General features: G+C 40.7%; 6 protein-coding genes and 1 pseudogene across 10 annotated transcripts; 4 read left to right on the top strand and 3 right to left on the bottom strand.

Annotated features, from left to right (window-relative positions):
• The first annotated feature begins 3,753 nt into the window (after positions 1-3,753).
• On the top strand, positions 3,754-20,796 carry PRR15 (proline rich 15). Its single transcript, XM_060783434.2, has 2 exons — positions 3,754-4,170; positions 20,065-20,796. The coding sequence occupies exon 2, from the start codon at positions 20,113-20,115 to the stop codon at positions 20,515-20,517; it is 405 nt and encodes a 134-aa protein (XP_060639417.2). The 5' UTR covers positions 3,754-4,170; positions 20,065-20,112; the 3' UTR covers positions 20,518-20,796.
• Positions 20,797-75,019: 54,223 nt separating this feature from the next.
• Positions 75,020-124,115, top strand: WIPF3 (WAS/WASL interacting protein family member 3). 3 transcript variants are annotated; one of them, XM_060781997.2, is made up of 8 exons: positions 75,020-75,179; positions 90,993-91,323; positions 110,951-111,083; positions 113,524-113,655; positions 114,485-115,222; positions 117,580-117,726; positions 119,869-119,970; positions 120,706-124,115. In XM_060781997.2, the coding sequence occupies exons 2-8, from the start codon at positions 91,045-91,047 to the stop codon at positions 120,744-120,746; spliced, it is 1,572 nt and encodes a 523-aa protein (XP_060637980.2). In that variant the 5' UTR covers positions 75,020-75,179; positions 90,993-91,044; the 3' UTR covers positions 120,747-124,115. The 3 variants fall into 3 exon arrangements, with proteins under 3 accessions (XP_060637980.2, XP_060637981.2, XP_060637982.2); XM_060781998.2 differs by having other exon boundaries at positions 75,023-75,078; XM_060781999.2 differs by lacking the exons at positions 75,020-75,179; positions 90,993-91,323 and adding an exon at positions 108,061-108,250.
• Positions 124,116-127,342: 3,227 nt separating this feature from the next.
• Positions 127,343-173,047, bottom strand: SCRN1 (secernin 1). The gene is made up of 9 exons (XM_060781996.2): positions 172,711-173,047; positions 155,099-155,258; positions 143,586-143,767; positions 137,139-137,341; positions 135,156-135,350; positions 134,208-134,373; positions 133,154-133,334; positions 129,062-129,221; positions 127,343-128,223 (listed from the first exon to the last, which is right to left on the bottom strand). The coding sequence occupies exons 2-8, from the start codon at positions 155,255-155,257 to the stop codon at positions 129,063-129,065; spliced, it is 1,245 nt and encodes a 414-aa protein (XP_060637979.2). The 5' UTR covers position 155,258; positions 172,711-173,047; the 3' UTR covers positions 127,343-128,223; position 129,062.
• On the top strand, positions 139,428-139,547 carry LOC132779840 (5S ribosomal RNA; annotated as a pseudogene).
• A 3,226-nt stretch (positions 173,048-176,273) lies between the features above and the next one.
• On the bottom strand, positions 176,274-186,445 carry FKBP14 (FKBP prolyl isomerase 14). Its single transcript, XM_060782003.2, has 4 exons — positions 185,823-186,445; positions 183,006-183,157; positions 181,155-181,282; positions 176,274-178,387 (listed from the first exon to the last, which is right to left on the bottom strand). The coding sequence occupies exons 1-4, from the start codon at positions 186,020-186,022 to the stop codon at positions 178,229-178,231; spliced, it is 639 nt and encodes a 212-aa protein (XP_060637986.2). The 5' UTR covers positions 186,023-186,445; the 3' UTR covers positions 176,274-178,228.
• A 298-nt stretch (positions 186,446-186,743) lies between these two features.
• On the top strand, positions 186,744-227,720 carry PLEKHA8 (pleckstrin homology domain containing A8). Of its 2 annotated transcripts, none has more exons than XM_067470238.1 (14): positions 186,744-187,007; positions 198,534-198,650; positions 199,436-199,591; positions 201,501-201,592; positions 204,933-205,091; positions 207,742-207,782; positions 208,894-208,979; positions 210,806-210,965; positions 213,537-213,622; positions 214,913-214,971; positions 216,350-216,480; positions 217,789-217,859; positions 218,435-218,496; positions 220,762-227,720. In XM_067470238.1, the coding sequence occupies exons 1-14, from the start codon at positions 186,968-186,970 to the stop codon at positions 220,957-220,959; spliced, it is 1,458 nt and encodes a 485-aa protein (XP_067326339.1). In that variant the 5' UTR covers positions 186,744-186,967; the 3' UTR covers positions 220,960-227,720. The 2 variants fall into 2 exon arrangements, with proteins under 2 accessions (XP_067326339.1, XP_060637983.1); XM_060782000.2 differs by having other exon boundaries at positions 186,748-187,007; positions 208,894-209,009.
• A 13,604-nt stretch (positions 227,721-241,324) lies between these two features.
• On the bottom strand, positions 241,325-284,336 carry COLQ (collagen like tail subunit of asymmetric acetylcholinesterase). Of its 2 annotated transcripts, none has more exons than XM_060781995.2 (17): positions 283,977-284,336; positions 275,101-275,237; positions 271,655-271,756; positions 267,643-267,687; positions 266,025-266,051; positions 265,652-265,723; positions 263,721-263,783; positions 261,849-261,875; positions 261,612-261,656; positions 260,145-260,180; positions 259,788-259,868; positions 254,649-254,745; positions 253,239-253,378; positions 250,939-251,058; positions 248,879-249,002; positions 247,780-247,882; positions 241,325-243,014 (listed from the first exon to the last, which is right to left on the bottom strand). In XM_060781995.2, the coding sequence occupies exons 1-17, from the start codon at positions 284,080-284,082 to the stop codon at positions 242,945-242,947; spliced, it is 1,395 nt and encodes a 464-aa protein (XP_060637978.2). In that variant the 5' UTR covers positions 284,083-284,336; the 3' UTR covers positions 241,325-242,944. The 2 variants fall into 2 exon arrangements, with proteins under 2 accessions (XP_060637978.2, XP_067326337.1); XM_067470236.1 differs by having other exon boundaries at positions 248,879-249,005; positions 283,977-284,159.
• Between the last annotated feature and the right edge of the window lie 599 nt (positions 284,337-284,935).

Genomic DNA, 284,935 nt, shown 5'->3' with positions numbered 1-284,935 from the left:
TCGTACATATTTAAAATTAAAAGCCAGTTCAGTACTAATTTACATCGGGCAAGATCAGATTCTAATGGCCAGAATTCCAGAGTGGGCCTCAACGACTACAAGAGGGCTGGGCTAGTATAACGAATTAGACTAAGACCCAGGGAGTGGGTAAAGTACAAGTATGGCCCTGCATGATGGCCAGAGTGGGACCTGGAGTTATTTATTTCCAAGGCCTGCTGCACAGGGCTGGGCCAATAGGGAAAAATAGGGACGAGGAAGTGGATAAAGTGCACAACAGGGCCCTAACTCATCGCCAGGGTAATGCCTGGGGCTATTCATTTCCAGGGCCTACTGAATAGCTATAATAGGGCTGGACCAGGGCTGCATTAACAGTCCACTCCTGAAATGCACCATTATGTAAAAAATCTATGACAGTGGTCCTTGTTTTGAAAACATAATTTGCATGGAATTTTACTTGTACAAATTATGACATATTTATCGTCTTTGGCATTAAGAGGTGACTTGGTTAAAAAAGAAGTCTAGATTCAACTTCTCTTAAGTTCATTGCTTGGATCAGCTTAATACACTCCAAACGCTTATGTAAAAATAACACGCTAAACTAATAAAAATGATGATGATGATGATTATTATTATTATTATTATTGTAAAAATTATTCTTATACCATCACCGTCATCTCCCCGAAGGGACTTGGGGTGGCTTGCATATGGACAGAGTGTCCACAATATATAAAAGCAAAAAAAGCAACACATAAAAGTAAAAGCAATCCACAGAACAAAATACCTTAAAATAAAAGCATCATAAATTACAAACCCAGATAAAACACACTAAAGAAAAAGCATAAAACCAATTATATTGAATCTCCAGCAGGTGAGGTTCAGCAAAACCAATGGCCAAAATTATTAAAGTGGGCATGGCCAAGCTAAAAGGACTGGGCAAGGGATAGTGCAAACACCATGCCATAGGACTGGAGAAGTGGATGATGTGCAAAACAGAGGACAATCTGGTGACCCAGGGACTGCACATATATGACTAGGGACTAGACAGCAGTACATGTCAAAAGGTCTTACTCTTATTTATAAACTATCATAACATCTGTGTGTGATCAATGACTGGACAGTACCTGAATATGCAGATGTGAATCTGACACTGTATAGCAGCAATTACTTATTACTTTTGATCTTTGCCCAGATACATATGGATAGAAAGCTAGCTCAAGAGGGCCTTCCATTGATAGCCCAATTGAGATCTAACTCGGAGATCCAATTCACTCAACAAATGTATTCCTTCCAGCAAATGTGGACAACAAGTTAAACATGAGCCAACAATGTGATGTGGTGGCAAAAAAAGCCAACGGGATTTTGGCCTGCATCAATGGGAGTATAGTGTCTAGATCCAGGGGAGTCATACCACTCCTGTATTCTGCCTTGGTTAGACCACATCTGGAATACTGTGTCCAATTCTGGCCACCACAATTGAAGGGAGATATTGACAAGCTGGAATGTGTCCAGAGGATGGCGATTAAAATAATTAAGGTTCTGGACAACAAGCCCTATGAGGAGCAACTTAAAGAGCTGAGCATGTTTAGTCTGAAGAAGAGAAGGCTGAGAGGGGACATGATAGCCATGTATAAATACATGGGAGGAAGTCATAGGGAGGAGGGAGGGAACTTGTTTTCTGCTGCCCTGGAGACTAGGATGCGGAACAATGACTTCAAACTACAAGAAATGAGATTCCATCTGAACATTCAGAAGAACTTCCTGACTATGAGAGCCATTCAGCAGTGGAACTCTGCTCCGGAGTGTGGTGGAGACTTCTTTTTTGGAGGTTTCTAAACAGAGGCTGGATGCCATCTGTTGGGGGTGCTTTGAATGCGATTTTCCTGCTCCTTGGCAGGGGGTTGGACTGGATAGCCCATGAGGTCTCTTCCAATTCAATGATTCTATGATTTGCTGGGATATCCAAGTTTTCAGATCCTTACAAAAGGAGGACAGAGTGGGGACTTGCCTAATCTCCCTGGGAAGGGTGTTCCAAAGTCAAGGGGTCACCACTGAGAAGACTCTCTCCTTCATCCCCAACAGCCGTGCTTGTGATGATGGTGGAAGCAAATGGAGGGCACCAGTTCATAAGGGAAGATGTGGTCACGAAAATTGGTGGGGCCCAAACCATTTAGGGCTTTGCAGGTCATACATAACCTGCACCTTGAATTGGGATTGGAAACTTATCGGCAGCCAGTGGAGCTGCTTTAATAGTGGTGGTTTTAATATAAATATTTTAATTTAAATATATTGTTTGATTTTGTATAAGCTTATTTATTTACCCTATTTATATCCCGCCATTCTCTACCCCACGGGAGACTCAAGGCAGCTTACATATGGCAATTATTCACTTCTATATGAACTTCGTAATCATTTGGTTATATCACGTTCTCCATCGCAGGGACCTAACTTCCTTGTCTTGGAGCAAAGGGCAAGTTTCAACCCAGTCAAAATCCACATGGCACTTTTGCACAAGAGCATTTACACTCCAAACCTCTGTTATTGAAACACCAGCCAGATCTGGCACATACTTACTTGAGGTTTTATTTGACTTACTGACTTGGACTTACTCCCAAATAAGTATGCACCTAGTGACCCTAGTTAGCCAAGAAGTTGTCGGTTTGAGAAATGCAAACAGAACCGGAAGTCTGCTATTATTTTACTCAAAGTCTTAAATTACTTCCCTCTTAGTCCACATAAGCTGCAGCTTAATCAGGCATGGGCAAACTTGGGCCCTCTAGGTGTGTTGGACTTCAACTCCCACCATTCCTAACAGCCTCAGGCCTTTTCCTTTTCCCCCTCAGGCACTTAAGCAGCTGAGGAGGAAAAGGAGGAGCCTGAAGCTGTTAGGAATTGTGGAAGTTGGAGTCCAAAACACCTGGAGGGCCCAAGTTTGCCCATGCCTGATTTACACTCCATATCCCACTTTCCCATGAAATTAAAGCATTTAGAGGGCTTTAACGACTGAGGAGGTATAGGAAAGGGCCTAAGGCTGTTAAGAATGGTGGGAGTTGGAGTCCAAAACACCTGGACGCCCCAAATTTGCCCATGCTTGATCTAGAGTCTCCACATCCTACTTTCCAGTGAAATTAGAGTTCAGGGGGCTTAAGTGACTGAGGGGGAAAAGGAAGGGGCCTGAGTCTGTTAGGAATGGTAGGAGTTGGAGTCCAAAACACCTGGGGGGGGGCAATTTGCCCATGCGTGGCCTAGAGTCTCCGCATCCCAGTTTTCCATGAAATTAAAGGGTTCAAAGGGCTTAAGCAGCTGGGGGGGGGGGGGGAGGAAAGGGCCTGAGGCTGTTGGGAATGGTGGGAGTTGGAATCCAAAACACCTGGAGGGCCCAAGTTGCCCATGCGTGATCTAGAGTCTCCACATCCCAGTTTCCCATGAAATTAAAGGGTTCAAAGGGCTTAAGCGGCTGAGGGGGGGAAGGAAAGGGCCTGAGGCTGTTGGGAATGGTGGGAGTTGGAGTCCAAAACACCTGGAGGGCCCAAGTTTGCCCATGCCTGCCTTAAACCAAACTGCAGCTGCTCCCAAAGGTAAACCCCATCAAGCCTACTTCTGCCTCCTGCTGACATTCACCTGTCCCTACCTGTGCTCTTAGTTCCTTTCACTTGCAGGCTGACCCCTTCCAGAGGGCTCCAATCACCTTCCCGAAGGAGCAGAAGGGGCGGGGCCTCTCTCTCGGTAGGGCTCACCTGCACCTGCTTCCTTGTCGTCCCAGCGTCCTAACCCTGCACGCTTCCCATCCCTGAAGAAAGTGGCTCGGGCGGGTCATACCGAGAGGCGAGGAAAAGAAAGCGAAGGAAGGGGGAAAGTCTGTTTCTTTCCCTCCAGTCCCACGCCGTGGAGTGTGGAAAGGGCTCCCAGGAAAAGCAGCGAGCCTTCCGAAAGTGTCCAGGGAGGGAAAAAGTTGGCGTGTTTCTTTCGGAGCGGGCGGGCGCCTTAAGGAAAGTCCAGTCGGGAGGCAGCTTGTTGTGAAGGAGGCAGCGCACAGTTGCTCCCCGGGAGCCCAGGTAACCGAGGCGCTCTCGACATGGACTGAAGACTTCCCTCGCTTTCGGGGGCATAAACCCCCACTCCCACCCCCAAATTTGGAGCCTGCACAAAGAAGAAAGAACCAGAGGAGGACAGGTGAGAAAAGGAAAGGGCGGCTTGGCTGCCTTTCTTTGCTCAACAGGTGCTTTTCTCACTTCCTTCCTTCTGTCAAGGGAGGGATACATTGGCCAGCTTCATTGAGCTCCTGGTTAAGGCTATGGAGATTGGTTTAGAATCATAGAATTATAGAATCAAAAAGTTGGAAGAGACCTCATCCATTTAGGAGAGTAGAGGCTATTGTGATGGAAGACTATAATCATGAGTGCATCCACACTTTATAATTAATGCAGTTTGATACCACTTTCACTGGCATAGCCCAATGCTATAGGTTTCTGGGATTTATAGTTTGGGGGGGGGGGATGCCACACACTAAGGGGAGAGTCCAGGTATGTAGCTGGGGGGGGGGGGCTTGAAGGATTTCAGGGTGGTCTGCGAGAAGGCCTTACTGGTACATTATTTAAACTGTTACGTTTATTCATCTCATGATCTTATCATCATGCTCAATATATCCCATATGCATGGGGGTATTGGGACGATACAAAAGGTTTGCTAGGGTAGATCCTCAGCCCCCCCCCCCCCCCCCATCAAAATCCTGGCTACGGGTCCTTTGGGTGGGTGCATCCATATTCTAGAATTAATGCAGTTTGATGCTGCTTTTACTGCCCCAGATCAATGCTATGGAATCCTGGGAGGTATCCTTCAGGGCCCTTCCACACAGCCCTATATCCCAGAATATCATAGAGTTGGAAGAGACCTTGTGGGCCATCCAGTCCATCCCCCCGTCAAGAAGCAGGAAAATCACATTCGAAGCACTTCAGACAGGTGGTTATCCAGCCTCTGTTTTAAAGCCTCCAAAGAAGGAGCCTTCTTCACACGCCAGGGCAGAGAGTTCCATCGCTGAACACCTCTCACAGTCAGGAAGTTCTTCTTAATATTCAGGTGGAATCTCCTTTCTTGTAGTGTGAAGCCATTTTTCCATGTCTTAGTCTCCCGGGCAGCAGAAAACAAGCTTGCTCCCTCCTCCCAATGACTTTCCCTCATGTATTTATACATAGCTATCATGTCTCCTCTCAGCCTTCTCTTCTTCATGCTAAACATGCCCAACTCTTTAAGCCACTCCTCATAGAACTTGTTCTCCAGACCCTTGATCATTTTAGTTACCCTCCTCTGGACACATTCCAGCTTGTCAATATCTCTCTTCAATTGTGGTGTCCAGAATTGGACACAGTATTCCAGGTGTGATCTAGCCAAGGCATAGTAGAGGGGTAGCACGACTTCCCTGGATCTAGACACTATACTCCCATTGATGCAGGCCAGAATCCCACAATATCTGCTTTAAATTGGGTTATCTCAGTCCACATTCAGATAATGCGGGATTTTCTGCCTTGAATACTGGGATATAGAGCTGTGTGGAAGGGCCCATAGTGAGACACCAGCTGTCTTTGACAGAGAAGACAAAAGACCTTCTAAAACTTGGGCCCTCCAGGTGTTTTGGATTTCAACTCCCACCACTCCTAACAGCCTCAGGCCATTTCCTTTCCTCCCTCAGCATCTTAAGCGGCTGAGGGGGGAAAGGAAGGGGCCTGAGACTGTTAGAAATGTTGGGAGTTGAAGTCCAAAACACCTGGAGGGCCCAAAGTTGCTCATCGCTGTTTTAAGACTGCAATTCCCATGAGCCATGGCAGTTGAAACTGCATTCATTCTACAGTTAGATACACTAGTTGGCTTACTCTTAGGCTTAGCCTTCATTTATGGTAATGGAAAAGACTAGTTGCCCTGCACTCCCAGGTGCATCTACACTGTAGAATTAATGAAGTTTGACACCTCTTGAATTGCCATGGCTCAATACTATGGAATCATGGGAGCTGTTGTTTGGTGAAGCACCAGCATTCTATGGCAGAGAAGGTGAAAGAGCTTTGGAAGCTCCAACTCTCCATGAACCATAGCAGTGAAAATGGTGTCAAACTGCATTGATTATCTAGTATAGAAGCACCCTAGGCCCCTTCCTCACAGCTGAATAAAATCCCACATTATCTTTTTTGAACTGGGATATATGGCAGTGTGGACTCAGATAACCCAGTTCAAAGCCGATATTGTGGGATTTTCTGCCTTGATATTATGGGTTATATGACTACGCAGAAGGGCCCTAAACTGCCAGGCTTTTCACTGACCCAAACATTTTATTTAGCACAAATTTTCTCAGTCTGCATTGGCCCTGCAGTGACCCCATGGATGCTACATATAATCACGTTGGGATTGCCATAACGTGTTACAAAAAAAATAAGAATATGTTCTTGGTGTGAAGGTGTTCTTTCCTGTTTAATCGTGTGGCATTTACTTTGTTGTTATATTCTAAAATTTTCACTTTTGTGGCTGTCACAAACTATGTTGACTTGATTGAGATGCAGTGAGATATTCATTGAAAAACAATAGCAAAATGTGCTCTGGGATGTCCCATGCAAACAAAGTTTTTGCCGTTTAATAAACTTTTTTCTATGTTTTTAAGATGGAATCAATTAGCAAATGACATTGATAACCCAGGAACAAAAATTGTGTTAGATAATGTAGTCAGCCATACAGTTCCCCACAACACACACCACTCACTGTTAAGGGGAGGTCCACATTTCCAATCCTTCACACTATTTTTGGCAAGACAGCTCCTTTTTTCCTACCATCTTGCACAGTGGCAGTAGGCTCTCAGTTAACCAGGACTAGTAGATCCCAGATAAATGTAGTTTGTGGTTGCTTGAAAATAGACCAAACTAATACTGCTCCATATTGTACCATACCATAAACTCTGTATTGACTTGATATTAAAATTTAAAACGTAGTAATTAAATGCAAATACAACCATAACTTAATGTAACACAGTTTTTCTGCTTTGCTATATTATAAAAACAGCCTTTAAAAACAAAGGGGGGAAAGGTAAATACTTCCCCTTGACATTAAGTCTAGTCGTGTCCGATTCTACGGGGTGGTGCTCATCTCCATTTCTAAGCTGAAGAACCGGCATTGTCCGTAGACACCTCCAAGGTTATGTGGCCAGCATGACTGCATGGAGTACTGTTATCTTCCTGCAGAAGCGGTACCTATTGATCAACTCACATTTGCATGTTTTTAAACTGCTAGTTTAGTAGAGGCTGGGGCTAACAGCAGGAGCTCCCCGGATTCAAACCGCCAAATTCATCAGCTCAGTGGTGTAATCCGCTGCACCACCAGGGGGCCCAAAAATATAAAATATTTTAAAATATAAAATATTATTTCCTCATTTGTTTTTGCTGGTTGCTTGAGAGACTACTGTATTTTCTATGAAATGGAGATGTGCTTATACTGATGTACTGGTATCCACATACATGGGCCTTCCTCTTTAAAAAAAAAATTAAATTCAAACTGGAAAATAACACTTACTGGTGGGTATGGTCATTTCCCTGTTTAACGTACCATTAATGCCTCCCTACAATAATACAGCAAAGCTATGCTGCCTAGAGGGCTAGCCATATGCCTAAAAGTCGGGATTTTTTGGTAAAATCTCATGGTAAAAAGAAAGGCTTTTTCAAATGGATTGGCATCCAAAGAAACGCATTGTAAATGACTTGTCGCAGATCTGATGCATCAGGATCATAGTTCCTTTGAGGTCAGTATGGGTTTGTTTTTTTAGTCTGTGTAGACAAGTCCCTCGAGTAGCCCTGCAGAAGGCCCTTCCTTGAGGATGCGTGTGTCTCACTAAATTGCTATAAGGTGTTTTGTTCAGGAGTCACATTCCCAAAGGGATGGCAGGACTTCGTCTCCCAAGTACACCTGCGGAGGTTTGTCTACATGCTGGTGCCATCCTCTAGAAATGCTTCCAGGCTGTAATCCTGTGTGCACATATGAGAGAGGAAACCCTATTGGCTTGAAGAGGCTTTCTTTCTAAAATTGCTCTGAGAAGAAATGGAAGCTGTAGTCCTATGTTCTCCTTGATCCCTCTATGCATCTGAGGAAGTAGATTACAAAAGCTTTGTTGTTTATTTGTTCAGTCACTTCCGACTCTTCGTGACCTCATGGATCAGCCCATGCCAGAGCTCCCTGTCGGCGGTCACCACCCGGCGGTCACCACCCCAGTTCCTTCAAGGTCAAGCCAGTCTCTTCAAGGATACCATTCATCCATCTTGCCCTTGGCCGGCCCCTCTTCTTTTTTTCCTTCCATTTTCCCCAGCATAATTATCTTCTCCAAGCTTTCCAGTCTTCTCATTATGTAGCCAAAGTACTTCATCTTTGCTTCTAATATCCTTCCCTCCAATGAGCAGTCGGACTTTATTTCCTGAAGTATGGACTGGTTGGATCTTCTTGTAGTCCAAGGCACTCTCAGAACTTTCCTCCAACACAGTTCAAAGGCATCTATCTTCCTTCGCTCAGCCTTCCCTATGGTCCAGCTCTCACATCCGTAGGTTACTACGGGGAATACCATTGCTTTAACTATGCGGATCTTCGTTGCCAGTGTTGTCTCCACTCTTCACTATTTTATCGAGACTAGTCACTGCTTTCCTCCCAAGAAGTAAACGTCTTCTGATTTCCTGGCTGAAGTCTATTTATTTTATTTATTTATTTGGTACACTTGTATACCGCTAATATCTCAGCCTGTGCGGCGACTCATTGCGGTTTACAACATATTTAAAATACAATATTCACTTTAAAAATATAAAATAGAATATCAAAATACATACATATACATACATAGTATTGGGCCACCAATACAGACCGGAACATCTCATAGTTAAAGTCGTAATCCAATTCGTATCCTTGATTGCTAGTCCATGGTCAAAACAACATCACATCGGAAATTAGTTGAAAACTTGCTCGAACATCCAAGTTTTCAGTTTTTTCCGAAATGCCATTAGCGAGGTGGCTGATCTTATTTCAGTAGGGAGGGCATTCCAAAGCCGGGGGGCCACCACAGAAAAGGCCCTATCTCTCGTTCCCGCAAGCCGCACTTGTGAAGCAGGCGGGATGGAGAGAAGGGCTTCTCCTGAAGATCTTAGGGTCCTGGTGGGCTGATAGGCTGAGATACGTTCGGATAGGTATGTAGGGCCAGAACCGTTTAGGGCTTTAAAGGTCAGAACCAGCACTTTGAATTGGGCTCGGTAGCTAATCGGTAGCCAGTGGAGCTGGTACAGCAGAGGAGTTGTATGCTCCCTGCGCCCTGCTCCTGTTAATACCATGGCTGCCGCCCGTTGGACTAATTGGAGCTTCCGGGCCGTCTTCAAAGGCAACCCCACGTAGAGAGCGTTGCAGTAGTCAAGGCGGGATGTAACCAGAGCGTGGACTACCGTGGCCAAGTCAGACTTCCCAAGGTACGGTCGCAGTTGGCGCACGAGTCTTAACTGTGCGAATGCTCCCCTGGTCACCGCCGAAACCTGGGGATCCAGGCTCAGCGATGAGTCCAGGATCACACCCAAACTGCGAACCTGTGTCTTCAGGGGGAGTGCGACCCCGTCTAACACAGGCTGTAACCCTATACCCTGTTCGGCCCTGCGACTGACCAGGAGTACCTCTGTCTTGTCTGGATTCAATTTCAATTTGTTCGCCCCCATCCAGACCGTCACAGCGGCCAAGCACCGGTTCAGGACCTCGACAGCCTCCTTAGTAGCAGGTGGGAAGGAGTGACAGAGCTGGACATCATCTGCGTACAGATGACACCGCACCCCGAAACTCCGGATGATCTCGCCCAGCGGCTTCATGTAGATGTTAAACAACATGGGGGACAGTATTGAACCCTGAGGAACCCCACAAAACAAAGGTTGTGGGGTAGAACAGGAGTCCCCCAGTGACACCTTCTGAGACCGACCCTCGAGGAATGACCGGAGCCACTGCAGAACAGTACCTCCGAGACCCATTCCCGCGAGGCGTCCCAGAAGGATACCGTGGTCGACGGTATCGAAGGCCGCTGAGAGGTCGAGTAGCACCAACAGGGACACACTCCCCCTGTCGAGCTCCCGACGGAGATCATCCACTAAGGCGACCAATGCTGTCTCGGTACCATGTCCCGGCCTAAAGCCAGACTGTGCCGGGTCTAGATAATCCGTGTCTACCAAGAATGCCTGGAGTTGTGAGGCCACCACACGTTCCATGACTTTGCCCAAAAAGGGAAGATTGGAAACAGGCCGATAGTTTACCAATTGAGTGGGGTCCAGTGATGGTTTCTTCAACAGCGGTTTTATCACAGCTTGCTTTAAGCTGGCTGGAAAAATACCTTCCCGAAGGGAGGCATTAACCACCACCTTAACCCACTTGGCCAATCCCCCTCTGGCCTCCTTTAGAAGCCAGGATGGGCAGGGGTCTAGGATGCATGTGGTAGCTCTCATTCCTCCAAGCACCTTGTCTACAAAAGCTCATGATACAATTTTCTTTCTTTCACACAACACCTATAGCAGTGTTATCCCATTTTACCAACTGCTGTTTCTTCCTATGGAATCGTGGGATTTGCAGTTTAGGGAACAGCATAGAGAGTTGTTCAAGCAGAATTAAGTCTAAAAATGCCAAATTCCACAGACAACAGACATTGCAGTTATAGTGGAATAATAGTGCAATAACAGCAAAGTGTGCTACAAGATGCCTTTGTGTACTGATATTTCAGAGTAACACAGCTCTTTGAGTTCTAGTCCTATGTAATAGTACCCAGGAGGACTAAACCTCACTGTGGGACTTACCTCTGAGTAAACATGCACTGTCTCCAATGGGAACCATTTCTAAGGAAACCTGTACAATGTGGCTGTCTGCAACTAATGCAGTCTCTTTAGAATTGGTCTGAAATTGGTCTGTCCTCATCTAACCTTTGCCGCCTGCTCGCCAGTGGATTTAAGTGCACAACAGCTAGAAATCCAACAGTCTTTGCTCTCTTTAGGAATTGTATAGGAAGTGGTATGTGAAGAGAAGGAATTGTAGTTCTGCTATAATTTTTTTTAAAAAAATTAAGGACAACATAGGGCAATTTAGTTAACAAGGAGGGAATGGCTTCAATGCTAAGGCAAAGTCCTTTGCTGTGTCCTCTGTTGCACCTGCCAAAACTGCTTCCTTCCATAACACAGGTTCACTGAAGGCCCTCTAGCTATGACTTGAAACAAGCATAATTTACAAGGGGATGAGGAGAAAGAAAGAAAAAGAAAGAAAGAAAGCCAGCAAGCAAACAGGTGTCCCAGTACCAATATCCATGTGGTACTGGAAGGAAGATAAATGCATTATTATTATTATTATTATTGTTGTTGTTGTTGTTATTTTACTGACAAAAAAACACAGTATGACACAGCAAATGAGATATATATGTCCGATTTCATATTATTATTGGATTACTGAATTTATTACTGGATATAATATTATTATTATTATTTGAAACACAACAAGATGAGTCCACAACAAACAAGATCACTATGCTGGCTGTTGTATTGGATCACACGTCAGACACTTCTCAAGTGTCTAGGACTGTGTGATGTATTGGCAAATAATGTGTACAGATCCCAGTAAGGTGGCCTTTTACAGCTGGCAGATAGTAATTTTGTCAGCGCCGATTGTGTTTAAGTGCAGGCCAAGGTCTTTAGACACTGCACCCACTGGGAGCACCTTTACTGGCTTGTGCCAGAGTCTTTGCAACAACAACAAAAATAATATAGTCTTTAAAAATTATTTGGCCATCTTACTGGCTGGTTCCAAAATGCCTCATTATGCTCCTCATTTGAACATTTAACTGTAATAAATGCTAGATGCTGTGAGTAAAACTCTAACTTGCTACACTAAAGTTTGTAATTCAACAAACCAACAGGAAAGTCTTTTTCAAAAATGCAACTGTATTCAAGTCTTCAGTGCTGACTTGAATGAAGAGGCATTACATGGTTTCTCTACAATATCCAATGCTGCTTGTTGTTTTGATTGTTGTTATTGTTGTTGTCACCATCGTTAAAACGTTGAAGTTAAAAGGGTTCTGCCACATCTGCAGATCTTGTAAGCAATCTCCTATAAAAATGAACAAGGTTTATTTTCAATTTTTTGTGAAGTCAAAGAAACACTATGAGTTCATATTTACCCAAACGTTTTCCAAAATATACAGACACAAGGCAAACATTCAACGGATTCCAGAATATACAGATACAAGGCAAACATTCAATGCCTCAAAACAATGAAACACAGATACATAGATAAAGGTAAAGGCTTCCCCTTCATCTTCGGCGATGGTGCTTATCTCCATTTCTAAGCTGAAGAGCCTGCATTATCTGTAGACATCTCCTACATCATGTGGCCAGCATGACTGCATGGAGTGCCGTTTATCTTCTCGCCAAGGTGGTACCTATTGATTTACTCACATTTGCATGTTTTCGAACTGCTAAGTTGGCAGGTGCTGGAACTTACAGCAGGAGCTCACCCCATCCCGCAGATTCAAACCTCAAACCTTTTGGTCAGCAACTTTAGCAGCTCAACAGTTTAACCTGTTGTGCCACCGTGGCCCCTATAACCAATACCATATCACAGTGGAGAACCTGCAGTTCTCCAGATGAACCTGAACTCTATTCCCCATCATCCTTGACCATTGGCCATATGGATGAGAGGGGGTAACTGAAGTTGGAGTTGAGTATCAAGAATAATACAAGTTGCCTATCCTTGTCATGTAGACTAGCCATGATAACTAAATTGATCATTTATGTTGAGAGATAGTATGTATTTCTGATTTCCCATGCTTGGGAAAAAATGTGAATAGGTATTGCAATTATGCCGTATTTGTAATTTTTCTGGAGTGGAGCCTTGAGGGCATATATACACAAGCACATCTGCCTATCATAAATGTTAATCTGCCCTAACAAGACAATTACACTTATTCAGATTAGACAGGTGGTTAGAAGTAGAAAGCAAGAGGAACCTGTATGTGTTTGTAAATTCTCAGAAAACTATTTTGAAATTCATCGAAAAAGTTCAAAGAAAATGTACATTCAAAAAGATCAAGAACAAGGACTTCATACTATGGAGATTTACATATAAATATATTATTAAAATTTCCTACTCATATATGAATGTTTACTTGGAAGTAGATCCCACTGATTTCAATGGAACTTGCTCTGAACTACAACACTCTGCTTACCCAACTTGAGAGTATTTGGCCTAAAACCAAATCTATTGTTTGCAATGAGCAACGTAGCAATGCAAAATTCACAAACCTGGAAAACTAACAACTGCTTTGCAAATCTGTTCAAATGAATGTCGCTACACTTTGGAGCAAATGTGCAACTCCAGTTGAGTTTATCAGGCACTGCTGGATCAGAAACCCAGTGTCCTGGAAATACCACAGCCTTGTACTTAAATCTCCCAACCAAAGAAGCTTTTGATGAATTGTGCTAAGCAACTGAATTCTTGGTTGCTTAGCCAGTCTTGGAAAGGTTTAACTATTGCTAATGACTTCATTAGGACAAAGGGAAACTATGTAATGTGGAAAGGTTTTAACTCTCAAAAGCACCCTTGCTAAATTCAAGTTTACATAGTTTCTCCACTGTTGTGTTTAGGAATTGATGCAGTCCCTTTCTTGCAAAATCTATTGTTGGTGGCAAGTTTTTTTTTAATATATTGTATTTTGGGAAAATAAAGTCTTTCTAGGTTGAGAAAAGCCAAGTTAACATCTGCAAATCTATATCGACATTGCTGGGAACAAATTCAGTGAAATCTAATTCTGAATAGACCTGTGTAATATTGTATTATTAATGAGGAACAACTGTAAGATGCCGACATGATGTCTTATACGTACAGCATGTGATCCAGCCCTGTAGACAAGTCCTCATGATTCCAGAGACACTTAGCAAGTATCCCAGCTTGCTTTCGCCATGAGAAATTGCAGCCCTCCCAGCAGACAGCCTTATTGGCCCAAGGGGCAGAATATCAAAACATCACATGCAATGGAAAAGAAAGACTGTAATTATTAATGCTACTCTTTCTGTTGAGCAGCAAAACAGGGCACTGAAAACAGCTTGGGGATCAAGATAGCTGCCTTGTTTCTTTCTTTGGGTGCTTTGCGTCAGGCTCAACATGCTCAAATGACCAATGTCAGAGGTGCTCATTTACTTGGCTCTTTAACAATAATTACAATTCAGCCATTAGATTCTTAGCTCTTGTGTATGTATGGTAAGGAAAGCAGTATTTAGCAAATAAAAGTTATATGGTCACTGTTCATATTAAGGCTTACATTAGGACTCAGATGGGGGCGGGGAGTAGAGGAATGGACTCTACACAAGGATTTCAGAGGGGTCGCCAAAGATCATCAGAAAAGTTTGGCCCACATCCATCATTGTTTGAGTCCACAATACTCTCTGGATGTAGGGGAACTACAACTCCAAAATTCAAGGTCAGGTCTCACCAAACCCTTCCAGTATTTTCTATTGGTAATGGGAATCCTGTGTGCCGAGTTTGGTTCAGTTCTATTGTTGGTGGAGTTCAGAATGCTCTGATTGTAGGTTAACTATAAATCCCAGAAACTACAACTCCCAAATGACAAAATCAATTCCCCCACTCCAACCCCACCAGTATTTAAATTTGGGCATATCGGATATTTGGGCTAAATTTGGTCCAGTGAATGAAAATACATCCTGCATTTCAGATATTTACATTACAATTTATAACAGTAGCAAAATTGCAGTTACGAAGTAGCAATGAAAATAATTTTATGTTTGGGGGTCACCACGACATGAGGAATTGTACTAAAGGGTCGCAGCATTAAAAGGTTGAGAAACATTGGTTTAGGCAGAGAGAAGTGATGACCTCAGGTGGCCTTGCATGCGGGAATTGGCAAGACTGTGTTAAAAGGTTGTGCAGACTGTCTCTAAAGTAGTACTTACATTTGAGGCCATCGCCATACCTCAAAGGGCTGAACTAGCCAGGTTTGTGCATAGAATATGATGGACACCACCTTGCTCTTCCTCTAAGGCAGCAAAGTGCCATGGGCTAGCACTGTTACCTCATGTGTCGTTGTTATGTGACTTGAAGTCTTTTCCTACTTTTGGTGACTAGATCAGAGGATTTTCTTGGCCAGATTTGTTCAGAGGGTGTTTGCCATTGTCTCTCTTTGTGTTGCAGAGGCTGTGACTTGCTGAAGCTCAATTGTTGAGGTTCCATGGATGGATAGGGATTCAGACTGTAGCCTCCTGAAGTCCTAACCCAACTTTTCAGCCACTCCACGCTGGCTGAAGATGTTACCAGCCCTATCCTCAAACCTAACATCTACCCACCACACCAGTTTCTAGGACCAACCCACCCACCAGTTTCTAGGATCTGCCCACCCCACTGATCTGTAGGATCTATCCAGCACACCAGTTTCTAGGATCTACCCACCCACCCACCAGTTTCTAGGATCAGCCCAGCCACCAGTTTCTAGGATCTGCCCACCCCACTGATCTCTAGGATCTATCCACCACAATAGTTTCTAAGATCTACCCACCCACCAGTTTCTAGGATCTGCCCACCCCACCAGTTTCTAGAATCTACCCATCTCGCTGGCTTCTAGGGCTTATTCACCCCACCAGTTTCTAGGATATATCGATCCAACAGGTTTTTTTTTTTATCTATGTGACTTTCCAGACTATCTTGTGACACATTAGTGTGCCGGCAGCAACGTGTAACTGTGTTGTGTGATTGTAATGACAAAAATTCAGCTTATGTAAAATAAGCAATAAATCATATAGTTTAATATATATATACATAAAGGTTTTCATGGGATGTTATGTCCCTATAGATTTCATTATACAGTTTAAATGTGTGTCCATATCTTTTATTAGGGTGATAGTTTAACCTATACTTAGTAAAACTGAATTACTGTGTTGGAAAATGATGCATGTCTAAAAGGTATGTCAGCAACATGAAATGTGTATTCGGCAGAGTAGCAAAGGACAAGGACAGATGTCTTCACTGTGTCTGAATAATGAAACAGTACCAGTTAAGGTGACAGGATATTCTCACTTCTTCTCACCAAAGACACGCAATGAAGTTGGACACTTCAGTTACCCTGATAGCTTCATCACACCAGAGCATGGATCCACTTTAAATCTGCTTTCTGCCTCATGCAGAATTATGGGGTTTGTAGTCTAGGGAGTCCCAGGGCCTGATTGGATGAGCAATTTAAAGATCCCTTCCTAAACTACAAGCCCCAAAATTCTGCACGAGGCAGAAACCGGATTTAAAGTGGATCTATGCTGTATTGTGATGAGGTCCCTGAATTCACTGCAGATGACTCAAATCAATTTGTCCTTTTATTTTTCTCCTTCACATAATCATAGAATAATGGAGTTGGAAGAGATTACATGGGCCATCTAGCCCAACCCCCTGCCAAGCAGGAAAAGCACAAAGTAGGCCTGAAAGATGGCCATTCAACCTCTGTTTAAAAGTTTCCAAGGAAGGAGCTTCCAACACACTCCAAGGCAGAGAGTTCCACTGTTGAACAATTCTTACGGTCAGGACGTTCTTCCTAATGTTCAGGTAGAATCTCCTTTCCTGTAATTTGAACCCATTGCTCCTAGTCCTAGCTTCAAGGGCAGCAGAAAACAAGTCTGCTCCCTCTTCCTTATGACACCCTTTCACTTATTTGTACATGGCTATCATGTCTCCGCTCAACCTTCTCTTATGCAGGCTAAACATAGCCAGTTCTTTAAGACGCTTCTCAGAGGGCCTGATCTCCAGAGCTGTGATCATTTTAGTTGCCCTCCTCTGGACACATTCCAGCTTGTCAATGTCTCTTTGGAACTGTGGTGCCCAGATTTAGGCACAGTATTCCAGGTGAGGTCTAACCAAAGCGAAATACAAAGGTACCATAACTTCCCTCAATCTAGACCAGTGGTTCTCAACTGGTGGATCCTCAGATGTTTTGGCCTTCAACTCCCAGAAATCCTAACAGCTGGTAAACCGACTGGGATGTTTGGGAGTTGTAGGTCAAAACCCCTGGGGACCCACAGTTTGAAGATGGCTGATCTAGACACTATACCCCTTTTGATGCAGCCCAATATCCCATTGGCTTTTTAAAGCTGCTGCATCACACTGTTGGCCCATGTTCAACTTGTTCTCCACAAGGACATCAAGATCTTTCTCACAGGAACTGTTATCAAGCCAGGCCTCACCCATCCTGTATCTCTGCATTTTATTCTTTCTGCCTAAATATTCTATCTTAGTTGTTGTAGGTTTTTTCGGGCTATATGGCCATGGTTTAGAGGCATTCTCTCCTGACGTTTTGCCTGCATCTATAGCAAGCATCCTCAGAGGTAGTGACCTCACTACCTCTGAGGATGCTTGCTATAGATGCAGGCGAAATGTCAGGAGAGAATGCCTCTAAACCATGGCCATATAGCCCGAAAAAACCTACAACAACCCAGTGATTCCGGCCATGAAAGCCTTCGACAATACATTGTAGTATTTTACGTTTGTCCTTTTTGAAATTGTTCCTTGGAAACTTGTTTAGACCTTTTAGGCTTCGTCCAGGTGAAGAGGGATTCACTTCTGGAAATAGGCAGTCCCTGAGTCACAAACATCTGACTTACAAACAACTCATCATTAAGAATGAGGGTTATTTATTTACCTTGTTAGAAGCAAGTTGAAAGTACAGTTAAAATGTATTTAAAAACACAAACAAAGTTTTTTTTTAAAGAACTTGGCATTATGCTAAATGTCCTTTGACCGGAAGCTGGACACTTGGAGTGCCCCTGGTGTCGCTGTGAGAAGGTCCTCCATTGTGCATTTGGCAGGCTCAGATTGCATTGTAATTGCTTTTCTCTGCACTCGCATGTCGTGGACTCTACTTTATAGCCCTATTTTTTAAGGTTGGCTCTGCATCTTATGGTGCCAGAGCGCAGTCTGTTCAGCACCTTCCAGGTCATCCACTCTTCTGTGTGCCCAGGAGGGAGTTTCTCATCCGGTCTCAGCCACTGATTAAGGCGCTGGGTTTTCACCTGCCACTTTTGGATTCTTGCTTGCTGAAATGTACCTGCAAGTATTTCTGTAGATCTTAGGAAGCTGTTTCTTGATTTAAGGCATTGGAGTGCTGGTTGATATCTGAACAGAGCATGGGCCGGAGATGTCACTGCTGTGGTCCTTTCATTGCTGGTTTCTACTTCTAGACAGATGTCAGTTGGTGCAGTACCAGCTAAACAGTATAATTTCTCCAGTGTTGTGGGGCATAGACAGTCTGTGATAATGCGGCATGTCTCATTAAGAGCCACATCCATTTTAATTTCATAAAAGATAATTATCATTTTGAAACAGACATTATTATTATTATTATTATTATTATTATTATTATGAGTGTGAAGATTTTGTTATATAGTAGATTTGGTCAGATTTGACTGAACATTTACAAGCATAGGTGTCTACTTGATAGGTGTATGCCTGTTCTGGGTACCACAATTGAAAGGAAATGTTGACAAGCTGGAATGTGTCCAGAGGAGAGTGACTAAAATGATCAAGAGTCTGGAGAACAAGCCCCATGAGGAGCAGCTTAAAGAGCTGGGCATGCTTAGCCTGCAGAAGAGAAGGCTGAGAGGAGACGTGATGGTCATGTGAGGAGAAGTCATAGGGAGGAGGGAGCAAGCTTGTTTTCTGCTGCCCTGGAGACTAGGATGCGAAACAATGGTTTCAATTCTACCTCAACATTAGGAAGAACTTCCTGACTGTGAGAACTGTTCAGCAGTGGAACTCTCTGTCAAACTGCCAAAAGCAGATCTGTGCTGAGTTCAGCATATGTCATCAGCAGTTGCACAGATCACTTAGCTATTTGTGGTTTAGCTGTAAGGCAGCGTAGATGGGCTGTCAGAAACTGGTAGCTGCTAGGGGCTCAAATGGTAGTCTGAGTGTTAACCAGATGAGGAAGAAAGGCAGTATTAACATGCCTAAAATTGTAGACAGACCATTTTTGTTTGTTTGATGTGTTAACCTAACACATTTTAGCAATGAACAAGCCCTATGAAAAGCGGCTTTAAGAGCTGGGCATGCTTAGCCTGAAGAAAAGAAGGCTGAGAGGAGACACGATCACCATGTGAGAAGAAGTCATAGGGAGGATGAGGCAGGCTTTGTTTCTGCTGCCCTGAAGACTAAGACGCGGAACAATGGCTTCAAACTGCAGGAAGGGAAATTCTACTTGGACATTAGAAAGAACTTCCTAACTGTGAGAGCTGTTCAGCAGTGGAACTCTCTGTGCTGAATTCAGCATATGTCATCAGGAGTTGCACAGATCACTTAGCCATTTGCGGCTCAGCTGAAAGGCAGCATAGATGAGCTGTCAAAAACTGGTAGCTGCTAGGGGCTCAAATGGTCACCTGAACATTAGGAAGAACTTCCTCACTGTGAGAGCTGTTCAGCAGTGGAACTCTCTGCCCTGGAGTGTGGTGGATACTTTTAAACAGAGGCTGGATAGCCATCTGTTGGGGGTGCTTTGAATGGGATTTTCCTGCTCCTTGGCAGGGGGTTGGACTGGATGGCCCACAAGGTCTCTTCCAACTCAGTGATTCTATGATTTGCTGGAACATCCAAGCTCTCAGATCCTTACAAACGGAGGACAGAGTGGGGACTTGCCTAATCTCCCTGGGGAGGGTGTTCCAAAGTTGAGGGGCCACCACCGAGAAGGCACTTTTCTTCATCTCCAACAGCCGTGCTTGTGATGGTGGTGGAAGCAAGAGGAGGGCCTCCCCAGTAGATCTTAGAGCCCGCACCAGTTCATAAGGGAAGATGTGGTCATGAAGATTGGTGAGGCCCGAACCATTTAGGGCTTTGCAGGTCATACATAACCTGCACCTTGAGGTCTCTCCCAACTCTATGATTCTATATAAGCCTTCTTAAAGAACCATATCAAATGTAAACAAAGCATTATCGAATGGTCCCAATTGAGAATCAAACTGTCCTTACATTGGGAACCTTCTCTAAGTGCACGACCTATTTCTCCTTTTGCTGCAGGACTCCAGCCTTGGCTGCCGGGGCCTACACCAGAGTAGCCCACAGAAGATGGCCGAAGGAGCCCGCACTGCTGCTTCACCACCTGGGCCCGGAGCCAGAGGAGGAGGTGGCAGCAGTGGTTCCTCGGGCACCTGGTGGAAATCGCTGACCAGCCGGAAAAAGACCAAAGAGGCACTCTCGACGGCTGCATCCGGCTCTTCTTGGCCGCCTTCCTCTGAGGCCTCGGAGGCACCACCGCCTTGCCCGCCCAGCCCCTCAGAAACCCGGGAGGGCCAGCAGCCCGGCGTGGGGAGTGGGAGCCGGAGGAACCTTAAGATCTCCCGTTCGGGGCGCTTCAAGGAGAAGCGGAAAGTGCGCGCCGCCCTGCTGGCTGAGAGTCCTCAGAAGCTCTTCGAGGGTGAAGGGAACAGTGCCGCTGCCAACAACAACAGCGGAGAAGCGCCCTGTCAGTGAGGGACTTGCATTGAAGGAGACTGCCTGAGCAGCAGAGCCAAGGAAGGAAGAGGAGCTTAGGCTGGGGACAGAGAGAAGCATCTTGTTGGTCTCTCTTGCTTCCCTTTCAAGCCAGGAGGACACAAACAGCCTTAGTCCAAGGCCTGTAGACGCTCTCTCTCATGAAGCATACAGAGCAGAAACATGTACTGAGAGGCACAAGGAGGCCAATGACTGTCGATTGTAGATCAGGCCTGGGCAAACTTGGACCCTCCAAGTGTTTTGGACTCCAATTCTCACCATTCCTAACAGCCTCAGCCCCCTTCCTTTTCTCCTCAGCTGCTGCTGAGGGGGGAAAGGAAAGAGCCTGAGGCTGTTGGGAATGGTGAGAATTGGAGTCCAAAACACCTGGAGGGCCCAAGTTTGCCCACTCCTGTTATAGATTTTCCACATCACACTTTCGAATGAAATTAGAATTCAGAGGGCTCAGGTTCAAATGTGTCACAGTGAATTATTTCCCAACACTTTTTGTTCCAGGCCGTTTCACCTTTCACCGTATCCAAAATGCTCTGACCTTCATCAGAGGCATGTGGCACATCTCTCTCTCGAACATGTACTGAAGAAGATGATGACTGTTGGTTCTAGATCTTCCCAAACTTCCCCATCCTACTTTCTGTGAAATTAAAGGGTTCCACAGGAACACATTTGAATCTGTCAAAGTGAATTATTTCCCTATGCTTTCTTTCCCAGGATGATTCTCCTTCCATTAGTGTCCAAGGAAATGGAACCACCATAGCCAGGCTTCTCTCTTGAACCATAGCAGAAATCTACTGAAAGGCACAAGGAAGCTGACGACTATTGGTGCTAGTTCCTCACCGTCATGCTTTCCAGTGAGATTAAAGGGTTCAGCGGCTCAAGTCCTCAACACGTTTGTCCTGGTGAATTATTTCTGTTCCAGGCTGCTTTTCCTTCCACTTGTATCCAAGGAGATGATCCCACCTTAGTCACAGACATGTAGCTTATCTCCTTCTTGAAAAAGAGCAGGAAGATGTACTGAGAGGCACAAGGAAATTGACCAGTGGATTCCAGACCAGAAACAGGCAAACCCAAGCCAGATATGGCCCCTCGGGTTCTTTTTCTCAGGCCCTCCTCTCTCACACCATCCTATCCTTCCTTCTTCTTTCTCTCTTTCCCTTCTCCTTCCCTCCCTCCCTTTCCCTTTCTCCCCCCCTCCTTACTTCTCTCCTTCCTTCCCTCCCTCCTCCCCCCCTCTCTCCCTCCTTCCTTCCTTCCCATTTGTCTTTCGTTCCTTCTCTCTTTCCTCCTTCCCTCACTTTCTTACCTCGCTCTTTCTCCTTCTGTCCTTCCTCCTTTTCCTCCCTCCCTCTCTCTTTCCTCCCTCCTTCCCTCTCTGTGTCCCTCCTTCCCCCCTTCCCTTTTGTCTTTCTTTTCTTCTCTTTCCTTCCTCCTTCCTTCCTTCCCTCCCTCCCTCCCTCCCTCCATTTTATCCTTTCTTCCCTCTTTCCTCCCTCCTTCCCTCCCTCCCTTACCGCCCTCTTTCCCCTTCCTTCCTTCCTTCCTTCCTTCCTTCCTTCCTTCCTTCCTTCACTCTTTCCTCCCTCCTTCACACTCTCTTTCTCCTTCCTTCCTTCCTTCCTTCCTTCCCTCCTTCCATCTTTCCTTCCTTCTCCCTTCACTCCCTCCCTTCCCTCCCTCCCTCCCTTCTGTTTTTCCTTTCTCCTTTCCTGTTGGGGGATGTTTAGAGGGAACGTGAGAACCATGTTTCAAGATTTAAAGGGTGTCTCATTGAGGAGGAGGAAAGGGAAAACTGACTTTCTGCTGCTCTAGAGACCAGGGCATAAGGGAGCAAGGGTTTCTAACGGCAGGGAAAGAGAATTGACTGAAAAGATTAGGAAGAACTTTCAGAGCGTAAGAGCTGTTGGAGAATGGCGTAGACTGCTTCAGAGTATGGTGGAGTCTCCTTTTCTGGAGGCTTTTCCACAGAGGTTGTCTATTGGGAGCGCTTTGATTGTGCCTTCTTGCATGGCAGGGGGGTTGAACTGGGTGGCCCTTGGGGGGTCTCGTCTAGCTCTAGGATTCTTAGATTCTATATCATGAGTAAGCAATATGGGTCTAATGGATACACTTGTTCTCTCCCATCCACTATCTCATCTTGACAAATGCTAACCGTTTGGGATCCAAATGTTTCCCGTCTTTCCTTTACTTTCTACCCCCGAAAAAGATGAGGAAGGAGAGGAAATGGCAGGGAAGTGGCTTGGGAAGGTCATACCTGTTCCAGACCCTCCATATTCCACTTTCCCATGAAATTAAAGGGCATGCATGGGCAATCTTTGCCCTCCAGGCGTTTTGGACTTCAACTCCCACAATTCCTAACAGCCAGTAAGCTTCTGGAACATTATAATATTATGTCAATATTATTAATGTTTAATTATATATTAATACTATTTTATATTATGAGTGAGCGTCCTGAAAAGTCATTCTAGGGCATAATTTCAAGTTAGATCTTATTTTTGGGGAAACTTTTTTGGGTATCCAAGGAGATGGTTCCCTATAGTCCAAGACACGTAACCCATCTCTCCCTTGAACCATAGCAAAAACATGTACTGAGAGTTACAAGGAAGCAGAAAGGTGTTGGTTCTAATGCTTCCTCATCCTGCTTTTCTGTGAAATTAAAGGATTCAGAGGGCTCAAATTCAAATGTGTTATGGTAAATTATTTCCCTATGTTTTCCATTCCAGGCTGTTTTGGCCTTCAACTCCCAGAAATCCTAACAACTGGTAAACTGGCTGGGATTTCTAGGAGTTGTAGGTGAAAGCACATGGGGACAGGTTAAGAACCATTGCTCTAGCCCTTGACCTGGGAGAGTGTTTCCCAAACTCTGGTCTTCCAAGTATTTTGGATGTCAGCCCCCAGAAGACCTGATCATTGACCAAAGCAACTGAGCCTTCTGGATGCTGAAGTCCATAATGCTTGAGGACTAGCATTTGGGAATCACTGATCTGGAACCACAGAGCCCAAATCAGGAACAGACAAATATTTTTTAAAAATCTTCAAAATGCCTAGAGATCAATGCAATGCCTCTTGGATCTTTGCATAAATATTTCTTGGTGGCTTCCATTAAATGTCAGCAAAGAACAAAGGAATATGATGTATTGTTAAAGCTATCTTATTCATTATAGCACCAGCTATTACGGGCCACAATCGACTGACTCTGGATGAATATAGAATTAAGTCAGATTGACACCACCTTAACTGCCATTGCTCAAAACTATGGAATTCTGGAATTTGTAATTTGGTGAGGCACCATCACTCTTTGGCAGAGAAGACTACGATTCTTGTAAAACTCCAACTGCCATGACAATTAAAGTGATGTCAAACGGTATTAATTCTATAGCATAGATACACCCGTTGATACCAGGAACAAAGCCTTAAAACAAAGAATATGTTGGGTGATGACCATGAACTCAAAGCAAATTCTGATGTGCAAAGTAATAGACTGTGACAATTACATTCTAGAAAATGGTTCTATGATGGTATTTTGCTATTGCTCAAATACCACTCAAGGTGAAAAAGTGAGCTTGGCATCAAAACATCTATTTCCTGCAGCACATTGCTATTATCATGTGTCTTCAAGTTGATTCCGGTTGATGGAACCCTATCCTAATTCTATATCATAGTTTTCTTGGGAATATTTATTCTAGCCAATAATTGTTTGCCATTGCATTCTTCTGAGGCTGAAGGAGTGTGACTTGGCCAAAGTCACCCAGCAGGTTTCCTTGGCTGGGAATTCAACCATTGGTCCAACACTGAAACCACTACAACATGCTAGTTCTGTGATCATACTGAAGATGGGGATGGCAGGGTTAAACACAACACCTCTAAAATGATATGGCAGTGGCATGACTCATTGTTGAAAATGTTGGAATTCAACCCCACACTGCCCAAGTCTTAAGTCCCCAATGAGGAACAGTTTAGTTAGTTTAGTGTAGACTAAAGGTTTCCCTTCCTCCATGTCTCATGTATGACAGTTGGGAATGTATCTAATTTCATCTCTCCTTTTTGTTTTTACTCTCATTCTGATTGGTTGTGTAGAATGGATACTTTTCTATTCCAAGCCTTTTAAAAATCTGACTTCTGTTTCTTACATCTGAGTATGTGCTTGTGTGTCAGGAAAGATGTAGTGATTGGTGTTTTTCCCCCTCACTTTGAAACCTTAGAAAGAGATGGGTGTTAAGAGTAGCTCAGACCTAGTTATTTAACTATTAAGAAATGCAGTTATTCTTTATTATTGTAAATAAACCTTTTGTGATTTTTAAGATTAGACTTTGCATCTTTGTCCGCCTAAGCTCTAAATTCTTTATAGCCACAACCAACAGCACTTCATGCTTTGCTCGCTAATGAGCGGAATGCTCAACTTTTGTATCATGTTTGATTTTTGGATGCTCTGTTATATTTAGGGTAGTTTTCCCTAACAGAAAATAGGCTTCCCAGCTGCCTCCATGACAGTTTTAGATTTAAAGTTAGCAAGCTTCCAGGTGGGACCTCCATTGTGCAATTACCCAAACTCATTCATGGAATTTAACCAGGGAGCTAGATGACATCTTTCATTTGTGACCCATATTATTCAATGCTGGATTTCCCTCCTTTTTTCTTACCACTGAAAATTTGTTATGAAGGGAAAGATGCAATAGCTGCATGGTGTCTTCTAAGTGACAGCACTACGAGCTTGCAACCATCAGCCACTTGTCCATTTTGACAATGCCTAGGCATGATTCAGATTCGGTGACCATAGATTCAGAATTCCAGTCCACATTTTACTTTAGCAAGTAATTTAAAACTCGAAACTGAGGTTTTCATGATTTTATCAGGCACTCCAGGAGGAGGGAGAAAAGAGGCCATGTTGTGAATGTTCACAATGAACTAATTACCACCGTCCTGTAGGAATCTTATTTTATTTTATTTAAAGAAAACTTTGTTCTCTTCTTTGGTGCCATGGAGACTTTTTGTTAGTCTACCTAATAGACTAACAGCAGGCTTTTAATAGCCTCCTTTTAGCGAGAAGGGGATTGGAAATGCATGGCCTTATCTTATTTCAAGGCCAAAAACCTTCTAGTGGCACCTGCAGTTTCTTAACAATTATGTTCCTGTTAGTAGAAACATCCGTAAATGAATCTCTCTGCCATTCAGTGGATTGTAAAGGGAAAGGGCAAGAATTATACCTGAAAAATACGGCATTTCTTGCTTCCAAATTTATTCACCCCTAAGAAGCAGAAAAAGGAAATGAAACATTGATTTTGTTTCTGATCATTAGAAGCATTTGCGTCAACAGAAATGCAATAAGAAGGTAAAATTTGTAGTTCCCATTGTTTAAAAGCTGAACATGATACATTTTAGCAGTATAGTTCTCAAGTAACTGATAGGTGCTCCAGAGAAATTGAACAAAGGGGACCCAGACTAAATACATTTGGGAAGAAAGGTATCTGAAGCCACTGAAGGAGACAGGTAGTCTACTCAATGCAATGAAAATAGCATGCAGTTCTGAGTTCTCAAATGTGCCCTGTTGCTTTGATGCCCACTGCTTGCAAACTCTCAAATCGTATAAGAGAAGAGAAGTGCATCATCTCAATAGCATAGTGACAAACTTGCAGAATAAATGAAATGCCCCAAGTTTTAAAAAATGAACTTAAAGAATGGTCAGCTTCAGGGGACTGTGCTTGCTCCATCAATGTTTTACATTTACACAAATCATCAGCCACTACCAGAAGGGGCAGAGAGTTTCATCTATGCCGATGATCGTGCCATCACCACCAAAGCAGGGAGCTTTGAAATGGTTGAACAAAAGCTCTCCAAAGCTTTAAGTGCTCTTACTGCCTATTAAAGAAAACCATCTGGTTCTTAATCCATCTAAAATGCAGAGACGTGTGTTCACCTTAAGAACAGACAAGCATCTCAAGCTTTGAGGATTATCTGGAAAGGAATTTCACTGGAGCATTGCAGCACACCAAAATACCTGGGAGTTACCTTGGATCACACTCTGACCCTACAAGAAGTACTGCTTGACTATCAAGCAAGAAGTGGGTGCTAGAAATAATAGCCCCCCCCCCCCGAAATTCTCATGGTGGTTCGCGAAAAGGCGTTACTGGTGCATTATGTAAACTGTTATGTTTATTCATATCATGATCTGATCACCATACTCAATATATCCCATATGCATGGGGGTATTGGGGTAATGATACAAAAGGTTTGCTAGGCTAGACCCTCTTTCACTCAGACTCAGCCCCCCCCCGAAACTCAGCCCCCCCGAAACCCCCCCCCCGAAAAAAATTAACCCCCCCCCCCCCCCCCCCCGGAAACGAAATCTTGGCTACGGGCCTGCCCCATACACAACAGTGAGGAGGGAAGATAGTACTTCAAAACAAGTCCTGATGACACTGTACAGAGGACATCTGCTTCTAAGCTAACATTAACTCTGCAAACCAGGATTTAGAAGTTAAAACATGAATTCACATCCTACTAACTGGATGTGTCAGTACTGCTTTTGCAGTACTGACACACTTGGTCCAACAATTTTCAGGAGTAAGACCTATATTATAGTATATCTTGTGTGTCTATGTTGCCGTAGGAGCTTGGGCCATGCTACAAATCCTTTCTACATGGTACAGAGCTTTACATAGCTGTCATACTATTATTTGGAAAGTCTCTGTGTCAGACAAAATACAAATGGACTAATTAGTAGATATGTTTAGCAGTACTCTTGGACAGCAACCATGCCAGATTATAATGCAGGTAGATATATGTCTCATTAGTATCAAGGAAACATTTGTGGTTAATTGCCATCAAGTTGCTTTAGATGCTTGGCTATTCTAGGAATGAAAGTTCTCAAATTGCAGTTCTTAGCTCTGGTAGCTGGGTCTGGAATTCCCTTGCATTGCCCCATCCAAGCAATAATCCAAGGCTCAGTCACACTACAGACTTGTGCTCTAATGCACTTTATGGGTCCTTCCAGAAACGCCATATATTCCAGGATCCAATCCCAGGTTTTCTGCTTTAACCTGGATAATATAAGTCTCCATGCTTAGATAATCTGGGAAAACAGAAAACCGGGGATAAGATCCTGGAATATAGGGCCTGTTTGAAAGGACCTTATATGGGAATGGCTTTGAAAATTGTTTGGAAACACCAGTGGCTCCAAAATGCTGCAGCCAAAATGATCAGGGGCAGTTATAGGGAGCACATAACTCCCTTATTAAAACATCTGCATTGGCTGCTAGTCTGTTTCAGAGCAGAATTCAAAGTGCTGGTCGTGATCAATAAAGCTCTATACAGCTCAGATCCAGACTATCTGAAAGATCGTATTTCCTCATATGAATCTGACAGAGTCCTATGGTTTACAAAGAAAGGATTTCTTTCTCTCCCACATTGACCCCAGGCTTGCTTGGTGAGGACATGGGAGGGAACCTTCTCAGTAGCTGGTCCCATCTCTTTCCGCCTTTCAGGAGATGCTAGGCTGGTCTCCTCCCTGCTTTCCTTTCACTGGCAGGCAAACAGCTTTTTGTTTAAGCAGGCTTTTAATGTGTAATTGCTCTTACTGGAATATTTGCTTTGTATATTTAATTTTTTGTAACTTTTGTTTGTTTTTAAAATTATTTTACACTGTTTTCATTTTGATAATTTTAATTATTTTAAAACTGCACGGTGAGTCCTTAACTGATTTCCTCTGTGAGGTGCCTTAAGTTCCATGCCAGGAGAAACGTGGCATAATTAAGTAAATAAGTGGTGCTTGTATTACATTTTTGGAATCCTAGGATTGTAGTTTGGAGAAACACTGGTGCGCTTTGGCTGAGAATTCAAAATGCCCATTTTCCTATGTACTTGAATGAGAAGTTGCCAAAGAATACCAAGTATTGTAGGCTGCGTTTCAGAGGATGGAACTTGCAAAACCACCTCTGAGGATTCCTTGCCTGGAGAAAATTTGAAATTCATATGGTCACCATAAATCAATAGGCACATACACACACTTTGGCAGCCCCAGGTTCTCACAGAATGGAACCATGATAGTTAAGAGTGTAATAATAGTACTGTAATGCTGTAGTGTGAATGGGCCCCAGGCCTGACCTTGTGTAGCTTCTGAGTATTTGGGCTGTACAACAGGAGAAAATGAGTGGAACAAAATCAACTACAAGAATTAGCTATTTATTTATTTATTTATTTATTTATTTATCGTATCAGAAGCAAACCAAGGGTACAGTTGTAATGAATTTAGAAAAATTCAAAGTTTAAAAACTTGACATTATATTAAATGTCCTTTGGGCAGTAGCTGGCCACTTGGAGTGCCTCTGGTGTTGCTATAATGAGATCCTCTGTTGTGCATGTGGCAGGGCTCAGACTGCATTGTAATAGATGGTCTGTGGTTTGCTCTTCTCCATACTCTCATGTTGTGGACTCCACTTTGTGGCCCCATTTCTTAAGGTTGGCTCTGCATTTCATGGTGCCAGAGTGCCTTCCAAGTCTTCTGTGTGCCCAGGAGGGAGTCTCTCATTCGGTATCAGCCATGGCTTGAGGTTCCGGGTTTTTGCCTGCCACTTTCGGACTCCCACATACTGAGGTGTACCTGTAAGTATCTCTGTAGATCTTAGAAAACTATTTCTTGATTTAAGGCATTGGCATGCTGGCTGATACCTGAACAGAGGATGGGCTGGAGATGTCAATGCCTTGGTCCTTTTATTGTAGGCTGCTACTTCCTGAAGCATGTCAGGTGGTGCAATACGGGCTAAACAGTATAATTTCTCCAGTGGTGTAGGGCCTAGACATCCTGTGATAATGCGACATGTCTCATTAAGAGCCACATCCACTCTTAATGTTTCATTAAGGGCCGCATCCACCAGAAGCAACCAGAAGTAGGTGGAATCTAGCCTTAGACCTTAATCCTATATTTGCAGCTTGCTTTTGTTCCAGGAGTGATATTTTCTCTCTGCCACAGCCCGTGAACAACTAAGGATCTTTTCTGTTTGACTGCCTGACTGAGTACACACTGTGGGAGATACTAGACGTATGCCTTTTCTCTTTCCTTCTCAATGCTTTACTTTTCTTCCTATGACTCATTTTTCTTGGCCATCTGCAAACACACCAATCTCACTTTGTTCCCTTACCAGAGAGAACACCTCCCTTGTTGCCTAAATAAACCACTGCAGCTTAAGTTCCTTCTGCTTTCATTGAGTACTTAACAATGCATGAAAAGACCAACTTGATTCTTTCCAGGGGACTTTTAAAGACACAGTAATTAGGTAGTTCATAAGCCTAGTAATTCTGGTACTGGTGAATGGTTTCCAGCTGCTGCTGTGAAATACAAAACAAAGTGGATTGTAGCTGTTCTGTGCTGCGCAGCTGCAAAGAGAAACTAGCATCGGGGCAATGTCTCAGTCTCCTCAATAGAAATTATGCTGTAGCTCAAAAAGAAACAAATATTTCTACACTTATATGATGATGATGATGATGATTGTAATATTTATTTGTACTCTGCTTTTCTTTTCTTAAAAATAGTCTTTATTTGGTTTTTTGAATAAAAACACACACAAAACACTTTTCTAATAAATAAAAGAAATGCAGTAGATAGAAAGAAACAGAAAAAGGAGTATAAGAGTATAGAAAAATCAAAAGTTTTAGACATAAAGTAAAGAAATACAGTTAGTATAATAATCTGTCCGAACGGATCTCCCTCTACGTCCCGCCTCGGAGTTTAAGATCTTCTGGGGAGGCCCTGCTCTCGGCCCCGCCTCTATCACAAGCGAGATTGGCGGGGACGAGGAGCAGGGCCTTCTTGGTGGTGGCCCCTCACCTATGGAATTCACTCCCCGGGGAAATTAGATCAGTGACTTCCCCCCCTTTCCTTTAGAAGGAAATTAAAAACATGGATTTGGACCAGGCGTTTGGGCAATCTGGCAGATGAATAAAGGACTATGACGACTGATAGGAATAGATAATGTACAACGAAATATGGACTCTGAGTGGCGAACGCTGAGCTTGAGATTGGTTTATTGACTGTGATATATATTGATTGTTTTAACTGTCTTAATTGTTTTAATTCTGTTTTACATGTTTATTTGTATTATTGTGTAGGCATCGAATTGTGCCTTTTTGTAAGCCACCCTGAGTCCCCTCTTGGGGGTTGAGAAGGGCGGGTAGAAGTACACAAAATAAATAAATAAATAAATAAATAAATAAATAAATAAATAAAAAGGAATAGCAGTTGCTTAATGTATAGTGTGTGAGGAAGTGTTAAGATAAAGAGGGAACAGTGAGGAATGTGAAGCAGATGAGAGTGTAGAGTTTTTGACTTCCCGGTATCTTCAGTGAGGTCCTTTCCTTTTCCTTTTCCTTTTAATCTTCCTTCTTTTTTCGTATCTTGCTCTCCCTTTGTTTGTACTATCCACCTTTTTTGTTTTAAATAATTATTTTCATGTTCTTTTCTTTTATTAAATATGTTGTAAAAATATTGGAAGAGCAAGAAAAAATGAGGATTGGGAAGAGATATGGAATAAGAAACTAAAATATACAAACTAGCATATTTCTGTTAATGCATCTGTGTGTACAGAAAGCCAATCATCTGTATCATTGGCTAGAACTAAAGTGTTTGAAGTGCTCAGCGGAAAAGTTGCCATTTGCATGAGCATAGTCTTAAGACCTTGATCCCTTTGGAGGGTTCTAAGACCTTCACACAAGATTCCCAAATAATATAGCCATTTAAAAGAACTATATGATTTGATTTTATTCCATCTTTTGCTAGCTGGTTTGCCAGTGAGGATGAAGCACACTTTGAGTTAACACAACAAGCAATACACTCATTTGGATTTTGTTAGTCTAAGACCCGTCGCAAACTAGCCTCCTGCGGGAGCAAACTGTGCCAGCACGTCCTTTGCTAGGGCAGCATTGCCAGCGTACAGAATTCAACAATGAGAGTATGCTGGCAATGCTGCCCTAGCAAAGGAAAAACCACTCTGGCACGGAGAAAGAGGCAGAGAAAGGGGCGAGGAGAGAGGCGGAGTCTCATGACGTCAGGGACGTGCTGGCACAGTTTGCTCCCGCAGGAGGCTAGTTTGCGACAGGTCTAACATCAGTTCTTTGTCTTAGCTAGAAGAAACCCATTGGATTAACTGTTCCATAGGAAGTCAACACTTACGTAAATTCCATTGATTCAGTAAATCAATTATAGTTGGACTAGCCATTGGATTAAGGCTATATATAAAATCAAGCCATTTAAATAATAATAATAATAATAATAATAATAACAACAACAACAACAACAACAACAACAACAACACACTTTATTTATATTCTGTTCTATCTTCCCAAAGGGACTCAGAGCGGATTACAACACACAGAGATATGCAATATTTCAATGCCTTTAATACAGTGTAATAACAATGACACAGAAATACACAGAGCAAAAAAAGTAAAGGCTTCCCCTTTTATCTCTGGCTTCTGGAGATGGTGCTCAACTCCGGCCATAGGGAGGTGCTCTTTTTCCATTTCCAAGCCAAGGAGCCTGTTGTTCATAGACACCTCCTGGTCGTGTTGCCAGCATGGCTTCACAGGCACCTTTTATTACCTTCCCGCCGAAGCAGTACCTATTTATCTGCTCACATTCGCAGGTTTTAAAACTGCTAGATTGGCAGGAGCTAGGGCTAACTACGGGAACTCACCCCAACCCGCAGCTTCAAACTGCCAACCTTTAGGTCAGCAGATTCAGCAGTTCAATAGTTTAATCCGTTGTGCCACCGTAGCCCCTAAAATATGTCTACAATGTGATCTAATTTATCAATTCACAGTTCTGTACGTGTAACTGTTACATATATTTAACTGGAATTCTTGGATTGTGTAGAATTACTCAGTGTATCAGGGAATTCACTGGGATTTGGGAAACAACAAACAACAAATCACTAGGATTTGGAAAACAGCAAACACAGGTGCAGGTTTGCAATTGCGGTATAGTGCCGGTTCTAGCCTAGCCACCACTTAAATACATGAATATACAGGGTGCTCAAAAATGATTGCCCTAACTTCAAATCCATATATTTTATGATGGCAACATGTTATAATTACACTATTGTACACTTCACAAGCACAGTGTAGGATTTCACCCAATATCTTTAAAGGACATTCTGTTTCCTGCTCCCCCAAAGAAAAAAAAGCACTGTTGGTTTGTTGTATATTTAATAATTTGCAATAGCCAGGTTTTGTAAATTTCGTCACATAGGCTCAGTTAGTTCTATAATACACAGCTGTTGACATTTGGAACTTACTGAAGCAAAGACTCCCCTAGAAACTGTTTTTGAGTGCAATGTTTATGGATATTAACAGTTGAGAAGTTTTAGATGCTTGAGACTAACACTGTATCTAGTTGACACAAGCTTTGTAAGCAGTTAGTTTACATTGAATTGCCCTAAGTCAAAGTTCATCATTGAGTGGGGATAATTCAGATTCAGCACTCTCTATTTAATCACCGTTAAAGACATACACTAACACAACATCTTAATAAGCCAAGATATACACAAGCCTTTTCTTTTGCACAGGTGGGTAAATACCACCCATGCACACAATACAGGATCCTTTCTGACACAGTTCAATACATCTCTAACTAACCATAGTTTCCCATTTCAGTGAAGCTAAGAAACTCTGCTTGCCAGTTATGCAACAAACTAAGATTGTAAGTCAATGTCAGCACAATATTGTAGTCAGTATAGCAGTGCCACTGGTGATAATAGCTGGAATACTCTGATATTCTAGTTTAGAAAGCAACTTTTCTAAGATCTGCTTGAAATAATATAGAGACTATAATTGATATTGTAATAAGTAGGAAGCTGCCCATCTGAGCTAGCCCTTGAACAATGTCTTGGGAATGATAGTCCATAGTAGACTTGAGTGTGGATCTGTTTGGAGCTGGTTCCTTCAGCTCCTTCAGCTCCTTTGGGACCCCCACCCCAACAGAACCAAGTGGGAGCCAATCCTCGCTCATTCCTTCACTTTTTGGGAGAATTAGGCACGCTGCATGCACCGCATGGAGAACTGCCACCACGTGCTCCTTGCCTGGCATTTCCTGGAGCCCTGACTGTTGGGTCAATAGGACGAGAGGAATGCCATGAAGTGTCCTCACAAGCTGAGTCTATGGTGACCACCTTCATTTTCTGACATGCTTCAGTCCGATCGCCTGCCTGCCTCGGCTTCGCCGTTGCCGCCACTTGCTCTCAAGCTAGCTCTGAAGTGCGCAGCTTGATTTTTTGGCTTGACTTGGTATCTTAACTCTTTTTTTATTTCTTTTATATTTTATGCTTTTTATTTATTGGGAGTAAGACTACTGGCTGTTTGAAATGGGTGTTTGTGGGGTTGGGAGAAGATTATCTCTTTGCTCTTGGAGTGCTTTTTCTTTGTTTTTCTTTCAAAATATTTGGGTAGCTCTTTTGAGAGTCGCCCTTTAGCTTCTTCTTCTTCTCTCCCCCTCTCCTTCTCAAAATTATTTCAGAAGATTATTATTATTATTAATAATAATAATAATCCCTGCAAACAAAAAGAAAAACTCTCATTATCTGAAAACTACTACCTTTACCTAGCTACCGACCTATAATTTCCTTCCTTTCCAAATTACTTTTACTTCTCTCTCTTTGTATTTCTCTCTGTGGGTGCTCAGGCTGCTGCATTTCATGTAAATAATCTATATAAATAAAAATGTAATGTTCGTTTGTGGGATTAACAGAAATCAAAAACCATTGGACGAATTGCCGCCAAATTTGGACACAAGACACCTAACAACCCAATGTATGTCCTTCACCAAAAATCTTTTTGATTTTGTTGTTTTGGAGTTGTAGTTGCTGGGATTTATAGTTCACCTACAATCAAAGAGCATTCTGAACCACACCAACGATGGAATTGAACGATGGAGTTCTCCCATGACCAACAGAAAATACTGGAAGGGTTTGGTGGGCAGTGTCCTTTGGTTTTGGAGTTGTAGTTCACCTACATCCAGAGATCACTGTGGGCACAAACAATGATGGATCTGGACCACACGAATACTCAATATGCTCAAATGTGAATAGTGGTGGAGTTTGGGGAAAATAGATTCTTGACGTTTGGTAGTTGTAGTTGCTGGGATTTATAGTTCACCTACAATCACAGAGCATTCTGAACACAACCAACGATAGAATTGGGCCAAACCTCCCACACAGGACCCCCATGTGGGCCACAGCAATGCATGGCAGGGGATGGCTAGTTATTAATAAAATAGAAAGTATTGGCTGACTTGCCACAAAGAACAACTAGTTGGGCTTCATTCTGTGGAGAAATTTGGCCAGTGGTCTATCAGAACCTTAGCAAACTAGTTCTCCCTCTATATATTATATGCCCTCTCTCTGCCTGCTGCGTTTCCAGTAGTAGTAATAATAATAATAATAATAATAATAATAATGCCTGACTTGCAACCAGTGGTACAAAGAAGATGACAACACTATTTAGTTAGGCTTCTGTGGAGAAACTTTGCAAACTAATTCTCTCTCTATTATCTGCCCTCTCTCTGCCTGTTGCATTTCCATTGTTGTCAATGGGCTGAAAAAAGGTTTTTCATCTGCGGAACAAAAATGCCCATTCAGAAGTGATCCCATTTTTGGAATGCACATGAAAACAGACATGGCAGACTTTCGGTATCCAGCAAGCAGAAACGGATCGGGATTCACTCGAAATGCACAAGCTTAGTCCATAGTCCCTCCAGTCCAATTCACTGCCTTGCAGGAACACACAACCAAAGCACTCCTATAGAGGGCCATTCAGCCTCTGTTTAAAAACTTTCAAGGCAGTATATGCCACAGAAGGTGTGGTGATTTATTGCAGAATTATAATAGAAAGAGATATCCATGCATCATCTGATAAATTCATCACTGATTGATAAGAAAAGCCTGAAATAGGCAGAAACTGACAGTTTAGGAGGCTTGTGTGTTATATATCCATTAAGAACATCCAATCACAAATATTTACAAGCAATTATAAAGTAGTAAAATAAGTTCCACGCCCTTGAGGCAGACTGATAATTTCTAAAGCTAACGCCCTTCATAAAATACTCCGCTCCAACCCACAAAACATTTTCTCAATGGAGATTCTAAAGGCTGTTAGCTTTCAGGGGATTTCTTGTTCTTGCAGATAATATCTTTCAAGTTTCTAGGAACTTTCCAAACACAAAACATTTAGTGCCATATTTAATTTCCTAATGGTCTTTTTAAACATGATATAATGATTTATAGAACAGCCTTATACACCATGTGTATGATATTTTGGTATATAATATTTTATAGAACATAGTGTATGATGTATAAAATATAAAATATTTTTGTATATACAATATTTGACAGAATAACAATATATTCTATAATGTATTGCCAAATATATTAATTCATATGTATAAAACACTGGGTGTCATTCAGACATGTTCAAACACTTGTGATCATACCATAATCCAGGCTAGGTAACGTATGTTGTCCTACAGATATTGCTGGGTTGCAAACTCCAACAGGTCCCTAACACCATAACCAATGGTGAAGGATGATGGTTTTTGCATTCTAACATCTGGTCATAAGGAATATTTCTGAATTATCTACATCTGCATTCAAAAGGAACTGGTATAGGGATTTGTGTAGGTTTGCCTGCTTTCCTCAGTTCTTTCTTTTGCAAGGCATCAGAGAACCACAAAACATCAATACAAGGGGAAGGCTTTTCGTGTTTGTCAGAAAGCAGCAAGATGCATGTACAAGAATTTATGTACATGGCCACTATGTTCCAATTCAGTGCCACGGGTCACAATGACATGCATCACAAACTTGATCCACCTGACAGATTAGCAAACCATGAGTGCACAAGGCCATTCAAACTGCTTCGCAACATTTATGAGACTTCTATAAAAAAAAATCTGTCCAAGGATATCAGTGCAGTGAAAATATATTGCAGATCAGCTATCATAAAACGGCATACTGACATTACATAATGATATTAAATGAAAATCAACTCAAAGTCTAAGGGTGAATCTACACTGTTGAATTAATGCAGTTTGATACTACTTTAAATATCATGTTTAAATTGATTGGAGAAAGAAAATGTTTTGGTAGAGAAGAGAAAGGTTTTGTAAAACTATAAACCATTCTCCTATAGCACTGAGCCATGGCAGTTAAAGTAGCATCAAACTGAATTAATTATGCAGTGCAAATGCAGGCCAAGTCTCTCATTTAGAACTGGTATACTATTGTTCAAAATGTATTTGAAGGATCAACCTGAAGACAGATATTCCAAAATGGACACATGGGTTGAGCAAATTCAGTAAATGGGTTGCAAAGCTTGAAAAAGTTGCTTCTTTGGGTGATGCCTCTCAGAATCCCACAGCTATTATGGCCATGCCTCCAATGTTTATATAACTACCTCAACTGTATGCAGCAGCTTTCCACACATGTGCAGTTCTATCATACAATTGTTAGGGAGAAAAAAAAGTGGGTACATACCAGCAGACCGCCATATTTGCCAATATATTATGGTGGCAAGCAAGAGAGACTTGCCATCATAACTCTTCTCTATAAGATTCCCTATGAGGTTGGCATAGGTGGCACCTGTGACATGGATATATTAATGATAGCCATATGTTCTTCATAGCAGGTTGGTCCTCTCTTTGAAGTGGGGTCCAATTGAAGTTTGATTTAAAGAAACATAAGGAGGGGAAATGGAGGCCTGTCCACAAGTAACACCAGGATAGCAAAGTCAGTAGGCATAGAGATCGGCTTGTCACAGTTTTTCAATACTGTTTGAATTACAAAAATAATTTCAATAAATTGAGATTAGGGCATGCATCTTGAAACAAACTAATATGTTTTTTGGGGGGTGGCGGTCTGAAGTGAAAAGAGTTTTGATTCTTCACATTGTTCTAACATTGGGTCCTTTTCAGACAGGCCCTATATCCCAGGATCTCATCCCAGATTTTCTGTTTATTCCAGAAGATATGTCAGTAGAGACTCATATAATCCAGTTCAAAGCAGATAACCTATGATCAGCTCCTGGGATATGAGGACAGTACAGAAGGAACAGGGGTGGAACTGGTTTTTGCTCACTTTTTGCTTGTATATACTAATTACTTTGCCTGTGAAATGTGTACTATAATTCACATTCCTCAGTACTTCCCATTATCACCAGACTGTTGAATTATTCCATACCTAGATCCATTTACATGCAGCAGGTAGGATCTCAGAGTTTTCTTCACGTTGCTGCAAACAGAAATAATTTACTCAGGAAAGAAAACCTATAGGATGATAGGCAATTTGCACACTAGGCTGCTGCACAAAAAGGGTCCACCACAGGAAATATCTGCTATGCAAATATAATTTAGAGGTGTTTTTCTAAATCAGAGGTTAGGAAAGTTATTTTATGGATGACAATTCCTTGAAACCCACTCCACCAGCTAGAAAAGTTGTTTGTTTGTTTTTTTAAGTAGATTCCTGAATGTGCAGACTTAGAAATTCTAGAAGTGTAAGTCTCTCCAGATTTTTCCAAATTCTTTTAAACTGGACTTAGATTGGATTGATAGCCCTTCTGAGAGAGACCATCGTCAAAAACAAATCTGTCCTACGGAAGACCTTCAAAGAAAAACCTCTCTTCAATAAAGTTGGGCATGTAATGAGCCTATCTGTTAAACAAAGGGTCAAATTAACCTTAGGAGCCCTCAGTGGTGCAGTGTGTTAAACCCTTGTGCCAGCAGGACTGCTGACCAACAGTGGAGACACGAGAGAAGCCTCCCACAAGGATGATAAAACATCAAAGACCTGGGCGACCCCTGGGCAACGTCCTTGCAGACAGCCAATTCTCTCACACCAGAAGCAACTTGCAGTTTCTCAAGTCACTCCTGACATGAAAAATAAAAAACAAGAAATCCAAACTGAGTTTATTATCCCCCTGTGAAATGATGTTGTTTGTTGGGATCATTTTCAGTTCAGAGACAGAAACTATCTGCCTATCCTCAGTCTGGATGAATTTGTCAATTCCGTTGTGATCATAAAACAATTTGCCACTTGCTTCCTATTCCATTTGTTATAATTACATGCATCTTACAACAGTTCTCCTGAACTTGAGTTAGGGTAGCTATTCTTGGCTTTATGTATCAGATTGCTTATTATACCTATGTATTCATTTCTATGACATATGCAACAGAAAATTTCATTTTGCGGGGTGGGGAGGATGTGCATTAAATTAGAATAGCAATTTAAAAGGACAAGTCTATCTGTCATTCTATCTCAAAGTCACATACAGGTCTCCACATACTGATGCACTATGTGAAAATCACTTCAACCCACACATACCTCACAGCTTGACAACTGCAGAAGAAACATAGCAGGCACCTCACTTTTCGGCAGTGAAAAGACACAAAATACTAGACTTGGTTCAACCATAGAAATGTTTAGAGTAGATTTCCTGAAAGTAATGGAACACATTAGTCATGACAACTTGAAGTTTGACTGTGCCATTAAAATATCTCGTATGTCCAGTCAAATGATTTCTAGATTTAGGCTGTTGTTATTGGCCAAAAAGTCAGCTTCTACATATCAAGACGCTCCTTATGTGAGTCCCTCAAAAGTCTAGTCATCAACAACTCTGCTCCAAGACTTGTAAATTCAGGATTGTAGCTTCTTTGATTGACTCAATTCACCTCTGATGTGGTCTTTCTCTTTCCCTACTAACTTCCTTTTCATGGTGTGTCCTAAGCATGATACTCTCCGTTTACTCATTTTGACTTCTAGTGAGAGTTCAGGCTTGATTTATTCTCAGACCCATATATTTGTCTTTTGGGCAGTCCGGAATATTCACAGACTCTCCTTCAGCAGTGCATTTCAAATTCAGATATTCTTCCTCTCAGTTTTCACATAGTTGTGGCACTCTCATTTCTTCCAGTGTGACCCAAATTTTTTCTTAATCTAAGTCAAAAGCTTTGTTATAAAGTACATGCTGATTTTCTTCTGAAATTATTTGGTGTGCTCTATTAGTCAAAGTGTGTTTGCAATAATGTCTAGTGCCTCTTTCTTTTCTAAATCCCTGATAGACACCTGACATTTCTTGCTCTGTGTATTGCAAAACTCTTTGTTGTAAAATCTTGATCATCAGTTTGATTGCATAGGACATTAATGCGTTTATCCAGTGATACTACACTAAGCATGGTCACATTTGGATCCAAAACCACATAATTTTACAGTTTGCTTTCATTTTCTTTCCTGACACATTCTGTCCTATCCCTGAGCAAAATATGACTTACCCATAGAGTAGGAGGTATTGGTCTACTGCATAGCAAGGACACAAATGATAAAAGGATCAATAATGTGGGTATAATAGACAATCAGATTTATTCATTTTTGCTTGCATTTTGTTGTTTATTCATTCAGTCATTTCTGACTCTTCGTTACCTCATGGACCAGCCCACGCCAGAGCTCCTTGTCCTCCGTCGCTACCCCCATCTCCTTCAACATCAAGCAAGTCACTTCAAGGATAACATCCATCCATCTTGCCCTTGGTCTGCCCCTCTTCCTTTTTCCTTCCTTTTCCCCAGCATCATTATCTTCTTCAAGCTTTCCTGTCTTTTCATTATATGATCAAAGTACTTCATCTTTGCCTCTAATATCCTCCCCTCCAGTGAGCAGCCGGGCTTTATTTCCTGAAGTATGGACTGGTTTGATCTTCTTGCGGTCCAACACAGTCTCAGAATTTTCTTCTAGCACCACAGTTCAAAAGCCTTTATCTTCCTTTGCTCACCATTCCTCATTGTCTGGCTCTCACATCTATAGGTTACTATGGGGAATACCATTGCTTTAACTATGCAGATCTTCGTTTGCATGCCTGTTCTATCATAATAGTTAGAAACCATATGATCCATTCAAATTGGGGGTTTTAACAATATATAAGACCTAGCATTAAACCATCCAGCTTAAGGTACAAAAGTAGAACAGAATGAGCCAATTATCAAAACGGTAATGTTACACAATGAAGAATTTCAAATCTAAGAGTTGTGGGTTGAAGAGCAAAAGTTCTATAATATTTTGCATGATAAATATATTTTCTATCCCAATAGATAAAAATGGAAAACAGAAAGTACAGACTGCCAAATTAAGCCAGGATAGAACAGCTGCATTTATTTCATAAAACTAGGGATCTATGGATGAGAACAACTGACAGGAGGTTAAAAGATGTTAAGTCCCCCCACCCAAATTATAATCCAACTATATAGAATTCACTCCCATATGAGTCGAAGGACACTGGTTTACAGTTTTGAAAAAGAGATTAAACAAATTAATTTAGGATTGCTCTTACAATGATTTTAAAATGTCACCTTCATCCATCCGTGTTCAACTCATAGCCTTTAAAGCTTTTAAAATAATCACATTGCAGGTATGAGAGAAAGGACATTTTTACACATTCAGATTTCTGGTGTTGACGAAATTGAAAGCTTCATGTTACTGAAGCATTCAATGTTTATAAGTCCTGGGAAACTGAGAGGGAGAAGAATGAGTGGCTATCTCAGGTCACTGTGTGGAACAACTGTGATTTTCAACGTGATGCCTTCAGAAAGCAAATGGGGATGGGATTTCAAAGCAGGAGTGATTGGATGGGTTAGCGTGCAAGGATGGAAAAGGTCGCATTTGGGGCAAAGTTGTTGTGTCACAGAAATGACACTAACCAGCACTCCAGAAAATTAAGGATTATAGGAATATTTTTTCAGCAATGCTATCTCCTTAATGAATGCAGGATTACTATTTTCCCTAATTTTAACAGCATATTTGAAATGTCATGCTTTTTCATTATGTCAGATGAAAGTTTGGAAATAAATAGAATTACCATGATAAGCAAACACACCTAGAAAAGCTACTTCTAGGGACCCCAACACTCAGAATGCACCAGTCAACATTGCCACTGGATGTGTGGGGTGGGGTGGGGGAATACAGTCAAAAATGTAATATTCCTAAGCTTTGAAGCTAACAAGTCTTGGATATATCTCCCTTATAATATTCCTGTTTTGAAGCCAGGACGATTCATAGGACTTTTTCACATTTGCACTATGGTTTAACTGCTATACTGCCAAATCTTACTTAGTCCTGGGGGGTGCATTTTAGGGAGGGTAATAGATAATTCTGATCTAGAGAGCTCTAGTAACATATTAAACTATAAAAACCAAGAATCTAGAGAATGTAGCTGAATGCTGGCCCTGGAATGGTTTAGATACACACATGGCCACTGTAGAGGCAGAAGGGAGCCACTCTAACTGTCCTAACCCTTACTATCACTTTCCTTTCTCCATGTTGCCACAACCTCCAAGTGTGACATGGGTCCTGACAGTCAGCTACCATCTATAGTAACATTGGCTAAGCCACAAGGAAGGAGGGAGAGAAGGAATTGCCCCTTCTCTCCCCCATTTCTTCCCTGATCACTCTGTCACCTGGTCAAACATTACTGTGGGCAGCTGCCAACTGTCAGGACCCATGTCATACCTGGAGACCACCAGAAAATGGAAGAATACAGTAAGTGCCATTCCACGTACCATGCCACTTGAGCCTGGGAAACATGGGATAGCATTGTAAATAGTCATGTCCAATTCCACCTTGGAACTGGCACAACCGTTTACATGGGTCCAAAGTTGTCAGTTGCTCCAAATTCTGTAACTTTGATTAATGCCCATCAAGGTGTCCTTGCCCCATGTTAGCATGTATCCATTCAATGTAGTGTTTGACTGCCATTAAACTGATCTGGGAACTCTCAAATTAGAGAGTTATATTGCTATAATTGCTCTCATACATATACATACAATTTCCATAAGGTTCCATTTTATCACATTAGTTTAACATATACACTGAACATATCCTAAGCAAAGCCGGATTAGACTTTGAAGAAGGAGTTGTGAAAATTGAAGGAACAGCAACAGATTAAAATATGCAGATGACACCTACTACAAAAATTTTTAGCAAAGATTCAGAGTTACTACTGAAGAAAGTGAAGGAAGAAAGTGCAAAGACAGGTTTACAGTAGAATATTAAGAAAACAAAAATAAGAACCACAGACCATTTACATAATTTTAAAATAGGCAATGGAGACACTCAGATAGTGAAACAACAAAGTGCTGGTTCTTACTTTTAAAGCCCTAAATGGCTCGGGTCCAGACTGCATCTCCCACTATAGACCAATTCAGACAATGCGCTCATTGGAAGAGGCCCTCCTCTCGGTCCCACCCCTGTCCTAAGCACAGGTGGCCGCCCCCCACCTCTGGAATCCTCTTCCTGAGGAGTTAAATATGCCCCCCTCCCTCCCTGCTTTCAAGAAACAACTGTAGATGTACCTTTGCTTACAAGAAGGAGGAAGAATAGTTGGAAATACTACCATTATACCTCTGATTAATAGTTACCATCAGTATCCGTGCCCTGTTTGCCCCACCAGCTATACAGATATCTTGAGCAATTATCAATCTATTTGCCCCCAATGAACTGGGAAATGGGTGCTTCTGTTTTTTACTTAATTTTAGTTGTTAAGTCATAATTTGTTTTTATATATTGAGTTGCCAAATTTTGTTACTATGGGTGTATTGTTGTTGTGTTCTGGCATTGAGTGTTTGCCTTTTATGTTTGGAATCCGCCCTAACTCCCCTCGGGGAGATAGGGGAGAATATAAATAAAGTTTTATTACTTTTTTATTATTAACTCAGCAGGTGAAAACAACAAGGAAGGATTGAAATGTTGTCCTTCCCAGTAAATTCTGGGGAAAGCAAACTAATGAAGTTTCTCCTTGCCTATCTCTTCTCCTTTATAACAACTTTTGTGATCTTGACTATGCTTCAATATTACTTGCCATGTTTTCTTCCCTGAAATGTTAGAAAATATGAGACTAATGGCTTGACCTCTTACAGGAGAGACTCCTAATTTTAATAATATATGATTAGTTAGCTGCTTATACAAAGACTTGTTCAAATTCTTTCAGTGATAATATGGGGGAAAGAGCAGTACATCCCACTGACCTATTATGTCCTGCAGGGGGTCACCTCTTCCTAAACTTCCAGCTATCGTTAGACATTATGTGGAGCCCTGCTATCTGTAATTTCTGATAGAAAATAAATGCAGAATTTTCTCTGTAGGCACAAGGAACCCACCTCTGCTCCATTTTAGTTCCTCAATCCTAGTGTTTGTGTGCCTTCAAGCTACCTGTTGATTTATAGGGACATGACTTTCATAGGATATTCTTAGGCAAGGAATATTCAAGATCTGATTTCCTGTTGTCATCTGAAACACAACATGTAGCCCCTGGTATTTTTTGGTGACTCCTCTATCCAAGTATCAACCTGGCCTGACTCTCCTTGAATTGTACACATGCACACACTTGATTATAATCTATAATTGCTCTAAAAGTGGAAAAAAACATTAATGAAACCCACTGTTTTTACTTGAGAAAACACTTCTCTAGAAATCTCTAATTTCTCCAGCACAACTCTATGTACAACATCTGCAAGAAGCTGATCATAGAATCATAGAGTTGGAAGGCACCATCTAGTCCAAACCCCTGCCATACAGTTAAAGCACAATCAAAGCACCCCCCCCCCCCCCCCACAGATAGCCATCGTACCAGAGGAACTGATCATACTTATTAGGTGATCCCTCGTAGCCCGAGGATGATGGTCCTCCAAGTGTAGTGTATTGGTGATGGGTCCGTAGGTGGCTGTGAAGCCCTATTCTTGATCCGCATATTCTTCCGCAGTGAGGACATAGGTTTCCAGGATGAAGGCGGTCCCGGTCTGGATTGGCTTGACACGCCTTCCTCTTGGCACGTTTCTCCCTTTTGCCCTCCATTCGTGCCTCTTCAAATTCTGCAGCACTGCTTGACACAGCCAGGGGCAGCTCAACCCATAACGCAAAGTAAGAATTTGCAGTATAGTTTATTTTCCCAGGGGCGCTCTTGAGGCACTCTTGGGGGAAAATAAACCTTGACATATGCGAGTTGTAGTTACTGGGATGTATAGTTCACCATCAAAGAGCATTCTGAACTCCACCAATGATGGAATTGAATCAAATATGGCACACAGAACTCCCACGATGAACAGAAAATATATATCAGTGATTGGTTGGGGGGGGGGGGGGGGAATACTGTTTGCTTACTGTTGAAAATTACCTAGGGCCGCCTCTGGACACAGCTGACCTCCAGTTAGAGCGCTCAAGGGCCAGGGCTTCCCAGTTCTCGGTGTCTATGCCACAGTTTTTAAGGTTGGTTTTTAGCCTATTTTTAAATCTCTTTTCTTGTCCACCAACATTACATTTCCCATTCATGAGTTGGGAGTATAGTAACTGCTTTGGGAGACTGTGATCAGACATTCGGACAACATGCTCTGTCCAGCGGAGTTGATGGCATAGGAGCATCACGTCAATGCTGATGGTCTTTGCTTCTTCCAGAACACCGATATTTGTCCTCCTGTCTTCTTTGTTTTTATTTTTCTTGGAAGATGCCTGTGTGAGAGTTTTTTTTTAATGTGTGGAAGGCAGTGCACAGCTGATCAACACACAGTCTTCATAGAGTGAGGTCCCACCCAGTGCCATAGTTAACACAACGACGGTGGCTTCTCAATCTGTTGCAGCCTTCTTCCACCTTCACAGCCATTGTAACATGTACCATGTTATCCCCTGTCTGATCTGCCATTGAGGTCTTCAGATTGTGCTTAGTCTGGGACCTCCCCTGCAGCCCCTCCTGGGAGTGCATAACTCTGGTGGTTACACCCGCAGGTTCACTCGAATACGCAAGCCCCCTTATCACAAGGTGACAATCAATCGAGGGGGTCATAGAATATCACGGGGGGATGTAGATATTTCAAGAGGGAACATATTAATCAAATTTCTGAATAATCAAGTCCACAAATGTGGGGGGCTGGCTGTATTTCTGTTGCGCAAAGGAATGATAACTTCACTATTTCACAGTTTAAACAGACCTTGCTATGCAGAGATGTGCTTGTGTTACATAACACTATTCCGGCATTTATCATCTCAGTGCTTCATAACCCTGTGCAGCACTGCACTCTGTTCAGGAGCATGGGGTTTCTTGCTGGGTCATCATCTCAGATGTGATAAGCCATGAGAGACAGTCACAATGGCACCATCTTTTCAAAGGAACCAGCCTAAAGCTGTGCTTATCAGTCATTCCAACATGTACTATGATCAGAGGATTATCATTTTCTCTGGAAGAAAATAAATAACAACCTGCTCAGGCATAAATTGATTTATTAAAAAAAAACCCTGTGTGGTTAGCACAGAGGTAACTGGGTGTGGCAATAAAATGCGTGCCAACCTTTGCTCGGAGATTTAGTGTTTGTTTGCAGTAGTCAAGGACCAGACCTGCTTTGTAAAAACCAGGTCCTAACACTGCATGGCGACCACAAGCAAATGGGTACATAGTTTGTTTATGAAAAAGCAGGAATCACCTGATGACAAATCAGTTTTTATTGACTGTATTTTTTGAGGCACAGCTTGTTAATTTTGGCTGATGCTGTAATCTTACACATGCTTACCTAGAAGTGAATCTCATTTAAATGACTGGCACTTGCGTTCTGTGAAAAATGTGATAAGCATCAACTTGTACATTCTTAAAAGATCCAGTGATGCATGATTTAAGAAAATAGTGTCCAGGTTAATCTTTATCAGGTTTACATAGAACTAAATATAAGATCGAAAATGCCTTAATTAAAAAAAAAATCACATCCTTCCATCAGCATCCTAAGTTTGAATACAGTCAGCCCTCTGCATGACCAAATCTATGGAGTCAGCCATACTTGTCTTTAAAATATTCCCTTCTCCTTAAAAAAAAATCCAAAAAGCGAAGCTTGATTTTGTCATTATTCGTAAATTAGTTAATTAATGTTAGATAATGCAAGCAATCTGTGTGTGTGTGTGTGTGTGTGTGTCTGAACTGCAAAATAAGATGCATGAAGCTGATTGGTCGGGCAATGCATGGGGTGATGGTTGAGCCTAGAACTTTTGAATACTGTTGCAATTTTGTTCAGGCTCAAGCTATGCAGGTGTTCAGTGAGTTGGAAGAAAAAAGGAGAGAGAGAGACTAATTTACTTCTTGGCTGCTGAAAAGGTCTCTCATATGGACAAAGAAATACCATTTTAAATATCCCTGAAAGGACATTTAGTGAGTTGATGCAACTAATCATATTGTACATATGTTGTTCTGAATTAAGAAGAGTAAACTACTTGTTATTTATTGTCCATCTATGTGGCATATTTTCTTTACTTGGCAGGGCAGTGTGTGGTCTGATGCAACATGAACTACATGTAGTTTATTTTACATTTATGCACAGTAAAGCCATTGTAAATGATGAGACTAGAACATCCACATATTTGGTATCCACAAAAGATCCTGGAACCAAACTCCAGCATGCCAAGGGCCCACTGTATCGGTTCTATACAATTACCATACCCCCATTTATTTTTAGACCTGGGTTGTTGTAGGTTTTTTCGGGCTATATGGCCATGTTTTAGAGGCATTTTTTCCTGATGTTTCGCCTGCATCTATGGCAAGCATCCTCAGAGGTAGTGAGGTGGCAAGCATCCTCACTACCTCTGGGGATAGATACAGGCGAAATGTCAGGAAAAAATGCCTCTAGAACATGGCCATATAGCCCGAAAAAACCTACAACAACCCAGTCATTCCGGCCATGAAAGCCTTCGACAATATATTTTTAGACCTTTCAAAAATGTCAACTCATATTATTTGTTTGCTATGGTACTCTGCTCACTGGAAAACCTCCAAATTGGAAATCAATTTAATCTTATCAATATAAAGATAATTATTAGTTCCATGTTTAGAGGGGTTAGTCATATTTTCATTCCTTACCTTCTTCTATACATCTCTGTACAGGTAAGTTCATTCATGAGACAGTTAAATATGAAACACAGAACTGGCTTATATTAATCAAGGCCAACCTTGTACAATAGTTCCATTGTTGTTGTTTTCAGGAAGATATTTGCATAGCCTGTATTGAATTACTCCATGTACTGTATGTAAGAACACTGAGAAGGGAAACCAAAAAATGAGCTCACTCTAAATGAAAGGTTATGAGACAAAGGTCATTACATTTAATGAAAAGAGCTTGGAGGGCAGGAGGTTAATTTTTCTTTCACTACTAAGATTTCTGTAACTGGAATATTCAATCCTTTGCAGGCAGGTTGCTTTTTTCAGGGCACAATGTATGTAAGGAAACATGAGTACAACTGGGGAGAAATTTGCAGCTGCCTGGCTCTCTCAATAGGAATAGCACACAATTAGCTGAACTTTGTGATGAGCTGAGATTTAAAAGAAATGTGTACAAGAAAAAAGAAGAAGGGAGAAACAAGTAAAGAGGAACACAAACAAATAGTCAGTGCTTGCTGTAGGCTGTGGCTCGCTAGTTAGGGTTGACAAAGTCCTCCATGATATTCTTGTAAGCCAGCTGGTAAACTATGGGTGCCAGACAACCTACTATTAGGTGGATTTGCAATTGTTTGACAGACCAAACCCAGAGAAGGCTTTTTACCTTGGAGAGATATGATGATGATGATGATGATGATGATGATGATGATATTGATATTTATTTATACCCCGCTTTATCTCCCCAAATGGGACTCAAAGCAGCTTGACATAAAAGTATTAGTATACAATTTAAAAAATACAAATATGCAAACATTAAAATAGAATTAAACAGAAACAGCACTAAAAATTCTCAGTTAAAATCCACCAAAACATATTCAAAGTAGTATGTCTTAGGGTTCTGCCCTTGACCTTTGGTTGTTCGACATCTTTATAAGTGATCTCAATAATGGAATAGAAGGCATGCTTAACAAATTGAAGGAGGGGTAGCTAATACTCCAGAAGGCAAAATGACCTCAACAGATTCGAGATCTGGGCCAAAACTAACAAAATGAATTTTAGAAGGGATAAATGTGAAGTACTACTTCTAGGCAGGAAAAATTAAATGCACAAATATAGGACTTGAAAGTAGCACATCTGAAAATGATAGCAGACAGCAAGCCAAAAATGCATTAACAATGTGATGTGGTGGTAAAAAAATATTTTTTTACTGAAAAAAAAACTACTGAAAGGGAGAGTGAACAGGATAACATCTGTTTGTTAGCTGTACAGCTGTTGGAATGTAACATTTGCATTCAGATACGTCAAGCTATATTTCAGAGGAAGCAAATGGCAAAGCACCTCTCAGTATTCCTTGCCTTTAAAAAAACTTATGAAATTTGTGATGTCATATGACATGAAGGTCATACTTGGAGCCAGGATAGATTAGTAACTTGTGTGTTGAACTAGGACTTCAGGAGATTGGGGTTCAAAGTCCTAGTTGACAACAGCAACTCAGCTGGCTGACCTTGTGCAAGTCATACCCTTCCAGCTTCACTGTGTCACCCAGTATGATAACTTATGGTGTCACCTCATGGACCTCTTTCCAGATCAGACCATAGAGGATCCTTAGTAATGCAGTGAACTTCTGTTACTTTGCCCGGCAAGCCACATGCTGGAAGGACCTGCAAAGTAAAGGGACAGAACATAGCACAACTTGCTTCTGCTGAAGACCCAACCAAAAATGGCAACCCAGCAGACCTGCAGCCTATATATACAGGCCAGCCAGATCTCTCATGAAAATCTCACAGGATTTGTAATCCTCAAGACTTCCAACAAGTTCCAGTGCAAGAATCTTGCCAGATGTCACAAGGCCAGGACCAGGCCTGCTTCAAGCAGCAGCTCAGAGTGAAATGAAGACATGCTGCTAGTGCAAGAACACCCCTCCACAATGGCTTTAGGGGAAAGCTTACTAATATTACTCATAAATTTTATAGGCAATCATTTTGGTGTCACCTCCTCTGATGGTGTCACCCAGTGTAGTTGTCGCCCCTAAGTTCAATACTGGAAATAGCACATTGGCTCTGAAAAAATCTTGCCAACCCTTTGATAGTGTTTCCTTTGTGTCATCATAAGTCAGAAATTATTTGAAGGCACACAGCAACAATGTGGTAATATTTAATGGGAGAAATCAAACAATGCATACAGTTAGAAAAATGTATGCTTTTGATCATTTGCAGTTTGTTAATAAGGTCAAGATGAACAAAAGGTTTTCTCCACATTACCCTTGTTTTCAAAACACCTTTTCTGGAAGAGAACTAGCAGCTGATCTCCTTTTGCTGTTATAAAGATAAAGATCACTCCTATTTTCTGTATAGGATGATCAGAATATGAATTGTTTTTATCTGCACTGCCATCTAGAGGACCTCTCATACTAAGACTGAACTTTAACTGCTATGGTTCCATATTATGAAATTCTGGGGTTTTCAGTTTGGTGAGATCCCAGAACTATTTGACTGAGTGTTCTTAAATCTTCTCTCTGAATTGCAAATCCCAAGAAACTATAGGATGGAACCCATGGCAATAAAAGTGGAATCATAATGCTGTAATTGGGTAGTGTGAAAGTTGTTGGTGAACTGCTCCTGTTTTCAGCTCCTATCAGTGGTCAGTCTGGTTAGGGATGATAGGCAATGAAGTCCAACCACTTCTGGAAAACTACAGGCTCCCCAGACGTACCCAAGTCCATTAGTTCAAAATATCACTTTCCATACCTTTCTGCATTTTGGAACTAAAGCACACTGTCAGAGAAACACAAAGACTTAACAATGACATTTTCAAAATAGGAAGCAACACTAGTGTCATATGAGCTATTGTCAATAAATGATATGCTTTAATGAGCATGAGTTTGAAAGAGCTGTGGTCATCACTCATGGCTGTGACTGTAAGGAGAAGCTTTGGTACCCACACCTTGGAAAAGTCAGCTGTGTATATCATGGATTAACTGTAGAACTTAGAAAAAAACATGTTCATCAGGCAGCAAAGTTGTCTACATCTAGAGGAGGAACATGTGATTAACAGTTCTATTCTGTCTCCTGTCTGCCAGCATTGATTATATTTAATTTTTGAGGTGTTTTATTTATCCAAACTTAGCATGATACATCCTTTAAAGCAGTTCCAATAAGTGTTGAGGGGAAAGGTCTCTTGCTTGTTTTTCAGTGAAAAATAGTGAAAGAACACTTTGGCAAATAAATACATTTACAGCATGAGAAGACATAAACATGTCCATATCTTTGTTGGTAGAAGGCTTCCAGCATCCATCCGCAACCTCTCTGCACTCGTGCACCATGAAAGAATTTATGGAGGTCTGTTGTCTTTTTTTGGAACCACAGATAATTCTACAAGTGAGTGGAAGAAACTCCCAATTCCAGATCAAGATACACTTTTGGGTCATGAAATTATCACCCATGTACGTCAGTGTTACCAGAATTCCAGATAAAATATTTCTACCATTTGCTTTCGCAGGAGAGATCTAAAATGAAAAATATCAGAAGTGTTCTTGTAACGGTGTTTAGTATCAAATATTTTAACCTTGGAGATAAAGACTCTATGGCAGTAGCCCAAGGCTCAAAACTCCACAATCAACCAATGTTTTAGCCTTGGGACCTTAGTCTCTGTTCAGTGACGAAATGCAGTGACAGGACCTCATTCTGGAGATGCTTCTGGCCCTGCCAACTGTCTTTTTGTTATTTTGCGTCATGTCAATTTACAAACAACCAGATTTTCATAAGGACATTGCAAGATATTCATCCTCTTTTATACACCTATTCCTTCCATTTCAGTCTGGAAAGGCTATCCTGAACGTCTTGCAGAAATGAGAAAGTATGCTGAAATTTCAAATTAAGTCAGCCACTTTTGTTTTTAAAAACATAAGGTTAAGTAAGTTGCCCCATTGGAATTAAATTTCCAACTTCATTCATCGTGTAATTAGTTTCCATTTGTTTGTTCCTATAATTGGAGAGCTGGCATTGCTCCTACAATAAAAAAAAATGAGAGAGCCATGGAGCAGCACCAAAGAAGTTTGTTCTTAAGTATATTGAAGTCCCTTGAGAACAAACTTCCTTGGTGCTGCTGCTCCATGGCTCCTTATTCTTCTTGTATTGTTGTTCCCTTCTCAGTAAATCTTCTTGTTCCTTATTATGGCCTTAGAACTATTTATTAATTTGTTCCCTCTCTGTTTCTCCCCATCTTTCACACACATGCACACTGTACCAATATATTATCTGTTCTTCATGTGTAACTATGAATCTTAAACTCTTGTACTTTGTTTGATGTCTTTGTGTATTTTGATATGTAGTTTTAATGTGGATCTTTTATAGAAATATGTGTATTTGTTGAAGTTTTGCAATGTTCATGTTTTTTAATTGTATTGTAACCTGCCTCTAGTCACAGGGAGAGGTGGGTAAGAAATAAAACAACAACAACAACAACAACAACAACAACAGCAATATGGATGTGGCTCACAAACAGAACTTTGGAAAAGGAGATAGAGGGCCTGATTCTGGCAGCCATTAGAACAAATGCTATCAACTCCAAACTTGAAAAGTCGATGATGGATCCCAAGTGGAGACTCTGCAAGAAAGCAGATGAAACAATAGATCACATCCTCAACTGCTGCAAGAAGATGCCACAGACAGACTACAAGCAAAGGCATAACACCGTTGCTCAGATGATTCATTGGAACTTGTGCCACAAATACCATCTACCTGCGACAAAGAACTGGTGGGATCACAAGCCTGAAAAAGTTACAGAAAATGAACACATCAAACTATTCGGGGACTTCCGAATTCAGATTGACAGAGTTTTGGAGCACAATACTCCTGACCTTACAATTGTGTTAAAAAACCAAGTATGGATTGTCAATGTTGCAATCCCAGACGACAGCAGGATTGAAGAGAAAAAACTGGAAAAGCTGTCACGATATGAGGATTTAAAGATCAAACTGCAAAACAGGTCAAGGTGCTCCCAGTGGTGATCGGCACACTGGGTGTAGTGCCTAAAGACCTTGGCCTGCACTTAAACACAATCGGCACTGAAAAAATTACCATCTGTCAGCTGCAAAAAGGCCACCCTACTGGGATCTGCATGCATTATTTGCCGATACATCACATAGTCCTAGACACTTGGGAAGTGTCCGACATGTGATCCAATACAACAACCAGCAGAGTGATCTTGTTTACTGTGTACTGATCTTGTTGTGTTTCAAATAATAATTACTCTATATGACCAAATATTCATTTCTACTAAATTCTGGCTTTATGAAAAGCGAAAAATATTTTAAATGTGTAAGAAGCTGCATTATATTTTCCCCTTTAAGGTAGCACAGGTCTCAAAAAATTTCCTGGAACCCCCACTATGCATCACTCACTTTTTAATGTATCACCATACCATTTCCTGCCCTCAACTAACATCCCACTTTTCATCAGGGATGTCAAACTCAAATTTCATATAAAGAAAAGCAAGCCCAGAAACTCAAGCTGCTGTGAACTAAATGTGTGGCACCATACCAAACCACTGGAACAAAGAGAGCTTTCTCACATCTTCACTGACCCATAACACACATTACCATAATGCCATAATATCCCTGGTGCTAATTCAGTGAAGACAATCTACCTGGGTAAACAGATTAGATTTGGCTACTGATTTCTGAAATTATGACTAATGAATGCAAAGAAAGAGAAAGAAAATTACAAAGATGTGTGATGCTTTCCTCCCATAATGACTAAGGCTGGCTCTACACTTAAAGAAGTCTGATACCACTTTAAATGCCATGGGTCCATGCTATGGAATAATGGGATTTTTAGTTTGCTGAGGCACCGGCACTCTTTGGCAAAGAAGCCTAAAGACCTCGTAACACTACAACTCCCGTGATTCCATAGCATTGAGTCATGGCACCTAAAGTGGCATCAAACTTCATTAATTGCACTGTGTAGTTGAATGATGAATGGGGTGCAAGACCTAAATGATTGTAAAGCATAGACTTTATGTTATCTGTTGAACTATGTAGCTCTTATGATTTGTATTGTCAAAGGCTTTCATGACCAGAATCACTGGGTTGTTGTAGGTTTTTCGGGCTATATGGCCATGGTCTAGAGGTCTGAGGATGCTTGCCATAGATGCAGGTGAAACGTCAGGAGAGAATGCCTCTAGACCATGGCCTTATAGCACGAAAAACCTACAACAACCCACTCTTATTATTTGTTCTATCTCTGAGAATGATGTCCATGTCTCTTGGAGTTTTATTTCTTTCCTTTGATTATTTTCAAAGAGGTAGTCATAAATTAACTGATTTCATAGATGAATGCAAATTTTGCAAATTATTCATGGAAAACAAGAAGAATTGACATGTTTTGACAGTTGTTTCCCCTGGATAAGTGTTCATTCACTAAAATTGGATTTAACAGATTGTTATAGTAGCATCACACTGGTTTTCTTCTTCTTCTACATTTTTAAATTTAGTGCCTGCAGAAATTGGCAGAGCACCAACTGAGAGGCAGGGCTGCCTAGAGGGCAAAGAAAGAGGTCTGGCATCCCCTGATAAACCTTCTTCTGATCTTTTAAGATACAAATTAGGGTCTCCACTTCTAATCCTAATCCCTAAATAGATAGCTGCGTCTCCTAACCGTTCTTCTATATGTATTTATTTCCAAACATCTTAGGTCCTGCCCTTCCAATGCATTGTTAAAAGTGAACAATTCAAACAAAATTGTAAAATCCCACTGGAAATGAAACCTGTCTCAATAACTGGGGCAACCTCCTATAATTTACACCTTTTGGGGCAGCTGACAAAGACGACCCCATTAACATTTAAAATAATATCAGTAACAGACAAATTCTAATGCATTTGTACCATTCATGTGGTTAACAATTAACAGCAGTGACAATCTCATACAAAACTGAAATAAGATAAATATCAATGACAAGTGGCTCTACATTGCAGAATTAATGCAGTTTGACACTGCTATGGGATAATGGAAGTTGTAGTAAGGTACCACTCCCCTTGGCAGAGAAGACCAAAGGTATTGTAAAATTAGAATTCCTTTGATTTCTTAGCATTGAGCCATGACAGATTGTTGTTGCTGTTTATTCATTCAGTCGCTTCCGACTCTTCGTGACCTCATGGACTAGCCCATGCCAAAACTCCCTGTCGACCGTCACCACCCCAGCTCCTTCAGAGTCAAGCCAGTTACTTCAAGGATACCATCCATCCATCTTGCTCTTGGTCAGCCCCTCTTCCTTTTTCCTTCCTTTTCCCCCAGCATTATCTTCTCTAAGCTTTCCTGTCTTTTCATTATGTGGCCAAAGTACTTCATCTTTGCTCTAATATTCTTCCTTCCAGTGAGCAGCTGGACATTATTTCTCGGAGTATGGACTGGTTTGATCTTCTTGTGATCCAGGGCACTCTCAGAATTTTCCTCCAACACCACAGTTCAAAAGCATCTATCTTCCTTCGCTCAGCCTTCCTTATGGTCCAGCTCTCACATCCGTAGGTTACTACAGGGAATAACATTGTTTTAACTATGTGGCTCTTCGTTGCTAGCGTGATGTCTCTACTCTTCAATATTTTATCAAGATTGGTAATTGCTCTCCTCCCAAGAAGTAAATGTCTTCTGATTTTCTGGCTAGAGTCTGCATCTGCAGTAATCTTTGTGCCTAGAAATACAAAGTCTGTCACTGCCTCCATGTTTTCTTCCTCTATTTGCCAGTTATCAATCAGTCTTGTTGCCATAATCTTGGGTTTTTTTATGTTTAACTGCAACCCAGCTTTTGCACTTTCTTCTTTCATCTTGGTGAGAAGGCTCCTCAGCTCCTCCTCGCTTTCAGCCATCAAAGTGTTATCATCTGCATATCTAAAGTTGTTAGATGCCATGGCAGGTAACAGCCTTTGATTCTGTAGTGTAGACACGCTCTCAGAAAAATATTATAAAATGAGAACTTGATACAATGAAGTACTAGAAACACTTGAGGACCGAATATAACAAAGTACTAGGGCACAAGTGCTCATTAGCCACAGTATGTGGTTAATGGCCATTTGTATCCCTAGTACTTCATTGACAACTCTCCTATTTCCATCATATTCCTCTATTGCTGAATGGCCAGGACAGTTGAATTAGCTCAACACATTTGGCTACTGGAACATGGATCACAGTGTTTCCAACACTGGTAACCACCCTGAGTCCCCTTCGGGGTTCGGAAGAGTGGTATACAAATACCGCAAATAAATTAAAAATCACCCCCTTTCCATATCTGAAGCCAGATAGATTAGCAGTTGATTTCCTTGGTGTCATCAAACAAACATCTTTCAACATACTTGAAGGAAAGAAATCAGCTGTGGGATCCAGTCAGACTGTAGGGCATCTATAGTCCTGTCCTCCAACAGTGACGCATGGCTGATGAATTCAGATTAAATGGATCTTGCTCCCCACACCGCTAAAAGAAATGAAGACTTGCTTCAGCTCTGGCACTTGGGAAAGTTTTCTCTCTCTCCTTAACAGTAGCATTGTGCCTGAAATAGCATAACTATGGCTAACATATTTGAAATGCCTTATGTAAGGAAACCTAGCAGTCACACAATAAACATCGCATGGCAGCCAGAATGGCACCGTGCAGGAATTTATGGTAATGACCACAAAAAGGTTCCTTTTTTGAACCAGAGTTCCCCAGGGACCACATTGGCTGGTGGATGCAAGGAGCTTTGGTTTGGAAAAAAAGGATCTTTTGCGTGCTCTCAGAGAATACGAGAATCATAAAGTTGGAAGTGACCACAAGAGCCATCGAGCTCAACCCCTACAATGCAAGAACACACAATCAAGCATTTTGAGCAGATGGCCATCCAGACTGTACTTTAAAACTTCAGGTGAAGGAGACTCCACCACACTCCCTGGCAGCAGCATATTCCACTACCAAACAGCTCTTACCACCAGGAAGCTCTTCCTAATGTTTAGATGGAATCTTTTTCCCCCTGCAATTTGAATCCATTCTTCCAAGTCCTACCATCTCATCACAGGGAGAATAGGAAGTGTCCTAGTATGCTGCTAGGACACTTCGCATACGATGGGACATGGAGCTCGCTGGACACTATCAGACAACTTTATTTATTTATTTATTTCATACATTTGTACCCTGTCCTTCTCACCCCCGGTGGGCGGGGGGACTCAGGACAGCTTTACAACAAGCACTCATTTGAGTGCTAAGCACAGTCATAGACAGATCATTAAAATACATTACATTAAAAACATTTGATTACAATCATACCAGTTTAAACATCATTGTCTGGGACAGTTCATTGTCATACGTATCACATTGAGTCTTATCCCAATTGCTGCTGCTACTGTTCAAATGCTCAGTCCCACAACCAGATCTTTAGTTTCTTTCAAAAGGACAGGAGGGAGGAGGCCAGTCTGATGTCACTGAGAAGGGAGTTCCACAACCGAGGGGCCACCACAGAGAAGGCACTGTCTCTTGTCCCCATCAGTCATGTTTGCAGTGGTGGTGGGATCGAGAGTAGGGCCTCTCCAGCTGATCTTAAACTTCCTGATGGTTTGTAATGAGAGATACATTCGGACAGGTAATCTGGGCTGAGCCGTACTTTGAATTGTGCTCAGAAACTGACTGGCAGCCAGTGGAGCTGGCATAGCAGAGGGCTTGTATGTTCTCTATATGCCACTCCAGTTGGCAACCTGGCTGCCGTACGCTGGACTAAATGAAGTTTCCAAACAGTTTTCAAAGGCAGCCCTGCATAGAGTGTGTTGCAGTAATCTAGTCAGGATTTAACAAGGGCAAATTTCAGTAGATGAAGTATCCTGACAGCAAGCAAGATGTTTCCTTGGGAACATGGGAGGCTTCACATGTTCTATAGAGAAGGGTGGGGGGTAACAGGGTGGTGACGCATCCCCCCATGGGATGAGTGCAGTGAGTAATGTGGGGCATGGGGCAAAGGTTCTCCCCCGCTCTATGGATTTGCCATGCTGCCATGGGTTCGGACTTCAGTGTAATGAGGTCACTCATCTCCAAAGCAACAGAAAACAAAGTTGCCCCCTCCTCAATGTGTCATCCTTTCGAATATTTAAACATGGTTATCATGTTCCCTCTCAGTCTTCTTTTCTCTAAACGAAACATACCCAGTTCCCAACGCTATTCCTTCTGTCATGGACGCAGGTCAGACTGCATGACAGAGCTTGGCTTCTACATCTTTGACCATTTTGGTCTCCCTTCTCTGGACATGTTTCAGCTTGTCAGTATCCTTCTTGAACTGTAGTGCCCAAAAATGGACACCACATTCCAGGTGAGGTCTGACCAAAGCAGAATAGAGTGGGACTATGATTTCCCTCGATCTTGACACAATGTTTCCATTAATGCATCTTAGACTCACATTGGCTTTTTTAGCTGCTATATCACACTGTCGACTAATGTTCAGCTTCTGGTCTACTAAGACTCTTAGACACCTTTCACACATACTGTTTTCAAGCCTGATAAAAACAGCATAATAAGAATAGCATATGGGTCTCAGATGTACCCAACAGCAGAATGGGATAATGCTTTATGGGCTGTCAGCTGGAATGAGGATGGCGGTTGTATTTTCTAATGTGTTTGGTTATGATACTATATTTGTACACATTGGCTGCAGCTGTTGCTGTCTTTCTTGTGGACTGACAACCAATGGCTTGTAAACTGACACCAATGCAGGGACCACCATTTTGAGTGGCACAGGGTAGAGGAAAGTTAAGGACAAGAGCTGTGACTCCTAGGAGATGGGAAGTTCGCACAGTGCTACTAACCTGAGTAATCTCTTGCAACCCAGTCAAATTTCTCATTCTAGAACAGTGGGGTTCAACCTTTAGTCTTTTCTACTTCAGCTCCCAGAATTCCTGACCAATGTACTAGCTGGCCAGTTCTTCTGGAAATTGGAGTCCCAGACACCTGGAGGACCAAAGATTGAACACCGCTATTCTAGATGTTTGCCCATGTTTCAAAGGACAAGACAACACAAATATGTCCTTCCGCTACAGCAGAAGAAAAGACTGGCAGTTGGTGGGATGTATCTTCTATAACAGCTTAGGCATCAGCTTTTGATTACACTTGGGCTGGATGTATATTACAGAATAGCACTGGAGAACCTAAATAGGCCCACAATATTTTTTGGGATGCAGGTATGGGAAGCCATGGATATCAAGTCCACAGATAAGGGGGTCATACGGTAACATCTAAATTTTGGGTTGTTGTAGGATTTCAGGCTATATGGCCATGTTCAAGAAGCATTCTCTCATGACGTTTCACCTGCATCTATGGCAAGCATCCTCAGAGGTTGTGAGGTCACAACCTCTGAGGACCTCACAACCTCTGAGGATGCTTGCCATAGATACAGACGAAACATCAGGAAAGAATGCTTCTAGAACATGGCCATGTAGCCCGAAAAAACCTACAACTCAGTGATTCCAGCTATGAAAGCCTTCAACAATACATCTAAATTTTGTTTTATCCACTTTTAAAATCACATTTTTTAATGTGTGTATTAGGAATAATACAGAATGTATGGTATTTAACAGAAAGCAAAGAAACATTGGAGTTGGCTTTTTTTTCTTGACATATTAACATATTGGATTCGGGCTTAATTGTTAAGTAAATCTATTGACATAAATGAAACTTAAGTGTTTACTGTTTTTGTTCTCTCAATTCTAGTGGGTTTACTCTAAAAATGACTGAGTTTGCATCCAATCTGAAGTCATGTGAATGTTCTGTGAGAACATATTTGGAAACTAAACGTAAAAATGCATTCTGAAATTTGTTTTTAATTAGGACAGCACAGATTGACATGGGGCAATTTAAAATATCTCTCCAGATCAAGGCTGTTTCCACAGCAACAGCCAACTCTCAAGGTTTGCTCTTTTGATTTGTCATGAATAGAAGAAGAGGCTGTTGAGAATGTTGAATTTCTTTGGGCCTTTTGTAGGCTTCCAGGATCATAATGGGATCTGCTCAAATGCCAAATTGGTTAGTCAATCTCAGCTTAGGGTAGTGGAATCATACTAGCTTGGCCATGGAAACCCATCAGGTCGAGCCATGGATTTCTAATTCACCAAGGGCTCAGAAATAAGTGTATGATTTTTCCATTTTTAAAACATCGTTTCCAGACTTGCACAAATTTAAAGCCTTAGAAAGTCAAGACTAAACCAGCATTAGCTGTAAACCTCTAAATTCTATTGTATATAACCCTTTAATACATTATGATTTTATGTAACTGGATCTGTCAACTGTGTATTGCATCTGTTTCTTATATATGAAATGCATATAACCTGCTTCTTAGAAATGTATCAAAATGTAACAACATGTTCAGTTAATCTTCTGAGAATTGAAAAGGTTAGGCAAATCCCACTATTTCCCAAGTCAGATAATCATCAGATTAATTGTGCATATACAAAAAAGGTGACTTCCTTTGCCAGTCAGATAAGCCCAAAATGTTGGTACAAGTCATATGAAGCTGAGAGTCTGCCGCTCCTTCACAAAAATAGAAGTTTAGAGTATGTGCATTCATTAACTCTTTTATTGACAACCAAGCCCTTGATCACCTAAGATTAGCACCTTTGTCCATTGAGTCTCGCACCTTTGTTTTCTAAGATCCATATATTTGTTTGACACAGAACGGACATTTGAGCTAATCAAAAGCTCAACAATGTATTTTTACCATTTGTTTTTCCCGTACTGTGCCCTCCCAGGGGGCTCCCTCCCAGCCAATCCCAGCACAGATCCTAGCATGTCTTTTTTTCAGCCAATCAGGGGAGGGAACGGGACGTCTGAATAATTGTCAAAACTGTATAAGATGTCTTGTATTTCTCCATATGTTTATGCTTGTAAATTTTGAAGCAGATTGCTGTACTTGCATCCATAAACATCTGTGGCTTGTCTTCAACCTGATGAGTTGGTTTCTCTGTCCTGGTCAAGCTGGTTTAGCATATGCTCCCATGGCATAAACCCTCTAACTGCAGTCTTAGCTAAATCACTACAAGGGGACAATGGGTGAGTCACACACTCTCAGTCCCAGGTAACCCTGCGATAGGGTTACCTTGGGGAAACAACTTGAATACAAACAACAGCTCAACCTTAGTACTTCTAGATGTCTTGGACTTTCAACTCCAAGAAACCTTGGCCAACACGGCCAAAGGTTGGGGATTCTTGGAGTTGAAACCAAAGACAAAGGTTAGAGAACCACTGCATTATAGCACTATCAATAAGAGAGTTGAGTTGAGGAGGTCCTGGTGTGACTCATCCATTAAGCAGTTCCTCCACCTTCAGGAATGTCCACAAGGCACTTTAATGTATTGCAGATTAAAATGTGAATGGGAGACGGGCAAATATCCAACTAAGGGCTTTTGCCAAGTATTAACCCAAACTTTAAAGCAGCAATCCTGGTTTCCTTTTACTGCAAATGAAAATATGCCTGTGAAGGAGATATGTATAAGATGCTTCACATGCTGAAGGTCACAAACCCAGTCTCTGACAATTTCACAAAGTAGGCAAGGCAAAAAGCCCTAGATCCTGAAAAGTTCCTGTCAGTCAAAGAAGATAGTACTGGCCATGAGAACTAAATAGCTCGATCTATCATAAGTCAACTTTCGAATACTGACATTAACACCCCCCTCCCCCCCCCCAAAAAACCACTACTATTTTAAAGTTATCAATACTGAATTGTTTATTGTACCCCCCCCCCATAGGCCATGACATGACATAATATACAACCTTTAAAAATACAATAAGCACTTTCCAATATAATCATTAAAACTTATTCCATATACTTGCTCTTTAAAATTATAGTAGCAGTGACATGAGAACAATCACAAATGTCTGATTTGTATTATCTAAACTATCTCCATTTCCATTTCTAGCCTCTGCTGTGGACTTTACTTATTTAGCTCAATTTGCGGCTTCCTTTAATGTTATATGAGGGTTGAATGAAAAGTAATGCCTCCACCTTTGTTACTTGGGTTTAGATGCGAATATTTTAATAAATCAAATGCAGAAATAATCCTTAGAATGTGCTTTTTAACTACCACTATTCACTTTTCCACACAATCATCAGATAATTGGATACATTTCTGTCAACAATGAACAAGTTTTTTGAAGCCGTCACAGAAGAAGTTGACACTTTGTTTCCGCAACCAGCGTTTCACAGTTCTCTCAACATCTTCATCAGAAGCATAATGATGTCCCCGCATATCTTCTTTCATTATCGGGAACAGATGGAAGTCAGACGGTGCTAAATCTGGACTGTATGGAGGATGTCGTACAGTGGTGAGATCCAGACTTTGAAGTTTCAAGTCTGTGTGCTTTCATTTCAGGCTTCAGCATCCTGGGTACACATCGTGCACAGATTTTCCGATAGTCAAGCAAAGCAATAATGTGACCCACATGTTCTTGTGAAATGCTGATTACGTTTGAAATTTCTCTCTGAGTGATACAACAATCGTCCTGAATCAATCTGACAACCTTTTGCTTGTGAGACTCGGTGGCTGCTGTCACAGGACATCCAACACTTTGTTTGTCACGCAAGTCAGATGCTCCCACCTCAACATCTTTAAACTTTCTAGCCTAAGGATGCACAGTATTCGCATCAACACAATCACCATAAACAGCTTGCATTCTCTGATTAATCTCCTTTGGGGTGACACCTTCTGCTGTCAAGAATTCAATGACTGCACGTTGATTAAGTCGCACTGACTGACTGTCTGTGCAGGGTTCCATACTTCACACTTTAACAACACAACCATTCAATGCTAAGGCTTCCTGCCAAAATGAAACTGTAGAAAAGAGTCTACTGAACAAGCCAGTACCTGCCACATACCAGTACTTCCATCTGTTGAGGAGTTACGAAGGTGGAGGCATTACTTTTTATTCAACCCTCGCTGCTATCAAGTCACAGCTGACTGGTGCCATGCTGCCCTTTCTTCCAAAAGGGCTCACAGAAGATTGTTTTGAGGATCATTATACAAAGGGCAATGTAACAGATAGTGTATTCAATCCTCTCTTTTCCCGGACCCACAAATACAAAGATGTTGAGCATGAGGGATCCCTCTATGTCTTCCCTCTAACCAGCCTGATGGCATTGTTTGGAAGTGCAGCTGTACATGCTTTTCTAAAGGCTACAGATGTTAAGTCTTGAAGATATTGTTGACAATATTGGTCACTCTTTATTAGAGGATACCAAGTGGTGAAACCTTGCTGTTTACTAGACTTTAAAGTTATCCATACTAGTGTAGTGTAAAGGCTTTGAGTGTTCAACTAGGCTCTGGAAGACTAGGGCTGAAATCCCAGTGCAGCCATGGAAACAAAGTGGATGACACAGTCTGCACTCTGCTCCATATGTGTGTGTGTGTTTTAATTAACCTTGAGTGTATTTTTAGTTGTTCTAAAGGAAGCTGGAAGCACAGGATGAAAAATAGTTTAAAATGTATTCACTGTATTCTATGGAGTCCTGAGACAGGAAGAAATAGAAAATCTAAACACAAGCACTGGAAAGCATTTTCAGTGAAGCGTTGCAGTTGCCTGTGGAGCTCAGGTGCAAAGAAGCACAGGAGTGTTGCTTGAAGATTTGCAAAAATATTATTGAATATAGAATCAGGCAGCACCTACTGATATGCCCACATTTACCTAGTTCTTAAAGATATCATTTTATTCTGTTCTTATGTATTCAGACACTGAAAAAGAAGAACTCGAATTTGAAACTCAGTAAAATATTGTATATGCTGGAAAACTGTATTTTTGTCACAATTCTATCCCATTAAAGAAAAAGAGACAGACCTTAATCATTCACCCCATCCCCCCCCCCCAAATTTCCAGTTTACATGTGTTATTTTGTAGGCTTTGCCTGTGTTATTTTATCCTCTTTCTAAATTAAAACTCTGCATGAAAATTCATTTTTAAGAAATAGTTTTGGAACATATTTTCCTCACAGTTCCTAAATACTTACATATTCACAAGGATAACAGTAAATATTCTGACTGGATAACAGTAAATATTCTGACACAGCAAATTTTGGAAATGCGCAGAATCCAAAGATTAATCATGCTCTAATTTGTTTACTACTTCAGGAAATTGTTTGTTTGTTTGTTTGTTTGTTTATTAGGAGCACTTCTATCCCATCCTTCTCGCCTCTGAAGAGGGACCCAGGACGGCTACCAACAGGCACCATTCAGTGCCAAACAATAAAACAAGCATAATATACAATTAACCTACATTAAAAACAATTATAGATACATTAAAACAGTTTGCTGTTTCATGTCGTCTTCCAAATCAATCAATTGCCATCAGCTAAAAAGTCAATTAAAACCATCTATTCTGTGAACACTTGATCCCATAACCAGGGTTTGAGCTTCTTCCGGAATGTGTTGCAGATACATAGACAAAATTAAATTCATTAGTGTCTTACATGTTTGATTATTTATGATAATCTTTCCTTCATAGAAGGGATATGGGGCATCTGACACTCCAGATATTGGGACTACGACTCATGTCTCCCATCACTACTAGCTATACTGTTTCGATTATTGGGGACATCAATATGTCTCCCATCCTTGCTTTAAAGAGTTCCCTGTTCTGCAGCTCCATTTATTTGTATTTCAAGTGACAGTAAGTTACATATACAGTACAGTACAATCCCTGTATCCACAGGGAATACATTCCCAGACTTTGCACGGATATGTGAAACCATGGATAAGCAAACCCTCTTGAAAAGAAGGATTTTTGCCCTTGAATAACATAGAGGCTGGTGGACCTAGAAAATGTTGGATATGGATAAATGAAATTGCAGATACCTATCTGCAGATATGAGGATTGTACTTTTTCCCCCCCACTTTGAAAAATAACTAGAGAAGACCAATATGTCAATCCACTCCAGAAACCACATTGTACTGTATTGCAAGTGCTCCCCCTAGTGGAAATAATTTTTAAAACATTCCAAATTTTAGTTTTGTTATGTTTCAATTGCAAAAAAACAGCACTTACTAAGGTTATCCCAGGAAGCTATATAGCCACCCATTATTTAAAGCAGCTCTCCCCAAACCTCCATCTATTTGGAGTGACGTTTCACATCAATCAAAGTATGCAAACAACTGGGAGGACCAGAATGAAGAAGGATGATCTGAAACACCATTCCTAGGCCCCTTTGACACTGCCATATAAAATCCAGATTTTTCTCATTTGAACTGGATTATATGGCAGTGTAGACTCAGATAATCCAGTTCAAAACAGATAATGTGGGTTATCTGTTTTGATCATCTGGATTATATGGCAGTGTAGAAGGGGCCTTAGCAGAGACATACTCATAATTATAGGATGATACCTTTTTCTTCAAACAAGATTAAATATCTATTAGTAGCCATCACCTGTGTATATGTGTTTTGTGTGTATATATGCGTATGTGTGTATATATGTTTGCATGTATGTGCTTTTGTGCATGCGTTGTAAAGTTTTTGGGTTTTTCTTTTTGCTTTTTAAGTCTCTTCTGCTGTATTTTTCAGTGTTTTTTTGAGTGATGGTCACTTGTTGGCCTGGTAGGTGTATTGTGTCCAAATTTGGTGTCAATTCGTCCAGTGTTTTTTTTATGTTAATTCCACAAACTAACATCACATTTTTATTTATATAGATTGTGACTCAATTTTCCAATGGAAAGATCTGCTCTTATTAGGTGCCTTCAAGTCATTTCTGATTTATAAAATGCTTAGGTGAAAAATTCTTGGCAAGATTTCTTGCGATTATCTCCTTCTCCTGAGCGATTATCTCCTTCTCCTGAGACTTGGAAATGTAAACACACCTCTTGGCAGATGGGCAATCTATAACTATTGGGTACAATTTTTCAGCTTTTGAGATCTTCAGGTGAAACCCTTCTCTTCATTCTGCCGCAAGTAAAGACAGATGTGGGAGCGATGTAAGAGGGCCTTTGAGGTAAAATATTACAAAACAGACTAAGGCTGGATCTACATTGCTCTATACCCCAAGATTTGATCCCAGATTGTCTGGCACTGTAGACTCATATAATCCAGTTCAAAACAGATAATCTGGTGTCGGCTCCATTCTAACTTGGCTCTCTCTCTCTGATATCCATCTTTCAGCAGGCAAAGAGATTTTGATTGGGAAGACTGTTATGGAGAGACCTTGGCTGGTATACAAAACATGGTGAAGAAGATGGATGGGTGCTTTGTGTGTTTTAACTTGAATCCAGGGAGTGAGGTGAGCTTCTGCTGTTAGTCGCAGTTTCTGCCAACCTAGCAGTTTGAAAACATGCAAATGTGAGTAGATAAATAGGAACCACTTTGGTGGGAAGGTAATGGCGCTCCATGCAGTCATGTCAGCCACATGACCTTGGAGACTTCTATGGAAAACGCCAGCTCTTCGGCTTAGAAATTGAGATGAGTGCCACCCCCCAGAATTGGACATGAGTATACTTAATGTCAAGGGGAAACCTTTACCTTTACTTTACTTTTATTCTTTTGTTTACATTTTTGTTTTAGACTCGCTTTAGATCTGCTGTCATCAGTTGATTTGTGAGAGAAAGACAGGATACAAATTGAAATTTATTTTTAGAAGTATTCCTAGAGAGAGAGAGAGTTGGCCATCGACATATGCAGATTTGCCTCATTGCAAATTTGATCATGGGTTAAATTTAAGTGTTCTATTTATGTCCTGCAGTGCAACTGTATGGTCAATTTCCAGCAGAAGTCATGCTGGAGGATTTACAGGTTCCTAAAGAGGCATTCTTTTAAGTAAAAAATTATAGTTTTTATTTGCATTTTTCACTTGTGGAACCTTGTGCCCCTAAGTTTAGCAACTATGGAGGGTTGCTGTTCTGGTACAGCCGCACCAGGAGCTCCAGCTTATCTTGCTATTTGTTGATTACTGCATGTATTCTAAAGTTCTATGCCTTTGCAGTTAGATGGCTTTCCTTGCTTTGCTTGTTATTGGGTCAATTGCTTGTCAATTGTCATTAGGTTCCCTAGTCCCGCTCCCTTTTTGGCTTTGGAAGGGAAGTGAGCCATTTTGTTAGTTAGTCTCTGCCAGGTTAGCTTACGTATAGGATGTGTGTAACTTCCCCTGTACAAAAGCTTCAACCTTTAAGCAATCCGGGGGAGAACAGCTTTAAGAGTCTCCTAAGGAACTCCAGGGAAGCACTCCCTCGGCTTTGGGAATTTCCAGGAAACAGCCCTAAAGACTAAAGAACTCCAGCTGGAGAACATCCACTGTCTTGCTGGTAGGTCCACTCGGCGTCCGAGAAGCAGTTTGGCCCAGTAGCGGAGCCCAGACTAGTGAGGGTTGGATTTCAGTCAGCCTGGGAGAAGTTAAAAAGGGGTTTTTCCTTTAAAGAAGAAGTTATTGAAGATAGTTGCCTGTCCTTCGTGGGCAAGTTTAGGAGTTCACCAGTTCCCTAAAAGCTTGGAATTATTTGCTTAACTTTGCTGAAGATAAGAGAAGTTCCTGTTTGATTGTTCATTAATAAAAGACTTTGTTGTACTTCTCAAGCCATCTGAAGATTCTTTGTAGTGGAAACCTCTGAGAACTTTTCCTTAGGCCACTGGCTTCCCGCTGGGCAAAGGTTACACATCCTATTTTTAAAGCCAACCAATTACAGGCCCAGCGGCGACAGAACAGTTGCCTGTATTTGTACTTCTTTTCCAGATCAAACCCAGATGAAAAGTAGGTGTGTTTTACCATGGGAGAGGTAAACACCTCTCACAAATAGGAGCCGCAGTGGCACAAGGATTGAACCCTTGTACTGCTGAACTGCTTACTTGAAGATTGGCTGAACCTTCAGTTTGGCAGTTCAAATCTGCGAGACGGGGTAAGCTCACATCTGTCAGCCTCAGTTCCTGCCAACCTAGCAGTTCTAAAACATGCAAATGAGAGTAGATAAATAGGTACTGCTTCGGGGGGGGGGGAGAGACAAAGAGACACTCCAAGCAATCTTGCTGGCCACAGAACCAGGAGGTGACAACCCAGGCTCCTTGGCTTGAAAATGGAGAAAGCCCCTCCCCACAACCAAAGGTGAGAACTGCCTCAAGATGCCGGAAATGAAAGGAGAAGCCTCTGCCTTTGTGTTTATGTGTCTCATTGTATATGATTGTAAAGGCATTGAATGTTTGCCTATGTAATCTGTAATCTGCTCTGAGTCCCTTAGGGGAGAAGGGCGGAATATAAATAAAAGTGTATTAAAGTGTATTTTCTCATTGTGAGCAGGAAGAAACTTCTTTTGACACATTGAAATACTCTATGGAGGAGAAAAGGGTCAGCTGCCCATCTTAAAACTCTGACCTACCACACATACAATTCTCATTTTAAAAACTAAACCTCGTGAATGAGAATCAGACTGTCCTGAAGGGCTCCCCCATAGCTAGAGAATGAAATATTACCAACACCACTCCGGATATAATTACTGTCCAGAGCCCAGAAACTCCAATTTTAATTTCCCTGTTTTTCTCTGCTTGCATCATAAACTACTTTTTGACAGCATCAGCAATTCTTAACACACATAGTGTAATCGTCTTGAGTGTTTCTATCAAGCACATCCAGAAGAAAAGAGGAATTTATTAAAAGTGAGTGTAATAAAGGGAAGGGTATTCCATCCTCTGCTCTGAATACAATTCTGATATCTTTGTCTATCTTTCTCCTTTAAATTTTGCATAGTTCAATATAACCGAGGTTTACCTTTATTGTCCTACTCTCACTTTTCAAAATCAAATGCATCAGAGTAATTGCTAGTGCAAACATCCTTGGAAAGAAGCCAATTGCTTCAGAAATCTATTTATTCTAAGAGTGGCAAGGGAATTCAAAAGGAAGTTTCTGAATAGCGTAACTGTTTCTCTCTGCATTCTTTGTCACAAAAAGTATTTGTGACCCACAAAGCGTCAGTAATAAAGAGCACTTGCATAAATATACTCTTGTGCATTGTTAAAGAACTGCATATCAGCATGCAGAGATGGTGTTTATGCCTACTACTAAATAACATGGTGCAGGCACAGGGTATTTCCGAATTGTGTGAGGCGTGGTAGCGTAGTTACAATTATAGCGACTTTGGTGGGTAATTGCCGGCCTAAGAAAGGGACTGAGGGGGTGAGAGAGAGAAATACCTCTAGTACACTGTGGCAAGACTCTAGAAAAGGCAATTGTGACTAGTCTTTACATGGTATTCAGGTTACAACATAGACTAGTCATAAGCAGTCAAATTATGACAAGAGACAAAAGAGCGCCGTTTGCACCGGGATTCCTAATAATGGAAAACTGGAGGAGGGTCTTGTGATTTTGCTCTTAATTAAAAAGTCAGCAACACTTTGTACAAGAGAGTCAACAGTCATGTGTGCATACACATGAAAGCATATCTTTGTTGTTATTATGTGCCTCCACATCAACTCTAACTGACGGTGACCTTACTATAGAGCTCTATTGGCAAGATTTATTCAGAGGAGGCTGGGCACTGCCTTTCTCTTGGGCTGAAAGACTAACAGCCTTCTTGCATGGCTCTCTTCTCTCACTGCAATTGCAATACAGTAGAGTCTCGCTTATCCAACATAAATGAGCTGGCTGAACGTTGGATAAGTGAAAATGTTGGATAATAAGGAGGGATTAAGGAAAAACTTATTAAACGACAAATTACGTTATGATTTTACAAATAAAGCACAAAACATCATGTTTTACAACAAATTGACAGAAAAAGCAGTTCAATACACAGTAAGTTATGTAGTAATTATTGTATTTACGAATTTAGTACCAAAACATCGCAATGTATTGAAACAGCTGTGGATCCGGGCGAGAGGCAGACTGCATTAGATAATACAGAACATTGGATGAGCGAAGATTGGATAAGCGAGACTCTACTGTTTCTGCAAAAACAATATTAGAGCAGGATAGCTTTCTTTCCTACTGCATCTTCAGAACCATTACAGGATTGCAGCAACAGTGTGTGCTAAAACTGTGAGACACACAGTGTTTTTGGACTGACTGTCCACTACTTCCTCATAAACATTATCCCTGCCCCTTTTCATTGTTTGGAAAACATGCGCACACAGAGATATATAACACACCATGGCATTATAGCATTGCTCTTTTTTCAATTGGCTTCCAGCACCAGCAACCTTTTTGCACTCATGCACCGTGAAAAATGTTCTGTGGAAGATGGTGGCTTTTTGGTGTCACAGTTCCAGGAGGAGTGAGTGGTGAAGAAACATCCCAATTCGATATCAAAAGTAAACTTTTGGGTCTTGACATTTTTGTCAGTGTTTGCAGCATTACAGATGCAGTATTTCTGTTTGCTTCAGTTGGTGAGATCAAAAGTGAAAAATATCAGATGTGTTCTAGATGTGTTCTAGCAATGCTGTTTAGAATCACCTGAACATGTGAGGAGGGCACTCCCCAAGAAGGTCCAGGGCTTCTTAGAAAGAGGGCCCTCCTCCTTCTTTAGCTTAGCATCACTTTTCCACAGGAAAAGAAACCAATAAAATGATAAAATAAAAATAAATAATACTAATAATTAAACTCAGGAAAAATAAACCAATAAAAATATTAAAATAGTAGTAATATACTCAGGAATGAATCTATATCTATATCTAAAGAAATACGATAATACTAATAAATAAAGTTAGGAAAAGAAAATTTGATTTCCCAGGAGTTTTTTTTAATGTTTAATCAAGATGTTCTTAGGAAAAGAAAAATTGATTTGCCCAGGAGTTTTCTAAATGTTTAATCAAGATGTTCTTCCTAAAGTTAAAGCCTTTTAACTTTTATACTTGAGGAAGAAACCTATGGGTTTTGGATGCTTGTGTAATGTATCCCTTTCCATAGCTTGATCTGTCCTTCTAAGCCTAAAGGCCCCGAGGGCACCAGATCCCATCTCATCTTGGTTAGTACTTTGATGAGAGACCAGGGGATTGCATGAGATATTTCAGAGGAAGATAAAGGTAAATTATCTCTTCAGAGTATTCCTTGCCTGAGAAAACTCCCAAAATTCATGGAATCAGCGTGACAGGTGACTTGAAGGTGTTTGCATGTCTACTGTATTTAATTGCATAATAGTTGCCAGTGCAGAACAGTTGCACCCCCTTTCCTGGATCCTGCTTTTGGTATTTTATGATTCCTCACAAATTAGTTGCACCCATGATTTAGACTGCCTCCTCACTAAATACAGCATAACATTCTCTTCCACTTGCTCACTCATCTGCTCACCTACCTCATCTGCATTTGCCCACTGCTTCACTCACTCACTCACTCACATCCGCTTGAAGCAGTGTCCCGGAATTGGGTGGTTGAGCGGATGGTTGGGTGTGCAAATGAGTGAGCGAGCAAGTGGGTAGGTGGATGGATGGGCAAGTGAGTGATGCGCCCTTGCTAAAATGGGCTGGCACTAAATCTCTTTAGAGTAGGGGAGCAAGAACAGTGGACTGTTTACATTGCAAAAGTTGCCTTCCTCCCCACTGTTTGATCGTCAGAGCTGCTGACCGTGAATAGAGGTACATATAGAAGTTATCCAGCAGAGTTCAAGCTGAGGAGTAGTTTTCTGTGAATGAGAACTTGGTGCGCAATTGGTGAAAAGTTAAAGACAAGTTAGAAAAACAATCTTACAGGTCCCAAAACGGGCAAGTTTCTACACATTGATACGGAAGTGTTGGTGCATACGAGGGAAATGTGTGACAATGGCTGCAGTGTATCCTATGAGATGAGGTCCAGGAACTCTCTGAGTGAGACTTTTAATCTGACTGAGAACTGTTGTGGCCCCTCCCTAAACTACAAAACCCAGAGTTCTGTAGGAGATAGCATTGGGTTTTAAAGTGAGGTTCAAAGCAGAGGCATGCAAACAACGCAGTGGGGAGTCAAGCGATCAGCTTACCAGGCATGGGAGGTTCCCTCAACCATCTCCAAGGAGTGGCAGGGCATCTGCAAGGACAATGGGGTTGAACTGGATGGCTTTTGGGGTTTCTTCTAATTATAGGATTCTATGAGACCCTGAAGGAAGCAAGAGGGAGGTGGAGGTGGGTGCATTTCAGGCGCATGGCCCACTCTGCAACCTTTTAACTTGCAAGTATGAACTGGCAATTCCTGCCACTCAGGCAGAAAACAAGCATTCCATAATGGCTTGAAAAAAATTGCTCTACATCCTTCACTATCAAATATTCAGCCAAGATACAATTCTTTATGTAAAAACAAACAAGCACACCCACCTCAATAGTATTAAAACTGTTTTCCATCTTTAATAATGATAACATTTTACGTCTACAAAAAATGATTTAAAAATCATTTTCTTTATCATTTATAATTAGTACATTCTCTTATTTCTTTGCCTATGTTATATGTTTATATACCCGGGGTCTTGCAAAAAATTCATTTAGAGGTGCAGAGGTTCTCTACTGCTGTACAACAGCCTTCTTCAAACATGGCCCCCACATCATGCCAGCCAAGGATGCTGTGAACTGGAGTCAAACACAATAAAGAGTGGAGAGATTGTGCCAATCAGAGAAGACAATAGTAAGCCAGATGCGGGACATAATGCAACTCCATAGATAATACATGAAAGTCGCAATTAATATTAACAAAAAGCTCGCATGAAGACCTAGCTTTGTTGACTTTGCCTGTTATGTGTACATTTATGCTTTCGGTAAACACTCAATTTGTTCTTACGCAACGCACCACTATTGTGTGTTAGAGCCACTCCTCCATATCAAATTTGCCCTGACTATTTGTGGAACTTTCATTGGGAGAAATAAACTTTATTGAGATTTAACAAGAGTAGCTGACAATCCACCTGCTCTGTTGCTGCTTTTGACTGCAGATTTTATGTTTTCACTGCTGAAGTTCTGTATACGTTTGGTTACCTATATTGGAGGCCAACAGATTCTGGTGCTAACCTTCCTGCTCAAATTTCTGTGGGAGACCTCTTTAAACTTGGGTTAAAGGACAGTTTTATTTTGGTGGCTATACTATATCTCAGTGCTAGTTTTCCCAGAGTGAAAACTTTTAATAGTTATGCAGCAGATGTAATTTCAGGAGGTGTTACTTGGGTTGCTATCATCCCAATGGACTTCTTCTGTACCAAACCATGCCACATTATTGTAGCTAAAATACTAGAAATAATAATAATCATCGTCATAAAACTTTATTTATATCCTGCCACCATCTCCCAGAAGGCACTAGAAGCGGCTTATAAAAGCATGTAGCAGCGCAGTAAAATATACAAGATACAGTAAAAATACATAAATATTTATAAAACAATTATGACGGCAATTTACACAAAACCAATATAGACAAAATAACACATAAAACCCCCATTAATTTAAATAAGATATTCAATAAAACGTAGCAATGGGTGCGGATTTTAAATAGGCCGTATCAATATCAGTCACATAAAGTGCCAGAGTGAAACAATTCACTAGGTCCTCAAGTTTTAATTTATGGAGTTCTAATCATGTTTGAAGAGCTATGCATCCAAGGTCCAACCAGACCAACCCTCACATGTATGTTTATATCTATCTAACAAAACACACAATAGCATATCATCCACACTAGCTTCCGGACTACAGCTCCCAGCATCCCCTTGACCAGGCCATTTAGGAGAGGGGGATGATCCAAATGGACTGCTTCCAAGATGCAAGCTTTCTTCTCCTTGGATTTGAGAGCATCGCAATCCCTTCATATGTCCAATTTCCTATTCCTGGATTGCAACTCCCATCAATCCTCCAAATAGCTAGATTAGATAGAGATAAATAGGTAAGTAGATCGATCGAGGATTGCTGGGAGTTGCAGTCCAAGAATAGGTAGAGAAGGAAGAACGAGGAGAAAGAGGAATGGAAAGAAAAGGGGGGAAGGAAGGGGAGAGGAAGAGAAGGAAGGGGAGAAGGAAAGGGGAAAAAAGGGAAGAAGAGAAAGAAAGAAGGAAGGAGGGAGGGAAGGTTGGCCACAGAAACACGTGACGGGTACAGCTAGTCTATATAAATAAAAATGTTCGTTTGTGGGATTAACAGAACTCAAAAACCACTGGCCGAATTGACACCAAATTTAGACACAATATACTTATCAGGCCAACAAGTGACTATCACTCATAAAAACACTGAAAAACACAGCAGAATAGACTTTAAAAGCAAAACAACAACAACATTACAATGATGCACAAAACCACATATATACACATATAAACAAATATATATATATATACACACACAACACATATACACAGACTGGGCAGGGGATGGCTAGTAAATAAATAAATACACTGTAAAATCTATGCAATTTGACACCACTTAGAATAATAGAATGTATTGTCGAAGGCTTTCATGGCCGGAATCACTGGGTTCTTGTAGGTTTTTTCGGGCTATATGGCCATGTTCTAGAGCAGTGTTTCTCAACCTGGGGGTTGGGACCCCTGTGGGGGTCGCAAAGGGATGTCAGAGGGGTCGCCAAAGACCACCAGAAAACACAGTATTTTTGTTGGTCATGGGGTTTCTGTGTAGGAAGTTTGGCCCAATTCTATCATTGGTAGGGTTCAGAATGCTCTTCGATTGCAGGTGAACTATAAATCCCAGCAACTACAACTCCCAAATGTCAAGGTCTGTTTTCCCAAAACTCCACCAGTGTTCACATTTGGGCATATTGAGTATCCCTGCCAAGTTTGGTCCAGATCCATCATTGTTTGAGTCCACAGTGCTCTCAGGATACAGGTGAACTACAACTCCCAAACTCCAGGTCAATGCCCACCAAACCCTTCCCGTATTTTCCGTTGGCCATGGAAGTTCTGTGTGCCAAGTTTGGTTCAATCCCATCGTTGATGGAGTTCAGAATGCTCTTTGATTGTATGTTAACTATAAATCCCAGCAACTACAACTTCCAAATCACTAAATCATCCCAACCCTGCCAGTATACAAATTTGGGCATATTGGGTATTTGTGCCAAATTTGGTCCATTGAATGAAAATACATCCTGCATATTGCATTTACATGACAATTCATAACACTAGCAAAATAACAGTTGTGAAGTAGCAACAAAAACAGTATTATGGTTGGGGGTCACCACAACATGCGGAACTGTATTAAGGGGTCACGGCATTAGGAAGGTTGAGAAATACTGTTCTAGAGGCATTTTCTCCGGACGTTTTGCCTGCATCTCTGTTTAAAAGCTTCCAAAGAAGGAGCCTCCACCACACTCCAGGGCAGAGAGTTCCACTGCTGAACAGCTCTCACAGTCAGGAAGTTCTTCCTCATGGAATCTCCTTTCTTGAACAGTTATAGCTCAATGCTATGGACTCCTGGGAGCTGTGATTTGGGGAGCCATCAGCCCTCTTTGGCAGAGGAAGCTAAAAAACTCCAGGATTCCATAGCAGGGAGCCATGCCAGTGCAAATGCTATTAAGCTACATTAAAACTAAGCTGTATATGCCTTCCAGACTTCTACCTGTCCCTCTCCGCCAATGGAAACGCTCCATTTCCAGCAGGCGGGACCAGAGGGGGATTGTGGGCGGGGACCGGGTGGGATTGTGGGCGGAGCTACCTCGACGCCCCGCCCCTCTCTTCCCACGCTGCCGCCGGAGCGCTGGAACCCACTCGCGCCAAGGCAGCCGAGGAGGAGGAGGCTCCTTTTCCAGGTGAGTCTGGAGCAAGGACGCGGGCGGAAGGCGTTAAAATAGCATTTCTTAGCGGGAGGACCTTGGAAAGCCTCGGCTGCGATTGCCTCTTGCCAATCCAGGTAAGCATTGGGCATATTTTGCCTTCTGTTGATTGGCAGTCCGGTTTGTTGCTGTTGTGGTTGTGTTATGACCCCTTGGTGACCCCAAGGAGTCCTTTTGCCTGATTCTTCCTCTGAAATAGAGCCTCACTAAGGCACCTAGTTAGTGTTGGGTGGGTGATCTCCCATCCAGGCACTAACCAGGGCTCACCCTGCTTAGCATCCAAGAGAAACAATACCAGAAGTGCATCTACATCAGGCGTTGGCAAATTTGGGCCCTCCAGGTGTCTTGGACTGCAACTCCCACCATTCCTAACAGCCTCAGGCCCTTTCCTTTTCCCCCTCAGCCGCTTAAGCGGCTGAGGGGGAAAAGGAAGGGGCCTGAGGCTGTTAGGAATGGTGGGAGTTGCAGTCCAAGACACCTGGAGGGCCCAAATTTGCCAATGCGTGATCTACACTGATCTGACACCTCTTAAACTGCTGTGGTTCAATGCTCAATCTTGGCAGTTGTAGTTTTACAAGGTCTTCAGCCTTCTCCAGCAAGGACTGCTGGTGCCTCACCAAACTACAACTACCCCGGTTCAGTGCTATGGAATCAAGTGGTCTGGCTCACAAGCCCGAAAGCCCTTGCGAGCCAAGTCGGCGCTCACTGCGTTCTCAAAAACAGGCTACGTTACAAGGGCTGGAAACAAGAGCCTTGGGATTGTATAATTCATGAAAGTCGGTGCCTCAGAAAAGTATTGCTTTATTCTTATTATTTTTACTTTTTGAAATCTTTTTAAATAGAATCAGGTTGGATTTTTTAAAAAGAAAGAAATGTGTTGCACAACTTCCTAATTAGGGGTGCGTCTACACTGTTGAATTAATGCACTTTTGACATTGCCTTGACTACCGTGGCTCCTTGCAATGAACAATGGGAGTTGTGGTTTTACCCCACTGTGCAGGCTCCAATCCGTGAGTGCATCAACACTGTGGAATTAGTGCAGTTTGATACCACTTATTGCGATTTTTTATTGTATTGTGTGTTTACTGTATTGCATTATTAATGTCACTATATTTTATTGCTGTATTTTATGTTGTATATTTGCTTGGTTGTAATTGTTGGGCTTGCCTCTTGTAAGCCGCCCTGAGTCCTTTTGGGGAGATGGTTGCAGGGTATAAATAAAGTATTATTATTATTATTATTATTATTACTATTATCATTTATTACTTGAACTCAATGCTATGGAATCATGGGAGCTTCAGTTTTACAGTGTCATTAGTGTGTTATTAAAGACTTTCATGGCCGTAATCACTGTGAGTTTACTGGGCTGTATGGCCATGTTCCAGAAGCATTCTCTCCTGACGTTTTGCCCATATCTATAGCAGGCATCCTCAGAGGTTGTAAGGTCTGCTGGAAACTAGGAAAGTGGGGTTTATATATTTCTGAAATGCATGGCCATAATCACTGTGAGTTTTCTGAGCTGTATGGCCATGTTCCAGAAGCATTCTCTCCTGACGTTTTGCCCATATCTATGGCCGGCATCCTCAGAGGTTGTAAGGTCTGTTGGAAACTAGGGAAGTGGGGTTTATATATTTGTGGAATTTTCAGGGTGGGGAAAAGAACTCTTGTCTACTTGAGGCAAGTGTGAATTTTGCAATTGGCCACCTTGATTAGCATTGAATAGACTTGCGGCTTCAAAGCCTGTCTGCTTCCTTCCTTGAGGAATCCTTTGTTGGGAGGTATTAACTGGCTCTAATTGTTTCCTAATTGTCCAGACAAGAAATTGCCTTCCTTTTTTTCTAATTCTCCAGACAAGAAACAGTTAGGGCCAGATAATGCCTCCCAACAAAGGATTTCCCAAAGCAGGGTGCAGCCAGGCTTTGCAGTTGCAAGGCCATTCAAGTAATCGAGCTGGCTGATTGCGACATTCACACTTGCCTCCAATAGACAGTTCTTTCTCCCACCCTGGACATTGCACATATAAAGGTCACTGGCCTAGTTTCCAACAGACCTCAAAACCTTGGAGGATGTCTACTATAGATGTGGGCAAAACGTCAGGAGAGAATGCTTCTGGAACATGGCCAGTGACAGCCTGGAAACCTCACAGCAATCCAATGTCATTAGCCTTCCCTAGGAAAAATTCCTGGTGCATTACTAAATTGCAGCTCTCAGGATTCTATACCATTAAGCCATAGCAATTAAAGTGGTGCCAAACTGCATTAATTCAACAGTGTAGATGCACCCCAGGCAGCTGTTGGGTTTTTCTTTGCCTGCTGAGGTATTCTGCTGCCTCCAGAGGGTGGTTTGTTCTTTCTCTAAAGATATTTGCCACACTCTTCTTTGGCCAAGGAGTTTAATTATTACCTGCTTACCGCAGTTATAATTATGTAACCCATTTTCTTCTCAGTGGCGCTTGTTCGAAAATAAGTTCCCTGGGAATCAGTTGGAGCGGTTTCTAAGAAAAGAGGTATTGCATTGTGACTTTTCCCCACAAAGGTGGAACTAAAAAAAATACATCCGGCATAGGAGGGATGCTGGGTTTTCAGAGCCAAAATGTGGGTGGAAGAAGAAAAGTTGAATGCAAATCTGGGCATAATAAAAATAAATATCCTGGCCTCATAAGAACAATTGTGTGATTGTGGCAATTGTTTGGCATGCTGCAATCCAGTAACACTGGAGGTCCTCGTGATCCCTGTCTTGGTCTTAGATTGTTGACAGATAAAAGGTACATTGGGATCTATTGGTTATTTGCTATACCTGGTCCAAGTTTTTCCTATTTCTCTTGCCTCAATTATAATAAAAGCTCAAACGAATTCCCCAGAGACAAGTCTTGTGTGAGTCACTTATCTGTCAAGCTGAATGTTCTTCGCCGCTAGCATAAATCACATTTAATCATATTTCCGAGGGGTGCTGTTTGGCTAGCTAGCATTCCAGTAGTTGTCTTAAGGATCCTTTCAAACAACCTAGGCCTTATCAACACTGGCCATTTAATGCAGTTTCAAACCAGTGTACATGATTACATAGGAAACCCTTGAACCAGTTTGAGGCCTGGATAGTGATTACACAAACCACTGAGCGCTGATACACATTAAGGGCTTTCTTTTGCATGTTTTTGTGGGAGTTTGATCTCTGACCACCACAGTTTGAGGCTAGCTTCAAACTGCATTAAATGGTTAATGTAGATGGGACTCTAGTTTTAGCATTCTGCTTTGGCAGCCATGGGAGCATCTGGTGGTGCAGCAGGTTAAACCGCTGAGCTGCTGAACTTGCTGACCGAAAGGTCGGCGGTTCGAATCCGGGGAGCAGAGTGAGCTGCTTGAGGCAAGTGTGAATTTTGTAATTAGCATTGAATGTACTTGCAGCTCCAAAGCCTGGCTGCTTCCTGCCTGAGGGAATCCTTTCTTGGGAAGTGTTAGCTGGCTTTAATTGTTTCCTAATTGTCCAGACAAGAAATTGCTTTATTTGTTTCTAATTGTCCAGGCAAGAAACAATTAGGCTCAGCTTCAGCCAACCTATCAGTCTGAAAACATGCAAATGTGAGTAGATCAATAGGTACCGCTCCGGTGGGAAGGTAACGACACTCCATTCAGTCATGCTGGCCACATGACTTTGGAGGCATTTATGGACAGCGTTATCTCTTTGGCTTAGAAATGGAGATGAGCAGCACCCCCCAGAGTTGGACACGACCAGACTTAATGTCAGGGGGAAACCTTTACCTTTGGCAGCCATGGGTGCAGTTTTGAGAACCTTGGGATTTGCAGTTTGGTAAGACACTAATATCCTCTAGAATTACCCTTTTTATACTACTTTTTATACTACACCTCCCAAGATTCCTTAGGATGAAAGGATGGCCATAAATGTGTCATCATGTAGATTTAACTATTAATCTCATCCCATGTCTGAGGCTTATCAGTATACAAGTGGTCTCCCTTGTTTTTCCCCAAACATTTCTTTGCAGATAGCTCTGGTTGGTTGTACTTGAGGTTCTAATAAAAGCAAGCAGATCCCAAAACTTGTAGCAAGGTACCAGATCCCATCTGATCTTGGAGCTAAGGAGGATCAGCCATACTCGGATGGGAGATTGCAAGCCATTTAGGGTTTTATACTTCGAAGGCACGGGACCTAAATACCCTCAAGGCACCAGATCCTGTCTAATCTTGCAAGCTAAGCAGGATCAGCCCTGGTTAGTACCTCGAAGGGAAACCACCAATGGATACTAAGTAGTAGTAATTTTATTGATTAGCCCTTAGGCCATATCACAATAAGAAACAGAACAACAAGGCCTGACCTGACCTGATCACACTCCACGTAGAAAGTTAAAATAAGACACTTATAATAATACAGTAAATACATATGATAAGACATGATAAAACTGATAAACTGATCAAGCTGAGTATATACATCATATTTCATTATCACCCCTACAATTTACCCCAATCAACCCTACATATGTGGTTCTCAGACGTATTGTTTTGCTTAAGTACAGAGCTGTTTTATATGTTATTTTTGGGTCTTGGCCACACATAAAATATGTTGTTCTGATGTGAGAATCCCAATCAATGGATACTAAGGGCTTTAGGTGGTATTTTAGAGGAAGGAACTGGCAAAACCACCTCTGAGTATTCATTGCCTTCAGAAACCCTATAAAATTCATGGGATCTCCATAAGTCGACGGATGACTTGAAGGCACAGACACATGTGGGGTTTTATAAACCAACTGATAGATAGTCTTCACGATGCAAAAGGGATGCTTGTTTGGACACTGAAATTGTGACACTCTTGTGGGTTTTCTGTCTCTTTATATGATAACATCTGCTTCTACTCCGCATCTATGTAGGTTGAAGAAACGTATGTTTCTCCAGCTGCATAAAAGTTCCTCAAATGTCACCTGGATAGGAAAGTCTGACTTCTGCCAGTGCATTTTGTGCCTCTGCCCATTTACTTTGCTCACAGCTAAAGATTGAATCATTCCATATATTAACTTTCCATTTTCAATTTGTGTATATTGAGGTAAAGGGCTGTGTCAGTTTAGATAATGTATTTTTTATTAGCTGTTACTTCTATGGTGGAGTACAAGTCTATGAATTCTGCTCAGAAGCCCAATTGGGTTCAGTTGGGCTTCTGAACAGGGAAGTGCTTATGTGGTTGCACTTAAATAGGAGTAAGGCCCATTTAACTCAAAGGGGTTTCCTTCTGAGCTTGCACTGTTGTATCCACTGCTTTGAGCCATTGTATTGGAAAAGCAGGCTGTACATACATGTTTTTTAAAAAGCTATGCATTATGTACTATCTGCATTTATGAGTCAGACCCTGAACTTGCATTTCTTAGCAATTTATATATTTTTATTCTATGTGTTATTCTTAGTCTTTCAAATAAAAAATGAAATAAAATAAAGCAATCCCATCTCTGCTGTGATAGGTCTCAGTTCTATTTACATCTGAAATACTTAATAGCAATCAGCTACCTATTTGTTAACCTGTGTAATGTCCTTGCATGGGAAGCTGGAGCTGACAGACAGGAGCTCACCCCGCTCCCCAGATTCGAACCACCGACCATTTGGTCAGCAATTCTGCCGGCACAAGGGTTTAACCCATTGTGCCATGCAAGGACATGAGAGAAGCCTCCCACAGGATGGTACAACACCAGGGCATCTCCTAGGCAACGTCCTTGTAGACAGCCAACTTTCTCACACCAGAAGCGACTTGCAGTTTCTCAAGTCATTCCTGACATTTAAAAAAGCTTGTGTAATACATTCGCATATATATACATTTGTTATCCAGTTTATACGACATTCACATATGCATCTTTTATTGAGTGCTACAACTGCCTTTTATTAGGAATAGTAATTTCATTACTTTGGTATCCTGATGATGTGTAATTATTAGGCCACCCATTAGGTTAAAATACATCTTTGTCAATTAACCAAGTAGATTTAATTTATTAACATCTCCTCCATAAATTGGCAGTGATGAAAATAATAGTTCTGGAAAAAATGTACATAGACTTGGCCATCTAGGTATTATCATAGATTTTGTATCCCTGGATGCAGTGATCCACTACTAGAAAAATTCTCCCCACCAAAATTCCAAAAAGCAATGTTGATTTTCCCATTTTATAGAAGAGATGCCATTTTGCTATGTCGTTGTATACAATGGGACTTCAGCAGCTGTGGATTCTGGTATCTGCAAGGGATTCTGAACCCAAACTCCAGCGGATACCAAGGGACCAGTGCATTTTGGTTTTAAGTGGTGTAAACAACATGAAATCCAACCTTCTTGCTGGATTTTCTCTGAAGATGGTGCCTATTTGAAGATAGTAGATTAGGCCTACAAACAAAACTGCATTGGCTCATAGCATCCAGTGGCATAGCAGTCCCCAACTATGTTGGACTACAACTTTCAACATCCACAGGGCAGCATGTCCCATTAAAAGTGGTGGTTGTTGCTTGATGGGTATTGCAATGATTGCGTCGGGAGTGAGATATGCTAACTGATGGATGAAGAGAGTTGTAGTCAAATGTATCTGCAGAGAGGGGGGAAAGCTTTGAATGTTTGATCCTACATATATAGTATGACTTATATGTGCATATGTTCCCAAGTTAATTTCGGCCACTTACTGATTTCTGGTTGATTTTTGTTTTTTGGTTATTTGCTCCTATGACAATAAAAAATGAAGATAACATTAAAAAATATTACAAGTGTATTCCAAGGAGGATCTATTTCTGTGTCCACGCATGACATAAATGCTGTCCAATTAGTGGTATGCATGGCCTTACTGTCAGGAGTGAGGAAAACAACTTTATATCTCACTGTATTAGTTTATTAGGCTTGCACAAATTAAGGTTGTTTTCAAATTAGGGGTAAAAGAATTTGATTTGGTCTAGATTCAAGAAGAAGATAGTATGTATGTTTCTTGATGGAGGTGTTTCCCAAAAAGGCTTATTACAAAAACTGTATGTAGCTGGCGATTCTTACGATTGTATTTTTTCTTTTGAAATGATCTTATTTTTCTTTTTGGCAACTGCACTTTTCTGGCAAAGCTAATGGAATAGACTGCTGTGGCCAGAGATTTCAGTATATGCATGTACTTTTCTATCTGTATTAACTCAAAATGTCACTTTGCTGGTTTGTAATTTTTAAAAAGGGTAAGTTAAAAAGCAAAATAACATTATTGCCACACGAGGTTTTAGCTCTATGGAGCCAATATGTGTGGAGGTGTACGTTTCTTTTTTATTTTGCATTTTTGGAGCATCCAAAACACAAAACTCCCACGAATGCTGCCTTAGCTCAATTTACTGAAAGATAAATGCATACACCATTTACTGAAAACTAAATGCATACACCATTTATTTTATTGTTTCTTTTTCCTGGAATAGCCATGCTTTTTTTCTGTGTCAGGAACAACTTGAGAAACTGCAAGTCACTTCTGGTGTGAGAGAATTGGACATTGCCCAAGGGACGGCCAGATGTTTTGATGTTTTACCATCCTTGTGGGAAGCTTCTGTCATGTCCCTGCATGGGGAGCTGGAGCTGACAGAGGGAGCTCATCCACACTTTCCCCGAATTCGAACCTCTGACCTGTCGATCTTCAGTCTGGCCGGCACAAGGGTTTAATCCATTGTGCCACCAGGGCCATGTTACATTACAGCCAATGCCAGATCAAGACAACTGAGGTCCTAAGCCAGATGTTGGCAAAATGCAGACTATAAACTAAATATCCCACTTAAACCTGGGTCTTTTCACTGTACTCAATTATAGTACTATGATTTCACTTCAACTGCCATGACTACATCCTATTGCAGTTCAGTGGCACATTATAGCTTTCTGAATAAGGATCTATATATCCCTCCTCTGCCCTAAACTATGCTTTGTTTCTCTATAAATCCAGTTCTGAGTATATATCTCTTCAGTTTTAATGCTGATGATGCAGAAGTATTGGGAAGACTGTATGTTTTCCAGGCTGTATGGCCATGTTCCAGAATCATTCTTTCCTGACGTTTCGCCCATATCTATGGCAGGCATCTTCATAAGTTGTGGCAGGCATCTGAGGATACCTGCCAGAGATGTGGGTGAAACATCAGCAGATAATGTTTCTGGAACATGGCCATACACCCCAGAAAACTCACAGCAACCCAGTGATTCCAGCCATGAAAGCATTTGACAACAGTATTGGGAAGAGTTCTAAACACAGGACAAGTACCATTAGCATGACCTTTAATATTCTTTGTAAATGTGCAGTTTAATATTTGGATGTGGCTCATTAAATGTTAGTGTCTATTCTGGAAAATCCAATTTTTCTCTCAGTTTTCACTGACAGTATCATTTTTTCTGTACAGTCCAGGAGTTGTGTGGGCACTTCTGTTCCTGTATGGCTGGCGTTGATGTAATAAGAAGCCTTGCCCTGAACTATTTCAGTTTCCCCCGTGGTTCAAGTTCTCCTTATAGCCTTCAAAATCTCCCCATATCCTGCTGCCTAAAAAAATATCTATTCTTGCTCTCGCCATGTATATAGTGACTTACTATTCAAAGCCAGAAGAATGCTAGAGTCATTCCTAACACAATTCTTGCCCTCCCTGAGGAAGTTCACTTGGTAACTAATGGACCACGTTGGATTTTGAACAACCTGATATCTCTATGGCGCCTAAGAGAGACACATAGACACAGAAAGGCATACAGATATCAGGTGTTTTGATTAGTTAGTTATCAGATGACTTTCCCCATGGAATGAGGAAATGGTATGTGAAATGCATTTGAACAGACTTACATTCTTCAAGAGATGTGAAGGAATAAAATCCCTTTTCTCAATGCAAACTAAGGTATGGAATTCACTCATTCCTTGATTTAAACAAACTCCACTTTCTAGAGAAGTACAGCTTTGTGGATATAACAGATTCTCGGCAAAAAGTTGTTTTTTTCTCTTTTAAATAATCATAATAAGTCTGAAATGAAATGTCAATTTTATCTCAATATGCATCTTAGTGGGTGTATTATGTTGTTTTTATTGTGTGCCTTCAAGCGAAGCTATCACAATTTTTTCTTGGCACGATTTGTTCTGATGGGGTTTGGCTGTGCATGACTCTGAGGCTGAGAGAGTATGACTTTCTCAAGATAATCAAGTGGGTTTCCATAGCTGAGCACCGACCGGGGATTGGTCTCCAGAGTCATAAAACTGTCAAGCCACTACACCATGCTAGTTCTGCTACATTCCATTACTTGACTTGAATGGAAAAGCTCTTTATTTGGACCACAACTTCCAGAATTCCTTGCTTATGATCCCTGGGAACAGAGAAAATTATTGTTGGAGGCTTTCATGGCTGGAATCACTGGACTGCTGTGAGTTTTTCAGGCTGTATGGCCATGTTCCAGCACCATTTTCTCCTAATGTTTCGCCTGCATCTGTGGCTGGCATCTTCAGAAGAGAATATTATTTTCAGACTCGATCCAGACTTATTCCTCAGTAGTCCTTGTTGTTCTTCCCCAGGCTGCAAAATGTCTGGGGCCATTCCTTAAACCCAATGTTAGCCGTTTTGTCATGATGTGCTAGGACTTTTGGAAGTGTAATGCCAGTAGCTAACATGGGATACTTGAATATTGTATGGGGAAAGAGTATGATTACCATTTGACAGTTTAAAGAGTTTAAAGCTGGAGCGTTTGCATGTGGATTTTGACCCTCATTTCCTATTTTTATCTCCTCTATATTGCCTTTTAAAAATAACTTTGTATTGCCTTATTTAAGTCATTGGAGTGAGCTTTGTCTTCATAAAATAGCTCTGACTCCTCTTAATAATAGTTGATTCATTGTTGCTCAGAAAGATCATCACACTTGCAGTACATAACAGCGCCCAGCTTTCTGTCGTCTTTTTATTTTCTTGTTCACTTGGAAGGTCAGGATCTATGAGATCAAACAAGGATAAAAAGAAGTTTAATGTGCCTTTCTGCATTATTATTCATAATTTGATCTTTCATGATGTGTTTACTTCTATGGTCACATGGCAGTGATGGTAGTTGTGGTCCAACATATCTGGAAAACACAAAGGTAGGAAAGCCTGGTACAATGCCAAACTGCAGGAGAATTGGGATAACAGATTTTACTATGAGTTTTCCTGAGTCAGTTCCATCCAGAGCTCTAGGGATTTCCAAATTGAAGCTAAAATCCGTGCGTAAGGACAGGAGTAATAATAATATTTATTTATTTATTTATTTATATTCCGCTCTATCTCCCCGAAGGGACTCAGGGCAGATTCCAAACATAAAAGGCAAACATTAAATGCCCAAATACAACAACAATACATTCATAATAACAAAATTTAAACAACCCAACATATAAACATGAATTATAACTTAACAAACTAAAATGAAATAAAAATACAGCCTGTTATAACAGACATAAGACAATGAAATGAAAGTCCTCCAACTAGATCTAGAGTGAATTATCTTAGACAGGCATAGATGATCAAACTAGTCTAGGATGATTGAGCTGTGTTATTATAGGCCCAGGGTAGCTTGTCATCTGTATCCTTTTGCCAAGTAAAGCAGTCTATATATGCACGTTAAGCATGACTTATCCATAATTTTGAAATACAAAATACTCCCGAATTAGTGACTCCTTTGTTTTCTGATGGATCATTGTACACAAACTTTGTTTAATGCTCAAAATTATTAAATTATGGTATAAATTTACCTTCAGGGTAGGTACATAAAATATATATGAAACATAAAGAAATGTTTAGACTTGGCTCCCTTTCCCTAAGTATGCCATTATGTATGCATATGCAAATACAGGTTTCCCCCCAAAATGCCAATGCTGGCCCCATGCATTCTGAATAAGGGATACTCAACCTGTACCAACCATACATACTTGGTCAAGAGACTCCCACTAAAATTGTAATTGCTCAGTGAACCTATGAAATTTGGAACTGACTATTCTCGGTGATCTACTTAATGCTGAGTGTAGAAAAGGTCCCACTGCTGGGATGTAGAAAGGATTAAGTAGCAAGTGATGTTTCTGAAACTTTAGAGAAGAATGTCAGTCAAGACATTAAAAACCTGTTGAGTGGATAAACACATGAGTTTGGCTACAGACTTGGTCACTCTTAGAATTGCTGTTGTCCCTTCAAGTCATTTCTGACTTGTTGTGACCTAAGTTAAACCTATCATGGAGTTTTCTTGATAAGATTTGTTTAGATGAGGGTTGCCTTTACTCATACTTTCTGCTCAGGCTGAGAGAATGTGATTTGTCTAAAATCACCCAGTGGTTTCCATGTCTACATAGGGATTTCAACTGTGGTGTTCAGAATCCTAGTACAAGTAATCCTCAAGTTACAAATATCAGACTTACATATGACTCATAGTTAAGAATGGGGATGAGACAACAGGAAGTGGGGAAAATCTATCCCTAGAAAGAGAAATTCACTCCTGGAAGAATTATCATGGGGAAAAGGTGTCTCCAATGAATCTTTATCACTGATCCTATCCCCACAAATCTTCTGAACAGGTGCACAGACAGCAAAACAAACACCACAGGGATGTTCCCCTTCCCTATGCTATCCAAAGATATATATGTATATTGAAATCGCTAGAGGTGGTTAATTTATGTCCCATTGACTTCAGTGGGTCTACTATAAATCTGAAATAAAATGAATCTTGTAAATTCCATGCAGTCAATTAGGAATTGGCTGTTTGTCATTTTTTTAGCTTTTAAAAAAACTTACTTTTTATTTTTATTTTTTTACTAACCTGAAAAATAGATTGATTTATAGATTTATGCACAAACTAAGTGAGTGACAGTTTAGGGCTTCAGATTATGACAGGCTTTGAAATAAGTGAATAAAACTAAATTTCAAGATTTTACATAAGTGTACATTTGCATGTATGTGAATGTTTAGCTATGGCACGTCTAAAACCTGACATAGCATGAGGCTTCAGCATCTTAATATTGCACTGGATGTAGTGTACCCGTGCGGGTTTGTTGTAGTGCCAGTATGACACAAGAAAAAGCATCATGTAGCGGAAAAAACATTTTTAGTAAGTTCTTAAGGGTGTGCATAATGGGATCAGATTGTACAAAATTAAATATCATGCAAACCTACAGCTGCCACTGCCTTTTCCCTGTGACTCACAGAGACAGGATGGAGGGTGAACATGTGCTCGGTATGTTATTGAGGCAGGACTGCAAGCTGTGTGACTCTGGGTGGAATTATTTGTGTGATATTTGCATGCTTGGTAGGGAAGGAAGAGGCAGAGGAGCTGGCAATATTGGTGTCACACACATTGAGATACCATTAATCATATACAAATCATGATTGAACTATGACAATTTTGTATCACTAGTACTGTTCAAGTAGAACTTTGGATTTCCTTCTGCATTCCATAATATCCTGGAATTCTTCGAGAAGATTTGCAAGCAAGATCCAAACTACCTGTGATTAGAAACTATGTCGGTTTTCTTCTACCACAAGAACAGCAACAATGGAACATTAATAGCGTATGACTTCTGTAGGAAGTGTAAGGGCAGATTTTATTTCCCTTGGGGCTAGTAAGAAGTACATGGGAGGGATATGATGGGATGGAAAGTGTTCCAGCTCCCCTTCCGCCATCCTGTGTTCCTAATAAATGTTAGTCTTTCTTGAGTTTACTGTTGACAGTTTTAAACACTTAACAGCTTCTCACTTTTAACGTCAACTGCAACTTGATTGTAACAAGACTTTTTGGTTGTTGGTGGTTTAATTGCTATAATTGCTCCAGGTCCAGAAATGGCCTCATGGATCCAGAACTGGTTCATATTCTTCATTCACTTCTGAAATCTGCCATCAGTCCTATTTTCATTAATATTTTCAATGTTATACAGGTTGAGCAACCTTTATCCAGAACTCCAAAAGCTGAAATTCTTCATGTGGGAGGGAGGCTGAAGCAGTGATACCACTGCTTTCTGATTGTTCGGTGTACACAAATATTAAAAATATTGTATAAAATTACCTTCTGACTTTGTGCATAGGGTGTATATGAAACATAAATGAATTTTGCATTTAGACTTGAGTCCCATCTCCAAGAGATACCAGTATGTACACATATATAAATATAGATATTCCAAAATCTGGAAGAATGCAAAACATTTCAGATCCCAAACATTTCAAAAAAAAGTTACTCAACCTGTATGAGTAACTGAAAAAAAATGCATGGGATCAGACATTATAGATACGAACAGTTGTGCGCTGCTTAATTTTAATCATTGTGCTTTTCAAATTTGTGCACAGAGGGAACTGTATTTCGGAAGTTCTCTGCAACACCTTCATCTGGTTATAGCTACTAACATTTCCCTACAGTGTACGGCAGTCATGGGCTCTTGAATGAATTTGGTGATAGAAAGCTTGGTCCTTGTTGGACCCCTGGCCATTTTGAGATATGCTGAGGTTTTTAGCTATGTCGCATTGAAGAAGCCCTGTAACTTTCTAGGAAATATTCATGTTTTGAAAAATGGTGTTCAGTTTAATCATTTAGAGACCTCTCATAATCTGCAGTTTCCTCATCATGTACACAAATCCAGCATTTTGTGCAGTGTTGTCTGGTTCAGCAGACCTGACAGATACCTCATGTGAATTGAAAGTGTGTACATTAGTGTATATATGTGCTTTCAAGTTTCCACCTGACATGGCAAACCAGTACTTAGACGTGGTTTTGCCAGTTTCTTCCTCTGAAATATAGCCTACATCACCTTGTATTCATTGGAAGACTCTCATCCCATCGTAAACCAGATCTGACCCTACTTAATATTATATTTGCCTGAAATTCAATATCATGTTTTCCTATTCTGTGATTGTCTTTCTGCCAGATCACTGTGGAGCTGAACATAGAACCCTCTAAAACCACAGAGATAGAGAACTAGGACTTTAGATGTGCATATGAGAATTTCTTGTGTCACCATGGTACCAGCTTTCGGCAGAAGCTTTTGTTTTTCATTATAAAAAGCTGTGTTTGTGTCTGTGCTTCTAAATTATTCAGTTGAAAGTAATAATTATAAACTGAGCTATAAGAGAATACAGGAAGCCTGGAGGGGGGCAAAATAATGAGTAGAGAGAATGCATCACATATTTATTCACATTGTGTCTTGAGCTTCTCTTTAGGACCACAGCATTAGGAGTGTTACTATATTTAGTGTTGCTCTGGATGACAAAGGAAACCTAGGTGATGGTTTCTGGTCAAAACTCTAGGTGATGCTCATTCCTACTTTGAGCTGATATTTGGAGGAAAAGATCCCTGAAATCAAGGAAGTGTCGGTTATATGTGGTCCTCCAAATAAAAACAGGGATGGATAAGATGAGGTTGAACTCCCAACATTTCTTGGCAGCATCGCCCATAGTGAGGACTGATAGTCCTAACAAATATATGAAAGGTCTTGTATTCCTCATGGGCACCAGTGTGTGTAGTGAACTGAAGGTTTGGATACCAGGGCTGGAATATCCATTTAGTCATGAAAACCCACTTGGTGATCCTGAGCAGAGGAAAGTAAAGGCAAACCCCCTCTTGACCAATCTTGCCAAGAAAATCCTGTGACAAGTTTGCTGTAAGGTCAAAGTAAGTCAAAAATGCCTTGAAGGCACAGAACAACATATTCCCTTATTGCTGATGTAAAAGAAAACCCAGCCCTGGGCATGAATTTATTCATAGTGCCTTTCGGCATATTGTTTCTTTTATGGCTATTTTAAGAAATAGTAAGAACACAGATTGATAAACATGCACTGATTGACCATTCTTGTAACAGTTCTCACTAGCAAAGTAAACCTTTAGATGTAAGATGATTGCATTTTTAATTGCACAGATGGAATTGTATGTTCAGAAGCCTTAGTTTTGATCTTAAAGGTTATTGAAGGTGGAGGGAAAAACAGAAGAATTAACCTTGGAGAAGACGTGGGAGGTGATGTAAATCTTGTTAGCCAATATCCTTAAGAAGCTGAAACATGTCAAGAGAAAAAATGGTTCTGCGATAGAATCAATTACCTAGGGAAATGGTGGGAGTCTTCTCTGGCAGTCTTCAAGAAGTGGTTGGACACCTATCTCCTGAGGATTCTGTTGCTGGAGATCCTGCATTGAACAGGAAGTTGGATTTGATGACCCATAAGGTCCCTTCTAACACTCATTCTATCATCAGCTTGGCATGATCAACAATGAATGATAGATATCACATATGTGCAGATTTCAGCTTCTATAATTTAACTAAGGTTTCGAGAAGCAAATGCAGAACTGAAGAACAAGGAGCCCCCAAGTATATGCTTTACTCACAACTTTGCAACAAGAATTAGAGTTTCCAAACAAATCCTTGCATATACAAATCTCTTCTATTTTCCCAAAAGCTTTCTTGAGTTCAGTTGGTTAATCTAGATTTTTTTGTTGCTATTATGAAACCATTGGAATTCAACCAGACCTATACCAGTTGGTTTTATTATAAGCCTTGTTTGAAGGAGATTTACCATAGTTTTCCACTAAGGCTGAGAGGGTGTGATTTACCCAAGCTTTCCAAGTAGGTTTCCATGGCTGAGTGGGGATTCAAATCATGATTTCCAGGATCATAGTTCAGCAGCTCAAACCATTACACCATACAATGTTTTAGTCGATACATTTTTAAAAGAACTCATACAAAAGCTATTCATCATCATGTGTAAGTGGTAACAATTATTATATGGAATGCATAAGATATGAATACTTATGTGTGTTTGTGTGTGTTATAAGGGGTAGGAATGAGAAAGTGATGGCCTACGGACTCATTCAGATCCATGATTTATGAAAAGACTTCAGCCTTACAGAGTATCACCATTTACGTATTCAATGTAAATTGAATTTTGTTTCTCCTCCCACAGCATTCTGTCGGTAGACTTTGAAAACAAACTGAAATAGAAACTTGAAAGAAAGATGCCTGTGCCACCTCCGCCGCCTCCACCTCCCCTTCCACCATCTCTTTCTGGAGGTCCACCACCACCCCCTCCTCTTCCACCATCGGTTTCTGGAGGACCACCACCTCCTCCACCACCACCACCACCTCCTCTTCCATCACCTTCTTCTGGAGGTCCACCGCCTCCTCCTCCTCTTCCATCGCCTTCTTCTGGAGGTACACCACCTCCTCCACCTCCTCTTCCATCAACACCCTCTGGGGGGCCACCGCCACCACCCCTGCCTTCTCCAAGCTCTCTGGTAAGTCTTTACTTTTAATTTAGATACATTCCGAAAACTAATAGACATATTTATTTTTTGTCTTAAATCCCACCCTTTATCCTAAGATGGGAACTATGGTGACTTACAAGATTAAATAAACTAGAGCTTTAAAAAGGAACACAATTAAACAAACTAATATTTGAAAACACCATATAATATAATTTTATTTTGAACAGCTACCTATAGAATGCAATTTTTTGCAAACATACTGTTCATTTTTGAGTTTGCCTGCATTATTTAGAGCAATGTTTATGTTGTCAAGTTGTTTTTCTCCATTCACTTACAATGCTTTTTCATATTATTCTTTATTTTGTTCCACTTGTGTCCTCAGTGCTAGCAGCATTTGATTGATTTGTTGTTCAGAGGAATATTCACATTGTAGTTTATGTGTTTCTTTAAAGTAGGTTGCATATTCAGTTGTTTATGTTTTTTGACAAGGAATGGACAAATGAGTTGGGTGGGGAGGAGATTCTTATGTGGTCCCAAGGCTGTTCTTGTGGCCCTTGACCTTCTCATCTTGTGCTATCCTTTTTTGGCCACATTAACTCCTGAAAACTGCAATAAGAGGCAATACACCAATGCATGCCTCCCTGCACTTTTTAATATCTAACAATGCACATTTTTAAAGGACGGGAGTGAATTTCAGACCACCTCCAAGTTGTTTGCAGCCTGGAATGATCTTGTAAGCAAAAAAAAAAGTGGCCCCTGAATCTATTACAGTTGGAGCTGCAGTCTAAAACATCTAGAAAGACACCAAGTTGTAGAAGCCTGCTTTGAATGTACAGCTTTGTAAAAGATGACATGTTTGCAAAGATTGTGGCTTACAGTATATGCTGGTAACTTGGATCTGAACATCAGAAATGGGGATTTTGCAAAGGCGACATTATTTCCTTTCGTCTCCTGGTGTAAAGCATCATCTAGTGCCTTACAATAACAGTAACTGACATAATAACTGCTATTATGTGAATTGTCATGAAATGAACAATAGTCTAGTTTTTCCCCTAACAACGTGGCTATCATCACAAGGTAACGCAGGAAGCTGCCTTATACTGAACCAGAACATGAATTGCCAGAGCTTAAAAAACCTCTGTTATTGAAGTAATATTTCCAGAATCCCCTTTGCAGTCCCCAAACTAGATTTTCAAAGATGCTGGGTATCTCCAGGTCTCAGAGGGAGTATCATGTGGCCCTCCAGCTTCAGCTGGACTACACATCCCAGCAGCCACCAAAGCATGGTGAAGAACATTGGGACCTCCAATTTTTGGAATCCTACATAATTCCCACTCCGGTATAGATGTGTGTTAAATTCCAGATTTCTTGGTCCAACCTTTCTCAAACTGAATTGGGACTGAATCTGGAAGCTTTTATGCAGTACATGTGTGCTGCCGCTGAGTTTCCCCATAACATAATGTTGTATGATAAACTTGTTTTGACCAGAAGAGAATTCCTAGGCTTTGGTATCTGTGTCTTGCACCTGCTGGAATGGCCCAGCTGTTGCTGCAGCTGCTACGTATTTTGTGAAGCCAAGGTCAAAACTATAAACAGAGTTAATCTTCACATACTCTGCATTTTCTTTCCCATTCATAGTTCACGAAGTTGGTAGTTTTTCTTTTCTTCCCTACCTCCCCCCACTGCTTTCGCTAGACAAAATCTGTCACCAAAACTTTCTTGTGTTCTGTGTGTGTGTGTGTGTGTGTCAGGAACAACTTGAGAAACTGCGAGTTGCTTCTGGTGTTAGAGAATTGGCACTCTCCAAGGACATGCCCAGGGAACACCCGGATGTTTTGATGTTTTACCATCCTCGTGGGAGGTTTCTCTCATATCCCTATATTGGGAGCTGGAGCTGTCAGAGGGAGTTCTTCCGTGTTCTCCCCGGATTCGAACCTCAGTCCTGCCAGCACAAGGGTTTAACCTATTGCAGCACCATTGTGTTACTGATGGATGCACCATAAGATTGGGTCAGTTTTGGGAACAAAGAGTCAGATCCAGGTTCTGCTTTTATGTTGATAGAAAGATCCATTCTGTCTGATTGTTCTGGGACATTGGCTTTCTAATATTTTACCACACTTCCCTGAAGATGTCCCTCCAGTTACCTAAAATGATATAGAAGGAGTTGGAGGACTTTGCTGCATTAAGTGACCTATGATGCAGAACCCACCAAAATCAAACAAAAGCACTTTCTGCCCACAAAAAAGAGATCTGAGACAGACCCCATGCTTCCCTCCCCCTTTCAAATTACAGTTGTTCCTCCACATTTAGCAAAGCTTCCGGTTCCGGTATGGTGGCAAGCAGCTGGAAACGCAGAGCTGCTCTACCTTATTTTGAAATCAGAAGGAATCTGGTGCCATCCCCTCACTAAATCATCTACAAACTGAGGGATGAGAGACCCCCGAGCTTTAGGCTCCCCATAGAGGGTCACAGAGCTGGGGAAAGAGCCAGGAAGGCGGAGGAAAGGCGGAGGAAAGGCTGAAGCAGGGGAAGAAGGAGAAGCGGTCGCCATTACACCACAGCCGACCAACCTGCCGACCAACCTGCAGCCTCTGCGGTCTCCACGAGCTCTTCAGGGGCTGTCTCTCCTTCCATCGCTGGGCCGCCGCTGTCGCCGTTGCCGCCGTCTCCGTCGGGCCCCCGTTGGCTCTCTGCTGGGCGCTGCCGGGCCTCCGCTCCCGCTGAGCCGCGGCCGCCATCATCGCTGGGTCGCCATCCGGAGGGGGGTCGCCGCCGCCCACTGTGGAGGCCGGACGCCACCGGGCCGCCACTGTTGCAGCCGCCGGACCACCATCAGGCCGGCCAGACCGGCCAGACCAACGCCACTAGGCCGCGGCCGACGCTGGGCCGCCGCCGCCGTCGCGGGTGCCGCGGCCGCCACTGCGACCGGGCCGCGGCCGACACCATCGCTGGGCCGCTGCCACCGCCGCCTGGAGGAGATCGTCGCCGCCCCGCGGCGGGCCTGCAGCTGGCTGGGAGCACCACCGGGCCCCACCGGTCCTTCGCTGAGCCGGCCAGCCCATCGCCAAGCCGCCGCGGGTCCGCAGCCACCAGGCGGGTCCGCAGCCACCAGCTGCCGCGGCCCCCACTACTAACAGGCCGCGACCGTTGCCGCGGCCGACATCAACGTTAGGCCGCGGCCGCCGCCACCCAGTCGAAAACCATCGCCCTCTACAGGGGCTAGGCCGCAATTGCAGTGGCCGCCCTCTACAGGGGCTAGGCCGCAACTGCAATTAGGCCGCCGCCGCGGCCTCTTCACTCTTCACCATCAGGCCGCTGCTGAGTGGTCAACCACCTTTGCCGCCAGGCCGTCGCCGCTGCCGCTCGGGGCGAGACCATCATCACCCTGGGGTCAGAGACCGAACAACCGCCGGAAAGACCCCAAGCCTCAAGCCCTCGTTAGAGGGGGCTCGGCCAGCCGGATTACCGCCGTCGCTGCTTGGCCCCCGCTGACCATCGAGGCGGCTTGGTCGGAAGGAGAGGCCGAGTGCTGCCTGGCCTCACCCATCAGTCTATTGGACCGCCAAACCACCGCCACCATCAGCTGTAAATTGGAGAGGCCGGAGGCTGGGCCACCGCCGCCGATCCGCCGCCGCCGCCGTCCGCCGCCGGTCGCTGGGTGTAGAGACCGGATGTTCCTGGCCTCCGCAACCGCCGCCGGTGGGAAAGTCATCGTCGCTGGGCCGGCTGGGTTGTTGGGCCGCTGTCGGTCCGCTGAGCCGTTCCACCCCGGGCGAGCCCGATTTCACTGAGCGCCATTTCGAACTGGCCACGGCTGCGTAGCCTTTCCATTAGATCTTTAAGTAGGCTTCTTCGCTGTTATTTACTGAGCAAAGTGTGACCAACCATCTGTGCTGCCCCACCCCCGAGTTATCAACTCCGGAAGCCTATCCGCTGGTTCACCAACCGTCTGGAGTCTCATTAGAGTCTCACTGGGGTCATAGCAGTATTTAGTTAATATCGTATAATATCAACTAGCACTTTTCGATAGTCATTGTTTGTCATCTGTTAACATTGCAACAAGAACGATTTAGAACACCTAGGCGCCTGCCATCTGCTGCTAGATTGCACCAGCACTTTCACCCCTGCCCTGTCCCTCTGTGCCGCACTTTATATCGCTAAGTAGAGCACTTTAGACCTAGCACCTTATTAATGTGCCTTTGAATGTGTTTTGCTGCTAAGAAATTTACGATCATCCTCGCTCACTGACGGACTGCTCCTGAAACCCTTGCACTTTAAGAACTAGCTATACCCATATTACCACCTGCATCGCTGCTACCCATGTGGTCCCCTGCCCCCCTTTGGATACTGTTTATGTTGCTCTGGTGTGGGGGAGGGGGCGGGAGAGGAGGTAGTCCGGAGCCTGGGTTTGAGAGTGTGGTAGGGAGGGGGGAGGAGGGGGAGGGGGGATGCTGGCAAGAACCAATAAACTTAACAACAAGCATAGGAGAAAGCACTCTTATGGCTCAGAACTGCGGCATGGAGGGGGGGAGGTGTTCCACTAGCCGAGGGGCCCCCATAGAGGTCGTGGTGGGAAGGAGGAGATGCGGGAGAAGGAGACCTCGAATTCGGCCTGATTCGGACCGCTTTTCCAAATTAACTATTCCCAATAGGTCTCCTAAGGTAATTTGGTGTAACCAGGTGAGCGGGCCCTCTGGCTTGAAGGTGGTGTTGTTGAACGCCAGGTCTGTCAACGGGAAAACAACTTGGATTCAGGACCTAATCCTGGAGGAGCGGGCAGATCTGGCGTGCATCACGGAGACCTGGCTGGATGAAGCGGGGGGCGTAAATCTCTCCCAGCTTTGTCCTCCAGGTTTCTCTGTGCAACACCAACCGAGAGCCGGAGGACGGGGAGGCGGGGTCGCAGTGGTCTATAGAGATACCATCCATCTAACCAGGAGCCCCATCCCGCAGACCACAAATTTTGAATGCGTCCACCTGAGGGTGGGTGACCGGGACAGAATAGGGATTCTGCTAGTGTACCGTCCACCTCGCTGCACTACAGTCTCCCTACCTGAGCTAGCGGGGGTGGTCTCGAGCCTGGCGGTGGAGTCCCAACGGCTTCTTGTGCTGGGGGACTTCAACATCCACGCCGAGGCAACCCTCACAGGTGCGGCTCAGGACTTCATGTCCGCCATGGCAACCATGGGGCTGTCCCAACAAATAACTGGCCCCACCCACTGTGCTGGACACACATTGGACTTGGTTTTCTGCCAGGGATGGGAGCAGGGTGGCGGTGTGGAGGACTTGTCCATCTCTCCGTTGCCGTGGACCGACCACTTCCTGATTAGATTTAGGCTCACTGCGCCCCCCAACCTCCGCAAGGGTGGGGGACCCATTAAGATGGTCCGCCCCAGGAGGCTAATGGATCCGAACGGATTCCTGACGGCTCTTGGGGAGTTTCCCGCCACCGCGGTAGGCGACAATGTCGAGGCCTTAGTCGCTCTCTGGAATGGGGAGATGACCAGGGCTATTGACATGATCGCTCCGGAACGTCCCCTCTCAAGTAACCGAGCTAAACCAGCCCCTTGGTTCACCGAGGAGCTGGCAGCGATGAAGCGAAGGAAGAGGGTTCTAGAGAGCGTGTGGCGATCGGACCCAAGCGAGTCAAACCGAGCACGGTTTGTGTCCTTTTTGAGGGCATATGCCGCGGCAATAAAAGCCGCAAAGAAAACCTTCTTTGCGGCCACTATTGCGTCTGCAAAGAACCGTCCGGCGGAGTTGTTCCGGGTTGTCAGAGGCCTTTTAACTCCCCCGACTGGTGGGAGCCCTGACAACTCGGCAACGCGCTGTGAAGCATTTGCTCGGTTCTTTGCAGACAAAGTCGCTTTGATCCGTTCTGGGCTGGACGCCACATTAGATGCAGTCTCCGTGGATGTGACACAAGCACCTGCTTGTCAGATTTTGTTGGATTCTTTTCAGTTTGTGAAACCCGAGGATGTGGACAAGGTACTTGGAGGAATGAGACCCACCACGTCCATCCTAGACCCCTGCCCATCCTGGCTTCTTAAGGAGGCCAGAGGGGGATTGGCCGAGTGGGTAACAGTGGTGGTTAACGCCTCCCTTCGGGAAGGCAAGATTCCAGCGAGCCTAAAACAGGCTGTTATAAAGCCGCTGTTGAAGAAACCATCACTTGACCCCACTAAATTGGACAACTTTCGGCCTGTTTCCAATCTTCCCTTCTTGGGCAAAGTCATGGAAAGCGTGGTGGCCTCACAACTCCAGGTATTCTTGAGAGACACGGATTATCTGGATCCGGCACAGTCTGGTTTCAGACCGGGACATGGTACCGAGACGGTCTTGGTCGCCTTAGTGGATGATCTGCGCCGGGAGCTAGACAGGGGGAGTGTGTCCCTGTTGGTGCTCCTGGACCTCTCAGCGGCCTTCGATACCGTCGACCACGGTATTCTTCTGGGGCGCCTTGCAGAGATGGGCCTCGGGGGCACTGCCTTGCAGTGGCTCCGGTCATTTCTGGAGGGTCGTACTCAGAAGGTGTTACTGGGGGACTCCTGTTCAACGCCGCAGCCGTTGACCTGTGGCGTTCCTCAGGGCTCCATCTTGTCCCCCTTGCTGTTTAACATCTACATGAAGCCGCTGGGTGAGATCATCCGGAGTTTCGGGGTGCGGTGTCACCTGTACGCAGATGACGTCCAACTCTGTCACTCCTTCCCACCTGCTACTAAGGAGGCCGTCGAAGTCCTGAACCGGTGCCTGGCCGCTGTAATGGTCTGGATGAGGGCGAACAAACTGAAATTAAATCCAGACAAGACAGAGGTACTCCTGGTCAGTCGCAAGGCCGAACAGGGTATAGGGTTACAGCCTGTGCTGGACGGGGTCGCACTCCCCTTGAAGGCGCAGGTTCGCAGCTTGGGTGTGACCCTGGACTCATCGCTGAGCCTGGAGCCCCAGGTTTCAGCGGTGACCAGGGGAGCATTTGCACAGCTTAGGCTCGTGCGCCAGCTGCGCCCGTATCTTGGGAAGTCTGACTTGGCCACGGTGGTACACGCTTTGGTCACATCCCGCCTCGACTACTGCAACGCTCTCTACGTGGGGCTGCCCTTGAAGACGGTCCGGAAGCTCCAGCTAGTCCAGCGCGCGGCAGCCATGTTGTTAACGGGAGCTGGACGCAGAGAGCATACAACGCCCCTGCTGTCCCAGCTCCACTGGCTGCCGATTTGCTACCGGGCCCAATTTAAGGTGCTGGTGTTATCCTACAAAGCCCTAAACGGTTCCGGCCCAAAATACCTTGCAGACCGCATCTCGGCCTACGAGCCCACGAGGGCCTTGAGATCATCCGGGGAGGCCCTTCTCTCGGTCCCGCCTGCCTCACAGGCACGTTTGGCGGGGACGAGGGAGCGGGCCTTCTCGGTGGTGGCCCCCCGGCTGTGGAACACCCTCCCTGCTGAAGTTAGACAGGCGCCCTCCTTGATGGCCTTTCGTAGGGGCCTGAAAACATGGCTCTTCGAGCAGGCCTTCAACTGAGTGTATTTGAATGACAATGGAATGAACTAGGACTACGAATTTTGGCTATGACCCCAGGACTTGACGAAGCGGATTTTTAGTATAAGTATATGTTATGTTGTAGTTGTCTGGTTTGTTATCGTCACGGCTCACTGTATATTGTCTTTTTGTTGTTGTTCACCGCCCCGAGTCGCCCTCGGGCTGAGAGGGGCGGTCAATAAATGCAAGAAATAAATAACAAGAAATAAATAAATTTATGGCTTTAACTTTTGCATATTTTAATAGTTGTAGATTTGATTAATAAGTAATCTCTAGGTAATATCTAGGTCCTCCACTGGACTGTATGAGCCTAGAAAGAATATGTCTCTAGGCATTTACGATTCCTAAAGAACTGCTGATTCAAGTAAAAACATAGTGGTGTTTTTAATTGTGGTTTTTCAACTTTTGTGAGAGCCCTATCTTCCTAACCCTAGTGAGGGTGGAGGGCGTGAAGGATTTTATGAATTTGAGCTACGATGTATTTAGCTTTTCTGCCCAAATGTAAGCTGTTCATTGTGGCTTACAAAAAGAAAATAATTTGCTTTTGGTCCCTTCTACACTGCCTCATATCCCAGGATCTGATTCCAAATTATCTGCTTTGAACTGATTTATATGAGTCTACACTGCCAGATAATCTGGAATAAACAGAATCTGGGATAAACAGATAATCTGGGATCACTTCATGGGATATAGGGCAGTGTGGATCCAGCCTTTGATGTTCTCACCTTAAGCTGGATTCTTCTTTGCCCTCATATCCTAGCATGGTTTTTTTGTAAATTAACTGTGATGAGCTTTTAATGGTATACTGTTTTGTTGATTTTTAAAATCTCAGACTTTTAAAACATTGCAGGTAATTTTAACTACCATTACATTCCCTCCAAAGTGGTACCTATTGATCTACTGACATTTGCATGTTTTTGAACTGCTACCTTGGCAGATGCTGGAGCTCACCCCGTTCCCAGGATTTGAACCACTGACCTTTTGGTCAGCAAATTCAGCAGCTCAGTGGTTTAACCCGCTGTGCCACTGGAGCCCTCCAGGCTGAATCTGCACTGCCCTATATCCCATAATCTGATCTCAGATTATCTTCTGATCCCAGATTGTCAAGCAGTGTAGACTCATATAATCCAGTTCAAAGCAAATAATCTGGGATCAGATCCTGGGGTATAGGGCAGTGTAGATCTAGCCTCAGAAGACATTCCACAGCGTAGGAGCCATAACGGAGGAGGAATTTGCCAACAGATACAAGTGGAATATGCAACTAGGTCCCTCCAAATGTCCCTAGATGCCATTTTCCAGGTGTGCTTTTAAAATTACTATTATGTCAGCCCCCTACATTTGCAGGTTTAACTTTTGCAGATTAGATTATTTGCAGATTTGATTGATATGGGCTCTTTAGGAATCTTAAGGTCCTTCAGTGTGATTCTTGAGAGCCTAGAGATTCCTAGACAAGTTTTCTCCCAAGTAAAAATAACTGTGTTTTTTAAAACTCACACATTTGCATGGATCCTGCACCCCTAACCCCATCAAAGTGGAGAACCTATTGTATATTGATTTACTGGAGTGTAGTTGATAAGACTTTTATAGAACGACTTCTGTCACTTTTAAATAAAAACACCTTCTTGGATTTAACACAAAGTCTGGCGTCTCTAGTGTAGGTGTGAGAAATAAGAAAGGAAGCGTTATTAGCATTTTCAACTTTGGTACATCATGAAGAAAATTACATAAAGTGCTCAGTGCAAGCTGTGTTGGGCTTTTTATAAACCTTTTAACTTTTATTTTTCACTTGGCTGTAAAATTGCATATTCCGATCCCACATTAACTTGTCTGGAAAATTACTGTGAGTTCCTGTATTTTTAGAGTGGGTGTTCTATTATTCTGTCTGATCAGTGCTGCAAGAGGCGATGATCTTCCTGAAGACATCCTGCAGGCAGATGGTGGTAACAACTCAAATAATTGGGGAGATATTTATGATCATACTCCTGTGTACTCTTTCAAAGATTGGAGGATGTTGCCTTGCTTTGACAAGATGAAAATAATTAATGCTTTGCTAGAATAGCATCACTTCGCATGGCAATAGCATTGAACAGCACCTTCCTTCTAAGAAAAAAAATGTAAACAAGGACAAGAAGCTGAGTGGTAAAGGCAAACAAGTGTCGGGGAGCTAAATTTACTTCCTTTGCAGACAAAGTCAGAAAATATCTAAATGTTAGACCTTGGGAAGTGTTGGCCTCTAGGAAATTGGATTTTTAATTCCTAGAAATAGAGCTGAATATTTTTTCCACGTTTCAGAAATCCCCAACCTTGGATGGACACTGTGGAATTCTGAAAGCTGTAGACTAATCTATCATCTATCTATCTATCTATCTATCTATCTACACACACACACACACACACAGACACACACAGCCTCCCCTATCTCCAAGTTCTGCATGTAATGGAGGTGAGACACAGGGCAAGAGTCTGTGGCTAGGCTGGGAGCTATCCAAAAATAAACTTTTCCAAGCTGTGCCTGGAAGGTAAAGGGAAGAAGTGGTTGATGCATTGCCTCTTTCTTTAAATGATAGAGTACAGATTTGTGTACATAGTTAGAACCCCATATTCAGTGAGGTTAGGAATAATCGACCCCCACAAAGTTGAACAACTGCAAATTAAAAACTGCAAACTAGGAATATCCTAGTTCTCTAGCATGACTCCATGATCAACTTCTGCCAGATATTGACTAGGACACAGAGATTCCTAGTTAAAATATTTTAATTAATCCTTAAATGTCAAACCCGGAAATATGGAGGGCAAATTCTAGATTCTTTTGGAAAACCACTGGTCACATGACCTTTTGGAAAATCGAAATCTCCAGAACCTTTTTGTAGATTTTATGATCTTCGGAAAAGGATGAACTTGTCACAAGTCATAACCTTTTTTGAAAAATGATGCTATAACCTCTTGGTAAAAACATGAGCAGTTAGAGTCATAACCTTTTGGGAAAATGGCATTCATGCAAGGCAATTAGGTTTCTTAGCTGTTAAACTGGTATCCTAAATATTTCTTTGAACTGTTAGGGACAAAGATATTCCAATGCACAAAAACATATACATATTCACCAGGGTTTCAGAAGTGGACTTTTTAGTTGCCCAAAAATATCTACTCTCCCTTAAAATATATTTGCTTTTAAATCATGCTTTCAAGAGACAAAATAAGTAGACTTCTTGAAAAGTAGTATAGTTGGCTTACTCACAAACTTTATGTATTCAGCATACAGGTACTTTGCATATGAATTCAGTTACAGGATTTTATGTAGTTTCTCTGTGTAGGTAACACAAGGCATCTTCCTTAGAATCAATATTCCATAGTCCAAAGCTTCTCTCTGTTCTGATAGTCTAATAGAGTCTCTGTCTGGTCTCTAAGGATACTGTTCCTACTGGTATCTGAAAGCAAATTACTCTACAGGCTTCTCAAAGCAATACTGAGATCTAAAATGGAGTCTGAGCCCTGAACATGTCCAGACCTGATCATATGGTCTGCAGCCCCTCCCACAATAAAGAGGTTAAAGAAAACTGCAAACCGATACACACACACATATACATATACAATACAGTAAGCAATTATATACATAACAAATAACTAGTGGAGGCTTGAGAAGGTTGCTATTTCCAACAGATTCATTAGCAGATCTGTGTATTTTGTCCTCTTTCCTGCTTTGCTTGGTAGCTGTTGTTCTGGGTTCTATAGCTTATCTGTTTCTCAACCCTGTGGTTCAACACAGTTTACAGAAAGTCAAAGAACTACAGACTAGCAATTCAGTATAGATAGTGGGGAATATGTTTACTGTAGAACCAGAAATTGTGGATAATAGCAAATCCTATTTAAACGAATGAATTCTGCCATAAGTTAACATCAAGTTGTCCTGGTGTACCTAGAATATTCTTACAGAGGCATTCTACCTTGGAATGTCCTAGGTAGTCCAACACAACCCTATGATAACTTCTGGAGGAAGCGTACCATAGAATCACCTGGAGGACCTAGAAAATTCCTAGAGAGGGCATATTTTATAAGGTGGCCAGTCTATGCTGGCAGGAAGATTCTGAGATTTGTGTTCCAGAAAAGTAATTTTACACCATCTGCAGATAATCATGAAAAGGCACAGAGAGCACAAACTCTAGGAGATGCCCTCGTTTCTTTACAGCAGTATTATTCAGTAAACGTCCATGAATTGTTGACTGTATGTCCCAGGTGAGGTTACACCAAAGGAAAAAAAATAGCCAAATATGATTCTGGTATCTGGAACATTTGAGATACACATTTCCGATTCCACACATCAGATAGCTTGAGATACAGTGAGCTGAAAGTTTTATTTGATTAAACCATTAGATTTATAAATGAAATATTTTCAGATATGATGCCTTGAAATGTGGTGGAGTCTCCTCCTCTGGAATTTTTTTAGTAGAGGCTGGATGGCTGTTGGGGCCACTTTGTGTCTTATTACATGGCAGGGGGTTGGACTGGGTGGACCTTGTGGTCTGTTTCTATCAGATATCTGTCATCACTTCATCTCTGAGAATGAAGGATATACTGCTGCCTGTTACTCATACATATGCTGGCATCTACGCTGTTCCATATGGAAATGTGAAGGTGCCCTTTTCTTTTCTTTTCTTTTTTGTCAACTTCCTTCTGAGCAATACCACTCCCTGCTTTTGAAAGGAAAAGAGAGTGAAGAAAGACTTGTAATTCTGAGTTTAAGGTCATTGAAGTAGTCAGAAAGCAGCATGGATTTCCAGGGTTGGAAAGGAACTAGAGCAGTTTACAAAGCAAAGGGTTCTGTGCTTGAGATTATCTGTGTATTTCTGGAACCCATCTTTCCGTTATTATTATTATTATTATTATTATTATTACTCCATTTTAACTCTCCAAAAGGAAAGTCAAAGCAGCTTGATGTAAAAGCGGTAGCATAGAATTTAAAATATGCAAATATGCAAACATTAAAACAGAATTAAGCACAAGCAGCACTAAAAAAATCACAGTTAAAATCCACCAAAAACATATTTAACATAAAAAACTACAGCATCCCCTGACTTTAAAACCTTCATCTTTAAAAGGCTGCCTTATGCTCATTGTAAACACGCACGCAAGGTCCTTGAAGTGCACTGTGGATCTGCCCTAAGCCCATGATAAAACTTCAGAGTAGCTTTCATGAGGTGGAAAGACGTTCCCCCTTCACTGTGGAACATGCAGCATTGGTTTTTATATAGTTTGCTATTATATATAGCTCTGTGGTTTGCAATGTGGAACAGTGATGCCTAAAATTAGCAATAGTAATTGTATTTTCTCATGTTGGGCAAGACAAGGGCTGAAATACACCAGGAAGGGTAGGAACAACATGAGTAGCAAACAGAAGAAAACTCAACTATTGACTTGTTAAGTCTGCCTGTATGCCCTGTGTGCCCTTTAAAAAATAATGTAATAATTGACTTCTTGGTTACTGGGTTGTTGTAGGTTTTTTCGGGCTGTATGGCCATGGTCTAGAGGCATTCTCTCCTGACATTTCGCCTGCACTTTGGCAAGCATCCTCAGAGGTAGTGAGGTCTCGGTTACTTTTATTCTGACTGCATTCAGGCATTTCTAAGCTAAGGGATGAGCAATTATAAAACTGCTTCCTTGTCATTCGAAAAGAGAAATAAATTAATTCTGTTCTTTTATAGATAGGTTCTATAGCATGCACTATTTTGGCATATGTTCATAAAATGTCCTATGAAACAATTTCTTTATAGCCACATACAGTTCCATTCCCTCATTAAATTCCCTGCAATGCATCTATAATGTTGTGGTGAATAAATTTAGTTTAAAGTCATTTTGCTGCCTGAGGGAACTCCACCAAAGTCCAGGTGAATAATACACAGTGTCAGTCCAGTTATTTCAGCACCTGAGGCAGAGAGAAGCTCATTTCTCCATCTTCCTAGCTGTAAAAATACAATTGTCGTCAATTCTGATGGTAGGACTGGCCCTATCAGGCAGTTGCTGCTCTGTGACATTGCAGTAAGTTGAAATTTGTTGTGCAATATTACTTTATGGAATTCTATGTAGAGGTAAGATCAGCCATATATATGAGGATGTGCCATCACTTATGCTTCCTATAAAATGGCTTTGCAAGGCAACAGGAGACCGTAGCTTTTTCAGGGGACTCTTGCACATCACAGGAAGTCAAGGGTTTAGAGCTGTTGTTCCCTTGATATCACACTATGGCCAATGCTGAATGGGTCTGATGGGAGTTGTAAACCAAATTACCTAGAAAGCGAAGCTCTGTAGTATTATAACATGGAGCTGGTGGTCCAGATAACCCCTAATCTATAAGTAGGCAAAACATTCAGAGGGTGGGCTTCTTTTAAAAAATGTGAGGAGGGGATTGACAACTACTGTTTCTAATTAGAACTAATTAACAATTATATAAGCAGAAAAACAATTCTGAATTCATAAATTGTGTAAATTGTGTAAAGGACCCCATAGGCAGCTAATCCATCTTTTGGCTTAACTGGAGATTGATCAGAAAGGAGGATGGGACAGATGTGCAAAATGAGATAGGTGGCATCAGAAGCAAAATGGGATGGGTGGCCTCTCAAGTAACTTACTAGTGCTCAGCATGGTGCAGTGATTTGAGCATTGGATGGTGATTCAAATGACCAGAGCTTGGTTTCCCACTCAGCCATGTAGACTATTGGGTAACTTTAGGCATGCCAGACAGGTCTTGAAGGACTTGAAAGCACATAACAAGAACAAAATCCTAATAGCATTACAGTAGTGGTTCCCAACTTTTTTTGACCAGGGTCCACTTGACCAGGAAACACTCTCTAACATTAGTACCAAAAGGGTTACATATTAAGTGTGCCAACTGGCCAGGTACAAGCAATTCCAAACCTGAGCTGTCTTTTAAGAAAAGGAGGTGGGATCCAGGGTCTAATCAAGGTTGCCAACTGTGGTCAATAAGAAGAGAGAGAATGATGGGTACACCACCTTTGAAGAATGCCTTCTGTGAAGCCACTCGGTTGGGATCTTTAAGCCCCACAATACACAGGCAGATGAACTTTTCTATGGAATGTTTCTTTTAAAGGGGAAAATAAAAAATATACTCACCTAGCCTGACATCCCTTATGTAAGAAATAATAGAAACTCCCTTAATGGTTACCAAGGAAATGGAGAACCAACTGTTCATGTTCAGATTTCAATAGCTAAGGTCATGAGATTTAATTTTGTTCTCCGCTCCTTGGGACGTTGGTGGAATTCAATAAAATGAATCACCTTCCCACAATTGGATTCTTGGTGAATGGTCAAGGTGGGTTTATTTTACAAAGAGAAAAGCAAACCTATTTATTCACAAAAACATCTATTCTACCTTGACTCTTAAAGGAGTAACTGAAGGTTGTGAACAAGCACAAGCAGCAACATTTAAAAATATTTTAAAACCCAGCACTTGCTAAATTAATGAACAGCAACATTAACTGTTTGTAAGAACAAAAAGTGGTATAATAGTCTGACTTTGGGAGACCAGAGTTTAACTCCCCAATTGGCCACACACACAGATAGATATCTACATAAAAACTCCAACCATCACCCAAGTCAAAAAAAGAAGCACCATTAAAGCCTTGGCAGACCGTGCAAAAAGAATCTGCGAACCCCACTTCCTTCAAGATGAACTGAACCACCTCAACTGGGCTCTACAGGCCAATGGATACTCCACCTCAGACATCAGAAGAGCTGCAAAACCAAGAACAAGCCACAAGAGTAATGACAAAGATCCACCCAGAGGAAAAGTGTTCTTGCCATACAGCAAGAGAACCACTGACCGCATAGGGAAGCTGATGAGAAAACACAACATACAAACTATCTACAGATCCACCAAGAAAATCCAACAAATGCTATGTTCAGCATAGGACAAGAGGGATCCTCTCACTTCTGCAGGAGTCTACCGTGTACCATGCAGCTGTGGACAAGTCTACATAGGGACCACCAAACGCAGCGCCCAAACACGAATCAGGGAACATGAAAGACACTGCAGACTACTTCAACCAGAGAAATCAGCCACAGCAGAGCACCTGATGAACTAACCTGGACACAGCATTTTATTTGAGAACACAGAAATGCTGGACCACTCTCACAACCACCACGTCAGACTACACAGAGAAGCCACTGAAATACACAAGCGTGTGGACAATTTCAACAGAAAGGAGGAAACCATGAAAATGAACAAAATCTGGCTACCAGTATTAAAAAACTCTAAAATTGCAACAGCACAACCACAGAGAGGAAACAAACAAGGACATCTAATCACCTCTCAACAAAAGTTTGCTCCAGGCACAGTCGGGCCATTGTATGCTAATCAAGGTGGTCAGTTAAAACATTCACACCTAGCTCCAGCAGACAAGAGTCCTTTGTCTCACCCTGGTCATTCCACAGATATATAAACCCCTTTTTCCTAGTTCCAACAGACCTCACTACCTCTGAGGATGCTTGCCATAGATGCAGGCAAAACGTCAGGAGAGAATGCTTCTAGACCATGGCCATATAGCCCGAAAAAACCTACAACAACCTATTTCTGTTCTACTCATGATGTTGCTTGCATTCAGGATCTTTGGATGTTCATGGGAAGCTGGGAGTCTAGACCCCTTGTCCAGAGAGGCAGCATTTTACATCTTCATCAATCTCAAAGTCTCTCCAAGGCTCAAAGGTCTCTCTCATGCCTTGTGGCATTGTGCTTTTATAACCGCTTATGTTAAAAACATCTCCAAGCTTTCACCCTTCTCAGCATTCAGTCATTCCCTTTGAGCAATTACCTGTCATGAACTCTGCTGATCATTCATGATGCTGGCCCCAATAAATATAACCTAACCTATCATATCATTAACTCCTGGTTTACCTGGAAGAGAGCCCATATCCTTCAATTGTGTTGCTTAGATGATGGGGAGCCAATGATCACACAAAAAAACAAGACTTTTTCTTCTGATACAAAGAGGAAAAATACATGAACCATAATCCTTCATCTGTATTTAAAACTTATCTTTGCAAACATGTTTTCATAATTTGTTACAATGAGTTTTCATTTCTAATTAAATTATCATCCAGAGTTCCTTGCTTTCTGTATTTCTTCCAGTCATATCTTCGGAAATGCTCTGTTCATTAATCAAGAATCTAGCCCCTGTGTGACATGTGCAGATGACACAACCTGTAGCCATATGAACCCAGAAACAAAACCACAGCTGCTGATTCTAATTTTAAACCATTAAAGTGCCTGCTCCGGTCCTTTTCTAACTCTACAGCAAAGCTGCAGTGAAACTTTCTGTGGTAGTTGCTAAGAGAAATTATTTGAGGACAGTGTTGAATAACATAAACCAAGGAATACTTGGTTGCAGTCATGTTTCTTCAGTTTTTCACAGTAAGTAATGTTTTATTCTTTTTCAAGGGAGAGGCTGAAAATTCTGCTGTAGCTGCGCCGATACATGTGCCTTTCCGATTTCAAAAGCTACTGTGTCTGTGTGTGAAATTTCCCAAGGCATTTGGAGGTTCAATTATGTGGGTTAAGTTATAGGACTATGTTCATTAAAGCCTCTCTCTTTTAGCAATAAATGTAGTAATAAGAATATAAGTTATTAGTGAGATTTTACATCATCCCCAAAGAACGTTCCTAATGCCACTATCACCCATGTGTGCCATCTAGAGGAGCAAATATAGAAGAAATGGGAAATCAGCGGCTGGGTTAAAACTTACACATGTTTTGGAAACTCTCTAGATAATTGCCACTCAAGTCAGTAATCTAGGGCAAGTTTCAGAGCCATTGGCTGCTAGTTCCTGGAGAATTTCCAGGAAAGGAAGGGGAAGGGAAAGGGAAGAGTTTTAGTCCATGGGCACAAATATGAAACTAGTTTATGGTATTTTAGATAAAAAAATAATTGCTGGTCCTCCACATCAAATAGTGTGAGGTCCACTGCCTTAAACTGTGTGTCCTTACCCCAAACTTAGCTCGATGTTGGGATCATGACAAATTCGGCAACTAAAAGATTTCTAGTGTCATCTATTTACACAAATCAGTTAGCAACATCGTACAGTGGATTCTGTTAAAAGGTGTTTGTGTTGTACTCTACAAAAAGGAAAATCAGCCTGTTTATCAAGTTTTGCAAATACTAATTTATTATCAGTAAAAGTTTGGTTTTTATACCTATTTTATATACCTATATACCTGGGGTCACTAACATTTTCTCGGGCAGAAAGGGGTTTGTGAGTGGAAAAAGGTCCAGAAGCCCTTGTCTCGAGCACTGCTTCTTAAACTGTGGGCCCTGACCCCAATTTGAGGTCTCCGTAGCTCAATGTTGGGGTCGTAAAAAAAAAATTGACAACAGTAAAAGTTTTCTAAACATCAACTAGAGTCAATGTTTTTCACATTTACATGAATCTGTTGTGCAGTGTTTACAGTGGATTCAACAGAAAATGCTTTAGCCTATTTAGCAAGCCTTGCAAATGCTGATTTTTTAAAAATCAGTAAATATTTGATTTTTTATATACCAATTTTATATGCATATATTCCATGGGACCATGTAAAAATTTCTTGGGAGAAAAGCAGCCACGTGTGGAAAAACTAAAAAAAAGCCCTAGTTTAGATAAACTAGTTTATTATGGTGGTATGGATTGTTGTTTTGAAGTGGCTGTAGTGAATGTGTGTCTATTTGTAGGGTTGGTTTCCAAAAGATCTGAAATACAAAAAAGAAAAGAAAAATGAGTTATAGGCTAGGATTAGAAGCAAAAGAATGCACATCTTCAGCACTTTTCTTGATTCCTGTAAAATTTGTTCAGATGGATTTGGTATCCAGTAGAAACAAACTTCATGTTTGTATTCTGTGTTTTAGCAAGTGGCTTTAAATAATATACTGTCAGCTATCCACATTTATTGGGGTTGACCAGAAGACACGTTTGAAAGTAAAAAATCATATTTTTTTTAAGTTTTTAATTGTGTTTCCTGTCTGTTGGTATTACATACATTTTAGTAAATATAATGGTTTGAAAATACTATTTTTAAACCTGACAGAACACTTCTCCCAGAATTTCTGTGTTTTCCAGCATGGCCAGTGTCCACTGGAAGCTGATCAAAGAGTAAGCACTAGAGGACCCAGAGAGAACATTTAAATCAAATCTAAATAATCCAGTCCATACAATCAAACCTGCAGATGTGGGTTCTAACACAATAGGAATTTGGAACTGTTATTATTTATCCTTGATGTAATTCCTGAAATTATGGCATTTTTCTAAAGTATTCTTTTGCATTGACAGTCATCTTCTCAGAACTTCAGAGAAGCAGTCAAAGTAATGGATCCCCCTGTTTATGTATTTCCATTTGCCCAAAGTGTTTTCATGCCACTGTGTAGCAAAAACCTCTATAGAGAGATCTCAAGAGGCAGGCTCAAAGAACTACACAACAAAAATAACTAGACCAAGCAAGATTTTAACATGTGTTAAATTATAGAAAAAAAATTAAGAGTGCTAGGAAAATGAATAAAAAATAAGAGCTACTTAGCACTTATATTCAATATACTGTTTATATGTCAATAGTATTCATTCATTCATTTATTTGTAAGATTAATAGCAATGATTATTGTTATTATTTTGTAGTGTAATAATGATTTTGAAATGGCTCTGTTATTGTTATAATTATTCTGACTTCCCTTGGTTGACTTGAAAACTTCAAAAATGCAGCATTTCACTGGAATAATAAGATTGCTGCTTGCAGCCACAGTTGTTTATATTATTTTGATCACAGCATTAATTCCCTTTTTGTCTCCAGGTCTCGTTCAAGGTGCTAGTTTGTTGTTGTGTGCCTTCAAGTTGTCTCCAAGTTACGGGGACACCAGGCTAACTTAACACAGGGTTTTCTAAGCAAGATTTGTTCAGAGTAGATTTGTCTGCTTTCTTTTGAGACTGATAGAGAGTGGGTACATTAAAACTTGTATCTGTCCTCTTTTACTCTCTCTTGTGTATCAGTGGTCACAGGATCAGTGACCATGTGAGTTTTCCTACCTCCTCTTTCCCAAGTACTTCTTCTAATCCTCTGCTAAACATCCATCTCACCATCTTCTCTTTTTGTTAGGCCAATTCAGAGCCACCCAAGGCAAGAAGGGAGGATTCAAAAAGTCGGAGTGCTTTGCTCCACGAGATCCAAAGAGGGACTCGGCTGAGGAGAGTAACACAGGCCAATGACCGAAGCGCACCACAGATTGAAAGTGAGTCTTCAGCATTTGAGAAATCTCACAGCAGTGGAGACACATTCATTTTTTGGTTGAAACCATTATCTGTAGAGAGCTGTTTTTGTAAATATATTCAGTTACAAAATTTGAGAAACTGCCATGTAAATAAGCCGCTCATATTTGGTTATACAAGTTGGGCAACCCCTATCTGGATTTCCAAAAGCTGAGACAATTACACTTCCTTTCTGATGGCTCAGTGTATACAAACTTGAGGTGATGTGTATTAGGCTTGTGTTATCTAGGTAAGCCTTGATCTGTTTCAGTGTCCTAGATTTCAGTGGGGGCCCTAATCCATTTTTCAGGAGCCTCCCGAATTAGGGAAGACAGAAGTCCATTTTCGATTCAGGAAGGCAAAATCTTTGTTTTCAATCCAGCCCATTGGTAGACATGGGGGCGGGGCTTCCCAGGTTAAAGGCAAAGACTTAAGAAACCTTCCTTCCCGTGATCCTTTCCCTTCTCTCTTTAGAGGAGACTCGGCTTTAAGGCAAGGGTTTGAGAAATCACCCTTTCTGGAATCCCTTCCCTTCTAGCAGCCGCCTCTCTCCCCACATTCCTCGTGTAACCCAAAGAAACTGAAAGCAGCTGGGTTTTTGACAGCCACTGTTCTGTTGCAGCAAAAAAAAAAAAATGGCAGGAGAGCACATGCCATTACAGGTGTCTGAACCAACCGAACCAGCCAAAGACTTTTTAAAATCTGTGTGAAAGCCTAATGTGTATACAGTGTATGTGAATATCATGTTTAGATTTGAGTCCCATCTCCAAGTAGCTCATTATGTATGGATATTCAAATATTGGTATTCCAAAATCCAGAAAAAATCAAGATCCCAAACACATTTTGGATTAGGAATACACGACCTGTTTATGCCTGTGTAACTTAATGAGACGTGTTCCACGTTTTTCCTGAAGGATCCATTATATCATCCCAAATGTACTCAGCCATCTTATTTTCGAAGCTAAGCATGGTCAAGGCTGCTTTATAACTACATCCCTAGGCTATAACAGGAACCACCAGATAGTATTGGAAAGAGTCATCCTGCCTGCAGAAAGATTACGGTCAGGCAGAGTTGACAATGTAGGAGTAGATGGACTAAAAGGTAGATAAGAGTTGGGGATAAATGACTGGTTTCATCATCATCAGTTTCAGGATCTGTTTAGGAAAGACAATAAAATTGGGTTTGCCAAAAAGAAATCGGAGTTGAAATATATTTTGGGGAAAGAAAACAAAGGATTGATTTCCAGGTTATACAAATATATTCTAGAGTATAACCTGGAAGACAATCAAATAAAACAGTAATGATTTCCTGGTCCAAAGACTTAAGGGAAAATACCAATATAACTCCTGAATTAATGGTTAAAATAGATAAATCCCAAAGGAGGGAATGTTGGAGATAGAAAATGCAGAAAGGTACCTTCTTCCATGTTTGGTGGACCTATATGGTAGTGAAAAAGGTGACTAAAGAAACCAACAAAATTATTACTAAGAAGATAAAGAAAAATCCAGAAATGTGCTTATTGGGTTCATTTCAGGAGAGAATAGGCAAAGAAAATGTAGAAATTTGCTAATATAGTTATGTGGCAGTGAGAATCATTATAGCAAAATCTTGGAGGGGTGGGGGTGGGGAGAATTGCTTATTAAGGATTGGAGAAGAAAAATAGTAAAATATATCCAAATGGCCATTATTATCTCCAAAGGCATAAGGGAAGGAAACAAAGAATAATTCATTAGAAAATGAAAAGTGACCTTTGGATATTTAAAAAAGAAGACAAAAATAGATTTTGAATTAGCCAAATAGGCGATTTATTAGTGTAATGATAAAGACAGTTTTTGTTAGATGCTAGTTCCATATGGTATAGTGTCAGAAGTCATGGGTGGTGGTTTATGGGTGGGAATGGGGAGGTGGTGGGACTGGAAATAATGCCTGTATTTTGATTGTTAAATCTCAAAGATTGTATTTTTTTCCTCATATATCACAATAAAAATGTATACAAAAAACAAAACAAACCCATACCATATCAATTTTCCTAATACAACCCCATTCAGAACATACCAATTATCTAACTTTTGGGTGCCATTGCCACCTACTTACAAAACTCTCATCTTGTCAGGATTCCATTTTATTTTATTTTATCAATCCTGAATATACTGCAGAGTGTGGAGAAGCATCTAGTTATAGCAACTGATGCTACTCTAGTCCTTCACCACTTTCTCCAAGCTCTAGTATATTCAGGATGGCTTTAGTTGGTATAGATGTGGGAGAGGGATACCAACCTCTGTAACAACCAAAAAGACATACAGGATGCCTGCATGTTTCATTAATAGGGTGGAAGCAATTATATGTTAAAGGACATGCAATATAAAAATACCAGAAACCTGGGCTGAACTATCACAAATTTTATTTTTTAAAAATTGCCTCAGATGGTAGGAAAAGGACAAGCAGAGATGGCGGAAGTTCACCAAGTGGCAGAAGTGACGTACCTCAGGGACTGGGGAACCTTTTTGCTGAAGGATTTCCTGTTCTGAAACCAGTAGGACAAAGAGACCTATCAGGTAAAAATATCTTATTGTAATGGTGGCTTCAGTGTAGTTCATAAGTATGTTGGAAAAGCAGAACCTATTCTTTAGCATAGGTGTGCATTTGCTTTAAAGAAGATGAACATTTAGATCAGTTTTCCTGACCATAAAATAAAAACATTGAATATGCTTGGTTTGGCAACAGCAGTAACACTTAAAGGGCACAGTGGTGGTAATTGGGCTCATAATGGTAGCAGTTGCGTTGGATTATCTGTCCCCGGAGCTTGCACACCACTCCTAGTTTAAAAGAGATGTTACCGGTGCATGCATACCTATGCCTAGCTTATCTCTGTTTAAAGAACAGTCTCTATCAGACAAGGAAAAGCAAGTTAAAGCTGTGAGGTGATTGTAAAGCAGAATGGGGAATAGGGATGTGTATCAAATATGACAAATTAGCCATGTGTTGGGTAAAAGCATTAGCATTTGAGCCTGGCCAGGTTGCAGCAGCTGCTTACCTCTGTACAGTGTTTGCAAAGGCAAACATGAATAATTGAGAGGTACCAGTGAGTGTCTGTTGACCATAACAGAGCAAATGTGTGTCTGGGGGCAGGGGACAGCTGCTTTTGTAAAAGTGAGTCTTTTGTGTTGGAATTGTAGGCAGATAGGCAAGCAATAGAAATCCATGACAAGAAACAAGCTCTTCATTTATGAAGAACTCTAAAGTTGGGAGAGATGGGGTTCTTGCATTGTCTTTTATGTATAAATTTAACCACTAAATGAATAAGCTGTGCTGTTTTAGAAGTTATACCAGTAGATGGATTCATTTGATGCTTCATCTCCGAAAACTTTTGGTTGATTTCCTTAGGTGGTAAAACTGGGAAGCCATGTACCTTACGGATGCCTCCAAAGTCTCCGGACTCACAGAACAATGAGAAAGCCAATGGGAACTTCCACATTACACCTGAGAGCCCAAAACCAACAGACCAGCCAGAAACACCCAAGACTCAACCGCCTACGCCTACTCGTCCCAACATCCCAGCTCCCCCTCCACCCCCACCATTGCCACCATCTTCCTCCAGCAAACCTTCTCTTGTCTTCCCGCCGCCCCCACCTCTTCCCCCTCCTTTGGCTGAAAGTCCTGACAAACTCACCTCCCCAACCACAACTGCTGGTGTTTCTCTTCCTCACAACGAGAAACTCCCTAAACCTCAGACCTCCCCTTTGAACATGCCGCCACTTCCCCCACCACCTCCCTTACCTTTAACATCACCTTGTGGGACCTCGGGCAGAACGAATGAGGGTTCTTCTTCCCAGCCTGATGTCAGAACCAATCCACCTCTGATGTCACCTCCTCCTCCCCCACCCCCTCCTCATATGTCCACTTTTTCCTCACCAAGATCGTCTTTGTCATCCCCAACATCACCATCCTCTAACAGTGCCTTGAGCGGCAGTGGTGATATTGCCCCTCCACTGCCCCCCAAGTCACTGTTCGTGCAGTCTCAAATGGAGAAGGCTAACATTCAGTCACTTCCTCTGTCTCCTGTTTCTTCGGCCACACAACAGACTGTAGTAATACAGAGAAGGAGGCAAGGAAGAGGTGGAGGTAAGAATTGTGCTCTTTAACTTCAGCTTCCCTGGTTATGTACCCTGCTAATGAGATGAGCAAAGTGTGGTTTCCAAATAGCAAGTCTCAGCACCCCTCACCATTGGCTACAGCTGCCTGGAATGGCAGTCACGTAACATTTAAAAGGCCATATGTTGGGTATTGCTATTCTGTGTGATCCATAGTGCAATCTACCTTGTCCAATGCCAGTTTTTCACTGTGGGAGAAAATAAATGCAGATTGTGGAGACCTTAGACCAGGGGTCCACAAACTTTTACACAAACTTAGACCACAGTCCCTCAAACTGTTGGAGGGCCAGATTATAATTTGAAAAAAAAATGAATTCCTATGCACACTGCACATATCTTATTTGTAGTGCAAAAAACACTTAAAACAATACAATAAGTAAAATGAAGAACAATTTCAACAAATATAAAATTATTAGTATTTCAATGGGAAGTGAAATAGCCTACTTTTGGCTGAAGAGATAGGGTTGTTGTTATTGTTGTGTGCTTTCAAGTCATTTCAGACAGGTTGACCCTGAGCAAGGGCTGGATAAATGACCTTGGAGGGCCGCATGCGGCCCCCGGGCCTTAGTTTGAGGACCCCTGCCTTAGACCTTGGTGCTGAATCCAGTTTTGTGTGGTTTCCCAGAATGTGTCCCATAAAATGTAGGATATAAATAATGTGATTGATTGATTATCACATTATTAATATCCTGCTCTTTTCCCCAACTGTGGATGTCATGGTGAATAAAAATAAAAACACAGGTAAACCTACATAGAGCTAAAAACAATGCACAAAGTTAAGATTACAATAATATTAAACTGTCTACAGAGTTGAAACCATATTAAATATTAATTCTAAAACACAAATTAAACCATTCAAAAGGAAGATGCATAATATAAAAAATCAGTTCCCGAGTACCTGCTGACATAGAAAGGTCTTCACTTCATGATAACAGGACAGCAAGGAGGAAACCAGCCTAGCCTCCCTAGGAAAGGAACTTCAAACAGAGCAGTAAGGAGAAAATCCTCCTTCTGTTTTCCTACCAAATATGTATGCGAAGATGATGAAGCTGAGAGAAGAGCTCAGGCAGCCTTATGAAAGCAGGGCATAATGACATGATTTGGGAGGTTCCCAGCTTTGGGCCACAATCCTCCTTCTGTCCTGAGCAGTTACAGTGCCTTAGATACAAACAATAAGGGCTTTAAGCTAAAATATGCTTTCACCTTTTATCTTTCCATTTTGGTTGTGGCTGCTGTGCCCACCACGGCAATTCAGATATCTGAAACTGAATTTGGTCCTTGGGTTGAAAGAGCTTCCTTAACCTTGTAAAACCTTATGGACGAGCATATGTGTACAAGCATATATCAACAATAAGGCTGAATGGATGGGAGAAAAAAGTCTCATTCTGTACTATGGATCCATTCAGAATTTCTTGACATTTAAAATGAAGGAGATTGCCAATGATATGCATCAAAACCAAACATCTTAGGAACATCCAGCTTTTCCCACTCCTAACTATAGTGAGTTAACCTCTAATTGCAGCGAGTGTTCTGTTGTCCTTTTAACACAGATAGCAATTCAAGATACAGTTTCAAGTGCTGCAATTCCAATAAGACTGTACTACTATGCTCTGAATATGGTAGACAGTTTTTTGTTCAAATTTAAAAGCCTATGTTCAGATTTTGGAGAGTCTGAAAAGTGTTAGGGTTAAAATGTCAAGCTATATCTGGAGAGACCTTGGTTCAAATCCCTGCTCTACTATGTTGAGGATGTTGCAGGGTGTGGGGGGGGGGGGGGTGACACCAAAATAACAGTCTATAAGATTTTTGTGCAGTGTTTCAGCAGAAATGTCTTGTTTGTTATTTTAAAAAATCTTGTCATTAGATATAATCATAAAACCATTTTTCACAACCCCTGTTTACACATACTGTATCAGTGTACATACAAAACTAAAAATCTATGATAATATCCATGCACCCTGCCAGTTGCAATGATATTTTGAATCCCATAGTTTGCATGCACTACAAGCTGCCACTGATTTTTATAGTTGTTGATTTGATCACATTTTCTGGTATTTTAGCTACAATAGCATGATCTATCTGACATAGGAGGTGACACAATGAGTTACTGTAATGGGTGATGCCAACCATAGTCAAATCACTGAATTAGTATTCTTGTGCCAGTTATTGTATTTTAGCTAAAACTTAGGAGGGAGCGGGGCATATATGCTACCTTGAAGATCTTTGAAGGAGGACAAAAAAGAAGTATAATGAAAATGAAAATATTCCCTTGTTTGATGCATTGCTTACCCATTTTCTGAGATCTTTTCTAATTTTTACTTTTTTTAGGGAAGCTGATGCCACCCCCGGTGCCTCCTGCAAGGTCTCCAACAACCGAGCTCTCAAGCAAGTGTCAGTATGCTCAGGTGTCTCCATGGTCGGTTGGCAATGACCTTTACCCGTCGCTCAAGAATGGAACTGTTGTACACATAATGGGTAAGGTTGCTAAATTTATACCTCATTTACTTACAAAAATCCACAAATGACAAACTAGATATATTCGGTAACTTCAGTGTTCTTGTGTGAATTGTTTCCCGTTGTCAGACTCTAAAGGAGCTATCCAGTGTGCTGAGATGTATCCCAAAACAGTTTCAGTACTTGGATAGATTCTTTTAAATCCATGCAAAACTCAGCCATTCTGAGTTGTTGTTCTTTTAAAGATGATCCTTTTAGGAATAACCATTAGGGCTGTGCAAAAAATAATAAGAGGATCGAAAGTTGTAAGAGATGTGTTATATCCGTACTTACCACTCACATTATAATGACTGCAGCCAGTACTCGGTTTTCGTAAGAAGGTGCATAACTGTCATAAGTTCCAGTGAGTCAGCTTAGTCTTTTTGGGCAATGCAGACAGACTATTTAGGCTCTCCTCAGCCTATTAGGGAGGAGGGAGGAGGCACTCCTGGCATTTCCAATAAATAAATACAGTCACAAGGTCTTGCTCACCTTTCTGAGCAGCAAGATGTGGTGGAAGGGAGGAGGGTAGAAGTGGGCAGGCAGGCAGGCAGGTTTGCATGTTTGTGTGCTTGGAGTGGGGGTGTCCATCTAGGATTCATTTTGGGTTGTCCCCACTTTTTCCTGCTTTGGTTTTTTCCAATTTTTAAAAAATATATTTTTATTGGTTCTCTTAAAATACATCAATGCATCAATACCTTCGATACTCTTGTATTCGATACTCAATTCATTACATCAACTATATGTGTATATATATCTTGCATACTTTTTTTTTGTTCACCTCTGTGCCCCCCCCCCCCCTTCCGAGCCACTTCAGTTTACATTCTCTTTCCAAACTACCATTTCTTTTTGTGGAGGTAATTTCCCATCTACTTCTTTTAAGCTGTTCTCAATAAATTTTCCGCAAACTTCATCAAAGTCGTTTTCCTTCCATACCCCTTTCCTGACTCTTAACCTACATGTCAATTCATCGTTTATTGCTAGTTTCCATAGTTCTTTATACCATTCTTCAATTGGTATATTTATTTTACCTTTCCAGTTCTTCGCTATCAGTAATCTTGCTGCAGTTAACATGTTATCTATTGCATCTTTCTCTGTTTTTTTCCATTTCTTAACATTATATAGTGACAACAATGCAATGCTTGCACTTTTTCCTATTTTTTTTTTCAATTTTTAATCCCACAAACTGCTTTATTTATTTTTCCTGTATTGAATCAATGGAAATTCTAGTTTAGTAGTCTCTTTGCTATTGGGATTCTGGGCAAACACAAAACTGGTGGCTGGCTGGCAGACCTGTATTTTAAAATGTTTTATTATGTCATTATTGTATTATTGTATTATTATTATATTGTATTATTATAGTAAATTTTTTTTATTTCTAAAACTTTAAAAAAATCTAAAAATTGGTGGATGAGTGAATTGTTCTGAAATTTGATGGGAAGAATGCCCAGGTTATGTTGTGTCATTGTAGAGAAATTTGAGTGGAAAGCTCATGTAGTTTTTTTAAAATGTTGTTCATAAAAACTTCAAAAATATCATAAAAATTAGTGGATGACCAAAATGTTCTGAAACTTAAGAGGGCTTAGAGTAATAAATGTATTCTACAATTGTAGCTAGTTTCATCCCAATGGCTCTAAAACAGAGGGAGGGAAAAGCCCGGTTAGTGTCCCCATTGGTGCAAATGAGCAAATAACTCAATGAAAAACTAACAACTTTTTCAGAACTCCATAATAGTTCCCACACAGACCCCTTATGATTTTTCCAAAACACTTCAAAATCAAAACGGGGGTTTCACGATTTTCGTTACAACAAACGAAATGGGTTTTTTAGTCATGCACACCCTAACAATCACACAGATTGAACAATGTTTTCTGACTAGAAGAAAGCAAGTTATTCAGTGTGTAATTTAGAGTTTCCTGGATTAAATTTTGAATATAAATGTGAGTTTATATATACAGTAAGTTCTGCTACAGTACATGTTTTTGCAATGGAAATTAGCAATAACATGATTAATTAATAGAGGAGTATTCTTTACGGAACACAAACTTTTTATTGTCGCGTGATTCCATCTTGGTTTTGTCTTCTCTGCAATTTATTTTCATTTTCAAAAAATATTCTCTTTAGATGACTTTGAGTCAAAATTTACTTTTCATTCCGTGGAAGAATTCCCTCCACCAGATGAGTTTAAGCCATGTTTGAAGATATATCCTAGCCAAGAAGCTAGAGGTAAGTGGCAAACATCTACTACATTGTGTACCTAGAACAGCTTGCATGTGCATAACGATGGGAGAACCTTTTTGGAATTATTCTATACCTTAATCCAGCATTGCTGTCATGGTTTTGTCAATCACAGCTGCTATTGCCACAGCTGGCAAAATTGTTTCGTTTGCTGTTATTGTGAAACGATTTGGACTGAGAGTGGTTGTGGCAGATGTGTCTTGAATTAGTGTATCATCCCCATAGACTGAATTAATAGCCAAGGCCAAGCCATATAAAAATATTTTGCAACAGGACCAATTTATCCCATTTGCTAACCTCCCATTTGCAAATGCAAACCACAAAACCACAGAACATGTGTTTCATTTGCTTCAAAGGCTGTAATGAGGGCTTACCTCCCTTCATGCTGCCTTAAGTGCCTGCAGAATTGTGCAGTTGTGCCAAGAAGCTATTTGATACTGCCAGAGTTTTGCCAGTGTAGTTATGTAGGAGGGCCAGGATTGCCAAAGAGGATATGGTAGAAGGACGCTCTCTTGGCACAGGAACACATCAAATCAAGATACTGGATACTTCCTTGCACAATGTCCAAAAAAGAAATTACATTAAGTAAAACAGTTTACATCACAAAAAGCTTTTGAACTTGGTGCCCTTGCATGCTATAAATATGGCTTGATCTTTTTATTGATTGATTATTGGAAAACAATTTACAAATTTTATATCTAGTTTTTCCTCTCATTTTTACAGATAGTGCCAACAACCCTCCCTTAAGAGCACAAGTGAGATGAGAAGGGCCAAGTAACAGGAGGATGGCTGGAAAGATCAACAGGAGCATTGCAAAATGTAGAAACTTGTTTTGGCAGCCAAATAATACAGGCAACTGAAACTCATGCTGTACTGAAGACTGTCAAAGGCTGGGAAATGCCAGATGGGATTTGAAATGGCAATGAGTGAACTGTTGGTGGTTGAAACAGAGTGTAATATATTTCTAAATGCTTTCAATTTGTTCTGAATTTATTTTAAGTTCTGTGAAGTACTCAGTATAATGTATGTGGTTCAAGTACACACATATAGGGCATATTTTATTTGGGCATAATTGTTCAATATGCAGTGGATTGCAGAAGAAGAAAATGCCCAAAGTTCCTTCTTGTTCTGACTGCTTTATTTTAGTTTAACTCAGCCATGTAAACACAGCTTTTAAACAGCATATTGTGTTGAAATATATTCCGGATTTGTGTTTTCCCTTTTAAGAAAACTTCATAGTGTTATCTCTTATACACTTCTTTCTAGCCTCCAATGTAATTTCCCTAAAGTGGCTTTCCAGTTATTGCAGTTGTACAGTTTTCCAGTGGAATATGACATGTACGCATAGATGTATATGTGAGTGCAAAAATACCCAGCAGTATTCTCCTCAGGGAACTTTATCACCCATTATATGTATTTCCCAGACTACCTTAAGAGAAACCATCTTGATATCTTTAATGCCAGATTCAGATGCATCCACCCTTTGAATTAGGTGAAGGACAACTTACAAGTTCAATTGACCACTGAAATAAAGCAGAGGGGGATTAACACAGTGCATATTGATATGGAAGCCTGCAATCTGCAAATGGAGGCCCTGTCGCTACAAAACTGTATCTGCGGATATTCTGGTATAATATATTTAAGATGCTTCAGAAGACAAGGTAGTATGTGAAACCACATGCTCCAGAGCCAATCTTAAGGTCCAAACTCAGTTATATGGCATGCGTACCTCAAGTTTCTAATGTTTTTTTGCTCTAAATGGAGTAAGGATTGGACAACTTCAGCAAGACCCATTTTCCATCCCTGGAGGAGGTACTGTGATACACCCCCTTCTGATTTATTGAAAATGTATATTTGAATAAAACAAGCCAAATGTTTGTGTGCCTTGTTTTAAAGGTGAAGCGGGCTTCTAGGGTGCAAATAACAAGTAAATAGAGATTTCATCTGGAGTGTGCAAAACAAGCAGGGGTTGTGTTGCCCAGCTGTGAAGTAGTGTCATTTTGAATGTTAGTAAAGGTAAAGGGTTTCCCTTGACATTAAGTCCAGTCATGTCTGACTCTGGGGGGTGGTGTTCATCTCCATTTCTAAGCCGAAGAGCTGGTCATGTGGCCAGTATGACTGTATGGGGAGCAGTTATCTTCCCAAAGAAGCGGTACCTATTGATCTACTCATATTTGCTTATTTTTGAACTTCAAGGTTGGCAGAAGCTGGGCCTAACCGTAGGAACTCACCTTGCTCCTCTTATTTGAACCGCCAACTTTTTGGCCAGCAAGTTCAGCAGCTCAGCAGTTTAACCCACTGTGCCACCAGGTTTTTGAATGTTAAAACATGATTAATTACCTAGAAAAGAACATTAACATATATGCTTTTGTGCGCACACACACAAATTTCTTCCCTTGCAGTTTCCTATGATTGATTTTTATTAAAATAAACATATAGTGTTTATTGCACGTGTTTGCTAAGTGTGACACTTACCTTTAAAATTGGGATATCAGCACTTTTTCTTTACACTGCAGTTCTTCGCTCTTTGTTTAAAGAACAAAGGGAAATATAGAGGATTTCTGTCTCTTATCCATTTTGCGTATGCCAATTTTACATATGTCAATGGGGGGTGGGGTATGCAACAATGCAGAATTCACTTTAGCTAGCATCAGAAGCAAAGTTGCTCTTGTAGTGGTTAATATGGCATCATCAAATCAGTTCAAACAACTCCTGTTCAAGGGATTATCATCACTGACTATTGGGGTCATGGGATTTCTTTGTTTTGCTTTGTTCTGACAGGGAGAAGGAAAGAAAATCAATCTGAGAATCACTTAGGGAAATGCCGTGGACATTCTTTCTTGTGGTCTGATACTTAAAAGCTAAGAGAAATATGAGTGACTCTTACAGTATTGTCTGTTATAGTAAAGTTTTAACAGCAATGTGAAATTTATTTTTTCTTCCTTCTGTATTGGGGCATGCAAAGCAGACAGTTGTTTAAAAGTGTTTCCTTTAGATTTTAAATTATCTATAAATCATTCTTCTTTGCAAAGTATTCAAGATTATGTTTGGTAGTTTGAAAGCTTGGACTTACCCTTACAGGGACCACTTAGGAAAAGCACTTTGCACATGCTTAAAGGCAGTCACTACGTCACATAACAATATTAAAGTCTAGATTTTCAAACCTAATCTTACATTCCTCTCTTCCCCATCTATTTTCAACATTATTTTATAAAGTCATTCCTACATCTTCCCAAATTAATTTCAGTGATACTTGATGTGCCAATATTTTGCCAAAGATGTTGCTAATTATGTCTTAACCTCCATGAGTATACTGTAATACTCTGAGTTTTTCAACCCTTTTTTGAGGCTAAAAAAGCCTCCCTTGGCTTATAATGGGGTCAAGGCTCTGATGCTGCTACTGTTACAGCTGTTTCCAGCCATTACTTGCAATATATATTTCTCTCTCTCCTTCCCCTCCCTTAACAGTGTGTTTTCTTTTCCAAAGCTTCCCTCGCTCTGCTTCTCCTTCCAGGCTGGGGTTGCCCATTTTGTAAACTCTTTTTTTTAGAAAGAGAGAGGGGGGTGGGGGGATGTTTTGAAAAAAGGGAAAAGGGGGAGCTTGTAAATAATATATTTTCCCCTCAGAAATGTTTGCAAGCCCTGTGTTATTTGTATATATCTATATGCATATTCATCTTATATATGCATTTTCCCTGAAATCTTTTGCAAGCCTGATTTCTGTGTATCTAGATGTATTAACTTTATATATGCATTTTTGTTCCTTTGGAAGTGTTCATTGGCCTTTGCAAGCCCTATAGATCTATAAATATGTTTCTATATATGCATGTTTCTCCTGAAGTCTTTGAAATCATTATATATATATATATATATATATATAGAGAGAGAGAGAGAGAGAGAGTAATTTTATTGGTATCTATTTTTATTTTGAAATTTACCAGTAGCTGCTGCATTTCCCACTCTCGACTTATACTCGAGTCAATAAGTTTTCCCAGTTTTTTGTGGTAAAATTAGGTACCTTCGGGTCAGCTTATACTTGAGTATATACGGTAAGCTTATAAAGGTGGTATGAATATAGTCCTTTGGTGTGGACTAGATGTGATTAATCTTGAATTAAAGCACTAAAGACAATATCTAATTATGCATTCATTTTCATCCTAAGATTTCAGTGTTGCGCTGGAGGCAACATCTGCCTAAATGTTTTCAGAAAAAGCATTTGTAGTATTTGGCCACTCAATAGTTCACTCTGAGCAGAAACTATTTTATTGTCAATCAACACTGTCTTCTAATACATAATGGTTCAAATTCTTTATACATACTCGTTTCCACAAGAAATAATGTAAACAAAGATTCATAAATTCTGAGCCAAGTGGTTCTTAGACATTTGCAGGAGACAATGTGACCAGATTTTATAGCATATCTGACATTTTTACAGAAGGAACCACACAAGCCAATGCTTCTTATTTTACAGAAGAGACTTTCCCACTGCTTGCCTCCATTCCTTGTGTTTAAAAAGCCTCCTAATCTCAAATGCCTTGGGATATCTCTCCTTTGACTAACAATTTTTCAGAATGAGACCTTAAACTTTACATTTCAGATGAATGCTGTAGAAAAGACACAGGCAACTTACAAGTCTCCCAATGCTATCACACCAAAATGTGCATAATCATTCAGTGGCTAGAGATTAGCTTAGCACTGATGGGAATGCTGATCCATATATGGAGGTTCACTAATTCCACATCGCTGCTCTACAGATTATCCATGTATCAGATGTAATGTGTGAGCAATGAGAATTCGCGTTTACATTCACATGGGCTCGATGATGATACATCAAAATAGCCAAGTCAAGAGGGGGAAAAGTCAATCTCTGGAGCAAGTGCAAGCATCCAGAAGAAATCCTCCTCCTTAATTGTCTCGATCTGTTTAAAATTATATTTACTTATAACATGTATGTGCCATTCAAAAATGAAGTACTCTTTGCTTAAAAATAGTTTTAAAAACAACTGAAAGAGTCATAACTGTTCTGTTAATTTGATGATAAAGAATTCTTGTATGTGTGAATTGTAAGACTAGAAGCATCATTTCTCATATCTGATATTTATTGAAGAGCTACATGTACAAGGTTATTTTATTCACCACTATATATCCTTTTAAGAATTAACCCAGTAACAGTCACTGTAGAGCAGTGGTTCTAATCCTGTGGGTCCCCAGATGTTTTGGCCTTCAACTCCCAGAAATCCTGACAGCTTGTAAACTGTTTGGGATTTCTGGGAGTTGTAGGCCAAAACATCTGGGGACCCTCAGGTTGAGAACCACTGCTGTAGAGCAAGGAATGATACCACCATTCAGATGTCAGACTAAAATTCCCACCAATCATTTAGCTACTTCAGGATGCTGGAAGCTGAAATCCAGCTATATTTGGAGGTCCGCATTCTTCTCACCCCAATTTAGAGCAAAGACTATGTCTCAGCTAACAAAAACTAAACTTTATACATTTGACAAAAAACAAAGTACACAAAGAAAACGGACCAAGATACAAAATTGTGGAGGGGGTGGTGTCATTTATCCTAATTTAACAGAACATGTCAAATTTCATAATACCAATGGATCACTCCATTTGATTCCCCAGTAGAGAAAAGGCATATGCATACTTATTTCATTTTTAAACATCAGATTTGTTGTACAACTGTGAATTTAGACAGTTATGTAATGAAGGCCCAAAAAGGAAAAAGAGCACACTAGAAGTTACAACTTTCCTTACTAGCCCTCCAAAAATAGTAAATTAAGTCATTTACAATGGCGGCAAAATAAGGCTAGTTGAGACATGCATGTAAATGACATCCTCTGTGTCCTTGTAAGTTTTCATGTGGGGGTTGCAAAGAACAAAGTCAGAAGTCATGCACAACCAAGAAATCTACAGTATCGGGGTCCTAATTATATAGACTGCTTAAGTGAGTGCTTCTCAACCTGTGGATCCCCCCCCCCTTTTTTTTTTGGCCTACAACTCCCAGATCCCAGCCACTTTACCAGCTGTTAGGATTTCTTGGAGTTGAATGCCAAAACATCTGAGGACTCACAGGTAGAAAACCACTGACAAGTGTTTTTCTCTGATGCAATGGAGATAACAGGGCGAGGGTTGGATTGAGTGCTTCCTACATACTGACTGACTAGCCATCTAAAAAGAACTCCTGACATTCCAAAAAAGTTATTTAATAAGGGGATAAACAGATGTACACAGCTGTTGCTAAACTCGCCATATAACCATTTGTGGCGGAGCCTGCCAAGAAGAATGTCTCCATGCATTCCAACACCAAGTTGACACCAGAGTAAACTTTACTCCCATGAGAAGTCATAGCTTTGGGGGAGAGGATTCTGCAACAGCATTTTTATAGAAGTTTCCTTCTGAAAGAAAAATCAAGAACTAGAGTTTGATTAAAAAAGTGGTATTGTCTAAGAAAAGTGGGAATCCTTAGCAATCATCATCAACCTGCATAAGGATAAGAGCCTCTCCACAGCAGACATCTGTGGATTCTTCTGAATTCAAGGAGAGAGATGGTAAATGCAACAGCTATAATCAATTATTCTAGTTTATATAGCAGCTGCTATGTTTAACCTGCCATGAAAGAAAGGACATCCGTGTGATTAGTGTGTGTACTCATGGAGAAGTGTAGAAATTTAAAGTCCAAAAATCAATCCCAAAATCTGGATCAACTGAGCCAGAAGTGGAAGTAAATATTACATCTTCACTCATATGGAAAAGGATCAATCTCCTCCTTTCAGTGGTGAATAGCAAAGGCTTAGTCCATCTTAAAAGAAGCTTTGACCTCTTGCTAGTCTTTCCACCATGGTGCCACTTCTACCTTTTTTAAATGCCTGGGTGGGAAAATAGTGGGTGCTTGTGGCAATTTGCCCTCTGACACATCACTGGCACTTTCCCCTCTCTATGAAATGACCCCCAATTTATCAATGAATCATACAAAAATCCATGATGTTGGTTCCAAACTTATACATGAGGTCGACATAAGGTCGACTTATATTCAAGCATACGTTGTAATTCATATTTGAAATAGGAGTGCCTGGTGGTGCAATGGGCTAAACCTTTGCGCAACAGGACTGAAGACCGACAGGATGCAGATTCTACTACGGGGAGAGCACAGATGAGCTCCCTCTGTCAGCTCCAGCTCGCCATGCAGGGGCATGAGAGAAGCCTCCCACAAGGATGGTAAAAACATCAAAAGAAATCTGAGTGTCCCCTGGGCAACGTCTTTGCAGACGGCCAGTTCTCTCACACCAGAAGCGACTTGTAGTTTCTTAAGTTGCTCTTGACACGAAAAAAAAAATTGAAATCTCAAAACTACAATGTGGCCAAAAGTCTTTTATTAATGTTTGTGGAAATAGCATAGATGCAAATTACATTACTTCAATGTGTTGTGTCATTTCAGCATTTTCTAAAGTGTAAACAAGCAGCACAAATTCCAATCATTTCTAGCTTGTTGCCTTTCTTCAGCAGTACGGATCCTGCATTCAAAATCTCGCTCTTGATTTTTCCTTCCTTTCGCTTTCCCTCTCAGAGTATTTGGGAAAAATTATAGTCATTATTGTTATGCTTTTCAAAAAATACACTTAGGAAACATGGATTATATAAACATAACCTGCACAGCTTGACGTATGGAAAGGAGTGGGAGAGGGAGAAGCATGTGAGACAACTGCTAGTTTTTCAAGATGTACAAAGCTCAGTAAGCCTAAAATTAGAACAAGTTAAGGCGCTATTCCGTTGCTAAAAGTTACACCATAAGGAAGGGACTGTTTTAAAACTCGGCACTTCTTTGTGGACATTCATGCATCTGGTACATTTTTTTTCTTTTCTCTTTTCAAGCTCAGTTTTAATAAACATTGGAAAAGAAATTCTCCTGAAGAATTGCCTAATTTGAAATGTAATATCACAGACTCTGCTCCTTTGTTGCTTTAAATTCTCTTGACCAAATGAGTCAAAGCATTCTTCATTACATTAGCCAGCATGCATACAGTACTGAACCATTCACTGAATGCTCTCTTGTGACAACACACACAGGACAACACATGATGGGGAAAAGGAATGTGTTAACCAGATACAGCTACTGAGGAACATCTCTCTAGAAAGATGACGATTTCCTCCCATAGTCGGCAATATGGCAAGATTATCTTTCAAGACCTGAAGGACGTCATGGTCTTCTATGCAAAGGTTAACAGTGTCTATAATCACTGAAATGATAAAAAGATACCACTTTAGCATTCACTGTTAATTGTCAGATGAATATATAATTGTAGGATGAATATATATCCAAATCCATTTGGAGGCTTAGCAAAACATCCACAACCCAATAATGGTGGAGTTCTCATTTCCATCATTGTCCAAAAATGGATCACTTCCTATAAGGTAAGTGTTAAGATTCGACCCCACACTGCTCAAGTCTGAAGTCCTCAATGAGGAAACGTTTAGTTAGTTTAGTATAGACTAAGTTTCCCTCCCCCACATATCTATTTCTTCTTTCTCTGTTTCTGCACTCATTCTGTTTGTTGTGTAGAATGGATACTTTGCTACTGCAAGCCTTTACTTTGAATTCTGTTTGTTACATCTGTGTATATGCTGTGTGCTTTGAGATCTCTCTCTCTCTGCTTGTGTGTAAGGAGAGATGTAGTGATTGAGGTTTTTCCCTCCCTTGAAACCTTAGAAGAGATGGGTGTTAGAGTAGCTCAGACCCAGTTCTTGATTATTAAGAAATGCAGTTATTTCTTATTATATAAATAAACCTTTTGTGATTTTTACAGATTGGACTCTGCACGTTTGCCTCCTAAGCTCTGAATTCTTTACAGCCACATCATATGGCACTTCACACTTTGCTAACTAATGAACTAATGCTCACATTTGATATCCTGTTTGGATTTTTGGATGCTCTGCTGTTTTAGGGTAGTTTTCCCTAACAATAAGTACAGATTTAGGAATTAGGTGCAGGGAAATCAAACAACTAAGATGCTTTATGCATCTAAAAATAGAAAATGATATAACAACATGAAAATGGAAATATTGAAAAGCACTCACTTCACTTGAAGAACTTAATTTCTGTGTCAACACAGTCATAGAAAAGGTCCTCAACTTCAGAAGCATCAAGACTCTCTGAGCTGTTTATGAGGCTTTCCATTGCTTCCAGTCCTTGTCTTTCGAGGTTCAACATGGTTGTTCTTAACTTCTCACCTTTATCCTAAGAGTAATAATAGCCAACAGGAAAGAAGTGACTAACACCATGAATTACGTAAAAAAAATGTATGTGTATCTATGTGTAAATTAGCAGGAGATATAGCCTAACTGTAGCCCAACCACAGGAATCCTGCCCATTTGACTTCAGAATGGGTTTTGTCCAAGCTTCCTCATAGAATGTATCAAGTGAAATTGACAATTCCTTCATGCATTTTATGAAAGATGATGGTAGCTGAGGTAAAATATCATTTGAAGGGCTACCAGCTCAACCATGTAGCAAGTGTGTCAGGTCGCTCAAGGCAAGCACAAATGAGCCCAAGACAGTTTACAATTTGATGCAGATTTTACTGGAGAACTGGAGGTATTTTTGCTCATTTTATTTCATGCTTCTTTTCAGTGACAGATATAAGGAGAAAATATTTAATCATCAATTTAAAATTGTCTGATAAACATAAAACAATATATAAGTAGCTAAGCATTTGGTCTAAAGCCAGATGATCAATTATTTTTGGCTCTCAAGACAAACCAAGCACACTTAATGTCTGGTTAATAAGTTAATATTTTAGCAAGCATCTTTTTGAACTAGTATAGCTCTTCTGTTTGCTTTTCAGAAGTTTGAAAAAATATTTTTTCAACATTATCTCAAAAGAATGGGCAACATTAGTGAAGTTCTTTTCAGTCATTGCACAAATCAACTAATGGTATATATGATTTATCATCAAAACACAGAGCTCAAGGTCAGTAATGCATACATTTGTTGAGAAAAGATTTGAAACTCGTGATTATATAGCCCAACAAAAAAGTATTGGTATCTTGGTTTTTATGCCTGTTCTTGGGGCTATTTGGGCACTAATTCAGAAAATTGCATTATATAGACAGCATTACCTCTAGTTTCTTAGATATGGTAATCATGATTTTTCATGTGTGAACAGATGATTAATGGTACATGGCATAGGTTCTGTATCTCAAATACTAGAGCCAATAGGGGAAAAGTGGTGCAATTTTTGGAATCAGCAGGTCAGATATACCCTGAAAGTGCTCTAACAACTGAAGCACCAACATAAGTTTATTGGTGTCCATATAGCACAGTGGTTTCTGCCCACATCTTACAGTCTTTCTTGACCCAGAGCTGACCTAATTGCTTCACTGAGCTGTAGCTCTGAAGTGATTTTTGGGAAGCCTTGTGTTGGGTTGTGGGTAATCAAGCAGCAAATACTCCTGTCAAGGACATTCACTGCAGCTCTGCAGATGTATTCATGTTCCTCTTTCATATTACTATGCTTTAAGGAAGGAGCATATAGGAGCAGTTACTTTGCACTTTGCTTTTTTGCAAGGACACATTAGCTCTATACTATCTGACCTACTCAATGGCATGATGGGGAGGTTCCTGGTGGTGACATACATGAGCATAAGTTGGGCTAGGCATGTCTACTTTTCGGAGGTCAATGTGGAAAATATTTTTAGAAGAGTTCTGCATGAGGAACCATTGCCAATGCACAATTAAGAATCTAGAATAGTGTGTGAATACACATTGTGTGTTTTGTACTGCCTCTGTGTATTTACTCTGTTAAACCTATTTAATTCACAGTTTCTCATGCATTGTGTTATGGTGGTACAGGGACTGTCAGTGGAGATTTCTGCTATGGTGAGTTGATGAAGACTCTCAGCCAGAGTAACAGAGAGAGCTACATTTTAGAAATGGGTTAAACACAACTCAGAATACCCAAGAATAACTCCCCCAAGAGGCCACAATAAATCCTCCCACAAAGATCCATATCATTACCAAATGTATTAATGCAGTTGTTGCTGAGTGGTGTAAAAAGATTTTGAAGTTCATTGAGAAAACTGGCTGTCTTTCAGGTTCCACTGTCTTCTCTTGAAAATTAAGGGCTCTGTTGGAAACTGCAACCTTCTTCAAGCTTCTGTAGTTATTTGTTTGTATATAATCCTATTGCTTACTTACTGTATATATGTTCTGATATGCCTGCTGTTGATTATAAGGAAGATGCCCTGTGCCATCTGCACTGAGAGAATTATTTCAAACATATCTGAAACCGGACTGATAACTTTTGTACCTGTGTAAGCTGAACACATGAAGTTTGTAAGTAAACCAAATATGGTATTTTTATCAAAGTCTATTTCATGTTTGTGTCTTGAGTGTTTTCCTAACAAATCACAAACAGATTATCAGTCTAACAACCGAAAGCCAAATTGTGTTGCATAATTACATCTGGTTGCATACCATATGAGAAGATTCTACTCAAATGGGTTTATGGCTCTTCTCTGAAAGATCAAACTTTTCCAAAAAGGTTATGATCTCCAAATGGTTAAAAACGCCATTTTCCAAAAGGTTCATCAAGGAAGTCATGTTCAGGTGGCATGTGCTAAACACTTTTGTCTGGATCTAGGTTTGGAAAGCACTCTGGCTGTCAAGTGGCATGACTGCTCAAATGGATTCTGTAGCACCTTTGAAAATAACGGAAAGAAAGAATCGGGGAGCATATACTGGATCCCTTTGCTTATCGACCCAGGCTAACACAACTAGGTCTTTGAATGCTATCACCATGACTGCCCAAAATTAGCTAACAAATGTGCAAAGATGTCAGGAAGTGTAGCACTTTGTTTGTTTTCTAGGTTAGATCAATTAACTGCAGCCAGGAATTTCCCCAGGGGGGTATTTCTGGCTTCTAAAATAAATGGAATTGGAGGATTTTTTTTTCAGAGACTAGGGTATGCCATGTCAGCTTCCTGAGACTCTTTTAAAATGTTTCACCATTCATTAGTTTTATCAGAAATCCCAGCTCACTTGTCTTTGGTCCTTTCATTTATAATTGTTCATCTTGTTTTTTATTGTTTGTAGTACACGTCCAGTTTGAAGATTTCTTCTTCATTGGAAGATTTGTTGAATAATTTGTTGAAAATGTATTTTCAGATATTTCACAGAATGCCTTTAGGCAAATGAAGGCTTCCTTGTAGTAATTTGTCTACAAATAACTCCTAAACGTTTACTGTGGTAACTCTACAACTATCAACAAAAATCTCCTTTGGTCAACAGCAGCTGACACAGCATCCTTTTTATTCTTTCAAAGCTCGTTTAGTTTAAAAGTTCTACCAGTCTAGGGATGGAGAAATCTCAGATTCTAGAAATTTAAATGTTGCCCCTAACATACTGAAAAGTGTCAGTCTTTTTCTGCATAAAGCTGCCCCAAAAGTAAGTTAAAGATGGATGAAGTTTTTGTAAAACTACAAGTCCCATAATTCCATAACATTGAGCCAGGCCAATTAAAGTGATATCAAACTGCATTCATTCTATAGTGTAGACACACCCCAAATATAGCCTTTGATCATTGTGCTATGTTTTCAAAAAGCTCCCTTGGACGTCCTTGCCAGAAGCTGATTGTCTCACGGAAAGTGGGTGGTTGATGAAGCCATTTTAAAATACCTTTTGGTTACATAAAATGAATTTTAACACCAGAACAGTTAGCAACTTTACTATTTCTGGTTCTATGTTAAAGTTGTTATATTACATAGCAGCAGTGACATCAGTCATATTATGCATGCCATGCTGGGAGTCTTGCTAATTGAAAAATGGGATTGGTGCAATGAATAAATATACATCTGAACTGCATTTTCAGAAAAGACAACATCCATGGCAGCCCTATAAAATAGAAATAGGCTGCATGTTAGAATGCTCCCCTTATTACCTTCAACTCCTATCTTGCACTCAGAATGCTAGCACTGAAAAAAGTCAAGAGATATCCCACCTGACTATTTCCAGGAGTCATCCTTTCCTTTGAGAGTTTACTGTGACCTAAAAATAATTTGTATATATTTCAAGAGAGGAATTGAATTCAGCATAACATTTGATTTCACCAAATCCTCAAGTCTGAAATTTATCATGGGTGAATTTGATAGCACAGAATGCACAGACCTTACCTCATCATTCTCCATGATTGATCGGGCCCATTCATGTGCTTTGTACAGTTCATGTCTCCGGTCTGGTTTTTCCTGGAACCGGGGAACTTTTTTAGCAGGATCACTACAACCCAAACTAGGTGACTGAATTTTTGGTACAAATTTCACATTGTCAACAAAGATGAAAGGCTTAAATATGGATCTGAAAAAGACAAGATGTATTATCAGTTGGTAATCATGAATCTAGCTTGTATTATAATCTAAAAATCTTGTGTTTGTTCAAAATGGGAAAAATTGAATTTGAAACTTTTCTTTACAAATATTCTGAAGCATGCGAATTCATTTTAAAGGATGCAAATGCATTTAAAGTAGAATATAATCCTAAATCTCAGGCTCAACTTGGCAGAATGATAAACTATGCTGCTAAAGAAGGATTCACTGTGTGAACATTTGCTGAATCGGGCTAATCTGGCTCCATTTAAACTAAGTTAGGATCACAGGAGCCCCCAGTGGCTCAGCAGGTTAAACCACTGAGCTGCTGAACTTACTGACTGAAAGGCAGGCGGTTCAAATTTGGGGAGCAGGGTGAGCTCCCACTGTTAGGCCTAGCTTCTGCCAACCTAGCAGTTCAAAAACATGCAAATGTGACTACATCAATAGGTACCACTCTGGCGGGAAGGTAATGGCACTCCATGCAGTCATGCCGGCCACATGACCTTGGAGGTGTTTATGGACAACGGCAGCTCTTCAGCTTAGAAATGGAGATGAGCACCACCACCCCCAGAGTCGGACACGACTAAACTTAATGTTAGGGGAAAACCTATCCCTAGGACTGGTAAACTGACTCATAGACCTGCCTTTCAAATCTGCATCTACTCATCTAGACATAATGCAACACTTTCAGATAAAGGTACAAGGCAAATAAGAAGCCCTTATATAGTTTCCCTGCACTGAATAATGTTGTATGAGTAAACTAAAGTTTTCCGGTTTAGGTTTTAAAGCTGCTGATCTATATGTTCATTTTTGAGACTTCAAAAAACCAGCAGCAGAATGGCCAGACATTTTTCTAACTTACCTTGATGGGTCTGGTGTGCCTGTGAAATAATGGATGCATGGGGAACTAAGATTCTGAGGTAATACGGATACCATGCTTGCTGTAGTAAGAAAAGATTCTGAATCCACACATATACCACCAGACGTATCACGCAAGACATCAATAATTGTTTGCACAGTGATGCTGCCTGGGGGAAGATCAGGAATCAAAGCATAAGCAAGATCATGATCCATAACTGAGTGGTAAAATTGAGTTGAGAATATAACTGATGGTGAGCTAAAAGGTTTTATTCATTCAACAATTGGTACTTTCCCCACCCCAGAACAGTCAGGGCTCCCTGAGAAAGTGCAGCTAAATGAAGATGGTGTTATCATTTTCCCAAAAGCTTTAATAATCTGACCCGGCAATTCGAATTTTAGAAAAATGCTATTTCAGGCCTCCAAAAGGTCTCTTCCCCAGTTCCACAGTCTTAAAACTGAGGATCTCAAACCTGAAGGTTTATGACACACAACATTTTGGAGAAAGCAATGATTAGACGGAGTTGGGGGTGTGTCCTGAGAGCCATTGCAAGTCACATATGGTGCAATTTCTAGGTCTTCCAGTACAACTCTCTGGTCAACTTCCACAGGAAGCTGAACATTGAATCACATTGTAGGACTTAGATATACTTAGAGGCATGCTCTCTCTAGAAATCTCTATGTCCTCCAGCATGATTGGAGGAAACTGACCTACAGATTAAGTTCTATTCAAATCAGATCAAATCCGCAAACATCAAAACTACAAATGTGGAGAGACAACTCCACATTTGTACATCTATCACAAGTATACTCGCAACAACTATCTATGCAATCTTTTCTAGAGTTAATTCAATATCCCAAAAGAAGAAATGAAGCCTGACCCACTCTTCATACTTAGGATGGCAACCAATGACCAAAAATGTGGGAGAGGGAAAGGAGATCTTTTACTTACCTTCCTGCTTTTCTAGGCTCTTCTTTCCCAAACAACAGTTTTCATGCTTATCAGATGGAGAAAAAACCTGAGCAAAGTTGAACTCTGTATCTGTGGTCCACCATCCTTGACTTTCTGCATAATTCCTAAGCTCAGGATGCTCTGCATCAATTTTTGTGGTTAAGGAAATCTGGTTGCAAATGCACTTGACTCCCTCTAGGAAAGAAATTATACATCAAAAGGAGAGTTTAAAAACACAGTGACCTCATGCATGTAATTTATTTAAAAAAATCAATTTCAGCTAAATCCAGGTTGTCAGATCAATTAAGTATAAGTTGTTTTCCTGGCACCGATCAAAGATAAGTCCCAGGTGTGTGTACAGACCATCAGTCTCTTGGGGCTAAGGGATCACCAACCATAAAGACTAGGACTCACAATATACATCCAAGTCTGGACACTAATGGTGGAAATCACCACGCTTTGTTTCAGGAACCCCAGACACTTGACTATCATAACCCCATCTTTATCACTTTAAGCTGAACTATTATGCTAGCCAAAAGCTTTCTAAGCCCTCTTCCTGGAGTTGTCCCCTCCCAGAAGGGCATCCCCCATGGCTGATTAGGCTGTTAGAAACCAACCACGGCCACCCCTTCCCCGCTGGGAAGGAATCCCCGCCTGAAACCAGTGATTTCAGTAGAGCCCAGCCAATCAGATAGTAGGCTCAGGCTGGCCCTTTCTCTCAACAGTGAGGGAGCACAAAGCTTGAATGGAAATCGAACTACTTAAAATCTATGCTATCTGTATTCATGTTTATGCTTGTACATTTTTGGCATCATCCATACTTACATCCTTTCTGACGGGAACGTAAATTAACCCTCTGTGGCTGTCTTCAACTGGTGAGTGTGTTCTTTAATCTAGAACATTGAGCTATTAGCGCAATGCTCACCAGGCAAGGGTCCTCTATATCTGTGGTCCTAGTCTAAATTTGACCTCATTATCACAAGGTTTTTCTGGGGCTGAGAATATATGACTTGTCCAAGGTCACCAAGGGGACTCCCATGGACAAATGTGGAATCAAAATTTGGTTTCCAGAATCACAGTCCAATGCTCAAACTACTGGCTCTCCAATAGGCCTTAGGCTAAATAATTACATTCCATTGATTTTGTGGGGTCAGCTCTGTGTATCATAAAATCTGGCTCCAACTCAATTGTAACTTGCACAACTTATCTTTAAATAAACAAGCATTTACAATGCTGAAGAAATAAGCACATGGAAAAGAGAATTTGATTGTCTGCTATTTTAAGGTTCTGTGAATGTCAGAGACAATGAGAAGCTGTTCGGAAAATGTCAGCAAGGCAGAGAGCTTTGTGTTCAAAGCTAGTGCACTGTACCCACTTCAGTACACAGATGTAAAAAGATGTCTGGATGTGGAAGCTATGCTCTGTTTATGAGCTGATAATTCCGGTGCTTGAAATTCATTTGAAGGAGGAAAATAGATGCTGCACAGGCAGAAACATATTTCCGCAAATGGAAAATGCTTTCCAAATCCTCACCAAAACTTCAAATAGGCAGCATGGTAGGATCTTCCATATATTTTGTCTAAAATTAGAACAATTAAATACTTGCTTGAAATGATATAGTCTAGTTTAGAAACAACATGGAGAAAAGTGCTTTAAAACAACATTTTAGAAAATAGGAGATGGTTCTAACTGTCTCTCATATACAGTACATATCTATCTGGGTTGTAATCCCTACATAATGCCTCTATTGCTGGTTGTATTCTGTAGCTGTTTTATCTTAGGCCAAGATTATGTTTCATTTTTGTGTTGTATGTTTTTGTCACCTATTTTATAAACTTCATGTAGAACTTCAGTTATTGAACGACACAGAAGTGTAAAGAAGTAGACAAAACAAATCTTAAAGTAACCACTAAAAGAAATCTACATGCATATATAACCTTATGCCTGTAAAAGTTACTGCTTGTGAGAAAACTTAAAACAGACCTGTAATTTTTTCTGCTGCCCAGTATTTCCCAAAAGTTTCCAGCACCCAAGATTCTTTCCTGTCCACGATCAGATAAGCACTTTGGAAGGCATGACACGAATTCCCATCTTCATAGTAATTTCCACCTTGCCCATGCTCTTCCAATAGGGACACAATTACATCCACGGCTTCTTTCGCAGTTGCACCCCTTTCTAGACCAAGCCTGAAAAGAGGATCAAAAGAATTAAAAGCAACAATGAAAGATCCTGTCAAGTTTAGATAACCTGGCAAAAGTGAAGCAGTGGCCTTGTTCGCTGACAGATAAAATTAAATCTAAAGCAAAAAAACTTTTTTGTTACCATTCATTTGATGTGAACCAAATTGCTTGCCTAATTTATAGTTTTCTGCCTTTCTGTCCCCAAGTTCTACATTGTATGAGGGGTGGATGAAAAGTCTAGAGCAGTGGCTCTCAACCTGTGGGTCCCCAGATGTTTTGGCCATCAACTCCCAGAAATCCTAACAGCTGGTAAAGTGGCTGGGATTTCTGGAAGTTGTAGGCCAAAACACCTGGGAACCCACTGGTTGAGAATCACTGGTCTAGAGCCTACCTGTGATGCAGCTGCCTGAGAGTGATGAAACTTCACGACTGTTCCACATACTCCCCCTCCACTTTGACACACTTTTCCCATCTGTTCTCCAGATTAGCCAACCCTTAAGGGGGAAAAATATTTCAACTGGGAGTTACACCAGTCATTCACGGTGCAACTCCCAGATGAAAAAATTTCAGGCTTGTTGTCATGGATAATGGCACGCACAAATTCATGTGAAATTCCCAGCTGCTATGAATCGCAGTGTCACACAACGGTCCTACATTATCATGTTGGGTACACATGACACATTCACACCCATTATCACACAATCTGCAGAATGGTTCTTACTACTGGGAGATACTATTTTTCATGATGTTTTCATGATGCACGCAAGTGAAATTTGGCAAGTTATAGGAAAAAGAGTTGCTCTTCCCCAGAAAATATTTTTGTCATTCCACAGTGGCTCCTTCACAAATAGGCTTAAGTCCTTTTCTCCACCCTTCATATATATACCTATCATCCTCATCATTTTATCCAAAACCATGTAAGATAGGACAGGCTGAGAAGGCCCAAAGTGGCGCAATGGTGCTGCTGGACTGCTGACCTGAAGGTTGGCAGTTTGAATCCACAGGACAGGGTGAGCTCCCGCTGTTAGCCCTAGCTCCTGCTAATCTAGCAGTTCGAAAACATGCAAATGTGAGTAGATAAGTAGGGACTGCTTCGGCAAGAAAAGGCAAAAAGACACTCCAAGCAGTCATGCCAGCCACATGACTAGGAGGTGTCTACAGAAAATGCAGACTCCTCAGCTTTGAAATGGAGAAGAGCACCTCCTCCAGAGCCAGAGATGAGAACCGCCTCCAGAGCCAGAAACGAAAAGAGAAGCCTTTGCCTTTTTCTGTATATTTGTGTCTCATTGTATTTCACTGTAACTATAAACTATAAAACTATAGTTCGCCCACCCCCACCAACAGTCTGAGGGACTGTGAATCAGCCCTCTACCGAAAACATTTGAGGACCCCTGGCTTAGTAGAAACTCTCTGTCAACTAAATCTCAGTCCAACCTCTAAGCGCTAAACGACACTGAGTGATTTATTAGTTCTACCTGTTGTGAAACTGGTTTTTTAAAGAAGTAATTTTGTGATGTGCCTGATGATGAGATTAGGAAACTGTTAGGAGAGAAACACTGTGGATGCTAGGATACATTGCAAATACTGATGGGGCACATGGAAGAACAAGAGTGCTTGATCCTTTTTCTTGAGTGCCTATTCTTTCCAGCAGATGTCCCTCTAGTTATATCTAAAGAACCACAGACATAAATAGAAATGAACATAACTAATAGCTAACAGAAAGAGAAGTGTTTTGTATAAGTGAGAATACAACACAGAACCTACAACTGTGCTTAATATTTAAAAATATGCAGAAATTACTAATCAAATAAATACTATCCACTGTGATAGAGGAAAAAATACACAGAAAAATCCTTTCAACAGTAGCAGAGCAACACTTGGTTTGGCTAATTTGAGAGCTTTTGCTCATGCCTCAACTGCAGAAAGAGGATGAAATAGGCATTCCCTCTTGAACCACGGAGCAGCTGGCGGCTGGCATTTTAATCAATATTAAAGCAGAGGAACAATCATTTTAAAAGGAACTTTATGTAGTCCTAACCCTGTTTAATGCTGTAATCATCCTGCTCACACTGAAAATAATAACACTATGTTATACTACGGTCATACCACCCTGAACATGCTGGATCTCGTCTGATCTCAGAAGCTAAACAGAGTCAGGCCTGGTTAAGTACTTGGATGGGAGACCACTTGGGAATACCGGATGCTGTAGGCTTTTCTTTTAAGGAGCCACCAGTAGTGCAGTGGGTTAAAGTGCTGAGCTGCTGAACTCACTGACGGAAAGGTCGCAGTTTTGAGTCCGGAGAGCAGCGTGAGCTCCCGCTGTTAGCCCCAGCTTCTGGCAACCTAGCTGTTCGAAAACATGAAAATGTGAGTAGATCAATAGGTACCACTTTGGTGGGAAGGTAACGGCGCTCCATGAAGTCATGCTGGTCACATGACCTTGGAGGTATCTATGGACAATGCTGGCACTTCAGCTTAGAAATGAAGATGAGCACCATCCCCCAGAGTCGCACACGACTGGACTTAATGTCAGGGGAAAACCTTTACCTTTACATGCTTAACATTATATGTAATTTGCTCCTATATTGCACTCTAAAGGGAAAGCTAGGAAGTAAAATTAAGAAATTAATGAAGAAATGTTGCTTTGGCTGTTTCCAGTGTTATAGTGCTAAAAAGGTAAACTATAATGGTGCTATTCCAATGTTTCTTTCTTTAAAGTAAGCTCTCTCTCTCTCGCCCCTCTTTTTCTTTTTCCCCAAAGGCAAACCAGTGTTTGGATGGGGAAGCAACAAGAAATGTCAAGAAACATTAAGAGATGCAACACAATGGATGCAATATAAATTGGCCATATTATCCATTCGGTTGAGCCTCTTCTGTGTCCCATACAGCCCTCCCATTTCTCTTATCTGCTTTGGTTTTTCTGTCTATTATTCTCACATTCTACAATCTTCTATAGTTGTGCTCCATTTGTCTGTGCCTTCTGCTACTGGCTTTAACTAAAAATTGTGGGTTTCAGGAGTCCCTATGGGCATTGTAGGCTGAACTAAAAAGAATTAAGTGTGAACCTATGTAGAAACTCACAATGTAATATCTGAACATACGTGACCAAGTATGCTGATTTGTCTATTTATCAATGCATACATTCCTTTATAAAATATAGCCCATCTTTTCCCCAGAGTAAGGACTTAACAGAGTGGGGGAGTGTAGAGTTTCAGAAGTGTTCTTCTTAGTTGCTCAAAAACATCTACTCTCCCTTAAAATATCATGCCTTTAAATCATGCTCTCAAGAGACAAAAATAAGTAGACTTCTTTGAAAGAAACATGCAGGTTCTTTGCTTATCAATCCAGTTACAAATAGGATTTGAAGTAGTTTCTCTGTGTAAGTAACACAGGGCATCTTTTTTAGAATCAATAGTCCATAGTTCAAAGCATCTCACTGTTCTGAGAGTCTAATACGAGTCCGTCTACTCTGAAAGTTGAATGGAGTGAGATCTAAAATGGAGTCTGAGCCATGAACAAGCCCAGATCTGATCACATGGTCTGCAGCCCCTTCCACAACAAAAGAGTTAAGGAAAACTGCAAACCAATAAACACATTTAGAAAACAGTAAACAATCTGAATTACATACACAACAAATAACTAGTCAAGGCTTGAGAAGGTGCTGTTTCCAAGGTGCATATGATCCTTTTTGGTAATTGGTTGTGTAAATACCTAGAAGTTGGAGTTTTGAAGCCTAAGCCAGTCTCCCCTAACTTAATTTACATTCTCTCATTTTATAAAGACCAGTGTGAAGCACTATTGGAATTACTGTATTTCAAACATTAACTGTCTTGTTTTAATATTGGACGCTGCAATTGCTTATAGTAAATTCAATCAACAGACCTAGTCACACTGGGACACTTGGATATGAGTTGATTTTCTCTCAGTTGAGTCACTGCCTGTCTTCTGCAATTTATATGTTTGAAAAGCATTTTCCAAGGGAAATGGAAAATGCATTGTTGACCAAAGATGACAAACAGAAGACAAATTCAGTATAGAAATTTGCATAGGAAAGAGGTTCTTAATGTACTTATAACTAGCATGTTATATAGACACTGAAATTTTTTGTTTAATAATTGGCTTTCCAGTTAATCTAAATTAATGTTTCTGGATGGATAATAATGGCCAAGATTAGATATAAGGCCTTCTTATGCGTGATATATAAAAGCTCTTGGTAATTGGAAAATCTGTCCAAGAGACAAATAAAACAGAGACAATAAAATTGGCTAGAAGTCTTATTTGAGAACTGGAAGGCAGAGAGTATGGTTAAACTGCATGGTATAAGTTTACACTGACCACATAACACAGTTTCAAACAGGGCCTCTGACTATAGCTCCAGTTGCTCCAGTATTAGAAACTGACTTGGGAAAATTTCTTCTCTACCTTTTCTTTTTCTATTTTTCACTCCCAACCCATCTCATTGTACATCTCTTGATATTAAGCTAGTTTTACTGAACTATTCAAATAGATTGTCACCAGAGTAACTACGCCAAGCAGGATCCTACAATAAAATGATTTTCTAGAAATCTTTGGCCTCCATTCAAATATTTGACAAATGGTTTCCAATGGAATGCATGGACTGGAGTAGACTAACAACACTTTAATTATTTCAGAGATCCCTCTCTGACCCCCAGACACAGAAAAGTGTAATGCATAGTAGGGGTTTTCAAAATGAAACACAGTAGAGAAACCCAAAGGCTTGGGAGAGCTACAAAGTAGCAACTCTTTTTAAAAGGGATGCTTGGCTCAATTCTCACAATTTGCATTCTACCAGTTCAGGTTTTTTTTGTCTTCGTGTCAGGAGCAACTTGAGAAACTGTAAGTCGCTTCTAGTGTGAGAGAATAGGCCATCTGCAAGGATGTTGCCCAGGGAATGACCAGGTGTTTTGATGTTTTACCATCCTTGTGGGAGGCTTCTCTCATGTCCCTGCATGGGGAAGTGGAGCTGACAGAGGGAGCTCATTTGTGCTCTCCCCTGATTCAAACCTATGACCTGTCAGTCCTTCCGGCACCCATTGTGCCACCTGGGGTTCAGTGAACCAATTCTTAACAAAGCTGTCTGATGGTTACTTTAATTAAAAGACTACCACCAAATATTTGGCATTACTGAGAGAAATTAAAATAAATATTACCAAATGCCACATTCACAACTTTTAATGCAACCTTATATTTGAATCTTGTATCTGCCAGACTGAATTTCTAGAAATGGCTTTTGTCACTCACAACATGGAGAAATTGGATCAAAAGCAATAAAGCAAACTAATGCCTATTCAAGCAATACATTCGATCTACCAAAGCAAGAAAAGGGGCACACTTCTCGTTACACCAATAACTTTTCAAAGATGAGCGAAGACATAATATAGGGGAGGTCATGCATGTCATATAATAATAATAATAATAATAATAATAATAATAATAATAATAGTTGTTGTTGTTGTTGTTTATTCGTTCAGTCATTTCCAACTCTTTGTGACCTCATGGACCAGCCCACACTAGAGCTCCCTGTTGACCACTGCCCCCCCCCCCCCGGCTCTTTCAAGGTCAAGCCAGTCACTTCAAGAATAACATCCATCCATCTTGCCCTTGGTCGGCCCCTCTTCCTTTTTCCTTCCATTTTCCCCAGCATCATTATCTTCTCCAAGCTATCCTGTCTTCTCGTTATGTGGTGAAAATATTTCATCTTTACCTTTAATATCCTTCCCTCCAGTAAGCAGTCAGGCTTTATTTCCTGAAGTATGGACTGGTTTGATCTTCTTGCAGTCCAATTAATTTTTCTTACTTTATTTTTATTCCACCGTTCTCCCAGTATAGAGGCTCAAAACAAAATGATGCAGTCATATGAACTCTCAGTTTCATCCCATAAATGAGCAAAATCATAACAATGAGCCTAGAATCCAAAATCAAGCACTTTAACGATTGTAAGGTGAATATGTGGAGCAGTTTGGCTCCACATATTAAAAATAAATTCTTACATTGCACTATGTAAAATAAATTCTTACATTGCCCTGTCTTGAGGATTTAATCTATGTAAGGCTCAAAGCAAAATTATTTAGGTAAATGCAGTCTGTGCTAAAATGTATATTCTATTTTTTTAAGTAAATAGTGGAAAAATCCATTCCTAAACCAGTATTTGTACCAGCCCGGCTGATTTATTACTCACAACATTAATAAACCAAATGACAGCTCTGCAGCATACTCATTCATCACCTACCTGACAAGATCCATTCCTAGGAGAGCTTCTGTTTCCAAGGCTGGCTCTTTAGTGACAATGGCTTCATTGGCAATGAAGACTCCATGCTCGTTGGCTCCCATTTCTGCCCCCCAAAGCCAGGACGGTCTACTCAACACAATGGCATTTGTTCTGGTCACCTGGTCAATTTCTATGTATGTACACTAGATGGAGAAGGAGAAATAAGATTACTTTTCTCCATAAAACAGGCAATATTATCAGATTTATGTGCCAACCTAGAAAGGTTATCATCCTAGGTTAAAAAGACAAACGATAATTTACCATCTTATTTTAGGCCAGGTATGGGAGAATGTGGCCCACAAGATTAGGGCTTCTCAAATGTTTCCACTTGGAACTCATTTTGGCTTCAGAAATTTTTATGTGACCCCAGGTGTGTAAATATATTAAATATGTATAAAAACCAAACATTTACTGAAAACAAATCAGCATTTTCAAAGCTGGCCAAGCATGAGGGTTTTCCTTTTTGTGGAGTACAGTTGAAGCATCTTCTGCAGAATTCACTGTAAACACTGCACAACAGATCCATGTAAATGTCTAAACCAGCCACTAGCCACCTCATCAGATGGGCTCCTTTCCCCATCGCACACCACTTGTAGGACAGGCTCCATCAGGAAAGGGGAAAGAGAGTGGTGAATGCCACCATGGCAGCAACACAGGTGCTTTCCCATGTTGCCTTCAGGACAATGGGGGGAAATTGGGCAGCAACATCCCCCCCCATGTGATTGGGTCTCAGGTAAATCAAGCAATGCAGGCAATGGAGTAACAGGTTCTCCGTATACTCCACCATGGATTTGCCACAATGTGTAGTGAATCCATGGACGTTTGCAGTGAGGCTGTAGGTGATGTTCTGAAATCTTTTAATATTGCCAACATTAAGCTAATGGGACCCATTTGGGTTCGGGATCCACAGTTTAAGAAGCAGTGCTATAGATATTTTTCAACTGCAAATCTCATCAGTTTCAAGTAGAACAGACAATGGTAAAGGTTGATGGGACCTGTAATCAACATCATTTGGAGGACCACCTGTTTCTTGTCCCTGTTATAAATATAGCATAACATTTAGAGCAAGTCAGTGGGATCTACAATGACCTTTGGATATATGTACACCTCACCACCACAGACAAGTTATTCATCTCAAAAGTTTTTAATTGTGGTCTTTGGTTGTCAATATAAGCAGTTTGCGGAAATGTTTATATTTGAGTAGTAGATAGGACTTTGCATATAGCCATTTTTTAAAAAAATCAACTCTAAGTACATTGCTGTAAAATTACTAGAGTTCCTGGAAAAAATCTTTTAGAAGGTACATCAAATGACAAAGCATTTCATATATATGACTTTGAATTTTATTTGGTTTCCTGTGATATAGGACACTGGAACTGCTGCATAACTGAGAATTGTGTAGCCTATAAAAAATATGGGCTCTATTAAATATTACTGTGTGTCACTAGACTCCCTCTTCCCACCCTGGCAAAAAAATCTTATAATTGTGTTCATAAACGAGTATTCATATTTATAGTTGTGTTTGTAATATTCCCAATGGCACCTAACTGTAGTGATAATAATTCTCAATGGGCAAGAAAAGAAGGAATTAATCAAATGTAGTAAGAAAAGCATGTCCATGACTGATATAGACCACAGGGTACTGATCTGCCCCCCACGCTATCTTAACTATTTGGAAGGTGAACCAGCTGGGCAGGTAATAGATCAGAGACTATTTAGTTGAATTAAACAATAATTTATTTACTGACATGAATTTTAGACTTTCACTCCTCCTGAGTCTCACTAGAAGTCGTTATGAAGAGAGGTAAAGTCTTTGAGAGATAGATTCAGTTCTGGCTGAATGGAGGCTCTTGAATCTTTATTTCTTCTTATTGTCTCTTTCTTGTACGGTGTTCAACTGTCTCTAAGATGGTCTCACTCAATATTTAACTCTGACTGGACTTGAATACAGCTCCAACTGTATGTGCTACATTGCAGACCTTCCGGCCTTCCTCTCTCTTCACCTTCCAATACGAAAAGGCTGACTCTTCCGAGAACTAGAAGTGATTGCCTGAAGCTCCGCCCCTGAGGGGATTATCAAAGGGTCAGGGCAACAGAGGCTTCAAATGCAAGGAGGATGCCTAGACTGCCTCTCCCCCACCAAAACTGTAGATAAAATATTGAACGAACTAAAATGGGCTTAACTAGGGGTAAACAGTGAGGGTCTTCATGGGGCATAACAAGCACCTTGCTCAACAATTATTATAATTATTAAGAATAAAGCCAGAGTTAGATGTATTTTTTTTATTAAAAAAAACAACTACTCTAGTTCACACTACAGTTATTAAAAACTGGGACAACCTAATTGCTGATATGGAAAAACTTTAAAATGTGTGGATTCGAGATCAAATCAGTCACAATATTCTTCTAAGCACAGGAAATATCCAGGAGGCTGAAAAAGAGACACATTCATGGAGGAAACATCTGAAGCTGGTATAACAGCTTTAAGACAAAGTCCAATTTGTCTTATATAAAACTACAGGAAGCAGCAGCTAGCAGAGATATCACAGCTGCAGAAATGTATTTGCAAAGCTGGAAAAATTATAAAAATGCTAGCTATATAAGGGAACAGATTTTCTATGTAGATGAAATTGTCCTATATTGGAAGTAAATGACAGCTATCATTTTTACTGCAAAAGAAGAGAAATTGGATTCAAAACTGCAAAAGGTAGGTCAATGCTGTTGTTAAGCTGGTAGCTACAAACGAAAGACTGTGTTTCAGAAAATTCTAGGGACTAAAGCTATTTAAAATCTAGATTTCCAGTATATTGCCAGAGTAATGCAAAAGGCTGGGTGACTGATGATTTATTTGCAACTTGGTTTTCTGATAATTTTAAGCCTGGAGTTCAAACTTGCAGAAAACAGAAAATTCCCTTGATGATGCTACTGTTTGTTGTTAATGCTCTAGACCACCCTAGAGCTCTGGCTGTGATTGCATCTATACAGTAGAATTAATGCAGTTTGACATTGCTTTAACTGCCATGGCTTAATGCTATATAATCATGGGAGCTTTACAAATTTTAGCTTTCTCTGTCGAATAATAATTGTGTTTTGCCATACATAAAAGTGTATGATGTAGTTTCCAGAGAACAAGGAAGGATTATTTTACTGTATGTAGGCTTCCCCCGGTGGCTCAACAGGTTAAACTGCTGAGCAGTTTGAATATGAGTGGAATGAGCTCCCACTGTTATCCCCAGCTTCTGCCAACCTATTATTATTTTATTATTATTAAAATTTATTTATACCCCACCACCATCTCCCCTCAGGGACACGGGGTGGCTAACACGAGGCCAATCCCAATGAAAACAATAAACAAATGAAATGCATACAAAATAATAGAATTAAAATTAAAATTAAATTAAAATAATATACCACATTAAAAAACAATAACATGAAAACAATAAAGGAGAATTAACACAGTGGGATATAACATCAGGTATAAAGTGAAATAACAATTATGGACAAGGAGTCTATCAGGATGGGCTAGGCCAGATGCACAGATAAAAAAGGGACATAGGGCGGGATAGAAAACGAGCAAACCTAGCAGTTTGAAAACATGCAAATGTGAATAGATCAATATTCTGGTGGGGAAGGTAATGGCGCTCCATTCAATCATGCTGGCCACATGACCTTGGAGGTATCTACGGGCAATGCCAGCTCTTCGGCTTAGAAATTGAGACAAGAATCACCCCCCAGAGTCAGACACGACTAGACTTAATGTCAAGGGGACACCTTTACCTTTACTTAGGCTTCCCACACATTTTGACACCTTGCTTGTTGACACCTCTCTTTCAGTGCTTGCAAATTATATACAAATCCCATTAATTTGACAATGGTTCCACTCTCTTGCCAGTTCTTCTTCCCTATGAGGTTCGCTTGAGGCTGTTTGCATGCACATCCCAAAGTTTGTCTACAGAAAGAGTAGTTCCCTCCTTGAATCATTCTGGAATGCTTTTAGCTGCATCATGCATTCAAAGGAGATATACAATGTGTTATTTACATTTTTTAGCATATAAAATGCATTTGTAAGCAAGAATAACCCATGTTCTCCATATCAACAATTTCACTTCATCACAGTGCTCTAGTCCCTAATCTGTTCAAATAAAGGGAGACTTCTAGATTGTGTATAGCAATCAAAAAGAAAGAAAAGTTTTTAATCCATGCCTCTATTTTTATCTGTGTAGTTGTATTATTTTGCATGTTATTTCTTACTTCATTCTTTGTCCTTTCTTGCTTGGTGTTTTGTTTAAACATTAAACTTTAATTGCACATGGAAAATCTTAATTAAAATAATTTAAAATAACTTCTTTCATTTTACTCTATGGGACTTTTGTATATTTAAATGTAAGCTTTAATTTGTTTTACTGTACATTTGTACATATGTTGTGTATTTTTAGCTTTTTCATGCATTTGCAAGTGATATATTTGGATGTGAGTCATTGAATTTTTGCCATTTTATTATTATGTTGTGCACCACTTTGAGTCCCCCTAGGGGTGATAAAAATGTATAGAAATACAATAAATAAATAAATAAATAAATAAAGTATATTATATACTCATCAGGACTCATTACTGTAATCCTCAATTCTTCAAGTATGGGATATTGAAGAAATATTACCAGGATATCTGAAATGCCTACATCCCAGCTCTACATGTCTGTTGACTCTATGGAAAACTGTCAATTATTAAGCACAACAGCACTTTCATAGATGTCAAATATATATATAGACAGGTAATATTTTCAAACAGACAGAAAACGCCATTTTCCAGCAGAATTCAACATAAGGTACAAAGTCCTGACAGAACAGCTTCTAACAGGAAATAATTCAATCTGACAATGCGGATTAGGATTGATATCTTTCTTCTGACAAATGTATATATTGTACGTATGTTTAGAAATGTTTTCTAACAGATCTGGTAACAAGTAGACTAACTTTATAAAAGGAATTTAAAAGGCAACTGCTTGAATATTTCCTTTCTATGGGTATTTGAATAATTTTTCATCAGAAAGCAAAACATGCTGCTCATCTCCCTAATGCTTTTGTTGTACAAATCACAATCAGACTCAATTGGGTTGGACTGGCAGTGCTAGGAAGCAACATACAGCACAAGCAGAACAATCAGTGCTCTTCATCATAAAAGGAAAGAAAGGCAACAGATTAGACTTTGTCTCCTGAGCAACAGAAAAACTCTAAAGATATTGTCTAGAATTTTAGTTACAAAACCGACCCCCAAAAGCCTAGGTTCATGTATCGTTGGCTCAATGTACCTTAACTCTTATCAAAAAAGGAGGGTTTTGCTTCTCTGAGCAGAGTAGCAAAAGACAAGAGCTTAGTCTGTCCAGGGATAACTCAAAAGAAGAACCAACCCCATCGATTCTTTTTGCTGTGGCACCATTAAAGGTCTTTTTGAATGCTTGGACAGGGAAATGGAGCGCCGAGAAAGCAAAAGAGGTAAAAGTCTAGAGGTACAGTTCCATTAAACCAAAAGCTAGTTTTCAGTTCTATCCTGACTACTAATAATTCAGTTTATGCAAACCTTGATTAATGTGAAAAATTTAAAAAATATTGTTAGTAAAATTACCTTCAAGCTGTATGTATAAGGTGTGCATGAAACATAAATTAATTTCATATTTGGACTAAATCCCATGTCTAAGAGGTATATGTAAATATTCTAAAATCCAAAACAGCCTGAAAGCAAAAACACTTCTGGTTCCAAGCATTTCCAACAAGGAATACTCAAGCTGTACTGTACCCTAATCATGTGCTTCTCTGAGTAAAGTGTAGAAAGACATTTTTCTACACTTTACTCAGGAGAACGGCAGCAGAGACAGCAAACATGAGTAGTAAGTAGTAAGACCCTCAAGATGGTTCTGGTGATTTCCCCCTCCTCTGCAAAATGATCCTCAATTTATCTATGGGTCATATTGGCCCAAAAAACTGGCCTGAACGTATACATAAGGTGAACTTATACACTCATATATACTATAAGTACACCAAGGGACTTTTTCATTGTAATACCACTGAGACAGAACTTTAAATGCTATGGTTCCACACTATGAAAAGCTGGGTTTGTATTTTGGTGAGATCCCAGAACTATTTGACTGAGAATTCATAATTCTTCTCTCTGAATAACAAATTCCAGGAAACCATTAGAGAATACACCCATTAAAGCAGTACCAATAAATGGGGGTGGGGTCCCTTGCTTATTTTGCAGTGGGAGATTTTTTTTTACTTTTTTGTGTGCCAGGAGCAACTTGAGAAACTGCAAGTCACTTCTGGTGTGAAAGAATCGGCCATCTGCAAGGACATTGCCCAGGGGACGTCCAGATGTTTTGATGTTTTACCATCTTTGTGGGAGGCTTCTCTCATGTCCCCTCATAGGGAGCTGGAGCTGACAGAGGGAGCTCATCTGCCCTCTCCCCAGATGTGAACCTCCAACCTGTCGGTCTTCAGTCCTGCCGGCACAAGGCTTTAACCGATTGTGCCACTGAGGGGCACTTCAGCAAATAAACACACTTAGAGACATGACAGGAGATAAAAATGCCTATAATCTTTATTAGCAGGCGGCTTCCAACATCAGTAACATATCTGCATTCGTGAACCATGAGAAAAGTTATGTGGAGTACTGGGGTTTTGGGGGGCGGGGCACCACAAATACTGTAGTTCTAGAAGGAATGAGTGGGGAAGAATCTCCCAATTCTATGGGCATCAAATGTATTTTTGGGTCTTGACATTTCCACCAATGCAAGACAGTATTACCAGCATTGCAGGTAAAATATTCATGTTGTTTGCTTAAGCTCAGCGGTACCCAACCTATAGTCCCAAACAGCTGGTATGCTAGCTAGGATCTCTGGGAGTTGAAGTGCTTTAGCTGGAGAGATCAAAAGTGAAAAATAGTGATGCTGTTTAGAATTAAATGTTTTAAATCCTAGAGGTAAAGGCTTTGTGGAAGCAGCAAAAGGTTCACAAGTTCACAACCAATGTTTATAGCCTTTGCACCTTAGTTCTGTAAGTGGCTGTTCAGTGACAACATGCAATGACAGAGCCTTCTTCTGGTGATGTTTCTGGTCCTGTCAATTGTGTCTTTGTTATTTTCCATCATGTCAATTTACAAACAACCAGATTCTCATAAGGACATTATAGGATATCCATCTCTTTTCCACACCTATTCCTTCCATTTCAATCTGGAAAGACTGTCCTGAGCTTCTTTTAAAAATGTGGAAGTACGCTCTTGTTGAGCAAAGAATTTGCACTGGTCTGAAGCATGTAACAGAAACCATGCAACAGGTAGAGAGGATGAAGAGGTGGGAAGGCACTTGGACTTAGGGAGTTGGGCAGAGAAGGTCTGATCAGGCCCGTAGCCAGGATTTTGATTTGGGGGGAGGCTGAGTTTGATTCGGGGGGGGGGGGGGGGCTGAGTCTGGGTGGGGGAGGGTCTACCCTAGCAAACTTTTTGTATCATTACCCCAATACCCCCATGCATATGGGATATATTGAGCATGGTGATCAGATCATGATATGAATAAACATAACAGTTTAAATAATGTACCAGTAAGGCCTTCTCACGCCCCCCCCCCCCCCCCAGCTACATGCCTGGGCCTGATGTTCCTTCTCCTCCTCCTCCTCCCCCACAGCATCTTCCTTCTCCTCTCAAAGGTCCCAAAAGGCACCTCCACCAGCCCACCCACAGACAGGAAGGTCCCCTTGGGTGATGGAGGAGGGCCGTAGGGGTGGTGGCTAGTAGTGCCTCCTCTTGGGCCTCTTTTTCTGTTCTTCCTTGAGGGCTTCTCCTTCTTCTCTCCCAGAAAGTGCAACAGCATTTTCTGCCACTCAGGCTGCAAACCAAGCATTCCATCATGGCTTGAAAAAAATTACTTGATTTGTATACCTATTTTATATACCTATATACCCGGGGTCATGCAAAAATGTCTCTATCAAAAGTAGAATCACAAGATGGAAAAGTTCGGCCCCAAGACATAGCCTTTAAGAATACCTTTTGCCTACACCAATAAATAATAATAAAAATACGTAAAAGGACAACTTTAATAGTAAAGTGAATTTGCATTGCAAAATTTGCATTTAGATACTTAAATAAAATCTTTTACTATAGACAGTACTATACTGGTTCATAAAATCAAGTACTTTTAACAAGTTTAGACAGCAAACTTTTCCTGTCATTTCCATGCACTGAAGAATGAAACTCCACCCGCTTTTTCGCAGCAGGAATGAGGCCGTTCTCTGTAGGAGCCCTACTTACCGACAGTCTACGTGTCAAATAAGCTTTATCACCCTAGCACACAGACAAGGAACGGAAAGAATCCCATAAAATAAGCTGAATGGAGGAAGAAAGAGATGATCGAGACTGGTCCCCATGGAAACACACTGCCAGGGTTATCCACAGTCATTCTTTTCTTCCATAAGATCTCTGGTTCCAAGCAGACATGATGCCTCTAAAAAACATATGTCTGGCCCTATAACACACAGAAATCTCACAGGAAACCCAACAAATATGATCACCCAAATTTAGTTTACTGAAGTGCAGTCCAAAACGGTGCCATTTAAAGCAGGCAAAAATGCCAACGTTTTTGGACTGTGGGTTTTATTTTGATTGTTGTTTAAAACCATTTTATTATACAATAGAAACAATTAGAATATGCTTTATAGAATGTGCACTTTCCTTGCTAACCTAGGAAAGAGAAACAGATATCTAAAGGTGCATCTACACTTAATGCACTTAATGCAATTTGACACCACTTTATCTGACATGGTTGAATGCTATGGAATCGTGGGGTTTACAGTTTTTAAGGCATTTAGCCCTCTGTGCCAAAGAATGCTGATGCTTCACCAAACTACAAATCCCAATACTGAGCCATGGCAATTAAAGTGGTGCCAAACTGCAAAATAGAAAGAAAAGAGAGTAAATGCTGGTAAGAACTGGGAGAACGAGGCAGAAAGATAAAGCATACTAATCAGCAATAGTTGGACTCTTTTCTCTATGGGCTAAACTGACATCTATAGCATACAATTGGTTCTCCACATTTGCAGGTCTCCCTAATGTGTTCTTCACAGGAATCTCTAGGTTGTCAAGGTTTTAAAGTTTCAGGTTTTTAAAAAGTGTTTTTTCCACTCTTGCAAAGACAGATACAGTGCTCCTAATTAATCCCTGTGAAACTGGAGAGCCAATTGTGTATGCTGCATGCCGATGAGCTCCATGCCAATGAGCTTTACCTTATTTTCAAAAAATAACTTCCAAGTAAGCCTGTGGGGTCCTAGTTCACTTTAGTTTTATCTCAAAGTTAGTTCCTTCCAGCAAATTCTCATACTTAAGACACGAACACACACACTTACTCTCTCCTTTTTCAGCCCAAAGATGCCCAGCTTATCAAACGATTCATGTATCTTATTATAAACATTACTTGCAAAAGGTGGCAGAAAGCGTGGCTAGCCTAACAATTCTAGAGCAACTTATAAGTTCACTCCTCATAAGATGGAGTGAACTTAGCATCCTAGGACACTTTCACCCCATTTAGAGGATGGCGCCTGACATCGGACATTGCACAATGTTTTGTGACTTCCAATGGAGGTTGCCGGATGCTTTCACCCCAACACGTGAGGGTTTCCGTGTTCTGCTGATTCCAGTGGGGCCAGCATGCTTCTGCTGTATTTGGGTGGACATTTCCCCTGCATGATGGTGAAAGCATCGCCGTGTGAGCTGGCAAAAGACACTGGGGGGAAGGCCTCCCCCTTGTGACAAGGTAGCCTGATAGTTATGGAGACATCAGTTTTAAAGCTGGTCAATGAAATCCTGAGAAATTCAAGACAACTAGGATGAACTTTGAAGGCAAATTTCTACTCCCAGGACAAAACTGAAAGGTACAGTCTAGTTTTTAAAAGTAAAAACCCCAAACATATATTTTTTCAACAAAACAAAACAATGAATTGTTGCACACCTTGTTTTTTAAATGTGTAGCATTTCCCAGAGGCTAATAAAAGCACCATTTTGGGAGGATTCCATGATTCCTAGAAAGGTAGAAGTCAATGATTCGCTAAAATTGACCCTTAAAATAATATTGCCAAATTGCAATACTGGGATAATCATCATCATCACCACCACCATCATCTTTATTTCTATCCTGCCCCATCTCCCCAAAAGGACTTGGGCGGCAACATAAGTAAACACAATAAACAATGTATACAAAATAAGAGACAGGTTAATAAACGAAAAACAGGATAAAACCAAATAAACAGATTAAACAATAAACAGTAAAAATATTAGTTAAGAACACATGTAAAACACAGTGGTTCCAATAGATTAAATAAACTAGATAAAAGCCAAAGTACCTGAGTATATCCATAAAACAAAGACCTCATCCACATTAAGGGGATATTACTATCATTTGCAAAAGCCTGTTTGAATAGCCAGATCTTTAAGTCCTACCTAAAGTCATGAGGGTGGTTGCTTGTCTGATCTCCCTGGGGAGGGCATTCCAGAGCCGGGGGGGGGGGGTCACTATTGAGAAGGCTCTCTCCCTCGTCCCCACCGGACTCACTTGTGATGGGGGCAGGACCGAGAGGAGGGCCTCCCCAGCCGATCTTAAAGCCCGAACACTTTCATAAAGGGAGATATGGTCACGGAAATAGGCAGGACCCGAACTGTAGCAGAACTCCTGTGTAGCAGAATCTTCAGAAATTATAAATGAGAAGTACTTGATCATCAGTCTGATGATCTAGCACTAAGAACTATTAAGACAGGAACTCCTCTTGACCACCTGAGAAAGGAGTACTCATTGCACTTCTAAGTCTTCATACTGAAGGAATATTTGGTGATAACAGATGAGAAAAGTAATTTGCTTTCTCACAGCAAGTACCTGCAAGTTGACCAAATTAGCAACAACTTTGTATGTCTTCTTCCTATTAGATTCCAAAGAAGGTGCCATGAGACTAAAGCTATGTCTGTTGTCAGCAATGGAGTAGATGAGGGCAAACAAATTGACACCTAGTCCAGACAAGACAGGTTCTCTTTGTCAGATCAAAGATTAGGGATTCCTCCTGTGCTGGATGATTTTTTTTTTTGTCATGTCAGAAGTGACTTGAGAAACTGCAAGTCTCTTCTTGTGTGAGAGAATTGGCCGTCTGCAAGGACGTTGCCCAGGGGACGCCCAGATGTTTTAAAGTTTTATCATCCTTGTGGGAGGCTTCTCTCCTATCCCCACATAATGAGTTGGAGCTGATAGAGGGAGCTCATCCGCGCTCTCCCCAGATTTGAACCTGTGACCTGTCGGTCTTCAGTCCTGCCGGTACAGGGGTTTAACCCACTGCGCCACCGGGGGCTCCATCAGGTGCTGGATGATTACGAAAAAAATAAAATCAATTTCTGACAAAAATACCTATATCAAACAACACATTAAGTAGAACCAAAGCTTTTATCTTTACCTCAACTTTGCATCCTGGATCATGGGTAGCAGCAGCAAAGTAGACGACTTCCTGTACCTCATCTCGAGGCCGTGCAGAATTTTTCCCCACTATTACAAGGCCATCTTTTGTATGTGGTGGAAATGCAACAAAAGAGTAACTTGGGGGTGGCAGAGCCATCCTAAAAAGGGGGAAACAATGAAGAGAAATTAGAAACATTGGAAAGTACCTTATTTTTGATCAGACCTTTTCTACAGCCAACCCAATATTGTCTTCTTTGCCTAAATGTTTCAGACAGTGGTCTTTTTGATCACCTGCTACCTGCTCATTTTCACAGGACATGCCAGAAATGGATCATGAGACCTCTGCAATGGAGGTGCTCTACCAGTGACATATGTTCCTTTACCATACAATACTAACTATAACATTGAAAGGAAAAGAGTCCCATAACACCTTCAAGATTTAAATTTTCTGTAGATTATAATCCACTTCCTTAGCTATGAAATCTAACGTGTAAAAATAAAAATAAATACAGCAAAATATTTTGCAGTCAAGGTTTTTTTTAATTTCATCAGCTAAATAATGTCTCTGTAAGAAACATCAGCTAGATCTTATTGACCCTTATTGAATATGCTTGTAGTTCAATAAACAAAGTATTTTAAGTGAGAAAGGGAAAGGATAAGAGAACCAAATGACCAAGGAAAATCTTGGTATCTCCATGAATAACAAAAACTGTTGGTCTTCATCAGTAAAGCCAACTGCATCCATGCAAAATGAACCTCTTTACTACAAAATACTTTAGTAGAGTTATAGAAAAGAATGGTAAATACTCCAGGCACTATGCCAATTTGCTACATATTGTAGTCCACACAGTATTTACTCACAAAATACCTCCAATAAAATGAGAGTGCTTTAATGGCCTCATATCAATTCATGATTTACAATTAGCTGGCAAACAGGAATCGTAACCTGTTGTGTAATGTGGATGCCAGATACAGTTTGGCATAATATTTTAAATAGCCAAGCTGTTATTTAGACTATTTATACAGTTATTTTTCAAGCCAAATCCTTTCAGAGCGGTTCACTTGAGTTTAATCAGCCAAATCAATACAAAAGTAATTTTTCAAAAGCAAAAACCTAAGCAGCAGCAACAAAGAACCAGTTTGAAGCGATCAATAAAAGCTGAGCATACAAAAAGGCTGGAGGAAATGAAAGATTGATAAATTGTTGAAAAGAAATCAGACTTAGTGGATCTAGGGAACCTGTGGAGACTGCACTGGGGTCCTAAAAGGGACTTCTTGTTTTTATTGGTTATCAGCTTCAGGTAAAACATAACTTGAATGTTTCATTGCTTTGATATATTAATGTGGATGAAGACACTTAGGACTTCATCACACAGGCAAATTTACCCGTTGTATGACACTTTCATCACAGTTCGGGACGGAGCTACTTCCAGCGGAGTCCCATCCCTAAACAGTGGTGAAAGTGTCGTACGAGGGAGCAATGAGAACACAGAAGACTCCTACAACAGGGTGAGCACAGGTGGAAGCCAGGCAGTGACACTTTGGGGAATGGGGAAGGTGGCGCTATGGGGCAACTAATTTCCTTGGTGCCCGTCGAATTCACCATGCTGCCTGACTAATCCTTCTGCTGTCGTTGCATCGAGCAATGGAATGTGATAAGGTCCCTAATAAGCATTGCTATAGTATAGTCTCCAAAGGGTTTATGACATCATAGAAGCCCAAGTTCAGTGAGTCTAGGGAACCTGGTGTAGCTTGGTTCTAAGACACCATCTATGAATACCAAAATTCATAGATACCTAAGTTGCATTATAAACAATGTAGTAAATGGTGTCCCTTATATAAGATGAAAAACAACTCAAACAAATATCAAATATAGCCTGTAGATCTTTGAAATGGTGGTATGCTACAGCAATGTATATCTACACTCCAGTGCTGTGCTCAGTGTATAGCAGGGCTTTGCAAATATTTCATGTTAGTGACTTATTTTTTGGGGTGCGTCGTTTAGCAACACAGTAATTCAGTTTTACTTGCAAACCAAAGGTTAAACCAAGTCCTTATAAGAGATACGAACATACACATAATTTTAAAAACAAAATATATGCAGACACATCATATCTCACAAAAAACTTTCATTTATATGAATGCTTAGGATAGGAAGCGTTTCAGATATCAGTTTTCCCCCCAGATTCTGTAGTATCTGTATTTGTATAAATTAGTCCACAATGAGATATCTTGTAGTAACTAGTTAAGTCTAAACATAGAATTCATTTTTTTGTATACATCTTATACACATAGCTTGAAGGTAATTTTATACACATGATGTTACATAACTGTGTGCATGAAGAAAGACTTGAGTACATTGAATCACCAAAAAGTAACAGTGTCACTATCTGAGCCACTCATGTAGACTATTTTAATTTTGGAATTATCACAGATTTTGGAATTCCAGGTATAGGATGCTCAAGAGGCTTATTATTTGTACGCAAACAATGCCAGAACCAGTATTGGGCTTCTAGTCACTGTCAACTTTGAAACATTTGCCCTAACTGCAACTATGATAACCCAGCTTTCCCATTACTAAGCATAACTGAAATTAAAATAGGCATGGAAGCCTAAACCCTGAGTTGATGAAAGATCCAAACAGATCTATGATAAATACAAACCACAGTTTTATGTGCTGCCCTCTCCACTGCCTTTATTTACAAGACCATTTTGACATATCTTTCTGAAACACATTTAGTTTTCTGTAAATCATGAAAAAAGAAAACCTTCATCGCAGAACAGCCTTCCCTGGCTATATCTTTCAAGGGAATTCATCTTATAAATTGGAGGCAGACTATCATAGAGATCTACCCAGGTCTGGTTCCACATCCGTCACCATGGCCCCAATTCTCACAACAGGATGAACCTGGGGAATTCATCATTATGATACTTGCACCTATATAGCAACTAAGACATCTAGATCAGGACATAAATTACTAATTGCATAAGACACTAAACTCATTTCCATGTGGGTGCATACACACATACACTTTTGGAAATTTTGATGAATACGTTGCATGCAATTATCCCTCACCTCAAAGGCATAAATTCACGGAATGAGTAGACTGACACAATTCAACCTTACTGATGCTTGTTCTTCAAATGCATTATTTATGCACAGTTAATTAGTTCCAACACAACATTGCAGCACATTAGCTTGATGTAGAACTTAACAGACAAGACAATGGTCAGAAAGCCATCTCAAATTCCCTTATGACTACTGAAGTGACAACTTGCAAGTAATTTCTCACTGTCAAGTCCTTCTCGATGAAAATTAATCTCAAGGGAATTTGACTATATCAGGCTATTTTTGCTGCTGTTTGTTCGGCTAATGTCTTTCTGGTTACTATGCCAATGTGCTTATTATAGGCCGGCTTGCTAAGAAGTAAATAGCTTTAATTAACATGTAAATACATTATTTTCTAGCAGCGTTAAGCCCTAAATGGAATTTACATTTTCTAAATGAAAAGAAAAAGTGTGTGTTTGTGTGTCAGACTCCCTATTCAGTTTATTATAAATACTCAAGGCTGTCTTCAGGATAAGGGAGGATACTAACCATTGCATAGATCAGGGGATTGCTATTGTGGGGGGGGGGGGGGATAGTAAAGCTACATTCTTTTTCTTTCTTTACCAATTAATACCTATTTTCAAGGCATTCAATTGCTTGCAAAAGATACAGAAACAACAGGTATGTTGTGATAGCAGAGAACTCTCACACTAATACCCACACTATTTTATAGTTATTATAGCATATATTTTTAATATCATCATAATGTTTACCTCTCAATTACAAGACCTTGAATGCATTTCACCTGCCTTTGTTTTATACTGAAAGGAATTCAGGACTTGCAAGATTTGCACATGTTTGCAGCTGTGGAAATAGGTCAATTCTGTGTAACGGTTTGCACTAAAACAATGGGATAGAAAGCAGAAGTGGGAGGGGATTGGGGGAATTGTCTGCCAATTTCCTTTTGTTTCAGATGGATACAGCCATTTGCTTCTGGTGCAAATACAGTCACTAGGAAACAAGCCACAGAAAGCCCAAAGAAGTGTGGGAAAAGCCATGTTTGCATTGTAGTTGGCATGACTGCTCCCTGAATCGAATGGAAGAATACCCTTTTCACTAATTTGCCCTTCTGAAACCCAGCTGGAGAAGGACAGGTCACAAGATGCTCTTTACTGTCTATACTGGAAATATTCAGTTTTAAAATTAAAAAAAAAAGATGGCTTGTTTTATGTAAGGATCATATGGCATACATAAAAGGTTTTGAATGTGCAGACTTGTTTTCTTGATCATTTGTTTTTGAACTGTGACAGTCCACATGCATAAGCTTTACTAGAAACAATTAGTGTAGGAGTGTCATTTTTCCCAAGATAAGATCATTCTTGCTGCAAATTAAAAAATATGTGACAAAACTGTAAACCAAAGAGAGCCCTGTTGTCTTGTGCCTTTTTCCAGGAGGTGAATAAAAGCAATAAAGTAATAGCACAACTAATCCTTTTAAAAATATAGATTTATTGAAATGACAGCAACATATTTATAGTTTTGTAATGTCTTCTCTCTTTTTTGCTTTTTAAATTATTTATTTTCAATACATTGAACATACTACAATTACCTTGTTACATCAACTAATCCCATATCTATACTACCCTCCACCCTCCAACATCATTCACATAACCTTATAAAAATATTTGTCAGTTCTATTACTTCTACTTATTCTAATTTCATCTATTACATATAATTATTTTCTCACTGGTCATTGGTGGTTTGAATTCACCATTACCTTTACACAATAAGCTAATAAAAGGTTTTCATGTATTATCAAATAGATATTCTTTTATTTCTCCTTTTGCTAATCTTAATTTATAGGGTAACCTTTTCTTTTTCCATGTAATCTTTTGATAATTTCTCATAAGTTGCTTACAACAAATAAAGTCAACAAAGGTACAGTATCATATAAACATTTTGCATTTGACAAATTAAACGTTATTTTCTTGAACATAACTTGATATGTGTATGTGTGTGTGTGTGTATATATATATATATGTATGTATGAATTAGTTAAAGACCTTAATGTTATTAATAAAGTGAGATAATGATAAAGTTAATAATAAAATGACACCAAAATTAGTTTAAAAGTTTCTTTATCTAAAATATACTGTACTTATAGTTCTAATACAATTCTTCTAATTATTTAAATAAACCAAAGACAGCCCTGTTACCTTGTGCCTTTTTCCAGAAAGTGAAAGAAAACATTAATAGCACAACTAATCCTTTTAAAATGTGGATTTATTGAAATGACGGCAGCATATTTATGGTTTCGTAATATGTTCTGAACTGGATTTCACAGTTTCCTGTGACTGCATTGTTCATTCAAGGGATTTCTCTCTGTTCAAACCCATTTGGATTTGTGTGGTAGCCTCACAACTCCCAAAACTTCTAGGATGAAACTGATTATCTGGATCCATCTCAATCTGATTTCAGGCTCGGCCATGGGACAGAGATGGCACTGATCGCCTTGGTGGATGATCTATGAAGAGAACTAGACAGGGGGAGTATGTCCCTGCTTGTTTTGTGGACCTCTCAGTGGCTTTCAGTACCATCAGTCATGGTATCCTTCTGGGCTAGCTCTCCGGGATGAGGCTTGGGAGCACTGTTTTGCAGTGGCTCCGGTCCTTCCTGGAGGGACGTACCCAGATGGTGGAGCTGGGGGATTCCTGTTTGACTCCCTGGCCAGTGGCCTTGGGGGTCCCTCAGGGTTCAATTCTGTCCCCTATGCTGTTTAACATTTACATGAAACCACTGGGAGAGGTCATCCAGAGTTTTGGAGTTTGGTGTCAAATTTACCCCAATGACACCCAACTCTATTACTCTGTTCCACTGAAAACCAAGGATGCTGTTCTACCCATGAACCGGTGCATGTCATCAGTGATGCTCTGTATGAGGGCAAATAAGTTGAAGGTAAATCCAGACAAAACAGAGGTACACCTAGTCAGTTGGAAGGCGGATCAGGGTATGGGTTTACAAACTGTGCTTGACAGGGTCACATTCCCCCTGAAGACACATGTTTGCAGTCTAGGTGTACTCCTGGACTCATTGCTGACCCCGGAACCCCAGGTGTTGGCGGTGGCCAGGAGCACCTTTGCCCAATTAAAACTAGTGCGCCAGCTGCACCCATACCTTGAGATGCCAGATCTGGTCATGGTAGTCCCCGCCCTGGTTACTTCCCATCTGGACTACTGAATCACTCTCTATGTGGGGCTGCCTTTAAAGATAGTTTGGAAGCTGAAACTAGTGCAGAGATTGGCAGCCAGATTGCTAACCGGAGCAACTACCATGGTGCAGCAGCTCCACTAGCTGTCTATCTGCCATGCTAAGTCCTGGTCATTACCTATAAAGCCCTAAATGGTTCGGACCCAGACTATTTGCAGAGCTGCATCTCCGTATACAAACCTCAGAAATTGTGAGGTCTGTTGGAAATTACCTCTGAGGATGCCTGCCATAGATGCAAGCAAAACATCAGGAGAGAATGCTTCTAGAACATGGCCATACAGCCTGAAAAACCTACAACAACCCAATGATTCTGGCCATGAAAGCCTTTGACAATACATTTACAAAAGGTAGCAGAAAACTTAGTTCTGTCATTTGACTGCAGACATGTCTCTGAACAGTGGTGGCCAAATCCAGAGCAGGTGTCATAAACTGTAATGTGGGTTTACCACGCCAAAGCAACAGGACTACCAGCCGTCTCTGTCTCTTGGATATGGAAACAGTCTATTAGTAATAAATCATTGGCAAACAGAGGTTTTTGAGATTGTTAGATCCCTTGCTTATATCAGCTCTAGCAAGGATGACTGGGACTCCAGTTCAACAACATCTGAAGATTGACAAGCCATTCACCCTTGCCTCATACATAACAATTAACTAACCAATGTCTTCCTGAGAAATAATTTGGGTATGTTATTTTCAAGTCAACTTGTCTCACAGAATCTATACAAAATACTTGTCATATTCATACACTCCACAAACAAATCTATTTCCAATTCCAGTGGTGCATTTTCTCATGATTTCCTTTGCTAATCAGCTGCACTTTCTGAAGTTGGAATTTCAAAGACACAAAGAAGTTGAACTGCTCTTCCATTAGAAAATAATTTTATTATAAGAACAAGAAGGAACTCAGTTTTTTTAGGAACCGTGTTCACTGAGATACAGTGTGTTGGATGATGATGCATGCCAACAGTGGGCAGGGCTGAAAGTAGTAGTGGGTAAACCAACCACTTGTCTGCACTCTCTTTTCCATCCTTCTTCCCCCCCCCCCCCAATTGACCAAAAATGCTGCAAGAAGAAAGGCCACTGCTCTTGCCAGAGGTTCAAATGGACCTCTTGTAGAAGAGTTGTCAAAATAGGTACCTACTGCCTTTTACATTTATATCACATAGAAACTACAATAAGCTCAAGGCAGTGGAGTCATTCCTCTCCTTCAGTATCTTCACAACAGTCACAAGAGTTATGTTAGGCTGAGAAATAGCAGACAGAACAAGGTACCGTAGCATGGGCAAAGTGGAGATCTGAACCTAGGTCTCACCAGTCCTAGAATGCACTTATATTGTAGAATGAATGCAGCTTGATGTCACTTTAACTGTCATGGTTCATTGCTATGGAATCATGAGATTTGTAGTTTGGTGAGGCATCAGCACACTTTCTCAGATGAGGCTACAGACTTTGCAAAACTACAGCTCCTATCTTTCCACAGCATTGAGCCATGGAAATTAAAACGATATCGAAGTGCATTCACTGTACAGTGTAGATGCAGCTTCTCCAACATATTAGCTCACAGACTCACTGTTCCCCAAACTGAGTGTCATCCAAAGCCAGTGAAAAACTTTTTAGAGAAATAGTACAGGTTTTGAGGCCTATCACGTAGACCTAATAGCCTCTGGGATAAATGAAGCCACAAATCAAATAACTGAACCAAATGAGAAACACAGATCTGGAAAGCGATTTATTGGCAATTTATTTTAAAATCTTCATTCCAGTTCTGTGAACAAGAACCAAATCCCTCAAGGCAGAAAGTGTGTGGCAAAGCACCTTTCGCAGAGGTAATTGCTACTTCATGCAACAATATATCACAACAGAATTCTACCATTAAGAGTGGCAGGGAAGAAAGAACTGATTTGATTTTGTGACATGTTGCATATAAGTATTTAAAGGTTTTAAAGGAACAGTTTTGTATCAAAAGGATGGCAACTATCTTCAAAATTCTATGATGCATCAAGCACACTCCTGCCTATCAAATAGGGTGAAAAATCCCTATTCAAATGGCCAGCTGACACCCAAAGATTACATATGAAAGGAAAAATCTGAATTTAAAGCCTCTTGGTTTATATAGTGCCATTTGCAAGTGGAGTAAAGCCCTTCCAAGGTCACACTGTAAATAGCATTTTAGGAAAATGCTATTCGATTCCCATTTTTGCCTTTGTCTATTTGTACTAATTACTCAACTTGAGGACAAATTAGGCAATTGGGCAAGCAAGGGAAACTTAAAAACCAGCTCATTCCATATTTTGAGAATTTCCAATCTAAAGAATATTAAAATGTGCTTCATAATAATGTACTTGATGTTTTTGTTTGTTCTTTTGTCAGGAGCGACTTGAGAAACTACTGCAAGGATATTGCAAGGACATTGCCCAGGGGATGCCTGGATGTTTGATGCTTTACCATCCTTGTGGGAGGCTACTCTCATGTCCCTGCATGGGAAGCTGGAGCTGACAGAGGGAGCTTAAACCACTCTACCCAGATTCAAACTGCCGGCCTGTTAGTCATCAGTCCTGCTGGCACAAGAGTTTAACCCATTACAACACTGGTGGCTCCATGTACTTAACATGAATGTTTAAGATAACTCAAAACTGGGATTGTCTTTGGATTTGGGGAAACTATATGGCAAACAACCCCTCTGCTGCAGATTTCAAATTCTTAAGGCAAAAGCTTTTTCCGGCCCATAATCAGGAATCAGTCAACTAAAATAATGACTCATGCAAGGTTTAGAGCAGAGGTGGGGGTTGTGTAGAACAAGGGGAAAATGCACGCAAGCTGTGAATCTCATATCCAGAACTGACTTCTTGTTGTAATTTTAGCCAATGATTGGTCAAAAACAGGATGATATGTTTTGATATGGAGGCCCCAAAAACTGGCCCCAACTATACTTGTCCATTTCTAGTTTAAAGACATCTAAAGGATACATCCTTCTACTGCAACATAACCAGAGCTTGGGATCCACATATAAAGACAACATTCAGGAAAAGCAAATAATACACCCAGGAGCTCTTTCAGGCAGGCGATCTCTGTGGATTTGTCCTATAGTTTTTTCCTGTCTTGGCTCTTCTCTGTCCAAATGCTCTGTTGTCATTGTTTTTGCAAGAAAGAAGGTTGTGAAAACAAAGGAGAGGCTGAATCAAAGAAAAGTACTATGTATACTCAAGTATGAGCCAAATTTTTCAGCCCTTTTTTTTAGGCTGAAAAGCCCCCCTTGGCTTTTTTCAAGTTTATTTATTATTATACTCATTATTATTATTATTATTATTATTATTACATTTATTATTTTACTATATTACTATTATACATTTATTATTTTACTCTATTATTAGTAGTACATTTATTATTTCATTCTATTTAATATTACATTTATTATTTTACTCTATTTATTATTATTGGAAGGATACATAAGCACATTTACAATGAAGATGGTTAGAATCATGATTTAAACAGAGTTGGACAGCCTTATCGTAAATTAAAGTTTTATGTAAATATTCAAAAACATTTAACGTACTGATGCCTCAATTAAAGTAACTATTTTTATTCTGAAATTTACCAGGAGCTGATGTATTTCCCACCGTTGGCTTATACTCAAGTTAATATATTTTACCAGTTTTGAGGGGTAAAATTAGGCGCCTCAGTTATTATTCGGGGCGGCTTATAATTGAGTATATACGGTAAATTAATTCTCTCCCCATCTATTTATTTATTTTATTTATTTACGGCATTTATATGCCACCCTTCTCACCCTGAAGGGGACTCAGAGCGGCTTACAATATATATTTTCATACAATATATTATATTATTAGCATAGTACAATATCAGTATTATATATTACTATATTGCACTATACCATTATATTGTAATATTAGTAGTAATATTACATGTAATGTAAATATATAATTATAATTATAATATTGTATTATTATTATTATTATTATTACTAGTATTATATTATAAATATTATATGTATATACAATATACTATATTATATTATTAGTAAAGACAAGATGGAAATGTCGTCTGTTCCCCTCTGTCTTCGCTCTGCCATCTACCATCCCTATTGCACCTAACTCATTCCTTCTTTCCTTACTCTTCTTCAATGTCTACTTTGTATAACCTCTTTCACAGAAACCGAACAAAGGGGAGAGGAGGCGGAGTAGCCTTATATGTCAAAAACTCTTATGCTGCAGAAGAAATTCAAGACAGCAATCTGGGAAACCAGCTTGAAATCATCTGGATAAGAATCAAGGGAACTGGGACTCAAAAAGATGTCGTTGTAGGCGTCTACTACAGACCCCCAAGCCAGGAGGAAGATCTTGATGAAGTCTTCTGCCAACAGTTGACCAAACAGGCACAGAAAAGAGATGTAGTAGTCATGGGCGATTTCAACTATCCCGATATTTGCTGGAAAACAAACTCGGCCAAGAGTACAAGGTCCAACAAATTCCTCGCTTGCCTTGCAGACAATTTCATGGTCCAAAGAAGCCAGAAGAGGTAACAAGGGGATTGGCTACTCTTGATCTCATCCTAACAAATGCGGAGGACCTGATCGATGCGGTCGAAGTGGTAGGATCCTTAGGGGCAAGTGACCATGTGCTCCTGCAATTTGAGGTACAAAGGAAGGCCGAAACTAAGACAAGTCAAACTCGCATTTTGGACTTTAGGAGAGCTGATTTCCAAAAAATGAAGGAAACGCTGAGCAGCATTCCGTGGACACAGATACTAAAAGACAAGGGAGCTACGGATGGATGGGAATTTCTCAAGAGTGAAATACTCAAGGCGCAATTGCAAACCGTGCCAACAAAGAGAAAAAATAGGACAAGTGCAAAGAAGCCAGAATGGATGTCCAAAGAACTTCTAACTGTGCTAAGACACAAAAGAGACATGCACAAGAAGTGGAAAAAGGGAGAAATCACCAAAGAAGAATTCAAACAAATAGCCAACACCTGTAGGGAAAAGGTCCACAAAGCTAAAGCAAAAAACGAGCTCAGACTTGCCAGGGACATTAAAAACAATAAAAAGGGCTTCTATTCTTATGTCAGTAGAAAAAGGAAAAACAAGGAGGCGATAGGACCTCTTCGAGGAGAAGATGGGGCAATGCTGACAGGGGACAGGGAAAAGGCAGAACTACTTAATGCCTTCTTTGCCTCGGTCTTCTCACAAAAAGAGAGTCTTCAACCTCAGCAAGATGGAGTGGATGAGGGATTGGAGGACATCCAACCCCAAATTGGGAAAGAAGTCGTCCAGGAATACCTGGCCGCTCTTAATGAGTTCAAGTCCCCAGGGCCAGATCAACTACACCCAAGAGTACTGAAGGAACTAGCGGAAGTCATTTCGGAACCATTGGCAACCATCTTTGAGAGTTCTTGGAGAACGGGAGAAGTTCCAGCAGATTGGAGGAGGGCTAATGTGGTCCCAATCTTCAAGAAGGGAAAAAAGGACGACCCAAACAACTACCGTCCGGTCAGCCTCACGTCGATACCGGGCAAGATTCTGGAAAAGATGGTTAAGGAAGCGGTCTGCAAACACTTAGAAACAAATGCAGTCATCGCTAATAAGTCAACATGGATTTATCAAAAACAAGTCATGCCAGACTAATCTGATCTCTTTCTTCGATAGAGCTACAAGCTGGGTAGATGCGGGGAATGCCGTGGATGTAGCGTACCTGGATTTCAGTAAGGCCTTCGACAAGGTCCCCCATGACCTTCTGGCAAGGAAACTAGTCCAATGTGGGCTAGGCAAAACTACGGTGAGGTGGATCTGTAATTGGTTAAGTGGACGAACACAGAGAGTGCTCACTAATGCTTCCTCTTCATCTTGGAAAGAAGTGACAAGTGGAGTGCCGCAGGGTTCCGTCCTGGGCCCGGTCCTGTTCAACATCTTTATTAATGACTTAGATGAAGGGCTAGAAGGCATGATCATCAAGTTTGCAGATGACACCAAATTGGGAGGGATAGCCAATAGTCCAGAGGACAGGAGCAGAATTCAAAACGATCTTGACAGATTAGAGAGATGGGCCAAAACTAACAAAATGAAGTTCAACAGTGACAAATGCAAGATACTCCACTTTGGCAGAAAAAATGAAATGCAAAGATACAGAATGGGGGACGCCTGGCTCGAGAGCAGTACGTGTGAAAAAGATCTTGGAGTCCTCGTGGACAACAAGTTAAACATGAGCCAACAATGTGATGTGGCGGCAAAAAAAGCCAATGGGATTTTGGCCTGCATCAATAGGAGCATAGTGTCTAGATCTAAGGAAGTAATGCTACCCCTCTATTCTGCTTTGGTTAGACCACATCTGGAATACTGTGTCCAATTCTGGGCACCACAATTCAAGAGAGATATTGACAAGCTGGAATGTGTCCAGAGGAGGGCGACTAAAATGATCAAGGGTCTGGAGAACAAGCCCTATGAGGAGTGGCTTAGGGAACTGGGCATGTTTAGCCTGAAGAAGAGAAGGCTGAGAGGAGATATGATAGCCATGTATAAATATGTGAGAGGAAGCCACAGGGAGGAGGGAGCAAGCTTGTTTTCTGCTTCCTTGGAGACTAGGACACGGAACAATGGCTTCAAACTACAAGAGAGGAGATTCCATCTGAACATTAGGAAGAACTTCCTGACTGTGAGAGCCGTTCAGCAGTGGAACTCTCTGCCCCGGAGTGTGGTGGAGGCTCCTTCTTTGGAAGCTTTTAAGCAGAGGCTGGATGGCCATCTGTCAGGGGTGATTTGAATGCAATATTCCTGCTTCTTGGCAGGGGGTTGGACTGGATGGCCCATGAGGTCTCTTCCAACTCTTTGATTCTATGATTCTATGATTTACTTTTTTCAATAAAAAAATCTTTTTAGAGGCATAACACAAAATTAGTAGGCCTCTGCACTCAGAAACATTAACATTTCTTGTTAGTCAACCTGAGAACTCAAATGGGGGAAATCTTAAAGTGACAACCCTCCCTTCTCCTCCCTTTTTCAATCTTGGAACTTTTAATATTTAAAACACACTCTCTAATTAGCCCGAGAATCCAAGTTGAGAAAATGCTTCCAGTGATGCCCTCCACTTTCCTCTGGAAATACTATCTTCAATCTATGACAGTGGTTCCCAACCATGAGAACTAAAATAAGGTCCATGGCTCTAGATTATTAAATATAGTTTTCTGTGGGCGAGCAGATGACGATTACTGGATGGAATATGTTCTGTATCAGAAGCTAGAGCTGATGTGGTCTATCCAATGCAATTTTCAGAATTAGCACCCCAAATAACCAAACTGAATCTAAAGTTGACCAAAAACTGATTCGTAACCCTTTTGGTACGAATGTTGGACAGTGGTCCCTGGTCAAAAAAAGATTAGGAACCAATGATCTATGATCACAAGTTAAATTGTTTAGAATGGGTGGGCAGACCTTTCCAACCATTGGAATCTATATCTTTAGTACAGTTTTAAACATTCAGAGTTGCAAGATTAGGCAAAGGAAGACAGAGAAAAATCTCCGAGAGCTTTCCACCACTTCAGTTCTCAAGGTGGGTGATGATCAGTATATTGGGATGATTTTGATCTTTCAAATTACAGGAGCTTACTGTATTAGCATTAAAGTGCTAGAAAGAGTGCAATGAAAAATGATAAAAAAGAGGGTTGAAAATAATGCAAAAAAATTAAAATAAATCAAGATGAGTTATTTGCAAACTGCCTCTACTCAAATTAATTAAAATCCAGATAAAATTGCAATGAAAGAGGAAGTCCTACAGAAATGCTTTAAATGAATTGAGCTATATATGGCTGGTAGCCCTTTTCAACTATACATTGGTTACTAAACAGACATCACCTGCTGTAGTTGAGCTATCACAGGCATGGGCAAACTTTGGCCCTCCGGGTGTTTTGGACTTCAACTCTCACCATTCCTTTTAATTTCTGATATCCCTTCTGAACCCCACCAACAATGGAACTGAACCAAACTTGGCACACAGAACTCCCATGACCAACAGAAAATACTGGAAGGGTTTGGTGGGCAGTGTCCTTTGGTTTTGGAGTTGTAGTTCACCTACATCTAGAGATCACTGTGGACTCAAACAATGATGGATCTGGACCAAACTCTACACAAATACTCAATAAGCCCAAATGTGAACACTGGTGGAGTTTGGGGAAAATAGAATCTTGACATTTGGGAGTTGTAGTTGCTGGGATTTAGAGTTCACCTACAATCACAGAGCACTCTGAAGCCCACCAATGATAGAATTGGGCCAAACCTCCCACACAGAACCCCTATGTGGGCCACAGCAATGTGTGGCAGGGGACGGCTAGTAGGAAATATAAATTGACCTTCTGTTTTACTTGGGTCTCAGCTCAAAGATTTTTCATTATGTTCAAATATGCAAATACAAGTACAGTAGAGTCTCACTTATCCAACATAAACGGGCTGGCAGAATGTTGGATAAGCAAAAATGTTGGATTATAAGGAGGGATTAAAGAAAACGTATTAAACATCTACTTACATTATGATTTTACAAATTAAGCACCAAAAGATCATATTTTACAACAAATCAACAGAAAAAGCAGTACAATACATGGTAACATTATGTAGTAATTACTATATTTACAAATTTAGCACCAAAACATTGCAATGCGTTGAAATAGCTGTGGATCCAGACAGGAAGCAGACTGTGTTGGATAATACAGAATGTTGGATGAGTGATGGTTAGATAAGCGAGACTCTACACATTTTTTTTTCAAAATCCCAAAATAGAAACCATTAGTTCCAACCAATTCAGATTAGGGATATTCAACCTGTATCTCATTGAAGCACCACTAATTTGCTAGAACCTCAAGGGGCATGAACCTTCTATTTCTATGATATTTCAATTTTCCACATTTCTCCTCCTGCACAGGCCCAAAGGTAACCTGCAGAGTTGGGAGGGAGATGAGAAGAACATACAAAGCCATCCCTTGGTTGTCGCTGAGCATCCAACAATGACTTTAGTGGGTCATTTGAGACTCACACCACCCAAAACCATCACTTTCCTGTATCACTTAGCACTTTCCCACTGATAGCTATTTGCCACCCTTTGAGATTAGAGTGCCATCCGGTGATGAGTCATCCAGAGGTCAGGAGATCAAGGGAAGTAGCCCTCTGGAAAGCTTTCTCTCTGGCTCTCCCCCTCAATCCGGATTTATTCATCCTACAAAAAGATGGATGTAGGGGAGAATGATATATAGGGTTTCCAAGAAATCCCATGGATCCGTCTGGAAAAGAAGGAAGGGTCAACAGAGAGAGCAGGAGGGAGGGGTGAGAAAGAGAAAGGGAGGGAAGGAGGGGAAAGGGGGGAGGAGAGAGGGAGGGGAAGAGAGAAGGCTAGAGGGAAGGGACAGCAAGATAGGAGGAGGGCCCTTCTACAGAGCCATATAATCCAGAATATCAAGGCAGAAAATCCAACAATATCTGCTTTGAACTGGGTTATCTGAGGCCCCTTCCACACAGCTGAATAAGATCCCACGTTATTTGCTTTGAATTGGGATATACGGCAGTGTGGACACAGATAACCCAGTTATACGGCTGTATGGAAGGGCCCTGAGTCCACACTGCCATCCAGTTCAAAGCAGATAATGCAGGATATTATTCAGCTGTGTGGAAGGGGGTCAGAGAAGGAAGGGAGATAGGAAGAATGAGGGAGAAAGAGAATGAGGGAGGGAGGAGGAAAAGAAGGAGAAGGGGGAGAGAGGGGGGCAGAGAGGGAGAGAAAGAAGAATAGAAAGAAAGATGGATGCAGAGAGAGAGAAGAAGAAGAAGAGGGAGAGGGAGAAAGGAGGGAAAGAGAGAAGAAGGGAAGGAGAGAGAAAGAGAGAAAAAGAGATGGGGATGGAGATAGAAGGAGGAAGAGGGGAAAGGGATGGAGAGGAGGAGGAAGATATAGAAAGAGTTAGATATGGGAAGGAAGAGGAGGAGTGAGGGAGGAAAGCTGAGAGAAGAAGAAAGGGGGGAGAAAGGGAAAGGGGGAGACTGAAGGAGGAAGGGGGAAAGGAATTGAGAGAATGAGGGAGAGGGGTAGGAAGAGTGAAGGAGGGAAGATGAGAGAAGGAGGGAGGGAGAGGGAAAGAGAGATAGGGAAAGAGAAAGAGGGGGAATAGAGGAGATAGAAGGAGAAAGAGGGGGAAAGGGAAGGGAGGGAGGGAGAGATAGAAAGAGAGAGATGGGGAGAGAAAGAGAGGGAGGAAGAGGAGGAGTGAGGGAGAAAAGCTGAGAGAAGGAGGAAGGAGGGAGTGAGGGGAGAGAACGAGGGGGAGGGAAGCTGAGAGGAGAGAGGGAAAGAGAGAGAAAGAGAGGAGGATAGAGATTGAAGGAAGAAGAGGGAAAGGGTATGGAGAGAAGGAGGGAGAGATAGAAAGAGGGAGAGAGGGAGGAAATAGAGTAGTGAGGAAGGGAGGGAAGCTGAGAGAAGGAAGGAGGGAAAGAGAAAGAGAGGGGGTAGAGACTGAAGGAAGAAGAAGGAAAAGGGATGGAGAGGAGGGAGAGAGGGAAAGAGAGAGGAAAAGAGGGGGAGGGAGATAGAAGGAGAAAAAGGGAAAAGGGGAGGGAGAGAAGGAGGGAGAGATAGAAAGAGGGAGAGATGGGGAGAGAAAGAGAGGGAGGAAGAGGAGGAGGGAGGGAGGGAGGGAAGCTGAGAGAGGGTGGTGGGAGGGAGAGAGGGTGGGAGGGAGGGAAGCTGAGAGGAGGGAGAGAGGGAAAGAGAGAGAAAGAGAGGGGGATAGAGACTGAAGGAAGAAGAGGGAAAGGGGATGGAGAGAAGGAGGGAGAAATAGAAAGAGGGAGAGAGGGAGGAAATGGAGGAGTGAGGAGGGGAGAGAAGCTGAGAGAAGGAAGGAGGGAGAGAGGGAAAGAGAAAGAAAGAGAGGGGGATAGAGACTGAAGGAAGAAGAGGGAAAAGGGATGGAGAGAAGGAGGGGAGAAGGAAAGAGAGAAAAAAGGGGGAGAGAGGAGGAAGAGGGAAAAAGAGGGGGGGAGGAAGAGAGAGAGGGAGGAAAGCTGAGAGAAGGAGAAAGGACGGAGAGAGGGAAGAGAGGAGGAAGAGAGAGGATGTGGAGGAGGAAAAGAGAGAAATGGAGCAGACATAAGGGTCTCCAAGCTGCCTGCCCTTGAGGATGCCGGCCTGCATCAGGATGCCTTTGCGAGGGACGCCCTGGCCGCCTCCGTCTGGGATGCTGGGTTCCTACCGAAGAGAGACTGGAAAGCAAAGGCTGGTGGGGTGCCCCATATGTAGGGCTCACCTTGCGGGCTGTTTCCTGGGCTGCTCTTCTGCGGTCCCTCTCTCCCCCCGGGCCCGCCTCCTCTTCTTCCAAGGGATGGCAAGCACAGCGACAGCGTCGGGCGGGGCGGCCTCTCCTTCTCACCCAGGTACCAGCTGGGCTCCTCCTCACGTGAGCAGCCCGGCAGCAGGAAAGGAGGGGGGGGGGAGAGGGAGTCGGGAGGAGCCTCCCCCTCCTGAATTAACCACTAGCCGCTGTAGGAAGACGCCGGACGCAGAGGAAGCTCTCCTCCTGGCCCTTTCGTAAGCCGGTTTGCCGAAGCTGAGCGGTCGTGGGAGGGAAGAGTGCCTCTGAGCATGTGCAGAGGGCGGCGGCGGGGGGGGGGGGGGAGGAGGATGTGTGAGATTGCTTTCCAAAGGAGGAGGAAAAGAGGATTCAGAGCCGCCGGTCGAAGGATTTAAAGGTGCATCTACGCTGCGGAATAAATGCAGCCTGGCAATCACTTTAACAGTCATGGCTCAGTGCTATTGGATCCTGGGAGTTGTAGTTTGATGAGACAGCAACACTCTGACAGAGAAGGCTCAAAACTTTCTCAAGCTACAACTGCCATAACAGAGCACCTGATGAACCCACCTGGGCACAGCATATTGTTTGAGAGCACAGAAATGCTGGACCAAATTATTTATTATGAATTTATTTTATTGACAGTATATTCCTCCCTTCTCATCCCGCAGGGGACTCAGGGCGGATTACAATGTACATATACATGGCAAACATTCAATGCCATAGACACACAACATATATAGACAGAAACACAGAGGCCATTTAACATTCCAGCTTTTTGATGAGGGCATTCTGGCCACCAGGGGAGCTGTTGCTTCATCGTCCATTTGTGACACTGATTAAGTACTTTCTCATTCTTTGCATGCTTGCTGGAGATTTTTATGGTGTCGTAAATTAGTTAAAGTAGCCTCCTGGCATACGTGGTACCTAAATTTCCTACTTGACAGCTGTAACTGTCTTTCGGGCTGCAAAGGTCAACAGCAAGCTACACTACAACCTGGGCTGGCTTCGAACTCATGACCTTTTGGTCAGTAGTGATCTTAATGCAGCTGACTCCCAGCCAGCTGTGCCACAGTCCCGGTGCACAGAGAAGCCATTGAAATCCACAGTGACAGATGCAACTGTCTTTTGGGCTGCAAAGGTTGACAGCAAGCTACACAATTTGCTTGGAAGCTCACTCCGACCTGGGCTGACTTGAAACTCATGACCCTTTGGTCAGTAGTGATCTTAATGCAGCTGACTCCCAGCTGTGCCACAGTCCCAGAGCACAGAGAAGCCATTGAAATCCAAAGTCCCGACTACACAGAGAAGCCATTGAAATCCACAAATTTGTGGACAATTTCAACAGAAAGGAGGAACTCACGAAAATGAAAAACATTCAGCTACCAATATTTAAAAAACTCTAAAATCAGGACAGTATATAAAGAGCAACACTAAATAAAACCGGGAATTCCAGACAAGAATAAATCAGGGCCAGCTAACACCTCCAAACAAAGGATCCCCCAGGCAGGAAGCAGCCAGACCTTAAAGCTGCAAGTCCATTCAGTGCTAACCAAGATGGCCAGCTGCAACATTCACACTTGCCTCAAGCGGAGAAGAGTTCTTATTCCACAGATATATAAACCTCACTTGCCTAGTTTCCAACAGATCCCTCAACCTCTGAGGATGCCTGCCATAGATGTGGGGGAAATGTCAGGAGAGAATGCCTCTGGAACATGGCCATAAAGCTTGGAAAACTCATGACAACCTACAACTGCAATGTTTCCATATCACTGAGCAGTCAGAGCAATGTCAAACCACATTGAATCTAGTGTAGCTGCACTTAGTTCAGTCTTATTTAAGAGACCTTAGTGAACTTTACAACTTTATTCTCTCAGGATGCATCTACACCAGGCCTGGGCAAGCTTGGACCTTCCAGGTATTTTGGACTTCAACTCCCACAATTCCTAACAGCCTCAGGCCCTTTCCTTTTCCCCCTCAGCCGCATAAGCGGCTGAGGGGGAAAAGGAAGGGGCCTGAGGCTATTAGGAATTGTGGGAGTTGAAGTCCAAAATACCTGGAAGGTCAAAGTTTGTCCATGCCTGATCTATAGAGTAGAATTAATGCAGCATGACACCACTTTAACAGCCATAGCTCTATATTATGGGGTCATGGGAGTTGCTACAAGGTCTTTTGCCTTCTCTGCCAAAAGTGCTGGTGCCTCACCAAACTACAAATCTCATGATTCCAGAGCATTAGTCCAGCAGAGTTAAACGGAATTCATTCTAATTTAGTCAGCCCCAATTAGCCTGTAAAATGCTATATAATCCTTAAGAGGCTTCCTGTTATGTCCACATTCAATTCATTCTCCCTCCACAGTCAGCATCCCCCGGTTACCAAGGATGCTCTGGCCTCACTGGGTTGCTTTTGCATCTTATCTGAAGTCTCTTTGTATTGCTGCTTGTGTGCTGCTTGGAGCTTCTCCAAATCTGATGAGACTGCCCTCTTGTGTACGGATTCCACACAGTCCCAAGTTACAAACACCCAATTTACAAATGACTCATAGTTAAGAATGGGGGTGAGACAGCAGGAAGTGGAAGAAATATGCCCCTAGGAAGGGGAATTCACCCCTGAGTTATTATGAGGAAAGAGTCTCCATTGGAGCATATCATCAATCCTTATTTCTACAAGCCACCCTATCTTGTTCATAACTTGGGGTTGTTGTTGTTTATTCGTTCAGTTGTTTCCGACTCTTCGTGATCTCATGTACAAGCCCACGGCGGAGATCCCTATCAGCTGTGACCACCCCCAGCTCCTGCAAAGTCAAGCCAGTCTTCAAGAATAACATCCATCCATCTTGCCCTTGGTCGGCCCCTCTTCCTTTTTCCTTCCATTTCCCCTCAGCATCATTGTGACTTCATTGACCAGTCCACGCCAGAGCTCCCCGTCGGTCGTCACCACCCCCAGCTCCTTCAAGGTCAATCCAGTCACTTCAAGGATGCCATCCATCCATCTTGCCTTTGGTCAGCCCCTCTTCCTTTTTCCTTCCATTTTCCCCAGCATCATTGTCTTCTCCAAGCTTTCCTGTCTTCTCATGATGTGACCAAAGTACTTCATCTTGGCCTCTAATATCCTTCCCTCCAGTGAGCAGTCGGGCTTTAGTTCCTGGAGTATGGATTGGTTGGATCTTCTTGCAGTCCAAGGCACTCTCATAATTTTCCTCCAGCACCAGTTCAAAAGCGTCTATCTTCCTTTGCTCAGCCTTCTTTATGGTCCAGTTCTTGCATCCATAGGTTACTACAGGGCATACCATTGCTTTTACTATGCGGTCCTTTGTTGTCAGTGTGATGTCTCTACTCTTCACTATTTTATCGAGAGTGGTCATTGCTCTCCTCCCAAGAAGTGAACATTGTGCTGTCGCACGCTGGGCCTGAAATGTTTGTTTACAGGACATGCTCTCTGTATGCCCAATGGGATGCCTGGGTGCCTCAGCTGAAGGGCCCTTTAGATTTCCCAACACAAAGTTCTATTGAGGCTCAAGATAAATTCAACAAAGTTCTTTATTTGGGCTTAAATCTTCAAACAAATGAATTAAACACTTTATAACCTTGGAAAACCGGTAGCTTCCTCAATCTGCCAACAAGGGGCAGGCAACTGGTGGTAAACTGTTCCTTTCTTCCTTAGGGAAATCCTTTGACCCCTCCCTGGGCAATCTCTCTTTACCTTGCTGGCGTGAGGCCCCTACTCTCGGCACCAAGCTGCTTTAAAGTCCTGAATGGTTCGTAAGGGGAAGATACATTCAGACAGTTAAGTTGGGCCAGAACCGTTTAGGACTTTATAAGCCAAAGCCAGCACTTTGAATTGGGCCCGGTAGCAAACCGGCAGCCAGTGGAGCTGGTACAACAAGAGGGTTATATGCTCCCCGAGTGTCGCTCCTGTTAGCAACCTGGCTGCTGTTTGTTGGACTAGTTGAAGCTTCCGAACAGTCTTCTAAGGCAACCCCACGTAGAGTGTGTTGCAGTAGTCTATACGGGATGTAACCAGAGCGTGGATTACCATGGCCAAGTCAGACTTCCCAAGGTACGGGCACAGCTGGCGCACAAGTTTTAAATACGGATCCCCCAGTGACATATAATTCTTATTAAAAAAAACACTCCTATTCATGTGGAGGAAGCCTAAAAGGCTATTAACTTGAGCTTCCAAAGGACATGGCATGCATGAAAGAGGAAAATATGAAAAGACCGTTGAAATACAGAGGAAGAAATTACTTAAGAAATTGTTAAAAAATAATATAATATGAAGATACCAAATTTATCAACAAGGAAATGTATGACATTTTCTCATGGGTCCCGTGCTTTATAAGTGAGGCAAATATAATAACCGTGGTAGAAAGCCATTCGCAAACATTTCTTAAAATATACCATTACACCCAAATCACTCCCATTTGGACAATAGGCTTCCCAAGACATTATATTGGGCATTCCAAATGCCCCACTGCAATTAAGGTGACTGGAGTTAATATGTGATCCATTAGCTCTCCTAAACAGAAACTGGAAACCTTCATAAGGATAATGTGAAAAAGATTCAAATTGTGAGGAGTATATACATACACTTGATCTTAGCCAAAAGGCTGAGAAGCGACCAAATTGCGAATAGGAGTCATGTAGTACTCCAGGTGTTGGACTCCAACAACATCTGAAGAGCACTTGATTCCCACCTCCTTTGTAAATTCACCTTTCAAAATCAATCCAACATGTATATTGCTGTGTTTGGCAGTAGAAGAAAATAATTTGCTTAGCTACTATTATTAGGACAATTTTAAGTGTGAAGCTGTACATCCTTTTCCTTAAGCACCACTATTCCACTAACAAAACACTAGTTAGGGAGGGAATAATCAAAGGACAGGGCAGCTTAGAAGAGACTAAGCTATTTACACAGCAAGGCTAAAGTATCAAGAGGATTTGGGTACAGATTATGAGAAGTTTATTTTTGCTGGGGCAGATTAGTTTCCCAAACATCCACCCAACTCCACTCCTGATCGCAACCTCACTGAGATTTTTCTGCTCACTTCTATCACAGAAATACTTTAAGCTACAACCCCCCCCCCCCCCCCAAGATCCAATACAGTATACCACTGCCAATGCCAATGACAAATGCTTCTTTGTAGAAATGAATCAAACAAATAAGTATTAAAGTACACACAAAGCAGAGGGATGTAGTGTAGCATTAAGCAACAACTATCACTGGGGAAAAATGTCCTTTTTTCAAAAATAAATATTAAAATACATAACTTAAGAGTCTCATTAAAAAGCCTTTCTTAGTATGCTTTTACATTATGTGTACTAACGGTCACATTTAGTATCAAAAGTTCTCATTGTATCAAAACTTGTCATTGTATAAAAAATACAGCATAAGTCTCCAATTGACTCCAAAATCACGAAAGCAGAAAATACTGTTTTAGAAGTCTACGTTTTGTTGAGAATTTCTTTAACGGGCTTTATAGCTCATCATGCTTAAAAACAAACTCTCTTGCAGATATAAATCCATCACGATCTTCATCTTCTTTATCAAATATGTCGTCAACCAAGAAATCATGGTGGCTGTCATTGACTGGTGCACCATGTTTTTCAAATTCATTCTTCAAATACACTTTTACCTAAGTATGAGAAACATGACAACATTTTAACCAAGTTCCAATTGAAATATTTTCATTTAATGGTTCCTAACATTTGGACGATCCAGGTGTTTGAAAATTCAATTCTCAAAAACCCAAGCCACCTTGGCCAACTTTCAGGGATTCAAGAAGCTGAAATCCAAAAAATCTAGAACAGTGGTTCTCAACCTGTGGGTCCTCGGTTGTTTTGGTCTACAACTCCCAGAAATCCCAGCCAGTTTACCAACTGTTATGATTTCTGGGAGTTGAAGGCCAAAACATCTGGGGATCCACTGGTTGAGAACCACTGATCTAGAGGACCGACAGTTAGGAAACACTGCTTTAAGTGAAAGAGGTACAGCCAATAAGAAAATCATTTTGTTCTTGAAGGGGAAGCACACCTGTCCAAGTATCTTTCTGGTTCACTGCAGAAGTAGAGGCAATTATACAAATGGGATGGAGAGTACAGTGTTCCCTCGCTACTTTGCGGTTCGTTTTTCGCGGACTCGCTGTTTCACGGGCTTTTACCTCCTGGGAGAGAGGCAGCTAATCATAAAAAAGAGAGAGAGGAGATACAAAGCAGTATGTAAATCACGGCCTCATAGCTCCTTTCTTATAACTAGCACCAAAAAAAAGTTGCGCGGTGCCTTTAAATTTCTCCTCGCTTCTGTCTCACCCTCGGAATGTGATATATATATATATATAGAGAGAGAGAGAGAGAGAGAGACCATTCCTGCTTCGTGGATTTTCACTTTTTGTGGGTGGTCCTGGAACCTAACACCCGCGATAAGTGAGGGAACACTGTACAGAGTTGTATGGCAGACTATGAGCAAGTCTGATCCAGTATAAACTAGTGCTTTTGGAAAGCGTATGACATGGTGGATGGTGACAGGGAAGCATCAACTTCCCTGCCATCATTGTGTTTGCATCATGTTATCCAGTGGAGTTGTCCCATGTCACCTGGGACTTTTACACTCTGGTCCACAAAAAGAAAAGGCAGATTTGATAGCCCGCTCTGAAGAATTTGCAATACATTTCAGGCAATACGTATCCCCTCTTATGTGGATATTACAATGGAGGCAGGGCCAGTAGATGTAATCTTGGCACCTATTTTGTCCTGTGTTATTGGATTGTGGGGAGGTTGGGTGGGATTAGCGGGGATTAGTTTTAAAGGCCATTTTAAGTGTATTTATTGTATTTTTAATTCTGTTTTTACCACATTGTTACTATTTAATTGTTGTTTTAACATTTGTATTGCACTTTTAAAACTTAGCCGTCTTGAATTCCCACAAGGAGAAAGGCGGGGTATAAATAAAGTTAATAATAATAATACATTTCAATTTAAGGAGCCTGATGAAGTGGGCAGAATTCTGGCAGAGATAAGAGCAATCGCATGTGGAACTTAGCCCATCCTGGCACCTAAAGGAGAAGGGGGTTGGCCGATGGGTAAAAGCAAGGAAAGTTTCCATTTAAAAGATGTTGTGATGCAGCAGTTATTTTTAAAAAAACACCCCTGACTCCCATCACACTCAAAAGGTATAGGGCAATCGCAATTTCATGAATAAATCCTAGAATGTATGTGGCTTCCCAGTTCCAGGGATTCCTGGATAAAACAGATTATCCAGATCCATTCAAATCTGGCTTCAAGCACAATTATAGGATAAAGGGTACATCTACATTGTAGAATTACTGCAGCTTGACACCGCCTTAACTTCCATGGCTCAGTGCTATGGAAGGTGGAATTTGTACTTTGGTGAGGAACCGGAACAGTTTGGCGGAGAAGGCTAAAGGGCCCCTAAAACTATATCTCCCATGATTTCATAACTCTGAGTCAATGCTGTTAGTGTGGTGTCAAACAGTATTAGTTCTACAGTGCAACTGCACCCAGAGATACTTTTGGTCACATTGGTGGATATGCCACACAAGGAATTGAACAGCATTTGCTCCTCCTCACCGCCATTTCACTCCAGAATATCCTAGATTGTCCCACTCCTTACTCTCTGCCAACAAGCAAAGACCTTTTTGAAGGCTTTTAATGTGTGACTAGTTGCATGGAGGCTCGTTATTGCATGGGGCTCGTTATTGCACTTTTATATGCATATAATGATTTCATTCTGTTTTTAATTTAATATATCAGGGATGGGTTTAACTCAGTTTTTAAAATATATTGTTTTAGCTTATTCCTTTTGTTAACTACCTTTATGTCTACTCTGGAAGAAAGACAGCACATTAGAGAGAGACAGATAGACAGACAACATGCTGATTTCACATAACTTAACAACTAAGCTGCTATCTGTATTAACTAAATCCTCAGACATCAGAAAATGCAAGTATCTTCTTCCCTTGCTAGCATTTCCAAATAACACTCTACATCAGAGAAGACGTAGTTAAAAGATTATGTCCTGTTAAAATAGTTGGCTTATCTTCCTTGAGTTAATTTTTCTTCAGTATTTTCAGTAATAATTGGAGAATGCACTCTCTTTCTGGCCAGTCAAAATAGCAGGGAGACTATATACACTGGCAAATAGGCCTGTTGCTGAACTATTACTCAACACTATGTCCACTTGTATCAACAACCTGTATAGCTTCTTCTGCAGCATCAGAGCTCTGACTAAGCAAAATAAAATGGAAATCTTGTTCAATTCCAGCGTTGCCTAGTTGACAATATTGCAGTGGTATATATATTCTTTGTGAATACAGTGTAAGAGCTAAATCCTTTTCTCCTGCAAGATACATTAATCACTGTCACAGAATGCATTAGCCTATTCACCTCATCTTTGGATAGCTTCCAGTCATCATTAAGATCCATTTCTTGAAAGGACTCATGAGACCTTGGTCCATTTCTAATTTCTAAAAGGTCAATATTGAAGATCAAGGTGCTATCTGGTGGAATTTTTCCTACCAAACATAAACAAACAAAATTAAAAACATAAGGGTATATTCAATGCCGATCTGTGATTTCCTATTGATTTTATTTTGTTAGTTCGAGTAATAAAAAACAACACCGAAAGCCATGTAACTGACTACTTGGATCTGGATCCAATTTTTAATCCAATTGAATGAGCTGGAACTTGGTAAGTTGCCTTTTATTATTATTATTATTATGTTTATTTATATCCTACCTTCTTCCTCCATACGAAGACTCAAACCACTCACAATTAAAAGTATTACAATACAGTTTAAAATATACAATGTACTAATATTAAAACAGTATTAAACATGATTAATATTAAAAACAATTCAAGTTAAAACTATAAAAGTATATAAAACCACAGCATCCCTTGACTTAAACACTTTCATCTTTAAAAGCCTATCTGAATAAAAAGGTTTTAACCTTCTGCCAGAAGTACGGCAGGGAAGGGCTTTAAAGGTCATAACCAGCACTTTGAATTGTGCCTGGAAACAGACTGGCAGCCAGTGGGGGGTTGTCCGTTCCCTGTAGCCAGCCCCAGTGAGCAATCTGGTTGCAGCTCTTTGGACCAGGTGAAGTTTCCAAGCACCCACATAGAGCACGTTGCACCTAATCCAGATGAGGTGCAACTAAGGCATGTACCACCATGGCGAGATCTGGCTTCTCAAGGTATGGGTGCAGTTTGCACATAACTTCTAATTGTGCAAAGTCCCTCCTGGCCACCTCTGACACCTGGCCACCTCTGACACCTAGATTCAGTGCCAAGTCCAGGATGACCCTCAAGCTGCAGACCTGTGCCTTTGGGGGGAGTGTAAACCACCCAGCACAAGCTGGATCCCTATTCCCTGATCTGCCTTCTGACTGGCTAGGATCACCTCGGTCTTGTCTGGATTAAGTTTCAATTTGTTTGCCCTAATCCAGTCCATTACTGATGATAAGCAATGGTTTAGGATCAGGACAGCTTCCTTGGCTTTAGGTGGAAAGGAGTAGACTATAGTATCATCTGCATATAGGTGGCACCAAACTCCAAAACTCCGGATAACCTCTCCCAGCTGTTTCGTGTATATGTTAAACAGCATGGAACCCTGAGGAACCCCACAGGACAACAGCCACGGGTTCAAACAGGAGTCCTGCAGCACCACCTTCTGGGTATGGTATTCCAGGAAGGACAGTTTTAAAAAGATGGACCTAGTCATGAAATAGATTGCTCTGAAGTTGGGCTCCGTCATGTTGAAACATCCATTGTTATCTCTCAAGGGTTCCAATTTTATGGTCAACTTCTACTGGAAGCCCTTTTTGAAGACCATGGAATTGTACTGGAGGACTAAAGCAGTGATTCTCAACCTGTGGGTCCCCAGGTGTTTTGGCTTACAACTCCCAGAAATCCCAGCCAGTTTACCAGCTGTTAGGTTTTCTGGGAGTTGAAGGCCAAAACATCTGGGGACACACAGGTTGAGAACCACTAGACTAGAGGGAACACTTAAGGGATTTTCTAGGTGCTTTGGCAGGAAGCCCAAGTCATTCTTTAATTCCAGGTAAGAAAAATAGGGTTCCAGGTGATGTGAAAATTGTATTATGTGAAAGGAATGGGCCTACAGTAATTGAATATACTACTTCAGAATCTTGCAAAAACTAAATATTTTATATAACAATAGCATGATGAATGTTGCTTTTGAAATTAAATATTAAAGATAGCTACAGAACAATTACCTTTCCCTTCTTTTCCATAACCCAGAGGTGGAGGAATTACTAACTTGCGTTTTTCTCCTATGCACATCTCAGTCAAACCTTTATCCCAGCCTAGGATGACTTCTTTAATACCAAGAGTAAACCATGTAGGTTGGCCATTGTTATGCTTGTGGCTGAAACAAACAGAAAACATCTTATTTTAGTATACATGAAAGCACAATTCATTTATTTCAGAATTCCATCTGTAATTAACCACATATGCCCAGGCTTTACCAAAAAAGGCATCTTGTCTTATTTGTCTCTGGTAATCCAAAGAGAAAGTACAAGAACAGGTGGCAAGACACATCTTGTCTACAGGAAGACATTTCGATTTAAAAAGTCACTGAAGTTGCAAATATTTCGGACTTCAACTCCCATAAATGCCAGCCAGCAAGGCTCATGGCTTGAGATAATGGTAGTTGTAATCCAAAACACCAAGAAGAAATCACTGCAGAGGGCTCCTGTGCAATGAGAACTTTTAAACAGATGCTGGATTGCCATCTTTCAGAGGTACTTTGATTGTGCTTTTCCTGCACGCAGAGAGTTGGACTAGATGGCCATTTGGTCTCTTCTAACTCTGGGCCCTTCCACACAGCCATATAAGCCAGATTATTAAGGCAGACAATCCACAATATCTGATTTGAACTGGGTTATCTGAGTCCACACTGCCATATACCCCAGTTCAAAGCAGATGATGTGGGATTTTATTCAGCTATGTTGGAAGGGGCCTGAGAGTCTACTGGACTACTTTCTTAGCTTCTTAGGGCCTAAATACTATAAAAGCACCAGATGCTGCCTGATCTTGAAAGCTAAGTAAAATCAACCTTGGTTAGTACTTGAATGGGAAACCACCAACCAAACCTGGAGTTGTTGGGCTGTATTTCAGAGGAAGAAACTGGCAAAGCTACCTCTAACTATTCCTTGTCTGAAAAAATGCTATGAAATTCATGAGACCACAATAAATTGATGTGAAGGTGCACAGAGAGAGAGAGAGAGAGAGAGAGAGAGAGAGAGCTCTAATCTCCATGACATTTGGGGATTCTGAGACCTTTGATTTAAAAAGGGATTTTTAACATCTCCCAAAGAAGGATTCCCTCAGACAAGAAGCAGCCAGGCTTTGAAGCTGCAAGGCTATTAAATGCTAAACCTATGTTTTGGTCCTGAATCAGTGCTTGGCAGCATTCACCGGTCTGGATGAGGGCGAAAAAAATTGAAATTGGATCCAGACAAGACAGAAGTCCTCCTGGTCAGTTCCAGGGCTGAACAGAACATAGGGTTACAGCCTGTGCTGGACGTGGTCATACTCATCCAGATTCGCAGCCTGGGAGTGATCCTGGACTCATAGCTGAGCCTGGAATCCCAGGTCTTGGCGGGGGCTAGGGGAGCTTTTGCACTATTAAAACTTGTACGCCAGTTGCACCCGTAATTTGGGAAGTCAGACTTGGTCACTGTGGTCCACTCTCTCATTTCATCCTGAATAGATTACTGAAACGCACTCTACATGTGGTTACCTTTGAAGACTGTTCGAAAACTCCAACTAGTCCAATGGACAGCTGCCAGGTTGCTCACCGGAGCGGCATACAGAAGAGCATAAAACCCCTCTGCTATGCCAGCTCCACTGGTTGCCAATCTGCTACCGAGTACAATTCAAAGTGCTGGCTATAGCCTATAAAGCCCTGAACAGTTCTGGCCCAGCTTACCTGTATGAACGTATCTCCTGCTATGAACCATTGCAAAGTCTACGATCGATGGGAGAGGCTCTGCTCTCAGACTCACCATTCTCTAAAGCGCAACTGGTGGAGGCAAGAGACAGGGCCTTCTCAGTGGTGGCCCCTTACCTGTGGAACTCTCTGCCCAGTGACATTAGATTGCCCCCCTCCCTCTTGTCCTTTAGAATGAAACTCAAAATCTGATTATGGGGCCAAGCGTTTGAACAGTAGAGGCAGCAATTGAGAGTAAGACTCAATGTGTGTGAATGACAACGGACTGACCTGGACTATGACTTCAAACTTGCATGATTTGAAACAAATGTTTTAGTAATTTTATATTTTAATTGCTTTTAACATTTATTCTTGTTGTTGGCATTGAATGAATGCCTGTTGTGAAGCCACCCTGAATCATAGAATCAAAGAGTTGGAAAAGACCTCATGGGCCATCCAGTCCAACCCCCTGCCAAGAAGCAGGAATATTGCATTCAAATCACCCCTGACAGATGGCCATCCAGCCTCTGTTTAAAAGCCTCGAAAGAAGGAGCCTCCACCACACTCTGGGGCAGAGAGTTCCACTGCTGAACAGCTCTCACAGTCAGGAAGTTCTTCCTCATGTTCAGATGGAATCTCCTTTCTTGTAGTTTGAAGCCATTGTTCCTAGTCTCCAGGGAAGCAGAAAACAAGCTTGCTCCCTCCTCCCTGTGGCTTCCTCTCACATATTTATACATGGCTATCATATCTCCTCTCAGCCTTCAGAATCCCCCTCTGGTGAGAGAAGGATGGGATACAAATATGAAAAATAATTAATAATAAGTAATCAAGGTAGCCAATTGCAACATTCACACCTGCCTCCAACAGACAAGAGTTCTTTCTCCTGCCCTGGGCATTCAACAGATATATAAACCCCACTTGCCTAGATTCCAAGAGACCTCACAACCTCTGAGGAAGCCTGCCATAGATGTGGGTGAAACGTCAGGAGAGAATGCTTCAGGAACATGGCCATACAGCCCGGAAAACTCACAACGCAAAAAAAGAGGATTGTTCTTTCAGGCTCTGTAGCAAAATACTTACACTTTGGGAGGATACTCACGTGGAATGAAAGAGGGTCCCATCTTTCTCCAGGAAGCCTTCATAGTGCACCAGCAACATGTCTCCCAGCTTTGTCTTCCTCTTGCAAATGAAGGGCTTTCTGAGCACTTCGGTTTTGACTTCTGGCTCGGGAATCAGCGCTCCAGTCCCCAAAGCCAGGAGAGCAAAGGAAAGCAGAGCCCAAAAGGCACCCTCCATCATTTTTACAGTTTATAATGTGCTTTTTTCACTTTAGGAGTCAACTTTTGGCACCAAGAGTATCTCCACACAAAACAACATTCATAGATCTAATAAATCTGTTTATCAGAAAAAATTTAAAAACATAAAAAACTTTTTAAAAAGTAATTAGATCTGTTTATTAGAAAATGTTCAGTTAATAAAATAAAAATGCATTAAATTTAAATAAATACATATATTATATATCATGGATTAAAATTACACATATTTTCTCTATATGTCAAAATGTTTCATTTTTATTTCACAGTAATTCGGGTAAACCTTGCTCTTCGTAGGAATCTTATCCCACTCTCCTTCTCCCATTCCTTCGCCCTGCAGACGTGGCAAACTCCAGTCCCAAAGGAAGGCGAACAAACTCCCCTTGTTTTGATGTATCCATTTATAACCCACCCTTTCCGTTTCCCTCCTTATGATTGGCTCAGCGGAGAGGACCATTCGAAAAAGAGGCTCCCCATTGGCGAAGAAGAATGCTCGTTTTGAGAAAAAGCGGTGATTGGCTGCCTCAACAATCCAGGAAGAGAACGCTTTGGAATCCCTGAACACAATACCCCCGGCTTTCGCCTCGCTGCCATTGGCGGAGCTTGTGGCCACAACGGCGTTCTCATTGGTTCCCGTAGCGTTCTAGCCACGCCCCTTCTCTCCCTCCAGCGGGGAGGTTTGTATTCCCGAATGGGTTTGGTGCAGGCGAGCTGCGTAGCTGCGAGGGATCCCGACTACCTTACGCAACCGGCGTAGCGCTATGTATCTGTGTTGGTTGGTTGGGCCGGATCAGGGGTGGGTAGGGGAGAAGGCGGGGTTGGACTCCTGCCTGGCTCAGGATGGCCCTGGGCTTCGGGACTCCCTAGGCGGCTCCAGGGGGAGAGGCTTCCCCTGTCCCAAGCAGATCTGGATGGGGGCGCCCTTGTCACCATGGAGGGGGTGCTGTACAAGTGGACCAACTATCTGAGCGGTGAGTAGTCCAGCTGAAGATGCGTGTCTGGGAACGTGTGAATGGGACCAACCCGGGATCTGGTTGTGACTCCTTTGTTGGGTCCTAAGGGTGCCTCTGCTCTGTAGAATAAATGCAGACTGACACCATTTGATCTGCCATGGCTCAGTGCTATGGAATCGAGGGAGTTGTAGTTTGGTGAGGGACAGCACTTTTAGGTGCCTCTGCACTGTCAAATTAATGCGGTTTGACAGCACTTAAACCACCCTGGCTCAATGCTATGGAATCATGGGAGTTGTAGCTTTGCTGATACAACAGCAGAGATAACTCAAGGCCTTGCAAAACTACATCTCTCATGATCTGCAGTGGTTTCAACACCCTTGGTGAACTCTTAGTTAATCTAGTTTAGAATTAATGCATTTTGACACTGCTTTAACCACCATATATATATTGGGGGCCTTGATGCAGCAGGTTAAATTGCTGAGCTGTTGTACTTGCTGACCGAATGGTCAAATCCGGGGAGCAAGGTGAGCTCCTGCTGTTAGCCCCAGCTTCTGTCAACCTAGCAGTTCAAAAACATGCAAATGTGAGCATTTATTTCTTACTAGCTGTCCCCTGCCGCATGTGTTTTGTGTGTGTATATATGTGGGTATATTTCTGTGTATATGTGTGTTTGCGTACATATGTGGTTTTGCGGATGCGTTGTAATGTATTTTTTGTTTTTGTTTTTTGGCCTTTTAAGTCTCTTCTGCTGTGTTTGTCAGTGTTTTGATGAGTGATGGTCACTCGTTGGCCTGATAGATGTATTGTGTCCAAATCTGGTGTCAATTCAGTGGTTTTTGAGTTATGTTAATCCCACAAATGAACATTACATTTATATATGTGTGTGTGTGTGTCCATTGTCATTCACACAAATTGATATATATAGTAAAGGTTTTCCCCTGACTTAAAGTCCAGTTGTGTCCAACTCTGAGGTGTGGTGCTCATCTCCGTTTCTAAGCCAAAGAGCCGGCGTTGTCTCTAGACACCTCCAAGGTCATGTGGCCAGCATGGCTGCATGGAGCACTATTACCTTCCTGCCGGAGTGGTACCTATTAATCTACTCACATTTGCATGTTTTTGAACTGCTTGGTTAGCAGAAGCTGGGGCTGACAGCGGAAGCTCATGCCACTCCCTGGATTTGAACCTGCGACCTTTTGGTCAACAAGTTTAGGAGCTCAGCGGTTTAACCCACTGCGCCACCGGGGGCTCACATATATATATATCGGGGGCCCTGATGCAGCAGGTTAAACCACTGAGCTGCTGAACTTGCTGGCCGAAAAGTTGGCGGTTTGAATTTAGGAAGCAGGGTGAGCTCCTGCTGTTAGCCCCAGCTTCTGTCAACCTTGTAATTCAAAAACATGCAAATGTGAGCATTTATTAATTATTATTTATTTCGCTTATTTGTATCTTGTCCTTCTCAGGGTGGCTTCACAATTCATTCAATGCCAACAACAGTAATAAATAATAAAAGCAATTCAAATATAAAATTACTAAAACATTGTTTAAATCATACAGGTTTGAAATCATAGTCCAGGTCAGTCCATTGTCATTCACACAAATTGGGTCTCTTTCTAAATTGCTGCCTCTACTGTTCGAACACTTGGTCCCATAGTTAGGTTTTGAGTTTTATTCTAAAGGACAAGAAGGAAGGGGCCAATCTAATGTCATTGGGTAGGAAGTTTCACAGGTGAGGGGCCACCACTGAGAAGGCCCTGTCTCTCATCTCTACCAGTCGCATTTGTGAGGATGATGGAACCCAGAGCAGAGCCTCACCTGTCAATCTTAGATTTTGTGATGGCTCATAACAAGAGATACGTTCAGACAGGTAAGCTGAGTAGATCGATAGGTACCACTTTTGTGGGAAGGTAATGGCACTCCATGCAGCCATACTGGCCACATGACCTTGGAGTCGTCTACGGACAACAGCAGCTCTTCGGCTTAGAAATGGAGATAAACGCCACCCCCCAGAATTGGACACAGCAGGGGAAACCCTTTACCCCCCCCCCCCATCTGTGTATAGATAAATAGATGGATGGATAGATAGATGGATCTATCTCCTGACTCAAGGAGGTTAACATCTATCCATACTAGACAAGTCTAAAAAGAGCAATACAAAAGTTGAAAAACAATTATAATAACAGTGTGGCTCAATGCTATAGAAATGCAGAAGTTGTTCTTTCGTAAGTCACCAGTACTCTTTTTGCAGAAAAGGTGAAAAACCTTGCAAACCTACAGCTCTCATGATTCCCTGGCATTGAGCCATGGCAGTCAAAGTGGTATCAAAATCTTAAGCTCTGCAAGGGACAGGACTGACCGGGCAATGTGCATCTAGCTTTATAGCAGAGTCCATGCTTTGCATTCAGTTCCTGGTATTTCAAGTTTAACCAGTAGATATGTGATTGGGAGAGGTGCCTGAGGAGAGGCTTGTGATAACAATATGTGAAAAGTCTAATCTGTTTTGTGAAATGTGTGAAAAGTCTAATCTGTTTTGGAGCTTGGGAAAGTGACTTTTGGCGACTACAGTTCCCAGAATTTCTAAGCCATTATGACCACTGATGTATCCCCCAAAGTAACTGCATGGTACAAAGTAAAGTGAGCCATTAGTATCCACTGTGGTTAGCATCTGGAACCATCTTGGATACCCAAATCCATGAATACACATGTATAATAGACAAAAAAGAGGTTTGTTTTTCAGATTTAAAGATATATATTTTCAAGCTCTGAGTAGTTGATGCAGAATTCACAAATCCTCGAAATAATAGCCTTGAAATAGCCTCAAAATATGTGCAACTCATCTTTGGAACGGCCCCGGATTATGGTTGAAGATGGCGTGATTTTAATAGTGAATGCAATGTTTTATATGTTTTAATGTGTATTAATTTTAATTTTTAATTTAAGTGTATTTAACTGTTTGCTGTCCAAAGAAATTGAATATTTGCCATTTGTAAAGCCGCCTTGAGTCCCCTTCAGGGTACAGAAAGGCAGGATACAAATAGAGCAAATAAATAAATTAATCCAGAGAGATGATTATAAATACTTTTCTTACCGAGCTGCATCTGGCCACCAGCTCAGTTGGAGAGGAATTTTGTTTTCCTTACAAAGTTAGAGGAATCCTGTGTCGATTGGATGATGCATATAGGCAGTGGACATCTGTTTTGTTCATTCCTATATTTGGTGGTATGCTTCTCTTTAGAAAATAACAAAGCCCACAAATAGCCGTCATCAATTCAGTAAAGTCCAAAGTTCCTATACATTCTGCTGTGTGGGTGTTTCAGGGTATGTATGGCATGGTGGGTCATGGCACTCCTTTGTGTGTCAAGCACATTCTGTGTTATGGCAGCTATGCCTTAGGAGATCAGACTGCAATAGAAAGAATCACTAGAGGCTTAGGACTTTGACTTAAAACAGATTAGTTTAGCCGTATCAAAAAGAACAAGAAAAATCACCAACCAGCTGCCCTTTAGGATTATGAATATTTATCGCCCACTTCTTAAACTAGTGCCCTCCAGATGTGCTGTCCTACAAATTCCAGACATTTGGAGGGCATCAGGTTGAAGAAGGCGGGCAAACCGCAGGGCAGCTTGATCTTTGTTATATGCCAATCCACACACTATAAATCGCCACTTGTCTTGCATGAGTAAATCTGCAAATATAGCTTTCTTCCAATAGATTGTATTAGGTTTAAATAGCTATGAACCAAATAGCTTGTCTTAAAAGTAAACTTTAAGACCTAGCAATTTAAAATCTACTACTACTTGAACCTAATATCCTACCTCAACCCTGTATCAACCCTGTTCCCCAATGTCAGCATTCCTCCCTTGGGGTCTGCTTATTGTGTTACTGGTGGACTGGGAGGACAATAGAGGGTGGAACGGGTGGGGGGATCCTGGAATTAACACACCAGGAATAGGAAAGAATTGGACTGAGACTGAGTGGCAAAAGTATATAATCTGGTACAAGTCATGGGTTGAAACTACGAATTCTAAGTGCAATATGGTAGAAGAAGGGTATTCCACTGGCCGGGGGGCCCCCATAGAGCCCGTGACGGGGAGGGGGAGATACGGGAAAGGGAGACCACCAATTCGGCTAATTCGGCCTAGAAATAGTAAAAATTTTACAGCCCAAATTCGGCCTAGGGAAAGAAGGAAAAAAAACTTAATTACTTGTAATCGGTCTCCTGACTTGGTAAGTGGGTGTACCCAGGTTGGCAGTCCCTCTGGGTTGAAGATGGTGCTGCTGAACGCCAGATCTGTCAATGGCAAAACATCTTTCATCCAAGATCTAATCTTGGAGGAACGGGCAGATCTGGCGTGCATTACAGAGACCTGGCTGGATGAAGCTGGAGGAGTTAATTTGACCCAGCTTTGTCCGCCAGGATTCTCTGTACAGCACCAGTCGAGACCTGGAGGGCGGGGAGGCGGAGTTGCGGTGGTCTATAAAAATTCTATCCCTCTGACCAGAGGCCCCATTCCACAGTCAACCAATTTCGAGTGTGTCCACCTGAGGGTGGGCGACCGGGACAGAATAGGGATTCTGTTAGCGTACCGCCCACCTCGCTGCACTACGGTCTCCCTACCTGAGCTAGCGGGGGTGGTCTCGAGCCTGGCATTGGAGTCTCAACGGCTTCTTGTGCTGGGGGACTTCAATGTACATGCCGAGACTTCCCTAGGAGGAGCGGCTCAGGACTTCATGTCATCCATGGCAACCATGGGGCTGTCCCAACAAGTATCTGGCCCCACCCACTGTGCGGGACACACATTAGATTTGGTTTTCTGTCAGGGATGGGAGCAAGGTGGCGGTGTTGAGGAGTTATCCACCTCTCCGTTGCCATGGACCGACCACTATCTGGTCAGATTTAGACTCACCACACCTTCCAACCTCTGCAGAGGTGGGGGACCCATTAAGATGGTCCGCCCCAGGAGGCTTATGGATCCGAACGGATTCCTGACGGCTCTTGGGGATTTTCCTGCCACCTCGGTTGGTGATTCTGTTGAAGCCCTGGTGTCTCTCTGGAATGGGGAGATGACTAGGGCCATAAACACGATTGCTCCGGAACGTCCCCTCTCAAGTAGCCGAGCTAAACCAGCACCTTGGTTCAACGAGGAGCTGGCAGCGATGAAGCGAAGGAAGAGGAGACTAGAGCGCGTGTGGCGTTCGGACCTGAGCGAGTTAAATCGAACACGGTTTGTTGCCCTATTAAGGGCATATGCCGTGGCAATAAAGGCGGCAAAGAAAGCTTTCTTTGCGGCCAATATTGCGTCCGCAAAGAACCGTCCGGCGGAGTTGTTTCGAGTTGTCAGAGGGCTATTGAACCCCACCACTCCGGATGGGAACCCTGACAACTCGACGGCCCGCTGTGAAGCATTTGCTCGGTTCTTTGCGGACAAAGTCGCTTTGATCCGCTCTGGCCTGGATACCACGTTAACGGCAGTCTCTGAGGATGTAACACGAGCATCTGCTTGTCCGATTTTGATGGATTCATTTCAATTGGTGAAACCCGAGGATGTGGACAAGATACTTGGAGGAATGAGAGCTACCACATGCATCCTAGACCCCTGCCCATCCTGGCTTCTAAAGGAGGCCAGAGGGGGATTGGCCGAGTGGGTGGAGGTGGTGGTTAATGCCTCCCTTCGGGAAGGCAATATTCCAGCCAGCTTAAAACAAGCTGTAATAAAACCGCTGTTGAAAAAACCATCACTAGACCCCACTCAATTCGTCAACTATCGGCCTGTTTCCAATCTTCCCTTTTTGAGCAAAGTCCTGGAACGTGTGGTGGCCTCACAACTCCAGGTATTCTTGGTAGACACTGATTATCTGGATCCGGCACAGTCTGGCTTTAGGCCGGGACATGGTACCGAGACAGCCCTGGTCGCCTTAGTGGATGATCTCCGCAGAGAGCTCGACAGGGGGAGTGTGTCCCTGTTGGTCCTGCTGGATCTCTCAGCGGCCTTCGATACCGTCAACCACGGTATCCTTCTGGGACGCCTCGCGGGAATGGGCCTTGGTGGCACTGTTTTACAGTGGCTCGGGTCCTTCCTAGAGGGTCGTACCCAGAAGGTGTTGATGGGGGACAGCTGCTCGTCCTCACAACCTTTGTCTTGTGGGGTCCCGCAGGGTTCAATACTGTCCCCCATGTTGTTTAACATCTACATGAAGCCGTTGGGAGAGATCATCCGGAGTTTCGGGGTGCGGTGTTATCTGTACGCAGATGATGTCCAACTCTGTCACTCCTTTCCACCTACTTCTAAGGAGGCTGTTCAGGTCCTGAACCGGTGCTTGGCTGCTGTGTCGGACTGGATGAGGGTGAACAAATTGAAGTTGAATCCAGACAAGACAGAGGCACTCCTGGTCAGTCGAAAGGCCGAACGGGGCATAGGGTTACAGCCTGTGTTGGACGGGGTTACACTCCCCCTGAAGACGCAGGTTCGCAGCTTGGGTGTGACCCTGGATTCATCGCTGAGCCTGGAGCCTCAGGTCTCAGCGGTGGCCAGGGGAGCATTTGCACAGCTTCGGCTCGTGCGCCAGCTGCGCCCGTACCTCGGGAAGTCGGACTTGGCCACGGTAGTCCACGCTCTGGTCACATCCCGCATAGATTACTGCAACGCGCTCTACGTGGGGCTGCCCTTGAAGACTGCCCGGAAGCTCCAGATGGTCCAGCGCTCGGCAGCCAGGTTGCTAACAGGAGCAGCTCTCAGGGAGCATACCACTCCTCTGTTGAGCCAGCTCCACTGGCTGCCAATTCCCTACCGGGCACAATTCAAGGTGCTGGCATTAGCCTACAAAGCCCTAAACGGTTCCGGCCCCACCTACCTCTCCGAACGCATCTCCTCCTATGAACCGACACGGACATTAAGATCGTCCGGGGAGGCCCTGCTCTCGGTTCCGCCTGCGTCACAGGCACGGTTGGCGGGAACGAGAGACAGGGCCTTCTCGGTGGTGGCCCCTCGGTTATGGAATGCCCTACCAAGCGACATCAGACAGGCCCCTTCGTTGCTGGCATTTAGGAAGAAGCTCAAAACCTGGCTTTTTGAGCAAGCGTTTGGCTAATCAGCGCAATTGTACACAGAATGACGGTAAACTGAACATAGGAACGGTATAAGGATATGAGACTGGATCTTGGTTGCGATCGAGGCACTGTATGAATGGTTGTGTGTTTGTTATTGGGTATGCTGTGTTTTAATTGTTATTGTTGTGGTAATTAATATTGTGTAAACCGCATTGAGTCACCTATTATAGGTTGAGAAACGCGGTATAGAAATAAAGCAAATAAATAAATAAATAAATAAACTTTATAAAAAGTACTGTACAGTTGTTGCTTACAGCATAGGGCTAATAATATACTTTATTTATTAATATACTTTATTTATATTCCACCCTATCTCCCCGAGGGGACCCAGGGCGGATTACAGTACACATATATGGCAAATATTCAGTGGCATTGTGCAATTAACAAAGACAGATAATGCATAAACAGAGGTAAAGGCTTCCCATCTTTTTCCATCTCCGTCATCTGGAGACTCCAGCCATAGGGTTGGGCGGCGGGGTTGCTGTTTCTCTATCTTCCATGCCGAGGAGCTTTGTTGTCCTTAGATGCTCTCCCAATTGAATCGTCAGCATGTTTGCATGGGCGCCTTTTTAAAATTACCTCCCTGCCAAAACGGTACCTATTTATCTACTCACATTGCTGTTTTCGAACTGCTAGGTGAGCAGAAGCTGGCCTGACGGTTGGGAGCTCACCCCAACCCGGGCTTGAACTGTTGACCTTTGATTTTCTGCAGCTGGCGGTTTCTGAAGCTGGCAGTTTAACCCACTGTGCTAAAGTTATGCATGACTGCTTCGAAGCAACCCCTAAACAGTACCATTTACTCCCAATAAATGTATATAGATTTTAAATTTTATACCTGAGGAGTGTACAGTTAGTTGTGTTTTTTGTTTATTGTATTTACCTAAAGGAATTACATTAAGCTAATCTGTATCTTTTCGAAATGTGGTTTATGAATGATATTGTTTTTAATTAGAAGTTGAGTATCCCTTATCCAAAGCACTTGGAACTGTGTTTTATATTGCTGATTATTTCAGATTTCAGAATATTTGCATTTACTTGGATATCTTGGAGATGAGGCCCAAGTTTAAATATGAAATTCATTTGTTTCATTTATATCCCATGCACATAGGTCCTTGTATGCTCAACATTGTTAATATTTCTGTGCATGAAACAATGTTTGTGTACATTGAACCATCAAAAGGCAAAGGCATTGCTGTCTCAGATTTTGGAGTATTTTAGATTTTGTATTATTGGATAAGAGATACTCAATCTGTATTAAAATATTGATAAGCCATTTTTCATACAGATGTTAGGGTGATATAAATGATATTTAAAAACATAAAATAATCAAGAAATTAAATATCCATTCACAGGCACAAGTCTATGTAAAGAAGACAGTGAATGAATTAGACATTTGTGGATGTTGCTACAAACTTTTCCTTGACAGTGACATTCTCTCTCTCATACACGCCACTTTTTAAACTGGCTCTAGTCCAATAATGTTTCATCATTATAGAATCTTAGATTCATAGAGTTGGAAGAGACCTCATGGGCCATCCAGTCCAACCCCCTGCTATGAAGCAGGAAAATCTCATTCAAAGCACCCCCGACAGATGGCCATCCAGCCTCTGTTTAAAAGCCTCCAAAGAAGGAGCCTCCACCACACTCTGGGGCAGAGAGTTCCAGTGCTGAACAGCTCTCACAGTCAGGAAGTTCTTCCTAATGTTCAGATGGAATCTCCTTTCCTGTAGTTTGAAGCCATTGTTTCGCGTCCTAGTCTCCAGGGCAGCAGAAAACAAGCTTGCTCCCTTCTCCCTATGACTTCCCTGGGTAGCATGACTTTCCTGGACCTAGACACTATGTTCCTATAGTAGCAGTATGATCATCCGGTTTAGACATAAGGTTTGCTTATGTGAATGGGTAGTTTGGAAAGAAGAATCATGCCAATAGATTAATAAGACACAATGTTTGGCAATTGTTCCATAGCCGTGCTGTGAAATGTCACACAACCAAATGATCTCATAGTCCTGCTTCTTTATTTCTGTACTATATGTAACTCTATTTGAATCTTGAGTAAATATACTTTGTTCTGGAGATATATTTACATAGTAAACTGAATACAAGCTTACCAAGAATGACTTCAGGAATTCTCGACAATGAAAAGTGACAGAACCAGGGAGGCGTGGCAGTTTCTGTTTCACTGCCATGTAAAACACATAAAGAAAAAGAATGAATCAGAATGAGGTGTTGCTTAACCATAGGACAACATTTGGCTTACTTTTAGCCCAGGCCAATAGAAAAACAGAGCTTGGAGGAAGTTGCCATTTTGGACTGCACTTCCCAGAATCATCAACTTACTTGTCCATTATAGGTGTTCTCATACAGAAAAGGAACTTTTACAAGATCTATAAATTATCTTGACACAACATGGACTATTTCAATGCCGGAATTTACACATATGTGTGCACACCTGTGGCAAAAATCCTGGGACCAACAGGTCTATATCTGGACATCTTCTCAAGTCCCTGGGTTTTTTTGCCCCTGACTAAAGTGCGCAATTTGGTGCTGTCTGGAACCGCCCTCAATCCTATCCGTGTTTCCTCAGAAGTAGGGTCCCTTCAATCTAGTAGGGCTTAATCCCAAGGAAGGGTGCATAGGATTGTGCCAGAAAAAGTTCCCTGAGCCACACATTAAGCTGAGGTAGTGCTATAGGGATACAAACTTGTCTAGACTGCAGTCTTATAGGCACCTTCCTTGAAATCTTATTATATAATTGAGTCTTCAGATAGGCATACACAGGTTTGCACTTAATTGCTTTACCTGATCAAGATTCAAACAGCTGGTATATAATGAATGGCCAGTTGTTTCATATTGCAGGTGATGGATTGTGTTGCTATAATTTGCAGGTTATGTTATAGTAAAAGTTAAAGGTTTCCCCTGACATTAAGTCTAGTTGTGTCTGACTCTAGAGGGTGGTGCTCATCTCCATTTCTAAGCCAAAGAGCCAGCGATGCCCGTAGACACCTCCAAGGTATTGTGGCCAGCATGACTGCATGGAGTGCCATTACGTTCCTGCAGAAGCGATACCTATTGATCTACTCACATTTGTATGCTTTCGAACAGCTAGGTTGGCAGAAGCTGGGACTAACAGCAGAAGCTCACCCCACTCTCTAGATTCGAACCGCCAACTTTTCAATCAGCAAGTTCAGCAGCCCAGCTGTTTAACCCACTGTGCCACCAGGGGTAGTAGGTTTATATTATAGTAGTTTATTATATATTATATATTGAGTCATCGACAGGCTGAGAAAGGCGCTATGCAAATACAGTAAAATAAATAAATAAATAAATTTATGTATAGATTTCCTGCCATATACAGAATTCCTTTTCATGGTGTCCTGTGAATCATATTTTGATTCATGCTTTTTCTTTTACCTAATCTTTCATTTCCTAGTTTTGTCATTACTAGGGTTTGGAGTGTGCATGATGGTCAGTACAGAGTTTTGCATCCCCTGACATGCTAATAAGTTTCATTCAGTTCTTCGAATAAATAACCCTAACCTTCTATATTGGCAAATTGGCTATTCTATGACTTTTGTACTTTCACAAACTACCACCTGAGGAAGATTCTATGCCAGGGGTTCTCAAACGTTTTGAACAGAGGGCCAGGTCACAGTCCCTCAAACAGTTGAAGGGCCGGATTATGATTTGAAAAAAAATGAATGAATTCCTATGTATACTGCACATATCTTATTTGTATTGCAAAAACACTTAAAAATACAATAATTAAAATGAAGAACAGTTTAAACAAATATAAACTTATTAGTATTTGAGTGGGAAGTGTGGGCCTGCTTTTGGCTGATGAGATAGAGTTGTTGTTGTTGTTGTTGTGTGCTTTCAAGTTGTTTCAGACTTAGGTTGACCCTGAGTGAGGGCCGGGTAAATGACCTTGGAGGGCCGTATCTGGCCCCCGGGCCTTAGTTTGAGGAGCCCTGCTCTATATAGTCGAAACCGGTCGTTTAAAAACTTTGGGGTTAAAAAAGACTCACAAACTTTGATGCATAGGATTGGATTTACAATCGGTGATTTATATAGTCCTCCATGTGGTATTGGACTCACAAACCTTGTTTTAAGTAAGATGCCTTCTATGAATATGTTTGTAATACATTGATCATATCCCTTTGGATCCTACTTTAGGAATCATCTGTTTTTCCCATGTAGGAAGATTTTGGTTAAGAGTGTTGTATTTTGAATCATTGTTAAGTATACTTTCAACTTCGACAAGCTTTGTTTGTATGTTGAATGTTTCATGACTATAGCATATATATGAAAAACATTCTTATGGTACATATTATTGGATTATATTTTTGTTTATAGTGGCCTCTTGCCTGTGTACTTCGGGGAATCCTTTCTTTGTATTGGAAGGGGCCTATGTCATCCAGCTGTGTTCTTTTTCTTTCCAGGCTGGCAGCCTCGGTGGTTCCTTCTTGCAGGAGGCGTGTTATCCTACTATGACTCACGGGAAGATGCTTGGAAAGGCTGTAAGGGAAGCATCCAAATGGCAGTATGTGAAATTCAAGGTAACTGAAAAAGTCAAGAACTTGTAGTGTGACTTTTCTTTCTTTGTAGGATCCAAACATTGGAAAGTCACTTTTAAATATAATATTCTATTGATAGATACAGTAGGTTGATTTCATGCAGTACAACAATATGATCTCATTACCCATAACTTTTAAAAAGTAAGCCGTTATCACTGTTCATTAAAATTAAAATGTTTTTTTAAAGTATCTTTTTAAATTGCTGGGATGGTTAAAATAATTTGCTGTGGCCTCAGTCTGGTTCTTTCCTTCTCTACCTCTTTCCTTCTTCCCCCCTTTTCTGTCCCTTCTACTTTCTCTTCTTCCTTCCTTCTCTACCTCTTACTTTCCTTCCTTCCTTCCTTCCTTCCTTCCTTCCTTCCTTCCACTCTTCTCTCCATCCTTCCCTATGCCTTTCTTCCCTTCCTTCAGTCTTTCTATCCTTCCTTCCTTCCTTCCTTCCTTCCTTCCTTCCTTCCCTCCCTCCCTCCCTCCCTCCCTCCCTCCCTCCCTCCCTCCAGGGAAGTCATTTTTGTGCATGTGCTGTAACATCTTCTTTGCTTTTTGTGTGTTTTTAAGTCCTTACCACTTTGTTTTTTGGTGTTTTTTGAATGATGGCCACTTGTTGGGTTGGTAGGTATCTTATGGCCAAATTTGGAGTCATTTTATCTAGTGGTTTTTGACTTATGTTAATCTCACAAACGAACATTACATTTTTATTTATATATATTAGGCCATATATGCCTCGATGATTCCTTAGGTTTTCAGTCAAACTCTGTTGATCTCAGTTCACCCAACAGATAACACACGAGTGGATTTGATTATCCCTGGAGAACAGTGCTTCTATCTGAAATCCAAAAATGCAGCTGATAGACAAAAGTGGTTGGTTGCCCTAGGAACTGCCAAGGCCTGTCTGACGGACATCCGGACCCTCAAAGAAAAAGGCAAGCAGTCTTCATTCCACACTGTAATTCTCAGTTTCTTGTGAAACAACATTTTTAATTTGGTATTTTCAGATTTTTTGTCAGTTATGAAAACGGAATAGGAAACATGTACATTTGACCCTCTGTATCAATGGATTTTATATCCTCAGATTCAACAAGCCACGGATTTGAGAGTATTAAAAGAAAACCCAAAGGCAACTCTTGAACAAACCCTAGTAGATACCAAGAGCCTACTCTAGTATCACTCAATTAATATCTATGGAACTTCCTTAAACACTTTGGTTCTTTCTAATAGTAATGATTTAGCCATGATATATTATGGTGGTCATATCATATTGATAATAAAAATGATAGACTTTATTCATTCATTAGTTAATTACTGTATATACTCGAGTTTTTCAACCCTTTTAAAGGCGGAAAACTCCCCCCCCCCCCCCCCCCCGGCTTATACTCGAGTCAAGGTTATTTATTATTTTACTCTGTTATTCTTGTTATTTTCATTGCATGTATTATTTTACTCTACTTATTATTATTATTACATTTATTATTTTTTCTCTGTTATTGTCATTATTGCATTTATTATTTTATTCTATTTATTATTTTTATTATGACATGTATTATTTTACTCTTATTATTACATTTATTATTACTCTATTATTATTACTACATTTATGATTACTCTATTATTATTACATTTATTATTTTACTCTATTATTACTACATTTATTATTACTCTAATATTACTACATTTATTATTACTCTATTTATTATCATTACATTTATTATTTTACTCTATTATTATTGGAAGGTTACATAAGCACATTTACATTGAAGAAGGTTAGAATAAGGGTTTATCCAGAGTTCGACAGTCTTATCTTAAATTACAGTTTTATGGCAATATTCAAAAACATTTAACCTACTGATTAATGTAATGTTATTGGTATCTATTTTTTATTTTGAAATTTACCAGTAGCTACTGCATTTCCCACCCTCAGCTTATACTCAAGTCAATAAGTTTTCCCGTTTTTTGTGGTAAAAATAGGTGCCTCGGCTTATATTCGGGTTGGCTCATACTCGAGTATATAAATATTAAAACAATGGTTACATATTTACAGCATAAAGTATAGTTAGCCTTTTTAAAAAGTTAACATGCATTTTGACCTGAACGACTTAAGCCAAATTGAAACCTTTTTCATTTTTTAAAATTACATTTATATCTTTATATCCATCTCCCTCCTCCCCATGTTATCCTTCATGGCTGAGTGGAGATGTGAACTTCAGTCTCTCCAGTTCTTCTGTGTCATTTTAAGGACCACATGAAACAGAATAAATCCATATTTTACTAATCTTTTTAGGTAATGAAAGTGGGGGGAGTATAATTTGTTTACCATATTCAGTTAGATAATATGAAAGTAATAGCACTTTTTATAAAAGTGTATTCCATCATACTTTATCACTCCAGAATCCTTCTGATAAGTTTCAGGTAATTCATTGTTAGCAGTGTATAGGTGAGTGAAGTCTATATTTAAACAAGCAAACAAACAAAAAATCAAACATTTTTTTTCCATTCCAGCATAAACCATTCTTTCTCTTTTTTAAAAAGTTGCACATTGTTCTAGAGTCAGAAGTTAATTTAATACATTAAATCACAAGGAAACTTGATGATATGTTAGTTTTCCCTATTTCATGTTTTCCCTTTCATATTCATTTTCTAAAATGTCATTTAACACATAAACTTTACAAGTAAATAACCAACACTGAATACATTGCATACTTGGATTAACAGCTATTTAATTGTATGGGTTTAATATAGACTGAATTATAATAAAATAGTGGAACTTTCATCCATTGTAATAGATTGTTTTGACCAGATGCATCTGACCTTTTTTTTTTTTTGGTTTTAATGCAGAGTTTTCAGAAAACACGGATGCCTTGAAAACGAAAATGGCAGAACTTCGGTTGTATTGTGACCTCCTCGTTCAGCAAGCAGAAAAAACAAAGGTAAGTGCATTATATAATGTATCAGAAGCTGGGGACATGTGGTGTACAAATATTGTCAAAGGTGCTACAACTGAGGTAATAATATTATTTTTCGTGTCAGGAGCGACTTGCGAAACGGCAAGTCGCTTCTGGTGTGATAGAATTGGCTGGATGTTTTACCATCCTGTGGGAGGCTACTCTCATATCCCCGTATGGGAAGATGGAGCTGACAGACAGGAGCTCACCCTGCTCCCCAGATTTGAACCGCCAACCTTTCAGTCAGCAGTCCTGCTGGCACAAAGGTTTAACCCATTGCACCACCTGGGGCTCCTAATAATAATAATAATAATAATAATAATAGCCCACCACCCCAAAGAGACTCGGGGCAGCTAACAAAGCACTCCAAAGTACCGCACATAAAATAAAAACAATTTCATAGACATCAAAGTGATAAAAACATGAGCAGACATCCATAAAATGTCATAATAAAATTAAAATTCCAAATTCATAAAATGCAGTCATAACTGTGCATAAAACTGATTGTTTTCTATTAATGAACCCAGTGTCGAATCTACTCAAGGTCAAAGAGTTGTTTTAAAAGCCTTGTTTTTAGATTGGATCAGAAAGCTTGAAGAGGGGGCTAACCTAATCTCTCTAGGGAGGGCATTCCAGAGCTGGGGGTACACCACCAAGAAGGCTCTCTCATCCCCACCAATTGTACTTGGGACGGTGGTGGGACCAAGAGAAGGGCCTCCCTGGCAGATCTTAGAGCCCCGGGCTGGTTCATAGAAGGAGGTACTTGTGTATATCAATTCTCCAAAAAATAAAACTCACAAATGGGCAGAGAGTTGAATATAATTTTCAATGAGGGCAAGAGTGACAGCAATCCCATGAGACTAGCTTATAAGGGGACAATTTTCATGATATCATTAACATTATGTGATTTGTCAGAGTTTTCTTTTTGGAAATGCCTTTTGTGGAAAGTTAACGTGTTGCATGTGAGGGGTAAAGATGCGGGGATGCGGTGCAAAATGAGATCATTACCGCTCCAGGTGAAAATAAAATGAACATTTCCTCCAGTCCCCAGACATCTAACATTGCAGAGAATGAGACAATGAAAATCGTTCATGCCTAGGACTCTTACATTTGCTGTGTTCGCATTCCCTTTGTAAGTTTCCTATTCCTGTTTATTGGAAGCATAAACTCTCTTTCTCAATGTTCAACTGAAGTTTAAGTTACCACAATAATGCAAATATGAAGATTATGGAAGAATTGCGATTGAGGTCAGAAATCTTGTAGAGAGCAGTGCTCTACCTGGACACAACATATTATTTGAGAACACAGAAATGCTGGGGCACTCAAACAACCACCATGTCAGACTACACAGAGAAGCCATTAAAATCCACAAGCATGTGGACAATTTCAATAGAAAGGAGGAAACCATGAAAATGAATAACATCTGGCTACCAGTATTTAAAAAAAACTCTAAAATCAGGACAGGAAATAAAGAAGAACACTAAAAAAAAAACAGGGGAAATCTAGATAAGAATCAATCAGGGCCAGCTAACACCTCCCAACAAAGGATTCCTCAGGCAGCAACCAGCCAGGCTTTGAAGCTGCAAGGCCACTCAGTGCTAATCAAGGTAGCCAATTGCAACATTCACACTTTCCTTAAACAGACAAGCGCTTTTTTCTCTCACTCTGGACATTCCACAGATATATAAACCTTGCTTGCGTAGTTTCCAACAGACCTTGCAACCTCTGGGGATGCCTGCCATAGATGTGGATGAAACGTCAGGAGAGAATGCTTCTGGAACATGCCCCTACAGCCTGGAAAACTCACAGCAACCCAACAATGCTCTATATTGGCATCCTTGTAAAACTTAGCTTTAAAAGAGCTACCTGAGCTTATTCTTGCACTATTGAAAAGGCCCAACTCCTTCTGCCTCCACAATGCTAGGATAAGATCTCTGGGAATATAAAACAACAAGAACTGTTGAGTTATGAATGAATTATGTAGAGCAGACCTGTCTAGGCCTGTACATATTATGCGGTGATAGCTTCTCAGCTGCTTGCTATACTGCTGTGGATATGATGTGTTTTCACTTATTAGGGGCATTTAATTACATTTTATTGTATGGGTTAAGCATTCCTTATCTGGAAAGTGAAATCTGAAATAATTCGGAATCCAAAAATTTCCACACCAGTAGCTGAGATAGTGACAGTTTTGCTTTCTGATGGTTTAGTGTACTCAAACTTCATTTTATGAACAACATTATTCATATATTGTATATAAAATCATCTCCAGGCTGTGCATATATGAAACATAAATGAATTTCATGTTTAGACTTGAGTCCCATCTCCAAGATATCTCATTATGAACATATAATCAAAAATAAGTACAGGCAGGCCCCAAGTTACAAACATCCAACTTACAAACAACTCATAGTTAAGAATGGGGGTGATACAATAGGAAGTGAGAGAAATCTACTCCTAGGAAGGGAAATTCACTCTCGAAAGAGTTATCATGGGGAAAAGGTGTCTCCACTAAAGCTTTATCACCAATCCTTGTTTCCACGACAAGCCAGATTTCCCAAAATCCAATTATCACAGGGATAGAAAGTGAGATGAAATCATCTGAACAGGGGCACAGACAATAAAACGAACACCACAGGGGTATCAACCCTTTTCTATGCTATCTAAAGCTTAACATTTACACAATTTTGGTTGGAGTTACACTTTAAAAATGTACCTGTTCCGACTTACATACAAATTCAACTTAAGAACAAATCTTAAAAAACTATCTTGCTCATAACCTGGGGACTGCCAGTGTTCCAAAATCTGGAAAAAAAATCTTAAATACTTCTGGTTCCAAACATTTTGGATAAGGGATACTCAGCCTTTATTGTAATATTTATCATTTGCTATGGCTTTTTGCTAAAGTAATCAAATTTTAAATGAATTGCTGTATTATTCTAAAACATAGTAGGGCTTTTCTCCAACAATTACAATTCAGAGGAGTAAGATTTTCTTCTGTGACAAAGTAGTTCATGGGTAGGGCTGACAGCCATTCAAACGTTCTACATCATTGTTTACTTTTTTTGTGAAAGAGTGAACCTTGACATAATTTGAGAAGTTGACTTGCTCTTTCCTGTTGCTCAATTAAATGTAAAGTTTAATTGAGCAACTTAAATAAATCCCACTAATGAAATGTTTGGTTGTTACTAACATGAGACCAAGAAACAAGACAAGTAGGTCCTCCAGGAAAGTTGTTCATTTCTATAGGTTTGACTTTTATCCGTGATTTCCTCTTTACATGGATTCGATGGTTATACTGCAAATATTTTCTCCACTTTTGCAGAATGGAGTCGATACGGGAGCACTGTTGAGAACCACCTGTACTACATTCCTGAAGACCCTTGATGAATGTATGCAAATTGCAAATGTGGCCTTCTCTTCTGAGCTGCTTTATCAGCCACCCTCTGGATCTTCACATTCATCTTTCTACAAATTAAACAAGGTAATCGCAGGCAGCCTTTGAAGCTGCATTATAGGCATCCTTTGCATGAGTGGGCCAGCTGGTTTGCAAGAAGATCTGTTTCAGAAGATATCATTAACTGGCAGACAAAGCTGCTAGATTGCTTCTTTGCATTGCATTCAATTTGGGGAACAACATTTTTTAAATAAAAAGTATATATGAAATGGAGGGACCTTGAGCAGTAAGTGACAGACATCCAACATTCAAGCCATATATGAAATATCCTCTAGAAATACAGATTTAATAAAAGTGTGAACATTTGATTAAAAGACATTGCAGTTTTGACAGAGATTTTAAAATAAATTCTTTACTGCTGTGTTAAGATATATTCCACAGGGGTTTCTTTTCCTCTTACTGTTTCCCAGGTACTTGGGAAAATTGTTCATTCATGGGTTGTGTGCTAGTATGGATTTTCGTGCTGTGTAAGTAGATGGCTGCATAATTATGTTGGATTTGTGCAACTGATTGTACAACAAGAACCACATGCCTATGCAAAGTGGGCAATTAACTCCCCAGCAATCTAAAGAAAAGTGTATGAGAGGGATTGCAAAACTGTTGGGTGGAATACTCTGATAAAGTGTAATTATTTGTGCAATTACATATCATAGTTTCACACACATACACCCCCCCCCCACACAAAAACAAATACAAACTTTCAAACAAGAATCCCACAATGTCCCACCCCATTATCCCTCCCCACCAACACGAACAAACACTTCTATTTAAAATGGAATAAACAAAAATAAATGAATAAAATAATAAAAATACACACACACAAAGTACACACATTTAAACAACTGACTCTCTCCCCCCTTTAAACAAAGGCAACTATCAAACTATTACATATACTTCTTGTTCTACATAATTGTTGCATGCTGCCAGTTGCAAGGCAATGCCTTAAATCGCAAAATAATTTCCTAAGATCTACACAGATACTCACAGGAACATTCCAGCAACTGAGAGTCCAAAAGTGGCAGCTTAAAACCCAGAACCTAAATCAGTGGCTGTATCGGATGTGAAACTTCCTCCTGGGCACACAGAAGACTGGGTGACTTGGAAGGTGCTGAACAGACTGCACTCTGGCACCACAATATGCAGAGCCAATCTTAAGAAATGGGGTTACAAAAGTGGAGTCCATGACATGTGAGTGTGGAGAAGAACAAACCGCAGACCACCTACTACAATGCAGCCTTAGCCTGCCACATGCACAATAGAGGACTTTCTTACAGCAACACCAGAGGCGCTTCAAGTGGCCAGCTACTAGTCAAAGGACATTTAGTATAATGCCAAGTTTTTAACTTTGTTTGTGTTTTTAAATACATTACAAATGTATCCTCAATTGGCTTCTGACACAATAAATAAATGCATAATTGTATTTCAGCTTCCACTACGTATAAAACAACATATTTGAAGTTGAAATATAACGTCGAGTACTAATCATATCAACAATTTATCTATTTTGGCTAGAATTCCAGTTCTTATAAATTTTAATAACTTCATTGCATTTTATGGTAATGTAGTTCCCTGATAAGACTTTGTCTTAAAGGTATAGTGAAAAGGATATTCTTCATTGATATAAACCTACATTCTCCTACATAAGGCCTTTTGAATGTATTGGAATCTCATAACCTTCAAGTAATGTAGGAGACTATCATATCTGGAAGGTCGCATAGACTGAGAATGTATAAACTGTAAATAATTTCACTGTGCCATCCTTTCTAAAACAGATACAATATGATCCCCATATCTGCAGGAGATATATTTTTGGATTTCGTGACTTCAGATAATAGTGAACCCTATTAAAACAAAGGACCCTGGGATAAGAACATCATAGGAGTATACTGGAGGATATAGGAAATGCCTGGCGGGGCATATTATAATAAACTAACATAATTAGTCCCAAACATAGAATCATAAAGTTGGAAGACACCTCGTGGGCCATCCAGTCCAACCTTCTGACAAGAAGCAGGAAAATCGCACTCAAAGAACCCCTGACAGATGGCCCCCCAGCTTCTGTTTTAAAACCTCCAAAGAAGGAGCCTCTACCACACTCTGGGGCAGAGAGTTCCAGTGCTGAACAGCTCTCACAATTAGGAAGTTCTTCCTAATGTTCAGATGGAATCTCCTTTCCTGTAATTTGAAGCCATTGTTCTGCATCCTAGTCCCCAGGGCAGCAGAAAACAAGCTTGCTCCCTTCTCCCTATCACTTCCCCTCATATATTTATACATGGCTATCATGTCTCCTCTCAGCCTTCTCTTCTGCAGGCTAAACATGCCCAGCTCTTTAAGCCACTCCTCATAGGGCTTATTCTCCAGACCCTTGAGAGTACACTATTATATCTGTTGGAACTTACCTATCCATTGACTTATCCTTCAACCTTTAATTCAGTGGGTTTTCTCTAGTAGGAATTAACCAATTTGATTCAGGCTACTTTTTTCAAGTGAGTATGATTTTTACTTCTGCTTAGATTTTTAAATGACTTACTACAGTGTTTTGCTTACTCTGCATTACTAGTGCTAATAAATCATGTCTTGGTTTTTTCCATATTCTTTGTCAGTGTCTTAGATAAGTTACAAAGCTCTAAGATATGTTTTCAACAATTAAATTGTTTTCTTTCTTTTTTTCTTACAGCTCAAACTTCCCAGCATATTTAGCCGCAGCGTAGCAGAAAGGTACAGCACACTTTTTCATCTGGTTAATAGTGTGGTTTCTCAGAGGCGGACTTTTTCATGGGCCTAGTCCTGTGACACTCCTAGGAAAGAATAGACAGAAGGCACACAAAGGATGTTGTTGTCGTGTATATCCTGTCAACATCTGAAGCTATCCAGATACTGTAATATTAAAATGATCTAGGGCTGATGTATATTACTGTACAGCAATGGAGGAACACAGGTTCTCAACTCCTGCTTTAAGAAGGAGTATCTTGGGTATCTGAAGGATATTAGAATTCCTGAATGGATGTCATGTTGCAGAAGTAGCAAGGGTCTTCTTCTAGGCCAGTGCTTCTTAAACTGTGGGTCCCTACCCGAAATGGTGTCTCCTATCCCCCAATGCTGGGGTCTCAAAAATTTAGCAACAGTAAAAGATTCCCGAATGCCACCCATTTACACAAATCTGTTAGCAACAACATGCAGTGTTTACAGTGGACTCTGCAGAAGATTCCTCAGCTGTATTCAACAAAAAGGAAAATCAGCCTGTTTAGCATGTCTTGCAAATGCTGATTTTACAAGCAAATGCTTGATTTGTATGCCTATTTTATATACTTATATACATGGGGTCACACTGAAATTTATTGGGAGGAAATGGGCAGCAAATGGAAAAGGTTTAAGAATCCCTGCTTTTGAAGATGGAACAATTCTATTGCTTCTTCTTTCTATAGATCATTATGATGGAGTAAAATCAAAACTCTGTGTATGGTGAACTTTTAAAAACATTGTCTCACTGAGAGGCTATTTGTTAAAGAAGAAAATGGCACTCACGACAGGTAGCCCTGAAGAGCTAGTTGCGTGGGATTTTTTCCTTTTTGAGGAAGCTCTGCCCCCACCACTAGATAAGAAAAGAAGACCATCTGTGCAGTTTCCAATCCCGTTAGTGATAGAAGTGCAGAAACCTAGTTTCGCTTGCATAATGCTCTTAGCTATATGAGAATGCCGGTCTATAAGAATGTACATTCCCATTCTAGAGAATATAAAAATGAAGTGTACACACCAACAGTATTCAACGAGAGTGTTTTCCTTGTTGAACAGTTGGGTTTTGTTTCTTTTTCGTTTTTTTTCTTCCTAGGCAGATGGAACTTAAAAATACTGAAAATGGATATATATATGCAAATGCCAACCTTCCTGAGAAAACCCCTGTACCCCTAAAAACTGGTGAGCAGGACCATGAAAAACATATTACAGGTAAACTACATGAATAATTGTTATCCAAAACTGAAAGGAAGAGATATAGTACCTGGGGTTGGCTTGCAACCATGTTCTTTGGAGATGATGGTCTGTGTCAGTTATTATTCTGTCTTAATTTAATGAGTTATCCAATACACCATATCTACTTGAGTCTAATGCTCTAATGCGACAGTGCCAAAATTGAGGTGTTCATTAGTTTTGATGGTGCATTAGAATTATGCATATGCCACTGGACAAGAGATCTTCTCTAGGAACAGGAGGGAGAGGTGGTATTGGCCATGAAAAGGCTAGCAGGAAGCTGGGGCCCTCCATCAGGACTAGTGGGAGGAATGCACCAACATTTTTGTGGCCACTACTGGCTTCTTACCAGCTTTTCCATGACCACTGCCACCTTATCACCAAGAGGGCACAGTTTTCCATCAGGTTTTCACAGCCAACACTGCTTTGCATTACATTTGACAGCAAATTCTTGTCCTATCATGCACACTTTTAAGATTTCATTCAGTGGTACATTTTACTCGAGTAAATATGGTAATTTGGCAAAAGATGAAAGAAGAGAGTTGCAGAATGAGGTGACAAAGTCTTATCTCTGATCTATTACTGTAAGTGCATTTTTATCTCCATGGTAGGCTAGTATATTTGATTCTCTTCCTGTCCTCAAGTTGCCTCACTTTTATCTGTGAAGTAAACAAGAGACTGGCCCAAGGGATCTAAACCGGTTTATGCATTCAATCTGATGTTGGGCCACTGGACTGGTTCCACCTTTCAGAAACTTTCATTCTGATCTACAACCTGTCTACCCCTGTCTTTCTCATCGGCACACTTTTCTGGTGGCTATCCAAGCCTTTCCTTTGCCCACCTTCTTTGGAGCTTCCTTATCCAGACCATAGCAATCGGTCTGCTGCCATAGAGAGTATGCTAAAGATGAAGAGACAGCTCTGAGGTCCAGCTATGAAGAGAGGCACCTAGAGGGGCACAGCATCCTTTGGAAGGTTCCTTTGATGCTGTTCTCTATGACTGGGTCTCTGAGTTCTTGGGAACATCTGCATGCATCCTGATTTTTGTCTAGATTTATTTGCCATGGCCCTGTAACTGTAGACCAGTGGTTCCCAACCTGTGGTTCATGGACCACCGTGGTCCGCAAGAACTAAAATATGCCCTGTGGCCTCACCATTACTACAACAATGCAACAAGAGCGGCTGGTCTCACAAAATTCTCTTATATTGCCGAGGCTTATTATTTTCTGTGCGTGAGCAGATGGCAACTACTGCATGGCATATGTTCTGTATCAGAAACTAGAGCTGATGTGGTCTATCCAATGCAATTTTCTGAATCAGCACCCCAAATAACTAAACCAAATCTAAAGTTGACCAAAAAATGATTCGTAACCCTTTAGTTGGAGAGTGGTCCCTGGTCAAAGTGGTCCCTGGTCAAGTGGTTTATTGTCAAGTGGTCCCTGGTCAAAAAAAGGTTAGGAACTACTGTTGTAGAGTGAAAGCACTTAATGAGGAGCCAAGCTCTGAGGTGGCTGATGAGGAAAAGGGGGAACTGGAAGATTGAGAGAGTGGGCAAAATACAAAAGATGGGATGAGGACAGAATGAGTGTGTAGATGTGAATAGAGGATGCACGGGTGAATTTGACAGTGGCAGATTATAAGTCCATCTGTAACAGACATTTTTCAGTGCATAATACGTAAGAAATAAAATCTTTTGCATTCCTTAAAGGGGGGGGGGGGGAACAGAAGCACCTCATCTAATTGCTCATTTTATCATTTGGGTCCTTTCATTCTAAGATGATAGCAAAAAGGATGGAAAAGACAAGCTGCTGCCAAAAATACCCGATCGGGACAACAAATCTGTAGAACTTGCATCGGATTCCACAGGCAAATCAACACCCCCGGGCGAGGAAACAAACAAGGATTTAATGACGTTCTTCAGTGCTATGAGCATCAGGTAAAGAGCCATCTTGATGATCCACACGTTAATGCTTCTCCATGTGAGTCGGTGGTCTGAGGCACTAAGGATTGTTTACATGCATGTGATATTGTGTAAACTGGCCCCAAGATAGTTGCTTAACAAGTAGCATGATCTGTTCCTAATAAAATTGTCAGAGGTGAATAAAAGACAACATTTGTATTGCCATAAGCACATAATAATTGCATTTTATTTGTCACACAATTTATAAAAAAAATTAAAAAAAATTAAAGCCTTGACATATGAAATAAAATTATTGAATCTAATGCTTGCCTTGGGTTGTTGTAGGTTTTTTGGTTTGTATGGCCATGTTCTAGAAGCATTCTCAGAGGTTGGCTTCCACAGATGCAGGAAAACGCCAGGAGAGAATGCTTCTAGAACATGGTCATACAGCCTGAAAAACCTACAACAACCCAGTGATTCTGGCCATGAAAGCCTTCAACAATACAATGCTTGCCTTTTTGGCTAAAATACCTTGCCAAAATTAGGGTGCATATTGGATTTGTATAATACAGTAATCTTAGTGCTTAGCCAAAGCAGTAGGAGAAGCTGCTTCAGGATCACCTGGAACTTCTATTTAAGGGATGTCATCTCTAATTTAATTGTCATAGATCAATGCTATGTAATCCTGGGATTTGTAGTTTGGTGAGGCATCTTCACTCCTTGACAGAAGGCTCGTGGCCTTGTAGAACTACAGCCCCCATGGCTCCATAGCATTGAACTAAGGCAATGAATGTGGATTCATTCTACAGCCTAGATGCACCCCAAGTTTTCTTTCCCATTGCTGAAAGCATTGGTGTTCCAACACAATTGTTTCTAAAGAAGGAATTCCAGGCAGGCAGCAACTGTAATGGACACATCACAAAGAGTGCACCTTTTGCTGATGCACATTAGATTAATCAGCAAATACTTTTTTTTGGTTTCAGGGTTTTGAAAATTGAGATTTAGTAGTGCATTGCATTTCTTTGTAATCCACCTAGAGATGATATAGAGAGAGGTGTAATATTTTAATAATTTAATAAAATAAGTAAATAATTTTAATAATTTAATAAAATAAATAAAATGAGCAGAAGAGATTGAGTACTGATAGAAGAAATGAGACAGTAGTATGTTCATGGAAGGGAGCTTTGTGCTTGTGTAAAGAGTAGCAGAATGTGTGGAGCCTCTTCAGAAATATAATAACAAAAGAGTTCCCAGACATTTGGAGGGGGCTCACAGATAGAAGAGGCTCTCCGTATGGTCTCTTGTTCTCCAAACTTGCAACAGTGGACAGGTTGCAGCCAACACATTGTGCCTTCTCATGGATTCAGTTTATTTTTTTTATTTATTTATTTATTTATTTATTTCGTATACTTCTACCCTGCCCTTCTCAACCCCCGAGGGGGGACTCAGGGCGGCTTACAAAATGGCACAATTCGATGCCTACACAATAATACAATAAACGTATAAAAACAGCAGTTAAATGGTTAAAGAATTAAAACAACAATATATCTCACAGTCAATAGCCAATCTCAAGCACAGCGTTCGCCAACTCAGAGTCCATACTTCTTTCCACATTGTCTATTCCTATCTGTCGTCACAGTCCTTTATTTATCTGTCAGATTGCCCAAACACCTGGTCCCACACCCATGTTTTTAATTTATCCCATTCATGAACACCTGAATAGGTCTGAAATTGTTAATGTATCTGTAAGGCCCTTTGTCTTACCATGGATTTTTCTTATTGTTGGGGAAGATCAGTTGCATAGTTAACTTTGAAATAGGATTCAAATAATTAAATTTAGCCATGTGATTCATTAATTACTCGTATATATTTGAGTATAAGCTGACCCAAATGTAAGCCGAGGCACCTAATTTTGCCACAAAAAAAAAAAAAAAACTGGAAAAACATATTGACTCAAGTATAAGCCGAGGTTGGGAAATTCAGCAGCTACTGGTAAATTTCAAAATAAAAATCGATACCAAAAAAATTACATTAATTGATGCATCAATCAGTTAAATGTTTTTGAATATTTACATAAAACTGTAATTTAACATAAGACTGTTCAACTCTGATTAAACCATTATTCTAACCTTATTCACTGTAAGTTACTTACATATCCTTCCAATAATAATAGAGAGTAAAATAATAAATGTAATAATAAGAGAGTAAAATCATGAACTGTAATAATAACAGTAATAATAGAGTAAAATAATAAATGTGATAAAAACAATATTTATTTATTTATTTACAGTATTTATATACCATTTTTTTTTACCCCAAGGCTGAGAAATGTAATAATAACAATAATAAATAGAGTAAAATAATAAATGAACGATAATAATAGAGTAAAATGATAAATGTAATAATAATAATAACAACAACAACAACAGAGTAAAATAATAAGTAACCTTGTCTTGAGTATAAGCCAAGGGGGGCTTTTTCAGCCTAAAAAAAGAGCTGAAACACTTGGCTTATACTCAAGTATATACAGTATTATTAATTATTTTTGGAAGTAATTTCCTCTTCCTAAGGTGATCCTAACCAATTTACCTGTTTTCTTCCTCAAAGATTCAGTGATATTGAGCTTTCTGAAGATGGAGGAATACCAACAGAAGAATTTTTGCGATCTTGTTATGAAATAGTTCCGGTCCTGGGTAGGTGTGCTTTCCTACTGGAATTTGTTATAGAGGGAAATTGCCTGTTTGGATAAATCTTCTTCAATTTTCAAGTCTTCTTATGTTATCTTGATAATGTTTGTGTTGTTTGGAAAATCTTACACTCAGAATGACCCATGGGTTCATATGCAATGCCAGGTCAGTTTGTGATGTTTTAAATTCTTGCAGTATCTGAACCCATTCCTTACAAATAATGCTGAACCCCACAGATAAATAACAATGTTAATTACTGCCTTCTTTAAGCTACAGTTTATTGTTGCACATAAACCTAGAACAAGGATATGTCTGTGGTTTCTGTAGCTGCCTACATCGCAGAAGTGGTTATAACGTGTGGCAGAAAAGCAGATGAGAAATAAAGCCAACAAATTGTGGTCTACACATTTATCTGCAGGGCAATGCAACAAGTTACAGAAAACATGTTGTGCAAACACAGCAATAAAACAGCAGAATATTTCAAATTATTCAGCTGGACAGTGCCTCAGTTAAGAATGGACCTCAGATTTTCTGTCTCCCTATTTTGCATCTTGTTAGCTTAATTGATAAAACACCTTTCTGGGCCATGCTCCTGGGCTATTTTTTATAATATAATAAAATATTTTAATAAAAAATTGATACTTTTGCTCCAAACACAATTGACACACAAATTGTTACTGGAAAAAAAACATTGCTGTGTTTCAGATTTACAAATATGGGTTACAGTTTATCACCAACTTGTAGCAACTATAGCATATGTGAACAATGGAATATATAAACTGTAATTGCATATAGACTGGATTACATAAGAATATGGTATCATGATAACTCTGATCTTATCTGAATGGATGCTCTTAAGAAGCCTCCAAACAAACAAATTCATAGCAAATACTTAGTGCTGGAAAAGTTCCATTTTTTTATTTACTCCTCTTACAATCCCCTACTTAGCTTGTTCAATTCTAGAAAATGTAGTCTTTATACAGTAATGCTCTCCCACTTTAGATACATATTATTTGGTGTTAATGTAATAGGATATTTAGATACCTCTCTGTGTGTAAATCTAAGGAATGCCTTGTGAAGATATTTAACCAGACCAGACGGCTTGCTTTTTATGTTCAACATGGCTGTTGGCTCTCCTATAAAGTGCTTCTTTCATCCAAGATTTTGTGGTTCCTTTCAGTTCTGTAACAAGTCATTAAGTTTCCCATTGTCTTGTATTAGGATGTTTGAAACTAGTGACTAAAGCAGACACCAAAGCTTGCAAGCTCTTATGCAAAAATGTTTTATTTTTTCTAGATAAACTCGGATCCACAGTCTTTGCTCCTGTTAAAATGGATTTTGAAGGAAACATCAAGGTAATAGCTTTAATTAAGTCATATTTAGAGTAGAGCCATTGAAGATAATGGCATGGATCAACAGAAGTGTTCACCCAGCCGAATCCCAAGGGCCTGTCATGCATAATTTAATGTAACATGTCTGATCAGAAACCTTGTAAGTGACAAGGTTGATGGTAGGAGCCTCCTTTAGAGTTATGTATTGAGAACAAAGCATGGAAAATTAGACACCATAGCCATGCTGGCTGAGGGATTCTGATAATCGAAATAATCATATTTCTAGATCCAAGCAAGATCTAGGTGTGTTTTGAATACAGTCATTCAGTGGTGGGAAGAAAACTTGATGTTTTCAGTAGTCTGGAAGGGACACACATAATCAGCATTGCATTTCTTGAAATCAGTTATTGGTTCATATTACTTGCAGACCTCGGTTTTTAATTCTGATGACTTAATTCCAGGCAGACATTTGGTCCTGAGGATCTCAAGTTATAGGGAAGTTTCTGTTGGGCGAATGGGCTTATTAACAAATGACCCTCATAAATGTACAGCAGAGTGTCTTATTAGCAGCAACATGACCCAGCACCAGTAACCCAAAGTGATAAAAAACAAAAACATGCAGACCAATATTATCTCTTCCATTGGAGGTTTGAGCAAAATAATATGGTTGCATTATTTACAAGGACAAGGTTTCCATAACACACTTTACACTCCCTTCTTTGCTCCCCACCACATTCATCCAAAGTATCACCTTCACATAGTAATCCTGAAAACAGCCAAACATGTACAGTATTCTAAAGGGTTAATGTGTCTATATAATGCCTTGTATAAAATGCAGCAGCAGTTAACATTACAGACCAGCAACATTATTCAATTAAGAGTATCTTGGAATAAGTTGTTCTTTATGGCTCATTTAAAACAAACCAAAGAGAAGTTGATTTTGAGAGTCCATAGTACATGGTTGAAGCCATCACTAAAAAAGCTCTGTCTCTCATATTCATAAGAGCAATGGATCTAGTTGCAGGTATACAAACAAAGTCTTCATTGTCCAATCTTGGAACCCAGACATGTCCAGGCATATTCTTAAAAATAGCATGACCTCAAGCCTTTTAGTATTTTTAAAAGGTACAGCCCCGTATTTTGAATTGGGCTCAGAAATCCATTGTCAATCAGTGCTGCTAGCACAAGCTAGTTGATTGTTGGGGATTTGTTTTGGAGGGAGGCAAACAATCAAGCATTTGCATTAGCTGACTTCAAAAGCAGTTGTATCAAGAGAGCATTCCAGTAGTCTGAATGTAACCAGGGCACTCACAGCTATGTTTTTTTTTCTGTATATGACTACAACCCAAGGTAGTTGTGCATTTCTATGGATTGTTATAATCATCTTCTCTGTCCCTTCTAGAAAATCAATCAGAAATACATAACCAGCAAAGATGACTTCAATACCCTTCAGAAACTCATCCTACATGAAGTGAACTCTGGAGACTCGCAAATTCGTAACTCTGCCACAGAGGCCCTCATGTGGCTGAAAAGGTAAATGCCTAGTTTTTGGAGCATGAACAAGATAGAAACTGGTAGCTGATTGCGTCAGTTGGCAGAGATTAATTTTTATCCCAAACAAACACTTTTGTTACTGTTGTGTGCCATCAAATTGTTTCCAATTTATGATGACGCAAAAGTGAACCTATAAAGCAGCATTTCTCAACCTGGCGGCCGGGACTCCTGGGGGTGGGGTGTCGCAAGGGAGGTGATCTGATGGTCTTAATCAGAAAACACTGTATTTTCTGTTAGTCATGGGGATTCTGTGTGGGAAGTTTGGCACAATGGTGTTCAGAATGCTCTTTGATTGTATGTAAACTATAAATGCCAGCAACTACAACTCCCAAAGATCAAGGTCTATTTTCCACACATTTGGGTATATTGAGTATTTGTGCCAAGTTTGGTCCAGATCTATTGTTGTTTGAGTCCACAGTGCTCTCTGGATGTAAGTGAACTACAACTCTAAAACTCAAGGTCAATGCCCACCAAACCTTTCCAGTATTTTCCATTGGTCATGGGAGTTCTGTGTGCCAAGTTTGGTTTAATTCCATCATTGGTGGTGTTCAGAATGCTCTTTGATTGTAGGTTAACTACAAATCCCAGCACTTACAACTCCCAAATGACAAAATCAATCCCCCCAACCCCACCAATATTCAGATTTAGGCATATTGGGTATTTGTACCAAATTTGGTCCAGTGAATGAAAATACATTCTACATATTAAGATATTTATGTTACGATTCATAACAGTAGCAAAATTACAGTTATGAAGGAGCAACAAAGATAATTTTATGGTTGGGGATCACCACAATATGAGGAACTGTATTAAGGGGTCTTGAAATTAGGGAGGTTAAGAAACACTGCTGTATAGGACCTTCTGGAGCAGAGAATGCACACTCTTAGGAGTGTAAGACTTTTTTGGCTAACTATAACTATCACAAACTGGGACAACTTCAGTTTTTCTTACTGAGGGATTCTGGGAATTATAATATAATACCTCATCTGCTCTCTGTGCCAGCCTTCTAGCCTTCAGACCCCGTGACCACTATGCTTCTTTCCAATTGTTGATCATTAATTACTGGGTCAGGTTTTTAAAATAGGACTGTTCTACATATAAACGTACATGATCATTGAGTTGGAAATGCTCTCAAAAGTATTCTAGTCCTACTGACTGCCAATAAAATCTGTGGCTGTATTGTCCATAATATAGAATTAGAAAAGACCTGAAAAAGGATGTTGCAATTGCTTTCTGATTTAAATGTGTGTTTCCATGTAACTATTAAAATCTCACTGTTTTAAACAGGGGCTTGAAATTTTTGAAAGAGTTTTTGACAGAGCTAAAGAATGGAGAAAAGAACATTCAGACAGCACTAAGTAAGTACTTTGTATTTTGTACTTTTTTCCTGGAAAAATACAAAATACAGCACTAAAACTGATGATGGAGTGGAATATTGTCTTTCCAATTTATTTGGCTCATATACCAAACTAGATGACAACTTGTAATCACTTCTTCTGGTGTGAGAGAATTGGCCATCTGCAAGGACGTTGCCCAGGGGATGCCCGGATGTTTTGATGTTTTTCCATCCTTGTGGGAGGCTTCTCTTATGTCCCTGCATGGGGAGCTGACAGAGGGAGCTCATCTGCGTTGTCCCTGGTTTCGAACCTCCGATCTATCAGTCTTGAGTCCTGCCAGCACAAGGGTTTAACCCTTTGTGCCACTGGGAGCTCCAACAGCAACTTGCAATGATCTTGCTTAGAACTGAAATACATCTACATCAAGAAAAATAATGTTGATTTTATTGATACCTGAAACCTATGATGCTTTTAAGCAATATCATTTGTTGTCCAGACAGTAACTTGCTGCTCTCCTGCAACATCATGTAGGATGTCTGTAGCTGGTGTGATTTCCAGCAGCACTCAAAATGTTTTGTTTTTCTCTCTGCTTGCAGATCATGCTTATGGCAGAACGTTAAGGCAGTACCACGGCTGGGTTGTCCGAGGAGTTTTTGCGGTGAGTCAGGCAAGACAGCTTTCTGGACAAAGTATTGCAAAGGCAAGGCAGACAACCCACTGTTTTCAAAGCCTGGATGGTTCATACCAACCCAGGTGGGAGGTGCAGTGTCCATGTCAAGCTAAAGGCTTGATCATGGGTGTAGTCAATCTACTCTGTTTTTTAACACAGACTTTAGAGCAGGAGTATCCAAACTTTTGGCTTCCCTGTACCACATTGGACGGAGAAGAATTTTCTTGGGCTACATATAAAATATGCTTACACTAACCATGACTGATGAGCAAAAAAAAAAAGTCAATGCATATTTTTTGTGATATGCGCCACCACAGAAAAGTAAAAAAAGTAATAATCCTAATTATGCACTGCCGCCATTTAGAGGGTCTTTTAAAATAATCGAGCAGGTCTTCTAGCTGAACTGTTTGTGCATATAATGCAAATTATGGATAATACTCTGATATTTAGTCAATTCCCTTCCATTTTTGCCTACAAAGTTCACACTCAAGAATTGTGCATCTTAATGTTTAAGCTTACAATGTTGTGTTGGGCCACATTCAAAGCTGTCTTGGGCTGCAGGCTGGACAAGCCTGCATTAAAGGAACTATCCAAAATGCTGAAACTATTAGGGGGATAGTGTTTAGCATCTTGTATAATGCCTGCTCTGTGTTCTGATTGAGAATTAACTAACTGGCTCCAGGAACAGTGGAACTGGCTCCAACTCTGGCAGTCTTCAGGAGGAGCTTGAAGACGTGGCTGTTCCAGTGTGCCTTCCCGGAATAATGATCCCATAGCACTTTGTCCTCCAAAGCACTTTACGTTTCTTTAGGTCTGCTCGTATGCCCTTCCACAAACACCAATATCACCTTTCATCCATGTCCCAGCATTATTTCCAATTTTAACTCTACATTTGGCCTTCCCACTGTTTTTAATTGTGTGTTGTCTTATTGATAATGTTGTGTATTTTATTGTCTGTGTTTTTTAATTGCTTGTATTGTTGTGTTTGGGCTCGGCCTCATGTGAGCCGCACCGAGTCCCTTGGGGAGATGGTAGCAGGGTACAAATAAAGTCTTATTATAAGTAGAGGGCTTTGGGTCAACATATCTAAAGCCACTTCCATGCTTTTTGCAACAATCTATGCCCAGCCCTTTCTAACTATGATTATGCCCACTATATTTCTGGTCACTGGTTCCCTAGGTTTGTTTTTCTACATTTCAGTGGTGTTTTTATACCCTGCTGTTTTTAATTATCAGTTTAGATCATGATAGATTATTATATTTTTAAACTATGTTTTAAGCTGTGTTGTTTGCTCTGGGCTCGGTCCCCCATTTAAGCTGCCCCAAGTCCCTTCGTGGAGATGGTGTCGGGATATAAAAATAAAATAATAATAACAATAATAATTATTATTATTATTATTATTATTATTATTTCATCCCCACTTTGCTTTTGCAACATCCCCCCCCCTCCTTTTTTTTTTGGAGCCTAACACAGAGGTGGGAAATTGTACAAGACCAGGAGTGACTTCTCCCTCCAAGACCTCCATGGACATCACCCACAACATCACCCATCCACCCACATGCCTACATACCTCAGTTTTCTTCTGCAGTTCCTCCAAAGCCCCATTATCCTGTCACCCTTTTTAGGGGCCTACAGAGAAAACATGTATTTAGAGTTAGTACATACACCGTTCTGGGCACTGGAACTATGAGTGTAGATTTATTTGCATGTGTTTTCCTGTACTTGGTGGGCTTTCTGTGGTGTTATTACTCAAAATAACAAACATCAAAGTGTTTTTTTTTTAAGTGCGAAGGGGTTGAGGTTTTTGGGCTGGGGACTGATGACTTTTGCAGTCACAAAAATGTGGTCCAGGAGCCATAATTTCTCCATCCCTAGTGTATCATCTACACATATCCGAAATCACTGATGAACAACAAATAAAAATAGGCAGAAACATCCCACTGCCTACAAGTGTCTCAAGAAGTCAGCAACAATTGTTAACTGCTGTCTAGTTGACTAACTTCTGATGGTCATATAAACCAGAAACGTCCAATTGCCCTGCTCTGGTCTTTCCGAGACATGGCTTCCCTTTTCAGTTTCTAATTATATATATCTAACAACTTGTTTGTTTTTAACTTGTCTTACGGACACATTAACAAAAAATCCAAAGTACCATGTTGACTGTATTGTCGAAGGCTTTCATGGCGGGAATCACTGGGTTGTTGTAGGTTTTTCCAGGTTTTTCCATGTTGACGTTGCGTCTTCTTCTTGCAGCTAGCACTGAGGGCATCCCCCACCTATGAAGGCTTTGCGTTGGCACTATCGATTGGAGAACGTAAATATCAGGAAGACACTTTTTATAATAGCATGCAAAGGGACCTTGACATCTACCTACCCGCTATGGAAAAACAGCTCAGCATCTTGGATGCACTGTATGAAGAACATGGGCTGGAATCCAATGAAGTGGTGTGACCGCCAGCCAAAACAGTGCCTCTCAAATTCAGGGATTGTGACTGTTAACATAGCTTTTTTTCCCAGAAGTCCATTCTGTTTCTGTGTGTGTTTTTCCATACTGGAGAAGGGACGCAAAACTTCCTTTTTTACATGTTTTTTTAAAATGCTTGTTTATGTTTAACTGCAAAGGTGCTATATATTCTGGCAACATTTTTTCTACCTTCATAGAAAATACTTTTAGCCAGATATAGTGATATTTACTATGTGGCAACCAATTTGTAGTGGTTGATCCAACAGCTGAACAGGCACAGAGTTTAGTACCATTGTGCTGAATTGCTTAGAGCATCTCTGTACCAGAGCTGCAGAGAGTTACTTTTGGGGGCCACAATTTCCAGGATCTCCAATCCAGGTGGCCAGGGGCTTCGCTTGCTAGGGATTTTGGGAGTTTGGGGCCAGAATTCACTTAAGGAAATTTGCACATGTAAATATCGCTTACACATTTAGAAGTGCTTTTTGAGGCACTGTTGGGGCTAGTACTTCCTTTCTCTCAATACAACACCTAAAGTTCCCTTCCCAACTTACTGCAAGATCTTAAAACTGTCATTCATTCTTCGGCAGGATCGGCAAGCATGTGTCAATAAAGGCAGACACACAATAATTACAGAAGGACTAAAACTTCCAAGGACCTCCCCCAAGTTCTCAGCACTGGCGCCTTCATTCTGCACCTTGCTATGCATTCTGCATCTGGATATCTAATCCTGTCTGCTCATTTTGAAGTGTGCAGTGGCTGTGCAATGTGATTTCAGGGCTTTCCCATAAACTAATCTATGGCTCAGGGTAATGTGGATATTCACACTACTCTGAGGGGATATTGACTTGCTCTATACATAATTTAAGCTTGCTCTGTGATGGTCAGAAAGTTCGTGATTTAGACCAACAAGTGGAGAATTCAGATTTGCAACTCAAAATCCAGCCAGTATTTGAAGGCCTCATATCTTATGCAATTCAGTGACTAAGTCTTCCTCAAAAGCAGAATCTAGAGATTATTATCACAACTACCTATATGCATCATTATTGATTTTGTTATTCTAAATCTAGCTGATCTTCCTAATTAGAGCAGACCCCTTGAGTCAATATAAATGTTGATTTGCCAGTCTGCAGTTGATTCAATGGGTTTACTAAGGAGCCACGGTAACGCGATGGGTTAAACCCTTATGCCAGGTTCGGCAGTTCGAATCCATGAGACTGGGTGAGCTCCCATCTGTCAGCTCCATCTTCCCATGCGGGGACATGAGAGAAGCCTCCCTCAGGATGGTAACACATCCGGACGTCCCCTATGCAACGTCCTTGCAGACGGCCAATTCTGTCGTACCAGAAGCAACTTGCAGTTTCTCAAGTCACTTTTGACACGAAAAAAGGGTTTACTCTAGCTGCAACTAAAAGTTGGAATTAAGTCCAAATGTTGAAAGTGTTGGCTATATTTATCTGCAGTGGATTTACTTCAGTTTTCAGTAGCTAAAGATCTGTCCTATTTTCTAGCTTGGATTTGCTCTGGCCTCTTGCTTACCCAATGATAATGCATATAGATTAGCAAGAAGGCAAGGACATAATGTGCCATGTGATGTATGGAATCATAGGCAATAGGAGAATGTGCCTGTCTGTCCCAGAATCGTCCAGTGAAGATTATCCTAAACTCTCTGAAGTTAATTAGGTTTGCAATCAATAGAAATAATTTTCAAGTTGAAAGGCTCCAAGACTGCAGCATTTATCATATTAGTGGAAATTTGACTATATCCTTTATCATTTACCATGCTGGTTGAAACAGATGAGAGCTGTTTTATGTGCTTGTAGACCTTGTCTGAAATGCAAACAGTCCTTTGCCTTATAGAGTCCATCTATACCTCTCTCCACATTTGATTGTCAAAGACTGAATTGAGAACAAAAGTTTTGCTGTGATCTACTATTTTTAAGTGTGATTAAATATCACTGGGCTGTTTCTTCCTACTATTTGAAAGTATAGCAGGTGTGTTTAACTAAACCTTAAGGTAGTGGTTCACAATGTTTGATCCTCCAGGTGTTTTGGACTTCACAATTCCTAACAGTTGATAACCTGGCTGGGATTTCTAGGAGTTGAAGTCCAAAACATCTGGAGGTCCAAAGGTTAGGACTACTGCTTTAGGTTGAACAGATCTCAGTAAAGCGACACATCAGAATTCAGCTCTTCTTGAAAGGTGAGTAACCAGTATATGAAACAGGGACAAGTGAATCCAGAATTTGTCTTTTGCCATAGTAAAGTTGTGAGGAGGACTTGCATTCAGAAGACTAGTGTGTCATCTTCAGCAGGGCTTCATACCAATATATTGATATTGCCAAAAGCGGGGCAGTCTTTGCTGCCACTTTCTTTTCCCTCGCCAAAACATTGCCATTGTACTCTTTCTTTCTCCATTCTACTGCGTCTTCTGTCTGATTTTCCTTTATTCTGTCCTTGATTCTGATTAACGCTTTGCTTTATGTAAATAGGAGTTGGCTGTTGTATACGGAGAAATGTGGAGGCTTGGGAGAAGATTATTCCAGATAGGAGAATGTTGGAAGCTGTAATAAACAATGCTGGATAATCACACATGGCACAGATAATTGTTTAAGTGTGTCACCCTAGATAACATAGCCAGTGGTAAGGGATCAGGAGAACCTTGCTCAGCAGGGGAGCCACAGTTATCCATTCTTGATATATGTTACTATGCACACCAGAAGCATCCAGGTAAGCTTATAAATAGTCATCTATTATAGCCAGTCATGTTACCTGAATCTGTCTCAGGGCCAAACTACTGTAAATTCTCAGTTAACTGGCATCTGTGGGGGTTGGTAGAGGCTGGATAAATGTAATTTCTGATTGCTTGAGAGTTACCACTTAAAATAAGCCTAATAGTATATCCCATATTATACCATACCATAAACTCTGTATTGGAGCCCCAGTGGCGCAATGGGTTAAACCCTTGTGCTGGCAGGACTGCTAATCGATAGGTCAGCAGTTCAAATCTGGGGAGAGTGGGTTGAGCTCCCTCTGTCAGCTCCAGCTCCCCATGCGGAGACATGAGAGAAACCTCCCACAAGGATGGTAAAACATCCTCTAGACAACATTGTTGCAGACAGCTAGTTCTCTCACACCAAGTTGCTCCTGACACGAAAAAAAACAACAACCCAAAAAGCTCTGTATTGACTTGAAACTAATATTGAAATATATTAATTAAAATCAAATGTGCTGCAGGAAATGCCTGTGTACCCCAGATCCATTTGGCTCTGCAAAATGTGGAGCACATTGTAGACACCTGACCCTGCTGAAGCGCATATTGACAGTGTGTGTTTTATGGCCACTGTGGCAGCCAGTTGGCTTCTAACTGCATTATATGATCACTGTAAAAGGGCCCTCTGCCTCCATAGCTAGATGAAAGCTGATATTATCTGTTGAAATGAACTGGGGACCTCCAAGCTGTTGGCAGATGATGTCAGTCTTTGTGACTATGGGGAACATACTCAGATGCTTCTCTGATCCCCCCGCTTCCCCAAAATTTGCCACTGGGTGGTTATTGGGGAGAATGCCACAGTGAAACAGCTTGTTAAAGATGCAGATTTGATAATTGCAGGTAGAGAAAGAGAATACCAGCCTTCACTACAGCTGAATAAAGACTTGGACATACATTGTACTTGTGCGTGCATATGTCATGAACAGGATGCCAGGAAATGTATCCCTTCCAATTAAGCGTCTTATAGCTAAGGTATCTCAGACTATATTTTGATACTTCTCTAGGTCTTCAAAGCATTTATAAATAAATTATTACGTTTTCATTCTAGTTGAGGAAATTCCCCATGTCGAACAAATGCTAAGCCACACCATCCTAAAACAATATGTTGAACAGAATAAAGGGAAAGAGTATTGAAAAAGGGATGTACAATAGCAACAATTCCATGATTTAGACAACCTAAATAAAAAAATTAAAAAACAGTCAAAAGTTTGTGTCTGCTATTCTAAAATTAGTAGGTTAAATAAGTGCACAGGGCCAGCATCCTTTCTATAGGGCTAAATGGCCTATTTGGAGACTTTTGGGTGACTTATGTGATCCCAGCTCCAAATTTTGCTTCCACCCTTGCATTAAAGTAATTTTGGAGTGTTGACTACCATAACATTGCTCATTTGAGGTGCGTCAGGGCATTTTTTTAATCCGCTCACAATTCCACTGGGAAAAATCCAAAATGGAAGGTCAATAGCTATTTGTTTCAGGTCAAATTGTTTGCCAAATTGAATAGATTTGTTAACAACAATTGTTTTAGAGTGGGGTAGGATGAAGAAGTGAAGCCTCCCCATAGTGGGAGGCAGCTTTTTTCTTTTCTGTGGTGGGTCATCCCATTTCCTTCCTTCTTCCTCCCATTGTAGGCAATGAGAGAGAATTAAATAGGCTCTGGGACTGGCATAGTTTAGGGCTTCTTGAGATGGCAATGTCAACAAAACAAGGGGACTTAGAATTTGGCCGGTTCTTGGCCAACTCCAGATGCCTCGTTTCCCTCTGCATCATTGGACCTACTTCCTGTGGGTGACCTGTCATCCTCACATCTCCCAAGTGCCATTTTACAATTTGACCTTCATTCCCTCGCCATGGCATTTCTATCCCCACTCGACTAGCTTTAGGATATGAAGATACTATGCTCTATACCTTTATTTACTCACATTCTAATATCTCAGTAGCTTCAAGAAAGTACTCAAAGTTACTAGCTGAGTACATTGCTGCTACTCCTGAATCAAAGTGATGTGACCATTTAATATTTATTGTTTTCAACTGCTAGAACTGAAAACTGTCCATAATTTGTAACAGACATTTGCACTGACCATATTTTGTCCTATAGGTTCCCTGTCTTCACCATATCTTTATCATTTTCTCATTCTTCTCTTTTCCTTGAACACATTTTCATCTTTATTTGTTGATTGGTCAGCTATTTGCTTTTTCTATGGAAAGACTTGTCAAGGTAGGACTGTGAAAAACATTCACAAATGCATCTTCTTTTGTGATACTCTATGTTGGCTTGCAAGAGCATTCAAACCTTTATCAAACAAAATTATGAAGTGGTGCTACAACGTAGCAGGTATGACACATGGCAATATGGAACCCATTACGTGGGGTTTTGGGAAGAGAAAAATCTGGAAATCATCTGATTTTCTGACTCCAAGCTAGCACTTGGTACAGTTACTATAGGAGCCAAAATCCTTAAAATAGCCACTGGCATTCTGGGAGTTATAGTATGAACAGTAACTTTTCCAAGTTCTGGTGTGAGCATTCTGTGTTGTAGTAAAGTGGAATGATAGGATGTAGGGTAATTATGTGATGCACAATTGAGGGCCCTTTCAGACAGGCCTTATATCCCAGGATCTGATCCCAGGTTTTCTGTATATCCCAGATTATCTATTCCAGTTTGAAGCAGAAAACCTGGGATCGGATCCTGGGATATAGGGCCTGTCTGGAAGGGCCCTGAGCTTCATCTTCCAAACATGAAGAAAATAGGGTACTGTTCCAATATCCAGGTGCAAGCCATAAGGGGGTTCTATAGAGAGAAGGACAGTCCATTTTATGGGGGCTGCAGGTGGGTTGAAGGAGAAAAACCATTTCCCCCTGTTTTCCCATTAGGCCCCCACCCATGTCCCCATTATGGAAACAACCTTTGTTTATGATGTGGGAAGTGGGGAGGGGAAATAACCAGTGAAAACAGGGAAAATGGTTTTCCTCCTTCAACTCCTCCACCCCCTGTAAAATGGACTCTAGCACCCCCTTGTGGCCTCCGCCCGGATAACAGAACAGTACCAAATATAGAATTGTATGTCTAGGATCCTGGTACATCACAAATATATGGGTTCCTTTTTAAACTCCTGTAATGAAACAATCTCAGGGATTTCAACAGCAAGGCAAAAATCTAGCAGTTTTTGAAGTCTGTCTTCAAAGTAGTCAATTGTTCGTGTAAATGGAATGTAGATCTTGTGAAGTGCATTTCTTTTATAAACAGTCTCTCTGTTTATAACAGTGAGAAAATCCCAAAGCAATCAAATGTCAGACTAAAAATCTATTGTTTAATCCCAGCTTCAGACAAGCCCATGGTGTCAATGAGATTTATATAAGTGTTGTCTTTCCAATCAACCATTGAATCAATGGACCTACTGTAGTGATGAATACCAACAACATTCAGGCCCCATTGTATAAATTTTGTGGATATATTTGACTTGGAAAATGTACATATTTGTAATGGAACGTATGTAACATCCGAACATTTTTAAATAGAGGTCCCTCCCATATACACCAATGTCAAAGGTGGTATGTATTGGATTCATTCAATATTTATAGCAGTCCTTTGTTTTAAACACAATTACAAACTGAACCCCAAGAAAATAGTTGCAGATCATATTACCTTAAAATGCCAAAATGTTCAAATGGGTACACAAATGGGTTACTGTCAGATATAGTCACTATCCTGATATTAAGGTATGACTTTGTTTATTTTATGATAGTAAAGCATTTAGGAAAATTACTCCTGATTTATTGTTATTACACTTCTTGCTAATTTAAACATATTGCCTGACTTTAAAATGTTAAAAATATTTATTCAGTTACTGGCTATGAGTATAATCCAGGGCTGATAAAAATACAGAGGTTTTTCCATTGACCAAAGTGGTGTGTGAAGTGCAATGTACCACTATCGTGGTGGTGATGAAGTAAGTAATAAAAACTCTTTTATTGTCTCTTCGTGGCTTTGTGCACTCAAGTCATTTCTGATTTATCTAATCGTAAGGCAAAGCTATCACAGTCTTTTCTTGGCAAGAGTAATTCACAAGGTGTTTGCCTTTGTCTTCCTCAAAGGCTGAGAGAATATGATTTGTCTAAGTTCACCAGGTGGATTTTATGGCCAAGCAGAGATTTAACCTCTGTTCTCCAGCATCCTACTTCAATGCCAAAAACATTTCAATGCACTGCTGCTTCTATCTATTTCATAGAATCATAGAACCCCAGAACTGGAAGAGACCTTTGGGCCATCCAGTCCAACCTCCTGCCAAGTAGCAGGAAAATCGCATTCATAGAATCATAGAATCATAGAATCATAGAATCAAAGAGTTGGAAGAGACCTCATGGGCCATCCAGTCCAACCCCATTCTGCCAAGAAGCAGGAATATTGCATTCAAATCACCCTTGACAGATGGCCATCCAGCCTCTGCTTAAAAGCTTCCAAAGAAGGAGCCTCCACCACACTCCGGGGCAGAGTGTTCCACTGCTGAACAGCTCTCACAGTCAGGAAGTTCTTCCTCATGTTCAGATGGAATCTCCTCTCTTGTAGTTTGAAGCCATTGCTCCATTGCGTCCTAGTCTCCAAGGAAGCAGAAAAAAGCTTGCTCCCTCCTCCTCCCTGTGGCTTCCTCTCACGTATTTATACATGGCTATCATATCTCCTCTCAGCCTTCTCCAGGCTAAACATGCCCAGCTCCTTAAGCCACTCCTCATAGGGCTTGTTCTCCAGACCCTTGATCATTTTAGTCGCCCTCCTCTGGACACATTCCAGCTTGTCAATATCTCTCTTGAATTGTGGTGCCCAGAATTGGACACAATATTCCAGATGTGGTCTAACCAAAGCAGAATAGAGGGGTAGCATTACTTCCCTGGACCTAGACACTAGGCTCCTATTGATGCAGGCCAAAATCCCATTGGCTTTTTTTGCCGCCACATCACATTCCTGGCTCATGTTTAACTTGTTGTCCACGAGGACTCCAAGATCTTTTTCACACGTACTGCTCTCGAGCCAGGCATTGTCCCCCATTCTGTATCTTTGCATTTCATTTTTTCTGCCAAAGTGGAGCCTAGAGGAGGGAGGCAAGCTAGGGTGCAGCTGTCTACACTCCAGTGGTTCTCAACCTGGGGGTCAGGACCCTTGGGGGGGTTGTCAGAGGGGTTGCCAAAGACCATCAGAAAACACAGTATTTTCTTTTGGTCATGGGAGTTCTGTGTGAAAAGTTCGGCTCGATTCTATCGTTGGTGGGGTTCAGAATGCTCTTTGATTGTAGGTGAACTATAAATCCCAACAACTACATTTCCCAAATGTCAAGGTGTATTTTCCCCAAACGCCACCAGTCTCCACATTTGAGCATATTGAGTATCGTTGCCAAATTTGGTCCAGACACATCATTGTTTGAGTCCACAGTGCTCTCTTCGGATGTAGGTGAACTGCAACTCCAAACTCAATGCCCACCAAACCCTCCCAGTATTTTTTCCTGGGAGTTCTGTGTGGGACGTTTGGCCCAATTCTATCATTGGTAGGGTTCAAAATGCTCTTTGATTGTAGGTGAACTATAAATCCCAGCAGCTACAACTTCCGAATGTTAAGGTCTATTTTCCCCAAACTCCACCAGTGTCCACATTTGAGTATATTGAGTATTCATGCCAAGTTTGGTGCGGACACATCATTGTTTGAGTCCACAGTGCTCTCTTCTGGATGTAGGTGACTCCAAACTCAAGGTCAATGTCCACCAAACCCTCCCAGTATTTTTCCTGGTTGTGGGAGTTCTGTGTGGGACGTTTGGCCCAATTCTATCATTGGTGGGGTTCAGAATGCTCTTTCATTGTAGGTGAACTATAAATCCCAGCAACTACAACTTCCAAATGTCGAGGTCTATTTCCCCCAAACGCCACCAGTCTCCACATTTGAGCATATTGAGTATCGTTGCCAAATTTGGTCCAGACCCATCATTGTTTGAGTCCACAGTGCTCTCTTCTGGATGTAGGTGAACTGCAACTCCAAACTTAAGGTCAATGCCCACCAAACCCTCCCAGTATTTTTTCCTGGTTGTGGGAGTTCTGTTTGGGACGTTTGGCCCAATTCTATCATTGGTGGGGTTCAGAATGCTCTTTGATTGTAGGTGAACTATAAATCCCAGCAGCTACAACTTCCGAATGTCAAGGTCTATTTTCCCCAAACTCCACCAGTGTCCATATTTCGGCATATTGAGTATTCATGCCAAGTTTGGTCCAGACGCATCATTGTTTGAGTCCACAGTGCGCTCCGGATGTAGGTGAACTACAACTCCAAGCTCAAGGTCAATGCCCACCAAACCCTCCCAGTATTTTCTCTTGGTCATGGGAGTTCTGATTGCCAAGTCTGGTTCAATTCCATCGTTGTTGGAGTTCAGAATGCTCTTTGATTGGAGGTGAACTATAAATCCTAGCAACTACAACTCCCAAATGTCAATGTCTATTTTTCCCAAATTCCACCAGCGTTCACATTTGGGCATATTAGGTATCCATGCCAAGTTTGGTCCAGATTCATCATTGTTTGAGTCCACAGTGATCTCTGGATGTAGGTGAACTACAACTCCAAACTCAAGGTCAATGCCCACCAATATTTTCCCAGTATTTTCTCTTGGTCGTGGGAGTTCTGAGTGCCAAGTTTGGTTCAATTCCATTGTTGGTAGAGTTCAGAATGCTCTTTAATTGTAGGTGAACTATAAATCCCAGCAACTACAACTCCCAAATGTCAAGGTCTAGTTTCTCCAAATTCTACCAGTGTTCACATTTCAGTATATTGAGTATCGGTGCCAAGTTTGGTCCAGACCCATCATTGTTTGAGTCCACAGTGCGCTCCGGATGTAGGTGAACTACAACTCCAAACTCAAGGTTGATGCCCACCAAACTCTTCCAGTATTTTCTCTTGGTCGTGGGAGTTCTGTGTGCCAAGGTTGGTTCAATTCCATCATTGTTGGAATTGAACCAGAATGCTCTTTGATTGGAGGTGAACTATAAATCCCAGCAACTATAACTCCCAAATGACAAAACCAATCCCCTCCCCAACCCCACCAGTATTCACATTTGGGTGTCTCAGGTATTTGTGCCAAACTTGGTCCAGTGAATGGAAATACATCCTGCATATCAGATATTGACATTACGATTCATAACAGTAGCAAAATGGCAGTTATGAAGTAGCAACGAAAATAATGTGATGGTTGGGGTGATGCATTCAAAGCATCCCCGACAAATGGCCCTCCAGCCTCTGTTTAAAAGCCTCCAAAGAAGGAGCCTTCACCATACTCCGGGGCAGAGAGTTTCACTGTTGAATAGCTCTCACAGTGAGGAAGTTCTTCCTAATGTTCAGGTGGAATCTCCTTTCCTGTAGTTTGAAGCCATTGTTCCGCATTCTAGTCTCCAGGGCAGCAGAAAACAAGCCTGCTCCCTCCTCCCTATGACTTCCCTTCACATATTTATACATGGCTATAATGTCTCCTTTCAGTCTTCTCTTCTGAAGGCGAAACATGCCCAGCTCTTTAAGCCACTCCTCATAGGGCTTGTTCTCCAGACCCTTGATCATTTTAGTCGCCCCGTCTGGACATCCCCCTTCAATTGTGGTGACTAGAATTGGACACAGTATTCCAGGTGAGGTCTGACCAAGACAGAATAAAGGGGTAGCATGACTTCCCTGGATCTAGACACTATACTCCTATTTATGTAGGCCAAAATCCCATTGGCTTTTTTGGCTACCACATCACATTGTTGGCTGGTGTAACTTGTTGTCCTCAAGGACTCCAAGGTCTTTTTCATACATACTACTGTTGAGCCAGGCATCCCCCTTTCTGTATTTTTGCATTCATTTTTTTCTACTTAAGTGGAGTATTTTGCATGTGTCCCTGATGAACTTCATTTTGTTACTTTTGCCCCATCTCTCTAACCTGTTATGATAATTTTGAATTCTGCTCCTATTGTCTGAAGCATTAGCTATCCCAATTTGGTGTCATCTGCAACTTTATGATCATGCCTTCTAATCCTTCATATAATTAAAAACACTCCTGAAACAAACAGTGAAGAAACAACAAACAAGTTTCTGCTTTTTCATAAAAGTACTGGGTGTTGTTCCTTATCATTTCACTATGGGGCAGCCTTTACCAACCTTCAGGGAAAGACTGGTGATGAATAAAATACTCGTGCCTGTTATTTTTAAAAGTTTTAAAAGACATAAAAGATAGAAAAGATCAATGAATGTATATGTCTAAGCTTCTTAAATTCTGCCTGTAGCCACATGAGAAAACTGGTGTGGAGTATTATTTTTAGGCTTATCCATTCTGAAATGTAACTCATCTTGTCTAAACCTTGGTGCTAGTACAGCAAGTAGTCACACATCAAAAAACAACACAACTAGTAAGTTCAATAGGGTAAGTTATAACCCAAAGTGCCTTCAGTTTAGGAACACAGAACTGCATAAAGGTGACAAAAGGCAGAACCAGGTATCCAAATGGAAATTGCTTTGATATTTGTGTGAGATGCCCCCACATTCCTGTGTAAACATCTTCAGAAGTGATTCACCTTTGAAGGCTAAAAGTGGATATGTCTCAACTGTTATCCACATAGACTATGAAGGATTGGGTTTGTTGCTACAACTGCTCATCTTTTCCTCCAATAAAAATGAAAGAAACCAATTGCAACAAGAAACTAACCAACTGCAAAAAAATGTTGTAGGAAATGTTCTTTATTGAGAGTTGTAGCCAAGCAGTTTCCATACCTCCATTTTTTAAAATCTTGTCCCATTCCTCAAGTGGCCACTCAACAACTCCTAACTGAGCCTTTTTGCAGAGAGGGTCAAGGGCACAGGGTCTGAGAGAAGAGCTCCTTAGATTTCTAGGTCCACGTTTCAAGAAGAATGGGTTGTTATTATATGGGTTACTAGCATATACATCCAGTGGCTGGGTATGCATTTTCTGAATATAGGAATCTGTAATGAACTGAATTATTATCCAAGTTTTGCCGCCTTAAGGATTCATTTCTCCCTTTTCCAGCTTACTTCTATCTTTGGCATTTTGAGAAGGCCTCCCTTAGAATGTTTCCATTGAGGGATTCCAATATGTATTCCTACTGACTTTCCAGCCCTCTTCCATTTGTCAACTCTCCTTCTGGAGTAGCCCTCTATATACTTCCCTCTTGTGGTTGCATCTGAGTGCCTCATGCATGCATACATACATACATACATACATATTTATTCGTTTTTGAGGGTCTAGCCCTAAATTAGGTAGACTTATTAATTTAAGCCTCACTGGTATTTTGATTTGGGTCACGAAGGGTATATATTGGTTCAGTTCCATAAAGCTATGTAGGAGCCTTTGTGGAACATGCATACCTACATATTTACACTTTTAAATTATGTAGTAGAGTTATGCAGTTCAGGTAAACCTCAATCTGTCTTGGTGCCCCAGATTTCGGTGGGGGCCCTGATCCATTTTTCAGGAGCCACCCAAATTTGGAAGGATAGAAATCTATTTTCAATACTGGAAGCCAAAAGATTGGTTTTCAATCCTGCCCATTGGCGGCAATGGGAAGGGGGACTTTCCAGTCTCCCTTTCCCATCATTTTAGGCATCATTTGTCTTTATATCCTTCATTAAGCCCTGGATTACAAGCATCAGAGTTAATATACAACTCTTTCTGAGTTCCTTTCCCTTCTGTCTTTAGAGGAGAACTGGGTTTAAGGCAAAGGCTTAAGAAACCCTGCTTCCTGTGATTCTTTTCCTTCTGTCTTTAGAGGAGACCTGGGTTTAAAGAAAGGACTTAAGAAGTCATGCTTCCTGGAATCCTTTCCCTTGTAGCAGCTGCCTCCCTTCTTGCACTAACCTTGTTTAATATCTTTACTAATGATCAGCCACAACCACCACTCACAAAGAGCTTTATATATGCTGATGACCTTGGCCTAACAACATAAGCAAAATACTTTGAAACAGTTGAAATCCAACTTACTAATGCCTTGAAAGAGCTCTCCGGCTACTGCAAAGATAACCACCTGAAGCCTAACCCTGCCAAAACACAAGTATGTGCTTTCCATCTATGCAATCGTGAAGCCAACAGGAAATTGAACATCACCCGGGAAGGTCAAGAACTTGAACATTGTTTCCATCCTAAATATCTCGGTGTCACCTTAGATTGAACACTAGCATATAGGAAACACTGCTTGAACACCAAGCACAAAGTAGCTGCACACAATTACATCCTGCGAAAACTTACTGGCAGCACATGGGGTGCAGACCCAACATTAATAAGAACATCAGCCCTAGCCTTGTCTTACTCAACTGCTGAGTATGCCTGCCCTGTTTGGCATCGGTCTGCCCATGCAAAGCAGGTGAATATAGCATTGAATGAAACATGCAGAATGTCTTAAACCTACACCTGTTGATAAACTCTACAAGCTAGCTGGCATTGCCCCCACCTCGATGTGCAACGGGAAGTTGTTGCTAAATGTGAGAGAAATAAGATTGAATACTGTGAAAGCCATCCACTACATGGCTGCCAGCCCCCTCCCAGTAGACTCAAATCAAGGAAAACCTTTATGAGAACTACCACTCCTCTTGGCGTCCTCCCAGCAACAGCAAGGGTATCCCTCTGGGCAGCTAAACCATGAAATCCCAACTGGATGGCCCCCCGCAAGGGTCTTCCTCCAGGGGCAAAACAAGAATGGGCAACCAAGAAGTCCTTGAATAGACTCAGAAGCAGAGTAGGCAGATCAAAAGACAACCTGGCAAAATGGCACTACCTAAAAGAATCCCATATCTTGTGTGACTGTGGAGCAGAACAGACAACTCTGCATCTGTATGTTCATCCATTGTGCCCTGCATCATGTACATGTTGGAGACTACAATGCCATTGCTGTTGCCCATTTTTTGTCAAAAGATATTTAGCCGCCTGCACACCTTCTATTTTTATCAGTTTTATACTAATTTATGCAATGCTTTTGATACATAATAATAATAATAATAATAATAATAATAATAATAATAGCTGCCTCTCTCCCTGCACTCCGTGTGTAACCACAAGAAACCGAAAGCAGACGGTTTTTCAACAGCCACTGTTCTGTTGCTGTCGAGAAAAAATGACAGTGAAGCCCATGCCGTTATGGGCATCTCAACCAGCCAAGGAACGTCTTTGAAAACGGATTGGTGCACAACCCTGGTATAGATATTAGTAATCATATCCCAACGGAAGTATTTTTCAATGTGCTAAAACTGCACAAGACCATACGAGAAACTAGAGGCCCTTTCACACAGCCCTATATCCCAGAATGTCAAAACAGAAAATCCCACATTATTTGTTTGAGCTGGAATATATGGCAGTGTGGACACAGATAACCCAGTTCAAAGCAGATATTGTGAGATTTTCTGACTTGATATTCTGGGATATAGGGCTGTGTGGAAGGGCCCTGGGACTACAATTCACTATCACAGTTTGGTTCTCACCTGAGTTGGGGGACCCACTGTGCACATTGTCTCTATAGCGTGATGGGTTTAAACTATTTGATTTTTTTTTACAAAAATTAAGAAATGTTTGTATAGATCACTGCTTTTTAAACTGTGGCTCCTGACCTCCAAGTGGGGTCCCTTTAGCTCAGTGTTGGCATCCCTAAAATTTTGACTACAGTAAAAGTTTTCTGATCGTAACTGTTGTGCAGTATGTTTACAGAAGACTCTGCAGAAAATATTTCACAAGTGCTTCATAAAAAGGAAAACTGGTCTGTTTAGCAAGCATACAAATGCTGATTTGTTATTAGTAAATGCTTTGTTTTTGCATCTATTTTATATACCTATATAGTCAGAGTCATGTGAAATTAATTGGGCCAAAAGGGGTCCTGAGTGGGAAAATTTAAGAAGCCCTGATATAGATAGTCTGGCATACTGAGACTTGCAAATATAGGACAGAACAAGTATGATATCTTGAATCAGAAATCAAGTTTTCTTGGTAGATCATTTGAGTTTGCATGGTAAGGAATTTGGTTACTGCATCATTGCATGCAGACTGGAACAGATCTGGAATACGTGTAGTTGGAGATCTTTTTTTTTAACTTGGTCTTCTTTAACACTTGGATTGTGGCTTCCTGCCAAATGTATCCCAATTAATTTAGCATCTGTTTTCAGGGTTGATATTGTCTGCCCCTACCCCATCTTCGGAGACTAGGCATGTCTCGCATATTTTCCGATAGGTCACAGTTTTCCACTTGGTTTTTTGCTTAACAGCTGGCATTCGGTCTCCTTCATGATCCAATCTCCTTCGTGCAACTGAGAAGCTATTCATCATTGTTCACAAAGGTACCATTTCCATTCTGTCCCTGTAACCTGATATCAGGAGAGCGACCCCAGGTATAGAACACTGAACTTTGACTTTCAATAACACCTTCAGTTTAACACATACCTGTGGACTTCATCAACCTCAAACTTTTATATAGTGGAAAGGGGGATAAATTTGGAACACTGTGTATCCTATTTTGATACCACTGTAGGTTTTTCTGGGCTTCCCATCCCCTGGGGTGGATTCTCTTTTTATTGTAAGTCTCTGGCTTGCCTAAATTATCAAAGGTTACAAGCTTTGGGACACTGCCACACTTCACCTCTCTAAATAAAGTGTGGAAACTTCTGATCATCTGCCTGAGTCAGGATTGTTAAATATGTGTCCTTCAGGCCTGGATTTAGCACGCAATTGAGGCAGAGCTGAGTGGGTTTCCCCTTCGGAGGGGAAGAAATCCTTCCATTCTGAAGTGCTGACAGTATGGAAAATCCTCATTAAAGCACTCCAGTGTTTCTCCAAAACTATATCTTAAAGTGAAATGTGGGTAGACAACTCTCAGCCATCTGATAATTTTAGAGATTGGGTCTGGTCGATGTTTTGAGCTTTTTCAAAAATATTGCTGTTTACTGAGAGAAATTTAGATACATTGGTTCAGTGGCATTTTTTGAGAATGGGAAATATACAACATTGCCAGTACTACGGAGATTTTGATTGCTTCCACATTAGTCCTTTTTTTGTAAACTGCCTTGAGTCCCTCCAGGAGTGAGAAAGAGGCGGTATATATATACAGTAAATAAATAAGTCAATATTTTAAAAAATCAATAGTTATCTTCTATTCATTCCTTTTGCAGCAATGACATGATGTTGCATCATATCACTTCTTGCTTCAACAACTCCACTAGTTGCCAAGCCATTTCTGGGAAGAATTTACAATGCTAGTTATAACCTTTAAAGCCCTATGCCAGTGTTTCTCAAACTTCCTAATGCCACGACCCCTTAATACAGTTCTTCATGTTGTGGTGACCCCCACATTATTTTTATTGCTACTTCATAACTGTAATTTTGCTACTGTTGTGAATCGTAAAGTAAATATCCGATAAGCAGGGTGTATTTTCTTTCACTGGACTACTAAATTCGACACAAATTCTCAATATGCCCAAATTTGAATACTGGTAGGGTGGGGTGGGGGGGGGAATCGATTTTGTCGTTTGGGAGTTGTAGTTGCTGGGATTTATAGTTCACCTACAATCAAAAAGCATTCTAAACTCCACCAAAAATGGAATTGGCCCAAACTTCCCACACAAAACCCCCACGATGAACAGAAAATACTGTTTTCTGATAGTATTTGGCAACCCCTCTGACACCCCCCCCCCCGAGGTCCTGACCCCCAGGTTGAGAAACGCTGCCCTACACGATTGAGTCCAGGCTATTTGGGAGGAAAAGTGTCTCCCCCTATGCACCTGCTCATGCTCTAAATCTATAGGGGAAGGCTTTTTCTGAGGCTGAATCTACACTGCCATAAAATGCTGTTTGGAACTGCAGTAAATGGTCAATGTCAATCTATATAATGCAGTTTGATGCAGTTTCAAACTGCGTTATATGGCAGTGTAGATGGGGACCTCCTCTCCCTAACATCCTAGAAAGAGAGCCTTCTCGGTGGCTGCTCCAAAGGTATTACATTTCCTTCCCTGTAGCTCCAGTTAACTCCATCCCTGCTGTTTTACCGACTATGGGAAAATATCTTTATATTTCAGGAAGCTTTTATTTCTTAGTGAGTTCCAGGAGACAAAGCTTTGAATTGGGCTGTTGTGGTTGGATTTAGTTATAAGTTGCTATTTCTAATGTTTTTATTATGTGTTTTCGAAACAGAAATGTAGTTTAATTTTTGTTTAAAGAAATTAATTTTTAATTGTATTGTCCTTTTTAAATCTCAACAATTCCCTTGGATAATCATAGAATCATAGAATCAAAGAGTTGGAAGAGACCTCATGGGCCATCCACTCCAACCCCCTGCCAAGAAGCAGGAATGTTGCATTCAAATCACCCCTGACAGATGGCCATCCAGCCTCTGTTTAAAAGCTTCCAAAGAAGGAGCCTCCACCACACTCCTGGGCATAATGATGATAATGATGATAATTATTTATTTATTTATTTTTAGATCGCTCTCTCTCCTCAAGGGGGACTTGGGGCGCTTTACGTATATATAAAAAGGCAAACATTCAATGCCATAATTTAAAATCACACAACATAAAAAATGCAAAATGGACAGTAATAAACCAGAAAAGAATCAAGGTTAAAGTAATGCAAAATACAGCTACTTAAATAAAACTTAATTACACGAATAAAATATAATTGCACAAAAAAACCCATATATTTATTTATTATTATTTATTTATTTAAAGCTTTTATATTCCTCCCTTCTCACCCGCAGGGGACTCAGGCCGGATTACAGTGTACACATATATGGCAAACATTCAATGCCAATTTTAACATACAACATATACAGACATACACAGAGGCTATTTAACTTTTTCTGGCTGCCAGGGAAGCTGTCGCTTTAATCGTCCATCTGCGACGCTGATGAAGCACTTCCGCATTCCCGCATGCTTCCCCGCTGGAATGCTTTGCTGGAGTCTTCTTTATGACCTCATAAATCAGTTAATTTAGCCTCCCCACACTTTAAGGTGGTATCTTATTTTCCTACTTGACAGATGCAACTGTCTTTCGGGTTGCAAAGGTCGACAACAGGCTACACACAATTGGTTGGAAACCCACTCCAACCCAGGCTGGCTTCGAACTCATGACCTTTTGGTCAGAGTGATCTTAATGCAGCTGACACTCAGCTAGCTGCGCCACAATCCTGGTGCTATATATCCTAGACAATTATACAATTAAAATGTAAACAGTGCCTGACCACAGCTGTGAATTAAAATAGACTGCAGCAGCCATAAAGTGCTAATTAATTTTTGCTAGTCATCCTCTTCTCTCTATGCTAAAGTACATAGGTGTGTTTTCAGAAGTTTTCTGAAGGAGAGGAGAAATTTTTATTTCTTTAGGAAGGGAATTCCAGAGGCGGAGAGCAGTCACAGGGAAGCTCCCCTCTCTCATTCCCACCTAGCCCACCGCTTGTGACGGGGATGGAACCGAGACTAGGGCCTCTTCCACTGACCGTAGTGCGTGAGGTGGTCTATATAGGGAGATGTGGCTAGACAAATAGCCCGGACCTGAACTATTTAGGACTTTATAGGTAACAACCAGCACTTTGTATTTAGCCTGGAAGTGGACTGGCAGTTAGGGAAGCTGCCATAACATAGATCCCATCCTGGGAGAAAAAACAGATTATACTACAAATTAAATAAATGTCAGGCTCTTCCTTGATGAGACAGGAATGCAGTCAAAGAAAGTAAGAAAGTAACATCAAAGCAATGGAGAAGGATGTACAGACAGGCATATAGAATTTTTAAAGCTCACAGAAATGGGATTCAAAATTAAATAAAGTTAAATAAAATAAATCTGTAATGTAATTTTCAGTAGAAGCACATCCCCATAAATACAGTTTGGATCAGCTGACCCTATCAGCTGCATCTTCTTTGTTGAAGAAATTGGCATAGGTCTCCTCTCTTTACTAGCTCAGTGATCACAAATGTAATCAAAACATGCCAGAAGACTTCTTGTGCCAGCCTCTTAGCACTTGGAGTGTTGCCAGACATCAATACAGAAATGAGAAAGGGATGGGAAACAAGACTTCACTGTCTGCATCTCTGAAGATACAGCCAAATGCAATGATACATTAATCTTAAGAATGAAAAGGAGCAGCAAGAGGCAAAAGAAGACCTAGAAGTTAAGACTTCCATGTCCAGAAATATGAAATGCAAAATACCCCAAAACCCAAATTTTTTTACCACCAGATGCCCACTTCCGCCTTTGGAGAAAGGGGGCTAGTCACACATCCAGCATCTGCTAATTGTGATGTGGCAAAGTGGACACCCTGGAAATGTGCCATAAGGGAGAGTGCAGAGCAGTCCATCAGCTACTACCAGTATCCAGCCCAGAGAGAATGAAAAAGACTAATGGGAGGGGGGAGTTCTCCTCCCTTCCTGGCTACTTTGCTAAAAGACTAGAAAATGTTCTGACAGCTCAGGAAGCATCTGAATTTTCTTTTGCCTTGTGCAAGCAGAATCCTCTCCATCTCTTTCTTCTCCTTCCTTCATCAGATTTTTGGGCAGTGTTGAAACAGGGATGGGTGCCGGATGGGTGCGTAACCCCCTTTCCCTCCATCTATCATTCATTAGTAATATGCAAAAGCAGATATTCCAAAATCCTAAAAACTTCTGGTGTCAAGCATTTCAGATAGGAGAAACTCAACCTGTACTTGTGTGTCCCATTAAACCCACCCACCTCTGATTTTGAAGTGTTTTCATTTTCCTTGCCAAAGGTAATTGTAGTTTAGCAGACACCCAATATTCAGAGCTGGTGAACCATCAAGGACTTTTCATTTAACATTTTTTCCTGCTGGCATCAAATAGTGAAGGTTTCAATAACCTTTAGCCCTCAATCAATTGTTTTCAAGGAACAAGTAATTGCTTTGCAGAACATGACCTCTGAGAATATAGCTGGCCCATAAATTTTCAAGAAGTGTAGCACTTTGGAACCCATTTTGGAAACTTGGCGTAGCGACTATTTGAATCTACTTCCAATGTTGGTAGTCCCTTTCCTTGAAGAGACAGATGTAAATAATTACAAAGCTGGACTAATTAAAATTAATAATTTCTTTGAGTGTCCACCTGAACGTTGCCTCCTATTCTTTTGGTCAGCACAGAGTAGCAGTAAGAGTTTGGAAATATCATTTTTTAGGACTACAACGATATACAGAATTCCCCAAGCTAGTATGACTAGTGACCATGTTGGCCAGGAGATTCTAGGAATGTGAGTCCTCAAAAGTAACTTTTCAAAGCTCCATTAGCACCACATACAGTGGATCCCACCTGACTCCCTGACATCCATATTGTCTTGGATGACAATCCCAAATCTACACAAATCAGATTTCCTAGACCACTCAAGGGGGCTAAAAGATACATAGATGTTGGTTTTCATGTTATTTTTATTATAATTGTGTGACAATATCCTTATTTTGTTTCTCTGGTAATAACAGAATATATTCATAGTTGTTAAAAGATACATTTCAAACATACAGTTTACATCATTAATGACAAGAAAGTCAATCTTTTTAAATTTTCGATGTCTTAAGCTTAGAAGTCTATCTAAATCTGAGATAGTTTCCATTTGTATCTTACTCATCATACATCCAATATTCAATTTGAGCTTCAGTATCAATTATAAAAGAAGTTAATAATTGTCCCAGATGCTTTTAAAAATAGCACAATTGTTTTGACTATTCTTTCCAGGAAAGAACATATTAAATCAACACAGCACTTAGTCTGAATAACATATGATGGGCTGTCTTTTTCAGGATACATAACTAGGAATATATACACATTAACATCAAAAGTTGCTGAAAGATGAGACTCAAAAACATTTGCTGGAGAGAAAAATAATAACCCCAAGTGACTGTCAGGTACATGAAAGATATGAAGCATCCAAACAGATGAGCGAAAATGAAAGTTGGCAACAGCTATTTGTTTCAACAATAGTCTTTAATGCAATTCTAACCCTTTTAAAATGCAGCCTTCCTGTGCTGTTGCATAAGGATGCACATTTAAGGCATATTAACATAGAATATATTATTTCTCATCAGGAACATGATGCTTAGGCAGTAAGAATGAGTTCTACATCAGTTAGTTGTTCTGAAGTGGACCATCTCATTAGAAACTCAATGATTTGGTTACAATTTTTCCCAAAGCTTCTTGGTAGTGAGCCCAACTGGATATAATAAGACTCTCTTCTGAACAGTTTTGCACCACAAGGTGCTGTCAGTTTTTTTGCTAAGATAGGCAGACACCTTTCCAGGTGTTTTGAAAGTCCATTGATCCATTCTTTTAGCCTTGCTGATATGCAGGTATAGCGCTCTTCGAAAAGCATCTGATGAAGTGGAATGAAGTCCACCAAACTCATGCCACATAAAGCCTGTTTGTCTTGAAGGTAGCATCAGATACCTTGTCGTTTTTGTTGTGACAATCTAACATGACTATCTGCATCAAATCCCATTTGTATAATCCTGTATAAGTCATTCCCATTATAAATAAATATCTATTTACACCTCTAATATTTTTCCAGTAAATTATATTTCCAAGCAAGGCTGACTAGTTGGTTTCCTTGACATAATCACAAGCGAGTCCAATGGGATTTATCCTCTGTGATAGAATGTTTGGATTGTAACCTAAACTGTCAAAAGTCAATATGGACAAACTGCGGGCTTCTCGCTAATTTAAATGTACGTTTCATGCAAACAGAGCATGTACAAAGTTCACATTTAGTAAAAAAAAAACTTTAAATAGTCCTTATAAACACTGCAATGAGTATATGCTTAGTGTTTATACTGGAAAGTCTTTTTTTTAAATGACCTTGAAGAGCTTGTTTGTAGGACTAACAGTGCTAAGTTGAGGTATTGTTGTATTCTTCTGAAGTAACAGTATCGAAGTAAAATAATGTTCCAGTAGTTTGGTTTTGTTCCTGTTGCAGAGGGGAAGTTCTGTAAGCAGCCATGGAAAAAGTAAGTCTTGATTTTCAATGTTGTTGTAATTATTCTACTAAGACAGGTTGCAGCAGTCCTATTTTCTTCCAGTGTGTGAATTGACTAAAAATGCATCTCTGATCAGCATGACATTGGTAGTTTCATCACAGAGAAATGCTGTTTATCTACTCTCCAGATGTAGTTGGATGATAACACAGTTTCTGCTCCGTCCATATCATATGAGGGATACTCACCTCCTGCTCCAGTTTTCATGTAAAATATCGACAGTCTGTAGAGTCAATATGGCAATAGGAAGTGCATCGTAATTTTCCATAAGACCTGAGAAAGAAAGAAAAGCACACAAATAATGATATGTGAATGTTCCCCCTCTATTTTTATTGCTATTTTATTATTTAGTCCCCAGAAGAATTGGTCCATTGAATCAATGATGTTTATAGAAGTGTTGACTGAGCATTACATAGCTGACTCTATGGTTTTGTTCTACTTGGGTCAAGCAATTGGATTGAGGCCAAATTGCCATTTGAAATATGTATGAACATTTCTACATTGTGTATTCACTTCATTTGCACCTATTTTAAAATATAGCATCATCTGTGATATTTCTGGTTTCCTTGTCTGCCCCTCATCTACAATAATTTTTCATTTGCTGTACTAAATTTGATCAAGTTATAAATATGTGAGAGGAAGCCACAGGGAGGAGGGAGCAAGCTTGTTTTCTGCTTCCTTGGAGACTAGGACGCGGAACAATGGCTTCAAACTACAAGAGAGGAGATTCCGTCTGAACATTAGGAAGAACTTCCTGACTGTGAGAGCCGTTCAGCAGTGGAACTCTCTGCCCCGGAGTGTGGTGGAGGCTCCTTCTTTGGAAGCTTTTAAGCAGAGGCTGGATGGCCATTTGTCAGGGGTGATTTGAATGCAATATTTATTTATTTATTATTTATTAGATGCACTTATTGACCGCCATTCTCAGCCCTTACGGGCGACTCATGGCGGTGCTTCTTGGCAGGGGGTTGGACTGGATGGCCCATGAGGTCTCTTCCAACTCTTTGATTCTGTGATTCTATGATTCTAAGTTGCTTGTCAGGGCAGGGATAGATAAGTTTATTCAAACTGATAGACTATTACTCAAAGAGATAGTCATGTTAGCCCCTTTTATGATAAGAAGGACAGAGGATGGAGTGAATGGGGATCTATTTATTATTTATGTACTTTATTTTTATCCCACTTTTTTCCTGTAATAGGGACTCAAAGCTACTAACAGCAAACATGGTCTAGGAGCACCTGTAGAATTAATTAATATATATTTTGTGGACCTCCAGTGAACTTCATAAAATGTATGCATTGAAATCTCTGGGAACAGACATATAGACAAATGGAATGAAGTGTAAAGTAGAGGAATTTTGAAATGTAATGGAAATGCAAAGCATGTTGGCATGGTGATGGGGTGACTAATATTCTCTGAATGATATGGCAAAGAATAATTAAAAGGAAAAGGTTTGGGACTGGCTTATCTTTGTGACCACATCTTCCCCTACAAACCTACACGATATCTAAGATCTTCTGGGGAGGCCCTTCTTTCGCTCCCACCCTCATCACAAACCTGGTTGGTGGGGATGAGAGTGAGAGCCTTCTTGGTGGTGGTCCCCTGGCTCTGGAACTCTCTTCCCAGGGAGATTAGACTGGCACCCACCTTGTCCACCTTCCAAAAAGAGCTAAAGACATGGATCTTCCACTGTGCCTTCAACTAGATAGTTCCCCAAATAATGCCGGTTCCCAATCTGATCCATATTTAGATCTTACATATTACCACTGTTCCCTTTTAGAGACATAGTGCTCTCCTTACATTACCCCCCAGGTCAGGCATGTAGCCAGGGGGAGAGCTCGGGGGGCTTCAGCCCCCCCCGAAATTCTCATGGTGGTTCGCGAAAAGGCCTTACTGGTGCATTATTTAAACTGTTATGTTTATTCATATCATGATCTGATCACCATACTCAATATATCCCATATGCATGGGGGTATTGGGGTAATGATACAAAAGGTTTGCTAGGCTAGACCCTCTTTCACTCAGACTCAGCCCCCCCCCCGAAACTCAGCCCCCCCGAAACCCCCCCTGAAAAATTTTTTAGCCCCCCCCGAAACGAAATCCTGGCTACGGGCCTGCCCCAGGTCCTAATTTCATCATCTGCGTTGAGCACTTTATCCATCAACCCCATCCTTTGGCAAGTGATTTGCAGCAGTTGCCCACCCAAATTCTGAACTGTGCACTACCCAGACCATTGAAGGTTGTTAGATGTTCACTATGTATTGTATTCCGTGGTTGTTTTATATTGTTGAAATGTTTTTATGAATTTTGTTGTTATATTTTAACTATGTTGAACCTCGGGTTTGTCCCCATGTGAGCCGCCCCAAGTCCCTTCGGGGAGATGGAAGCGGGGTACAAAAATAAATAGATGATATCTGTAGTTATCATCAGATGATATCTGTAGTGGTGTCAAGAAGGTGAACTTCTTGTGTGGCTCATTCCAGACTTAAATTGATTTTAGGATAAAATTCGTTGACACTGTGGTGGAATGATTGCCTCACTATATCTTTCTATAGCTGTTCTGAGTTCCTCCTCAGAAGACGAGAAAGATGGAGTATAAATGTTTTAAATAAATAAATAAATTCTCAAACTCAGAGGTTGACTTCTATTCACTTCTGGGTTTTTTCTCTCTCACTTTTTTGCCTGCTCCCAGATCTGCCACAATTTCCCACCCCTGATCTATAGGCTGTTCTAGGTAGTTACAATTACATCCCAAGAGTTAACACAGAAGATGATTTGCAGAACGGACTCTTATACTCTCTTATTCCTGTCAATTAACACATTATTCTATCATGAGCCATGAGGACTCTGCAGGTAATTTAATTTGCAGATTAAATGTTTCCTGTAAGATAGTAACAGTACTTGACAGAATGACAGAACCGCAGCAGGTAAAATGCTGCTGACCAAGGGAAGCTATTAATATCAATGCTCACAGGTCATATTGCAAGTGAGCACAATTCTCATCCATGTACCATGTGGGGTTAAAGGAAAGAATGACAACACTGGACCTAATTGGTCTTTTGCAGCTCTGTTGTGTAATTCATAGAAAATTGCAACCACAAATGTTTACATTTCTTTAAACATTTCAGCTTCTCCTTTTATAACATGGGATGTACTTCTGCAGAAAGCATTAATGTCTACGTGAGGTGAGAAATGCATTTTTCAACAAAGAGGTTCAGACTTCGAGGAAAACAGAAGGGAGTCAGAATCTCACGTCCATCCCTATCTTTCTTGGACTTCATCCACACTGCCATCTAATGCAATTTGAACTGCATTACATGGTCAGTGTAGACTCATATAATGCAGATTGAATTGCATTTAACTGGATTATATGAGTCTACACTGCCATATAATCCAGTTCAATGCAGTTAATTTGCATTCTGAAACTGCATTATTTTGCAGTGTAGATGTGGCCTTGGTCACACCTCTTGGCAATATTCCCAGCAACAGAAAACAATGCTGAGCCATTAATCCTGGTCATGTGAGGGACAGATTGGTGTTGTGGGAGGATTCAGGCTCCCCATGCCTCTCCTTACCCATTAATTTCCTAAAGATACAGAAAAAGTCACATCTTGATAATGCCTATTGTCTGGAACTGCTCTTTCTATAGTTTTCTACTCACTGACATTACCAGATGAGTCATGTCAGAAGAGGTTTCCACCATTCTCCAACAGCGAATGTACTTTAAGCACAACTCTCCCCAGGCTCTTTTCATCCCCAGAATTTGACTTGACAAACACCACTGTCTCTAGGACCCTCTTCCCATGAGTTGAGAGTTCAGAATGCAGAGTGGGATAAAACAAATTGCAGCCTTGTGTTTGTCATTTCACAATAATTCCTTTTCCATCTTCAGCATGAGGCCGGGGAAGTGCTTTGTTCCCTTCCAGTGAAGGGAGAGGCAGTAAAATAGTCCTGCCAGGACTTGTGAGTGGGATCAAGGGAAGACATTCCCTGTCCTGGTCATTCCTTTGATGATGCTGACCCACCCGCCCGCCTCCTCAACAGTGTACTTTACAAGGGTTGCTGATGGGGCCAGGGAGGAATCCCCCCACACACACATTCTAGGAGAGTTTTTCTACACTGTTTAATCAATGGCAAGTTGGGTAAAGGGGTCCTAAATAAGCTTCATATGTGCAAAGGGCAATAGGTACATATCAGTGTGCACCACAGAGAAGGAAGATTGATGTTGATGTCTCCACTCATTTACTTGATGGCTCCCCTTGGGAGCAACATGTGAATTGCATATGGGGAATGTGGTATTTCGTCCATTGTTTCAGGGTGAGTTGGTCTCTGATGGCCATTGCCTTGTTTGATTCCATAACAAATTCAAGTGTAAGTTCAAGTTCAAGTTCACATACAAGGTCAAATTTATATTCATGATCTTAAATTTGATTGGAAGATCACACAGAGATTGATTGGTAACATATAATAAAAGTTGCTCATAGTTAACCCACAATGTTGTGTTGTCTTCTGATTTCACTGGTGGGAGAACAATTGGTTCAGGGGGGAAAGGAAATATATCCTTCCCTTTGCTTCCAATCAGCCTCCAGTCCAGATTTATGGAACAACAAAAATAACTAAAAAGTACCCAATCTTCAGCCCTCATGCAATTTATTAATTTTTTTAGAACATTTATATCCCATTTTGTTCTCGACCTCTGAACCGGGACTCAGGGAGGCTTCAATGTCTCCTCCATTTTGACCGAAGTAAATAACATCAGTCTGGGTTGCTGTGAGTTTTCTGGGCTGTATGGCCATGTTCTAGAAGCATTATCTCCTGACATTTCGCCCACATCTATGGCAGGCATCCTCAGAGGTCATGATGTCTCACAATCTCTGAGGATGCCTGCCATAGATGTGGGTGAAACGTCAGGAAAGAATGCTTCTGGAACATGGCCATGCAGCCCAGAAAACTCACAGCAACCCAGTGATTCCAGCCATGAAAGCCTTTGACAAAACATTGGTCTGATTCAACAAAAATAAAGATAGAGATTTGTCATACCCAGGGAGATAGGTTTTACAGGTTAAATAGCCGAAGTCTTGCCCATCACAATCTTCAATACCTTCCTGTCGGTAGCCGTCTCCACAATATGCATGGCGACATCCTACGAAACATGGAATAGAAGAACAATTAATCCTCATCATCCTTCTTATGGAAGGAAGTTCCTTTCTTGGTGTCCATGCATGAAGCACTAAATGCCTTGTATGGAGGAAGGCTTAATGAGTCCTGCTGTATGTGGTGCAGTTTTCATGTGTGTGGGGAGGGTGATAGTATGACACTTTCACTTGCGTGGAGGTTTTACTGCAAATAGCATTACATATTAAACCCTTCCCACAGACAGCTGTTACTCTGGGAGAATCCCTCTGAGAAAAAGGCAGCATACAAATGAAATAGTAGCTAGATATTAGATAGCTGATGGATGGATAATCAGATGGATGGCAGGATGGACAGAGAGATAGATAGGATGCCAGAAGACCATTGCTTTCAGTAATCACCAAAACTGTTTCTGATTCAGGTCAGTGGCTGCACTAGCTATTGCATTAGGATAAGAACCACTGGTGGCCGATAAGTGTTCCTGTGTTGCTATGCCACCACAGTACAGCACATCAACTCTGCTGTTTGTCCATTTATTTTAGGACTTTTATGTAAAATCAGTCAGATTAGAAGGGAATAATAATAATAATAATAATAATAATAATAATAATAATAATTTATACCCCACCACCATCTCCCCAATGGGAACTCAGGGCGGCTAACATGAGGCCAAGCCCAAACAATTACAACAAATAAAATAAAATACATAACAGCAAATAATAACATCAAATGAAATATAAACAAAACTAATTAATATGAAATAAATAAATAAATAATCAAAATGTGCATGGCTGGCTGGGCCAAATTACAGGGGTAGAATAAAATATAAAAACCCTGGCTGAGATGGATGAATAGGGTAGAGTGCCTAGTGGGGAGATTTCAGATGGGAACAAGCAACGGGGTGAGTATCACTAAAGGATTAGATAAAGTACATTGCCGGGCATATGGTACTGAGCTGGTCATGGTGTGGGGATTGTATTCATGAATTATATTGGCTCAAACATACTTATACAGGTATCAGTCACAACGGTATTGCCATCATCACATTCTTCTCCATCTTGGATGATCCCGTCTCCACAGGCAGAGCTGCTGTCATCAACTGGGTAGTCCACAGAATAGAAAGGGGTAAGCTGCTGAATAAATACAGAATGGTTACTTCATGTGAACTATAATCATTGTAGCTGTCATGGAGAGATAGATTATTAAGGAAAATGACTGCTGAAAAGCATATTTTTGTTCTTAACTGTTGAAAATTCATTGCTGTTGGAGGTTCGATTCTGCCAACTGGGAAACCCAAAATATTCTGCTGCCTAGACCAGTGGTTCTCAACCTGTGGGTCCCCAGGTGTTTTGGCTTATGACTCCCAGAATTCCCAGCCAGTTCACCAGCTGTTAGGATTTCTGGGAGTTGAAGGCCAAAACATCTGGGGACCCACAGGTTGAGAACCACTGACCTAAACAAAGGACAAAATGGTCTCTTCCCTATTCCAAGAATATAAATTGATTAGGCAGTTGAATGCTATGGCATGACAGTGTCTTCCACTGCATTCTAGGACAGTAAGTAGTGGCAGTTAATCACTTCAATAACAGCGGGGTAGTAAATTTATACTAGGTTTTGGTTTCCACCACACCTAAATGCAGATGGCTAGTTTCAAGAATGCAGGATGCACGCAGTGCTGTCTTCCAAAAAAAAAGGGAAATGAGCAGGATTCTCAGGAGGAACATCTGCGGGCACCAGCTGCCCTCCAGCATCTACTTCCACTTCATGCGCCAATGGCAAGACTACTTTTTCATGTATGTGCAAGTCTGTACATCTGTCATGGACATATCTCTCATATATACCTCTCATGCTTGGAATCTACCTATTAATATAAATGGTATTGTTTTCTAATATGTGATTGATTACTTGACCTAGACGGAGAGGATGCATTTCTCCAACCTCTACTTTTTTCTTCATGTGCTTCATGATGTAAAAGCCTGAACTCTTAGCACTGCAGATGTAACACTGCCGAATGCGTAACCATTCTCTTTCTCAAATGGATATAGGGTGGGTAGGGAAGAAAACTTTTCCACATCCCACATTTTAAATTGTGATTAAGCAATACCATAATCAAGGTGGGCCTGCTTCTCAATTATCTTGGTAGATAAGTATGAGATCCATATTTGTACAGTACTGAAAATTACCTCAGAAATCACTGACTATGTATAGACCTTGGAGAGTCTGGAGGCTAACTTTCAACCTCCCTGAGACCAACATGGCCACACCATCTACTTCTGATTTATGGGTTGAAAACTGGAATATTAAATAAACAAACAAATAATGGTAACTATACATACATAGACAACAGGGAGCACACAACTTCCCTGCTGCGCCAGCTCCACTGCTGCCAGTCTGCTACCAGTATAATTCAAAGTACTGGCTTTTTCCTACAAAGCACAAAACGGTTCTGTCTGAATGTATCTCCCTCTATGAACCATCTTGGAGGTTAAGATCTCCTGGGGAGGCCCTGCTCTTGGTCCCACCTCCTTCGCAGATGCGATTGGTGGGGACAAGACACAGGGCCTTCTCAGTGGTGGCCCCTCAGCTATGGGGAGCTATCCCTCCCCAATGAAATTAGATCGGCTCCCTCCCTCCTGACCTTCAGAAACAAAGTGAAGACATGGTTGTGGGACCAAGCCTTTGGACAGTAACCTGTAATGCAATAAGTGATCTGCAAAATAAGTGACTATGAAATAGTCCAGTTTATGTAACAGCTCCTGGAATATGCCTTAACTGTTTTAAGATTTTGTGTTTTAAGTATTGATGTTAAGGTATATGTTTTGTTTTATTTTATGCATGTAAATGTGGCATCAAATTGTGCCTTAAAAAAAAAAGCTGCCCTGAGTCCCCTGCAGGGTTGAGAGGGATGGGATACAAATGAAGTAAATAAATAATAATAAATAAAAATTCATCATCATAGACAAAACATACTTAAATGATGTGTTTTCAAACAGAGACATTTCAGTGTTTGGGAAATGAAGCGCCTAATTAAAGTTGCACTATTTTTGTTGGTGTTAGGTTATTTACCTGGATTGGAAGCCACCCAAAAGTGTCTTTGAAATACAAAGATCTTTGATCTCTTCGAAATGCTAGGGCATTTTCTGTATTTAGCCGGTCCAGCTCTTCTCGGTTATTTACAACAAATATCTGGAGAAGAAACATAAAAAGATGTAGGAGGAAATTGGACTGTTGTAGTAACACATATTGCAGCAAAATAATGGTTTGCAGTAGAGACCTGATTCTAAATTTGAAGGTCATACAAACAAGACCTCTCCAATTCCTACGAACCCCAGCCCTAAAAATCACTTCTAGACATCTGTATGTGTTGCATGATTTCATCCAGTACCAGTATTGATGTGTGCCTGTCCTCATGAATAAAAAAGTGTGAAATGATTTATTGAAAGTCATTGAATAAAATAAAAAATAAAATAAAAAGAGATTGGGAGATGCTTTGCAGATTTTGAAGGAGAGACTGCATATCCTCCAAAGAGGAACAAAGAGGGAACATAAAGACAGTAGTATGTTACATTACTTAATGGGTAGAAGGTGAAAGGATTTGTGATATGCATATCAATGATTTCCCAGGCACCATTCAATAGATATCCAGGGTGGTTTGCACCACAATCTATTCAAATCTCATTACCACAAATTGCAGTAATAGCAGGGGATAAATCGCATGGCTGCAGCAAATCAATCGTGGTTTGATTACAAGGGAAATGCGATTTCCCAGGAACTGAAGAAGCAGGTGGAACAACTGTCTGGATTGTTATCTTCAAATGGATAATAATTGGTTATTGCCTGGCTGGAAACAAAATGTCAATAAAGTCCACGTTGAAACATAAAATGGGATGCTAGGCCCCATCAATGACATCATATAGTAAAGTGGGCTCTCAACATTTGCCAGTCTTAACTTTTGTGGATTTAATTAATATGGTGTCTAGGAGTCTCTAGGTCCTCTTGTGCAACTCTATGGTTAACTTTCCATGGAAATTGACCACAGGTCAATCCTGGAGGACTTAGATATTCATAGACAGGTGTTCTGTGTATTGTCGAAGGCTTTCATGACTGGAATCATTGGGTTGTTGTAGGTTTTTAGGGTTATATGGCCATGTTCTAGAAGCATTATCTCCAGACATTTCGCCTGCATCTATGGCTGGCATCCTCAGAGGTTGTGAGGTCAGATGCCATAGATGGAGGCAAAACATCAGGAGAGAATGCTTCTAGAACATGGCCATATAGCCTGAAATACCTACAACAACCCAAAGAGATATTGTCTTAGGTTAAAAAAAATTGGGTTTTTTATTTAAAGATTTTCCACATCCATGGAGGCCTTCACCCCTAGACTCAGTGAATGTGAAAGGCTGACTATAGAACAGTGGTTCCCAACCTTTTTTTGACCAGGGACTACTCTCCATCTTTCGTACTAAAAGGGTTACAAATCAGTTTTTGGTCAACTTTAGATTTGGTTTGGTTATTTGGGGTGCTGATTTAGAAAATTGCATTGGATAGACCACATCAGCTCTAGCTTCTGATACAGAACATATGCCATCCACTGCTCACACACAGAAAACCATATTCAATAATCTAGAGCTGATGTGATAGTAATAATCTTTCGTGGGTAATCAGCGTCTCCTCTCCCGATATCCCCATTTCCTCGGCACTATAAGAGCATTTCGTGAGACCAGTCACTCTTGTTGTCATGTGGTTTAAAGGCAATGATGTAGTAATGGTGAGGCCGCAGACCATATTTTCATTCTTCGGACTACTGGTGGTCCATGGACCACAAGTTGGGAACCACTGCTATAGAACAATAGGAAAGAGTTAAAGAAACACCAGCATTCTGAACTCCACACTATGCTGCAGACGTGGCATGCAACCATGTTCTATTTTCCTTCTAACTCCAAAGAAAATCTGTGGCATTCCAATCTCCCCATTTTTCCTTTTAAAAGGTCAAAGAAAAAAAGCTTCCATTGTCATCAGCAGCATTTCTTTGAAAAACCTCTTAGCATTTAAAGGGGGGAATGGCTCTAGGAAAGATATAAGCCTTTTCAATGTGCTAGTAATGATCCTGATCCATATTGTGCACAGTATGCTGTTTCCCCCTAATGTGCTGATATTTGGAATTCTGGAATTCCAGAATTATAGACACAGCTTATAATTGCCAAGCCAACTGTTGTCAGAACAAAGCAAATGCTGTAAAAGCACACACCTCCAGCCTAGAAACAAATTAGCAGTATTCTCAAATGTTCCCAAAGCAGCCCCAAAAACAATCATAGATGGCCCATTTACAAAATATGCCCATATTAACTGCTATCAGACTCACTTACTGCAGGAACTTTTGAAAATGCCTGTCCAAAGAGTGGTTCCTCATAAGACGGGTTATTCACATTTGGCTGAGAGTTGCAGAGACATTTCCCTGGAGATCCAGGAAGCCCTCGCTCCCCTTTTGGCCCCATTGTTAGTTGCCCTAGAAAATATCAGAGTACCACACTAGGACGTTGCTGAAATAGACAAAGACACCCTGAAAAGAGAAAATTAGAACCCTACCTGCAATCAAAATGTCTAATATTTGCAACGGGGAAATTCTCAATTTGGTGCCTTGTAAGTCTGATTCTTATGAGTTTGGGCTGAACTGCGTCATGTTTAATAATGCATTGTTACGTATATAACAACAGCGGCCCGTATGGTCTTTGCGAAAAAATGGAAAGAAGAACATACCCCATCCGTGGAACAATGGCTGGACAAACTAACAGACATTAGAGATATGGATAGATTAACCTACCACCTAAAATGTATCTCTGGTAAACCAATGAAACAAACGGATTGGTCAGAAGTAGACAAATATGTAAAGATGAGAGCTGAAGGGAGCCCTGCTCGGGGAACATAGAGAAAATAATGACCGAAAAAAGATCTATCATACAAACAACTAGACCAGAGAAGCTATACCTCGAATTCGAGGAAAAATAGACCAGGTAACACTATAGGTAATTACTCCGACAGGAAACAAATTGGAAGTCTTTTTAAGTTGTATGTATTTACACTTTGTACTTTGTCTGTAAATCTTTATGTATGAATGGAGGGAGATGCGGGGGGGGGGGGGAATTGAGTGTTTGAAGGGGGGAACTAGACATGTGTCCTAGAAGGGGAGGGAGGGGAAGGGTTCTCCCGGGGTACCAACTACTAATGTTGGTATAACATTCCTGCCGATACGGGAGATTTATATGTCTATCTGTCTATAAATTTGTTATAACTTAATAAAGAGCATTGTAAAAAAAAAAAAATAAAATAATGCATTGTTGTTTGATTTTCTGAAAATGTTGCTGCAGAATATAAGCTATTTTTTCCATTCTATGATGCACTTTCCTCCATATAAACATCTCTAAAAATGGGGTGTTTTTCTTATACATAAATAAGGCTTTTTTTTCCTTTTGGTGATATTGAAATTAGTATGCGTCTTACAATTAATGGTGTGTTAGAATTGAAGAAATATGGTAGTTTCTATACAGGCAAAGGAATCCAGCTTTACCTTCATTTCAATATGGTTTGCTATTATCCATGGTTTCTTGTTTCCATTGTATGTTCAGGAATGTATCTCCCATAGATACAAGGATTTTTTTTATAATAATATACAAGAGTTGGTTGTAAGGGAGCACAGAAATGTAGTGTATCGCATTTTAGCTTAAGCAACATGATATAAATTAAGGGAGTGAAGTAGTATTAAGAAAGACTTGTCCTACCTGATACTGAAGTTCCTGGTGGACCAGGCTGACCAGGTGGACCGGGCCGACCAGGTGGGCCTGTAATTCCAGGAGGTCCTATGTCTCCCTTTTGCCCCTAGTACATAAACAGTGGAGTATTTTTTAAAATTTCTTCCAGATGCATTGCAGTATTTTAAGACATAAATTAGGTTCATACAATCTGAGACAGATCTCAGCAACCTTTGATGAAAGATCTCATCACATTGATGAGGAGCAGCAGGAGGATTCCCCAGCCTCCGTGGCAAATCCGCAGGGCAGTGGGACAATCCTCTCACCCCGAGCCCTGCCTGGCCCACAGTGACACTTCCCAATCAAATGTGGGGAAGCGTCACCATGTACCTCCTCCCCGTGGTGACCCCGTTGCTCCCTATGGAACACAGAAAGCCTCCTGTGTTCTGGGTGAAGCGCAATGGGATGCTTGTTCATCTAAGGAGCCCCACTGAGAGTGAGTGTACAACTTGTGATGGGCAGTGTGGGGCTCCGTAGATGAAGTGTGCTACAAGTGTCCTATGATGCTTGGAAAGACCCATGTGATTAAGTGGCTTAAGAGACCCAGTATGGTGCAGTGATCAGTGGACTAGGCAGGCTATGATCCAGTCCTCATTGATCTTTGAGTAATCACTGGGTGACTTCGGGCAAATCACTCCACCTGAGCTACCTCACAGAATTGAATGGAAGGGAGAGTGATGTATGCCACCTTAAATTCACCAGAGGATAAACTAGACACAAGAAAAATAGTGATACATGAATGAATGAAGTATCCCTGACTTGCTCTGCAAGGAGAGACAGGTAATGCTATTATTATTATTATTATTATTATTATTATTATTATTATTATTAGAAACACAACAAGATGAGTCCACAACAAACAATATCACTCTGCTGGCTATTGTATTGGATCACACGCTGGACACTTCCCAATTGTCTAGGTCTGTGTGATGTATTGGCGAATAATGCGCGCAGAACCCAGTAGTGTGGCCTTTTGCAGCTGTCAGATGGCAATTTTGTCAGCGCCAATTGTGCTTAAGTGCAGGCCAAGATATATGCACTTAAAGTACTGCACCCAGTGTGCTGATCACCACTGGGACCACTTTTACTGGCTTGTGCCAGAGTCTTTGCAGTTCGATCTTTAAATCCTCATATTGAGTCAGCTTTTCCAGTTATTTATTTTATTTATCGTGTCAGCTTTTCCAGTTGTTCCTCTTCAATCCTGCTGTCAGTCTGAATTCGGAAGTCCCAAAGTAGTTTGACGTGTTCATTTTCTGTAACTTTTTCAGGATTATTATTGTTATTATTATTATTATTATTATTATTAATTATTCAGCCATTTGGTGTAAAGTCCTATTAATCCTCTGGTTCTGTACATTCCATAGAATGACTTACTAATGAGATTCAAAAAGGTTCACAAGGAAATATTAGGGAACAAATTCATTCAATATTAGAATGACTATGCACTACTAAAAGCACATATTGTCACACCAACTTCAACAGAAATGTACGCTTCTCTACTTACATAAATTGCTAGATACAGAGTGAAATGTACCTTCACAGTGTGTGGCTGCCACACAAGAAAGACTGTGGGCAAATGGGGCTGCCACTTTAAAATCTCCTGGGAATAAACCACGTTATTGCTGAAGAGGTGGTTCTTTAATGAACGTGAAGGAAAACCCTAGAGAACATGTTGCTAAGGATTGCTGCATAATGCAGTTAGTTCGAAGTAATACTTAGAATTTATAGCACAAAGCACAGCTTGTTTCTTTTCCCATAACTCAAGTGGGAATATCAAAACCAGACTTTTTTACAAGCTCTGTTTGGATATGTTGCATTTGAATCATTTGCAGGACAAATATTACTTCTGACTTCTGGGACACTAGTCTTCAATTGGTGGATGCTGTCAAATTAAAGTAGATCATGTTGGGCACATAACTAAACAATTTTCTTTCCTTCTTTCCTTTTGGAGAAGGAAAAAAGAGAAGATAATGCAAAATGGTACAGGATGATGGCAGATATATATTTGTTTGCTTATTTAAATCATTGTTTCCATGTTTTCCATCTATCTAGCCTTCAATGGAGCTTATAGCCAATTAAATATGATTGCTAAAATCAAAACTATAAAATCAAGTACAGTAATAATGTAGAACAGAAATACAGAGGAAGAATTAATATGAGAAAGGAGGGGGAAAATAAAGAGAAGAGAAGAGTAGTTTAAAGACACAACAGACTGCTGCTGTGGAGGGGCTTTTGCATAAAATATTCTGCACTATCCTGAGTTGAATTCATAGAATCCTTGAGTTGGAAGAGACCTCGTGGGCCATCCAGTCCAACCCCCTGCCAAGAAGCAGGAAAATTGTATTCAAAGCACCACCGGCAGATGGCTATGCAGCCTCTATTTAAAAGCCTCCAAAGAAGGAGCCTCCACCACACTCCAGGGCAGAGAGTTCCACTGCTGAACAGCTCTCACAGTTAGGAAGTTCTTCCTGATGTTCAGGTGGAATCTCCTTTCCTGTAGTTTGAAGCCATTGTTCTTCATCCTAGCCTCCAGGGCAGCAGAAAACAAGTTTGCTCCCTCCTCCCTATGACTTCCCCTCATATATATATATATGGCCATCATGTCTCCTCTCAGCCTTCTCTTCTGCAGGCTAAACATGCCCAGCTCTTTCAGCCACTCCTCATATGGCTTGTTCTCCAGACTCTTAATCATTTTAGTCACCCTCCTCTGGACACATTCCAGCTTGTCAACATCTCCCTTCAATTGTGGTGCCCAGAATTCCTAACACAAATTTTATCATAGCAGTTCGAAGTCCATCACAACTATGGAATATGTTTTTTGTGCTGAGTTTGTAGTAGTTATGGTTGCTAAACTGGCACTTATAAGATGGAGACTCATAGGTTTCAATATAGCCTGGCCTGGCATAACTTTACAAGTCTGAGAAGAGTCTTGGCATAAACTTGAAGGAGTCACTGAGGTAAACAAGATGGATCTCAGAGTGGAAGTGGAAGTAACACCTTCTTAATTTAGCTGCCCCTCCAGGCATTTTGCATGGGGATGTCAGCTGGCTCTAAGACAGGAAATGACTGAGTAGGTGAAAAGTGTTTCCTCTTATTTAACAAACAGCTATTTAAACATACATTTTAGATCCTTCCCCAAATCGTCTACGGCCCTTCCATACATATATAGTCATATTTAGAGCAGATCCCTGGCACCAATAGAACCTAAATTAGTCAAGACCTCTGGTTTTCACTTCACTTACTCTAACTATCTAGATCAGGGGTTCTCAAACTTTTAAAGAAGAGGGCCAATTTATGGTCCCTCGGATTGTTGGGGAGCTGGATTATAGTTTGGGAAAAAATGAACATTGCTGCATATATCTTATTTGTAGTGCAAAAAAAGGAAAAACAATACAATATTTAAAATGAAGAATAATTTTAACCAACATAAACTTACCAGTAATTCAATGGGAAGTGTAGTACTGCATTTGGCTGATGAGATAGTCAGGTTAATTAAAATTGTTGTTGTTGTGTGTCTTCAAGTTGTTTCAGATTTATGGCAACCCTAAGTCTACAGTTTAGGGCAAGAGCCGGGTAAATGGCCTTGGAGGGGCACATCCTGCCCACAGACATTAGTTTGGGGACCCCTGATTTGGTTTCTAGATCCATCCATAGGAAAAGGTAAAGGTTTCCCCTTGACATTAAGTCTAGTCAAGTCCGACACTGGGAGACTCTGGAAATGTTCATCTCTATTTCTAAGCCAAAGAGCCGATGTTGTCCGTAGATGCCTCCAAGGTCATGTGGGTTGGTATGACTGCATGGAGTGCCGTTACCTTCCCACTAGAGTGGTATCTATTGACCTGCTCACATTTGCATGTTTTAGAACTGCTAGGTTGGCATAAGCTGAGGCTAACATTGGGAGCTCACTCTGCTCCTCGAATTTGAACTGCAGACCTTTCAGTTAGCAAGTTCAGCAGCTCAGTGGCTCCAGATCCATCCATACACATCTTCAATTGAATCAATAAGCCATGGGGGTGGGAGGTGGTGAGGAGAGAAGAAGCTATTTGCTGAATCAGATAGTACCAGAAAGAGAGGAAATTTGAGACAAGAAATTGGTAAATTGTGGGTTGCATAGAGCCTCAGAGGCCCTCACCAGCCTCACTGGGAATTCCCCAATCAATACTGCAAAAATGATTGGAAACTAGTTTTCACATCTCAGAGGATAATATAGGAGACATTTTTCTAATGGACATGGTCATTATTTCTCTTGAATTAGTGGTAGCATAACTAAGTTACATCTATTTCTAAAGTAATTCATTCTAATGTGGGCCATTTACTTTCTCACAACAGATTTCTTCCTGCAATACCTTGAAACAGTAGTATCATATCAGACTTAAAGATCCATGCAGTATTCCATGACATGGCGATCTGTCACTCTCTTATCCAACATCTTTTTTCCATCTTGGTAAAATCCTAGTTCACCTTACTTAAGCAGGGCTGCTTTCCAGGTCTCTTTCCTACATTAAATATTAGCATTTTATGTTTTGCCAACTTTCTGGAAGAATGCATCATAATTTATGAAGGTGCCTCGTGTTATTTATTTCCTCACTTCCAGAGATATGTTTATCATGTGCTATTATGAATCACCAGCAAATAACCTTGTTGAATCCAGGTGACAACAGATCTTTTCCCTTATTTACAAAATATTCTCTTAACTTACCTAATTATCGACTTGAAATCCTCAAAGTACAATTGTTGTAAAGCCCAAAATGTAAAGTTTAGAGCAGAGGCAGGCAAAGGGTGGCCTTCCAACTGCTTCTGAATTGCACCCCCTATCAGACCTGACTGCCATAACTAATACAGAGAAATGCTGCGAGTTGTAGTTCACAAAGACCAGAAGAGCCACCGTTTGCCCTCTCTTCCACAGTCGTTCTCAACCTGTTGATCCTCAGATGTTTTGGTCTACAACTCCCAGAAATCCCAGTGAGTTTACCAGCTGTTAGGATTTCTGGGAGTTGAAGGCTAAAACATCTGGGGACCCACAGGTTGAGGACCACTGATCTAGAATCATACAGCACTATCACACATATTTTAGTTTAAGCAGCTTAAAATTCAGTACAGGATTCCTACTTGTTTGCCTCGTTTTCCTGGTCTTCCAGTCGGTCCTCTGTATCCCGGTGCACCAGATTCCCCCTTTGGACCCATTTCTCCCTGAAGGGAGAAGACAAAGGACAGGACTTCACTACATATTGTTAAATAAGTCATCTTATTTAAACACAGCAGACATTTTTGTACGTGGTGTGTGTGTGTCTAAATTATTGTGGAACTAATATTAAGCAACAACTGTTTTTCAAAAAACCTAGAAATTATTCTGCGAAAAACCTGGAAGTAAACTATGAAACTTGATAAATATCTTCTGAAATATTAATACCAATATAAGTCAGTCAGATCAACAACATTAAAATTTCCACTATCTTATACACATACCTTCTGTCCAAGCATTCCAGGGAAACCTATGTAGCCCTGAAAGGAAAATTTGGCAAAGATATATATCATAAACCATTTTATGTTTTTAACGTACACAATATAAAAAGACAGGTTTATTCTGCTTAAGGCAAGGACTTTATCTGTTTTCCGAGCATTTTACCTCATTACAATAAGCTGTAAAATCTACTTGCAATAATATAAACTTACAGATCATAGAATCATAGAATCAAAGAGTTGGAAGAGATCTCATGGGCCATCCAGTCCAACCTCCTACCAAGAAGCAGGAATATTGCATTCAAATCACCCCTGACAGATGGCCATCCAGCCTCTGTTTAAAATAATTACAAACATTAGACTAAGTATGATTGCAGGGACGAGGGCTAACATTCATTGGAATTAAGTCAAGTACATATTGTATTATTTTACTGATAACAAAGATTCCTGAATGCAACCTTTAAGCACAGTGATGAATTGTATATTTTGCCTTGCTGTTTCCACACCAACAAATTAAATCCTTTACCTTCAGTCACTTCATGGCCATGAGGGGGTTTGGTCTAACCTTTCTATCTCTAGTGCAGAGGTTCTTATCCTGTGGGTCCCCAGGTGTTTCGGACTACAACTCTCAGAAATCCCAGCCAGTTTACCAGCTGTTAGGATTTCCAATTGCTGAAGGCCAAAACTTCTGGGGACCCACAGATTGAGAACTATTGCTCTAGTGGTTCTCAACTTGGGTCCCCAGGTGTTTTGGACTACAACTCTCCGAGAGCTGAATGCCAAAACATCTGGGGACCCACAGATTGAGAACCACTGGTATAAATCCTTCCTCAGGACCACTTTAAACTTCACCTTCAGCAAATGCTTCAAGCACCATGCAGTCTGTGACATTGACATTTTTCTTCTCCTGTATGATTTTTTTTTTGCCATGTCTGTCTGACCAAAAAACCAATGGGATCCGAAAGCTTGTATGGTGTATTCTGTACAAAATTATCACCTTAAATTGTCGTGGGCCCATTTATCAGGCATACCGGCCAGTATTGTAGCCCATGCCATGAATTTGAAGAATAATTGAGAATCCTATGTTTAACATATTTCCTTTCTGATGAGAGATTTGTGCTATTCTAAACTATATATTTTTGTATAGCACTTATGCAGTAACAAACCACACCTAAAAACTGTCAGGCCATCAAAGACAAGAGTGCTTTCTCCCACCCTGGACATTCCACAGATATATAAATCCAATTTTCCTAGTTTCCAACAGACCTTACAACCTCTGAGGATGATTGCCACAGATGCAGGTGAAACGTCAGCAGAGAATATTTCTAGAACATGGCCACATAGCCCAAAAAACCTACAGCAACCCAGTGATTCCTGACATGAAAGCCTTCAACAATACAGTTATGCTATTAATGCTATAAGAGATAAAACTATATTAAGAACCACTGAGGTACTCTTTGGGGGCAATTTTACCTTGTCACCTTTGCTGCCTTTGGAACCTTTCTCTCCTTGAGCTCCCTATAGCAAGAAAATTCAGAAAGAAAAGCTATGTAAAACAGTATTTTAGAAATGACACCGTTTTTCCAGTGTTGACTGCAGAGTTATACACTAAAACTCAACAAAATAGAATTATTAAAATTCATGAAAGTATCCCTCCTTTGAAACGTAACATTTTTCAAAAACTAGCTAAGCGTTCTCTGCATTACTAACCTTTTCTCCTCTGCTTCCCGGGTAACCCTGGAAAAAGGACAGTTATTTTAATGTTTGGTGTTGGTTAAACAATATTAATATATGGAGTTTAAAATCAGGATGGAAAAACCATAAGCTATTAGTGGCACCAAGATTTTTCCTTGTATCTTTAATAGAAATCATATACCAAAGTATATAAAGCAAAAGCAACAAGGTATAGCAAGCCACAGGAAGCAGCTGATTTTGGTGTAATGAATGAACAGCAAATGATTAGTGATTTACTTTGTTATGATATTTGTACGACCAGTATGGCCAGAGTTATATGTAGGATTTTCTGTCCCATGTACCAAAATATCTAGGCAGGTGCTGGGTATTATGCACCACTATCTGAGTAACTAAAGGGCATCATTCACTCAGGCAGAAAAATGTACCTGGCAAGCCTGTTAGCTCTTTGAAATAGCATTGGAAACTAAAATGAAGAAGAAAGCAAGTACAATGGCCCCTCTGTATCCACTAGGGTTTGCTTCAAGAACTTCTGTGGACACCAAAATACTCATTGTTTACAATGCCATAGAAAAATGGGGTCCCTTATATTAAAAAGGCAAAAACCAAACTGTGGATGACTGAATCTGTGAATACAGAGAGTTGACTGTATAACTCCAAGCATATTTATTTATTTATCGTGTCAGGAGCAAGCCAAACAGTTGTATTGCATTTTTAACAAACAAACAAACCACGTCTCCAAGCATTATAATAAATAAAAATATGTCTACAACCATAAATCATCTGAAGACATTTTCCCCAACTCTACAGAAATGGTAAGTCACTTCTATATTTGTTTTCACCACACTTCAAATTGAGAGTCAACTTCATCAAAGCACTTAAGATTTGTGATGTTAAAGACACCATTAGGGCAGTCTCACATCAAAAATAAATGAACAATTAAAGGTATTACTGTAGCCAGGCCCGTAGCCGGGGGGGGGGGGGGGGGCTTGAGGCTTGCTAGGGTAGATCCTCTCTCACTCAGACTCAGCCCCTCCCAAATCAAACTCAGCCCCCCCTCCCTCCGAATCAAAATCCTGGCTACGGTACTGACTGTAGCTCTGTATGTATCACTTCTGAGTGAATGACGCTAAGACTTCTTTTGGAATGCAGACAGTATTCTACTAACTGAGAAACCACACTTGTTTCCTTTAAACACATGAAAATATCATGATCCAAACTCGCACTTCTTCCTTCGTGGCCTGTCCTTTTCATATTAACTGATGTAGAATTCTGGACAACATGGAAACATGCACAATATATCTGCAACTTGCTTAGTCTTAATAAAGTGTGTTACTTGAATGTAAACTCTTGGTTTGGTTTGCTTCCATGGACCAGCACTAATGTTTTACTGTATTTTTAGTATGACCATTTTGTAATCAGACCATCATCAGCTAACAAAGATGCTGCCTTTTTCATACTATGCATTTTGTTAGGCTTACATAAAGAAATGTCACTCTCTCATGGTCATCACTGGACATACTGTGTTTCCTTTGTTCATATTTTTCTTCTGCATAGTTAAGAAGTCTGTATATAATAAAATTACTGGCATTGGATGATGGGGATAATTCAAGAGCACTGCAAAAGATGAAGTGCAGGGATTTGCTTTTCAGCTTATTCTATTTTATTTGGGATTGCTATAAGGTATATAACAAAGGAAAGTCGAAAGATTCCTTTAATGCTTTTACTATATCTACAGAATCAGCAAGGTCTATATTTTCAAATATTCTCTATCTTCACATAGTCATTTCTGCTGTGCGCAATATACACAAGCATTTTATAACCAATAAAGAAGCTACAAGCAATTGTTAGAAGGCAGAGAAGAATAACATAGCATCTGGGTTGACAAACCTTAGAGCCCGTTGGTCCTCTTGTACCTGGCAAGCCCATCAAACCTAAATCACCCTTTTCACCCTAAAAGGGTTAATGAAGAGAGTTATTTATTGTGGCCACAATAAAGTGGAAGTAACAGGAATGAATGAGTCTGCATTAGAAACATTCATCATTTCTACAATTCTTCCTGCGAAGGGGGTCTTTAAGAAAAATAACATATCATTCAACCTAAATATTGAAGCAATAGTGGAGGGTAACATTTTATCCTAAACAGCAGATGACTTTACCAGCACTACAATGCTTTCTAGATTGCAGCTCTGGGAATTTCTCAACTGTCACTTAGAGATCGAGACCGGCTCAATTTATATTGCTACAATGAGCAAGAATCAGTTACCCTGCCCCTACCCTGGAGAAATGAATGGTTGTATGGTTGCCATTTTTAACTTGCAGCCCCTTTTGTTTGTGCCCTAGTAACCACAGTGATGGAAAAAAAATCCCATTTAAGAAAAGGAAATAGAGAGTGAGATACCAACTGGCTTCAGTTTCAGACCCTGTTGTCTTAAAACTCTGGAATGGGTGTGTTTCCAGAGCTTTCCAGAACAACTACTACTTGTTTTAAGTTCTGATGCCCAGAGGCTGTATTTCTGATTGGGTTGGGTCTACTTGAGTGAACGGTTTGCAGAGATCAGCTGTTCAACTGTTTGGATCATCTGTTTTGGCAACAGATCTGGCCAGTTTCACTTGCATCTTAATTTCATCTGACATATTACTGGCAATCCTCTCTGAGACACCGGGCCACTTAGAAACGTAGCCTGGCAGCTGTATGGTCTGCACTGCAAATGTCTTTGCACAAATCTCTCTGGCCATCCACGTGGCCTGCTGGAAAATTGGAAAGCAGCTGCCTGCGGACAAATGCTGCAACCCCTGGTTTGAAGAGAAGCAAGTAATTAAGTACTTTTTGCTGCATAAAGAGGAAAAAATAAGGGAAACAAGCAGAGAATTCCTCTTCAAATCTAGCACATTTTCATATTTTAACATTTTTCTCTTTGGGATAAAGCTGTCAAAAGCTAGGCAGTTTTTGAAAACTGTTCAGTTTGGAAGTTATATGAAACAATACATGTTGTTTTTATCCAGAAAAATGTTTTTTGAACAGAAAACAAGTTTGCTTCTTAGAAAACAGCACTTGAGATGCTGTTTTTTGTACCATAAATTTGTTTTCTGCACAAAAATTATTATTTTTCATGCCAAAAATGTTTTCTGCACACAATCGTTCCATGTGTATTTTTGTGTACAATATGTCCTAAACTGAACATGCTCACTTATCTAGGGTTAACAAAATTTCCCAAAACTCAAGAAACAGTTTTTCAACTTCTTCAAAATATATTTTTGAATCTTCCTACTTGATATATTTTTGAATCTTCCTACCAGTCAGCTCTGTGAGTCCCCCCTAGGCGGTTGAGAAGGGTGGGGTAAAAATACCAGAAATAAATAAATAAATAAATAAATAAAAATAGTGTAGTACGTATAGTAGTACACATAGTATCCGTTCACAATAAGCTGCCTATTTTGTCTTTTGCTTGACAGTTGCAATTAAATAGGTATTTCAAGAAAGTAAATAAAAGGAAATAACTTCTGCACTAAAAAGGGGTCTGTCCAGACAACGTTCTGGCCAAACTGGAATTAATCCGCCACAAAACAGGAAAAGCCTAGTTTGTGGTGAATTAATTTAATAGTGGATTTATTCTGTGCCTTCTTGACAGCATTCCCAGTTTTCCAGGCTAAATTAAGTTGAGAAACACTGGCCTAAGGGGACGTCTAACAACTTGACATTATTGACAAGTCCAACAACTTGACATTATTGACAAGTTTGCCGTACATCAAAGAGGCTGGTTTTGACAAAATGAATTCAAATGAATATACATTATGAATTGTACTGTATATATCCTTACCCTAGGCCCCATTGGACCAGGCCATCCAATAGGTCCAGGCATTCCAGGGACACCTGGAGGACCCGGGCTGCCCTTCAAAAAAAAGAAGAGTGGCATGGGAAAGAGAAATAAATAAAAATTAAATACAATGACAATGAATTTCATATAGGTCATCATGCAAAATAAGGATGGATGTTTTGGAAATAATTATGAAGGCTATAAAACAAAAGTACTTTATTATAAAGGTACAAACATATTAATTTTACTCTGTTCTGATACACACACACACACAAAACCCCCCACAGATAGAAGATCAATATACACAAGTCACCATTCTGGAAGGTATCTGATTTAAGGAGGTTACTATAAAGGTTTTATGAAATTTCTCCCATACCTTTCTTCCTGGTCTGCCAATTTCACCCTGTTGGAGAAAATGATGCATAAATACAAGACACAAATAATAACCCAAACAATTGTAATTTATTGAGTTTGTTCTGTCGTCTGCATAATTTTAGTTGACATATTTGCATGCATTCTGCATGGGACATTTTGGGTTGAAATTTGGACATGCATTTTGCATGTGGCAAAATTGTTATTAAAAGAATGTTTTAATGCAAACACTTGCTCGTAAATCACTAAAACAGTTCTAATTCTGGTCTGCCTCTGTGTCTGGAGATTAAATTTATTTGATTTATTTGCATATTAATGTTATTTTCTGTGGAGAAAAATTATTTATTTATTTATTTGCTGCATTTATATCCTGCCCTTCTCACCCAGAAGGGGTTCAGGGCGGCTCATAAAAAAGGCACAATTTGATGCCACGTATACATACATAGAATAAAACAAAACATATACATTAAAATCAAAATAATTAAAACATCATAATCTTAAAACCAATTACTTGAAACCATGCAGTCCAAAATTCTGTTTTCTGTGCAAGAAACTTGTTTCCTGTGCAAACATGTTATTTATTGTGGAAAAATAGAATAAGTGCCGAACAGTTAAAATTCTCACACTCTGAGAAGTATTTTATCTGGGGTTATCAACTCCTCCCCAAAAAACATTTTTCACCATTTCCCAAATATTTACATTTTTTTCTGTTCCTAGACCTCACATGACATCAATATGTAAATACAAGCACATGCATTTGCACGCGCGCGCACACACACACACCCTGACAAATTCACAGTTTTTTCAGTTATAAAATGGGGTGGACAACTAGTCCAGAGTTGGGGGCCACTGTTGAGACCAACCAGTTGTTTGGGGACTGCATTTTTTGATTTTATAAAAAGTTAAATATTTTACTACATATGTATTAAATAGTTTAAAATTATAGAAATTGATTTTAAATAATTCTTCATTAAATTACTTTTTTATCAGAACTACTTCTGTTATGATTAACACATAAAATTATTTATACATACTTGATTAATTCTGATAAATGAACCTAAAATGCATTTACATGTATTTTAAGTAATATGAGCTAAAAGGTACTAAATTGTCCATGATATTGACTATCCTATTGACTATATAACATCTCCAGCCTTATCATCCTAAAATACTTCTGTATGTGATTCTGAGATATCACACATGGAGCCCCACGCCACTCATCAGATAACACAGGATGACTTCAGGTGGGGTTCCGTGGTTGAACTGGGGAGGCAGTGTGGAAGGACACTGCCACCGCCAACACAGAATCCTCCCCGTGTTCTGTAAAGAACAACGGGACTTCTGTGGGTGTCAGCTGTACGACAACGCTTCCCTGTGCATCAGCTTGCCCAAATGCCACCCCAGTGACACCCAGTATCCAGTGTAGTGATTCAGAGACTGGCGAATCGCTACACTGGACTTCATCCATGTGATGAGGTTCTTAGTTATACTGCATTAAGTGGTGTACTTAGAATCTTAGCACCAATCAATATCTGGGGAATACGAGTATGGGCTACAAAAAAAACACTCAGGCAGGGACACATTTTGCCCATCCCAATTTATAAAACAACGTTGGGACTTACTTTTGCCCCTTTTGGTCCTTTCATACCAGGAATACCCTGTGGGCCCTACAAATAAAAAAGAAACGAAATATTTATTTATAATGTATCTCACCTGTACTCTGTCCCTAGATTTTTCATGAGTACCTTGTGACTAAGTCAATGTTTTTTGTGCATCTTTCACATGAATCTCTAGCAGTTTATGCCCATACAGTTTGTTGCGAAAGTAGATTCAAAATTCCTTATCAGGTTCAACTCTTTCTCTACCTCCTTCGACAGAACTCAGCATTACCAACCTTCAGGTGACACATTATCCTAAATCTATCAATGACCATTTTCAGCATCTTCATAAAGATAATAAATAACACTGGGAACAGGTTAGTACTAAACAGCACTCCAATATATAATTGCTATCTTACTCAAGCAGTGCTACCAAGTAGATCCACAAAAGTGGGACAACTGTTAATATTGTGCAGCCAAGACCTGACCAATGGAAACAATCCAAAAGGATGCCATTGAAAGCTGTTGAGGGATCAAGCAGGAGCACTAGGGTCACACATTTCTGTTTCTTTCCAGTAGAAAGCCATCCATCAAGGTGACTAAGGCCCATTTTGTCACCAGCCCAGGCCTGGTCATACAATGAAAGATGCCATTCAACAAAAGTGTCTGCAGTTAATCTATTATCACCTTCTCAAATGCCTTACACATGAATATATTGTTGGCCATACAAAACCTGTAACATTTGAACTGATGGTAACCACTCCATTCCAAAAAAAGCCAATCAGCCCTTGGACTCACTTCATCATATACACAGCACACATACATATACACACCAGTCAGCACAAATAAACTCATATAGGTTAAAAGGGGACATTGTTCATTAATTAACTACAAGCATCCTATCCATGTCCTTAAACTGAAATAAATGCAACAAAATAGAATAAGACTGTGCATTTAGTACCTCCACTTTGTACCATTCTAATTGTGTGTGCAAAGTGACTTGTATCACAGCCCGAACAAAGACGAAAAAACATACCGAAGGAAAATCAAGGCCACACTTTGTATATTGGTTACATAGGATTGCCACATGGGTCCTGGATCACCGCATCGGAAAACCCGCATGCTGTATCAACAGCCCCATGGAGAGGCCTCCAGACATTGTCCAAGAGGACACCCAAACTGAAGTAGAGGAACCAATACTGGGGCATAGTGCAGGCTTTCATTCAATGCCAATCTGGACTCCCTGCACTACCACGATACTCAACACACAAGAGGCAGATCCCTCAGTTGAGGGTGAACAAATCATAACTGGATCCAGGGCCCATACCAACCTCCACAAAAGGTGACCACCACCCGGGGGGGGAGCACCTGTCGCCAACCCTAACACCCAGTTGTAATAGCACAGATGATCTCTGAGTACATAAACTCAGTGCGGCAGATGATAACAAGCATGACACCAAGCTGAACATTTTTGCCAGACATCTACAGTGTTACCGGCAACAAAATGGACCAAATCAACTCCACATTGAAGTTTAAGTAATTTGAGTTATCACTGCCTTCTCAACTGTTTGAAATTCATCTGAGTTTAGACTGGCCCAATGTTAATGAATTAAAATGATATACTAAGGGATTCTTTCTACTCAAATCTTCTAAATACATTAGCATATCATGAGCTACACTGATAGATAAGAGAATAAATTTCCAGAATAGGAAGCAACAAGCATTTTCTTATCATTGTATTATACAATGCTGAAATGACAAAAATGGAAGCACACCTAACCACTTAGTGTGTTTTGTTTATCAGCAGTAATTCAAAGGCCACAAAACAGTGTACTTGTAAAGAATTAAGTGCATAACAAAACAAACAGAGAGCTGGCATTATAGCCTAACATGCTAGGATGTAGGAAACAGAAGGAAATGGTTGTTATTGTGCTTTGATTCCTAGTGGTCCAGTAATGTGACATGAGTCCTTTGTCATGGAAGTGGTATCATGTCACACTGCTGGACTACTATGGATCAAAACAACATTTCCTTCTGTATCCTACATCCTAGCATGTCAGACTATAATAGCAGAGGCACTTCAATAGGAAATGAGAGGCTAATCTGAGCTTGTTTACCTGAAGCTCAAAAGCTAGCTAAAAGCGACAATTAGTACAGTCATCCCTCTACCTTCACCGGAGTAAGGAGAAAATGCTTTCATGAAAGTTGGAAAATGTGAATTAAAAAACCACTATTTCTTTTTATCTGAGAGAATACTTGTCTGGGAATTTCTATGTTTATCCTCATGGCTCTAAAGGTCACCTTTTGCCAAAGTGTTCTCTCTAGGAATCTCTAGGTCAGTGGTCCTCAAACGTTTTAAGTAGAGGGCCGATTCACGGTCCCTAAGACTGTTTGGGGCAGACGGCGGACTACAGTTTGAAGAAAACATCAACAAAAATCTATAGACACAGCAAATACCTTAATTATACTGCAAAAACATAAAGAAACAATACAATATTTAAATTGAAAAACAACTTTAACCAACATAAACTTAACGGAAGTGTGGGCTTGATTTTTACTTCTAAGATAGTCTAATTAATTAGGATTGTTGTTGTTGTGTGCCTTCAAATTGTTTCAGACTTGGGGTGACCCTAAGCCTAAGGTTTAGGGTGGGGGTGCTTGGTAAATGACCTTGGAGGGTTGTATTGGCCTGTGGGCCTTAGTTTGGGGACCCTGCTCTAGACACCCAGCAGAAGTTGACCACAGAGTCACACTGGAAGACCTAAAGATTCCTAGAGAGAACATATTAATTGGATCCATGACTAGTCAAATCTGCAGTAGTGAAACCTGCAAATATGGAGGACCAACTATAGTTTAAAAGGATGGTTAGTTTCACAGGAACATCTCTCAAGATGCCTTCTCTGTATCTGTATCCTCCTCTCCCATACAATGATTAACCAAAGTACACTCTTTCTAAGAGAACCACCCCACCCAAGATTAACCTCCATTCAAACCTTGCACTGCATATTTTGTTTCCATTATCATACAAACTAAATAAGCATGAAATTATGTCTAATTAGCATTTTAATGTATATCTCATGCTTCTGTTCAGATTATGTTCTTCCCAGAGGAGTATGTTCCAGCAAATAAGCCCCAGCTGGATTTCATGTGACCACATTATAATCAGCCACCTAATTACTTAAATCACACTGGGAGGAATTTTCATTCATAGTCTTTGTGTTGTTGGGCTTTGATGTCCACCACAATTAATATGATCACTTGTTTAATTTATCTTTTAATTAGAGCGAATATGGATGGAAAGAAAGGAAGTGTATCATTTTTACTGGTCTGGAGCATTTAGGGATCAGTTGCAGCAAAGTTTCAGTCAAGGCCAACAGCAATTAATTTTGTAATGGCCTAAATCCAACATAACCAAGACCAAGGCTCAAAGTTGCCCAATAACTAGCTAGTTTTTTAGCTCCTCAGAACAGAGTTTGGAAGGTTACCATGAGAACAGCCAGTGTGGTGTAGTAGTTTGATCATTGGATTACAATTCTTAGACCAGGATTTGATTTACTGCTCAGCCATAGAAACCCATGGGATCACTTTGGGCAGGCCACACTCTTTTCAGCTCAGAAAACTCCACAATTGGTTCACATCAGGGTCTCCATAAGGTGGAAACAACCTGAAGGCAAACAACAACAATGAGACGGGGCGGTACCCTCCACCTAATCCTGAATTCTATTATTCTGCCCACAGAGGTCCACGGAAGTCCATGTATGCAATAGATTCCAAAATGATTACTTTCCAGGGATCCTAAGTGCCACCATTGTGGAGTCACCTATGTGCATATGGAGGCATACAGGCTATACATTTTTAACTGTAGCCTCAATGGCATCAGTCAAGGAAGTTATCTAAATGATTATTGACTAAGCATTTTCCATGTAATTAATCCAACCACATCACTTCTGGCCTTTCTTGCCATATAGGAATAGCACAGATAAGGAAAGTCTATCCCAATAATACCATTTTGTTCATTCCAAAGGAAAATACTGACCTGGGGGCCAGCAGGTCCTGGAGGGCATATAGATTCTATACATGGAGGCTGTGTTATCTGAAGTTCTTGACATAAATATTTCATATCCAGTGATAACAACATCTAGGAAAACAAACAAACAAATCAGATATTTATCAACTATCTATACCAAGTAGCCCACTTTCACCCAATATATTTATTCATTGTTATTATTTATCTTCCAGAGCACTATTGCACAAAGATTTCTAAGACTACATGAATGATTAGATTACTATATACAGGCAGTTCCCAAGTTATAAACAAGATAGGTTCTGTAAGTTTGTTCTTAAGTTGAATTTGGATGTAAGTCGAAACATGTACATTTTTTAAGTGCAACTCCATGCGCTTTGGATAGCATAGAGAAGGGTTAACACCCCTGTGATGTTTGCTTTGCTGTCTGTGCCCCTGTTCAGAAGATTTCACCTCACTTTCTGTCCCTGTGATAATTGAATTTGAAAAAATTGACTTGTGCAAAAAAGGAATGGTGAGAAAGCTTTAGTTGAGACACCTTTCCCCAATGATAACTTTTGAATTTCCCTTCCTAGGGCTAGATTTCTTTCACTTCTTGTTGTCTCATGCCCTTTCTTAAATATGAGTCATTTATAAGTCAGATGTTTGTAACTCAGGGACTGCTTGTATACTGAGTATAAGCCAACCTCATGTATAGGCTGAGGGGAGATTTTTGGGGCCAAAATCATGGATTTTGGTATGACTCTTCAATAGACTTATTAGAAGGCAGTTAAAGGACAAGACATCAGGCCTTTCTTGCACAGTTGAGTTGAATGGTGAGTGAAGAAACAGCAGAGATCCCAAGGAATATTTGTCCATAGCCACCTGCTTCTCTCCCTTTCCTCCTTCCCAATTTCTCTGAGAAAACATGCAGATCAGATGCAGCTTGGGAAGAGAAGCAAAAGACAATATGAGACAAGCTATCAGCAGCTTCTTGAGCAATGGTGATAGAAGCAGGGGTAGAAGGGGATCAATCTGGATGGTGAGTGAATGAATAAATAAATACCAGTGGTGTTGCTGAAATCTCAACTTTTGCCTGCCTGCTCCAGCTCAACTTTGCACACACAACAACCACCTCAGTTATTCATATTCAGCAGGAGTCCCCGGTGGCGCAATGGGTTAAGTCCTTGTGCTGGCAGGACTGCTGACCGAAAGATTGGCGGTTCGAATCCACGAGATGGGGTGAGCTCCCTTCTGTCAGCTCCAGCTTCTCATGCAGGGACATGAAAGATGCCTCCCACAGGATGGTAAAATATCTGGGCGTCCCCTGGGTAACGTCCTTGCAGACAGCCAATTCTCTGATACCAGAAGTGACTTCCAGTTTCTCAAGTCGTCCCTGACACGAAAAAAAGCAGCATCTCTCTCTCACTTCTTCTCTTTTTCTTCCACAACTTCTCAGGAAGCAAACAGGACAGCTTTGACCAGGGAAAGCAGGAAGGAGGGGTAATCACAGCCAGTACGATTCCTCAAGAGACTGATTTTTTTTTTGCTTGCTTCCTCCTGCTCTGCCACCTACAGCTGGCCTGCTGGCTTTCTCAGAATCACTGGGGAGGAGGAAGAGACAAGCAGGCTGCTTGCGGGCAACCACAGGTGTGCAACAATCCATTTGGGAGAGCCTACTGCAAAAGAAGTGCTGAGATCTTTCTGCCAAGGAAAGTTAATGTCAAAGAATCACTGCCATTGCTGTCTCCAGGCATTCAAAAAGGCGAGAGCGCAGATAGGTACCATTTTGATCCAAGTATAAATTGGCTCCTGTTTTGGGGCTCAATTTTTTTGGCATAAATTTTTCAACATATACACAAATATATATGGTATTAATGCTTACTAGCCATAATCATTATGTACTACCTCCATAGACATAGGAGAAGAAATGGAAATTGCTTTCTTCTCCTACAGACATACATATGTTTAAACCAAAGCTATATCAGGTCCGCCGCCGCCAAGTTTTCTTCTCAATATGTTAAGGGCTAGCACCATAATTGTATTTGCTTTATTTTCTAGAAATTTGTCATAGACTGGCAGCCAATAACTTGCAGGTTGCCACCAATCTACAGACAATCACTTTGAGGAACACAGATCTAAAGGCCATTGTCTAACCTACAGTGTCATTCACTCCAAACAGCACTGAAGTAGGAAATCTGATTACTTCCCAGTTGGTACTAATTTGAGAGGTGGATTGAAAACAACTGGAAATGTGTGGAGATGGCCAGAAGTACCCACAACATTGTTTGTGACATGTTATTATTTGGGGGCAAATATTGGGGAACATGCCTCCTCAAAACCCCATCAAAAGATACTGTTCCCTCCCAACCCCCTGCAACAGTAATCACTAGTTGATGGCAAAGACCTGATGGAGATGACTGTTTTAGGTTTAGTTCTGATTCAGTAGAGGGTGACCTTGGGCAAGTCACAGTCCTTCAGCCTCAAGGGAAGGCAATGGCCAAACTCTTCTGAACAAATCTGGACTAATCGGTTCGCCATAATCAGAAACAAAAATATTTGAAAGCACACAAAAATAACAAATCATATACCTCAAAGTTCTATCTGTGAGTTATGCTTCCTAGGTTGGGGGATAGAATGACTGGTAAATCTTTGACACAAAACCTACAGCAGAATGGCAATGCACAAGTGCTGGGAGAAAGCTTTTACCTTCAGAAGAAACAACAAACTTAAAATGATGTATCTAACACAATAAAAAGGAGGGCATATTGCAAGCACTTGCTTTGACCTTGGAAGTATAGTCTCAAAACTTCGGATTACAACAAAAAAAATTAATGTTTCCGGGTTAATTTAGTGGATCAAAATTTTGAACCTTTTAAAATATATGAGCCTTTTTAATAAATAGATTATTTAACTACACACCAGGAGTATCAAAATCTAAAGACTTGTACATATGTTAGATAAAATGCAAAATCAGATTCACCCAGAGACAGACAAACCCTAATGACTTCTCTCTAGTCGTATTAGACATGAGACATGGAGGACAAGGTGGTTGTTTTCTTTTTCTTTTATATGTAGCCTTGCTCTGTATTGTGCAATTGTGCACAATTGCAATTGTAATAAAATAAAAATAATAAGGAACAGCAGTAATAGAGGAAGGCAGGATTATGAGGGACTACGGAACCACAATTGCAGGGCCTCAGACTGAAAAATTGGTGTAACTACACTACTGAAGGTCCTCAGTGAGATACATATTCACTATCAATGATAATACGACTGTAGTGGAATAGTAGGTTTGTATGATAAAGTCCTAAGATTTAGCAGATAGGAGTCTTATAAGCTATGATCCATTCCCAATATAGTCTCTGCAGTCCTTAATAAATCACAACTCCTGTCACCATCGTGGTTTCTTAGAAGTACCTTCGGAAGGATAAACTGTACTTGTTATCGGGAACAGAAATGCTTGAAGCAGTACTTACAGAATTCCATCCCTGCTTGAAGTTTGGTGGAGGAAATAATGGAGGAGGGGGAGGTGGTGGTGGAGGAGGAGGAAGGGCCAAGAGAGAGCATGCTCTGTGATTATTAATTCTTTTCTTCTGGTCCAGGCAAGGGAGGGCTGTTGACAAGAAAAGAAAAGTATTATTTACAGGTTGAAAATTAATTCAGAAAGGACAACTGATTATGGAGCAAGAAATATATTCATAATAAATTGCTGTTGTGTGCCTTCAAGTCATTTCTGAATTACGCTGTTCCTAAGGCGAGCCTATCACCGTTTTTTTTGGGGGGGGGGGGCAAATTGAGGCAGTAAGGGGTATGAAATTTGTGAAGAGCAATACATGGCCCCTTTTCTCTCCTTAAGTCAATTTTTGCTAATTATATCCCAGCCTGCTCATATGGAAGTAGTAAAACTGGAGCGAATCAGGTCAACCTACTGCATGGTAGAAATAGTCCACTGGGATAAAGTATACTGTATCATCACAACCACAAACAAAAATATCCAGTCACAAAACACTATACAGTATAACCCTCATATTTGTGGGGAATACATTCCAAAATCCATGGATTTCAGAAGCTATAGATGATAGCAAACCCTGCAGAAACATACCACAGAATACCATTAGAGAGGTCCACAAACACTTCTGTTTGGTCTGGAAGTGAATCATCAAAACACTTTAGAGGAATCAGAGAGGCCCACAAATACACTCTAGAATCTTTCCCATGGCCACTATTAGCCATCTCCCAATCCCAGAGACCATCCAAGGCTTCAACAGCATCACCTTCTGGGTCAACAAGAAACTCTCCAAAAGCCATCACAAATTCATTTGGATCCATAATCCTCCTTAACTGGCCCTCCATTTCTGCAGAGGCTCTGAGCTCCAGTGGTTCTAATTTTTACCAGGTACTGATCTAGGCACAACAACAAAACTACAGGAAGTTCATCCATACCCAAGTTCCTCATCATCATCCCATCTTAGGTCCAGAGTATCTAAATATACCTACATAAACTGAAATTCAAAAAATTCTACATGATGTAAAGAACACACAATGAAATCTGAAGATGTTTTAGATTTGTTTGAGTATCCAATGTCTCCTACAGATAGGCAGGAAGAGGATGTTGTGTGTTTTCGGTTTACAGGTTGCTGCTGCTATTGTATTGCCACACATCCAGGATGTCTGGCAATATCCAGCATCAGCTGCAACACTTTATTCAAGTGTGTTTCTTTTAATTCCAAGATACCAGAATGACAACAAAAAATGCTTCTCCTTTCCTCTCTATTTTTTCTGGGGTTTTTTATTCAATGGCATAGTGCATCAGTGAATTTTTTTTCCACTGTAGCACTATAGCAAAACATTATTTAATTCAGAAAGTAAAAAACCACAGGACCAAGGAAGCAAGCTGTGCCCCAGTCTTTGTAACAACCCTTGTGCCAGTTCAATAGACGGCTACACAACAAACTTCTCAGGCCTGGTTTTTCCATTATATAGACACAACCACCATAGGCAATTTCCCAAGTGGAATTTGGGGAGAAGCAATGGGACATAGCTATGTGGGGCACATAGCTTTTTATATCCTTCCTGCTTCCTTCAGAAGGATGCTGCACTATTGGTAGTATCAATGTAAGATTCAGCTAGCAGTAATGTTATTCTTGATGTATCATGCTACTGGTAATTTGTTACATCCAAGCTCTGAGGCAAGGGTGTCACATTGGAAAAAACAACAACACACTTATGGTAGCAATATGATTGTCAGTGAGCATTCACCATATCTGAAATATTGCTAACCATACTAAGTTGAACCAGAGTAAGTCTTGACTCCTGGAGCAGGAATCCTATGATCCCTGTATCATTCTTGAAACCTTCCATGTTTCAACCTTTTCTTTAAAGTACGAGAATCACATCATTGGACACCTCTGTGTGTATTTATTATCTAAAAGAGGGGTGGGCAATTGTCAAAAACCCTTTCCTATTTATGCCCTGAAATGCTCCAAAACACTGGAAGACACATTGGAGTCTATATGTGGTCAATGGGCTGTACCTTGCCCACATTTGTTTTTAAACAAGGTGCTTGATCCTAGTCTTTTCCCCCCCAAAAAGATCTCTCCAAATAATTTCTGAGACACTGGAAATGATTCATTTAAGCTTAATTTTGTATGTTTTTAAGGCATTGAATAATTGCCATATGTAAGCCGCCCAGAGAAAGGCGGGTTATAATTAGGGCAAATAAATAAATAAATAAATATGGCCTATGACGGACCATATAAATAATTGTATAAGGTCTTGATTTCTCTCTCTTCCCATTTTCTCTCTTTGTCCTCACCTTACTTCAGTTGGTTAAAAAATGAGCACAATAACTATTTTCGCTTTGCCATCTAAGTCCACTGCTTCTACACACCTAAACTTAGCCTTCTTCTCAATCCACGTTCACAAAATTACAAATCTTGCACTTCTAAACTGGATGCCTAGGATTGTTTCCCTTTTTCCAGTACTGGACCTTGTGTGAAAACATCATCATTAACATTTCTATTTAATAGAAGTCAAATCCTCCCACCTGTCCAAAAAAACCCCCCAAAAAACAACTAGCAACCTGTGACCTGGCATGGGAGACTCTGGACACTCAAAGAAGAATGCAGACAAGTATCCAAGTTTAAGTTTCATAGAGTCATAAGACAAATGACCAGCTGCTATTAAGAGCCCATAAAATAATTGAACTGTTATTCATCCCTTGGGCCTTATTCATGTATTCAATATAGTCTGTGTTTCCCAGCTTGCTTGCCTATGGCTCAATACCAACTCCAGGAGTCCCCTGCCTAGAAAAGCTGCCTTTCCCTTGGATGCGGCCCCAACGTCCTGACAAACTATGTAGAACCATACTCAGTTTGCTAATGGGCACTAAGGTTACATGGAGGACAACAATTCATGGGTGGTAGATTTTACTATGCGTTTTGCAATATTATCTTTACTATCAAAGTAAATTTCTTTGAGAACTACTTCTTTGGGAAAGAAATACCCTAAATGAATAAAGCGAAAAGACAGCCATCAGTCATACTGGCTGTTACGTAACTTGGCCAACTTAGCACAAAGTGAGACCACCCATCCGGGCAGTAGGGCATGGGATGAATACACTCCAACAAAAAACAGACATATGTGACCAAGCAAGATCAGAGTGTGGCCAAAATGGACAAAATTATCAATGGATAATAACACACAAGCTAGGAGAGATTGATACAGTTTGGTTTGCTTGAGCTCACAGAGAAATGCAAGCTTCTGCCCACTCATCTTTTTGCTGAGTTGAAAACAAATTGGTTCTCAACCTGTGAGTCCCCAGATATTTTGGCCTTCAACTCCCAGATATCCTAACAGCTGGTGAACTGGTTGGGATTTCTGGGAGTTGTAGGCCAAAACACCTGGAGATCCACAGGTTGAGAACCACTGGTCTAACCCAATTTGCTACAATTCAAATAATAGTGGATGAAGGGGGAAAGTGGGAGCAGGAGAGAGAAAGTGAGACATTTTAAAGCCATCAGAAAAAGAGGGACAGCAGATATTTAATTGCTACTGTTCTGGCCAAATTGGGACAGCTAGTTAGGGGGTATTTGTATGCGGAATATTTGCCTTTCCAAAATGGTAGAAGCACAAAGCTGTGGCAAGGAAGCACAATAGAGGCAACAAAATGTGTGTTGGCCAGTGTAACAGCAAGGCAAAACCTGCACATTCACATGGAAGAATAAAAAAGAAAGATCAACTTTAAAATGATAGAAGCACAAAGTTGTGGCAAGGAAGCACAAAGTGAAGAGGCAGAAGCATCATTTTTTCATACTGTCCTGATTCCAGCCTCCCTCCCCCTCTTGCTCTTCTTCCCTCTCTTCATAAAGCCAAACATACCAAGAATAAAACCCACACAAAATCAACTAATCCGAACTTCCTCAAAATGGACAAAAGCAAAGCAGACAAGAGCATGAGGCCTGGAAGCACAAGGCACAGAGGTGGCTCCCTTGAAGCCCTACAGCCATGTACTTTTGCACTAGCACTCCCTCTGCTGCTAGCTCTTAACTCAAAATGCTGCTCTTATATCAAAGCAAAACCTTGGCCGAGCAACAGCTCTTAACTCAAAAATCTCTTAATATGATGGTCTTATATTATGATCTACGTTCAATTATTAGTCCTAACAATAAACCCATTGAATTAACTTGATTTAGATATGTAGTGACATTCCAGGTTGTCACTGATCTTATTGATCTACTCTGCTGGAGACAATAATGGGATTTAGATCATTACAAATACTTGGTTTGTTTAACAATCTACATGTTGAGGGACCAGGCCTAGCAGTACATGTTCGGGAAACAGCATAATTTAAAGGGGGGAATTGATTAAATCTTTCATTATCCTAATCCACATTCAAAACATAGTTTTGCCCCATTTTGTCAAAAGCTCTTAATATTTGAAGCTTTCTGTATAGCAGAGAGTAGGACTGGATGGCCCTTGTGGTCTCTTCCAATTCTATCATTTTATGATTCCAATACATTTGTTCTGTAATATAACTCATTATACAGCAAATTCTTCATTAATACCTATCCCCTCCCCCTACAACTCAGTAACATAAATCCTTATTTTGACTGACTAGATAACATAGATCAAAGCAACATGCATCATGGGATTTAGAAATTAAGCACCCACAACACTCATCCAGATACAGTACCAGTAACAGTGATATATTTAGAAAGAGATGTCCCCTGAAGAAAAAATATATTGGAAGAAGCATCTGCAGATATTCACACCTCCTGATCCGTTACTACCAACTGTTGTTTGTTGCAATATAACTACATGAAAATACAGAATCACAGCCACGTGTATCCCGTAATGCAATACCCTGCAGCATTTCCTCTAAAAATGATGTTTCAGCACCAAGAAAATCCGGTTGGCTGTAGGTGACAGAATCATTCACTATTTCTAGGAGCACCATGGACATATGTTACTTAGAAGGTCAAATTGGGCTAAAGACATAATACGTTATAACTCACATACTTATTTAAAGCAACATACTAATGGTCATTCCTCATTGCGATTCCATATACATCAATGACTTGATGGCTTTGATATTATTTTCTTCTATTGCCTACATATAATGCTTTCGGATTCTTGGTTGATGCCATGTGCTGCCACAGGGAAGTATATGGGAACAAGAATAAAAGGACATTTATATCCACTCATTTTTAAATCTAGCTGAAAAATAGCTGAGAGAGTACTTTCATAATGACAGGTAATACAAATTATCATTCAGGGATGGTATAGTTGTAGGGTAGCAGTTTAGGATCATCCAGGATCCAGCTCATTCACTGCTGATGTCATTAGATATTATGTGTTAAGGAACAACAGTAATGTTCACAACTTGTCATATATCATCTACCACACAGATAAAACAAATTCTCTTGTTTGGAAATTGAGACAGAATTCCTAGTTAAGGAGATGTTCCCAGTTCAATATGAAAAGAGAGAATGGTTCCTTCTACTTATTTAGGGAGTTGGGATAATAACGGGGAGAAAGGAAGCTAACAAAGTAGATATATGGCCAATTTTAAATCTGCAGCTATTGCTGTGTTTTATTGAATATCTTATTTATATTAATAAGGGGTTTATATGCTGTTTTACATATACATTTACATTATGTAAATGCAATTTTTATGCAATAAAACATCTTTAATATTTTATAAATGTTTATGTAATTTATTGTATATTGTGTATTTTGCTGCTCTATTACGTGCCTTTGTAAGCCGCCCTGAGTCCCTCTGGGAGATGGTGGTGAGATATAAGTGTTTTTTTATTATAATTATTACACATTTCTAGCCCACAAGAGGCTCTGCATGTTGACAACTTCTCCCAAAAAACTTGGCAAATTGCAGCAGCAAATCGGTTAAGAATTAGAAATTGCAGAAAATTAGTGTTCTGTTAGTTGAATTGGAGATTTGGATAGAGTCCTCTTCTTTTCCAAAAAGTTCTCCCCCCCTTGCTCGCCCCTGAAACTGAAGAAAGTGTCTCCTTGTCTTCTCCCTAGAGATGTCCCATGAAAAATAGAGACTCAGGACCCAGCGTTGAGATCTGACTATATGATTGTTTAATATTACTAGAACCAGTGGTTCTCAACCTGTGGGTCCCCAGGTGTTTTGACCTACAACTCCCAGAAATCCCAATCGCTTTACTAGTTGTTAGGATTCCTGGGAGTTGTAGGCCAAAACACCTGGGAATCTACAGGTTGAGAACGACTGCCTTAGAGAAAGGCAATGGCAATCCCCCTCTGAACAAATCTTGCCAAGAAAACTTCATAGTTGGGTTGCCATAGGTCAGTTTGAAGGCAAAGAACAATTTTAAATCAAATTAGGATTAATAATTAGATTTAGGTCTAAATAGGTTTAATATTGTTCCATTGGGTTGCAATCTTATGAGGGACTATGTCTCACAGAACTTAGTATTTCTTAATCAAGATGTATAGGATAAGGCTAGCTGTCTCTCCAACCATATTGTAAAGAAATCCCATTTATACCCAGGAAAGAAGATACAGGATTGCAGCTCAAATTGTGTTTCCTTCAAGCAGAGATTATTGTATCCTGGAATAGAAAAGTTCTCTGAATGAACATAAGAAGGAGGAGATGTGGTGGCCTGAAATAACTTTTCCACTCTGAAATATAACTGATGCAGATCTAAAAATGCAACAGCCTAAAAAAAAGCCTCATTGGTTTATTTTCACCCTAGTACATGTGTTCCATATTTGTTTTGCTTCATATAGATAGATCTATAATGAAGTACCACATATGTCCACCTAAATATATTCACTCACAATCAAATACATCACTAGAGCCTTGTTGAAATATCGCTGCCACTAAATTCCATTGCCGTTTCAAAAGATCATGAATTTCAATGCTTAAAAATGATACAATGGGTTGTTGTAGGTTTCTCGGGCTATATGGCCATGTTCTGGAAGCATTCTCTCCTGATGTTTTGCCTACATCTATGGCAGGCATCCTCAGAGGTTTTGAGGTCTGTTAGAAACTAGGAAATTTGGGTTTATATATCTGTGGAAAGTCCAGGGTGGGAGAAAGAACTCTTGTTTGTTGGAGCTAGGTGTGAATGTTTCAATTGGCCACCTTGATTAGTATTTGATGGCCTGACAGTTTTTAGGTGTGGCTTGTTACTGCCTGGGGAATCCTTTGTTGAGAGGTGATTATATGTTCCTATTGTTTCTTGTCTGGAGTTCCCCTGTGTTTGAGTTTTGTTCTTTATTCACTGTTATAATTTTAATATTGGTAGCCAGATTTTGTTCAATTTCTTGGTCTCTTCCTTTCTGTTGAAATTGTCCACATGCTTTTGGTTTTCAATGGCTTCTCTGTGTAGCCTGACATGGTAGTTGTTAGAGTGGTCCAGCATTTCAGTGTTCTCAAATAATATGCTGTGTCCAGGTTGGTTCTTTTGGTGCTCTGCTATGGCTTACTTCTCTGGTTGAAGTAGTCTGCCATCAAATGCTAATCAATGCTGTCAGGCCACCAAATGCTAATAAAGGTGGCCAATTAAAACATTGACACCTATCTCCAACAGTTAAGAGTTCTTACTCCAACCCTGGACTTTTCACAGATATATAAACCCAAGCTTCCTATTTTCTAACAGACCTCACAATCTCTGAGGATGCCTTGCATAGATGCAGGCGAAACATTAGGAGAGAATGCGTCCGGCACATGGCCATACAGCCCAAAAAAACCTACAACAACCCAGTGATTCCGGTAATGAAAGCCTTCGACAATACAATGATACAATGCTTTAAAATGATCCTACGCATCAGTACTAGTTGTCAATAGGCCTGCAAACAGTACAGGTACGTACTAACCAAAGCAATTCAGGTTATTTCCCCATACAAGTAAAAATGCTGAAATAATAAATACAAGACCAACTGCTTCACAATAAGGTTAGTGCTACCTATCAAAATCAGTAGTTTTAGATAACCAAGACAATATATCTGTTAACTTAAGCTTTAAAATATACACAAATAACATCCATATTTCAAAAGTACACATTTAAAATGATATTATAGAAAAACATGGCTAGATAGGACAAATGTCAAAAACAGAAAACTGAATTCAAAATTTCAAAAAATATATATTCTATCAACATTTGAATTCTACATTTTTGTTTGGATGCTAGAAAACAAAACTTTCTCAGTTTTTTTTTTTTTGAAAGGTGGAAGACAGATAATTCCTATCCTCAGTGTCCTTTCCATGGCACACAGCTGAAGGAAAGCCTGCTGGATTAGAGGAGAAAATAGGATTCCCTGTACTTAGACTATTCATGCCCTTTCCCTTGTGCCGAGGAGGGTTTTTCCATGCAGGGAGCTTTTGTTTGCTATGAAAGCCATCTAGATGTCTATTAGTGGCATTAACAAGCCCAGAGGATGTTTACTTTGCTAGCATCCAATTCAAGTCCTGCAACACTGTTGGAGATCAGGGATATATTGGTGACGATGGCTCTACACTGTGATTCATCTCCTCTCTGATCTATTTCATTTATTGTCCATGTAAACTACAGATATAACAGGCAACATCTTCTGCTTAAATTGGGAAGTTTAGTGTTCACAAAAACATGGTATGTGAAAGGGGACTTGCTAGTCTCCTCCTAACACAGGAATAATCAAACACAAGGTAAAGAGATATGGAGAGAGGGGGAAATACTGTGCCCCAGCTCTCAAAATCCATCATGCATTTACAATCAAGAGTTTTTGTTGTTTTGAAATCCTATATGGTTCTAAGGGGTAGAATGGCAGGAACATTTAACAAGAGTAATATAGTACTGAGAGACAAAGCAAACTTATCCTTTACCTGCAGGTATTGAGAAGACACTGTCAACAAAAGAATTCTGAGATAAAGCAAAGCAGAAAAGGAGTTGAAGATAAAATCCCAAGGCAACCCTGCTGAGCATGACCATGCTGGCTGGAAAGCTGTCCAAATCCACTGTTGTGTAGGGTGTCGATCCCTTGTCCACTGTCTTTCCTGCTTGTGTGCTTTGCTTGCTTGCTTGCTCCCGTTCACTCTCTCCCTGGTTGGGTATGTTTATGTGTGCATGTCTCGCTCCTCTGTCTCTCTCACTCTGAGCTTTGGAAAGAAAGAATGCCAACCATTTCCCATTAAATGTTCTCCTTACACTAGACAGAGCTATATTTAACCCAAGCCCTGGATCAGATGCCCTCACTACAAATGCCATCTATTAAAATATAGCTGGAGAACTAATGAAGAGAGGGAGGGGCAATTTAAAGTTGAATGGGGAAGTAGATCTCTGGCTGATAATGGCAAACACTGAGATAGCTCCACTCATGAATAAAGATTTTCTCTTCCTCCATCCCCCAATCTCCACTAATGGTTCCAAGTAACAGATTATGGAGATAGAACTCTCATGTTTCTACATAATGCATCCTATCTCTATAATTCATTCATTTATTTATCGTGTCAGGAGCGAACCAAAACAGTTGTATTGCATTAAAAAAACAGACAAACAAACAAACAAAACACAAAATTTGCAGACTTGGTATTCTATTAAATGTCCTTTGACCAACAGCTGGCCACTTGGAGTGCCTCTGGTGTTGCCACAAGAAGGTCCTCCATTGTGCATGTGGCAGGGCTCAGGTTGCATTGCAGTAGGTGATCTGTGGTTTCCTCTTCTCCACACGCACATGTCATGGATTCCACTTTGTAGCCCCATTTCTTAAGGTTGGCTCTGCATCTCGTGGTGCCAGAGCGTAGTCTGTTCAGCACCTTCCAAGTCGCCCAGTTTTCTGTATGCC

The sequence above is a fragment of the Anolis sagrei genome, chromosome 6, assembly GCF_037176765.1.
Source record: "Anolis sagrei isolate rAnoSag1 chromosome 6, rAnoSag1.mat, whole genome shotgun sequence".
In the NCBI taxonomy this organism is placed as follows: domain Eukaryota; kingdom Metazoa; phylum Chordata; class Lepidosauria; order Squamata; family Dactyloidae; genus Anolis; species Anolis sagrei.
The sequence above is the reverse complement of the archived record's forward strand: the minus strand, read 5'-3'. Positions and strand labels throughout refer to the sequence as shown.

What these genes read in the sequence shown, in the direction of transcription:
- PRR15 (XM_060783434.2), top strand. Translation starts at nt 20,113, where the DNA reads ATGGCCGAAGGAGCCCGCACTGCTGCTTCACCACCTGGGCCCGGAGCC.
- FKBP14 (XM_060782003.2), bottom strand. Translation starts at nt 186,022, where the DNA reads ATGATGGAGGGTGCCTTTTGGGCTCTGCTTTCCTTTGCTCTCCTGGCT. An exon ending in GGGACCCTCTTTCATTCCAC is followed by an intron (nt 183,158 to 185,822) that starts GTGAGTATCCTC and finishes TGTTTGTTTCAG; the next exon opens with CCACAAGCATAACAATGGCC. An exon ending in GGAAGCTATCCAAAGATGAG is followed by an intron (nt 178,388 to 181,154) that starts GTGAATAGGCTA and finishes TCTCATACTTAG; the next exon opens with GTAAAAGTGTATTTGAAGAA.
- COLQ (XM_067470236.1), bottom strand. Translation starts at nt 284,082, where the DNA reads ATGGTCATGCTCAGCAGGGTTGCCTTGGGATTTTATCTTCAACTCCTT. An exon ending in TGTCTTCTCAATACCTGCAG is followed by an intron (nt 275,238 to 283,976) that starts GTAAAGGATAAG and finishes TCTTGTCAACAG; the next exon opens with CCCTCCCTTGCCTGGACCAG. An exon ending in CTGGTCCAATGGGGCCTAGG is followed by an intron (nt 263,784 to 265,651) that starts GTAAGGATATAT and finishes TAACCCTTTTAG; the next exon opens with GGTGAAAAGGGTGATTTAGG.
- WIPF3 (XM_060781997.2), top strand. Translation starts at nt 91,045, where the DNA reads ATGCCTGTGCCACCTCCGCCGCCTCCACCTCCCCTTCCACCATCTCTT. An exon ending in AACTGTTGTACACATAATGG is followed by an intron (nt 117,727 to 119,868) that starts GTAAGGTTGCTA and finishes TATTCTCTTTAG; the next exon opens with ATGACTTTGAGTCAAAATTT. An exon ending in TCCTAGCCAAGAAGCTAGAG is followed by an intron (nt 119,971 to 120,705) that starts GTAAGTGGCAAA and finishes TCATTTTTACAG; the next exon opens with ATAGTGCCAACAACCCTCCC.
- PLEKHA8 (XM_060782000.2), top strand. Translation starts at nt 186,968, where the DNA reads ATGGAGGGGGTGCTGTACAAGTGGACCAACTATCTGAGCG. An exon ending in AGCAAGCAGAAAAAACAAAG is followed by an intron (nt 201,593 to 204,932) that starts GTAAGTGCATTA and finishes CCACTTTTGCAG; the next exon opens with AATGGAGTCGATACGGGAGC. An exon ending in CTTTCTACAAATTAAACAAG is followed by an intron (nt 205,092 to 207,741) that starts GTAATCGCAGGC and finishes TTTTTCTTACAG; the next exon opens with CTCAAACTTCCCAGCATATT.
- SCRN1 (XM_060781996.2), bottom strand. Translation starts at nt 155,257, where the DNA reads ATGGCTCTGCCACCCCCAAGTTACTCTTTTGTTGCATTTCCACCACAT. An exon ending in ATCCAGGATGCAAAGTTGAG is followed by an intron (nt 143,768 to 155,098) that starts GTAAAGATAAAA and finishes TTCTCCATCTAG; the next exon opens with TGTACATACATAGAAATTGA. An exon ending in GGCACACCAGACCCATCAAG is followed by an intron (nt 133,335 to 134,207) that starts GTAAGTTAGAAA and finishes TGTCTTTTTCAG; the next exon opens with ATCCATATTTAAGCCTTTCA.